Below are 272,199 nucleotides of genomic sequence, written 5' to 3'. Positions count from 1 at the left end.
GCACCTAGGCTAGGGATTGAATTGCAGCTGCAGCTGCTGGCCTACACTACAGCTCATGGCAATGCCAGCTCCTTAACCCACTAAGTGAGGCCCCGGATGGAACCCATATCCTCATGTATACTAGTCAGGTTCTTAACCCACTGAGCCACAACGGGAACTCCCTGATTTCTTAACTGAAACAAAAAGTGAAGCCAAGTAATAACAGAGTAATGTTAATAAATTGTGCTATTCTACAGGGGTGGGGAGAATGAGGCCCCAGGAGGCCCACTTGCCTAGCACTAAATCACCTGGAGGCCCAGGAGGGACGCCGGCCCCGCCCACAGCCGCCGGCTCCGCCCACAGCCGCCGGCCCCGCCCACAGCCGCCGGCTTACTGGGCTCCTGCTCTGCGTCCATCTTGGCCTTGAGCAGCATCCGCAGCCTGGACACTTCCTGCCGCTTGAGCTCATCCAGTTTGGTGCGGACATGGTGGCTGACGAAGTCCAGCTCCCGGCTCAGCTTCCCGCTCTACCAGGAGAGGGGGGACGCCGGTCAGGCTGCCCTCTCTGGAGCCTTTTGCAAGCTTTCTGATGCCTCCTAGGGCTCCCCGAAGCCCCTGAGACAAATTTTCAGCCCCGAAGTCTGGTATTTGAGGCCCCTCCCACCTCTGCAGCCCCATCTCCGCTCATCACATCACACTCATGGATCCGGCAACATTAACTGGGTATAGATGCCTGTTGCAAGACTCTTTCCCAGCCCTGGGCCTTTTGCACATGCTGGTCCCACCGGCATCTCTCCCGCAAATGCTTTTCCCGCCTAACCAGATGCTCGCTGTCTTTCAAAACTCAAAGCAGGGAGTTCCTGTGGTGGCCCAAGGGTAATGAGCCTGACTAGTATCCACAGGGATGTGGGTTTGGTTCCTGGCCTCACTCAGTGGGTTAAGGATCTGGTGTTGCCGTGAGCTGTGGTGTAGGTCACAGACACAGCTCAGATCCTGTGTTGCTGTGTCTGCGGCATAGGCCAGCAGCTGCAGCCCAGATTCGACCCCTACGCTGGGAACTTCCATATGCCGTGGATGCAGCCCTAAAGAGACAAAAACAAAACAAAAAACAAACTCAATGCAGATGGCACTTCCCTTGGAAAAATCCCCTAACAACATCCTCAACCCTACCACACACACACACACACATGCTGGGCTTTGCATGCGATATTACCTCTATCGACACTTTGGATTATATCTGTTTCTCAGTCAGAGCTGACCCCACCCCTCTCCTGCTCACAGCTCCCCGTGGCTGCGGGCCAGAATCTCGAGCACTCAAGACCCTGCAAGATCCTGCGTTTACCCATGTCACCGCCTCCGTTCCGGCTGCATCCCTCTGTCTTTATGTCACTTAGAAGGAGCTGCCAGCAGACAGCTGAAGGTACCAGAATGCTTTGCTGGCATGCGCAGTTCCTGGTATCTGAAATGTCACCCTTCTCCTCTGTCCGCCACCCCACATTTCAACTTCTGTCCCAGACCACTGAGAGTTCAAACCTCACTCGCAGCATCCTTTCCCTAGAAGCCTTCTCTCACCTGTTGGATGGATCGGGTCCCTCTCTGCTATTGTTCCCATGGCTTTCTCTGCCCCTTCCTGCCTCACATCTGGTCTCTACAGCCTGTGAGGGGTGTGGCCTCTGCAGAGGCAGTGGGATAAGGGACCACAGTGCCAGTCAAATTAACCTCAATCAGTCAGGCACCTACTATGAGGGGCCAAGTCCTGTGGTGGCCTCACCAAGTTCGTCCTCTAACCCTGCCCACAACCCATTTTACAGATGAACAGACTGAGGCCCAGGAGGAGAAACCACTGGCCCGAGGTCCCTCAGAAGGGATGGGAGGCTAGTTTCCAGGCTGGTGACCAAGGTGGGGCCTGGGTGCAGCCCTGGCATCACTGCACCGCGTGGCCCCTTTCCCTGCCCTGGACCTCAAAAACAGGGCTGCGATGATCAGCACCAATGACAAGTGGCATTGACTGCAGGCTAGATGGGCCCAGCCAAGCCCTGGAAGTGGCGGTCATCGCTGATTTGCACAACCGCCCCCTCAAGGCAGAGAAAGTGCTGCCTGAGCCTCCCGGGCTTCTGAGAAGGAAACCAAGGCCCAGAGGGGTGTGGCCCCTGGCCCAGCGGAGTGAGAGGTGGAGCGCTGTCCCCCTCCAGAACATGCCTGCCTACCTGGCCACAGTTTCTGATGTCACTTCTCAGCCGCATGACTTTGGGTGTGCTGGGGGGGCCTCTAGGGTGGGATGAGCTGGGCTAGTCTCTGGTTGGGGGCCAGGCAGGTGGGGACAGATGAGTCCCAGGGATGCTGGGAAGTTTTGGGGGGAGCAGTCACAGGCCCTGGGGCAACCCCTGGGCCTAGGTGTTTGGAGAACTCAGGGTGGATCCCCCAGTTCACCCATATGCGGAGGGGACTCTGGGTGGCATGGGTTGGGTTGGGGGAGGGGAGGCAGGCAGCCCTGTCTCCTCACAGGGACACATGGAAGGTGACAGCATACTTTCGGAAGGACGCTGCCTGGGGGAAAGGGTGGGAGGCGGGCTCTGGGCTCAGTAGCCCTGGGAGGGAGCCTCAGGCCTCCAGGAAGGACAGACATGGCTACCAGGACCTCAGTGTCCGCCTCAGGAAAATGGGGAGAATCATGCCAACTCTGGAGGCTTAAAGAGATTTAAAGGTGATGAGAGTGGAGTTCCCGTCATGGCTCAGCGGTTAACGAACCCGACTAGGATCCATGAAGATGTGGGATTGATCCCTGGCCTTGCTCAGTGGGTTAAGGATCCAGCGTTGCCATGAGCTGTGGTGTAGGTCGCAGACGCAGCTCGGATCCTGTGTGGCTGTGGCTGTGGTGCAGGCTGGTGGCTATAGCTCTGATTAGACTCCTAGCCTGGGAACCTCCATATGCCGTGGGAGCGGCCCTAGAAAAGGCAAAAAAATAAATAAATAACGGTGATGAGAGTGGAGTTCCCATTGTGGCTCAGCAGTAATGAACCTGACTAGTACCCATAAGGTTGCAGGTTCCATCCCTGGCCTTACTCAGTGGGTTAAAGATCCGGCGTTTGCCATGAGCTGTGGTGTAGGTTGCAGATGTGGCTTGGATCCTGTGTGGCTGTGGCTGTGGTCAGCGGTAGCTCTGATTCGACTCCGAGCCTGGGAATTTCCATGTGCCACCAGTGCAGCCCTTAAAAAAACAAACAAACAAACAAAAAGTTGACGGGAGTGATGACAGCCTCTCCCGTCGTTTCAAATTCTTCCTGTACAGAGAACACCATGTGGAGACCTTGTAGAACCAGCCCTCACATGGCGGCTGAGGCCTCGGCTGCACACGGCCAAACCTTTTGCCCACTTACCTTGGAAAGTCCTATGAGGCAGGTTCAATTGTTTTTTCGGCCATGCCCACAGCATGCAGAAGTTCCCGGGCCAGGGATCGAGCCTGTGCCACAGCAGCAACAACGCCGGATCCTTAACCCACTGAGCCACCGGGGAACTCCCAGGCCAGGTTCTCTTATTACCCCATTTTACAGATGGGGAAACAGAGGCACCGGGAAGCAGGAGACCTGAGACTTCGGGTCTGCACGTTTAACCACACGTCTCTCTTTTCCCCAGATCCCCGCCCAGCCTTGTGACCCCAAGAAGCCACTTCTCCCCTGTCTTGGTTTTGTGACGGCTGGACAGTCTCCCCTGAGGGAACTCAGTCTTTTTCTGAACTCTGCCCTCGGAGCGCACCTCCCCTCCCCGGACACGGGCACCCAGCCATACCTTGATGTCCTCGGCATTGGCAGCCTGCAGCTTTTCCCGGAAGTGCCCGTCCGTCTCCAGCACGTTGATGACCTCCTGGAGGTACCGGTGGTAGTACAGGCCTGTGTCCTAAGATCACAGGGAGGAACTCAGTAGCCCCAGCCCTGGCCCCCCTCTGGCTCTCCCACGCGAGCACCCCCAACCCTAAGTGGGAGGCCGGCCCCACACGACAAAGGACCTGAAGCCAGCAGACCCCTCCTGCTCTGCAACCCCAGGACCACAGCTCTCACCTCTTCCCAGGTCTGACCTTAGGGAAGAGGCAGTGGCCACCACGTAGGTAAACACCCGGCCCAAGGCCGCCCACAGAGCCACACGCTGGTATTTGTTGGCGTGCAGTGAAATATACACTCATTCATTCATTCATTCAAGGAGCATGCACTGAGCCCTGACCGTGTTCTAGACACTGTTCTAGGGGACACAGCAAGTGAACCAGACAGACCAAGATCCCTGGGCTCCTGGCCCTGGTCCTGCCGTGTGGAGGCGGCTGGCGCCTTCCTCGTCCTGGGCCTCACTCTCCCATGTACAAAAGAGGCAATGCACTCCCTACCTCTCAGAGCTGGGGTCAAAAGTAAATGGGGGAGTTCCCGTCGTGGCGCAGTGGTTAACGAATCCGACTAGGAACCATGAGGTTGCGGGTTCGGTCCCTGCCCTCGCTCAGTGGGTCAAGGTTCCGGCGTTGCCGTGAGCTGTGGTGTAGGTCGCAGACGTAGCTCAGATCCTGCGTTGCTGTGGCTCTGGCATAGGCTGGCAGCTACAGCTCCGATTTGACCCCTAGCCTGGAAACCTCCATATGCTGCGGGAGCGGTCCAAGAAATGGCAAAAAGACAAAAAAAAAAAAAAAAAAAAAAGTAAATGGGGAGCTTCCTTCGTGGCTCAGAGGTTAATGAACCCAACTAGGATCCATGAGGATGTGGGTTCGATCCCTGGCCTCGCTCAGTGGATTAAGGATCTGATGTTGCCGTGAGCTGTGGTGCAGGTTGCAGACGTAGCTCAGATCCTGTGTTGCTGTGGCTGTGGTGTAGGCTGGCAGCTGTAGCTCCAATTCGACCCCGAGACCCGGAACCTCCATATGCCCCGGGTATGGCTCTAAAAAGCAAAAAAGGAGTTCCCGTCATGGCTCAGTGGTTAACAAATCCGCCTAGGAACCATGAGGTTGCGGGTTCGGTCCCTGCCCTTGCTCAGTGGGTTAAACGATCCGGTGTTGCCGTGAGCTGTGGTGTAGGTTGCAGACGTGGCTCAGATCCCGAGTTGCTGTGGCTCTGGCGTAGGCCGGTGGCTACAGCTCCGATTCAACCCTAGCCTGGGAACCTCCATATGCCGCGGGAGCGGCCCAAGAAATAGCAACAACAACAATAAAAAAAGACAAAAAGACAAAAAGACAAAAAAAAATAAAAATAAAATAAAAAAAATAAAAAGCAAAAAAAAAATTTATTGTCTTAGAATCCGGGAGGTCAAGTCCAAAATGGGGCTGCAGGGCTGAGCTGATTTTGGAGACTCTTGGGACAACCTGCTTCCTTGCCTTTTTCAGCTTCTAGAGGCTGCCTGCCCTCCTCCACTCGTGGCTTCTCATCACTCTAACCTCTGCTTATGACATCACATGGCCTCTGACTCTTTTTTTTCTGTTTTTAATTACTTAATATATTTTATTACATTTATAGGTGCAGACTCTTTTTTTTAATCGCCGAACTCGTGGTATAGGGAAGTTTCTGACCAGGGACTGAATTTGCACCTCCACAGCGACCTGAGTGGCTGCAGTTGGATTTTTAACCTGTTAGGCAACAGTGGGAACTCCTGACTCTGACCTTCTTGCCTCACTCTTTTTTTTTTTTTTTTTTGGTTTTTAGGGCCTCACCCATGGCATATGGAGATTCCCAGACTAGGGGTTGAATCGGAGCTACAGTTGCCGGCCTACCCCACAGCCACAGCCATACCAGATCTGAGCAGCATCTTCGACATACACCACAGCTCATGGCAAGGCCAGATCCTTAACCCACTGAGTGAGGCCAGGGATTGGATGGAAACTGCATCGTCATGGTACTAGTCGGATTCATAACCTCCTGAGCTACAACAGACAATCCGATTTTAAAGGAGAGTCTTGTGGTTTCATTTGCCAAGTCTAGCAACCTTAGTCCTTGGGCAAGTTACTTCAACCTCTCTGTCCCTCAGTTTCCTCATCTCTAAAGTTAACACGTGCCCACCTCATAGGGGCTCTTTGTTGTGAGCATGAAGAGTTAATATCGATAAATATTTAACTCGGTACTTAGTACAAGTTTTAGGTTTACTAAACTTGTTATTGGTGTTTCTAACTCTCTGTGCTGTCATTCTTCACCCTGGCCCGCAAGGCCCCTGAGATCTGCCTCAGCCCCTCTCTGATCTCATCTCCCTCTTACTCTGTTTCAGCTCCACCGGCCTCCTCCAAGTCCTTCTACTCACTCTGCTCTCCTCTGCCATGCAGCCTTTGCCCAGGCTCTTCCTTCTGCCTGGAATATTCTTTTTCTTTTTTAATTTTCTATTAAATTTTTTTTTTTTCCTTTATAGGGCTGCACCTGTGGCATATGGAAGTTCCCAGGCTACATCAGAGCTACAGCCGCTGGCCTACATCCCAGCCACAGTAGGACCTGAGCCGTGTCTGTGACCCACACCACAGCTCATGGCAACGCCGGATCCTTAACCCACTGAGAGAGGCCAGGGATCAAACCCACATCCCCATGGATCCTAGTCGGGTTCGTTAACCTCTGAGCCACGAAGGGAACTCCCTGCCTGGAATATTCTTCCACACTCTTCAGATCTCACCCCAAGTGACCATACCTTCACCTTGACCATCACTCCTGGTGTCCATTCTCAGAGGGCCCAGCTATTTGCCTTCCCAGCGAGCTAGGGTGGTCTGTGAGGGCATGGGGCACTGTGCCTGGCTCAGAGAAGGTGCTCAAGAAATGTGTGGAAAGAATGAAGGGAGAGAGGATACCAGCTTCCCGTCTGTGTCTGCAACGATTTCACAGAGCAAAGGTCTCACTAGTTGGGTGGGGACCTGCCACCCAAGAGCATGGCACGATCTGTTCCAGAGATAGTGATGTGCCCATTCCTAGTGGCAGCTATAGGAGTCACAAGTGAGGGTACTGGCCTTGAGGATCTTTAAAGTTCCAAATTCCCTAAGACCAAAGGTTTCACACTGTTTAATAAACACACGTTGGAATAAATGAGCAGTGTACATGCCCATCATAATTTAAACTACAACTCCCATGAGTACCATGAGGCCAGTTAGCTAACACCACCTGCTCAAGGTGCTATTGGGAAATGTAGTTCTCCCCCCTCCCCATTCCTTCTTGAGGGGAGGGCGTCTTAAAAGAGCGGAGAGGTTTTTTTTACTAAGGGTGATGCAGATTTTTCACCTAAAATCTAAACTGATTTTCTAAGTCAGGGACTTAGGCATCTCACACAGACACACACACAACCGCCCCCATGTTTTTCACCACGTCAAAGCCCTGGGACTGCAAAGAGTGGCTGGGAAACTCCAAGCCGCATCCGTAGCCACCCAGAGGCCACGGTGGGGGAGCGAGAATTGTAGTACCACTGCAAACACCTGGCTGGCAAGCAGGGCAGGGCCACTCACGGGGCTCTCGGTCGCGGGATTCTCCTCCTTGGACGCCCCCCGGTCCAGGGGCACGGCCAGAACAGCGTGCAGCAGCAGCAGAGGTGGCAGGAGTAGGAGGGCTGTAAGGGTCCCATAGGGTGGCATGGCTGCGTGGTCTGCGGGGAACGGAGAGGTGGAAAATGTCTGTCCCAAGCCTCCTCCTCCCCTAGACCCGGGAGTCTGGACCCCCAGCGCCGCTCCCTGCCTTCCTTCCAAGAGTCAAGACTCAAAGCTTCTCCTTTCCTCGGACCCAGGATTCCGAGGTCCCAGCCTTCCCCTCCTCAGACCCAGGCGTCCTGGCTTCCGGCATCCTCTTCGCTGAGACTCAGGAGTTTGGGATCTCAATCCCCTTTCCCCAGACCCAAAGGTCCAGGCCCCCAGCCTCCTCTCTTCCCAGGATCTAGAGGCACTGGTGCCCAGCCCGTCTTCCTCCGAAACTCTGGTCCCCCGCCTCCCTTGTCCCCAAGACCCAAGAAAGCGTCTAGGATCCTTCAAGCCCCTCACCTCTCCTTCGCTGCAGAGGGCGTTTTCCCGAGCCAGGACCTCCGGTGCGTTCTTGGTGATTTCCCCCCTAGGCCGTGCCCACTTTCCCGCAGAGGACCCGCCCTCAGCAGCCTGATTGGTCCACGCTGGCGCCAGGTTCCCGGGGGCAGCTGTCTAGCGGCCCCGCCCCTGTGGAAGTCGCTGGCCTTTTCTCGAAAGCCTAGGCTTCTGGCTCGGAAGCCCTACCTCTTGACGTCACATTTCCTGCTTTTTAGGCCAAAGAACGGAGATTTTCAAAGAGAACTACAACGCCCTGCGGGCGGGACGAAAAGGAGTCCACTTTGGCGGACATTTTGGCCCCTCTGCCTCATGGGAGTTGTAGTTTTCTCATTTATTTTCTCCCCGAGAATTGGCTGTAAATTACAGATAGGTAGTAACTGGCAGAGGTCACGTTGTACGTTTCTTTTCTAAGAGAGGCGCGTAGAGCGAGTCTGCGACACAACCTCTGTCAGGTCCCTTTAAGGAACACCTGCATGCGTTTCCAATTCAGAACCCCTGGCGCAGGGTTGCCTAGTTGCAGCAAAGACCCAGAGTCATTGCTTTGTTAGAAGTGGAGGGTGGGGAGCCAGGAGGGAAGGGATTAGGGCAGGTCTCAGTGGGAATCCCCCTCCCACCTCCTGAGCCCTCTTTTTTCCCCTGCTTACTTCCTAGAGACCCAGAGATTAGCTCCATTAGCTCCCCGGCTCCCAAAGACAGGGTCAGGTATGTTCAGAAATTTGCCTGAGGGGCAAGACGCTGAAGTGCAAAAGTGAAAAGCCTCACCAGGCAGGAGAGGAACAGAGGGAGTCTCCAGGATCCCAGGCAGGTGGGTGCAGGGGGTCTGGGGTCACTGGGGGTGGGGTGTTTCGAGCCAAAGAGTCCTGAGTTCCCATGCCCGGGTATAGGAGATAGTTATTTGGGGAAGAGAAAACTGGAATCCTGGGTTGCTGATAGTGATGACAGCTGGAATCAGGCTGCCGGGTCCCTAACAAATGTTGGTGCTGGACTTGTGGCTACCTGGGTCCAGGAGAAAATTTAAAATTTAAGATCAGGTGTTGGAAGACAGAGTTGGGATGTTGGGTCTGACTGCTTGTTTTGCTTCTCCAGAATGTCTCAGGAGAATAGTACATGGAAGAGAAAGTAAGTGGGAAAATGGAATGGACAGGGGTGGAGATGGGGGTGCAAGAGGGAACTCAGAGTTTGAGCATGCCCACACCCACTCAGCTCTTCACCAGCCTTGCAGGAAGGAGCTAGGGGCCTGGACTTCTGGGTCCTACCTAAAGGGAGGGAGCTACAGATGAAGCCTCCTGGGTCTGAGAGAGGAAGTGGGGGGGCTTGGAGCCCAGAGACAGGAGGGGCCTGGGATGTCTGAGTCCTGGATTCTAGACAGGTCAGTGCTTCAAGAAAGAGCTTCAGAACTGGTGGGGGCCGTTGTGGCTCAGTGGAAAGGAATCTGAATAGTATTCAGGAGGATGCTGATTCAACCCCTAGTCTGAGAACCTCCATATGCTGCGGGTGTGGCCCTGGGAAAAAAAAAAAAAAAAAAAGCCTGGTGCAGCAGGCTCAGGTTCTGCCTCTTCTGTGACCTCACAAGTGTTCAGAATCTTAGGCTGGGCAGGGGGAAGGACGGGAGGGGCTCTTGGGAAACTGAGGTGCCCTGCTTGCCATCACCATAAGCCTGCACCTCTCTCAGGGCCCTGGGTGATGAGCTTGCTGCCCTGAGGCTGCAGAAGCTGGAACAGCAGGTACGGTACTGAGGAATCCTGCCACCCTCACTCTTCCAACCTCCGTACACCCCCAGGAGCTCCATCCCCAGGACTTGCTCTGGAACTCCTGGTCCTTGTTGGTTTTCTCAGAGCCTCAAGTTTTGCAAGTGGAAATGAGAAAACAGGAATTTGGGATCTTAAAGAAGCAAACCTTGGTGATGAGACTCCAACATTTCTAAAGAACAAGGATTCTGGAGAGCAGGACTCCTGGGGGAGGAGGGGACTGGATGTCAGTCCTCCTGGATCTAGAAAGAAGTTACTGAGAGTTTGAGGGCCTGGACTTCTGGAACTTTCCCACCCATGCAGGCCTCCCGTTGCCCCAGGCCCCCTTCACCCCTGTCTTCCGGTCGGGTTCCTGGCCCCCATGTACCCTTTTCCCGCTCCAGCAGTGGTGGCTGTTTGAGAAGAAGCAGCGACGGAAGCGCCTAGAGCCCGTCATGGTTCAGGCCAATCCTGATGCTGCCCTGCGGCCCCGGCGACCGTGGCGGCGGGAAGAGCGCCACTTAGGCCGCAGAGGTGAGGAAAGGTTCCCAGGGCCTCCGAGGAGCCTAGGCCTGGGAGGGAGGGGTCTGTGGCAGTGTGGGGGCGGGGCCCAGAGGGCTTTGTGATGAGGGGCCTGCTGGCGCCCTGGAGCGGGGACTTGGTCGAGCGCAGGGGCGGGGCCTGACGGAACCTTTGGGCGGAGCCTAGGAGGGCCAGTGCGCAGGGCCTGTAGGGGCCCAGGGGTGACGTTTTCCTGGGCTAGGATATCTAACGCGTGCCGTTCCTCGAGAGTTTGGGGGCGGGGCCGTGGAGAGTGCTGGTGTTAGGGTCCGGTGCATCCGGAGGGTGGGGCCTGAAACAATCCTGTGATTGGCCTGTTAGAGCTCTGGGGTGGAGCCTGGAACCGGGAACCTTTTGGAGAGCGTAGGGGCGGGGCCTAAGGAGTCTTGGGGCGGGGTCTGGCAGAGCAGGGGGCGGGACCTGGAAAAACCCTGGGAAGCAGTTGGGAAGAGCCTGAGGGCGGAAGTTGGCAAACCCTGAGGTCGCACGTGGGTACTTTAGAGTCGGGGTACAGGACAGAGTGAGAGGCCGGCGTGGGATTGTTTACACATGGAATCCGCGACAATTTAGCGGTAGGGCTGTGCTTATTTGAGCCTTGAGACCGAGTTAGGGTTCCGAGTGGTTCTCGGGGGTTGTCAGTCAGTCACGGGTGATGTCCGGGAGCCCAATGAGGAGGCAGATCTCAGAGGACTGGAGCTTGTACATCGTGTTAATGGGCTTTGCCGCACCTTCTCCCAGGCCCTGGGAACCCTTTCCTTCGGGAGAACGTGCCAGAGGCGCATCTGCACCCTGGTGCCCACAGTGTCCTGGGTACTGTGAGCTGCGGTGGAGATGGCAGTGGCGAGTGTGGCCCCCTGTCGTCGTCAACAGAAGCAGGTACTCTCAAGTCCTTGGGCCGCCTGTACCCTAGAACTCCACTCCCGCTAAAACCCAGGAATCTGAAACCTCAAACCTGGCTCTCCAAAGGACCCCCTCAGGCCCTTCTATCCCTCACACCAAGCGTCCAAGTCCTAAACTTTCTTCTCCAAACCCGGGAATCTGAATCTCCAGCCCTTTCCGCTCCCAGTATTCAGAAGTCCCTATCTCTGGTCCCCCTCCCTGTTCTAACTACCAGATGTTTCTGATATGGAGTTGGAGGAAGTCTCCATGGAGGATGTTCCTGCCTTGCCACCTCCTTATGAAGAGCTTCCAGGGACTCGTCGCAGAGGCTGGCCAGCCCGCCAACATCCTGGTAATTTTGGTGACATTGGGTAAAACCTGGCCTCCGGGTCCATGTGGGAAATCCTTCCCCTTTTTGTAACAGCTTTGTTGAGATGTGTTTCATATACTATACAATTCAGTCATTTAAAGTTTGTAGCTCATGGAGTTCCCGTCGTGGCGCAGTGGTTAACGAATCCGACTAGGAACCATGAGGTTGTGGGTTCGGTCCCTGCCCTTGCTCAGTGGGTTAATGATCTGGCGTTGCAGGGAGCTGCGGTGTAGGTTGCAGATGCGGCTCGGATCCCACGTTGCTGTAGCTCTGGCATAGGCAGGTGGCTACAGCTCGGATTCGACCCCTAGCCTGGGAAGCTCCATATGCCGCAGGAGCGGCCCAAAAAATAGCAAAAAGACAAAAAAAAAAAAAAAAAAAGTTTGTAGCTCAGAGTTCCCGTGTGGCTCAGTGGAAACAAATCTGACTAGTATCCATGAGGACGCGGGTTCAATCTATAACCTATACGGATCCTGTGTTGCCGTGAGCTGTGGTGTAGGTCACAGATGCTGCTGCTCGGATCCTGCATTGCTGTGGCTGTGGTGTGGGCCAGAAGCGCTAGCTCTGATTCAACCCCTAGTCTGGAAACTTTCATATGTTGCAGGTGCAGCCCTAAAAAACGAAACAAAAATAATAAAGTTTTTTTTGGTATATTTACTGAGATATGCAACAATTACCACAATCAATTATTATTATTGCTTTTTGTCTTTTCAGGGCCGCACCCATGGCACATGGAGGCTCCCAGGCTAGGGGTCTAATCGGAGCTGTAGCCGCCAGCCTACACCACAGCCATAGCAACGCAGGATCTGAGCTGCATCTGCGATCTACATCACAGCACACGGCAACACTGGATCCTTAACCCACTGAGCAAGGCCAGGGATCAAACCCGAAACCAAATGGTTCTTAGTTGGATTCATTTCCACTGCACCACCACAGGAACTCCCACCACAATCAATTTTAGAATGAATTATCATAACGCACAAAAGAAAATCCTGTACCTTTTTTTTTTTTCTTTTGTGGCTGCCCCATTGCATATGGAGTTCTCTGGCCCTGGGAACTGGTCACCACAGCTGCAGGAACACTGGATCATTTAACCCACCGTGCCGAGCCAGGAATCTAACCTGCATCCTGGTGCTGCAGAGATGTGCAGATCTCATTGGGCCACATCAAGAACTCCAACCCTGTATCTTTTATCAGCACCTCCCCCCCATTTCTCCCAGATCTAAGTAACCACTAGTCTTTTTTTCTGTCTCTTTAAATTTGCCTATTCTGGTCATTTTATATATAGGATAATACAGTATATAGGAGTTCCCTGGGAGCTCAGGAGTTTAAGGATCCAGCGTAGTCTGCTGTTATGGCACAGGTCATTGCTGTGCAAGGAATGGATCCCTGGCCTGGAAACTCCCACATGCCATGGGCATAGCCAAAAAGAAAGAAAGGATTATACAGTATATGGTCTTTTGTGATTGGCTTCTTCTGCTGCTTAGCATGTTTTCAAAGTTTATGTCATAGCCTATGAGTGCCCCATTCCTTTTTATTTCTTTTTTTTTTTTTTTTTTTGTTTTGTTCTTGTTGTTGTTGTTGCTATTTCTTGGGCCGCTCCCGCGGCATATGGAGGTTCCCAGGCTAGGGGTCTAATCGGAGCTGTAGCCACCGGCCTACGCCAGAGCCACAGCAACGCGGGATCCGAGCCGCATCTGCAACCTACACCACAGCTCACGGCAACGCCGGATCATTAATCCACTGAGCAAGGGCAGGGACCGAACCCGCAACCTCATGGTTCCTAGTCGGATTCGTTAACCACTGCGCCACGACGGGAACTCCCCTTTTATTTCTTAGTAACATTCCATTGTAGTGGCATGATATTCTGGGATATCACCTTAAACTCCACTCCCCCTCCAATATTAGTTTCTTAGTCTCTTAGATGCTCTCTCTGGGACCAGGGGAAGGGAGAATTCTGACCCCTCCCTATCTTTAGATTCAGGGCAGTCAGAGACTTCTCAGCTTGTGTAGAGGGGAGGGGAGAGAGGAGGGGTAGGAACTGGCCAGTGAAGTTGATGAGAAATAGAGGTCAGAAGGCCAGGAGTTCTGGCCTTCAGCTAGAACTGGTGACCTTGTCCCTAGCTCCTGCGACCCAGCCATGCTGAGTTCAGACTTCTTAGGGTTTCTTTCACCCTTTAGGGGGCAGTGCTGAGAATGAGAGCAAATCCCAGGATGTTGGAGACGGATACGAGGTGCCCAACCTGAGACCAAACTCGGGAATGGATGGTGATGGGGATCATGGAGACTTGGCCTCCGACAAGGTGGGAGGTGGCACAGCCAATAAGGATATAGGAGAAGGAGGGCTAATCTCAGACTCTAGGGAGGAGGGAGGGCCAAAATTCTGCAGCCCAGTCAAGGACCCCCTTTTAAAATTTTTTCCGGGTTTTTTTTTTTTTTTTGGTTTTTAGGGCCCCACCTGAGGCATATGGAAGTTCTCAGGCTAGGGGTCAAATCGGAGCTACAGCTGCCAGCCTATGCCACATCAGCAAGGGATCCAGATGCATGTGACCTACACCCCAGGTCATGGCAACACAGGATCCCCAACCTACTAAGCGGGGGCAGGGGTCGAACCTGTATCCTCATGGATGCTAGTTGGATTTGTTTCCACTGAGCCACAATGGGAACTACAAGGGCCCTTTTTACTGGCTTGTGGAACCTGCTATGTTTGGGCTAGCAGAAGCTCTTGTGTGCACCAATAAGTCAATCTAGAGGATTTGAATTGATGTGGGCATATATATTAAAAGCTGGCCCACCAAAAGGCAGAGAGCTTTGGAGACGGTGAAAAAGTGATAGGAAAGGGCCCGTGGGCACTCACCTTGGTATCGATGAAAGAGAAATAGTCTTAGTTGAGTAGATCCGGGTAGTATTATGTGTTATGCAGACCCAATGAACACTGATATTAGCGGCACTGGTTTCAAAGGGATTCTCCAATCGGTCGGTGGGATGGGTGTGGCCACAGAGAGTGCTGACCAATGAGCAGGTGGAGAGGGCTTGGCTGGGTGGGCCCCTTGAACGTAGTGGCCAGTCTGTAGGTGGCTGAGAAAACGGGTTTGAGACAGGGCGTAATCCTGAGCTGGGATGGCCAATCACTAGTTGGCAAGGTCTCAGCAGTCTTCTTCAACTTGAATTTGGCGCGTGGGCTAGGGCGAAGACCTGGAAGAGAAGAAAGAGGAATCGGAGTCTACAGGGAGGAACTCATGCTGCGTGGCCGACAAGGAGGTGTCCGAGGCCCCAGAAGGCATGGGCGGCGAGGGCAGCGGCGCTGCGGGGAGCTCGCCCGGCTTGCCTCCCTCCGCCCCAGGCCCTCGGCTGGGGGAGGATATGGCAGCGTATGTGATGCGGCCAGCGCTGTTCGGTCGCATGGTGCAGTGTCTCATCAGCCGCGACAGGCGCGGTGTAGACAAGGGCTTTTTCCCTTTCTACTATCTCTACCTGGAGGCGGCAGACGGCCAGAAGGTGGGGTCTGGCATCTTTGGCCTAAAAGTCCCACCTCCCAGGGGGCAAGCCCCTCCCCTTTGTGAGCGAGGTCAAGATTTTCGCCAATCCAGGCGTTGCGCGAAGGGAGCGAAGGCCGTTCAGCTCCAACGCCAAGCGCTGCCTTTTACAGACCTAGGCTCCTTTCCTTCCCGAGCTCAGTGGCATAGGCCCGCCCCATCCCCAAATCAAGTCCTGCCCCTTCTCGAGATAGGGCCGCCTTTCTCAGCGTTAGGCCACGCCCTCTCAGGGCCCCAAACCCCGCCCCTTACGGACCCTCTCGAGGTATTGGTCCCTCAACGAACCTTCTGTGCTATCAGCCCCCCCCAATCCTGGGACAGGCTCCACCTCTCAGGAGCCAAGGCTCTCTCCTCTGGATTTTCCATCCAGAGCCAAACGAGACCCCTCTCAATGTGGCCATTCTCTCGAGATTCTCTCCTCAAGGGGCCCCTCCTCTTCCAGAAAGAGGCTATTCCCTACTCAGTGCCAGCCTCATTATCCCCATTGAAGCACCCACCAAGTCTTGCTGCAATGTTCCAAGTGAGGCTCTTCCCTATTCTCCATAGCCAGGCCCTGCCTGGGATCAGCCCCAGCCCCTGAACCCAATGGTGGAAGGAATGAGGGGGAGAAATAAAGATGGGAAGTGAGGAGTTCCCGTCGTGGTGCAGCGGAAACAAATCCGACTAGGAACCGTGAGGTTGGGGGTTCAATCCCTGGCCTCGCTCAGTGGGTTAAGGATCTGGCGTTGCTGTGGCTGTGGTGTAGGCTGGCAGCTGTAGCTCTGATTGGACCCCCTAGCCCGGGAACCTGCATGTGCTGCAGGTGCGGCCCTAAAAAGCAAAAAAAAAAAAAAAAAAAACTTCCTTCAGTGAAAACTGCACCTCCCAGCCAGGCTTGGGACACTTATTGTTCCATTAGCCTTTCCTCTGTCTTGGGGACATGGTGTTTCCTTATCTTTGGACCCCTAGCCCTAGCCAGATGCCAGAAATCTAATCTAAAGGGCTGTTTCTCACATCCACAGCACTTCCTTCTCTCTGGGCGCAAGAGAAAAAGGAGCAAAACCCCTAATTACCTCATCTCCCTGGACCGCACAGACCTATCTCGAGATGGGGACAACTTTGTGGGCAAAGTCAGGTGGGCAGAGTCCTGATGTATGTAAGAAACAGGTGGCAGTGGCAGAGGACTTGTGCGGGGGTGGGGGGGTGTGAAGGAGACAACTGAACTACACTTCCCAGCAGGCCATAGGGTACAAGTTCCATCTGCTCTAGGAATTTTTCCTCTTATTGACTGATGAGCTTTGTTGCACCCCCAGGGTGGTTGGGAATAGAACTGAAGGTTTTAGAGCAGAGGCTGGCATTTAAGGCATTTGACCTCTTCTTTGTTTTTTGTTTTTTTTTAACAGCCGCACCTGTGGCATATGGAAGTTTCCAGGCTAGGGGAGCTGCAGCTGCTGGCCTACACACAACCACAGCAATTCGGAATCCGAGCTGCGTCTGCAACCTACACCACAGCTCGAGGCAACGCTGGATCCTTAACCCAGTGACTGAGGCCAGGGATCGAACCCACATCCTCATGGATACTAGTCGGGTTCTTAACCCACTGAGCCACAATGGGAACTCCAAGACATTTGACTTCTTGAGAGGCAAGGGGCTGGGACAACTAATTCCTGTGGGAGAAGAGGGCTGGGATATGTGGGCTCTTTTGTCTCTTCCTAAAAGACCTAGGCAGGAGGCTAAAAACCAGGGCTCACCAAAGAGAGAGGGGTCTGAGACTGAATCCATGAAACACACAGAACATGAATCTTATGTAGAGGATTGATTAGAAGAGTTGACAGGATGACATGGGAAAGCAGTTGTGTGCTGAAAAATAATTTTTATTCTGACCACTCCCCTCCTGGAGCAGATCTAATGCCTTGGGCACCAAGTTCACCATCTTTGACAATGGGGTGAATCCCGAAAGGAAGAATTTTGTCACAGAGACAGCTCGGATCAGGGAGGAGCTGGGGGCTGTGTGTTACGTGAGTGTCTGGGAGAATGGAGCAGGACGGTGGGGAGGGAGAAAGAAACAGGCCAAAAGAAGCATTCTACCCCTAGGAGACCAACTTCTTGGGATTACGAGGGCCCCGGAAAATGACTTTGATCATCCCTGGAATCGACGCCCAGAACCGGAGAATCGGTGTTCAGCCACAAAATGTGAGTGGGTCAGTGGGGACGGGCCATGGGTCCTGGGAGGGAGACGAGGGGGGATGGGGTTCGATGCGTTGCGTAAAGTCCCATGTGAAACCAGGACTTTGTCAAACTTATGTATCTCAGGAAGGAGATCCTAGGGCCTCAACATTCTGGGTTTGGAGAAAAAAAGTCGGTTGTTGGTTGATTAACCACACTCGCTACTTTACCCTCTAGGAACAGGAGTCGCTACTGAGTCGGCTCCAACGGGGTGCCACCCAAGGGCTGGTCCTGATGCAAAATAAAGCTCCATTGTGGAGCGACGAGAGCGGCGTCTACGTGCTCAATTTTCACGGTCGCGTCACTCGGGCCTCGGTTAAGAACTTCCAGATCGTGCATCGGGATGACCGTGAGCTCCTAGGAACTGGTTTACCTGGGCAAGGGAGCGTTAGCGGAGAGAACCACTTCTCCCATGAGCACTTGAGCGTTTTTCCTGGGCGGGGCGAATTCCACGCTATTGGAAAGCCTCTTGGGAAGTGTAGTTCACACGGGACTCAGAGGGATTACGGGCTAGAGAAGGCGCCGCACAGCCTTTCCGGGGTCGTAGTTCTCGCGGCTCAGGCACGCCGCAGGGAAACCAGACCCCTTAGGTTTCATTTCTGATTTCCTCCTCAGCGGACTACCTGGTGCTCCAGTTCGGCCGCATTGCCCCAGACATGTTCACCATGGACTTCCGCTTCCCACTCTGCCCACTCCAAGCCTTCGCCATCTGCTTGTCCAGTTTGGATTGGAAGCTGGCATGTGGGTAAATTCAATGAAATCCTCTCATCGGCTTCTGTGCCTTCTCATTTGGAGAAAGGGCCCCAGCGTGGCTTCTTTTGCACCAGTTTTCTATCACCCAACACCTATGTAGACGCTGCCTGGGTACCCCATCCTAGGCTTTTCGGCAGCACTCGCTCTTTGGAATTCACAGTCCCATTGTGGGGGTAGGTCTTAACAAAAATCAAAATGCTCATCGGCTGTGAAGTAGGAAGGCACATGGAGGCACAAACTGGCCGGCTGGGTCGGAGCAAGGCATGTCTGAAAAAATATCACCATACTACGTCTGAGGAATCCTAGGGACCTGGCTGAGCCAGAGGGCTCAGGAATGGGAACATCATGCAGTGGCCACAGCTCATACCAAGGTCTTAAGGTGGAAGGGGGCTTGGTCTGTTGGGAATGAAAGGATAGCTTAGCAGGAGCCAGGAGAACCTATGGGGACGGGCAGGGAATGAAGCTGGATAAGGTGCAGGACCCTTGGGCCACTCTTTTTGCTTTTGATTTTTAGGGCTGCAGCTGAGGCATATGGAGAATCCCAGCTAGGGATCGAATTGGAGCTACAGCTGCCGGCCTACACCACAGCCACAGCAACTCGGGATCTGAGCCGTGTCTGTGACCTATACCACAGCTCAGGGCAAGGCCAGATCTTTAACCCACTGGGGGAGGCCCGGGATCCAACCCGCTCGTGGTTACTAGTTGGGTTCATTTCCGATGCACCACAATGGGAACTCCCCTTTTATTTAAATTGCTGAGGGAGTTCCCGTGGCTCAGTGGTTAACGAATCCGACTAGGAACCATGAGGTTGCGGGTTCGGTCCCTGCCCTTGCTCAGTGGGTTAAGGATCCGGCGTTGCCGTGAGCTGTGGTGTAGGTCGCAGACGTGGCTCGGATCCCGAATCACTGTGGCTCTGGCGTAGCCCGGTAGCTACAGCTCCGATTAGACCCCTAGCCTGGGAACCTCCATATGCTGTGGGAGCGGCCCTCGAAAAGGCAAAAAGACTAAATAAATAAATAAATAAACTGCTGAGAAGGGTTCCAAGCTGGAAAGGTGAAGTTTTATGACTTCTTTGGGGCCTTACTCTCATAAGGTGTGAGCAATTGTTGGCTGCATTTTATGGATAAGTCTGTGGACACAGGAATTATAACTATGAAATCAGGCAGCTGAAAGCCTTGAGGAACTCTGCACCTGACAGTGGGAGGTTGAGTCTCTGTTTTCCAGGGACACACAGAAAACTGGAGCTTACCCTTTTTTAGGGATTAGTGAATCCAACTCCCAGCCCCTTTGGTGTGATACCTGTCCTAAGTTTAATAAAATTTGGTGGAGTTCCCATCATGACTCGGTGGTTAATGAACCCGACTAGTATCGATAAGGAGGCGGGATGGATCCCTGGCCTCACTCAGTGGGTTAAGGAATTGGTGTTGCCTTGAGCTGTGGTGTAGGTCACAGACCCTGCGTTGCAGGCCGGCAGCTGCAGCTCTGATGTGACCCCTAGCCTGGGAACCTTCATATGCTGCGGGTGGGGCCCTAAAAAAGACAAAAGACCAAAATAAATAAAATTTGGGCAGAGGCTGAAGAAAAACAACAAAACCCACCACTTGGTTTAAAAGCAGCTTCAGGATGGGAAGAGGCAAATTCAAGAGATGATGGGAAATGTAGTTTATCTTCTATTGAGGCGCTTGTCTTGATGCTGTTCCCCCTAATTATCTTGGGGACCCAGGAGCAGTGGCTGCTAGATAGTTCAGACACGCACGGAGAAGCACTCACTACAAAAAGCTTTATTCCTTACATCAATTCACACACGAAAATAGTTTAAAAAAAAAAAACCAAATAAATAGTTAATAACAGGGAAACTACTTCAACTCAGCCACGCCTCCCACTGAGGTCCAGGCCAGGAGACACCCAGGGATGGGGGGCGGAGGCCACATCATGGCTCAAGGGCGTGGCCAGGATGGGGGACATTGGTAAGGTCTGGGTAGGGGCAGCTAGGGTGGCCAGAGAAGTGGAGGGATTCCCGAGGCGTGCCCAGGCCCGAGCCCGGGCAGCAGGGGTGAGGTAGGGGCCCAGGACCTCTTCGGCCTGGGCAATGCGTCGGGCGAAGCGGCTCCGATCCCGGGCGAACTGCTCCCAGGGGCCTCTGCGGGCAGCCTGGGCGGGTCCAGCCCAGACCGCCAGGAGATGGACGGAGACCTTCTCAGAGAAGCGCACCTGGAGATGGACCGGCACCAACGTGGGGAGCCACAGCAATCCAGACCCAAGATCCGAAGGGCCACAGGTGCAGGCGGGGAGGGAGGGAGGGAGGGAGAGAGAGAGAGAGAAGCAAACAATTAATTGCACCACAGCGCTTGTTATCAGGTTAGTCACCCGCCTGTCATCCGATTCTCTGTGACTCATCTGAAGCAGGAGGTGGTTCCCTGGGGTTGACATCAGCGAGACTGCTCCTTCCTCCCCACTGGGGCCCAGCCTCTTACAAAGGATTGCATTACAGGGGACAAGCCTCCCCGCAGAGCTCACGCGCAACCCTCTGCAACACGGGGGGACCCAGGAGTTCCAGCTCCCAGCCCTCTTCCCTGATGCTCAAGAATCTGAGCCCTCGGCACCCACCTTTCTGGTCTTTCGGGGAGGCTCTGGGTCCTGATGCCTGGCAGGGCTGGTGGGGGTTTCTGCGGGTTTGAGCCTCCGTTGCAAGCGGAGGGGCAGCCGGGAAGGAGCCCAGGGGGGTGGTGTCTTCTCTCCAGGTAAATAGATGGCCACTCGGAAGGGACAGGGCTCAGCTTCTTCCCGCTCTTCCGCAGCTTCCCCGCCCTCTGTTCCCTTCCCAGGCTGATACATCTGGTCCCTGCGGAGGGCACGCTGGGCCTGAAGGGATGGACTTGGTCCCCAGACAGCTGCTTCTGATTCCCCATCCTCTTCCTCCTCATCGTCGTCCTCCTCCTCCGTGTCCTCTCCGGGTCGATACACCCAGGCCCTCAGGAAGGCACTTGTGGGTGGGACGGAAGGAGGACCAGCTTCTCCTTCCTCCTCAGCTGCTCCTGCATCACTATCCCTGTCCTCCTCCTCCTCCTCTGTGTCCTCACCGGGTCGATACACCCAGGCTCTGAAGAAGGCACTTGGGTGCGGGCTGGAAGAGGGACCCTCAGCTTCTCTTTCCTCCTCAGCTTCTCCTTCCTCCTCAGCTGCTCCCTCGTCACTGTCCCCGTCTTCCTCCTCCTCCGTGTCCTCTCCGGGTCTGTACACCCAGGCCCTCAGGAAGGCATTTGTGAGTAGGTTGGAAGAAGGGCCCTCGGCTGCCCCCAGATCCCTGTCCTCATCCTTCTCTTCATCTTCCTCCTCTGAGATCTCCCTGGACTGATGCTGCCGGGTCCCGAGCAGGGGGCTCTGGGCTAGAATTGCGGAGTGGGGCTCTGGGCCAGCCTCTCGTTTCTCCACCTTTCTGTCCTCCTCCTCCTCAGGCTCCTCCCCTGAACAACACTCCCAGGCCCCGGGGTGGGAACCGAGGGATGAGGGGCAGGTGGAGGGCTTCGTGGCTGCTTTGTTCTCTGTTCTTTCTTCCTCTGTGGCTCCTTCCACTGCGCAGCACACCCAGGAGCGGGGCTGGGGTCCTGGAGCTGAGGGGGAGGTAGATGTTCTAGGAGCTTCTTTATTTACAGCTTCTCCAGCCTCCTCCTCCTCCTCCACTGCCACACCTGGACAACCCTCCCAGTGTGACAGAGGAAAAGCGAAGGTGATTATGTCTTTATCTTCAGTAACTGCTTCTTCCTGAGATTCTTCCTCCCCAGGAACGTCCTGCTGGGCTCTCATCAGAAGGCTGGGGGACAGGGGAGCAGGAAGGCCATCCATAAATTCACTTCCGGGCTCTCTAGGGACGCGGGTTGCTGCTTCCCCACCACGCTCATCATCTGAAAGTCCCCAGGTTTCCAAAAGCAAACACTTGGCTTCCAGGTCAGGGTAGCTCCCCCAGGATGCTTCTTCATCCTCCTCAGTTGCTCTCCTCTCTCCAGGCTCTTCTTGTGGCTGGGTGGCCAGAGAAGCCTTTGTGTCTCCCTCCAGGCCAGGTTCTCCCGCGTCTGCCCTGGTTACTGCCTCCACTAGCCAGGGCTCTGGAGGGCCTGGGCCCCTCAGGTGGCTCCAGGCCCGGCTGAGAAGGCCCATCAGCGGGGACAGGAGAAAGGAGTGGGTAGCCCTCCAGGGGGCAGGCTGGTGGGGCACTTGGCCTGGGGCCATCTTTGTCTGCTGGGGAAAAGGGAGAAAAAAAAGGAAACGAGTTTAGAAGCCATGGAGGGAATAGCATCAGAGAGTGACCTTGAGTCATAGCAACACAAATAGTAACACGAATAGTAACACAAACAGCAACCAGAGAGGCCCCGCCCCACATTCCTTTCTCATCCCAGCCACACCCATCTCTGTCCCTAGTTTCCCAGCCTCTCTCAACACCCAAGAGTCTGGATCATCACTCATTCCTTCCTTAGCCCAAAGGGCTCCCAGCCCCATTTCCTCTCTGACCCATTAAATTCTAGTCCCAGGAAGCAAGAACACAGGTCCTCTGCTTGCTTCCTCTGGGGACAAAGTCCTTGTCCCTTGCCTCTCTCATCCTCCTGAGGATTGAAAAATTAGGCGCCCACCATTCTCCTCCTTCCAAGACATAAAACTTCCGATCCCTAGATGGTGCCTTCTGGCTCCCAGACTCTTCCTCTGTCCGGCTCAGGACTCTAAGCTCCCAATTCCTTCTCCTGCCTAAGTCCGAGCCCTCGGGTCCGGCCTCGTCCCACCTCTCCAGAAAAAGGAGTTCAGGTTCCCAGGAGTCCTTAGGGCACAGGAGTCCGAGCTCCGAACACCCCTATCTCGGAACTCAGAAGTTCGAGCTCCCTCCTCGTTATTGACCAGGATTCTAGTCCTCCGCCCCCAAACCCCTAGGAACCTAGATGTTCCGACCCCCTCAACTCACCAGCTCGGGATTGCGCGTCACCCTGGGGGCAGGAGCGTCGGCTGGGGCTGCCACAAGCGATCGCAGTTCCGGACAGCTCGGGAGTCCAGAGCGTTCATTTCGCCCTCCGGCGTCGGGCTCGGGGACTCAAATTGTCACCGGCTGCTGCAAGCGTTGTCACGACGAATGGGCGCAAGGTCACACGGAGAAACAAATACAAACACACCGGCTAGCCACTTAGGACGTAAGGGTTGACGCGGTCCTCAGCGCTTTTATACACAAACGCAGCCGGACGTGGTGACGTCAGGAGAGGAGGCGGGGTTTCGAATCGTAATCGTGATGGACGAAACGGAAAACAAGGTTGGACTTCTCGCGGAGATTCCGGACTTTATGACGTCACGGCGGTATTTCTGAGCGTGGCCACGCCCTGAAGCAGGCGAGCTGCCAATCAAACTCATGAACTGGTTAGGTTTTGAGCGCGCGAGCTCAACCTCTGTTCCAGGCAAACGCCGTTACTCCCCGCCCCCAATTTAGCCAGCCGGCCCCAGGCTAGAGTCTTCCACCCTCCAGTCCAGTCGGCTTCCTATCCGGTGTGGGAAGGTATCATTATTTCCATTTCACAGATGGGGAAACTGAGTCTTGGGCATGAAATCACTTGCCCAAGGGTGGGCACAGCGGAGTCTATATTCATTGCAAAAGAGAAAGAGAATGTGTAAGGCCCCTGAAGGCAGGCGCTTTTCTTTGCTCACTGCCTGCGTGACACATAGTAGGTGCTCAACAAATACGCGGTGAGAAATACTGGACCAAAACCTCAGATCCCGTGCCTATCTCAGGCACAAGGCGCCACTCCTAGGCTCCACCTACTTCAAATTTATACAGAACCTCCGCTTACACAAATTGAAATTCTAGCTGGGTATCACCAACATCAAGGGAGTGGGGGGGCGGTCTTTTGCCCCAAATTCCAGGCCTAAGGACATGGTTTCAGTCCCTGGCACCCCACCACCAACCTGGTCTGCAATCCTGTACCTCAAAATACGCCCAGGACCCAGGCCTCCCTCCTGAGAGGGCATCATCCTCAGTCTAGACCGGAGTTCTCACCTGGATCTGAGGTGGAGATTGCCACTGGCCACTTGACCCTGCTCTTGCCAGAACCCAGCAATCTGGGGGCCGCCCTCTCTTCTCTGGAGGACTTGGACCCATCCACTGCAAGCCACACCTCCAGACCCCAGCTCCATTCTCAAGTCCTGACTCCTGGCTCACATTTTGTCAGGTACCCAGTAGTCTGAGCCCCTACCCCTCCCTTCCATTCCCAAGGCGCCAATCACCCAGGCTTCCGATCACAACCTGCCCCCTCAGGTCCTGGAGTCCAGGCCCAGCTCCTCTTCTCCAAACATGTAGGAATCCCAGCTTCAGCCTTGATGGGACCCGGTCCAGCAGGGACCTAAGAGCGTGTGGGTGGATGGGTGGGGTGGAGGTGGGAGGGTGGCCCCCAGCCCCCAGCCCCCAGCCCCCAGCCCCTCCCTTCAGCTGTGGGGGCAGCTGAGCCAGAGGTCAGGCTGTGGTGGGGAGGCCAAGAGGGGCGGGGTCAGCGGGGATTGGGAGCCGGGACAGCAGCGTGGGCGGCTGGCAGGGGGAAGGAAAGACCAGCAGAGGGGAAAGAGAAACTGGGAGAGCAGAGGAAGAGAGACAGTGAGAAGGAGCGTCCGGGAGAGAAGGAAACAGCAGACGTGGAGGGCCAGAGAGAGAGAGGGCGAGAGGGAGGGAACAGAAGGGAGACTTAAAGAGATTGTGAGCCCAGGAGAGGATTTGGACAGAAACAGAAAGACTGGGACAGAAAGTGATATAGGGGGTGGGGGAGCTGCGGACGAGAGGGTGTGTAAGGGAGAGACGGAAAGAGACAGAGGTTAGAGACAGCGAGAGGGACGGGAGGGGAGATTGCAGAGAGAGAGACGGGATAGAAGGAAGGGAGAGGGTGAGGCAGAGACAAAGAGACGGACAGGGTGGGAATGAGCAGGTGAGCAAGGAAGGCTGTGAGAGGCAGCCCCTAAGAGGCAGAGGAGGGGGACTGTGGCTGGGGGGGGGGTCCCTGCACCCACACTGCCCTCTTGTGCCCTCTGGCCTTGGGACCCCAGAGCTGGTAAGTGCCCTGGCTGGGCTGGGAGGGGCTGCCAGGCTGTGCATTCTGGGTGCCCAGAGCCTTGGCAGGGTTGTTCTGGGTGTGCCTTTGGGGGTGCAGGAGACAGGTAGCTGGGGGCACCGGAAAGAGGCAGGGGATGGGGGGGGTCTTGAGCAACACAGTGAGGGTCAAATTCCTGGCCAGAGTGCAGGGGGCATGAATAAAGGGGCCCCTATTCTCTGTCTCGGGCTGTAGACAGCTGCCCCCCTCCCCACAGCTGCCAGCGCCGCCCACCTCTCTTGGCATCACTGTTGGTATGTGGTCTCCAGGCCAGGGCCTCCCCCAGCCCCCCAGGCCCCAAACAACAGGCTCTTTCTCCTCAGCCTCCTCCGACCTGCAAGCCCCTGACCCTGTCTCTGTCCCCAGCCGGGTCATCTGCAGAGTGGCGCACACAGCCCCTTTCTTTCTGTCCCCAGCCCCTGATGGAGGAGGGCAGACCTCGGAGCAGCCTCAGCCTGGCCAGCAGCGCCTCTACCATCTCCTCGCTCGGCAGCCTGAGCACCAAGGTTTGAGCTTCTTGGTGGGGCTGGGGAGGAATGGGGCAGGGGCGGGGGGCAGCTCTGGGTCGCCCCAGCCTGCTCTGTCCAAGCGCTGGTTTTGGCGCCACCCTAGGGACTCCGGTTGTCAAGCGCAAGGATCTTTAGCAACAGGGTCTGCCAGACGGAGCAAGGACCAAATTGCCCACCCGCTGCAGCCAGAAATTCCGGGACACTCCCAGTCGTCCCCACCCACCCCTCGGATTTTCCTAATTTGAAGCCAGTGTAACAACCCCACTTGACTCTGGTTGCTAAGATAAGGCCACTCCTTAGCCATGAACCACCCCCCTTCCCCCGCCAAGAACTCAGAAGCACTCTTGCTTAGGACTGAGAAATTCGTGTCCTATTTCTAGCCACCCAACCTACCCAGTTCTGAAATCCAGCAAGGAAAGCCCCTTCTCTGAGCATAGAGCCCCATGAGGCCCGAGATACTTGTGTCCCAAATTGTCACACACACACAGACACACACACACACACACACACACACACACACACGAGTTCAGTGATGACATTCATTTTATTGTCCTCCAGCTATTATTCCGGTCACTCATTTCTGGCTTCCCAAGTTCAGAATCCATAGATTTGATTCTGACCTTGGGCAGCACTATCCCCAAGGAAGGGCATCCTGTGAGAATCTGGCTCTGGATGCCTGAGACGTCGGTGTGGACAGGAGGGGGGGGGCTGTCTTTTGGGCAGGAGGGATTTGGGGCTTTCCTCCCCCCACTGGACCTGGTCATTAAGGGATGTCATCTCTGGCAGTGACGTGTCCTTTGATTCCAGTTGATCCATCACTAGGGACTCAGCGTAGATTCTCCCTCCCAGGCAACATTGCCAATTCCAATCCCAAAGGTTCTGCTACAACTCTGGCTCTGGTGGCCAAGGGCATCTTCTCCTTGGCAGTGGACCTTTGATTCCCAAATTCCTTCCCTGTTGGCCGGTAGCCTCTGTCTTGCCTCCAAACACCGCCACCCATGAAAAGGATCTTTCAACTCTGCATGATGTACATGCAATTCTGCACCCCAAACACAGCAGCCTCCGTGACCCAGTTTCTTTCTTTCTTTCTTTCTTTTTTTTTTTTTTTTGGCTTTTTTTTTGTGGCCACACCCATGGCATATGGACATTCCCAGGCTAGGGGTCAAATTGGAGATACAGCTGCTGGCCTACACCACAACCACAGCAACACAGGATCTGAGCTGCATCTTCAACCTACGCCACAGTTCATGGAAATGCCGGATTCTTAACCCCCTGAGCAAGGCCAGGGATCGAACCCGCAACCTCATGGGTCCTAGTCCGATTCATTTCCACTGCACCTCAATGGGAACTCCCCTGACCCAGCTTCTAAAGGCAGCTCATGGAAGGTCTCAGGCTGCCTGGGTCCCTCTGCACCGCCCCCCCCCCTCCAGCCCATCCTAAGGCCCTGTTCACTTCTGTTCTCCTTCTCTCCTCAGAAGCCTACTCGGGCTGTAAGCAAGGTGCACGCCTTCGGGAAGAGGGGCAATGCGCTCAGAAGGGATCCCAACCTCCCCGTGCACATCCGAGGCTGGCTTCATAAGCAGGTAGAGTGAATGGGAGGAACGAACCAACACTCTAGGTGGTGGAAATGGTGTGCTCCTGGCTGGCCACCGTTTCTCTCCTTCAAAGGCTCCAAGTATGTTTTTTTTTTTTTCTATCACTGTTTAATTTATTCATTCAATGATTTTTGTTTTTTGTTTCTTTGGTTGTGTCTGAGGTATGTGGAATTTCCTGGGCCAGGGATTAAACCCATACCACAGCAGTGACTGGAGCAACAGTTGACAATGCTGGGTCTTTAACCCACTAAGCCACCAGGAAAATCCTCAATAATTCCCCTCTCCCCACCTTTTTTTTTTTTTTTTTTTTTTCTGTCTTTTTAGGGCTGAACCTGTGGCATATGTAAGTTCCTGGACTAGGGGTGGAATTGGAGCTGCAGCTGTTGGCCTACGCCACAGCCACAACACCACCAAATCCTAGCCCTCTCGCTAACCTATGCCTCCGCTCAAAGCAACGCCGGATCCTTAACTCACTGAGCAAGGCCGGGGATCAAACCTGCGTCCTTGTGGATACTAGTCAGATTCATTTCTGCTGACCCATGGTGGGAACTCCAGGAATCTGTGTTTCAATAAGCCCTCTGAGTGGTTTTTATATACACTCAAGTTTGAGATTCCCTGTAAGCCAGCAAACTAGGGTAGGGAATTGGAGATTTATTCTAAGTATGACGGTAAGCTCTGTTTTGAGCAGAGGACTCACATGATCTAATGGAAGATTAAAAAAAAAAATCATGCTGGAGTTCCCTTCGTGGTGCAGTGGTTAACGAATCTGACTAGGAACCATGAGGTTGCGGGTTCGATCCCTGGCCTTGCTCAGTGGGTTAAGGATCTGGCGTTGCCGTGAGCTGTGGTATAGGTCACAGAGGTGGCTCAGATACCGCTTTGCTATGACTGTGGTGTAGGCCGGCTGCTACAGCTCTAATTTGACACCTAGCCTGGGAACTTCCATATGCCATGGGAGCGGCCCTAGAAAAGGCAAAAAGACAAAAAAAAAAAAAAAAATGCTGCTTCTGTGCAAATGGGTTGGAGAGGGAAAGAGGGGCACAGAGTTGGAGATGGATCGGTTTTGGCAGAGGAGCTGGGAAGATGCAGGATTCAGAGTGTGGCTCAGCATCACTTTCCTGGCCTCTCTGTGTCTCCGACTCCATAATTGGACCATCTTCCTGTATAAAGCCCCTGGCCACGTGTGGTACAGTGACTGTCCCAAGCTTCCTGTAACTTCTCAATCCCCAGTTGACAGATGAGAAAACATGAGGTTCCTAGTGGGGAAAGGACTTGCTTAAGGGCACAGTTTGAAAGTGGTGGTGCTGGGAGTTCCTATTGTAGCTCAGCAGGTTAAGAACCTGACATAGTGTCCATGAGGATTCGGGCTGGATCACTAGCCTTGCTCAGTGAGTGAAGGATCCAGCGTTGCCGCAAGCTGGATCTGCAGCATAGAGTGCAGATGCGTCTACAGATCCAGCCTTGTGGTGGCTGTGGCCTAGGCCGGCACCTGTAGCTATGATTTGACTGCTAGCCTGGGAACTTCGATATGCCACAGGTGCAGCTGTTAAAAAAAAAAGGAGGGAGTTTCTGTTGTGGCTCAGCAGAAACGAATCCGACTAGTATCCATGAGGATGTGGGTTCGATCCCTGGTCTTGCTTATTGGTTAAGGATCCAGTGTTGCTGTGAGCTGTGGCGTAGGTCACAGATGCAGCTCGAATGGATCTGGCATTGCTGTGGCTGTGGTGTAGGCCAGCAGCTACAGCTCCGATTCCGCCCCTAGCCTGGGAACCTCCATATGCAGTGTCTCGGCTCCTCTCCATTCTCTGGGTCTTTGTTCACCAAGTGTCACCATCTCCATTTTTCCTCCTAGCCCTACTCCCACTCTCTCTCCCCAGGACAGCTCCGGGCTCCGGCTCTGGAAACGCCGCTGGTTTGTCCTCTCTGGCCATTGCCTCTTCTATTACAAGGGTCAGTGCCCCCCTCCCACCCTCCCTTTCCTGTAACTTCCGGGCTTCCAGGACCCTGTGATCCCTGACCCCAGCCCTTCTTTTGCAGACAGCCGCGAGGAGAGCGTCCTGGGTAGCGTCCTGCTCCCCAGCTACAGTATCAGGCCAGATGGGCCAGGAGCCCCCCGAGGGCGGCGCTTCACCTTCACTGTGAGTCCATCCATCCCGCATGGGCACTAAGGTACTAGGCAATGGGGGCAGGCCTGGAGCATCCATTACTGGAGATAGGGAATCTTGCCCACGGTCCCGGGCATCCTTCTTTTTAGAGGGCCCAGGCATCCGGGTCCCCCAGCTCTCTCTTCCCACAGGCGGAGCACCCGGGCATGAGGACTTACGTTCTGGCAGCTGACACGCTAGAGGACCTGCGGGGCTGGCTACGGGCACTGGGTCGCGCCTCTCGTGCCGAGGGGGACGAGTGGTGAGTATAGGTACAGGCCACGCCCCTGACGCTATACCTCCAATCTGGGTCCGGGTAATCATCCGAAACGACTGCTTCTGAGGCCCTGCCCCCTAAAATGTCCAATCACTGAAGGAGACGCCGGCCGTTCAGGCCCTCACCTCCAATCAGTAAAAAGTCTCTTTTGTAAGCTCCGCCCACCATTTTGTCCATCAATGTTGCTCACTCTCCAATTGGTTCTCTCAGAAGTCTCCACCCACTGAGGCCTACAGAATGTCAGATCAAAAAAAAAAACAGCTTGGGCTGTGTCTGCCTGCCAATTTTCAGGCTGGAGACGGAGAGTCTGGGACATTGGACCCAGCAACCCGGATGGACCTTGTGACCCTTGCACGAGTCACTTCCAACTTGGGCCTTAGTCTTCCCATCTGCAAAATGGGGACAACGATTTATAGTGCACCGTCTCCCCTTTTTTTCTTTGTAGGTCCCTGTGTCCTTATCTGTGAAATAGGAATAAGGACTCTTGTAAGGTTCAAAGGAGTGATGACTTTTTCTGTGTCCGCTCGTTAGTGGGCAGCCCAGGTCACCTGCACGTTCCCAGGCTGAGGAGGGGCCTGGAGGCCCAGGTGGTCCCCCAGAGGTGATCAGAGCGGAAGTGGGGCGCGGTTCGGAATCCCCGGAGGTGGCTCGGCTCTCCAGAGGTCGAGGGCGATCCGGCCTAGTCACTCCCAGCCCCACCATCGATCTCCAATCTGGACACCGCATTCGGAGGACAAGAAGCCCGGAGTGAGTTGGACCAGGGAGTCGGGGCTGCGGTTATATAGGGCTGAGCCAGTGACGAACAGAAACGTTGAGGGCGTGGCCTGTGAGAAGGGCGGGACTGAGACTGGTTAGGGGCGTGGCTCAGTGCTTTCCCTCTGGTGTGTGACTTTCGGGGTTTTTGTGGGGTCAGGGCCTGTAGAGGAGAAGTCCTAAGGAGGACACGCCCCAAAGGGGGACGTTATTCAGGATCTGGCTAGTAGAGGCGGGTTCTCCAGAGAGACAGTGAGACACCTCTTTGAAGCTGGCTTGATGAGTAGAGGGGTGAGGCGGCTGTGGTTGATGCAGTTTGTCTATTCTCACCTCCCCACAGCCTCTTCACACCCCTCTCTCGCCCTCCCTCCCCTCTGAGCCTCCCCCGGCCCCGTTCTGCTCCTGCACGAAGACTCCCTCCCTCCTCTGGAGACACAGCACCTTCTGCCAGACCTCATACCCCCCTGAGTCGCATCGATGTCCGGCCTCCCCTGGATTGGGGCCCCCAGCGCCAAACCCTCTCCAGGCCCCCTACTCCCCGCCGAGGACCCTCCTCTGAGGCTGGGGGAGGAAGGCCCCCGAGGAGTCCCCAGCACTGGAGTCAGGAGGCCAGAACCACGGTGAGCCTAGGTGATGGGGAGGGAGACTACATCTCCCATATGGCCATGGGGTGGTCTTTCCAGGCTGGTCTCGAAGCCACTGGCCCCTGGGCATCTTGGGGATTGTAGTTTAGCATCATCACAGCTGCGTTTAAATGTGAAAGGGAGAATGGACTTTATCTCTCATTAGTTCTCAGGGCTGTCTTGGGCTGGTCTTTGGCCATTACCCCTTAAGCATTATGAAGATTGTAGTCCAGAATACTCTCCTCTAAGACAGTGCTGCGACAGGTAGTGTGGATTGCATCCGCCTGTGTCCCCAGTTTATCTTAAAAAATCCACAGCTAACCACAGATGTGAGAGTGAGAGTAGATTGCAACTTCCATTGGCCTCAAGACTGTTTTGTTAGGCTTGTCCATTTAATGTCATCGTCTGTGACTCCATCACAGGCACCGTCAGAGGCACCCAGATGGGGAGCAGGTAGTTGAGGAAGTTCAGGGAGCCCAGTTCTGAACCTCAAAGAGTCTCCTAAGGCACCTCAATTCTGGGCACAGCCATTCTAATCTTTGTTACTTTTTTTTTTTTTTTTTGTCTTTTTTTGCTATTTCTTGGGCCGCTCCCACGGCATATGGAGGTTCCCAGGCTAGGGGTCCAATCGGAGCTGTAGCCACCAGCCTACGACAGAGCCACAGCAACGCGGGATCCGAGCCGCATCTGCAACCTACACCACAGCTCACGGCAACGCCGGATCGTTAACCCACTGAGCAAGGGCAGGGACCGAACCCACAACCTCATGGTTCCTAGTCGGATTCGTTAACCACTGCGCCACGATGGGAACTCCGCAAATGTCATTTTTATGTAAGATCCTTTGTCTGGAAAATGTCTATGACTGTACCTTCGACTTCTAACAGACAGGACAATTCTCAGCTTTTTTTTTTTTTTTTTTTAATGGCCACACCCACAGCATATGGAAGTTCTCAGGCTAGGGGTCCAATCGGAGCTGTAGCCACCAGCCTACGACAGAGCCACAGCAACGCGGGATCCGAGCCGCATCTGCAACCTACACCACAGCTCACGGCAATGCCGGATCGTTAACCAACTGAGCAAGGGCAGGGACCGAACCCGCAACCTCATGGTTCCTAGTCGGATTCGTTAACCACTGCGCCACGACAGGAACTCCGTAATCTTTGTTACTAAGACAAGCCGATGTCTAAACATCCTTATTTCAGTATTCCCCCCAGGCCCCCTCTGGTTCCTCCACGTATCTCCAGCTCCCTCCAAGACCTCCAGGGAACCGGGCTTCCATGGTTTTATTGGTAGGTATCCTGGGGCACCCTGAATCTGCTAGAGCCCCCACCCTTGCTTTTGTTGCTATGGTGAATGTCATCTCCTGGACTAGGGAGCCTAGAGAAGACTGGCTGATTCATAGCGTATAGGCGGTTATATTAGTTTCCTCAGGGCTGCTGAAACCAGGTGGCATACTTATAGAATATTCTCTCCATTCATTCATATCATCATCTAGGTCTTTCATTTGAATTTTCATGTTTTCCCTTGGAGATTTCATGTGCTGTTAGTGAGATAACTCCTAAATTCCTGATACTTTTGTGGATCTTTTTGCTTTTTCTTTTTTGGCTGTGCCCGAGGCATGTGTAAGTTCCTCGGCCAGGAATCGAACTAGAGCCACCTGAGCCACTGCAGTGACAATGCCAGATCCTTAACCCACTGTGCCACAGGGGAACTCCCTAATTCCTGATAATTTTTATAGTTATTGGAATGGTATAGTCTTCTTTTTTAAAAGTATTTTCTAGTTATTGATGGTGTAGAGATATGCTATTAATGTTTGTAGCTTTGTTTTACACTGTGGCATACTTGTTAATTATCATATTTGTTCTTGCTTTTTTTTTTTGTCTTTTTTTTGGAGGATCGTGCCCATGGCACATGGAAGTTCCCAAGCTAGGGGTTGAATCAGAGCTGTAGCTGCCAGCCTACACCACAGCCACAGCTACACCAGATCTGAGCCACATCTGCAAACTACATTGCAGCTCAGGCAACACCAGATCCTTAACCCACTGGCTGAGGCTAGGGATCAAACCTACATCCTCATGGATACTTGTCAGGTTCATTACCACTGAGCCACAATGGGAACTCCTTATTTGTTCTAATGTATATATTTTTTATTCTGTTGGTTTTTCAGGGTAGATGAGCACATTATCTGTAAATAATGATGGTTTTAACATTCCCCCTCCTATCCTTATGTTTTTTGTTTTTCTTATCCTTTAGCATTGGTCAAGATCTCTAATACTGTATTAAACTGGAACAGTGGTAGTAGAATCCCTGTTTTATTCTCAGTCATAAAGGAATTGTCTAAATTTGCTCCATGAATTATGGTATTTGATATAGCTATTTGACACAAGAGCTCCATTGGATCCTCCTTTTTTGGGGGGGGGTGCTGCACCCATAGCATATGAAGGTTCCCAGGCTAGGGGTCGAATCAGAGCTGTAGCTGCCAGCCTACGCTACAGCCACAGCAATGCCAGATCCAAGCTGCGTCTGCCACCTACACCACAGCTCACGGCAACACGGGATCCTTAACCCACTGAGCGAGGTCAGGGATCAAACCCACATCCTCATGGATACTAGTGTGGTTCATTAAACACTGAGCCACGAGGGGAACTCAAGATTTTCCTTGAGCCAAGAATCTACTGAGTTCTCTAAAGCTTTGGGACAAAGCTTATAAGGACAGGGGTGTCTGTCAGTAGAAACAGGGCTCAGGAGTTCCCGCGTCGGTGCAATGGGATCAACAGCATCTTGGAAGTGCTGGAGGCAGGTTCGATCCCGGGCCCGGCCCAGCACAGTGGGTTAAGGATCCAGCATTGCCACACTGCGACTTAGGTCTCAACTACAGCTCAGATCTGATCTCTGGCCCGGGAACTCCATATGCTGCAGGGTGGCCAAAAAAGATTTTAAAAACGGTGCAGGGGGTTCGCAGCTCAGCACTGAGCTACAATAAGGATCTGTTTGGACATGTGACCCCCACTTTTTCTCTTTTTCCTCAGCCGGGTCCCCCCATGGACTCAACCTTCCATCAAAGCTTGGAGACAGATGTAAGTTCTCCCTGAACACACCCTTGCTGGGTTCCCAGAGTTGGGGAGAAGAAGTTTTATTTTTTTAAATTTATTATTATTATTATTATTTCGTCTTTCTGCCTTTTCTAGGGCGGCTCCTGTGGCATATGGAGGTTCCCAGGCTAGAGGTCTAATCGGAGCTACAGCTGCCAGCCTACACCACAGCCACAGCAACATGGGATCCGAGCTGTGTCCGCAAACTACACCACAGCTCACGGCAACGCCGGATCCTTAACCTCCTGAGCAAGGCCCGGGATCGAACCCACAACCTCATGGTTCCTAGTCAGATTCGTTAACCACTGCACCACGACGGGAACTCCACAGGGAGAAGAAGTTTTAGATGGGGGTGAGGTGACCAGGGAGAAGAGCCAGATCTGGTCCAGAAATAGCTCCTGTTCTCCTCTCTCGAGACTCTGTTGACCAAGTTGTGCGGGCAGGACAGGCTCCTAAGGAGGCTGCAGGAGGAGATAGACCGGAGGCAGGAGGAGAAGGTACAGGGCTCTGGGACAGGGGAGGGACACCGTTTTTCTCTCCCTGAGGCTGGATGCACTTTCCGAAGCCTAATTGCCTTTCCTCCTGGTGCAGGAGCAGCTAGAAGCAGCCCTGGAATTGACCAGACAGCAGCTGGGCCAAACAACCAGGGAGGCTGCAGCTCCTGGGAGGGCTTGGGGGCGCCAGCGTCTCCTGCAGGACCGACTGGTCAGTGTGCGGGCCACTATTTGTCATCTGACCCAGGTGAGCATCTGGGAAAGGAGACCTCGGCACTCTACAGGTTGTTCCTCAAGGGATCTTATCCCCAGGATGTCTCGTGAAGGTCGTTCTTGAGAATTCCCCCCATTTGAAACCAATGACCTTGACAGTCCTAGAGGGTGATGGGCAAGCAGCCAAGAAATAGCAGATTTTTTTTTTTTTCAGGGCCACACCTGCGGCATATGGAGGTTCCCAGGCTAGGGGTCTAATCGGAGCTACACAGGATCTGAGCTGAGTCTGCGACCTACACCACAGCTCATGGCAATGCTGGCTCCTTAACCCACTGAGCGAGGCCAGGGATTGAACCTACATACTCAAGGATACTTGTCAGGTTTGTTAACACTGAGCCACAACGGGAACTCTGAAATAGCAGTATTTAATGTACTATTTAAAAGAGGGGGGAGTTCCCGTCGTGGCGCAGTGGTTAGCGAATCCGACTAGGAACCATGAGGTTGCAGGTTCGGTCCCTGCCCTTGCTCAGTGGGTTAATGATCCGGCATTGCCGTGAGCTGTGGTGTAGGTTGCAGATGCGGCTCAGATCCCGAGTTGCTGTGGCTCTGGTGTAGGCCGGTGGCTACAGCTCCGATTCAACCCCTAGCCTGGGAACCTCCATATGCCGTGGGAGCGGCCCAAAGAAATAGCTAAAAGACAAAAAAAAAAAAAATAAATAAAAATAAAATAAAAAATAAAAGAGGGTGATTTCATAACTTTTTTTTTTGGCCTCGCCTGCATCGTGTGGAAGTTCCTGGGCCAGGGACTGAACCGGCACCATAGCAGTGACCTGAGCCACAGCAGTGATAACACTGGATTCTTAATCCACTCAGCCACCCAGGGAACTCAGAGAGGGTGATTATGACATGGGCTTCCTGGTTTTGAATCTCAGATCCCATAGCTGCTGTGTGACCTTAGAAAATTTACTTAACCCATCAGGACCTCAGATGCCTGTTATATAAACTTGAGATGATAAAAATAGTATTTACTGGAGTTCCCTTCATGGCTCAGTGGTTAAAGAACCCAACTAGGATCCATAAGGATGTGGGTTCGACCCCCCTGGCCTCACTCAGCCTGGGAACCTCCAGATACCACAGGTGCAGCCCTAAAAAGCAAAAAAAAAAAAAAAAAAAGATAAAAAAGTACTAAAGTACTATTTACTTCAAGAGACCATTTCGAAGATTTCATAAATGTATGTAAATCAATCAATGAGTATTTAACACTTATGTACCTGGCATATGGTAAGCAATACTTATGTTAGATATAATTATTATTGTCTATAAAATGGAGACAATAATACCTACCTCACGGAGTTCCCACTGTGGCTCGGTGGAAACCAATCTGACTAGTATCCATGAGGATGCTGGTTTGATCCCTGGCCTCGCTCAGTGGGTTAAGGATCCGGCGTTGCTGTGAGCTGTGACTCGACCCCTAGCCTGGGAGCCTCCATGTGCTGCGGTTACAGCCCTAAAAAGCAAAAAAAAAAAAAAAAAAAAAAAAAATCATTAGACCCATAGACTGTGCCACCCTAGAGGAGGGCAGAGGTCAGCCAGAGGATTCAGGGAAAGCTGCTCTTTACACTAGCGGCAGATTCTACACAGTCACTGGGTTCTCAGTTGTCTGAGCAAAGAGGTCTTGGGAATTGTGGTCTCTATACCCCCAGGGCACCCAGGGCCAGGCCACCCTTGCCCTTGCTCAGCTGGGAAAAGATGGACTGGGGAAAGATCTGGTGGTGGGCATGCTAACTCTGTGTTTCCCCTTTCTGGGACCCCAGGAGCGAGAGCGGGTTTGGGACACGTACAGCGGCCTGGAGCAGGAGCTGAGCACCCTGAGAGAGACCCTTGAGTACTTGCTGCACCTCGGGTCCCCCCAGGTACATCCCTGCCACGTCTAACGTCTAGCCCCACCCTCGACGCCAAGTTCACTAGGCAACCCTTTTGGCATTTAAGCTCCTCCCACAGAATCAAAGCTCCACCTATGTCATCTTAAGGCCCTCCCCCGACATCTTTTCCTTTCAGTAAAGATCTCTGGTAGTAATTAAGCTAGTACCCTTGATTTTCAGACCTATGTTCGGAACCACTCCCCGTTCTGGTCGGCCCCCAGTGTCAGAATTCCAGCCCTCGGCCCTGTCCCATCCTGCAAGTTCATGTCTCGTATTCTGCATCCTGACTCTTGCTGTTAAATGTCTCCTCTGGAGTCTCCCCTTCTAAATCCCAATCCCTTAGCTCAAGCCCCACTCCTAAGGTATAAGCCCCGCTGCTTGGCCTCAGACCCACGTCTTCCTTCTAAGCCTAGCAGCGGAACTCCTACATCATATACCTCCAGTTAAAAACTCTGGAAGTTCCCGCTGTGGTCCAGTGGGATCTGCGGCGTCTCTGAAGTGTTGGGGTGCAGATTCAATCCCCGGCTGTCACAGGAGGTTAAGGCTCCGAGTAAGTTGTGGCTCAGATCTGATCCTTGGCCCAGATCTGATGGCTGGCCTGGGAACTCCATGTGCCCGGGGGGTTGCCAAAAAAGGAGAATGAAACAAGACAAAAACCAATCTCTGGCTTCTAGTAACAGATTTAAGCCCCACTCTCTTCATTCTAAGCCCTTCCCGCGTCTTCCTAAAATCTGCTCCTCCACTCTAATCCCCCACCTATTGCTCATCACCAGCAACATATGAAAAGAATATATCCCAAGCAACTCAGGTTTATTGGAGGAATGCAAGGTTAACCTAATACTTGGAAATAGATCCCTGTCTTTCACCACATTTAATGAAATAAAGGATGAAAACCACATGATCACCCCAATAAAGGCAGGAAAATTTAAATAAAATCTCTCAGCAAGTAGGAGTATAAAGCAACTTCCTGCATCTTATAAGGCATCTGTAACACACCTACAGCAAACATTAGTGTTGGCAAATATTGTGAAATATTGAAAGCGTCCCCCCAATATTTGGATGTCTGCTATTGCCACGTCCAGTCAGCATTGCACCAGGGATCCTGGTCGGTGCGAGTGAGACTGAGAAGTAAATCAAAAGCATAAGGACCGGAGTTCCCGTCGTGGCGCAGTGGTTAATGAATCCAACTAGGAACCATGAGGTTGCCGGTTCGATCCCTGCCCTTGCTCAGTGGGTTAATGATCCAGTGTTGCCGTGAGTTGTGGTGTAGGTCGCAGACTCGGATCCCACGTTGCTGTGGCTGTGGTGTAGGCTGGTGGCTACAGCTCCGATTCGACCCCTAGCCTGGGAACCTCCATATGCCGTGGGAGTGGCCCTGGAAAAGGCAAAAAGACAAAAAAGAAAAAAAAAGGATAAGGACCAAAGAGGAAGAAAGTAAAGGTGTTTTTACTTATAGATGACATAATTGTGTATGTAGAAAATCCAAAATAATCTCCAGATAAACTGTTAGAATAAGGAAATCGAGAAAAGCAGTTGAATGCAAGGATAATATGCAAAAAGCGTTTGTTTTCCTGTGCTCTAATACCAAATAATTAGAAAATAAATATTTATGGCGTTCCCGTTCCCGTCGTGGCTCAGTGGTAGCCAACCCAGTTAGCATCCATAAGGAGGTAGGTTCAATCTCTGGCCTTGTTCAGTGGATTAAGGATCAGGTGCTGCCATGAGCTGTGGTGTAGGTCACAGATATGGCTTGGATCTGGCATTGCTGTGGCTGTGCTGTAGGCTGGCAGCTACAGCTCCAGTTCGACCACTAATCTGGGAACTTCCATATGCCTCAGTTGTGGCCCTAAAAAGACAAAAATATTAAAAAAAAAAAAAAAAGGAAGACTTACATAAATGGAGAGATCTACCATGTTCATGGATAGGAAAGACCCAAATGCAAAGATATGGTTTCCCCACATTGATTTCCCCAGTGGGGATCTATAGTCCCGATACAAATCCAGAAGGTTTTTATGTGGGGATTGAGAAGCTGACTCTAAATTGTATCTGGACGTGCAAAAGGCCAAGAGCAGCCAAGGCAACCTCTAAAAAAAAACAAAGCTGGGAGATGCACACAACTGACTGTCAAGTCTGACTGTAAAGCTACAGTTCATAGGATGAGAGTGTAGTACTGACACCAGGTTAGAGAAATGGACCAAAGGAATAGAATAGGGTATTCAGAAACAGACTCACACCTATGTATATGGTCACCGGTTTATAACAGAAGTGACACTACAGAACCGTACAGAAAAGCTGATGTTTATGAGAAATGGTGATGGGTAATGGGATAGCCGTATGGGAATTTCAGACCCTTGCCGTGGCCTAGCAACGTGAACCCTTCTTGCATTTTTCCACTTTTGACTAACAAATTCCTTTCCTCTCCCCAGGACAGAGCATCTGCTCAGCAGCAACTGTGGATGGTGGAAGACACGCTGGCTGGTCTGGGGGGTCCCCAGAAATCACCCTCCCACACTGAGCCTGACTCCCCATCCCCTGCACTCCAAGGCGAGGAGTCCTCAGAGAGGGAGGTGAGACTCCGACACTTCTCTCCCCAGCTTCCTGTCCCATCTGCCCCAGCTTATTCCCCACTCGCCTCTTTCTCTCTGCCTTGATCAGCAAGTATCCAAAGCTCTGGAAGCCTTTGCTTTCTTTTCTTTTCTTTCTTTTTTTTAGGGCTACACCGCGGCATATGGAAGTTCCCAGGCTAGGGGTCAAATCGGAGCTATAGCTGCAGGCCTACACCACAGCCACAGCAACGCAGGATCCGAGCCATGTCTGCGACCTACACCACAGCTCACTGCCATGCCAGATCCTTAACCCAGTGAGTGACGCCAAGGATGGAACCTGTGTCTTCATGGACACTAGTCTGATTTGTTTCTGCTAAGCCACGATGGGAACTCCAGCCTTTGCTTTCTTTCTTTCTTTCTTTTTTTCTTTTTTTTTTGGTCTTTTTTGTCTTTTTAGGGCTGCACCTGCGACATATGGAGGTTCCCAGGCTAGGGGTCCAAGCGGAGTTGCAGCCACTGACCTACACCACAGCCACAGAAATGCCAGGTCCTTAACCCACTGAGCAGGGCCAGGGATCGAACCCACATCCTCATGGATGCTAGTTGAGGTTCCTAACCGCTGAGCCACGATGGGAACTCCCAGCTTTTGCTTTCATATTCATTCTACTGTGATCCTAGTCCAGCAGAGTGCTGGAGCCAGTTCCCCACCCGCCCTGAGAGCCAACTGGCAGCGTCTCTTCTCAACTCCACATTCAGTGATGGCATGTTGGTAGCTTGAAATTGACCACGGTGGGGGTATGTACACAGCAGAGATTGGCAAATGCTACAAACCAGAGCTCTCTTCTCCCAGAGAGGCGTTTGTTAAACATTTACCAGACACCGCTGATCTTAACTCCTACCTTGCAGGGTTCTGTGAGAAGGGGAAATTGTGAGGAAAAAGCGCCCCCCACAGAGTAAGCGCTCAGGAAGCTCGAGCCACTATTGTCACCACTGGGTATGGCTGCTGCTGGCCTTGATCAGCTGCATCACGCTGAGCGTAGCCTTGACTAGCATATCCAGGAGATCTCAGTTTAGATCCCAGCTCTGCTATCTTTGGGACATCAGTTGTCAACCTCGTTCTCTGAGCCTCAGTTTCCCCACATGTGAAATAGGGATAATAACAGCTGCCTCAGGCGTTCCCGTCATGGCTCAGTGGTTAATGAACCCGAAGGATCCATGAGGATGCAGGTTTGATCCCCGGCCTCGCTCAGTGGGTTAAGGATCCAGTGTTGCCGTGAGCTATAGTGTAGGACACAGACACGGGTCAGATCCGGAGTGGCTGTGGCTGTGGTGTAGGCCGGCAGCTGCAGCTCCGATATGACCTCTGGTCTGGGAACTTCCATAGACCATGGGTTCAGCCCTAAAAAAAAGACAAAAAAGTGGGAGAGCTAAGATTTGCAAACTAGTCTGGCTCCTCGTTTTCAGTCTTAATACAAGTCATGCTGTGTCTCAATGACGAAGTGGCTGGAACATGATGCTACTGATGATAATTATAATTATTATCCTCCTTTCCTGACCTCTCCAGAGCCTGCCCGAGTCCTTGGAACTGAGCGCGCCCCGGTCTCCGGAGGCTGACTGGGGGCGGCCCCCAGGGGGCGACAGAGAGCCCGCCAGCCCTCGCTCAGGTGAGCATCCGGGTCTGGAGGGACTTGCTTGCTCTTCTCCGTCCTCATCAGTCCCGTTCTGCGCCTCCAGGTCTCGGATCTCCAAGGGTCTCCCGGGCTTCCAGCCCTGAGGGTCGCCACCCCATGTCCCCACAGGCAGGAGCCAAGGTAGGATGTCCAACCAGCCTCCTCAAGTCCCTCCTGCAACCCTCAGACCCCCTGCCCTTGGGGAAACACCTGGGAGAGGGGCGATCTAAAGCCACACACACACACCCCCAGCTGAGAGCACGCAGGGGTTGTTGAGGGCGCTGTGGTTGAATTCTGTCTCCGCCACTTCGGAGCTGAGTAATTTTGGGTCACTTGTGAAACCTCTCTGCCTCCATTATCTCATCTGCAAAATGGAACCAATAGCAGTGTCTGCCGTCTAAAGCTGATGTGAAGAGTCAAACTGGGAGTTCCCATTGTGGCTCATTGGGTTAAGAACCCGACCAGTATCCAGGAAGATGCAGGGTTCAATCTTCGGCCTCGCTCAGTGGGTTAAGGATCCAGCGTTGCTGCGAGCTCCAGTGTAGGTCGCAGTTGTGGCTTGGATCTGGTGTGGCTGTGGCTGTGGTGTAAGTCGGCAGCTGCAGCTCTGATTTGACCCCTAGCCTGGGAACTTCCATATGCCGCAGGCACGGCCCTAAAAAGAAAAAGGAAAGAAAAGAAAGAGTCACACTGGATGAGTGCCCATAAAGCTTCATGTCAGGCTAGAGCAAGCACTTCATTCGTTAAATTTATCAATCATTCATCCAATAGATATTTATTAAAATATCCTCTTTCCTGTCTAATAAGGTAGCCAGTAGTCACATGCGGCTGTTTAAATTTTTTTTTTTTGTCGAGATTATTTAAATGAATATAAAATTCTGGAGTTCCCGTCGTGGCGCAGTGGTTAACGAATCCGACTAGGAACCATGGGGTTGCGGGTTCGGTCCCTGGCCTTGCTCAGTGGGTTAAAGGATCTGGCGTTGCCGTGAGCATGGTGCAGGTTGCAGACGCTGCTTGGATCCAGCGATGCTGTGGCTCTGGTGTAGGCCGGAGGCTACAGCTCCGATTGGACCCCTAGCCTGGGAACCTCCATATGCCGCAGGAGCGGCCCAAGAAATGGCAAAAAGACAAAAAAATAAAAATAAAATAAATGAATATAAAATTTAAAAATTGACTCCGCTGTATAGCACAGCAAACTATATCTAGTCACTTGTGATGGCACGTGATGGAGGATAATGTGAGAAAAAGAATATATATATATGTATGACTGGGGCACTTTGCTGTGCAGCCGAAACTGATAGAACTTTGTACATCAACTATAATAAATTTTTTTAAAAATGAAATAAATAAAATAATGAAAATTCACTCTCACTCACCGCAATTCAAGTGTTCAGAAGACACACGTGGCCAGTGGCTACTTTCTTAGACAGTGAAGATATCAAACACTGCCATCATTCAGGAAAGTTCTGCTGCCTAGAACTGTTTAGGCCCTGAAGATCCAAATGTGAGTAAGACGGAAAAAAAAAAAAAAAAAAAAAAAAAAACCTTCTCCCATGAATCTGACATTCTGGTGGCAAGAGGCAGGTAGTAAACAAATAATTTAACAAAGATTATTGTAGGAGTTCCCGTCGTGGCTCAGTGGTTAACAAATCCAACTAGGAACCATGAGGTTGTGGGTTCGATCCCTGGCCTCGCTCAGTGGGTTAAGTATCCCGTGTTGCAGACGCGGCTTGGATCTGGTGCTGCTGTGGCTGTGGTGTAGGCCGGTGGCTACAGTTCTGATCAGACCCCTAGCCTGGGAACCTCCGTATGCCATGGGTGCGGCCCTAAAAAGACAAAAAGACAAAAAAAAAAAAAAATTATTGTGTATGCTGTAAATAAAAGCAGACCACGGTGAGGGGGTTTGGGTGCTTGGAGGAAGGGTGTAATTATAGATGGCTTGGTCTGGGGAGGTTTCTGAGGAGGTAATGCTTTTGCAGATACTTGGCGGAGGCAAGGGAGCAAGCCTTGGGGATAGCTGGTGGAAGAGAGTTAGAGGCAAAGAGAACAGCCCTTGCAAATGTTCTGAGGCACAAGCGAGTCTGGTGTGTTGGAGGAGCAGCTAGGAAGCCAGTGTGATTGGAAACGAGTAACCGAGCAAGGGGAAGAGGGATGCTAATGAGGACAGATGGGAAAATGGGCGCAGATCGTGCTGGGCCTTGTGTCCAAGGTGGTGGCTTAGTTTTGACACGTTGTGAGCTGAGAGCTACAGAGGCCCTCAGCCAAGAGCCACGAGTTGCGGTAATTGGGAGCCTGCGCCCTCTAGTGGCCATGCGGGGAACAGTCTGTGTAGATAAGGGCTGAGGCAGAAAAGCAGTGAGGGGGCGACTGGGCTAGTCCAGGGGGAAGATAACGGTTGTTTGCAGCAGATTAGAAGAGAAGATGCCGGGAGTTCCCGTCGTGGCAGTGGTTAACGAATCCGACTAGGAACCATGAGGTTGCGGGTTCGGTCCCTGCCCTTGCTCAGTGGGTTAACGATCCGGCGTTGCCCTGAGCTGTGGTGTAGGTTGCAGACGCGGCTCAGATCCCGCGTTGCTGTGGCTCTGGCGTAGGCCGGGAGCTACAGCTCGGATTCGACCCCTAGGCCTGGGAACCTTCATATGCCGCAGGAGCGGCCCTAGAAATGGCAAAAAGACAACAACAACAACAAAAAAAAAAAAAAAAAAGAGAGAGAGAAGATGCCAAGAAAGAATCGGGGAGTTCCTGCTTAGCTCATTGGGTTAAGAACTCGACAGTGTGGCCCTGAGGATGCGGGTTCCATCCCTGGCCTCACTCAGTAGGTGAAGGTGTAGGTGAAGGTTCTAGCGTTGGGGCAAGCTGCGGTATGAGTTGCAGATGCGGTTGAGATCCAGTGTCGCTGTGGCTGTGGTGTAGGCTGGCAGCTGCAGCTCTGATTCCACTCCTAGCCCAGGAACTTCCATATGTCGCAGGTGTAGCCTTAAAGAGAGAAAAAGAAAGAAAGGAGTCAGATTCTATCAGTTTTACCTATATCAGTTTTAAACCCTATCCAAAACCCTTAGGACCCCAATGTTCACAATGCAAAATCTTGCAGATTCAAGACTGATAATTCGGGAGAATTCCCATCGTGGCGCAGCAGAAACGAAGCCAACTAGGAGCCATGAGGTTGCAGGTTCAGTCCCTGGCCTCACTCAGTTAAGGATCCTGTGTTGACGTGAGCTGTGGTGTAGGTTGCAGATGCAGCTCAGATCTGGTGTTGCTGTGCCTCTGGCAGAGGCTGGCAGCTGTAGCTCCAGTTCGACCCCTAGCCTGGTGACCTCCATATGCCCGGATGCGGCCCTAAAAAGACAAAAATAAATAAATAAAAAAGAAGGGTAATTCGGTGCATATACTGTGTACACCTGGGGCTCTAGGGAGGCACCCTTAATCAAACACATTATTTCTCCAGTAAAATGTATGAATATGCATAGGAAATGGGATAAAGCTATAAATAACATCTCCATTTAAATGTCAGGTGTTAAAAAATAGATAGCAATGAATTACCTAAACGAAGGAGTCAGTGGGAGAAAAATAGATTATAGGAGTTCCCACTGTGGCAACCAGGTTGAGGGGGCATCTCTGCAGCGCCGGGACACAGGTTGGATCCCCAGCCCCCCACAGCGCATTAAAGGATCCATTGTTGCCCTCAGCTGTGGCTTAGGTCACAGCTGTGGCTTGGATCTGATTCCCAGCCTCGGAAATCCATATGCTTGGAGGCAGCACACACACACAAAAAAATTAAAAAATAGCTTACAAATATCAGGCACTTTGTATTTCCAAGACAAAGGTTTAGGAAAGCATTGTGTCCCACAACCAAGTACAAAGAAAGCCAAATACCTAAATGCTCACGTGCAGTGAATGCTCCTGGCATCTGGTGGCTTGAAGATTCTGGAGACAGGGGACACTGGTCAGGCCAGCAATGCCAGCGACGAACTGGAGTTGGACATCTGGAGCAGGGCCAGGAGCAGGATTCCCCAAGGATGAGGCAGGTGGCCTTCGTAGAGTTTCCTGCTGTGTCATCTGCTCCTTAATAAAGGGTCTTGCCTGAGCAGTGTCCTGTTAATTCAGTAAACCGGTAAGAAACACTTGGTCACATATAAGGTTGTACCTTTGGGGGTCAGCAATGTACTGATCGCCCCTTTCACCATTTTGTCTTCTGTCCCCAAGGTCATCAACATCATCAAACTGTAATCCTCTCCCATTTCTTCCTTCCTTCCTTCCTTTTTAGAGAAGCTTCCAGGCTACGGGTCGAATCGGAGCTGTAGCTACCAGCCACAGCCACACCAGATCTGAGCCACATCTGTGACCTACACCACAGCTCCCGGCCACGCTGGATCCTTAACCCACTGAGTGAGGCCAGGGATCCCACATGCGTCCTCATGGACAGGCTCATTACCACTGAGCCATAATGGGAAATCCTAAAAAAATTTATCATTCTTTTTTTATGGCTCAGTAATATTACACAGCACCCACATACATAAATACATACCACCTTTTCTTTATCCATTTATCTGTCAGTGGGCACTTAGGCTGCTTCCATATCTTGGCAATTGTAAATGGTGCAGCTGTGAACATTGGGGTGGAGATGCCATGATATCTTGTCTGCAGAATAATGCCCAGGAGGTCCCGTCGTGGCTCAGCGGTAATAAACCCAACTAGTATCCATGAGGATGCAGGTTCAATCCTTGGCCTTGTTCAGTGGGTTAAGGATCTGGCACTGTCATGAGCTGCGGTCGCAGATGTGGCTTGGATCCTTTGTTGCTGTGGCTGTCACCAGCAGCTACAGCTCCAATTTGACCCCTAGCCTGGGAACTTCCATATGCTGCAGCTATGGCCCTAAAAGGCAATAAATAAATCAATAAATAAAATAAAAAGTCTATAAATAATAAATGCTGGAGAAGATGTGGAGAAAAGGGAACCCTCCTGTACTGTTGGTGGGAATGTAACAGCCACTATGGCAAACAGTATAGAATTTCCTTAGAAAACTAAGGATAGGAGTTCCTGTTGTGGCTCGGTGGTAATGAACCCAACTAGTATCCATGAAGACATGGGTTCAATCCCTGGCCTTGCACAATGGATTAAGGATCTGGCATTGCCGTGAACTGCGGTGTAGGTTGCAGACACAGCTCAGATCTGGTGTTGCTGTGGCTGTGGTGTCAGCTGGCAGCTACAGCTCCAATTCCACCCCTAGCCTGGGAACTAGCAATCCCACTTCTGGGCATCTATCCAGACAAAACTATAATTCGAAAAGATACATGCACCCCTAAGTTCACAGCAGCACCATTCACAACAGCCAAGACATGGAAACAACGTAAATATCCATTGACAGATGATTGGATCAAGATGTGGTACATATAGGGAGTTCCCATCATGGCTCAGCCGAAACGAATCCAACTAGGAACCATGAGGTTGTGGGTCTGATCCCCCCTGGCCTCACTCAGCAGATTCAAGACCCGACGTTGCTATGAGCTGTCGTGTGGGTCACAGAGGCGGCTCAGATCCTGCGTTGCTGTGGCTGTGGCGTAGGCCAGTGGCTATAGCTCCAATTAGAACCCTAGCCTGGGAACCTCCATATGCCGCTGGGTGCAGCCCTAAAAAGACAAAAAAGGCTTAGAAAAAACAAAAGATGTGGTACATCTAGATATACGCAATGGAATACTACTCAGCCATAAAAGAGAACGAGAAATGCCATTTTCAGCAGCGTGGATGAGACTCTATGAAACAAAAGCAGACTCAGACATAAGAGAACAGACTTGTGGTTGCCGTCGGGGAGGGATGGCTTGGGAATTTGGGACGAGCAGATGCAACCTGGTATAAATAGAATGCATAAACCACAAGGTCCTACTGTATGGCCCTGGGAACTATATTCAATATCCTGTGATAAACCAGGATGGAAAAGAATATGAAAAAGTGGAGTTCCCGTTGTGGCGCAGTGGTTAACGAATCCGACTAGGAACCATGAGGTTGAGGGTTCGTTCCCTGGCCTCGCTCCGTGGGTGAAGGACCCAGTGTTGCCGTGAGCTGTGGTGTAGGTTGCAGACGTGGCTCGGATCCTGCGTTGCTGTGGCTGTGGTGTGGGCCAGCGGCTGTGGCTCCGATGAGACCCCTAGCCTGGGAACCTCCATGTGCTGCGGGAGCGGCCCTAAAATAAGGCAAAATGACAAAAAACAAAAACAATATGAAAAAGAATGTGTAGCTATAAAGATATAGATATGTCTGAATCACTGTTCTGTACCCGAGAAACTAACACAACATTGGAGATTCACTATACTTCAATTTTTAAATTTTTAATGTAATTTTTTTGTTTGCTTTTTTTTTTTTAGGGCCGCACCTGTGCTATGTGGAGGTTCCTAGGCTAGGGGTCGAATAGTAGCTGTAGCCTCCAGCCTACACCACAGCCACACTCGCCGGGTCTGAGCCGTGTCTGTGACCTACACCGCAGCTCATGGTAACGCCGGATCTTTAACCCACTGAGCAAGGCCAGGATCAAACCTGCGTCCTCATGGATACCAGTCAGATTCATTTCCCCTGAGCCACAGTGGGAACTCCTGAGAACTGGATTTTTATCACAAGTAAGAGTGCTTCCTAGAGTGTGGACGCCTAGTGCCAAGATACTGGATATATCCAGGACGTGGGGTGTTTGTCAGGCTGGGGCTTTGGGTTCAAACCGGGCCACTGATGGAGTTGAGGCTGGAGAGGCGGGGAGGGACCAGACCACCCACGGAGCCTCCGACACCCTTGTCCTGAGAGCGCTTGGCGGCCCTGGAGGGGAGATCCCATCAGACTTAGTGGCGAACTTGCTGGAAAGGGCCAGACGGGTTGAGAGGCTCAGGGAAGAGAAAGCGGAGGCCAAGGCTGACGTGTCCCCGTGTCGCTCATCTCAGCAGGTGCCCCCGGCCCGGCCCCGCATGAGTGCCCAGGAGCAGCTGGAGAGGATCCGCAGAAACCAGGAGTGTGGACGGCCTCTCCCTCGCCCAGCCTCCCCCGGGCTCCTCAGCCTGCAGAGGGCGCTGTCTCCAGCCAGACGCCAACCTGACACGGAACCAAAAGTGAGGGGCAGTGGGGCTTCAGTTCTTGGTTTGGAGCCTCAGTTTTCCCTTCTGTGAAATGGGGATGTTTCCTTTGTCCTTCCCTGGAATGGGATTCCAGATTTCCATGACTTGTACCTGTGCTGAAGTCAGCATCCTAGCTCCCTGAGGAAAGGAGAACAGGATGGGCCAGAGACAAGGTCTTGGCAGCCCTCTCCTTTCCAGGGGTGGGGGCGGGGGGGGTGTCCACAGACCTGGATTAGGAGCTCAGTTTTGCTTTTCAGTTGCTATGTGTTATCAAAAGCCAAAAAAAAAAAAAAAAGATTAAAAACTTGAGCAAGTAAGGAAATCAATTTTATTTCATTTACTCTTATTAGCTTCGGCCAGGCCTGCAGAATGCAGAAGTTCCTGGGTGGGGGATCCAACCCACGCCATGGCAGTGACAATGAGGGATCCTTAACCTGCTGAGCCACCAGGGAACTCCAGGAAATTGATTTTTTTTTCTTTCTTTTTTGGTAGTCTCTGGTCCATGGGTCAAATCTGAGCCAGAGCTGTGACCTACACCACAGCTGCAGCAATGCCACATCCTTAACCCACTGCCCTGGGCTGGGGATCAAACCGGCGCCTCCACGAAGACAAACTGGGTCATTAACCTGTTGAGCCACAGTGGGAACTCCAGGAAATCAATTTTATTCACACGGTTACCAGGGGGAGAACCCTCCAGGTCTGAAGATCAGGGTGTCTGGGCAAGATGGTTTCATCATAAACTTTTCTCGGGAGAAATTAGACAAGTCATAGGTGGGGTGATTTTATCATTTTTATGGTGGGGATTGTTTAAAGCGCATCTCAGTCAGCTGAACAAGCATTTATCTCTATGTCTAGCTAGTTTGGGGGGACAGAGAGTTCAGCTAATCATTTACGACAAAAGGAATGTGAATTTGGAAGGTCTGTTTCTGGCCTTGTTACAGACAAACAAGGAGGGCAGCCATCTGTGAGTCTCTCCATGAAAATCCTAATAAAGTCAAGTTAACAAGAAAAAAAGGGGAATTTTTTTGGAGCCCAGCAGGATTATTACCTGGGAGATAGACTCTCAGAAAGCTCTGAGATGAGTTCCTGTCGTGGCTCAGCGGGTTAAGAACCTGACATAGTGTCCGTGAGGATGTGATTTGAGCCCTGGCCTCGTTCAGTGGATTGGGGAATCTGGCCTGGCCACAAGCTGCAGTGTGGGTTGCAGATTCGGTTTAGATCTGGCATTGCTGTGGCTGTGGCATAGACTGGCAGCTGCAGCTCCCATTTGATCCCTAGCCTGAGAACTTCCATATGCTGTGGGTGTGGCCATTAAAAAAAAAAAAAAAAAAGCTGAGAATTGTCCTGTCTGTTAGAAGTCGAAGGTACAGTCATAGACATTTTCCAGACAAAGGATCTTACATAAAAATGACATTTGCGGAGTTCCCATCGTGGCGCAGTGGTTAACGAATCCGACTAGGAACCATGAGGTTGTGGGTTCGGTCCCTGCCCTTGCTCAGTGGGTTAACGATCCGGCGTTGCCGTGAGCTGTGGTGTAGGTTGCAGACGCGGCTCGGATCCCGCGTGGCTGTGGCTCTGGCGTAGGCCGGTGGCTACAGCTCTGATTCAACCCCTAGCCTGGGAACCTCCATATGCCGCGGGAGCGGCCCAAGAAATAGCAACAACAACAACAACAACAACAAAAAGACAAAAGACAAAAAAGACAAAAAAAAAAAAAAAAAGACATTTGCCATGTTTGGGGGGGGGCAATTTTCTCTCTTCGCTAAGCTCCTTCACTTCATCCTCAAAATGAGGACGTGAGGGCTTCCTGGGGGAGGAATTCTAATGCTCCAATTCCTTTGCAGCCTGCCCTGGGACACTCAGGAGCCAGAAATGGCTCAGAAGCTCTGGGTCCTGGAGCAGGTAAGGAATTGGAGATCCAAACTAGAAGCAAGAAAGTCAACAAAAGGGTGAGGAGTAGCATTAAGTATTAATGTCTCCTGAGTACTCTTGAGTACCAGGGTATGGATGGCAGAACATTTCAGAGACGCTTGAATTCCTGGGGAATGAGAAAGCCCTAGTTCACAGCGGTTCCACCGTTGCTGTCAAACTCTGCTCCTCTGTCGGGAAGTTTTCGGGCAATTGGACTACAGATCCCATAATGCACGCAGACTTAAAAAGAGGGTCTCGCCCTGTTCAAAATCCTTTAGAGCCATATGCTAGGGACTACAACTCCCAGAAGGACACGCTCTGCACCGTGGTCCTCACCTTACAGGCAAATTATTCAAGGCCACCCCTGCATCTTCTTTTTTCTAGTCCGAGGAACACGACCCCTTATTTACCAACATCTGAGGGTCACCGGGAGCGAGTTCTCAGCCTCTCTCAAGCCTTGGCTGCTGAGGCGTCACAGTGGCACCGAATGATGACAGGTGAGAATGGGCTGGGGACCTTGGGCTCCTGGGTGTTAGGGAAGAGGGAGTCTGGAGGCCCGGAATCCTAGGTCCTGGTGGGGAGGGGGGTCCGACGACCGCCAGAAACCCTCTGCCTTGGTAAAGAAAGAGCTGGACAGGGCTTGGGGGTTCCAGACCCCAGTAGGAGGGGACTGGATCCCAGGACTGCCGTGTCTGGGGAGGAGAGGACGGGGAGCCTGGACTCCTAGGTTTGAGAGGAAAGTCCTGGGTGTCGGGACTTCTGGGTCCCAAAGTTTGCCATTCTCGTTCTCCGTCCGTCCTCTCCAGGTGGCAGTTTGGACTCTCGAGGAGACCCTCTTCCCCCTGCGTCGCCACCTCCGTCAGATCCCACGCCCTGCGTGTCCTCGCCCCCAAGATCTCCTCCAGTGGCCAGTTCCCACTCCACGGGGTTCTCCCACCGAGGGACTGGGCGCGACGCAGGCCCGGCCTCTTGGGAGCCGACCTGGGATTCCGGGACCGCCCCTCCCGCGCTAACCCCAGACGAGGAGGCGTGGCCTCTGAGAGTCACGCTGCTACAGTCCAGCTTCTGACCCGCCCAAGCAGGGCAGCCAATCAGAGCTGGAGGGCGTGTCCCGGAGGTACTTCCGGGACAGATGGAGCCTCTTCCCTCACCTGAGGGCGTGATCTGGTCCCCTCCCGGTGGCCGAGGAGTGGCTACTTTGGCCAAAGTTTGATTTTCCCAATACTTGTCCAAATTTGGATTAAAACATTGAACTCTTAGTCGATAACTTTCTGTCTGTTTGGAGTTGTGACACCGGTGTCTCGAAGAGGTAGAGCTGGAGTGGTGAACTCCTGGGTCCCGCGGGAGGAGGGGACAGCGGACTCAGCTTTGTGTGTCAGAGGAACGGGGGGAGCTCGAGGTCTGGATTACTGAGTCTGAGGGAGGAGGGGGCCGGCGACCTGGATTCCTGGGTCTGAAGGAAGAGAGGACCCGGGACCTGGACTTTGGAGTCCAAGGTCCGGCAGAGGGGGCCGGACTCCAGGAATCCCGAGTTTGAGGGTTGGGGGACCGGCCTCCTGGGTCTGAGGGAGGAGGGGGCTGGGGCCAAGTTCCAGGCTTCTGGCTTTCCTGGCAACGCCCCCGGGGCCGGGCTTCAGGATCCAGCCCCTATTTATGGTTCGACCCCAAGACCTCACCGGACTTCAGAGGGGGATAGAAGCCTCGAGTGAGTGTGAGTGAGTGGCCGAAGGAGACCTTCTGACGCGGGATGGCAACGGGAACGCGCTATGCCGGGAAGGTGGTAATCGTGACGGGGGGCGGGCGCGGCATCGGAGCTGGGATCGTCCGAGCCTTCGGTGAGTGGGGTCTGGTCGGCTCTGAACAGTGGAGTCTGGGAGCGGAGGGACCCGGGGGCTAATGGGTGTGGGACGAAGTATCTTCTGTACTGGAATCTAGATTCTTGTCTCGTAAAATCCAATTTGCAAAGTTAACGAAGGGAAGGCAGAGGTGGCCTGGGGCCTGAGATTGCGGCGGATTTTCAAATGCCATTGACTCCCTTTCTCTGGGTCTCAGCTATTGCTACAGAATGGGGGGCCGGGGGTGGTGGTTGAAGGAATATGTCTTTTGGAGGTTTAGGGTTTACTCTAGAACCCAGGGATGGAGACTCAGGAGCCCCAGAAGTCACCTGGAATAGCCAAGGAGAAGGCTAGGCTTCTGCCTTTTGCCCTACGGGATCATCATGAGACTTTGGGGTCACGAGGGGAACAGAGCTGGGGCGGTGGTGGGGGGGGAACGGCCCTGTTCCGGGTGGCCACAGAGGGCAGCAGAGATCTTCACCAAGGTCTCTGCAGGGCTAACCTATTCCCTGTCTATTCGCAGTGGAAAGTGGCGCCCAGGTGGTGATCTGTGACAAAGACGGTGAGTGAGGGTCCCCCAGTCCTCAGCCCACTGCCTCCTCCCTTAGATTCAAGAAGAATACAGGCCCCAGCACCCTCCTCCCTCAGACCCAGGATCCAGCCCCAGCCCTCCTCCCTCAGACCCAGGATCCTGGGCCCCCAGCCCCTCCTCTCTGAGACCCAGGCTCCAGCCCCCAGCCCTTCTCTTCCTGCAGAGTCCACTGGTCGGACCCTGGAGCAGGAGCTGCCTGGGTCTGTCTTTGTCCTCTGTGACGTGACTCAAGAGGATGATGTGAAGGTGAGCGCGTAGTTTCTGTCCCTCCCCGTCCCCCTCAATCTCCAATCGTTCTCTCTCTCCCTTCACCCCGGGCTTTGCACATGCTATTCCCTCTACCCTTCCCCATCTCCTGGCTAAATGACACCTGCCCCCAGAGTCTCAGCTCAGTTTCATCGCAAAGCTTTCCTAACTCGGCTGGCCACGTCCTGTGTCTGCCGAGAAGATTCTCCTCTATCTCCCAGGCCTTCAAGGCCCCTGGTCCCTCCTGTCACATGATCTGGATCCAGTAAGAGTTCTCCTTCTCCCAGGGTTTCTCCCCTTCCCTTCATCTGCTCCCCCATCCCCCACCCTCCTGGGTCTCTGGAGTAGTGAGCTCAGGGTGTGTGTCACCAGCCCTCTGGTCTCTGGCACCCTGGCGTCCAGTCTCCTCATCTCCTGCCATGCCTGGCGATTTGGGGTCGGCCCCCACAATGTCCTGTCCCCTCCGCGGTGACTCCGCTTCTGCCACGTCTCACTTGGGGGAGCCCAGCAGGGGCGCCAATGCTGTTCACTCACAAGACAGCTTTCTCCTCAGACCCTCTTTCTGAGACCATCCGCCGCTTCGGCCGCCTGGACTGTGTGGTCAACAACGCCGGCTCCCGTGAGTTGTCAACCCGCTTCCCGGGCTCTGTCCCATTGCTGCTCTGTGTCCCCAGGCCTGTGCCGCCACCTCTTTATGCCTCAGTTTCTACATTTCTAAAATGACAATGACCACCACTGTCCTTGCCATTACAGGGTGTTGAGAGTATTAAATAGTGTAACTGGGCGGAGTTCCCGTCATGGTGCAGAGGAAATGAACCTGACTAGGAACCATGAGGTTGCGGGTTCAGTCCCTGGCCTTGCTCAGTGGGTTAAGGATCTGGCTGTGAGCTGTGGTGCAGATACGGCTCGGATCCCGTATTGCTGTGGCTGTGATGTAGGCCAGAGGCTGTAGCTCCGATTCGACCCCTAGCCTGGGAACCTCCATATGCCACGAGTGCGGCCCTAAAAAAAAAAAAAATTGTGTCACTGCTCAGCCCCCTAATCACCCTAACTGTCTTGGGCAGACAGCGTCCATCTTGCAGCCTCCGTTTTGGTTTGGTTTGGTTTGGTTTTGGCCATGGCATGCAGAAGTTCCAGGGTCAGGGATTGAATCTGCGCCACAGCAGCAATAATGCCAGGTCCTTAGTCTGCTGAGCCACCAGGGAACTCCAACCTCAGTTTCTTTAAAGTGAGGCGGATGGCTCTTTTTTTCTGTGACTGTGAACAAGTACGCTTGGCCCAGGGCTTACAGGTCTTGGTGTGGAGGCTTTGAAGGGAAATTGTCATCTGTTTCATGACTACCCTTTATAAGAATGCCTCACATTGGTAAAGCGAGGCTCAGCGAGGTGAACTGATTGGACTAAGGTCACACAGCAAGGCTGTGATGGAAAGATGCCTTTCTTACTGGCTGGACAACTTTGAGCAAATTGATTTACCCTCTCCGGGCTGCAGTTTCCTTCTCTTGTCAAGATATAAAGAGATGGCAGGTACTAGTTCATCCATTCTCTCTATGTCCTTTGGCCTTTCAATAGATGTTTACTGAGCATCCGCTATGCCCATGTTCTTTCCTAGGGACTGGGGATGTAGCGGTAAACAAAACAGACGAGGCATTTCTGTCCTCGTGGGATTCATGTTCTAGAGAAAGGAAACAGATAAAAAAAAAAGACAGCTATCTTTCATCTTCATTATTCACCCTCTGGCCCCAGGCAGGACTTGGGGCGCTTTCCCAGTATTCACGGACATGCGCAGAGAGGCTGACATCTGTGTGGCCTGTAGCACTTTTTCCCAGCTAAGGTCAGACAAGGTGATACTCTGCCCTCCTGGGTTCAATCCTCAAACAGAATTTCCCAGAGGGGGGAGATGAGAGAGGGCAGGGGCCGTTTGAAGAGCTCGCTCTGGGGCCAGTTGGATGGAATCCATCCCAGTGCTGACACCTGCGAGTGGGGCAGCCTGAGGCAAGTCACATGACATTCCTGAACCTGGTTTCCTCATTTGCAGAATAAATAAAATAGTCTTGCAGGAGGAGTTGTTTTTAGGATGTAAGATTATAGTCTGTGTTAGCCACAGGGCTCTCTATACGTATGTGCATGTAAACAAACACACATATGGCCCGTCTGATTCTGTTCCCGCTGCCACAACGAAATGCCATGGACCAGGTGGCTTCAACAACATACGCATTTATTTTTCACGGTTCTAAGGGCGAGGAGGTCCAAGATCAAGTTGGAGGCAGTTGCTGGGACCTCACACAGTGGAAGAGGCAAGGGACGGCTCTAGAGTCTCTTATTTTTTTATTTGTTTGGCTTTTTAGGGCCCCACCTGTGGCATATGGAAATTCCCAGGCTAGGGGTGGAATCCGAGCTGAGCTGCCAGCCGACACCACAGCCACAGCAACTCAGAATCCGAGCCGTGTCAGTGACCTACACTGCAACTCATGGCAGTGCTGGATCCCCAGCCCAATGAGCGAGGCTGAACCCCACTCCTCATGGTGGGGTTCGTTTCTGCTGAGCCATAATGGGGACTCCTGGAGTCTCTCTCTCTCTGTTTGTTTGTTTTGTTTAGTTTTTTGTCTTTTTAGGGCTGTACCTGCGGCATATGGAGGTTCCCAGGCTAGGGGTTGAATCGGAGCTGTAGCCGATGGCCTACACCACAGCCACAGCCACGTGGGATCCAAGCCATGTCTGCGACTACACTTCAGCTCATGGCAACGCTGGATCCTTAACCCACTGAGCAAGGTCAGGGATCAAACCTGTGTCCTCATGGATGCTGGTCAGATTCCTTTCCGCTGAGCCACTACGGGAACTCCCTGGACTTTCTTTTGTAAGGGCACTGATCCCATGCAAGAGGCCTCCATCCTCAAACCCAATCACCTCCCACAAATCCCCACCTCCAAACACCATCACATTGGAAGTGAGGATTTCAACATATGAATGGAGCAGCTCAAACATGCTGCCTGTAGCAAGTAGATATTGTTATGTAATATCATATTTATGTTTCCCCCTAGGAGCAATGGGTCAGTATTCACTAACTCAGTGTTTGTCCTGACTTTATAGACTAAAACTGCCTCTGATAAGAATTGGTTGGGAGTTCCCATCCTGGCTCAGTGGTTAACGAATCTGACCAGGACCCATGAGGTTGTGGGTTCGATCCCTGGCCTCGATCAGTGGGTTAAGGATCCGGTGTTGCCATGAGCTGTGGTGTAGGTTGCAGACGCGGCTCGGATCCGGAGTTGCTGTGGCTCTGGCGTAGGCCGGTGGCTACAGCTCCAATTTGACCCCTAGCCTGGGAGCCTCCATATGCCGAGGGAGTGGCCCAAGAAATGGCAAAGAGACAAAAAGAAAGAAAAAAGAAAGCATTGGTTGTATATACTAGCATGTTCTGGAGTGATAAAAGCTATGAAGAAAAATAAAGCTCAGAGTTCCCTGGTGGCTCAGCAGTTTAAGGACCCAGCATTGTCACTGCTGTGACTCGGGTCACTGCTCTGGAGCAGGTTTGATCCCTGGCCTGGGAACTTTCACAAGCCAAAAATAAAATTAAAAAAGTAAGAAACAAAGCTGATGGAGGGCTTAGAGAATGACGGGGGCTCTTTCTGTCGGAGGATCCGGGGTCGCTTCTCTGAAGATGTTTGAACAGATCTCTGGAGGAAGCGAGGTCACAAGCCCTGGATCTCTGGGGAGGAATAAGCCAATATTTCCTTAACTTTCCATCGTCATTTTCCCCCACTTCTCTGTGCCTTCATGCACTAGACCCCTAAAGACTTTGGAAGGTTCAGGGTCCATTTTTGCCACCTTTTTTTTTTTTCCCCCTCATTTTGTTCTTCTTCTTACTGTCTTTCCTGCTACTCTTCTCTTCTTTTTTTTTTTTTTTTTTTTTTTTTGGGTCTTTTTGCTATTTCTTGGGCCGCTCCCGCAGCATATGGAGGTTCCCCGGCTAGGGGTCTAATCGGAGATGTAGCCACCGGCCTACGCCAGAGCCACAGCAACGCGGGATCCGAGCCTCGTCTGCAACCTACACCACAGCTCACGGCAACGCCGGATCGTTAACCCACTGAGCAAGGGCAGGGATCGAACCCGAAACCTCATGGTTCCTAGTCGGATTCGTTAACCACTGCGCCACGATGGGAACTCCTACTCTTCTCTTCTGAATGTTGATTTGCTGTAATGCCCCTCCTTCCCCATTCCTTCTATTTATTTAACAAACACACTCCAGTACTAAGTGTCAGGCACCATATTGACTTGTGAAATTGTGAAGCCCAAAACCAAAGCGCTACCTTCATCCTATAGATGAGACAGCTGAGGCACAGAGAGGCCAAGTGACTTGCCCAAAGTCACACAGCCAAGGCATGGCGGGCTTAGATTTGAACCCAGACTTTCTGGCCTTGAGACTGCTTTTTCTTCTTTTGCTGTTTCTTTTAGGTTTTTTTTTTTTTTTTTTTTTTTTAATTTTTAGGGCCGCACCCATGGGATATGGCAGTTCCCAGGCCAGGGGTCGAATTGGAGCCACAGTTGCAGGCCTACACCACAGCCACAGCAACGCGGGATCCGAGCTGCATCTGCAACCTATACTGCAGCTCATGGCAACGCCGGGTCCTTAACCTACTGAGTGAGGCCAGGAATTGATCCCCCATCCTCGTGGATACTAGTTGGGTTCGTTATTGTTGAGCCACCATGGGAAACTCTTTTACATTTTTAATTGAAGTATAGTTGTTTTCAGTTTTATGTTAGCTCTAGCTATACGGCTGCGTGATTCAGTAGTTTTGCAGATCATATTCTGTTATAGGTTATTTCAAAATAATGGCTGTGATTTCCGGTGCTATATAGAATATCCTTGTTGCTTTTCTATTTTATACGTAGCAGTTTGTGTCTGTTAATCCTATGCCCTTAAATTGTCCGTCTCTCCTTCCTTCTCCCCTTTGGTAACCACAAGTTTGTTTTCTACATCTGAATCTATTTCTGTTCTGCATATGCATTTATTTGTATTATCTGTGAGATTCCACATGTAAATGATATTGTACAGTATTTGTCTTTCTCTGACTTATTTCACTAAGCATGATATTCTTGGCGTTCCCATCATGGCGCAGTGGAAATGAATCCAACTAGGAACCATGAGGTTGCGGGTTCGATCCCAGGCCTTGCTCAGTGGATTAAGGATCTGGTGTTGCCATGAGCTGTGGTGTAGGTCGCAGATGTGGCTTGGATCCCGCGTTGCTGTGGCTGTGGTGTAGGCCGGTAGCTACAGCTCTGATTGGACTCCTAGCCTGGGAATCTCCATATGCTGCGGGTGCAGCCCTAAAAAGCAAAAAAAAAAAAAAAAAAAAAAACCCCAAAAAAAGTATATATATATATATATATATATATATATATATATATTCTCTAGGTCCATCCACATTGCTGCAAATAGCAATATTTCATTCATTTATTTAATTTATTTTTTTATTCTTTTTAAAGGCTGAGTGATACTCCATTTGTATATAAACCACGTCTCCTCAATCCAGTTGTGAGATTGCTTTTTTTTTCCCCCTGCGGCATGCAGCAGCCTGAGGTGGGATCTCAGTTCCCAGTCCAGGGATTGAATCTGGGCTGCAGCTGTGACAGCACCAAATTCTATCCACTAGACCACCAGGAAACTCCTGGAGCACATTTTCTAGTACCCATTATGCTGCTGCCTTACCTTTTCAGGATCTCTGACCCTCTCGTCTGCCACTCCCCACCCTGTGTTCCCCACCCCCCACCTCTACACCGCCTGCCACAGTGCCTACGGCCCTGTCCTGTTCTCTGTCTTCTCCTGGCACCCTCATCCTCTGCTCCTCTCTCTCTCCCACCCTACCCTTAGATCCACCTCTGCAGTGGCCTGAGGAGACCTCCATCCAAGGCTTCCGGCAGCTGCTGGAGCTGAACCTGCTGGGGATGTACACGCTGACCAAGGTGAGAGCTGGGGTCCTGGCCACCAGATCTGGGGGAGCCCTTGACAATCAGATTCTCAGACCCACTTTGTCTCAGAGCCAGAGGTTCTCTGTGTCTGCTTTGATATTATTCCAAAAGGGCTCATTCTCTGTAGAAAAGAAATGCATCTAGGAGTTCTCGCCAAGGCACAGCGGGTTAAGAATCCAACTGCAGCAGTTTGGGTCACGGTGGAGGTGCGGGTTCAATCCCTGGGTTGGTGCAGTGGGTTAAAGGATCTGGCATTTCTGCAGCTGCGGTGTAGGTCACTGCTGTGGCTCGGATTCAGTCCCTGGCCTGGGAACTTCCAGATGCTGAGGGTGAGGCCATAACATGTTTAAAAAAAGAGAGTTCCCACTGTGGCTCAGCAGTAATGAATCCAACTAGTATCCATGAAGATTCAGGTTCCATCTCTGGCCTCACTCAGTGGGTTAAGGATCTGGCATTGCCATGAGCTGTGGTGAAGCTTGCAGATGCGGCTTGGATCTGGCGTTGCTGTGACTGTGGTGTAGGCTGCAGCTCCAAATTGACCCCTAGCCTGGGAATTTCCATATGCTGTGGGTGTGGCCCTAAAAAGCAATAAATTAAAAAAAAAAAAGTCAGGGAGTGATAAATGCTACTCAAAAAAAGTGAAGGGAAGGAATGGGACCAAGAGTGATGGGCCAGTGTAAAGGCAATGCTATGAAACCTTTTATGGAGTTCCTGTCGTGGCTCAGTGGTAGTGAATCCGACTAGTAACCATTAGGATTCGGGTTTGATCCCTGGCCTTGCTCCATGGGTTAAGGATCCAGTGCCGCTATGAGCTATGGTTAGGTCACAGACGAGGCTCAGATCTGGTGTCGCTGTGGCTGTGGTCTAGGCTGGCAGCTGAAGCTCAGAATTAGCCCGAGAACCTCCATATGCCGCAGGTGTGGCCCTAAAAAGCAAAAGAAAAGAAAAAAACCTTTTATTATGTCATTTTGCAAGGACACACAAAAGCAGAGCGGATTATATACTGAACTCACATGCCCACCCCTCAGTGCTACAATCAACGTGCCGCCGTTCTCGGAGTTCTCTCTGTGCTGCAACGGGCTTGGGGGTATCTGGGGAGCTCTGGGAGGCAAGTTCAGTCCCAGCCCAACCCAGTGGGGTAAGGATCCGGCCTTGTCACAGCTTCATCTTTTCTTCACCTTTTCTGGAATATTTTAAAGCAAATCTCAGACATCCTGTGTCACCCAGCAATAACTTGGTATGAGCTTTACCAGGAAAAGTTTTTTTAAAAAGTGTATCTGCGGGCTCTTTGAGGAAGTGTGAGTACTGAGAAAGCTTCCTAAGAGGGGACATTTAAAAAAATTTTTTTGTTTTTAATGGCTGCACTGGCGGCATATGGCAGCTCCTGGGCCAGAGATTGAACCCCAGCCGCAGCCACGACCTATGCTGGGCAAGGCTGCATCCTTTAACCGACTCTGCTGGGCTGGGGATGGAACCTGCTCCTCCGCAGCAACCCCCGCCGCTGCAGTCGGGTCCTTAACCCACTGCACCACAGCGGCAATAAGAGGAGGTATTTGAGTCAGGATCCCAAGGGCAACTGTGATTCAGCAGAACAGCCGGTGCAAAGACCCTGGGGTGGGATTGCTTGGCGTGTAGTGGGCACAGCGAGGAGGGCCAGGGTGACTGAAGCAGATGAAGCAGGGAGAGGGCAGAAATTGAAGGCAGATGGTGCCGGGTCTGGGAAACCACGGAGGGGACTTGGCTTTGAGGCTGAGCGAGAGCCACGAAGGGGTCTGAGCCGAGGAACGCGAACGGGAACTGGCGCCCTCTGGCGGCCGCGCCGGGGAACTGATGGGGCGAGGGCTGAGGCCGGGAATCCATCGCGGAGGTGGTGACACGGTGGTCCAGTCGGTCCAGGCGGGAGGTGATGTTGGGTCCCAACAGGCCGCTGGCCGTGGATTTGGTGAGCAATGGTTCGATCCTAGGTGCGTTTTACAGGTAGACTTGTTAGGATTTCCTTATAGTCTAGATGTGGGGGTGAACTTGAGAAAGAAAGGTGTGTGGGCTGAGGGGTGTGGACGGATTTCCCCAGGCCCAGCCCCATCAACCCGCAGGACCGCCTTGCCCACCGCGGCCCTGGGAAGTCTGGGGAGGGTAGGTGGGCTGGGGGAGATTGGCATGTGAGATGCTCACCAGACGTGGGGGCTGTGGGTCCAGGGCGCAGTTGAGGCCTGGAGGCCTCAGTCTGGAACACTCAGCGTAGGGCTAGAAGGGCTCAGGAAAGCGAATGTAGGAATCCGCGCTGGGGCGCAGTAGGTTAAGGATCCCGCGTTGCTGCGCTGGGGCATGGATCATAGGCGTGGCTCAGATTCCATCCCTGGCCCCCGGGAACTTCTGTATGCCAAGGGGTGCAGCTGAAAAAGGAAAAAAAAAAGGGAGGAAAAAGTGAACGTGGATAGAGAGGCCACAGAGTGGGTCAGGAGTCGCCTGTGTGGGAAGGCTCAGGGGCCGAGCTCAAGATCTGATGCCGAGATGCTGGTGAAATATCCCCAGGCTATTGGAAAATACCATTCAACCAGTCTGTCGTGACTCCTGTCCCCAGTTTCTGTTTGCTTTCTATGCTTGGCACCTCTAAATAATAACACACATACACCGCAGCCCGTTAAAGGCGTATGTGTGTATGTGTGTGGATTTTTTCTCTGTCTCTCCCTCATTAGTTGCCAGCATTTAAAAAGAAAGAGAAGTTTCTCATAAACAACCAGATTTCTGGTTTCTCTCACAAAGTTGGCCAACCGGGCTTATGCGGGAGGTCTGCTAAGTGTACCCCAGGCCCCCCTCTCCCTATCGGCCTTCCTAACTCAGATCACCTGCGCGGGGCAGGTGCGGAAGCCCCATGTGGGAATCAGGGGTCTAGATCTGGGGCCCACCTGCCCAGATTCTCTGCCACCTCCTGCTTGTAATATCGGGCGAGCCCATCCTGGGACACCTGAGTTCTCTGATCTGTCGACCGAGACTCATTGTGGTAGCTAAGTTACAGCGTTGTCCTGAGCATTGGATGCGATTAAATTAAACACCCGCAAAGCCCTTAGAACAAGCCTGGCACAGAGTTTACCAGCTGTGGGTTTTATCGTATAATGTGACCCTTGCCCCGTTCTGTTTCTGGTGGCCAGTCCACCTCACTCTGTGGGCTCTGAGGGTCATATGGAGCCTGGGAGAAGTGGAAGGGAAAAGGTGAGGTTTGAGCCGAACCTTGAGTGGGTTCAGGAAAGGAAGTAAAAAAACAGGGCCAAGGGTGTTTCACTTGCCGAAAGAGTGTGCAAAGGCCCTGGGGCAGAAATCACCCTTGTGTATTTTAAGAATGAGAGAACCCCCATCTCCATCTTCCCTTGGCAGTTACAAGCATTTTGTTAAGCTTGTTCTTTTTTTCTTTCTTTCTTTCTTTTTTTTTTTTTTTTTGACTTTTTAGGGCTGCCCTCTAGGCATATGGAAGTTCCCAGGATAGGAGTCGAATCAGAGCGGTAGCCTCCGGCCACGGCCACAGCCACAGCAACGCCAGATCCAAGCCTCGTCTGCAACCTACACCAGAGCTCATGACAATGCCAGATCCTTAACCCACTGAGCAAGGCCAGGGATCAAACCCGCAACCTCATGGTTCCCAGTCGGATTCGTTAACCACTGTGCCACGACAGGAACGCCTAAAGACTTTGTTTTAACCTGACCAAGTTATGATTAGACCTCTTAAGAAAGTGAGCAGCGATTCCTTCATACCATTTCATACCCAAGCCCTATTTAAGTTCTCCCATGGAGTTCCCTGGCGGCACACTAGATTAAGGATCTGGCATTGTCACTGCTGCGGTGCGGGTCACAGCTGTGGTGTGGGTTCAATCCCTGGCCTGTGGAATTTTTGCATGCTGTGGGTGAGGCCAAAAAAAAAGGAAAATTCACCCAGTTTCCCCCAAATGTCTTATCCTAGCTGGTGCGTTCATACCAAGCTCTAGACAAAGTCAGCACACTGCGTTTGGTTTTTCAGTGGGCAACGACTTTTGTCTGCCAGTTTTTGCATCTATTCCAGCCCCTGAAATGTGGCTGTGGTAGAAAATCTGTCCCCCTGTGTAGGTTGCTGCCGTTGTCACTGTCGGTATCACTATAAGCATCACCACCAGCACTGCCATCACCGCCATCCTCATTGCCATCCTCACCACCATCGCCAGTGCCACCCCCCCACATCCTTTCATCGCCATCACCACCATCCCTGCCAGCACCATCCCCATGTCAGCATCACTGCCAGCATCACCATCTTCACCACCACCATCCCTTGGAAGCTCTTTAAATATCAATTCCGGACCCGATCCCAGGCTCCTGAGTCAGAATCTGGGTCTCTGGCCCCCTTGGGGGATGCTGACACCAGCCAAAGTTAGCCTTTCTCCCGAGTTCCCATTGCGGCGCAGCAGAAACAAATCCTACAAATATCCATGAGGATGTGGGTTGCATCCCTGACCTCGCTCAGTGGGTTAAGGATCCGGTGTGGCTGTGAGCTGTGGTGTAGGTCGCAGATGTGGCTCGGATCCCCAGTGGCTCTGGCTGTGGTGTAGGCTGGCCGCTGCAGCTCTGATTCGACCACCCCTAGCCTGGGAACCTCCATGTGCCTTGGGTGCAGCCCTAGAAAAGCAAAAACAAGAAACAAACAAACCAAAAAAACCAAGTTAGCCATTCTCGAGTTAGGCTAGAGAAAGCAATGGAGGAATTAGGGGGGTGTTTATGTGGTGAAGGAAATGAGGTCTTGTGGGGAGAAGGGTCCACAGGAGGTGTTTGGGCACAGGAGTGTCTCCCGTGGACTCTCAGAGCCGGATTGATTCTCGGAGACCTGTCCATTCATTCAGCTATTTATTCATCAAGGACTGAACGGGCATTGGTAGGTGCCAGGCAGCATTCTAAGTGCTGGGGTTACACCATGTGGTCCTTGCCCTTGTGGAATTTTCAGTCATGGGGAAGCCAGGTGTTACCACATAAATAAGAGACCAGTGTTTTCTGGTTTGTTCTCGGTGCCAGAATAGGCTTCTTGTATTCTTTTTTTTTTTTTTTTTTTTTTTGCCACACCCATGGCATGTGAAAGTTCCCAGGCTAGGGATGGAACCCAAGCCACAGCAGTACCCTGAGCCACAGAAGTGACGATGCCAGATCTGAGGCATCTGGTCTTGATCTCAAGAGCAATAGGGAGCCATAGAAGGTATATGAGCAAGAAAGGGATTTAATCCTGTTATCACTAACAGATCATTAATAATAATAGCTCACTTTGGCTCTTTTTTTTTAAATTATTCAATGAATTTTATTACATTTATAGTTGTCCAACAATCATCACAACCTAAGTTTATAGCATTTCCATCCCAAACCCCCAGCGCATCTCCCCCATCTCCCCCAACCTGTCCCCTTTGGAAACCATACGTTTTTCAAAGTCTGTGAGTCAAAGAAGTTCATTGTGTCCTTTTTTTAGATTCCACATGTCAGTGATAGCATCTGGTGTTGGTGTCTTATGGTCTGACTGACTTCACTTAGCATGATAATTTCTAGGTCCATTTGCTGCAAATGCCGTTATTTCTTTCCTTTTAATGGCTGAGTAATATTCCATTGTGTATATGTACCACTTCTTGATCCAATCCTCTGTCGATGGGCATTTAGGTTGTTTCCATGTCTTGGCTATTGCATAGAGTGTGGCAGTGAACATTGGAGGACGTGTGTCTTTCGAGTCATGGTTTTCTCTGAATAGATGCCCAGGAGTGGCATTGCTGGATCCACTCTGGCTCTTGTAAGAGGAACAAATCAGAGGGAACAGTGGGGTGGGGATTAGTATCAGGAGATGAGCACACCTGTGCAGGTGAGAAGAGGTGGCTTCCAGGACTCACCATCCGGCCCCTGTTGCTCCTCTCATCTCCCCTTGTCCCCCATTGCTGCCAAATGCACCGAGCCTTGTCCTGCCTCGGGGCCTTAGCACTTACTGTTCCCTCTGCCTGGCGTGATCATCTCTAAGAAATGCCCACAGCTCACACCTGGACTCAGCTGCTCAAATCTCACCTCCTCGAAGCCCTCCTGGGGCGCCTTGTTTGAAACTGCACCCAGCCCAACACTCCCGTTCATCCTCATCCTGCTCTACTTCTTGTTTCATGTCCTGAGACACACTCTAGAACATTCCACAGTGCACTTGTGTTTGTTTTCTTGCTGCCTTCCCATGGAACTTGGGCTCCAGGAGGGCAGAAATCTCTGTCTCGTTTCCTGCAGTATCCCCAGCACCTGGCACAGAGGGGGTCCTCCAGAAATGTTGGTTAAATGAATTCACGAGGCGGAGGGAATTGTATAGACTCAAGAGATCCTTGCTGATGGGTCTGATGAGAAGTTGAGGGAGAGCGAGGTTCTGGAAGAACCACAGGCCCCCTAGGTCTTGGCTGGAGAAGCCGGATGGGCATCGGAGGCTGGGAACCAGGGAGAGGGGCAGATTTTAGGTGGAGACAGTGGGGTGAGTTTTGCACTCAAGACACAGCGCTGGAAATGCCCAAGGGTGGCAGGTCAAGAGCTCCAGAACCGGGCTCCGAGGGTGGCAGAAACCAGCCAAAGGACGGCTCCCTTGGCAGAGCTGGGAGAGCGAGAGGCAGAGCCAAGAACCCCATCACTCAGGGCTGATGGAGTCAGGCCAGCGCAGGGCTGGTGCAGTCAGGCCAGCGTGAGGCTGCAGGGGGCGGGGTGGGGGGAGAGGCAGGCTGATAAGAGCCCAGCGAGTCCTTGAAGGAGGGGTAGGTGACCTTGGCAGTCGGTGGGGGAGGATGCCAGCCAAAGAATTCATGGAAGGGTTGGAAAGGGGCCACGGCCACATGGGACAGATACTTATTGAGCGCTAGCTGTTTACCCAGGGCTGGGATGAGGATGGCGAATAAACCTGTCCCAGCCTCCATGGACCTCACCTGTGCCAGGTGGGGGTGGGGAGGGAGGCCAAGGGCTGGCCCAGGAGCAGTGAGGATTAAGGAGGGAAAGGGGCCGGGGCAGGGCCCAGGGTGGGGGCTTGGGGAGGCGGGGTTTCAAGCTGGGAGAGTGAGGGGGGGAAGGGGCGGATGAAGGGAGGGTGGTCCCTGAGGAGGAGGCTGGAAGATTCGCCCCTGCCCCCTCCCCCAACCTTGGTTACTCCTGCTGATACTGTCTTCAAGTTCTTAGCACTTAGTTGTCTGAATGTTTTGCTGTTTTTGTTTGTTTGTTTTGCTTTTTAGGGCCACACCTGCGGCATATGGAAGTTCCCAGACTCAGGGTTGAATTGGACCTACAGCTGCCAGCCTACACCACAGCCACAGCAACACCAGATCCTCAACCCACTGAGTAAGGCCAGGGATTGAATTCACATCCTCATGGTTACTGGTCGGATTTGTTTCCACTGCATCACACCAGGAACTCCTTGGTGGTGGGTTTTGGTCCCTGACTGCCAGGCCACATATACTGACTCTGCCAGGTGTCACGTGACACTCTGGACGGCAGTCACCCCAGTCTTCTCACCTGGGTGAAGGGGCTGTTGATGGGACCTCCTAGGGCCACTGTGAGCATTAAATGAGCTAATCTGTATAAAGAGCTGAGAACAGGCTCTGGCACATCATAGATCCCCAGTATATTCATTCCTGGGAGTTCCCTGGTAGCCTAGCGGCTAAGGACCTGGCAATTGTCAGTGCTGGGGCATGGGTTCGATCCCTGGCTTGGGAACTTCCGCATGCCATGGGTGCAGTGAAAATAAAATGAATAAATAAATTCATTCTTTGATTCCAAAGATACTTATTGAGCAGCTACCACATGCCAGGCACCTTAGCATGCGGGGGGGGGATCAAAATAAATTTCAACTGTCTCTCCTGGGTTTTTGCATTCTGGTGGGAGAGATAGAGAATAAGCAAATACATAAGTAAAACATATATATGGCGTGTCATGGATGTGTGGCACAGGGAAAAGGGATCAGGAAGCAGGATGGGGACCCAGGGACAGGAAGGTGGCAGATTTAAATGGGCTGGTCAGGGGAAGCTCATGGAGAAGGTGACATTTGAACTGGACTTGAAGTTGCTCAGGGGTCAAGAGTGTCCCACTTTAGCCCTGACACTGTGGACTGAATGTCCCATGTGCCCAGAACTCCTTCTGTCTCGGTAAACTGGGAAAGTCGGTCGCCCTCAGAGCAAGTCAGGAAAGCTGCATCGGGAAGAGCATTGCAGGCAGAGGGAACAGCATGTGCAAAGCATCTGAGGTTGGGACACTCAGGTTGGCAGATACAGCACTGAGACAGGGAGGCTGTTTTGGAGGGAGTGGAGAAGGGGCTTGAGAAGGCTGGTGGGGTGAACTGGAGAGGGAGCCAAATTAGACTCCCACTCTCGAGCACCCCTTAGGGGAGCCGGCTTGTGCTCATTTGTCTTTAGTGGCAGGAACAGGCCCTGCCCAGCCAGCCCAGCCGGCCAAGGCAAGTGCGGAGGGGAAGGATAGAATTCGAGTTTATTCAAGGTCATGTGTCATGAAAGACTAGAGAGACGCAGTGGGAGGAAGAGAGAAGGAAAGACAGAGGGAGAGAGTTGAGAAGAGCTAGTTTAGGGATTTCCTGGTGGCCCGGCAGGGGCAGGGGGGGGCTGCCCTGGAGACTTTGGCAGAATATGGGGTACATTTCATGAAGGCTTCCCAGGTCAAGTTTGGACCACAGAGCTCTCCTGAAAACCCAGAGAGGAGTTCCTGTTGTGGTGCAGTGGAAATGAATCGGACTAGTATCCATGAGGATGAGGGTTCGCTCCCTGGCTTTGCTCGGTGGGTTAAGGATCCAGTGTTGCTTCGAGCTGTGGTGTAGGTCGCAGACTCAGCTTGACTTTGGCGTGGCTGTGGCTGCGATGTTGGCTGGCAGTTGCAGCTCTTGTTCAACCCCTAGCCTGGGAACTTCCATATGCTGCCGGTGCGGCCCTAAAAAGCAAATATAGATAAATAAATAAAACTCTCTTTCCCGGGAGTTCTTGTCATGGCACAGTGGTTAGCGAATCCAACTAGGAACCATGAGGTTGGGGGTTCGATCCCTGGCCTTGCTCAGTGGGTTATGGATCCGGCGTTGCCGTGAGCTGTGGTGTAGGTTGCATATGTGGCTTGGATCCCGCGTTGCTGTGGCTGTGGCGTAGGCCAGTGGCTACAGCTCTGATTAGACCCCTAGCCTGGGAACCTCCATATGCTGCAGGAAGCAGCCCTAGAAAAGGCAAAAAGACAAAACAAAAACAAAAACTCTCTTTCCCTCCGTGGCTGAAAGAGAGTCTCCTCATTTTTGTAAAATATGCAGCCATCTTGGTCTCTCTTCTTCTTAATTACTATTATTTTGGAGTTCCTGTCGTGGCTCAGGAGAAACAAATCTGACTAGCATCCAAAAAGACACAGGTTCGATCCCTGAAGTCACTCAGTGGGTTAAGGATCTGGCATTGCCGTGAACTGTGGTTTAGGCTGCAGACACGGTTTGGATCTGGCATTGCTGTGGCTGTGGTGTAGGCTGGCTGCTACAGTTCTGATTTGACCCCTAACCTGGGAACCTCCATATGCCTTATGTACAGCCCTAAAAAGGCAAAAAAAAAAAAAAAAAAATATATATATATATATATATATATATATATAATTTTGGCTGTGCGGTAGTTCCCTTCATGGCTTAGTGGTTAACGAACCCAACTAGGATCTATTTTGGCTGCACCTGCGGCCTATAGAGATCCTGAGGCAGGAATGGAAGCAGTGCCACAGCAGCTACCCTGGCTGCTGCAGCGACAGCACTGGATCCTTAACCTGCTGTGCCACAAGGGAACTCTACATTTTTCTATCTTGTTATGGGCAGGAGTTTGAGCAGTTTACAAATACCTAGAGAGGAGTTCCTGCTGTGGCACATTGGGATCAGCGGCATCTTGGGAGCAGTGGGACACAGGTTCGATCCCCTGCCCACTGCAGTGGGTTAAGGTGGCTATAGCTGTGGCTTAGGTCACAACCGCAGCTTAGATCTGCTCCATATGCTGCGGGGCGGCCAAAAAACCCCAAAACAATAACAACAAAAAACGTGGAGAGAGGGGGCAGAGACCCAGAGGAAGGGGGACAGGGACACAGAAAGAGAAAGAGAGAGGCAGGCAGTAGAAGAGACAGAGAGAAAAATCCCTTCCAGACAAGGAGAGACTCAAGGGCTGAGACCGAAGGCAGACCAGAGGGGGTACCGTAGAGCCCAGGAGCTGTCCCTTCGAGGCACCCAGATCGACAGATCAGCACACCAGGGAGATGGCCCCAGCCCCAGACATCAAGATGTGTTTGAGCAGGGCGGGGGGCAGGACATCCAGGGCTCAGCAGCTCCCTCTGCCTCTGTCTCCCCAGCTCGCCCTCCCTCACCTGCGCAAGAGCCGAGGCAACGTCATCAACATCTCCAGCCTGGTCGGGGCGATCGGCCAGTCCCAGGCAGTTCCCTATGTGGCCACCAAGGTACGCGGCCATGGTACCCCCCTGCTTCTTCAGGACCCCAGCCCTGAGGCATGGCCACCTGTGATGTGTTGGCCTCAAGCGTCTCCCAAGAAATGGTGCAGCCCAACGGAAACCTGCAGAGCGGGCGCGCCTTCCCCATTCTGATGGCCCTGCTTGATGACCCCGGTTGGGAGGAGAGGACAAAAGGACCCTCATCTTCCCTGGTCTGAACCTGTCTCCCCGCCCGTCTTCTGCAGGGGGCGGTGACAGCCATGACCAAAGCCTTGGCCTTGGATGAGAGTCAATATGGCGTCCGCGTCAACTGGTGAGCAGCTCCCTGGGCCGAGTGTGGGGTGGGGTGGGGGGAGCCTTCAAGACTGGGGGGGGCGGTGTTGTTGCAGCCAACTTCCCTGATCCCCTCTGCTCCCTCACCCCAGCATCTCCCCAGGAAACATCTGGACCCCGCTGTGGGAAGAGCTGGCAGCATCAACACCTGACCCCAAGGCCAAAATCCGAGAGGGCACGCTGGCCCAGGTAGGAGTGGGGGCCCCATCCAGGTGGAATGGGGGTGGCGGTCAGGTGAGGGCCCCTTTTGACCTGCTTTTCCCCTCGTCTCTCCCCAGCCCCTGGGCCGCATGGGCCAGCCTGCTGAGGTGGGGGCTGCTGCTGTGTTCCTGGCCTCCGAAGCCAGCTTCTGCACCGGGATTGAGCTGCTAGTGACTGGGGGCGCGGAGCTGGGCTTTGGGTGCAAGGCGGCGCAGTGCAGCGTCCCCGCAGGGGCGTCTGTGATCCCCTAATCTCCCACATTTCCACCTGGGCCTCCCGGACCAGGGCTCTCCCATCGCAAACTCAGTCTCCCAAATTCCCCTTCCCACCTCTCAGCTGCTGCGCCCCCCCGCCCCCCGCCAGACTTTAAGCCCACTTACCAATGTCCAGACCACCCCACATCTTTCCATAAAAGCACTTTGCAGCCAAGAGGAGGGCATCGTTACATTTATTTTGGCCCCTTAAAACCCTAATCCTCGGAGTTCCCATCATGGCTCAATGGTTAAAGAATCGACTAGGAACCATGAGGTTGTGGGTTCGATCCCTGGCCTTGCTTAGCGGGTTAAGGATCCAGCGTTGCCGTGAGCTGTGGTGTAGGTCGTAGACATGGCTTAGATTCCGCATTGCTGTGGCTCTGGCCTTGGCTGGCAGCTGTAGCTCCGATTAAACCCCTAGCCTAGGAACCTCCATATGCTGCAGGTGTGGCTCTAGAAAAAGGCAAAAAAAAAAACCACCAAAAAACCCTAATCCTTGCCCTCCCCCATTTCCACTGGAGGCCTGGACCCCAGGGATTACGATTTCCAGAAGGCCTTGCGGCAGGAGCAACCCGGGGGCTCCTGGGAAAAGTATTGCCAGCCGGCTGCTACCGAGCAGTAATTAAACAAGCCCGCAGGGGAGAGTAAATCAAACTCTAATTTGGAAATAATGAAGGAGGTAAAGCAAAAAGGCCTCCCTGTTTATTCTTGGCCCTTAGGGGAAAGGAGTTTAGACCTCTCTGCCAGCAGAGTAGGAGGGTGGCCAGCCCCAAAAGTCGAGAAGGAAGAAAAAACCGGGGGTTGAAAATCCGGGGTCCGAGGAAGGAAGAGCTGGTGTCTGGATGCCTGAATTTAGAGGACTGGGAAACTAAAGGGGAGGTAGGAGGAAATTAAGTGGCATGACTCCCCGGCTGGGAGGTACCAAGTTTCCTCGAGGTGGGGGCCCCCAGGCTGGGAGGTGGAGCTGCATCACTGCTGCGGATTGGCCGCGGCGGGGGTGTGTGTGCAGCAATCACCAACTGGCCTGGGCGCGGCACCGCTAAGGCTCCAGCCAAGGTTGAGGGGGGAAGAGGGCTGGGGAGGAGGGAGGGAAGGCGGAGACACTTTGCTGGAGAGCGTTCAGGTTTGACCACCTGGGCCTGTGACTGTTAAGGCTGCGGGACAGAATTTGGGGGCATAGTGTCGCAGGGTAGAATTACGGAGACGCAGTGAACCAGGGACTGAGTTTGAATACACAAGAGGAACAATATTTTGGTGTCAAAGTAACCCCGATGCAGGAGTTGGGGGAACTCCTGGAAGGTTCGGGGGGACACAGTGACCGCGTGGCGTGGCGTAGGGGACACCGATGCGGGTTTGACCAGCTGGCGATTAGAGGGACCCTGCGGGGCTGTAATCGTCTAACTCTGCCTCTGGGGGTCCTGAAGCTGGGGAGACACTCCCGAAGGGGCATAAACCAGGAAATCCTATTCTAAGGGCTGCTCACGGAAGCCCTCTGATGAAGTGGGGGATTGAAATTTTACCACTGATGAAAAGAGGTGGTAGGAGGCAAGGTGAACAGTGTGGGTGTTTCTCTTTAAAAGTTACAAAGAATGCACACGTTATCTTCTCGTTGCAAAGAAAAACCTGTATTCAAATAGAGTATCCAGAGGGAAGCTCCTGCTCCATCCACACCTGCCGCCCTCTTCGGAGTCCCCTCCCTTTTCCCGCGCGTTTTTCCGTACTCTCTGCTCCCACCGATATTTAGAGCGGGGTTTGCTTTTCCCCAAGAATCGTGGTGCGTGAAGATCACTGCTTCCTGCGTTTCCCCTCTCTTATCTCGGGCTGCTGGCCTTTGTTAGCGCCCCGGAACAGTTCTGGATCTATTAAAACGCAGTTTGGAAGCCGTTGCACGCTGGCTCTTGCGCGGGGGCGGGGAGGAGGGTTCCCCCCCGGCCCCCCGCGGGTTCCGGCGCATGCGCTCTGCAGCAGGGCCCAGTTCCCCCTCCAGCGCCCTATAACTGGGAAGGCCTGGGCAGCCTAGGGCGCTGGGCTGGCCGTCATCCCACGCGAGGGGGCGTGAGCGGGGCGGAGCCGGAACGTCTTTCTCGCCCGCCGCACCCGGGCCGGGCACAGATCCCCGCCGCTCGGACCATGGCTGCAGCCGCCTTGAGGCAGGTGGGTTCGCGGCCGGGTGGGAGACCCTGCGGGGAGGCGCACTTCGGGTGGACCCCTCGCCCGTGGCCTCTCCGGCGTGGCACCCGCTCCTCCCGCACTCGGGTTCCGCCGCGGGGCGCCGAGGAGGAGGAGGCCCCGGAGAAAGCAGCACAAGGCCTTCCAGGCGGGGAGGGGGAGAGAGGTCAACGTTGGGAAGGGGACCCAGATGGGAGCCACACGGAGGGGAACGTGGAGGAGGAGCCTATAAGGAGAGAGCCGTGGGGCTGGGGTGGCGGGATGGGTTAGGAGGGAATAGGCAGCCGGTGGGGGAGCCGGGCTAAGACGCCCAGGACCTCGGACCCCTAGGGGTAGAGGTAGGAGGAAGGCATAGGGTTCAGTCTCAGGTCACTCATGGGAATTGGATCCAGCGCCCTGTTTTCTTGGAACTAAAGATAGATGTCTCATGTGTCCCTGAAACCTCTCATCTGGAACTCTCCACCCGGGGGTGGTGGTGGGGGACCGAGGCAGCATCTCCCTGTCAGTGACTGAGATCGTCCAGGCGAGAAGGGGACCCTCCGTTCTTACGGACAGGATGGCAACAAGCAGAGCTTCGGTCCGTGGTTTTAGAAAACAAGGATACAATACTAATAACTTGGTGTGTGTGTGTGGGGGGGGTGTCTTTACAACCCTTGACAGCTGCAGCCTGACGGTGGGAAAAGTGGTTTCTGTTAACTTTGTAGTTGACTTTATCTGGGACTCTTATCCCAGCCTGATGGAGAGCAGGGCAGACTTTTACTTTCTCAGAGTGACTGAGACAGGCTCGGACTGCCACCGAGGCGGGCTAGGCTTTGATGGTGACACTGCTGGGCTGTGGTGGGACAGTTCCGGGCAGCGATGGGGACAGTCTGGGTGATGATGCGGAGAATCTTGGGCTGTCATAGGACAGTCCTGGTTTCTTGTGAGACCTCGGCTATGGTGGGTCAGTTCTGCATGTCATGGGGATCAGTCCTGGGCTTTGACTGGGTCATGTGCGGGTTATGGTCCAGATGGTCCCTTGCTGGGACAAGGACAGCCCTGCTCATGATAGAGACCTTTCCCGGGCTGTAAAATGGGGTCAGTCCCGAAGTGTGAAGGACAGCTAAGCTATGATAGAGACAATCCTTGGCTTTAATGGTGACCTTCCTGGGCCACGTTAGGACAGTCCTGAGCTTTAACAAGAAGGCTCCAGCATGTTGGAGTCCTGCCCTGTGCATATCCACCCCCTCCCCCAGCCATTTCTCTTTTCTTTTCTTTTTTTGTCTTTTTGCCTTTTCTGGGGCCGCTTCTGTGGCATATGGAGATTCCCAGGCTAGGGGTCGAATCGGAGCTGTAGTCACTGGCCTACACCACAGCCACAGCAATGCGGGATCCAAGACACGTCTGCAACCTACACCACAGCTCATGGCAACACCGAACCCTTAACCCACGGAGCAAGGCCAGGGATCGAACCTGCAACCTCATGGTTCCCAGTCGGATTCACCAACCACTGTACCACGACGGGAACTCCACCAACCATTTCTCTTTTCTTAATTCAGCCCCAATCCTTGTACACTCTTTGTCCCCAAAGCCCGTTTACCATCGGAGATCTCCTCTGGGCCCCATCCCCCAGGGTTTGGGGTATCAGGGGGTGGATTATAACCTGCATCCTCATGGATACTAGTCAGGTTCATGACCTCCGAGCTGAGGTGAGACCCTTGCTCCTGGAGGAACAAGGTCGCTTCTTCCAGGGGGCAGGGTCTCTGTGGCCAGTGCAGGCTTATAATCTGAAAACAGTGCCTGGCGCTTTCCTCTCTGCCTTGTGGGTGTGCGGTCTTGCCTCTCCTCCCGGCTTCTCCTGGATATCTCAGTCTCTAAGCCTCCCTGGGACTGTTTCCCTCCAGGTGCTGGCATCGCTCCATCTCTCCCCATCTTTCCTCATTTCCCTCGGTCTCCTTCTTTTGCATTTGTGCTGTCATCGCAAGTCTGGTCTTTGTCTGTTTCTCCCCTTTTCCCTGTTCTCTCTCTCCTGGCTTCTCTTTATCTTGACTTCCATACTTTCTTTTCTTTTCTTTTAGGGCCACACCTGTGGCATATGGAAGTTCCCAGGCTAGGGGTCAAATCAGAGGTGCAGCTGCCGGCCTACACCACAGCCACAGCAACGCCGGGTCCTTACCCCACTGTGCAAGGCCAGGGATCGAACCCGCATCCTCATGGATACTAGTCAGGTTCGTTTCCTCTGAGCCACAACAAAAACTCCTCTATCTTTTTCTTATTCTTGCTCTTCCCTATTTTTTTTTCTTCCATTCTGAGGGCTGCTTTCCTGCCCACATGCTGGCTGTCTCCACCCTGCGTGTCTGTATTTTCTTCCTACGGTGGGTGTCCTGTCCCCTCCTGGGCAGCAGCTTGACCACAGGCTGGGGCAGGCTACACATCGCCACCTAGAGGCCATGCCTGGCACCCACACCCACACTGATCATCCCAGAAGCCTTCAGGCCCCACACCATCTGGCACCACTCCACAGACTTCACGGCTTAGATTTTAGGACAGTGCACCCCTGCACCCCCCGCTCCCCATGACTCACCTACTGACCAGTGACTTCTGCCGTTCACGTCCGTCCTCCGTTTCCCCAGCTCACAGGGCAGGAGCAGGCTAGGCTGTTCCGTGTCCTCAAACCTTGTGACACAGCTGCCTTCCCACCAGGCTGGAGAAAGAGGCATCGTGAGGTCAAAGACTACTGGGGAGAGGTCAGTCTCCTGGATGCAGCCAGACCTGCTCTCCCCTGCTGGCCTCGGGCAGGACCACAACAGACGTGTTCATCTGAGCAGTGCCCCTTGATGACTAGAATGGCCTCTAGGTCCATGTGACTGTCCCTCAGTCCTGGGATCTGAAGGGAATTAGAATCACTGGTGTCCAATCTGCGGGTTTGGGGCCTCAGGTAAACTGAGCCCAGCTGATCTAATACCCTAAAAGACTTAGCACTTGGAATCCTGGGTCTGAGGGAGGAGGGGCTGGGGGTCCAAGTCCTGGGTCTCAGGGAAGAAGGGGTGAGGGTCTAAACTCATGGGTCTGGGGTTCCCTCTGTGGCTCAGCAGTAGCAAACCCAACTAGTATCCATGAAGACACAGGTTCGATCCCTGGCCTCGCTTAGTGGGTTAAGGGTCTGGCATGGCGGTGCATGGTGGGGCAGGGCACGGATGTGGTTTGGATCCTTTGTGGCTGTGGCTGAGGTGTAGGCCAGCAGCTGTAGTTCCAATTCGACCCCTAGCCTGGGAACCTCCATTTGCCGTGGGTATGGCCGTAAAAAACGAAAAAAAAAAAAAAAAAAAAAAAGAGAGAGAGCGAGACTCCTGGGTCCGAGGGAGCATGACCTATAGGCCCCTCACTTTTCTAACTCCTCTCAGGATTTGGGTGCCCCAGGAGGCCTTCACTTACCTGTGCGCCTTCCCCATGGTCTTCTGTCTGAGCTGGTCTCAGGGCTGAGGCCAAAGTTCCCTGGGATAGGAGGCGCCTGTGTTTGACTTTGCCCCAGTGTGGAGGAGGGGGTGGGAGTTGATTCAGCTCCTTCTAGGGAAGGGGGCGGGTGGAGGGTGGGGGGGTGGGGACTTGGATTCCTTTGGGATCTCCTCCTGTTACTTGGTGATCAGGACGGGGGAAGGGACGTCGTCAGGGCCGAATGCCTTGTTTTGAATGCACTGGGCCCGAGACAAAGCATCAGATGACCCTCCCGAGTGCAGGACGTAGCAAAGGTGGTGCCAGGGCCCCCTGTTCCCACTCCTGGCTTCACCAGCTTTTTTACTTCTATCCCCACCCCCAGATTTGGGCCCGAAAATTTCTCCCTGTTCCTTGGCTTCTGTGTGGTCCCCGAAGATATGCCTCATCCAGCTTCAAGGTGATGGGAGGGGACTATACTTTTGGATCTCACGGAAGAGGGGCTGGGGGTCTGGACCACTTGGTCTAAGGGAGGAGAGGGCTGGGGGCTGGATTTGGGCATCTGCGAAAGGTCTGAGGCCCAAAGGAGAAGAAGGCAGGCAAGGGGGTAGCCCATTTTCCTGCCGTCAGGCTGTGGGAAGGAGATGAAACTGCATGTCCCAGAAGCCTCTGGGGCTGCAGATCCCCTCTTCTCTCCTGGTCGTAGCCTCAGGGGCTCATGGGAGTTGTAGTTTTTCAGATCAGAGGTTGTGATCAGATTCCAGGATCCCTGTCTTTTCTCAGGCTGCCGACCTGCAGCTGGAAATGACACGGGAGCCTCATAAGAAGCCTGACCCCAGCGAGTGCCTCCTGTTTGGGAAGACATTCACAGACCACATGCTGATGGTGGAATGGAACATGGAGAAGGGCTGGGGCCGGCCCCGAATCCAGCCCTTCCAGAACCTCACGCTGCACCCAGCCTGCTCGGCTCTCCACTACTCCCTACAGGTGGCAGGGCGGCTGCCCTCCCTCCCAGCCTCCCTCCGCCTCTCTGCCCCCTTGCTGGGTTTCTTGCTGGCACTCCCTGCCTGGGTTTGCTTTCTGGGTGTTTTTCACTTCCCTGCGCTCCTCATCCACATTCTGAGGGCTCCATGCTGGGTGACGCTGCATACCCCAAGATGAGCAGCCCCCGTTCCTTCGTTTGGAAAGCCCACGCCTGGTGACAGTCCAAGGGGAGCCGATAGAAGCAGCTGATGCACCGCATGAGGCCAGAAGAGGGACCCCATGGACCTCTAGTTTGACGGAAAGTGCCAGGGGTCTCTCCTGGCAAAGAGGGGAGCTTGGGCTATTAGAGGGAGACAGGACAGCCAGTCCGTAATACAGAGAAGAGCCCAGTATATTCAGGGGGAGTGCAGGTAGGAGCGTGGTAGGGAAGGCTGAGGATGTCACCAGGGCCGCAGAGGGGCTGAGGGGCTGGGACCTTGTCCAGGGTACTGGGCAGCCCTGGAGCAGAGCCAGGGCTGGGTCAAGTAAAACCACTCTCAGGCCGTGTGGCTGTGGCTAGAGCTGGGATGGGGGTGCAGAGAGATTTGGGGACCTGAGGGATTGGCAGGCTGGGCCTGGGGAAGGACAGGGAGGGCCGAGGCTGGTGCTCAGATGCTTCACATGGGGACACAGGTGGCTTGGCGGGACTTGGCGAGCAGCCTGTGAGGACAGAGGACCGGAAGGCCTGTGGTTTACTACTCTGAGCTGCGGCCAAGAGCACAGCCTTTCCAGGGACGCTTCAGTTGTGACAAAATTGGAACGAACCCTTTCGCAGTTCTAATAGCTGGTTTGCCGTGTGGGTCATTTTTGTCCCCGGGGACATGGTTCTGTGACATTAGGCAGGTGTTTCTTGTTTTCTTTCCTTTTGCTTTCGGAATTTTGGTGGTTTTTCTTCCTACATACTCTGGACATTGGACTTGATGGGTTCTGTGCAGAGGCGGCCCAGTTCGGGGAGCAGGTAGTTAGGACGGACAGTCAGGATGTGTCCAGAGGTTTCCTGACCCCCACCTCCCACCCCACACCCCCCACCGAAGGTGGTCTTTGGAGGCCGTCTTGTATTTGCCTCTCCTTCCAGCCCAACACGCCAGGGGACCCAGCACTTGTTCTTTAGTCAAGGGAGTGCAGATGAAGGGGTTTGAAGAAGGTCCTGGCAGTTCCCGTCGTGGTGCAGTGGAAAGGAACCCGACTAGGAACCATGGGGTTGCAGGTTCGATCCCTGGCCTCGCTCAGTGGATCAAAGATCTGGTGTTGCCATGAGCTGTGGCGTAGGTCGAAGAAGTGGCTCAGATCCTGTGTTGCTGTGGCGGTGGCGTAGGCCACCGGCTGTAGCTCCAATTAGACCCCTAGCCTGGGAGCCTCCATTTGCTACTGGTGCGGCCCTAAAAAGACAAAAAGACCAAAAAAAAAAAAAAAAAATACAAAGAGGGAATGAATATACCTCCTCCACCCCCATCCCGGTGCCAGCCCCCATGTCCTTCCAGAGCTCTGCTTTCTGGGTGTCTACACGGCGTGTATGATCTTTTCACTCCATTATTCCCCCTCAAAAGTCAGCATACAGGCACTTCCCTTGTGTTTGCTTTTGTCTTTTTTTCAGGGCCGCACCCACCACCTATGGAGGTTCCAGGCTCGGTCAAGGATCCTTGTTGACACTGCGGTGGCTTGAGTCACTGCCATGGCGTGGGTTTGATCCCTGGCCCAGAATTTCCACATGCCACTGGCACGGCCAAAAAAAAAAAAAAGTCAGTGTCCATGACTCTCACTGTTGAGCACCTTGCTTCCTTCTTTTCATGTAGCCCAGAGATTCTTGAGCAGCCCATGAAGAGCTTTTTCCTTCTTTTTGCTGCTGTGTAATATTCCATCCTCACAAAGGCAATCCCCTATTGTTGGACACCCAGGTCGTTTCCAGTCTTGTGCTGCTATAAGCAGTGTTGCAATAAACTAGTAAATGCATTGCTTCCCTTAACTGCGAGTGTATCTCTCTCCATTTCTGCAATTGTTGGATCAAAGGGTATGTGTGCCTGTAATTGTGACAGACACTGAGCCATATCCACCTCTACAGAAGTGTCAGTTGCCACACTTACCGGCCAAGCCGGTTTCCCCATGGCCTGCTTGACCTTTGTCAAACTTTCAGATCCCTTCCAACCTCCTGAGTGGTTTTACGTATTTTTATTTTTAAATTTTATATGGCTATACCCATGGCATACAGATGTTCCTAGGCCAGGGATTGAATCCAAGCCATAGCAGTGACAACACCAAATCCTTAACCACCAGGCCACCAGGGAACTCCAAGATAAACCATTTATAATAGGAGTTGTAAGTCCCCAGTTTGTTTTATTTTTATGCAGTCAAATGTATCAATCTTTTCTTTTTGGTTTCTGTGACTCGTCATATTCAGAACACCATCCCCAATTCAAGATCTAAAATGGTCATCTGGGGAGTTCCCGTCGTGGCACAGTGGTTAATGAATCTGACTAGAAACCATGAGGTTGCAGGTTCGATCCCTGGCCTCACTCAGTGGGTTAAGGATCCAGTGTTGCCGTGAGCTGTGGCTTGGATCCCACGTTGCTGTGGCTCGGGTGTTGGCCGGTGGCTACAGCTCCGATTCGACCCCTAGCCTGGGAACATCCATATGCCGTGGGAGCAGCCCAAGAAATGGTAAAAAGAAACAAACAAACAAACAAACAAAAAAACAGTCATCTGGTGTTTTCATCTATAGCTTTTATGGTTTAAATTTTTTTTCTCTTCTCAAACTTTAACCCACCTGGAATTTTTCTTTTTCTTTTTCTTTTTTTGTCTTTTTGCCATTTCTTGGGCCTCTCTCGAGGCATATGGAGGTTCCCAGGCTAGGAGTACAGTTGGAGCTGTAGCCACCGGCCTACGCCAAAGCCACAGCAACACAGGATCCAGGCCACATCTGCAACCTACACCATAGCTCACGACAACACCGGATCCTTAACCCACTGAGCAAGGCCAGGGATCGAACACGCAACCTCATGGTTCCTAGTTGGATTTGTTAACCACTGAACCATGATGGGAACTTTACCTGGAATTTTTCTTGGTGTGAGGTATGAGATAGGGATCTAATTCCCCCCACCCCAGACATGGATATTTGGCTGTCCCAGCACAATTTAACTAAATCATGTTTTTAAGATTTTTGGGGAGTTTCCAGCGTGGCTCAGCAGTTAATGAACCCAAATAGCATCCACGAGGATGTGGGTTCAGTCCCTGGCCTCGCTCAGTGACTTAAGGATCTGGGTTGCCGTGAGCTGTGGTATAGGTCGCAGGTGTGGCTTGGATCCCAAGTTGCTGTGGCTGTGGTGTAGGACGGCAGCTGTAGCTCTGATTCGACCCCTAGTCTGGGAACCTACATATGCTATGGGTGTGGCCTAAAAAAGACCAAAAAATTTTTTTATTGAAATATAGTTGATTTACTTTCAGGTAGTCAGTAAAGTGATTCCATAATACTGTAATCCACTTCCTAGTCTCTGTCTTTGTTCGGTCTGTCATTTCACATGTCAATGTCACTTTGGGATTTTTTTTGCTTTTTAGGGCCACACCCGTGGCATATGGAGGTCGAATCAGAGCTACAGCTGCCGGCCTACACCACAGCCGTAGCCATGTGACATCCAACCTGGGTCTGCGGCCTACACCACAGCTCACGGCAACACCAGATCCTTAACCTTCTGAGCCAGGCTAGGGATCGAACCTGCATCCTCAGGGATCCTAGCTGGTTTTGTTAACTGCTGAGCCACAAAGGGAACTCCCTGTGTCACTTTATTTTAAGGTTGTAGGTTTATAATCTCTTTGAATATTTGATAAGGCTCCTTCCTACTCTTACCTCTTGCCCTTGCTTTTTTTTTTTTTTTTTTTTTTTTTTTTAAGGGCCACACCTGTGACATATGAAGTTCCCAGGCTAGGGGTTGAATCAGAGCTGCTGCTGCCGGCCTGATTCCACCATAGCCACAGCAACACCAGGTCTGAGCTGCATCTGTGACCCACACCACAGTTCAAGGCAACGGCAGATCCTTAACCCACTGGGTGAGGCCAGGAATCAAACCCACATCCTCATGGATACTAGTCACATTCATTTCCCCTGTACCACAACGGGAACTCCTGTTTTTTCATTTTTTCCCCCCAAAATGTTCTATTTTTGTTTCTTTTGCATCCTTCATTCGTCCATGTATTCATTCAACAAAAACCTATTCGGTGTCACACACTGTCCTGGGTATAGGACACCAGGGGATTCTCTAGTGATATATCAGCTGTGGTCCCTGCCCCTGGCACTTTCAGTCTATAGTGAAGCAGACCCGAAAGAAGCAACATGAAACCATGGGGCAAGGGTCAGTGTGTCCTGAGTTGTCTGTCCCCAACCCTACCTACCCTATGGTGCTGGTGGCGGCAATGGAGGCTCCATAGACCTCGTGCGTGTCAGTATAGGAGGCTGGGGGTGAGCGAGGCCCGATCTCGTGGCACCTGGAAGGCCAAGCGGAGGATCTGGGCTTTCTCTTGATAGCAAGAGGGCATGGGTGGGGAGCAATGTCTGGTTTTTTGTTTCTGTTTTGTCTTTGCATTGAAAAGTATTTATGTTGAGACATTTCAAACATAAAAGAATAATAATACCCCCCCCCCGCCCCCCACACGCCCCTGCCAGGCTTCACCAGTTAGCACTGGTTGTTCACAGCCTTCTTGGATCTGGACTTCCACTAACTCTCCCCTTTCTGCAGCGTTTGGAAGCAAATAAATCCCGGACACCCTAATTCTTTCAGCCTCAGCTCTTTCAGTATCTTCTAAACCAAGGCACAAGGGCTCTTTGAAAACCGGTCTTCCTTCCTGAGAAATAGTCCTAGGAATGTGGAAGCGGCCCGCCCTGCCCCGTCTCTGGGTCTGTCGCTTCTGCTGTCTCAACTCAATCTCTTGGTCTCTCGGGATCGCATGTTCCCTTTCTTTCTCCTCCTCTCCGGGCTCAGCGAGTTTGTCCCCCGCCCCGTGCCCAGTTGCCCATCCTGGCGCTTGGCTGTGCCTGTATCTCTGCGTACCAGCCTCTGTCTCTGCCTCTGCCTCTGCCTGGCTGGCCGAGCTGGTCCCCGAGCTCTGACCGGCCGCCTGTCCCCGCAGCTCTTTGAGGGCCTGAAGGCGTACAAAGGCGGGGACCAGCGCGTGCGCCTCTTCCGACCTTGGCTCAACATGGACCGCATGCTGCGCTCGGCCCTGCGCCTCTGCCTGCCGGTGAGGGGCCCGGGGGAGGAGGGCGCAGGCCGGGCCCAGGGGCTGCGGGGTGGCGGGTGGCAGGGGTGGGGCCCTGACACACCGGCACCCTCAGAGTTTCGACAAGGTCGAGTTGCTGGAGTGCATCCGCCGGCTGGTGGAGGTGGACCGGGACTGGGTTCCTGACAGTGCCGGCACCAGCCTTTACGTGCGGCCGGTGCTCATCGGGAACGAGGTGGGCCGGCTCCCAGGGCTGGGGGTGGGGTGGGGGCGCCAAGGGTTTTTTTTGGGGGGGCGTTGGACTCCTGGGTCCCTGATGCCTGCTTCTGCCCTTCGCAGCCCTCCCTTGGAGTGGGCAGCCCCACGCACGCCCTCCTGTACGTCATCCTCTGCCCGGTGGGCGCCTACTTCCCTGGAGAGGCCTTGAGCCCTGTCTCCCTCCTGGCTGACCCATCATTCATCCGGGCCTGGGTGGGCGGGGTCGGCGACTGCAAAATCGGGGGGTAAGTGGTCCCTTGCCGCTTGCTGATGCCCCGGGCATCAGAGACACGGGCATCGTCTCTGGGCGTCCACCGTCCTTCTAGTCCTGTTGGGGACAGCTCTGCTTGCATGTTGGGATATAATGCCATTGGCACCGCGGTGGGGGTGGGGTCTGCGCGAAGCGTTATGGACAAACCAGCTCAGAGACCAGAAGGGCTTGGGTGGGGAGGTAAGTGGAGAAACTCGGATTGTAGCCTGCCCCCGCCAGGAAAAGCTCCAGAAATGAAGTTTAGCCTTAGTTCACTGGCCTTTTCCCCAGGTAGTCCCCCCTGAAAACCCAGGCTCCACCAGCACCCCACCCTGCCCCCTAGCCTGGCTCCCATAGTCTCCTGGAGCTCCCCCACCCGTCACCCTGCGTGTGGACTTTCTGTGTAAGTCTGTCTTGCCCGGGGTCTTGGCTCGACAGGACCAGGCTGGTTCCCGGGTAGTGATAAGGCAGAGGGTGGGCTAAGGGTGTGTTGGGCAGCCAAGTGTGGCCCCAGCTTGGGGTTCATTCAGGCCCTTTTGAAATATATCTTGCCGAGTTCTGGTCGTGGCTCAGTGGTTAAGGAACCCCACTGGTTTCCATGAGGACACAGGTTCCATCCCTGGCTTCGCTCAGTGGGTTAAGGATCCCGCATAGCCATGAGCTGTGGTGTAGGTCACAGATGCAGCTCAGATTCAGCATTGCTGTGGCTGTGGTGTAGGCCGGCAGCTGAAGCTCTGATTCAGCCCCTAGCCTGGAAGCCTCCATATGCATCAGGTGCAGCCCCCCCAAAAGACCCATATATATCTTGTGAGGTCTCCTGAGGGCCAGGCGCTGTGCTGGGTGAGGCGGGGGACACGGATATGTAAGGTCTGGGCCCTGCCCTCCAGGGGCTCCCAGGCTGGTGGGAGCCCCAATATGGGGGGTGGCCTAAGCCCAGAGTTGACCAGGACATTGCAAAGTCTTCCAGAGGAGGTGGTGACACCTCAGCTCAGCCTGATGGAGCAGATGACTTCCTGGATACAAAAGATGGTGAACAGTTTCTAATCTGGGGGACACGTGTGTGGGGACAAGGAGGAGGGGCAAGTCATGGAAGCTGTCAGGGAACAAAAATAGGCCTGGTTTTGGCAAAAGGCTTAATAGGCAGCCCCAGACCAGGTCAAGCCCTGAACACCAGACTGAAGGGCTGGGGTCTTGTCCCAGAGGCAGGGGGGGGGGGGGGCTAGTGAGCAGGTGCAGGGTGACAGTGAGTGTGAAAACAGGGTGATATGGCCTCGCTCAGTGAGTTAAGGATCCGGTGTTGCCGTGAGCTGTGGTGTGGGTCGCAGACGCGGCTCGAATCCCCCATTGCTGTGGCTGTGGTGTAGGCCTGCAGCTACAGTTCCCATTCGACCCCTAGCCCAGGATCTACCATATGCTGCGGTGTGGCCCTAAAAAGTCAAAAACCAAACCAAACCAAACCAAAAAACCAGGGTGTCTGGAAAATCACCAAGGTGGCCCAATTGATCTGGCCAGCTGAGAAGGAGAACTGAAACCCAGCCTGGAGGTTCCACAACGCCTCTCCGAGGTGACATCACCAGTGGTTTTGAAGCACATTGGGTGAGGAGGGAGAGGGGTGGGTTAGAGTCTTGACCCCCAAGCTACTGACCGGGGATTCTCGGCTCTAGCGGCACTTGGGAGCCATGGAAGGGCTGTGAGCAGCGGCGGAGCAGGTCAGCCCTGGTCTGGAAAGACCCCTGTCCGGCCACGGTGGGGAAGGATGGGGGGGGTCCCTGGCCCTGGTCCACCATGTCGCTCTCCACCAGGAATTACGGGCCCACCGTGTTTGTGCAGAAGGAGGCAAAAAAAAAGGGCTGTGAGCAGGTGCTCTGGCTGTACGGGCCTGATCACGAGCTCACCGAGGCGGGTACCATGAACATCTTTGTCTTCTGGACCCACGAGGATGGGGGTGAGCCCACCCCTGATGCAACCCAAGTTCCGGCGGAAGTGGGTGGGGGCGGAAGTCTTAGCAGAGTGCGGGTCTCTGGGATTGGGGGGTAGGAGTGGGGGTGGCGTGGGGTCGGGGGGCTCCTAGAGAATGGGAGGCTTCGAGGTAACCCTCTATCCCTGACACCTGGCCCAGCGCTGGAGCTGGTGACCCCCGCCCTGGACGGCATCATCCTGCCGGGAGTCGTCAGACAGAGTCTGCTGGACCTGGCGCGGACCTGGGTGAGGGCGGTGGTGGGAGGGATGCGGTCCTGCCGTTCGGGGGTGGGGGGGCTGAGGCAAAATGGCATGGCACCGCCCCTCTCTGGGGGGGGGGACTCTGTCTTTCTCACTGTCCTTCCGGAGGGAGGGAGCGACAGGCCTCAGATGTATCTGACTTGGCCGGCAGGGCGAGTTCCGGGTGACTGAGCGTAAGATGACCATGAACGAGTTCCTGCGGGCCCTGGAGCACGGCCGGGTTCGAGAAGTCTTTGGCTCAGGCACCGCTTGCCAGGTCTGCCCCGTGCACCGAATCCTGTACCAAGGCAAGGTGAGGTGGGGGCCGCCCGGGGCCAAGAAAGAGAGGAGAAGGGGGCGGGGCCACCCTCCTCACGGGCCCTTTTCCCCCAGTTCCTCCACATTCCCACCATGGAAAATGGGCCTGAGCTGATCCTCCGCTTCTATAACGAGCTGAAGATGATCCAGGTGAGAGGCGCTTGCTTGGAGACGGGCTGGATGCTTGTGCCCCAGAGAAGTTCATGTCCCCGGAGCCTCTGGACTGAGGCTCCCTCCCTGCCCCCACCCCACCCCCATAGTCCCACGAGCTGGTAATGGCTCCTGGCATCCGCCTCGGCCCAGATGGAGTTTCCTCTCCTTGAGCCAAGGGCCTAGAACACTTCTTGGGGCTAAATGGCCCTTTTCTGTGAGCTTCCGGAGCCCTAGTTTGAGAAACCCCCTTCTCGTGATCTTCTGGGACCGTGAGCCAGCCTTCTGGCCACTGAAGTCCACTCTCCAAGGATCCCGAGGGACCCTGGGCTGTTCCATTGGCCTAAGAAATCATGCCTACAAGCCTCTGGACCATAGTCCCCTCTGTGGCCTAGGAGCGTCTCCTCTCACAAGCCCAGACCCCAGACATCTTTCCTTTCCTGGCACCTGATGGCACTTGATCTAGAGCTACCTTTCCTGTGAGCTTCTGTAAACGAACTACTTCTTCTTCTTCATTTTTTTTTTTTTTTTTTTTTTTTTTTGTCTTTTTAGTGCCGCACCCATGGCATATGGAGGTTCTCAGGCTAGGAGTCTAATCGGAGCCTGCAGCCGCCGTCCTACACCACAGCCACAGCAACGTGGGATCCGGGCCCTTTCCTCCACCTACACCAGAGCTCAGGGCAACCATGGATCCCAGCCCACCGGGTGATGTCAGGGATCGAACCCGTGTCCTCATGGACACCGGTTGAGCTCCTCAACCGCTGAGCCATGGAGGGAACTTCTAGAGCTACATCTCTCAACTATCCAGCTTTCTCAGCTGAAAACTACTTTTCTCAAGAGGCTTCCGGGCCTTGCAATAACTCCTCTGTGCAGGAGTTCCCGTCGTGGCTCAGTGGTTAACGAATCCGACTAGGAACCATGAGGTTGCAGGTTCGATCTCTGGCCTCGCTCAGTGGGTTAAGGCATTGCCGTGAGCTGTGGTGTAGGTCGCAGCCGAGGCTTGGATCCCCCGTTGCTGTGGCTCTGGCGTAGGCGGGCAGCTACAGCTCGGATTCAGCCCCTAGCCTAGGAACCTCCATATGCCAAGGGAGTGGCCCTAGAAAAGGCAAAAAGACCAAAAACAAACAAAAAAACTCCTCTGTGCAGAACTACATCTCCCTTGAGCCTCTGCGCCATCTTTGCCAAGACGCCCCTTCCCCAGGATTGTAGGTGGACTTCCGGGAAGTGGACTACATTTCCCATGAGGACCTGGGGGGCACAACTCGCCAGCATTTAGGCTGGGACGCCCCAGGGTCTGCTGGGAGTTGTAGTGTGGCTTCCTCTCACTTCTGCCTCTCTTATTCCGCCCCCCCAGTACGGAACAAAAGCCCACGAGTGGATGCTCCAGGTGTGACGCTATGGACTGTGCGCGATCACTCCAGGGATCCAATGACCTGTAGCATCCAGTCCCTGTTGAACCTTCGCCTCCATACCAATGACTCACCTGAAGTGCAATATGAAATAGAAAGAGGGATGGGGCGCGGGGACGGGGTGCCTGGGGCTCCAGCACCCCCACATTTCACTCCCAAAGCCATAAGGGCCCGATCCAGGTGTCTTGGCCCCTAGCCCCACCTCTCAGGCCTTGGGGACCCGGACTCCCCGCTGCTCCATGCTGTGGGGTCAATCTTTGACCCCAACTCTGCATCTCCATTCTCAAGCCGAATCTCCTGGTGCTGCCGTTGACCTTTTTTTTCTTGCTGCAGTTTTGAAATAAAATGCCAAAGAACAAGACATTAACTGCCATCTCCAATAGTGCAACTCAGGGACTCAAGGGTCTCAACCAGAAATCCTGGTCTTCAGCCCATTTCATTTTCAAGGGCCCAGCAATCCAAGCTCCCGATGTCCTGGCTGTTCCCTTGGGAGGAGGGGGGGACTAGTCCACTTCGTCACAAAATGAGCTTTGTATTGTCCCCCACTAACTGGTGCCTCCCCCACTCCCCATCTGGGGGACAGCAGCCCCATTGTACATTCCGGTCAATAAGCCAAACCTCTTGGCACTATACCCCTTCCCCAAAGCCCATCAGCCCCCACGCCCTGTCCTTTTCCCGGATCTGCCCTGTCTGTTTTCTTGGCTTTAGCCCAGATCTTGTCTTCTCCTGCCTGGTTCCTTATCCAGGCCTCCAATTTGGCCCCAAAGGGGTCTTTCTACACCCAGAAAGACTAGGACCCTGCAGGACCAGGCATAACTGGTTGTAGGTCTAGATTCAAACCTGCCTCTGTTAACCCGGGTACTTGGTGTGTAACCCGGGCTGTGCCATCTGAGCTCTGATCCAGCTTGGAGGGAGACCCTGAGAGACTCTTGGGTCAATTCCATCATGGCCTGTCCAGCAGCCAGCAGCTTGGAGATTAGAATTTTGATTTGCTGGGGCAGGAGTCACCCCTCCCCGCACCCCCTGGTTCTCTTTTGTCAGTGGTTGCTTCAAGGGCTCCCACAGGCCAAGGGGACACAAGGGGAAATGTGCCTGGAGGCCTCAGGGGACACTCCAGAAGGGCCACCTCTTTTCCTCTTTCCCTGCCTTGCATGGAATCACCTGCAAGTGATGCCTGGAGCTGCTGCAGCCATTTCATGGCCAAGAGGTCCAATGCCCACTCACTGAGGGTGGCAGAGCACAAACACCCCAGGCTCCTCCAACCATGAAACCTCTGATTTCTGGATTGTTTTGTTACGAAAAATTTCAAAACAAAACCCCATTTAAGCCACTTCGGCTATTTGTCGTTCGTTATTTGCCATTGTGTTTTGTGTGTGTCTGTGACTTGTAGCCAAAAGTTTCTTTGCTTCCTTGTAACTCTTTTTTTTTTTTTTTTTTTTTTTTTTGTCTTTTTGCCATTTCTTGGGCCAGTCCTTTGGCATATGGAGGTTCCCAGGCTAGGGGTCGAATTGGAGCTGTAGCCACCGGCCTACGCCACAGCCACAGCAACGCAGGATCTGAGCTGTGTCTGTGACCTACACCACAGCTCACAGCAATGCTCGATCCTTAACCCACTGAGCAAGGCCAGGGATCGAACCCGAAACCTCTTGGTTCCTGGTCGGATTCGTTAACCACTGAGCCACGACAGGAACTCCCCTTGTAACTCTTGATGGCCCAGGCTGATGGCATCCAGGGAGAATCCCTGACTCTAGTAGCCAGTGTCTGGGCCCCAGATGAAATCCTAGGTGAGATTTTTATCTTGGATTTGAACCCTAGGGGAATGACAAGCCATTGTTAAGAGATAAAGCCCGGAGTTCCCGTCGCGGCACAGTGGTTAACGAATCATGAGGAACCATGAGGTTGCGGGTTCGGTCCCTGCCCTTGCTCAGTGGGTTAACGATCCGGCATTGCCGTGAGCTGTGGTGTAGGTTGCAGACGCGGCTTGGATCCCGCGTTGCTGTGGCTCTGGCGTAGGCCAGTGGCTACAGCTTCGATTCGACCCCTAGCCTGGGAACCTCCATATGCCGCGGGAGCGGCCCAAAGAAATGGCAAAAAGACAAAAAAAAAAAAAAAAAAAAAAAAAAGAAAGTCACTTGGGTCAACAGCAGCTGAGATTAAACAGAGACACAGATTGACATGCAATAGGCTAAGTACTCTATTTATTTACTTTTTTTTTTGGTCTTTTTGCCTTTTCTAGGGCCCCACCTGAGACATATGGAGGTTCCAGGCTGGGGGTCCTACGCCACAGCTGCAGCAACGCCAGATCCAAGCCGTGTCTGCAACTTACACCCTAGGTCATGGCAATGCCAGATCTGTAACTCACTGAGCGAGGCCAGGGATCGAACCCGGGTCCTCATGATGCTAGTCGGATTGTTAACTGCTGAGCCACGACAGAAATTCCCAGTACTGATATTTTTAAGTGAATTAATATTTTGTTAATTTTCTGTTGTAATTTCGATTTCGATAACTACTGATGGAGGTAACCCCCATGAACTGAAGCTCTTAAATTCCTCGGGGTCTTTTAAGAGTGTAAAGTGGGAGTTCCTGTCGTGGCTCAATGGGTTTAAAAACTGACATAGTGTGTCCATGAACATGTGGGTTTGATCCCTGGCCTTGCTCAGTGGGTTAAGATCTGGCATTGCCACATGCTTCAGTGTAGGTCACAGGTGGGGCTCTGACTTGGTGTTACTGCACCTGTGGTGTAGACCAGGTGCTGTAGCTGCAATTGGGAACGTCCATACGCTACAGGTGCAGTCCCCCCCAAAAAAGAAAAAAAAAAAAAAAAAAAAAAAAAAGAGAGAAGTATGTAAAGTGGTCTCGGGACCAAAACATTTGAGAACTGCTGTCCGTGCGCACTGCCCTGCCCTTGGCAGGCTGATGTAAGTGGTGGTTAAATAACAAAATAAGCCGCTGCTCTGATAGGGTTGCAACTTATCCCATAAAAGAATTTTGTTTCTTGTTTCGCCCTCGTAGACATTTGAAAACGTTCCAAGCTTGTTCTGGGTGAGACAGACATTCCATAGGAAGATTCCAGCAGCCTCATTGACATTATTGCTTCATTTGATCACTTTTTTTTTTGTTTGTTTGTTTTTTGTCTTTTGTCTTTTCTAGGGCCCTACCTGTGGCACATGGAGATTCCCAGGCTAGGGGTCCAATCGGAGCTGTAGCTGCCAGCCTCCACCACAGCACAGCAATGCCAGATCTGAGCCGCATCTGCGACCCACACCACAGCTCATGGCAACACCGGATCCTTAACCCACTGAGTGAGGCTAGGGATCGAACCCGCAACCTCATGGTTCCTAGTCAGATTCATTAACCACTGAGCCACGACGGGAACTCTGATATGATTACTTCTTGATGTGAATGATATACAGGGTGCAGATGAAAATTGTTGGGGTACACGCATTCACATTTCAAAGGACCCTCTTACGTTGACTAATTAGAGATGAACCATTGCTTTAAATACCCTAATAGCTCTGTGACCTTGAGGAATTGAGTGCACATTTCTGAGCCTTGGATTTCTCATTTAAAATGGGGATCGTGGAGTTCCCGTCGTGGCTCAGCGGAAACAAATCTGACTAGTATCCATGAGGACGTGGGTTCAATCCCTGGTCTCTCTCAGTGGGTTAAGGATTCGGCGTTGTCGTGAGCTCTGGTGTAGGACACAGACGAGTCTCGGATCCCGTGTTGCTGTGACTGCGGTGTCTTAGAACGGGGCCTGGCAGGTGGAAACATTATAAAACTGCTTTTATTGCGGCTCAGTGGTAACGAATCCGACTAATGTCCATGGGGAATTGGGGGAAAAAAGATAAAATGAAATAGCATAATAATATAAAGCAAAATAAATAAAGAAAATAAAAATAGGCTAGATGGTAAAGAAATTTCAGCTAAATTATCCAGTCACAGCGCGCGTCTCAGGAGCTGCTCCGAGGTACCTTTCGCGCCATCTAGCGACCATTGTTGGGATAAAGTCTAAAGGGGGAAAGAGCAGAAAGGCAAATTTACAGTGAGAGCATCTCAACAAAATTTCAGCAGTTTTCAGTGTGTGATTGGCTAAAAACACTTCCATGGCACTATAAAAATTTACAAACATAGGGAGTTCCCGTCATGGCTCAGCGGTAACGAATCCGACTAGCATCCATGAGGACTCGGGTCTGATCCCTGGCCTCCCTTGGTGGGTTAAGGATCTGGCATTGTCGTGAGCTGTGGTGTATGTAGGTCACAGATGTGGCTTGGATCCCGAGTTGCTGTGGCTGTGGTGTAGGCCGGCGGCTACAGCTCCAATTCGACCCCTGGCCTGGGAACCTCCATATGTGGAGGGTGTGGCCCTAAAAAAGCAGACAAACAAAAAACAGAAACATACACAAAGACTAGATAAATAAATAATTATTGTGGTCAGGAAAAGCCACACTTAGGTGCCATTTGGAAAACCTTTTCATTATGAAAAAAGTCAAACATACAGCAGAGTAAAAAGAATAGTACAGCTCACGCCAATACCTACTAGCATCATTCGGCAACCTGCCACGTTTTGCCACATTTGCTTTTCCTGATATTTCCATATTTGCCGATTCAGACTAGAGTCCATTTCAGATGTCTTCACTCACCCTGCCCAAGGCCACCACACTTCAGTTTGTATTTCCAGCAATGAAGACATTCTTTTCTGCTATAAATTCTTTTACCACACCTAATAAAATGAACAATTCCCTAATATCATCTCATTCCCTGTTTAAAAATGGCATTAGAGTGGCCAGTTGAAGCCGGTGACAGATGAGCCCTGTGGGCTTCTGGTGGGAAGAGAACTCCAAGCCAGGAGAACAGCCAGTGCAAAGGCCCTGTGGCTAGAGGGTGCCATCTGTGTCCTTGGAACTTGCAGGCGGCCAGAGTGTCTGGAATGGAGTGAGCGGGACAGGAGAGAGTGCGAGATCCTTCAGAGCCTTGTTAAAGCCACCGTGAGCCTTCAAGGTTTTCTAGGAATGAGCCTAGAGCCAGGGAAAAAGTTGGGAGCGAAAAAGGCCAGAGACCCTCTGTAGGTGGGAACGCGCGCCCTCTGGCGGCCGTGTGGGGGAACCGACAGAGGGCGGTGAGGGCGGATGATGAGAGCATCCTTTCACCCCATCCTTTTTTTTTTTTTTTTTTTTCGGTCTTTTTAGGGCCACATCCGCGGCATACGGAGGTTCCCAGGCTAGGGGTCGAGGAGGAGCTGCAGCTGCCGGCCTACACCACAGTCGCAGCAGCGTGGAGTCCGAGCCGCGTCTGCGACCAGCTCTCAGCAACGCCGGATCCTTAACCCACTGAGTGAGGCCAGGAATGGAACCTGCTTCCTCACGGGTACTAGTCCGATTCGTTAACCACTGTGCCACGACGGGAACTCCGTGACCTTGACAATCCTGAAGAACATTGGCTGAGTGTTTTGTAGAAGGCCCTTTGGTTTCAGTTTAGTATTTCCTCTTGGTTAGACTCTGTAGCCATTGTCTTCTAATGTGTGTTGGGGGGGCGTCGGGGGGAGCGAGGGGGAGCAGTGGGCGGAGGCAATGCTCCATTGCTTAACCTGGGTGGTGGTGGTTCAGGAGTTTGCTTCATACTTATTTCTTAAACTGTACGTGGTGGGCTGAAAATTGTCTTTCTAAATGGCACCCAAGTCCTAATTCCTGGAACCAGCAAATGTCACCTTATATGACAAAAAAAAAAAAAAAAAAAAAAAAGACGGAAAATGTGATTTATATTGGGAGGGTTCTTTTTTTCCTTTTTTTTTTTCATGACCTCACCTGTGGCATATGGAAGTTCCCTGGCCAGGGGTCGAATTGGAGCTGTAGCTGCCAGCCTACACCACAACGACAGCAACAAGGGATCCGAGCCACATTTGCTATGTACACCACAGCTCACGGCAATGCTGGATTCTCAACCCACAGAGCAGGGCCAGGAATCAAACATGCCTCCTCAGGGAGTCTGGTTCTTAACCTGCTGAGTCACAACGGGAACTCCTAAATTAGGAGTCTTATTATTATTGGATTATTATATTATTATTTTGGATTGTCTAGGCAGGTTCTAAATGCAATCATATGTGGAGTTCCCTGGTGGCTCAGTGGGTAAATGATCAGGCTTGGGTTGTCTCTACTATGGCTTGGGTTCCAACCCCGGTCCCAGAACTTCCACATGCCACAAGCATGGCCAAAAAATAAAAACAAGAAAATAAATAAGAGCAGCCATATATATCCTTATAAGAAATAGCCAGTGCAGTATTTGACACAGAGGAGAAGGTGGCATTCCTGGTTCCTGCTGTGGTGCCATGAGTTAGGCATCTGAGTGCAGGAGTTCCCAACGAGGTCCAGCGGAAACGAAGCTGACTAGTATCCATGAGGATGCGAGTTCCATCCCTGGCCTCACTCAGTGGGTTAAGGATCCGACATTGCTGTGAGCTGTGGTGTAGGTCACAGACAAGGCTCAGATATGGCGTTGCTGTGGCTGTGGTGTAGGCTGGTGGCTGTAGCTCCGATTCAACCCCTAGCTTGGGAACCGCTATATGCTGCAGGTGCGGCCTCTAAAAGACCAAAAAATACAAAAAATTAAAAAATTAAAAGACAAAAGACAAAAAAATTAAAAAATCCAACTGCAGTGGCTTGGGTCTCTGCAGGGGCAGGTGTTCGATCCTTGGCCCCAGCTGTGGCTCATTCAGTCCCTGGCCTGGGAACTTCTATATGCCTTGGGTGTGGCCATAAAATTAAAGAGAGAGGAGATAATAAATGGAGCAGAGCCCGACTGGACGAGGTTTGTCTTAAAATTGGAGCCCTATGGGAGTTCCCGTCGTGGCGCAGTGGTTAACGAATCCGACTAGGAACCATGAGGTTGCGGGTTCGATCTCTGGCCCCGCTCAGTGAGTTAAGGACCCGGCATTGCTGTGGCTGTGGCGTAGGCTGGCAGCTGCAGCTCCCATTAGACCCCTAGCCTGGGAACCTCCATATGCCGTGGGAGCGGCCCAAGAAATGGCAAAAAGACAAAAAAAAAAAAAAAAAAATTGGAGTCCTGTGGCCACAAGCCACGGAGTGCTGGTAACCATTAAAAGCCGGAGGAGGCTAAGGAACAGATTCTTCCCAGAAGAGCCTCCAGAGGGAGCATCGCCCTGCCCATACCTTGATTTCAATCCGAGATTCAGCGATTGGACTTCTAACCTCCGGAACTGTGAGAGAATATTTTTTGTGTGTGTTATTTCAAGGCACCTAACGAATCGTAATTTGGTCCAGCAACCTTAGGGAACTAATATGCTATACATTTCAGTTTTATTTATGTATGGTGTATTTCTGTGATATGTCAAGATAAAAAGTTTAAAAATTAACTGAACAGCTTTCCCTTTTCTTTCATTGACAAAAGTAATGTTGACAGTTCTGGTGATAAGCCACATGGATTTCAACCCCCACCCCCGCCGGTTGAACTTTTTCCTGCTCTTTCAAAATAATAACTCTCTAATTGACAGCCCTAACTTGCCTAGTTAAAGCTGCCACCTGCTAGCTTGAGGCCGTGAAAGGGCAAAATGAATCAAACAGGCAGAATATCTGGTAGAGCCGGCTTCATTGATTGAAGAACAGGTTTTAACATTTCTGCATCAGGGATGCCTCTTATAATTCGTAGGGACTTACGAGTTTTCATTGCCTGCATGTGTGTGGACATCAAAAGTTCCAGCTTCGCAGTTTGCCGGGTGGAGATCAGAAACTTGGGGGAAAGGAATCCCAGAAGCAATACTGAAGCGTACCTTTGATGCCCCGGGAAGCAGGGTTGTGGGGATGGATCGAGAATCAGATGTGATACAGGTTAGCAGCAAACACAAGTCTAACCCCAATTTAGGGAGTCTTTAGCAGAGAGAGTTGTGGTTGAAGAGTGGTGTGAGCTAATAGGTTGAGAAAGTTCTCCTCAAGGAGGTAACATTTGAACTGTGACGTGATGGAGAGGAATTCTCCAGGCAGAAGAATGTTGGTGATGGAGATAAGCTGAGCCCCATGAATTTGTGGTCCACGGCCATAGTGCCTGTGGAGAGACTACATTTCCCAGCCTTCCTTGCATGGAGGTTGGGTCATGTGACTGGTTCTGGCCAATGGAATACAAGCAAGGAAGCTCTGCTCCACTTCCAGGCCTGGTTTCTAAAAAGCTCTCATTGGGTCCATCTCTCCCTTCTCCACCTGCTGATTGGATATGGATGCTAGTGTATTCGTTATCTATTGCTGTGTAATGAATCCGCCCCCACAAAAAAATGTGTCACAGCTTAAAATAACAAATACTGATTACCTCACATAGTTTCTGAAGGCCAGGAATTCAGAACAGCTTTAGCTGGGGGGATTCTGACTCAGGGTCTCTCATGAGGTTTCCATCAAGCTCTCAGGCAGGGCTGCAGTCCTCTGAAGCCTCAGTGGGGCTTCAGGAGTCAGTTCTAAGATCGCTCACATGGCTGTTGGCTGGGGGATTCTGTTCTCTGTCTGATGGTGTCTCCTTAGGCTGCTGGGGGGTCCCCAAGGCATAGCAGCTAGGGTAAGAGGGAAGAACAAATATGATTCCATACTGGATACATTTCTTTTTTTTTTTTTTTTTTTTTTTTTGTCTTTTTGCTATTTCTTGGGCTGCTCCCACGGCATATGGAGGTTCCCAGGTTAGGGGTCCAATTGGAGCTGCAGCCACCGGCCTACACCAGAGCCACAGAAACGCGGGATCAGAGCCGCGTCTGCAACCTACACCACAGCTCATGGCAACACCAGATCGTTAACCCACTGAGCAAGGGCAGGGACCGAACCCGCAACCTCATGGTTCCTAGTCGGATTCGTTAACCACTGCGCCACAACGGGAACTCCTGGATACATTTCTTTAACTTTGGCTTTCTATTGCTTTCGATACAAGTTAATCACTAAAGGGATGTTACCTATAAGCTTAAATTTTACATACTGGCCCATTTCTGGGAACCCTGTCTTCCAGGTAATGGGCATTAAGCTACCTTTGTTTAATGAGTTCCTGTTGTGGCTCAGTGGCTTACGAACCTAACTAGTATCCATGAGGATGCAGGGTCGATCCCTGGCCTCTCTTAGTGGGTTAAAGGTCTGGCGTTGCTGTGAGCTGCAGGGTAGGTCACAGATACGGCCTGGATCCTGCATTGCTGTGGCTGTGGTGTAAGAGCAGCTGCAGCTCTGATTCGACCCCTAGCCTGGGAACTTCCATATGGCCCAGATGCAGCCCTAAAAAAAAAAAAAGAGACAGCACAGCTGCCGTTAGCCTGGCGTCCTGCCCTTCTTCCGCTCTGCTGATTGGACTTGACATGAACAAGAAAAAAAATTATCAGTTGCCTAAATCACTGATATCTCAGAGCTTATCTTCCTCAGTGCTTTCACTAATTGCAGGGATCAATTGCCAAACGGACAAATGCGGAATTTCAAACAGAACACGTAGCACTTTGTGACTTTACTGTGTGCATATATAACTTTTTTTTTTTTTTTTTTTTTGTCTTTTTGCTTTTTGAGGGCCACTCCCACAGCATATGGAGGTTCCCAGGCTAGGGGTCCAATCGGAGCTGTAGCCACCGGCCTACACCAGAGCCACAGCAACGGGGGATCCGAGCCGCATCTGCGACCCACACCACAGCTCATGGCAATGCCGGATCCTTAACCCACTGAGCAAGGCCAGGGACCGAACCTGCAACGTCATGGTTCCTAGTCGGATTTGTTAACCAATGTGCCACGACAGGGAACTCCTGCATATATAACTTTGTTTTAAAAAGAAATATGAAGGCGTTCCCATCGTGGATCAGCATTCACAAATCTGACTAGTATCCATGAGGACGCGGATTTGATCCCTGGCCTCCCTCAATGGGTTAAGGATCCGTTGTTGCCATGAGCTGTGGTGTAGGTCACGGTCGAGGCTTGTGTCCTGTGTTTCTGTGGCTGTGGCACAGGCCAGAAGCTACAGCTAAAAAATTTGAACCCTAGCCTGGGAAGCTCCAAATACCCAGAGCCCACGGCCCTAAAAAGACCAAAAAAAAAAAAAAAAAAAAAAAAAAAAAAGAGCAGAAATAAAGAAAACCCCATTGGAAGTTCCTGTCCTGGCTCACTGGAAATGAATCTGACTAGGAACCATGAGGTTGCGGGTTCGATCCCTGGCCTTGCTCAATGGGTTAAGGATCCGGCATTGCCATGAGCTGTGGTGTAGGTCGAGGAAGCGGCTCAGATCTGGTGTTGCTGTGGCTGTGGTGTAGGCCAGAGGCTACAGCTCCGATTCGACCCCTAGACTGGGGGCCTCCTTATGCCTTGGGTGTGGCCCTAAAAAGACAAAAGACAAAAAAAAAAAAAGAAAGAAAGAAAGAAAACAAAAAAGGGAAAACCCCATCACCCATCAACCTAATAGAAGGTGGGAACGGAAAACATCATATGCTGAATAAACTCCAAATGGATCAAAGACTTCAAGGTAAAATATAAAACCATAAAAGAATGAAGAGTAAACATCGGACGATGTCTTTATAATCTGGGGGTGGAGAAATTTTTGAGCTGTGACTCAAAATCCAGAAGCCGTAAAAGAAAAAACTGCTGGTACCTTTAAATGCATGAAGTAGGATCAAAAGTTCCTCCTCTTTCCTTTCTTCCTGAACAGGCGGAGAAAGAAGCGTAACTTTGCAACTTATCAGACTGGCAGACGCCACCTTCATTGTGTGGGTGAAGCAAAAATCCTGTTTGACTACGCCAAAGAAATCGGGAGCCCCCCGAGGTGCAGTAAGGGAAGATCAAATTTTCAGCCATAATTCTGTGTTTTTTTTTTTTTTTTCTTTTTGCCTTTTCTAGGGCCACTCCCGCAGCATATGGAGATTCCCAGGCTCGGGGTGATTTAGAGCTGTAGCTACCGGCCTACGCCAGAGCCACAGCCACACGGGATCAGAGCCGCGTCTGCAACCTACAGCACAGCTCACGGCAATGCCGGGTCCTTAACCCACTGAGCAAGGCCAGGGATCGAACCCACAACCTCATGGTTCCTAGTCGGATTTGTTAACCACTGAGCCATGACAGGAATTCCTCAGCCATAATTCTGAAAGCGGAAATCTGAGGAAACATCAGACAAACACCCACAGAGGGAGAGATTCCAAGATAACTGGCTGCAAATATTCAAAAATGTCGAGGTCAGGTGTTCCCGCTGTGGTGCAAGGCAATCTGTGGCCTCTGTGGAGCTGGGACGCAGGTTCGACCCCCAGCCAGCACAGTGGGTTAAGGGTCCTGCGTGGCCGCACCTGCAGCGTAGGTGGCAACTGTGGCTCAGATCCGATCCCTGGCCCAGATGCCACAAGGTGGCAAAACAAAACGAAACGGTCAAGTTCAGGAAAGATGGGGGAGCTGGGTTTTTGCTGGGAGATCTGACTTCGGAAGCAACGCATGAGTCTGAGCTGCACCCTTTTGCTATAAAGGATATTACTGGGACAATTGGCAAGACTTGACTGAGGTCTGAAGATTCCCGGGATGATGGGAACATGTTATTTTAATGGTTGTGTCGTGATTCAACAGGAGAATGGCTTTGTAAGAACTACGTGTCCAAGCAGGTTGTTAGGGCGGTGGCAGGACTTCACGTGGGCATCTCATACCTAAAGAATTCTGGAACATAAGAGGTGCTTGTACTGGATTTCTAACCTTTGGTAGAAGTTTGCGAGTGTGTGCAAGTTAAGAAAGATTATTGCTTTTTTTATTATTCATGTATTTATTTTCTTCGGCTAAGATAGCCCATGATTTATCGTACATGTGTTGCATTCAGCCACAACTGAGTACAGAATTAGTCCAAAATGGAATTCCCGTCGTGGCTCAGTAGTTAACGTATCTGACTAGGAACGATGAGGTTGTGGGTTCAGTCCCTGGCCTCGCTCAGTGGGTTGAGGATCCAGCGTTGCTGTGGCTGTGGTGCAGGCCTGCCTGGGAACCTCTATATGCTGCAGGTGCAGCCCTAGAAAAAGGCAAAAAAAAAAAAAAAAAAAAAAAGAATTAGTCCAGAATGTCACAGGTCCAGGGCAAAGAATGCAAGGGGATCGTTTTGATACGAGCAAGGCGGGTCTCACAGTGGTTGAGGAGACCAGAGTGGCAAAGGATATTCTAGATCCATGGAGACAACTCTGGACAGAAGGCGTACAGTGTGACGAGCCGAGCCAGCGCCCCTGGCCTGTGGACTTTCCTTGTTTCTGCTCCCAGGGCTTCTATGAGCAAAGTTTACTCGAACCTCTGCCTCATCTTTCTTCTTTTGTGCTGCAGCCTGTGCATGTGCTGCTTCCTCCACTTTGCTCTCATGGTGCATAGGTTTCTCAGAAGATGGTACAAGGCCGAGAGTAAGATTATTGGGTTTTTTCGTTTGTTTGTCTTTTTAAGGCCACACCCGCAGCATATGGTGGTTCCCAGGCTAGGGGTCTGATCAGAGCTGCAGCTGCCGGCCTACACCACAGCCACAGCAATATCAGATCTGAGCCGCTTCTGCGACCTACACCACAGCTCACGGCAATGCCAGATCCTTAACCCACTGGGCAAGACCAGGGATCAAACCCACAACCTCATGGTTCCCAGTCGGATTCATTGCCACTGTGCAATGACAGGAAATCCAAAGATTATTGTTTTTTGAGAACAAATTTTGTGTGTCCAACAAAAACAGCTGAAGTGCATCCAATAGATCTGTGGCAAATGGGCAGAGATATTTACGGCTCAGATTCAAAGGGCTGATTTCTAACATATCAAGAGCTATAGGAGTTCCTATGGTGGCGCAGTGGTTAACGAATCCGACTAGGAACCATGAGGTTGCGGGTTCAGTCCCTGCCCTTGCTCAGTGGGTTAAGGATCCGGCGTTGCCGTGAGCTGTGGTGTAGGTTGCAGACTCGGCTTGGATCCAGCGTTGCTGTGGCTCTGGCGTAGGCTGGCAGCTACAGCTCCGATTCGACCCCTAGCCTGGGAACCTCCATATGCCGTGGGAGCGGCCCAAGAAATAGCAAAAAGACAAAAAAAAAAAAAAAAAAAAAAAAGAGCTATATTGGAGTTCCCATCGTGGCGCAGTGGTTAATAAATCCGACTAGGAACCATGAGGTTGCGGGTTCGGTCCCTGCCCTTGCTCAGTGGGTTAACGATCCGGCGTTGCCGTGAGCTGTGGTGTAGGTTGCAGACGCGGCTCGGATCCCGCGTTGCTGTGGCTCTGGCGTAGGCCGGTGGCTACAGCTCCGATTCAACCCCTAGCCTGGGAACCTCCATATGCCGCAGGAGCGGCCCAAACAAATAGCAACAACAACAACAACAGCAAAAAGACAAAAGACAAAAAAAAAAAAAAAAAAAAAAGAGCTATAGAAAATCAGGGAGTTTCTGGTGTGGCTCAGTGTGTTATGAATCAGACTAGTAAACAGGAGAATGTGGGTTCGATCCCTGGCCTTGCTCAGTGGGTTAAGGATCCGGCGTTGCCGTGGCTATGGTGTAGGCCAGCAGCTGCAGTTGCAATTCGACCTCTAGCCTGGGAATGTCCATATGCCGCAGGAGCAGCCCTAAAAAAAAAAAAAGTTCTCATTGTGGCTCAGTGGTAATGAACCTGACTGGTGTCCATGAGGACATGGGTTTGATCCCTGGCCTTGCTCAGTGGGTTAGGGATCCACCGTTGCCATGGGTTGTGATGTAGGTTGAAGATGAGGCTAATATCCTGCATTGCTGTAGCTCTGATGTAGGCTGGCAGCTACAGCTAAAAAATTCAACCCCCAGCCCGGGAACTTCCACATGCTGCAGGTGCAGCCCTAAAAAGACAAAAAAAAAAAGGCAAAAAAAAGGGCTATAGAAAATCATGAGACCAACACCCCAAATATAGGCAAAAGATAAGTGCACACAGTTCCCTGAGAAGGAAATTCAAATGGCTCGTATATCTAGGGAGAGATGCCATATCTTACAGCAAAAATTGACAGAACATTGCAAATCAACTAAAAGAAATTTTTTAAAAATGTGCCAGACCTCACTGAGAAAAGGAGAAATGCAAAATAAAGCCACATCTCAATACCGTTTCCTGGCTTCAGATTGGCAAATATCCTGAGGTCTGAGAACACACTTTATAGGGGAAGAGGAATGCGGATCAGGGGTAAGTATGCCAAACTGATGCTACTTTTATAGAGGCTGACTCGGCAGTAACATAATCCTGCCCATATATTTATCCCTTGCTTCCGTCGTCCTCTTTTGGAGGTTTGAGCTTACAAACTCTCTGCCTACACACCAAATGAAGGATTTCCAAGCTTCTAAACTGTAGCATTCTTTGATATGGCAAGTAATTAGAAACAGCTCAAGCATCCATCAAGAGTTCCATGGGGAGTTCCCGTTGGGGCACAGTGGTTAACGAATCCAACTAGGAACCATGAGGTTGCGAGTTCGATCCCTGGCCTTGCGGCTTGGATCTGGTATGGCTGTGGCTGTGGCGTAGGCCAGCGGCTACAGCTCCAATTCAACCCCTAGCCTGGGAACCTCCATATGCCACGGGATGCAGCCCTAGAAAAAGGCAAAAAGACGAAAAGAAAAGAAAAGAAAAGAAATCGCTCCAGGTATTGAAAATACAGGGATTTTGTTAAAGGGAATTGGTTACCCATGTGCCAGGAGGCTGGAAGAGCAAGATGGGATCCTTGAGGTAGTCGAGGCAGCAGGGACCAGGAGCAGGTCAACGCCCCAGGGCTGTGGGAGCTTCGAGGACGGATCTCCCAAGGGTAGAACTCAGACTTCCGGCAGGGGGCTCCAGGCAGCTGGTGCTCTGATCTCCAAGAGGGTCTGGCCTATGGGGAGGGGGGGAGAATAACACCTCTGTCCAAGGAGGCAGGCAACCTCCCTGCCAAGGCTGGGACTGGCCGTGCCAAAAGTGACAGGCCGCTGGTGCCATCGCTGCATGTGGCTCCTGGCAGATGTGACCCTCCTTCTGCCTCCCCACCTCCTGCCAGGTCCTCCCTGCCACTCTGATCAGTTGTCGCAAAGGGTCACAGAGTTGGAAGGTGAGAGTCAGCTAAAGAGACAGCAGCATGGCCTCCCCAAGAACGAGCAGGGTCGGGGGGCAAACGGGCTCAGGCTGAGTGCCAAAGAAAGAGCAAGTGTCCTGCCTGTTTCATGGGGAAGGCTCCAGAACCCACAGCTGCCAAATAATCACAGCCTATTAAAATGATAGGATGCCTAGAACATGTCCTTCTGGCCACACGACAAAGATGTGACCAAACTGAACAAACAGCTGTGGGAAATAAATCAGAAGCACCGAACTCAGCTTCCTAACTTATGTGGTCGCGAGAAAAATCTAATTGTCCTGGAACTGGAGCTTGGTGAGAATCAACGTGGAAGGGACCCCAGGGGTGAATCGTTAACCCTCACACTGTCGAACTGTTAACTCAACTGGTGGATGAGCAAAGCCTCGCTTTCTTAGAGGTAAGAAAAACCATACGGTAGAGGAAGTGTTGAGATGCTTAAAATCTTTGATGGGAACAGAGGCAGTGAAGAAGCATTTGTATCCATGATGTCAGTACATGTGCAACCAGTTTAATGTAAGGAATCTGATCCATGGGATAAGCACTTACCTTGACTTGTCTGTCCTGGAGGGTTTTTAAAGCATTCGTGAGAATTTATCATATCAGACGTGAGACATAGGATCAAAATTGCATTGCTCTCTTGCTCCTTGTCAAGGCTCTTAATTCATGTAAGGGAATCTGAGATCTCAGATTTGTGAAAACTTGTGTGTGTGAGTGTGTCTTTTTGCCTTTTCTAGGGCCACACCTTCGGCATATGGAGGTTCCCAGGCTAGGGATTGAATCAGAGCTACACCACAGCCACAGCATTGCAGGATCCGAGCCACGTCTGCAACCTACACCACTGCTCATGGCAACGCTGGATCCTTAACCCACTGAGCGAGGCCAGGGATCGAACCCACAATCTCATGGTTCCTAGTCCGATTCGATAACCACTGAGCCACGGCGGGAACTCCAGATTTGTGAAAACTTTGTTTACTAAATTTGCAATCAATGTTCAAATGTTTTGGGAAATCTAAAAATTGTGAAACTCACGGCTTGCTATTTTTAGCTGTCGAAGCAGTCAGAGAATGTTTAGAGGAAAGTTGATTCTTTGAAAATGAATTAATCATTACCAAAAAACCAAACAGTTGTGAATATTTGTGCCCACACTCAAAAGCTCTTCTGAAATTAAAAGATTTTAGAAGTTCCCGTGGTGGCACAGTATCTACTAGGATGCAGGTTCCATCCCTGGCCTCATTAAATGGGTCTGGGATCCGGCGTTGCCGTGAGCTGTTGTGTAGGTCACGGACGAGGCTCAGATCCTGTGTTGCTGTGGCTGTGGTATAGGCAGGCAGCTGTAGTTCTGATTTGACCCCTAGCCTGGGAACCTTCATATGCTGCAGGTGTAGCCCTAAAAAGCAAAACAAAAACAAACAAACAAAAAAGTTTCGTCACCATCATTTCAGCAAATGATGCTGGGAAAACTGGATACCCACATGCCAAAGAAAGAAGTTAGACCCAGAGTTCCCGTCGTGGCGCAGTGGTTAACGAATCCGACTAGGAACCATGAGGTTGCGGGTTCGGTCCCTGCCCTTGCTCAGTGGGTTAAACGATCTGGCGTTGCCGTGAGCTGTGGTGTAGGTTGCAGACGCGGCTCGGATCCCGCGTGGCTGTGGCTCTGGCGTAGGCCGGTGGCTACAGCTCTGATTCAACCCCTAGCCTGGGAACCTCCATATGCCGCAGGTGCGGCCCTAGAAAAGGCAACAAACAAACAAATAAATAAATAAATAAATAAATAAAATAAGTTAGACCCTTCCCTTATACATTATACATAAGTGGACCCAAATTAAATTAAGGACCTAGAACTGAGATCTAAACCTCTTAGAAGAGAGCTTTTCTGAGGGGAAACGCTTCATGACAGTGGATCTGGCGACAATTTCTTGATATGACCGCAAACACGTGGGCAACCAAAGGAAGAAGGAATCGGGTTTCAGCAACATTAAAAGTTTTTGTGCATCGAAGGACACACTCGATAGTGTCAGTCTATGGAGTGGGAGAAATATTTGCAAATCGTGTATCTAATAAGGGGTTAATAGCCGGGACATAGAAAGAACTGCTACAGCTCAACGACAACAAAAAAACAAACAAGCAGATTTTAAAAATGGGCCCAGGACTTGAATAGACATTTCTTCAAGGAAGATATTCATGTACATATATAAGATATATGTATGAAAAGATGCTTGAGGAGTTCCCATGGTGGTGCAGTGGCAACAATCCCGACCAGTATCCATGAGGACTTAAGTTCAATCCCTGGCCTTGCTCAGTGGGTTAAGGATCTGGCATGGCCATGGGGAGCTGTGGTGTAGATCACCGATGCGGCTTGGAACCTGAGTTGCTGTGGCTGTGGTGTAGGCCAGTGGCTAGAGCTCTGATTCAGCCCGTAGCTTGGGAACTTCCATTTGCCTCACATTCGGCCATAAAAAGCAAAAATAAAAGAAAAAGAAGAAAAGAGAACAAAGAGAAAAAGAAAACATGCCCCACACCACTAATCATTAGGGAACCGCAAATCAAACCCATGATGTCACCTCACACCAGTGTTGACAACTATTTGGTTTTCTGCTAATAATTAATCTTCAAACAATCAACGTTCCTCTCAGCATTCCCTGACTGCTTTCACAGCTGAAATATACCAGGTGTGGGAGTTCCCGCTGTGGCTCCATGGTAATGAGCCTGACTAGTATCCATGAGGTCGCGGGTTCGATCCCTGACCTCCCTCGGTGTGTTACGGATACAGTGATGCTGTGAGCTGTGGTGTAGGTCCCAGACGTGGGTCAGGTCTGGTGTGGCTGTGGCTGTGGCTGTGATGTAGGCCAGCAGCTATAGCTCTGATTCGACCCCTGGCCTGGGAACTTCCATATGCTGTGGGTTCAGCCCTAAAAAGCAAAAACAATAAATACTAATAAATAAATGAATCAAAATGAAATATACCAGGTGTATTTATAGTCCATATACCGTATTTGTTGTACCATAATGGGAATACACTCAAGACTACTGAACTGTACATTTGAAAGTAGTTCAGATGGTAAATTTTATGCTGCGTGTGTTTGGTTGGTTGTTTTGGGGGCTGCCCTGGCGGCACATGGAAGTTCCCAGGCCAGGGAACAAATCTGAGCTGCAGCAACGCTACATCTTTAACCCACTGTGCCATAGTGGCAACCCCTGTGTGATCATCATTTTATTTAATTGTATGTATTTATTTATTTATTTATTTGTCTTTTTTTTTCTTTTCTAGGGCCGCGCCCAAGGCATATGGAGGTTCCCCGGCTAGGGGTTGAATCGGAGCTGCAGCTGCCGGCCTACACCACAGCCACAGCCACGCCGGATCCAAGCTGCGTCTGCGACCTACACCACAGCTCATGGCATCACCGTATCCTTAACACACCGAGGGAGTCCAGGGATCGAACCTGGCCGGATCCTTAACCCACTGAGCAAGGCCAGGGACCGAACCCGCAACCTCGTGGTTCCCAGTCGGATTCGTTAACCACTGAGCCACGACAGGAACTCCCTGATCATCATTTTAAAGAACGATCTTGCACTATCGTTTTCCTCCAAAGTTAGTATGAGGTGGGGCAGGATGAGGCTGTCTAGTCTTGTTGTAAATTATATTTGCCGGCCTCTACCGTGTGTGTTTTGTGACTTTGAATTAGGAGCTCTTTCAAGCCGTCCTCTGTGAGATCTCGGCTGAGTAGCTGTGCTTTGCTTTCGCCAAAAGGCCTGGAGTCATCACTGGCCCAGCCTCGACTCCCTTGACACCTCATTTGGGCAGCGCCTCCTCCACCAGGTTTGATTTTTAACACGTGCCCCTTGAGACTGATCCGGTGGTGACAGTTTCAATAGACAATCATCTTTCTTCCATTGAGAGCCCCAGCAGCAATAGGAAAATCTGAGGGGTTCTGAATGCAGTTCTGTGGGTTGTTTTTTAAATGGCCGTGAGACCCCGCTTGCATGAAGTTTACCCTTTCAACTGCTTACAGCTGCTCGGCCCGCAGTGCCTCCGCGTTGTTATGCCGCCGTCCTCGCCCTCCCCGTGGGGAAGGCTGGCATCACCTCAGCCTGGACCTCAGCCCCCACTACACCCCAGCGCTCCAGCCCCTCCCCGGCCACCACCATTCTACTTCCCGATTCTCCCAATTTGCCTCTTCCAGGTACCGCTCATCGGTGGACTGATGCCATCTCCCACCTTGTGTGATTGGCGGCTTTCACTTAGCAAAGTATTTTTAAGATCCATCCTTGTTTGGCATGCTTTGGAATTTCCTGCCTTTTCAAGGCTGAGTGATATTCCATTGTCTCCTCTTCTCTGCTCTGTGCTCTCAGCTTCTTTCCTTCTGTTCATTTCTTCCTTCCTTCCTTCCTTCCTTCTCCTTCCTTCCCTTCTCTCTCTCTCTCATGGTGAGGCGGGGAGACAGTATGAAGATTTTCCTTTCTTAGGAGCTTGTCAATGCATTTAGAAAGTTGTTTGGGGAGTTCCTTTCGTGGCTCAGCAGTTAACGAACCCGACTGGCATCCACGAGGCCGTGCGTTAAATCCCTGGCCTCGATCCTCGGTCGAGGATCTGTCAGCATTGCCGTGGCGGTGGTGTAGGCTACATATGTGGCTGTGGCGTGGGCCGGCAGCTGCAGCTCCAATTGGACCCCTCGCCTGGGAACTTCCATATGTTGTGAGTACAGCCCTAAAAGGCTAAAAAAAAAAAAAAAAAAAAAAAAACCAAGAAAGGCAAAAACCAAAAGCAAATGATAAAATGCTTGTACAAAGAATTCCGTATATCCTTTTCCCAGGCTCCCCAATTATCCCTATCCCCCCCTTTTGCTTTCTCATTCGCTCTCTGTGTCTGTATATTACTATGTATTTTATTTACCTTTCCAGAAACATTTGAGAAAGCACTGGCGATACCATGCCCCTTTGTCCCTAACTGGTCCAGTGTGTATTTGCTAAGCATAAGGACATTCTTTTCAGTAGCTGCAGTACAAAAATCAGAAGCAGAAAATTTACCATGGGAGGGAGTTCCCGTTGTGGCTCAGTGGTAATGAACCTGGCCCTAAAAAGAAAAAGAAAAAAGAAAAAAGAAAGAAATGAAAATTAACATAGGATACATTTTTTTTTCTTTTGTCTTTTGTCTTTTTGTCTTTTGTTTTTGTTGTTGTTGTTGCTATTTCTTGGGCCGCTCCCGCGGCATATGGAGGTTCCCAGGCTAGGGGTTGAATCGGAGCTGTAGCCACCGGCCTACGCCAGAGCCACAGCAACGCGGGATCCGAGCCGCGTCTGCAACCTACACCACAGCTCATGGCAACGCCAGATCGTTAACCCACTGAGCAAGGGCAGGGACCGAACCCGCAACCTCATGGTTCCTAGTCGGATTCGTTAACCACTGCGCCACGACGGGAACTCCTAGGATACATTTTTAATCTAAAGCACAGAACTCAGGAGTTCCTGTCGTGGTGCAGCTTAAATGAATCCAACTAGGAACCATGAGGTTGCACGTTCAATCCCTGGCCTCGCTCAGGGGGTTAAAGATCTGGCCTAATCCAGTTGCCATGAGCTGTGGCGTAGGTCACAGACATGACTCGGATCCCACATGGCTGTGGCTGTGGCGTGTGCCAGCGGCTCTAGCTCTGATTCGACCCCTAGCCTGGGAACTTCCATATGCCTCGGGTGTGGCCCTAGAAACAAAAATAAAATAAAATAAAAAATAAAGCACAGCACTCATTCAGATCTTATCAAAGGTCTTGCTAATATTCAGGCTGTCACCTGGACTGCGCAGTGAACCACATTTCCTCCGGCCGGCTCTCTGATCTCATTAATATAAACAGTCCTCCCAACGTTTTGTTCTTGACCTTGGCATTTGCCTACCGTCAAAGCCAGTGGTTTCACAGACGGCGTGGATTGGAGTTTGTTTGAAGTTTCCTCGTGATTCCTTTTGGTTGAGGGAACACAGTTTCTTAAATCTTCCCAAATTCTGTCCCACCCCCAAAAACGACAACCCCCCCTCCCCATAGTAAAGCCAGGACGATAGCAGAGGTTCACAAACACTCCTTCCAGCAAAAGACAACGTGCATCCTGGAAAAAAAAAAAAAAAAGTGGGTGGGGTCAAACCAGGGCGGGCAGAGGAAGAAACGAAACCGGCAAAAATGCCACACCCGCCAACACCTCGTTGTCAGACTTCCAGCCTCGGGAACCACGAGAGCAAATTTCTGTTCTTCTCAACCATTCAGTTTGTGACACTTCCTTGCAGCAGCCCTAGGATCCGAAGCCACTCCTCATCGCATCCTCCCACGGTTGGTGGCAATGGCTCATCTGATTTCTGTCCCTTTGAATTCGCCTTTTCTGCAGACTTTTGGATTCAATGGGTCCGAGTTCCAGAATGGGCATCTCTAGAGTTCCCGTTGTGGCACAGCGAAAACCGCTCTGACGAGTAACCATGAGGATGTGGGTTCCATCCCTGGTTCCGTCCAGTGAGTTAAGGATCCTGTGTTGCTGGGAGCTGTGGTTTAAGTTGCAGACCAGGCTCGTGTCCCTCATTGCTGTGGCTGTGGTGTAGGCCGGTAGCTGTGGTTCCGATGCAGCCCCTAGCCTGGGAACTTCCATATGCCTTGGGTGTGGCCCTAAAAAGCAAAATGTGCGTTTGTTTTTGTTTTTTCTTTTTATGACCACACCTGTTGCATATGTGAATTCCCAGGCCAGGGGTTGAATCCAAGCTGCAGCTGCCGGCCTACGCCACAGCCACAGCCACGCCAGATCCCAGCTGTGCCTGCAACCTACACTGCAGCTCAGGGCAACACTGGATTCTTAACCCACTGAGCGAGGCCAGAGGTTGAACTCAAACCCTCATGGATACTGGTCGGGTTCGTTACTGCTGAGCCACAATGGGAACTCCAAAATGTGCACTTCTGAAGTCCCGGGATGCTGAAGTTTCTGGTTGACACCTTATTTTAACAGCCACCCTACCGCATCTCAAGGGCAGATCATTTGGGGTGTAGGTTCCAGTCAAAGAGCAAACTAGCCCCTCCAGCTGTCACTGGAATCTGGAATCTCTGCTAATAAATTCATCTCCCAGGACCCCTTCTTGGACTGGCTGCCCAGGTTGATATCAATTTTAAGGGCAAATTCTTGCAATTCTTTTTATTTATTTATTTGTTTATTTTTGCTTTTCTAGAGCCACACCTATGGCATATGGAGGTTCCCAGGCTAGTGGTCGGAGCTATAGCTGCCAGCCTACGCCACAGCCACAGCCACGTGGGAGCTGAGCTGTGTCTGCGACCTACACCACAGCTCACGGTCATGCCAGGTCCTTAAGCCACAGAGCGAGGCTAGGAATCAAACCCACAACCTCATGGTTCCTAGTTGGATTTGTTTCTCCTGTGATATGGCAGGAACAGCAAGATCTTGCAGTTCTTTTGGTGACTGTCATAGCTTCTCTCGGGTCACACTTTGAACTTCACCCGATGGAGTCTGTCAGGAGTTGGGCTGGAAGCCGTGAGAAATAATGGGGTGGGCCTTGAGGAAGATCGGCAGACCTGTGCCACGTGGCAATCTTAGGGGGTGGTCTTTGGACAAGGGGACACTGGCCTGCGACACAGTTGGGCCTTCACAACACAACTGGAGATTCCGGGTGCTCTGACAGAGAGGACAGGTGCTTGTGTGAACACATTTTGTGGGTTCTTTGTCCCACCTCCTTCTTTCTCTGGGTCTCTGCCCCTCCCTCTGGGTCCCCTGCGACCCGTCTTTTTCCCCCTTCTCCCTTCTCCTAGGTCTCCGTCCTCCCCTTTCTCTGGGTCTCTCTGCTCCCTTGTAGCATTTCAAATTCTGTTTCCGGGGAGACCTCTCCCCTGAACGAGCCGGTCTGGTTCCACCGGAGTTTAAAGCTGCACTTTCAACAAGATAGAGGTCTTCATTTCTTCCAGGCATCGCTCCCTCCCATGACCTTCGGGGACCCACACTTGGATTCCTTGTGACTGAGATGTCTCTTTCCCTTGGGGGCAGGAGAGAGACAGATCTCAGGCTGAGCAACTGGAATCTGTCCCAGGGGACTGAGACTTTGAGATAAAGATTATGGCAGGAACAGCAAGGAGCTGATTCCTGGTTGGAGGAAAGATAAAGAAAGCACAATTTCCTCAGCCTTGAGGTCAAGGGAAACTCCTGGACCTCACAAGTGCAGAGACATTCCTCAGGGGCCAGAGAAGGGAGGGGCCAGACACAGCAGAGACCCTGCAGCGCCTGCCAAGTTCCCAGAAACCCTTGCGCTAGAATCCATCTTGGCTGAAAGATGTGCACGCACACGGGGAGGTCCTGAGTCAGGCCAAATACGGACTCAGGGCCGGAGAAAGCAAGGTGACTGGCTGGAGGAAGCCCGGAAGAGCAGCCCCTACATGAGACATTGAAATTACTCCCAAAGTGCATGGCTCTGCCTGTCTGCCTTCTTCTCTGCACATCCTCTCTCTCCTTTTTTTTTTTTTTTTTTTTTTTTTTTTTTTTTTTGCTTTTTAGGGCTGCACCCACGGGATAGGGAAGTCCCTGAGCTACATCCCAGCCACAGCGACGCCGGTCCTTAACCCCCTGCGCGAGGCCAGGGGAATCTTCGAACCTGCAACTTCATGGTTCCTAGTCGGGTTCGTTTCCGCTGTGCCACGACGGGAACGCCTAACCAGGAAATAACTTGAAGAGCAGTGTGGACACCTAGGTTGTGGAAAGGGAGGGAGGATGGGCAGCTGGCTCACGGGGACGGGAGTATGAGACCGTCATTTCCCACCAAAGTCCACGAGTGTCTGGGTGGAAGAACTCGGATTCTCAGGTCCTTCTCCTGAGACCCAGAATCTCAATCTTCCATCGCTCCTCCCTCAGCCCCGGTCCTTATCCCTCTGTTCTCCTGGGATCCAGGTGTCCAGTTGTCCAGCCCCCTGATCCCTCAGGACCCAAGAGTGATTTCCTAGCACAAATGACACCCCTGGGCTCCAAGCGTCTTTGCCCCAGCCCTGAGGACCAAGATGTCTTCTCATTCCTAGAACTAAGTGAACCCACAAAACTACATCTCCCATGAGGCTGTGGGTCTGCTGTGTCATTTTTTTAAGTGGCCCCTGGTATTGAGTTACCTCGGAGAAACAGTTCCACAACATGAGCACGAGGTTGGGGGCAGGGGGTGGGGATGGGGGAGGAATAACAAGTCCTGTCCTGTCAAAGGGCAGGGATAGTCCAGAGTCCCTGGGGACACCTTAGTGGAGGTGGGGGTGGCGGGGGAGGTGCAGAAAGGCTGGGACCTTCCCCCAGGCGTGTGACAAGGGGAGACAAGGCAGCAGACCCCAATTCCTCCCTCAAACACACATGCACTCTCTGATCCTCCTCTCAGATGCTTTATTATCCCAAGTAAGAAAAATAAAAAAATAAATAAGATAAATAATACAATAAATAAAGAGGAGACCCAATCATACACAGCCTGTGGCTTCAAGAAGTGTAGCTGGGGCTCCGGCCGTGTGAAGGCCCCACCATGCTCAGGGGGTCCGAGGAGCCCACGTCGGGAGGTTCAGGGGCCAAGATCCCTGGCGGCTCCGGGGGTGCCGGGGGCAGGCCTGGCAGTGGCAGGAAGCGAGCAGGTCCCCGGGGGGCCAGGTCCCGGTTGGAGGAGCGGTGCGGAGGCAGCCGGAGTGGGAGGCCAAGGGCCTCAGACTGGTAAACGTTGTAGCCATCCTCAAGAAGCAGCTCCCGGAAGCTGCAGGCCTCAGGGTCGAAGTGGAGCTGAGGCAACCAGAACAAAGATCAGAGCCGTGAGCTTCCCCTCTATCTTCCTGCTGCAGGACCCAGGCTCCCTTCCTTCAGACCCCCAGAGTCCTGTCCTCCACCAGGACGTGGGAGTCCTGGGGGACCCCCTCTTGCCTCAACTGTGCAATCCAGGTCCCCAGTCCCTTCCTCTGGGACCCAAAATGACAGCAGGAGCCTCCTCCTTCCCCCTCAGGCAGTCCTGCAAGGCCCCCCTCCCTGCCCCCACCTCACAGAGAGGAGTATTCCAGCCCAGGCATCTCTAAGTCCTGGCAGGGATATCTGGCGAGCACCCAAGGTCATGTTCACTTTACAGGCCATTGATTCCTGGAGCGACCCTGCACCCAGCATGAGCCAGGCATGTAGGAACCCGTACGGTCAGCACGGGTTAAGAGTCACAAGACTCGGCCTCCCGGGTCACTCTGTCATTCACAGGCCTTGTGACCTGGGGCTGGAGGGTGGTCCTGCCTGAACCTCCATTTCCTCTTCTGCTGAATATTGATACCAGCAGCTCCTGTCCCCAGGGATGGAGGCGATGTCTAGATCAGCAGGAGGCGTGGAAGCAAGCCAGGCCAAGGCCACAGATGCAAGAAGTGGTCCCCAGGTTGTGAGGATGGTGAGAGCAAAGGCCAGCTGGAAGGTCAGGGGTCCCAGAAACTCACCGATCCGTACAGTCTCCCGTCTGGCCCCTGGCACAGGAACCGGGATGTCTGGACTCCCAAAATTTGAATGACCCCTGGCTTCAGGGCTTTCAGCTCCAAGAGACCTGAGGGGAGAAGTGATCAGGGACTCAGCGCCTATGCCCAGCGCCCTCCTCCCTCAGACCCCAGGAATCCGGGCCTCAAATCTCTCCTCCCTCCGAACTGGGCCTTGGCATTCCCGTCATGGCACAGGGGTTAACGAATCCGACAAGGAACCATGGGGTTGCAGGTTCGATCCCTGCCCTTGCTCAGTGGCTTAAGGATCTGGCATTGCCATGTGCTTGTGGTATAGGTCGCAGATGCGGCTTGGATCCCGCATGGCTATGGCTCTGGTGTAGGCCGGCGGCTACAGATCTGATTCGACCCTGAGCCTGGGAACCTCCATATGCTGTGGGAGCGGCCCTAGAAAAGGCAAAAAAAAAAGACAAGAAAAAAAAAAAAAAAAAAAAGAACTGGGCCTTAATCTCCATACTCACTTTCAGGGCTCTGGCGGGCTACCCCTGCCACGGTGCCATCAGCTCTGATCTCCAGGTGGGCTTCAGTTTCCTGGGCATCATCCGTGTAGAGGTATCGTTGGCGCACTTGGCCCCCAAATTGGAGGAGGGGGCTGGAGTCAGGAATGGGACGTGCCTGGCAGGCTCCCAGCAGGACAGCCAGCACAGGGACCCACAGTCCCAAGCGCTCGAACTTGGCCTCGGCCCAGCCCATCAATGGCTCACGTCTTCAGGTGAGGTCTGGGGTCTGGGAGTTTGAACAGCTGAATGCTCTAGATTCTGCTGCTGCAGATGCTGCTGGTCTGGAAGAGCAGATTCACACTACTTGAGTTGTCCAAATGCCCAGGTCCTCTTGGGCTTGAATTCACAGCTGACAGGAACACCCAAATCTCTTGGGATGGATGCAGAAGCTCCAGAATTTATATCCAGACAGACCCGCCCAATCACCTTCCAGATGCCTGACCCATGATATTTGACCCACTTGGCAGAAGCTGGGATTCCACGGTGGCCAGGTCAGCCTGAACGGATGATGCAATGGGGGGGTCCTCTGAGCTGGGGGCCTGGACTCTGGGGTCTGAGGATCAGGGCTCAGGGGGCTGATGAACTGGGACCTGGGTGAAAGGGGGCCGGAAGCCCAGACTCTGGTCTGAGGGAGGAGGGGGCCAGGCCCGGACTTCTGAATCGGAACAAGAAGGGGGCTAGGAGCCCGGTAAACCCACCTCTCTGGCTGACTGATCGCAACTACGCACGGCTGCTGGAATTTCTGCATCCCACCTGAATTTCTGCGTCTCTGGGGTGGGACACTGAGGTTCCTTGACCTTCGGGGAAGGAGCAGAGGCCACATGACCAAAGCGTCCGCTCCTCAAGGACCCAGGTGTTCCTGGTCTGGAAGCTTCAAGCCAACCTCCACACCAGCCCGAACCCAGGCACGCAGAGGCCAAACATCCAGCCTCCTCTGCCTGGATCCTGATGCAATCCCGGTGTTTCTTTCACCAGAGAAGCTACCCAGGATCAGACAGGTGCCCTTAAAATAGCCTAGGGAGGGGGGGCGGGGGTGAGAGTCTTTGACTCAGAGTTGGCAACGGACCCTGGGCTTCAGAGGCAGAAGTTAGACCCACGATCCCAAAGAGAGTGAAGAGGCGGGCAATTTCCCGGAACCCCAGGGTGCAAGAGACTGGGCATCAGATCTGAATGAGGGGGCGGTGGGAGGCCTGGGCTGCTCAGGGTGCTGAGGAGCGGGCTGGGGTCCGGGTCTGGGGTCTGGGAATCCGGGTCTGGAGAAATGAGGGTCAGATCTCTGGAGAGGGAGTTCCCCTTGCGGGGCAGCTGGCACGAATCCGACTAGTCTCCATGAGGACGTGGGTTCGATCCCTGGCCTGGCTCAGTGGGTCAGGGACCCAGCGTGGCCATGAGCTGCGGTGTAGGTCGCAGACGCGGCTCAGATCGGGCGTGGCTGCGGCTGCGGCGGAGGCCGGCAGCCGCAGCTCCGATTGGACCTTTAGCCTGGGAACCTCCGTCCGCCGCGGGTGCAGCCGTAAAAAAAAAATCTCTGGAGAGTCAAGTGCAATTCCAGCGTCTTTGCTTTGTAGAATGACAATGGTCCGACCGCCCGGGCTAGGGTGGGTGCGGAGCGGCCTTGGGCAAGGAAACTGCTTCGGGTCTGCCGAAGGGCACGGCCTTTGTTCCAGAAGCCGGCTGCAGCCCGGGCCTCTGCGGGAGGGGCAGGAGAGATCCACTTCCACCTCGGCTCTCGCCGTTCCCGCCCTGGGAAGAGGCTGCGGCCTCCGAGACGTGCGCGTCTAGAAAGTGGATTCCGCCGGAAGGAGAAGCCGGGAACCCGGACATTTTGCGGGCGGAGGGGGTCGATCGGCGGCCCCGGTGCGCCAGACGCGCTCACGCCGGACCCGGAGAGCTGGGGAAGGCCTCGCATCCGCTTGCGGAGGAGCCTGGCGAACAGGTTCTGCTGCCCCCGGGGAGGACTCGGCAGGGGGGCGGGGGGCCGCGCACGACGCCTGGACCGGGTGTCCCCCGCGTCCCCGGCGTCCCTACCCAAGCCGCTGGGGCGTGGCGGCACTCGGCGCATCCAGGTACAAGGGCGGGTGGCGAACCAAGAAACTGGAAGGGAAGAGGGAGAGGTTGATGGACCGGAACATCTGGGTCCAGCGCTGCATCTGGCCGCTGGATCTCCGCGGCCGCGGAGGGATGTGGCTGCTGGGCAGCCAGGTGGGCGCTGCCCCGGGCTGGCCAGTGCCGGGGAGGAGGGGGCTGGGGCGCGGGTCTCGGGGTCCCGGGAGGGCAGGAGGTGGGCGCTGCCACCCTAGGGGGCGGAGCCGGGGCTGGGCGCCAGGGAAGGGGTGGGGCTCCGCCTCCGACTCTCGGCCTGGAGGGGCGGAGGCTGAGAGCCACCCGACCGCGCCCCTTCTCCTACCTCAGCTTCCCGAACCTTTGCAGCCAGTCGGGGGAGGCGGCGTGGAGGGGGAGGGCTGTGGGGCCTGGGAACCTGGAGTTCCGGGGGCCGCCGGATGCGGGCTGCACTTATGACTGGGAATCTGCCACCCGCCAGGAGCTCAGGTAAGTGGGAGATGCGGATGCCTCGGACCCAGGAGCCGGGCCTTCAGTACCAGGAGGCGCACCCCCAACCCCTAACCCCCTGCTACCCGCAGGTGTCTCCTGCGCCCCGACCCCCAACTCCTGCTCCTCCAGGAGTCCACAGCTCCCATCCAGACGTGGGCCTGGGGCTTCTCGCTCTCTACCCGACCTGTTGCTTGCTGTCACCTCCATAGTGGACTCTGCCCCGCCCACGCAGGTCCTTGAGAAAGGAGGTGGGGGGACGTGTTCAAGGTCAGTGGCCCTTACAGCCCGCGGGACGGAGATTCCAAGATGTGGGGACCAGGCGGTGGGTCCCGCCCGTGGCATCGCTAACTTTGGAAACCACTCGTTTTCACCATCTCCCACCCCCGAAATTCTGAGCCCCCAACACCTGCTAACTCAAACCCCAGAGCCCGGCTCCCTTTTTCCGACGGACCCAGGAGTTCAAAGCCAGAGTTTCCTCATGCCCACAGGCCTCTCCTCCCTGCCGCTCAGCCTCCAGCCCCGAGGATCTGCTAATTTCACTTTTCCTCCCTGCAGCCATGTGGGTCCCCAGCCGCCGCCACCTCTGTCTGACCTTCCTGCTAGTCTGTGTTTTAGCAGCAATTTTCTTCCTGAACGTCTATCAAGACCTCTTTTACAGTGGCTTAGACCTGCTGGCCCTGTGTCCAGACCATAACGTGGTATCATCTCCCGTGGCCATATTCTGCCTGGCGGGCACGCCGGTACACCCCAACGCCTCCGATTCCTGTCCCAAGCATCCTGCCTCCTTTCCGGGACCTGGACTATTTACCCGGATGGCCGGTTTGGGAACCAGATGGGACAGTATGCCACGCTGCTGGCCCTGACGCAGCTCAACGGCCGCCAGGCCTTCATCCAGCCTGCCATGCACGCCGTCCTGGCCCCCGTGTTCCGCATCACGCTGCCTGTCCTGGCGCCCGAGGTAGACAGGCACGCTCCTTGGCGGGAGCTGGAGCTTCACGACTGGATGTCCGAGGATTATGCCCACTTAAAGGAGCCCTGGCTGAAGCTCACCGGCTTCCCCTGCTCCTGGACCTTCTTCCACCACCTCCGGGAGCAGATCCGCAGCGAGTTCACCCTGCACGACCACCTTCGGCAAGAGGCCCAGGGGGTACTGAGTCAGTTCCGTCTACCCCGCACAGGGGACCGCCCCAGCACCTTCGTGGGGGTCCACGTGCGCCGCGGGGACTATCTGCGTGTGATGCCCAAGCGCTGGAAGGGGGTGGTGGGTGATGGCGCTTACCTCCAGCAGGCTATGGACTGGTTCCGGGCCCGATACGAAGCCCCCGTCTTTGTGGTCACCAGCAACGGCATGGAGTGGTGCCGGAAGAACATCGACACCTCCCGGGGGGACGTGATCTTTGCTGGCGATGGGCGGGAGGCCGCGCCCGCCAGGGACTTTGCGCTGCTGGTGCAGTGCAACCACACCATCATGACCATTGGCACCTTCGGCTTCTGGGCCGCCTACCTGGCTGGTGGAGATACCATCTACTTGGCTAACTTCACCCTGCCCACTTCCAGCTTCCTGAAGATCTTTAAACCCGAGGCTGCCTTCCTGCCCGAGTGGGTGGGCATTAATGCAGACTTGTCTCCACTCCAGATGTTGGCTGGGCCTTGAACCAGCCAGGAGCCTTTCTGGAATAGCCTCGGTCAACCCAGGGCCAGCGTTATGGGTCTCCGGAAGCCCCAGTAACTTCCGGAGATGCTGGTGGTCCTGTAGCAGCTGGACACTTATTTCAAGAGTGATTCTAATTGGCTGGACTCAGAGGAAACCCTGCAGAGGGGCTTGCTGCAAGGGTGGAACATTCTAGAACCAGTGGAAGAGCTTTTCATGATGGCTGGCAATGTCTGGAGACGCTTAATGCCATTCTAGACCTCGCATTGCCCACCTGTTCTTCCCAGCCCGTGTCCAGAGTACTTCTAGAGGGCTGTCTGCCCCCTTCCCCAGGGAACTCCTTGCTCCAGTGTTGACTGTCTAGAAGAGATATTTCTCCTCCCCCTGGGGTGTCAGAACTGAAGGACCTCTTGGAGGTTGTGGGGCAAGCACTCACCAACCCCCCACCTCTGTTTCTCCAAGGGCTCTGGGGGAAGGTTTGCTCTAGAGAGGGTCAGTGGTAGGGTCTGTAAAGAACCCTTCTGGCCCCTTCCAGAGGGGAGGGGATTCTGGAATTCTCGATAACCTCCGCCAAGAAGCCGATGAGGGTACAACCAGAAGCTCACCACCTCACCACTGCTAGAAAGGTTGATGGAAGACAAACTACCTGTGTAGCTGGGGTGGTTTGGGAGCAGGGCGGAACTTTCCCCAACCTTCCATCCCCCAGAAAACCACAAACCATAGATATACTAAAATATGGGAGGAGGAGGAAAAGGATGGCTGCTGAATGGTGCAGGTTATGGAGCAAGGCTCTGCAGAAATCTAGGGACAACTTTTTTTTTTTTTTTTTTAAGCCCCCAAACTGCCAACGGTAGGTAGATGTGCATATGTTGGCTCTGAGTTCATTTCCTCTCCCACTGAAGGATATTTCCTCCTTGGCAGCTGGGCTGCTGAGGCTGATGGGGTCGATTTACCAAACGCCACTTGGCATAAGGGTGCCCATTGCAGAGACCCGCCCATATCGTGCCTCTTGCTAACCCCTATCTGCCCCGAATCCACACGACCATGAAATCTGGCTTTGAACAAGCCAGGAATGGAAGGCTCTGAAGGTATGTAGCCCATGGCCTGGCCTCCAACCCAGGCAGGAGCACAGGGTCTGGCCAAAGAGGATGGGACATTTGACTCAGGTTTTAGGATCCTCCTGATGCGTTTTGAAGGGAGTGAAGGCAGATGCTTTTATGATAGAGTTGTCTGAGAATCTAAGCCCTGTTCTAGTCTTCTCAGGGAATTTGTGGGCACCGGTCCCTACTCAGTTGCCCTTGGTGGGAGAGAGGGAAGTATGAATTAAAAGTCCACATCACCAACCCGCCTCTGCAGGTTTTTGGAGTTCTGTGTACACGTGTGTGTGTGTGTGTGTGTGTGTGTGTGTGTGTGTGTGTAAGGAGAAGTAAAGGTATGGAGCTTCTGCAGACTCGCATGACTCATGTCTTGGGAGACTGTTCCTGCTCTTTTGTTGCTGCAGTTGTGTGGGTTGTGGTCTCAGAACCTCAATTCTTTTCTTCCAGACTCTCAGTATTGGCCCCCAGACCTCTTTTTCCTCTGGGACCTTGGCATCCAGCCCCAGACGATGGAGGAGGGAGGGAGGGTGCAAAGCTTATAATTCTTGAACTACATTTCCCATAAAGCTATGTGATTGGCTGCGGTAATCTACTAGGGAGAGACCCTGGCGCCTTCTGGGAGTCGTAGTCCTAGAACTAGAAAGGGCCGCTCCCCGCGTTTTCGAGGCCCGACGACTGGGTTCCCCAAAAGCCGTGGGCTTCTGGTCAAAAAGCCTGGGTCTTGGGGCCCAGAGGGGGAGGAGACTGATGGCTAGAAGCCTTTTCCTTGGCTCTAGAGCCGACAGGGTACCTGGCCTTCGGTGATGCTCGGAAAGTTCTAGTCGGCAAAGGCTGCCGCCTCTGTGACATCATGGAGGTCTAGGCGGGGCATCCTTATGTTGCGGTCCAATCAGACAGAGTCGAACTTCTGGGCAGGGCGGAGGAAACCCTAGGGAATATCTCTTGGGAATTTGGGGCTCCACGTGGGTAGCTAGAAGGCGGATGCTGCGGGAGGTCCTAGTAGTAAGGAGCGAACCGTGACTGTGACCCGCAACAAAAGCTCTCTATACCACGCAGCCCACCTCACCCTCGCCCCCAACAAAGTTCTTAATTTTGGTCTTGGGAAAATATTAGCGTGGAAGGACCGGCCTGCTTCTCCCACCTAAAAGCCCTCAGAACCTAGACTCTTTAGCGAACCCTAGCGTTCGAGGGCATCCCTGTTAGGAGTCAAGGTCGGGAAGCGGCTGGCTGTTTAGAGTGCTTCAGGACTCCTCGGTTTCCTAATGAGAAGGGTGCTCCCTGCCAACTGGGGCTTCATTAGTCTCGGAGAAGGGCTTCTCTCCGTTTAGCGTTCACCTCCTCGGTTTAGGGTAAGAGGTCCTCCCCGCGAGTTCCGCGCGGACTGCGAGCTCTGGCCGCAATGGAGCCGCAGCGGCTTTCGCTCCTGGTGGCAGCGTTGGCCGGCTGCCTGCTTCCTGCCCGGGGCTGTGTCATATGTGACCCAAAAGTCGTGGAGGAGCTGAGCTCCTTGGAAACAAATTACCTGCCTGGCCACCTGGAGGCCAAACATCACAAAGACGTGATGAAAAGGGTAAAGCAGGCGGTGAAGGATTTCCAGGATTTGCCGATTGATGAGGATTCCTACATGGGGGTCGTTGGTGAGGGCAGAGTGCAACTCCTGGGTCCCGGGGAAGGAGAGGTCTGGGGTTAGCATTGCTAGGAGGTACCAGGGAGAAAGGGCTGGAGGCAGAGTTTCCTGGGTTTGGGAGTGGAGAGGGCTGGGATGCAGAGTTCGGGGTTCCCCAAGGGCTGGCAAATACTGTTCCTCTTACCCCTTATCCTGCAATTTTATGTGATAAGACTACAATTCCCAGAAGGCAACGGGGTGTAAAAGCCCTTTTACTAGGCCTATCCTTGCCCATTGGCCCCATGGGTATTGTAGTTTCTAAGACGAGGCGCGCCAATGAGACAGTAAGGCTTGGAATCTGAGGTTCTAATTTCCCCACAGATGAGGCCACTCTGGAAAAGGCATCCTGGAGCTTGCTGAAGGATCTGAAACGCATCACGGACAGTGACGTAAAAGGTAAATGCGCAGAGGGGGCAGGAGAGCGCTTCTAGAAACTCTCAGGGAAGTGATTGCTGGTGACACCTGGTCTGGTGATCAGGTACTAGATTCTGGAGCCAGACTGCTGAGGTTCAAGTTCTGGCTCTGCTGTTTCCTAACCATGTGGCCTTGAGCAGGGACTGTCACAGCTTGAATTCCCTTGTGGCACAGCCAGCGGGTTAAGTATCTAGTATTGTCACTGCATGGCCCAGGTCGCTGCTGGCCCGGGAATGTCCACATGCTGCGCTGCAGGGGTGGCCAAAATAAAATAACACGAAGGAATTGCACAGCTTCGTTATCTCTGAAATGGAGCCCATAACAGACCCTTCATCCCAGTCGGTGCTTTGCCCCGTGGCCAGCATCATGTTAAGTGGTCGTTAAATTTTACTGCCCTTCCCTAAAAAGACCCCCAAACTGACCGCCAGTTCTGCCAACTTGACAAAGGCCAGGTAGCTGTACCGCACACCCGGGGGGAGCAGGAGGGTGGGGGCGGGGACTTCTCTGCGTCATCCTGCTTCTTCCCAGGTGAGCTCTTCGTGGATGAGCTGTTCTGGACGTTGCGCCTGGCAAAGGATACCTTCGCCAGCTATGCTGCTCAGTTTCAAAAAGAGGGTGAGTGTAGATGGGAGTCGGGAACCCCAGATTTCTCCTTCCACAGTCTAAGAGTCCCTGTCCCCAGCCTTCTGCTTCTCCGCCACGGATCCCTCAGCTCTCCCAACCCCCTTCTCCCTCAGACCCAGGGGGTACAGGCATCCAGGTCCTTCCTCCTCCCCATTCCGAAGGCCCAGCCCTCACCTGTTCCGCATCCCCTCTCTCATGCCCTTTAACTTCGAAATCTGATTCTTATTTTTTTCCCCTTTCTTCCGAGACAGTTTTTTGTCCCAACAAATGTGGTGAGTCCGGATTATGGGACCTGGTCCTCTATCCCTCATCCCTGCCCCGTGAATATACTTTTGGGTCCATGCAATCTTTCGTTCTCTGCCCCCAGAGGTTCCTGGGTCTCCAGTATTCCTCCGCACTTCTTGGGAAGTGGGTCCTAATCTGCTGGCACTCTTCTGAGCCTGGTTCAGGGGGCTGTGTTCTAGCCCCGCCCCTCTCCGGCTGACCTCCTAGGGATTCGGCTCTTGACCTTGCCCCAGCCCTTGGCCCTGCCCTCTCCTTTTAGCCCCGCCTCCTAGTGAGAGAATACAACCTCGATCCTGCCCCCTCAGGTTTGATGTTGCAGCCTCTGATCTGGTGCAGTACCTGCCAGAAGCAGGTTCACTCTTGTCGAAAGTCCCGGAGTTGTGGAGGTGAGCCCTGGACCCAGCAGGTGGGACTAGCGCAAGAGGGGTGGAGCCGGAGGAGGGACCGAGTCTAAAGAGGGTGGAGACTGGAGCCAGCCAACTGGAAACAGCGGGGCTGATGTCAAGTGGAAGGGTTGGGAGAGGGCCGAGAACCGCGAAAGAGCATCCCACAGTAACTCCCCATTCCCAGAGCGCAAAGTCAAGGTCCATCAAATGGAAGATATGATCCTGGATTGTGAGCTCAACTGGCATAAAGTCTCTCAAGGCCTGACGGATTACAGCTTTTACAGGGTGAGGTCCTCCAACTCCTGTTAACCCTTGAAGTCCAAGGCCATCAGGCTTGTATGAGCCCCCCGGTCCCTGTACCCACAGGCCTGCACCCACCATGCCCATGACCCATGACCTACCAAGTTTGGCTTCTTCTGCTCCCCTGGGACCCTAGGCCCTGATCAGGACACCTTGGACTCCCACCTCACCACTGAAGCCCCGTGATCTTCTCACCCCTATACTCCCCCAACCCCTGAATTCCCCAGGCCTCTGTGACCCCTTGAGCTTGGGTCTAGGTTTGGAAGAACAACTCTGAGACCTTGATGGCCAAGGGGCAAGAGCCCACCCTGACCAAGACCATGGTGAGTCCGAAGGATGCAGGCACATATCGCTGCGAGCTGGGTACTGTACAATCCACTCCAGCCACCATCATCCATTTTCATGTCACAGGTCAGTGCTGGGTTGTTGAGAGACGTGGGATTCAGATGGTCCCTAGGTTGGGGGGGTCGGGGGGGTGGAACTCCAGCTCCAGGGGCGTGGCCTGCTCCCGGGGCGTGGCCTGTGGGCATAACTTTCTATCGGCCTGTGGTTTCAGGTCCCAAAGGTGTGGCTTCCTGGCCTGAGTGTGGCCTCTGGCCACAGGGCCAGGGCCCCCCCCACTGGGTGTGTTCGGACTTCACGCAACTGGGGGTGTGATTTTTGTCCCGCGGGGCCTGGTCGGGTTGCCATGAGGAGAGCTTGCCTGGGCCTTGGCGGGACCTTGATGCCCCCCCAGGACTGCTGCTTGCCCCTCCTCTCTCAGTATTGCCCAAAAGAATCGTGGAGGAGACACCGTCACCAAACACCGAAACCCAGGATGAGACGGCTCCGGGTGAGGTGACTTTGGATCGTCCCCAGACGTCCGCAACCCTCCAATCACAGTCTCCAGGGCCCGAGAAAGTGCTGAGACACCGCCTGGTAGGGCTGCTCATCGGGGCCATCGTGGTGCTGATAGCCGGCGTCGTGACCGCGTGAGCCGCCCCCTGAAGAAGGCGGGGCCTGGAGTGAGGGGCGGGGTTTCCAAGTCCCTAAGGCAGGAAGGCTCTGAGAGCCCACGATCGCCGAGAGCTGGCCTTCCTCCGGGAGCGGGGCTTACCTAGGAGGGCGAAGCTTGGCTAAATGCTAGAATGAGATCAAGCACCGGGGAGGCTGGGAAGCGGTGTTCCTCACTCAGTTGGGACCTAACCTCTTTCCGCTATTTGCACCCCCGCCAGGATACTTTTCTCTCAGTCTGGGAAAGTGATGAATTTCCTAAAGGCCTCCCCGCTCAGCCCTGGCAAAGGCACTGCTTAGGACTCCGGGTTTCGAAGGAAAAGAGGAAAACATTAGGGAGAAAATAAAGATTAATGTAGCTGTCTAAGTATCTGACGCACTCCTCCGGACGGATTCTAACCTGGTTCCCTTAGAGACGTCTGGGGACTCTCTCCCGACTGAGGGAGGAGGGGCTGGAGACCTGGCCCCCTGGGTCCTGGAAGGGGCCCACTGGCTGCGATGTGATTCCAGAATCAAGGAGTGGGGCAGGGCCAGCCCTCCCCAGATCTCCTCCCCCAGGCCTGGTCCCCTCACAGGACGCCCCCTCCCCGCTCTTCCTGCCGGTTTCCTCTGCCTTTTCCTGTCCCCCACCCAGTGCTGGGAGCTGGGGCCGAGGCAGAGGCTGAACAGGAGCAGCGGGGTCAGGAACCATCCAGGGCAAGAGGAGCCAGGGGCCCCGGGTGCTGCCGGGACCCGAAACAGGGTAAGAGCCTGGGATCCCAGGGTCCAGACCCCTCCTCCTTCAGACCCAGGTGTGGGTCCCCATCCCAGCCACCCGGGGCCCCATTCCTCTCTCCCACCCAGCCCCCTCCTCCCTCTGACTTAGGAGGCCTGGTCCCCCTCCACCCCCACCTCTAGCTCTTCAAGCCTCGTGAGTGGGGGCCTTACCCGCTCTCCCTTAGGGCCATGCTATCTGGTGAGCGGAAGGAGGGCGGAAGCCCCCGCTTCGGGAAGCTCCATCTCCCGGTGGGCCTGTGGATCAATTCTCCCAGGAAGCAGCTGGCCAAGCTGGGGCGGCGCTGGCCCAGCGCTGCCTCTGTCAAGTAGTGCCCACCTCTGCCCGACTCCTGCCCCACCTCACCTGCCTCCGGTCTCGCCCTGTTTGGGACTCGGTCCCTCCACTGGAAAATGCCCGGGACCCCGAAAGGGTTGGCTCCAGTTCCTGTCCTGAAGGGGCAAGTGAGCTGGCAGTAGGGGACAGTTGGCCCCAGTGATACAGGGCCTGATGGGGCCAGTGTGGGTCCTGGAGGTGGGCTTAGGCCGGGTGGACACGGGGACGGGGGACCGGGACACAGAAGGAGCAGCAGCTTGATTCACCTTCCTTCCTCCCGTGCCTGCTCACCTCTTGGAATTTCCTTCTGTGGGACTTGCCTTTATTTATTTATTTATTTATTTATTTATTTATTTTCTCTCTCTCCCCCCCTCCCCCTCTGGCCTCTGTGCCCCCCATTTCTATATACCCCGCATCTCTTGCCCTTCTGTGGGTGTCTGTCCCCCACTCGCTCTGGGACTCTGCTCCCCCATCTGTGTCTTTGCCCCCCTCCTTCGTTCTCTAATCCCCCACCCTGTCTCTGCGTGTCTTCTGGGGTCTCTCTCTCCCCCGTCTCTGCTCCCCGGCGGGCCGCCAGGTCTTCGTCTTCAGACACGGGGAGCCGAAGCAGCGAGCCGTTGCCCCCGCCGCCGCCGCACGTGGAGCTGCGGCGAGTGGGCGCGGTCAAGGCGGCCGGGGGAGCCTCGGGGAGCCGCGCCAAGCGCATCTCTCAGCTCTTTCGGGGCTCGGGGACCGGCACCACGGGGTCCGGCGGCGCGGGAGGTCCCGGGACTCCGGGGGCAGCTCAGCGCTGGGCCAGCGAGAAGAAGCTGCCGGAGTTGGCGGCGGGCGTGGCCCCCGAGCCGCCACTGGCCGCCCGCGCCACGGCGCCCCCGGGGGTCCTCAAGATCTTCGGCGCCGGGCTGGCTTCGGGCGCCAACTACAAGAGCGTCCTGGCCACGGCGCGCTCCACGGCGCGCGAGCTGGTGGCCGAGGCGCTGGAGCGCTACGGGCTGGCCGGCAGCCCCGGCAGCGGCCCCGGCGAGAGCAGCTGCGTGGACGCTTTCGCGCTGTGCGACGCGCTGGGCCGGCCCGGGGCGGGCGCGGTGGGCAGCGGTGAGTGGCGGGCGGAGCACCTGCGAGTGCTGGGCGACTCCGAGCGCCCGCTGCTGGTGCAGGAGCTGTGGCGGGCGCGGCCCGGCTGGGCGCGGCGTTTCGAGCTGCGCGGCCGCGAGGAGGCGCGCCGCCTGGAGCAGGAGCCTTCGGGGCGGCGGACGGCGATGGTGAGTTGGCGGCGCGGACGCTGGAAGGCGGGGCCAGCGGAGAGGGATGGGCGGGGGCTTGGGGGGGCGGGGCCAGAGAAGCTGGTGGGACCGGACGGCGGGCTGGGGGCGGGGCCCGCGAGAGGGGTCTGGGTGGGGCCGATACAGCCCTGGGTCTAGGGGAAGACGAAACTGGGACGGGACTCGGGTCAGCCAGGTGGGCTAGGCCGGAGGTCGTTGCCCTTGGGATAGGTGCAGCGTCGCTGCGCAGGGCCTGCGATACTGGGGCGGGGCCGCGGAATGGAGTAATGGGGAGGAAGAGATACAGGGCGGAGCAGGTGAGTGGTCCTGATGTCGGGAGGCCTGTCAGTAGTAGTAGGTTGAATTGGTTTGTGAGGGGCAGTGCCTTTGTGGATGGAGGCTAGAAGGGGCACGGGCCTGGAAAGTGGGAACATGGGCTGGTAGATCAGAGCCTAAGAATGGGAAGAGTCTCGGAGGAGTGGGTCTTGGAACGAGTGGCCTTAGACTGGGTTGGCTGCAAAGCTTGAGTGGGGGCTTGAGGGTGGTGCATGGGAAATGAAGAGGTATTGGTACTGGCCAAGAATCGGCTACCTGGGGGCCTGGTCTTTGAGAAGGCCTGGGCCGGAATGGGAGCACAGGTGCACTGGTGGTAAAATAGCAAAGGTGAGGCAGAGCCTGGCAGGGGTGGGGCCTGGCTCACAAGGGTGGCGCCTGCTCAGGGAGCCTTCTCACTGCTTTTCTGTTCCTGAGCCTTCCTTTGTGAGACAGAGTGGTGTCGCAGTTACACTCACAGGCTTCGAAGTCAGGGTTGGATTCCAACCCATTCTTTGCCAGTTAAATACAGCCAAATCCTAGGTGATTCAAGGAGATAGTGCAAATAAAGGGTTTTTAGCACAGGGCTTGACACATAGTAATTGTTAAATAAAGAACGGCAGGGAGTTTCCATCCTGGCTCAGCGGGTTAAGAACCTGACTAGGATCCATGAGGATGCAGGGTCGATCCCTGGTCTCGCTCAGTGGGTTAAGGATCCAGCATTGCTGCAAGCTGCAGTGTAGGTTGCCACAGACATGGCTTGGATCTGGCTGTGGCTGTGGTGTACGCTGATTCGACCCCTAGCCTGGGAATATCCATATGCCTTGAGTGTGGCCTTAAAAAGAAAAAGAAGAAGAAGAAAAAAAAGCAGTTATAACCATCATTGTTTTTTTTTCCTTTTTTTCCCAAAGAGCATTCATGAAATGCTTACTATGGGTCACATAGGATTTAGGGTCCTGGGGGACTACAATGGGGACATTGACAGATGAAGTTCCTGCCTTCCTAGATTTCACAGCCCAGTAAGAAATACATCAGTTCACTCGTTCATTTCCACTGGGCACCTACTGGGTGACAGGGCTGTGCTGGGCCCAGGCAGCATTCAGAGTGCCCAGTGGTGCCCTTCTCTGCTTCAACTTGGAAGGTCAGGGAAGGGTGTTCAGGAGGAGGTGGTTCCTATTTCCCTGTGGGGAGGATCTTCTCGGGTTCACTGCAAAGTCCCTAGTGCCTAGAACAGTGCCCAGGACATAGGAGTTGTTCAGAAAATACTGAGGAGTTCTCGTATGGCTCAATAGGCTAAGGATTCGGCATGGGCACTGCAGCGGCCTGGGTGGCTGTTGTGGCGCGTGTTCGATCCCTAGCCTGGGAACTTTTGCATGCTGCGGGAGCAGCCAAAAACAAAAACAAAAAACCTAACAACGAATTGGAAGAATGAATGAATTTATGAGCTGAAACTGCAAGATGGGTAAGAGTCAGGCAAGAAGTATGTTCCAGGCGCAGGGAACAGCATATGCAAAAAACGAAATGTGGGAAGCATCCTCACAGCCAGTTGGCTATCATCTCCAGCTGAGCCTCCTCTGTCTCAGTCTCATCCATCACTCCCCGTCTCTCTCCGTAGGCACCGGCGCCCCCTCGTGGCGGCCACAGAAGAACCGCTCCCGGGCAGCGTCTGGTGGGGCGGCTCTGGCCAGCCCTAGCCCGGGGTCCGGGTCAGGGCCCCCGGCTGGGTCCGGGGGCAAGGAGCGCTCGGAAAACCTGTCCCTGCGGCGCAGCGTATCGGAGCTCAGTCTGCAGGGTCGGCGGAGGCGGCAGCAGGAGCGCAGGCAGCAGGCCCTTAGCATGGCCCCAGGCGCAGCCGACGCCCAAATCGGACCAGTAGACCCCGGCGACTTTGACCAATTGACCCAGTGCCTCATCCAGGCCCCGAGCAACCGCCCCTACTTCCTGCTACTGCAAGGCTACCAAGACGCCCAGGTAGGCACATCCTCTTCTACCGGGAGAGTCCTATGCCGCATCCTCAGGTTGAAGGGCGACAAAACTACAACTCCCAGAATTCCGTGGGTCGTGTTAGTCTTCGGTATGCCGGAAAGTACGGTCCCAGCCAGGTCCCAGGGGAGGAGATACTGTCAGAGAAGAGAGTGGGGGAGGTGGAGATGGCTGAGAGGGATTTCACTGGAGGGACAAGTAGGCGATGATTTATTTCGTTCAAAGTTGGGGGAAAGCACTGTCTTCCTCCAGGAAGAATGCGAGAGCGTATTTTAGAAAGATCTTGGAAGCCTCTATTTCTTGGGGTAGGGTAATGGAAGACTATCTTCTGGCGGAAGGGAGAAATTTGATTAATGCCTGGAATCTTTTCTGGGTAAGCCTATATTCTCTTGGGAGGAGAGGACTAAATCATTTGTAAAAGTTGATGGGTTTCATTCAAACGATTTCACCATCGTTGATGGGGGCAGGTGGCACTTATCGTTTACGTATTTGGGTGGCAATAGGAGAATTTGAATGTCGGGGGCAGAGGAGGAGAAAGGATTAGCAGTTGGAAGTTATTTCATTGATAGTGATGTAATATTGGAAATATTTGTGCGGGGGTGTGGGGAGGAGAGAGAGAAAGAGAGAGAAAGAGGGAGAGGGAGGGAGGGGAAGTGAGGAGTATCCTTAAGGAGTTATGGTGTTGTCCACTTTTGGGTAAAAATGGTACAGCCAAGCTCAACAGGTAGCACTGGAATCAATGGGAAAGCCCACTCTGGAAGGTGGCGGAGTTTATTGAACACTTCCATTTTTACTCTCAGAGAAGGATCCAACTGGATGAGGTGACTTGGCTGCATATATGGGTGAGAGGTTAAAACTATTCAAAGAGCTTTCACTGAAGGAATTCATTGTCCTTGTTGGGGCAAGGGTTCAGGGTAAGCTCATTGTAGAATAGTGATCATATTTATTACAACAGCCCATTCCTCCAGACACAGTTGGAGAATAAGAGGCTTTATTTTGGAAAGGTGGTCAAACTGGAAGGATCTATTCTAGGAGCATAAGGGAGGTTTTTTTGTTTTTGTTTTTGTCTTTTTGCTTTTTCTGGGGCTGCTCCCACGGCATATGGAGGTTCCCAGGCTAGGGGTCCAATTGGAGCTGTAGCTGCTGGCCTATACCACAGCCACAGCAATGTCAGATCCAAGCCGCGTCTGTGACCCACACCACAGCTCACGGCAACACCAGATCCTTAACCCACTGAGCAAGGCCAGGGATCGAACCTGCATCCTCATGGATGCTACTCAGATTCGTTTCCGCTGAGCCACGATGGGAACTCCGTATAAGGGAGTATGTTATGGGAAAAGATGGAAACGTTGGAAACATCCATTCTTCAGGTGGGTTTCATGAGAAATTTCTTTGTAAGGAAGAGGCTTCATTGGAAGTGTCCATTCCTTGGGGACAGGAGTAAGAGTCTGATCTCTTGTAGAAAGGAATTTGATTGCATGGGTGTCTGTAATCTGAGAATTACTGTAGGTGCAATGGAAGCAGTGGAAGAATCCATTCTTAGGTTAAGGAACAGGAGAGCCCACTCTAAGGAGGGGGGGTTGTGTATTTTAGATCATTCCATTCCCACAGACAGGGATGGAAAATGGGAGGGCCTACCTTCAGAAGGTGGTCAGACTGGAAGGGTCTGTTTTTCTTGAGAGGCAGATGAGTGAATCCATTGTAGGAAGGGGACTTAGCAATGTCTATCCATGGAATACAGGCAGTGGGAGAGTTTGGTGTAGGAAGGGGATTTATGAGTATCCAGGATGACTGTTCTCTCAGCCATTAACGGGAAAGAGAAGGGTCTCTTTTAGGAGGGAGGCCAAACTGAGTGCTTCCATTTTAATAGGTTGCAGAGGGAGAGTCATTTTTAGGAAGGGTCTTCTGGAATGCTTCGTTTCATCTGCTGGATAAAATGGGGCACTCCACTACAAGAGGGTCTCCTTGAGAAATCTAGTTATAAGATGGGGTTACTAGAAGTGCCACTCTATGGAGATCTCCTTGGCAATGAGAATATCAAGAGCCTCCAGTAGCGGAAGGGAGAGTATCTTTGGAATCTTCCATCATGGGAGTAAGGAGAATAGGTGAGTCCATTGTAGGATTATGTCTCCTTGGAAGTTAAGTCACCATGGGGTGGGAAAAACAATGAGTCTCAAAGTGGGTCTCCTTGGAAGTGCCCATTCATAGGGTGGAGATAATAGAAGAAACTTTGATCAAAGGGAGAATCTCTTTAAAGGTATCTGTTCCTTGCCTTGAGAACATTGAAAGAAACTGTTATTGGCAGGGGAAATGTCTTTGAAAGCCTCCATGACAGGGGTGGAGTGATGGGCCAGTGGGGCCAGGGTAAGGGAATGGGAGCGTTCCAAGGAGAAAGAAGGTTTCCTTGGGAAAAGTCCATTCTTTGAGGGTGAGGGTAGTGGGACAATCCATTTTCGTAACGAGGATGTGATGTTCTTGGAAGCAACCCATTCTTTGGGCTGGGTATTATCGGGGAGTCCACGCTAGGAAGGGACTGCCTTGAAGGAGTCTATTCAGAGGAGGTGAGATGATGGGAGAGTCCACTGGAAAAAGATCTGGGATGCATCCATTCTCAGAGGGAGGGAAATGGTAGAACTCATGGCAAGAAGGGAGTTTCCTCGTATCTAGTTTGCAGGGTGGATGTAATGGGCAGCCCACCACAAGAAGTGCCTTGGAAGAGTCCACTCATGGGAGGTGGGGGTAATGAGTGAGTCCTTTGGGGTCCCGGGACCTCTCTTTGGAAGCACTCATTCAAGAGATGTAGGTGATGCGAGAGGCAGTGGTGGGAAAGCGATCCCTTTGGAAGCATCCTTTCCTCCTGGAGTGGTGCCCATCCTTACTTTCCCTGCAGGACTTCGTGGTGTATGTGATGACCCGGGAGCAGCATGTGTTCGGCAGGGGTGGGAACTCCTCGGCCCGCGGTGCGTCTCCGGCCCCATATGTGGACACCTTTCTCAACGCCCCCGACATCCTGCCACGTCACTGCACAGTGCGTGCGGGTCCGGAGCCCCCGGCAATGGTGCGCCCATCCCGGGGAGCCCCAGTCACGCACAACGGCTGCCTCCTGCTGCGGGAGGCCGAGCTGCATCCCGGCGACCTGCTGGGGCTGGGCGAGCACTTCCTATTCATGTACAAGGATCCCCGCTCTGGGGGCTCGGGGCCTGCGCGCCCATCATGGCTGCCTGCGCGCCCTGGGGCCACACCACCGGGCCCCGGCTGGGCCTTTTCTTGCCGCCTGTGCGGCCGTGGCCTGCAGGAGCGCGGTGAGGCCCTGGCGGCCTACCTGGACGGCCGCGAGCCCGTGCTGCGCTTCCGGCCACGAGAGGAAGAGGCACTGCTGGGCGAAATCGTCCACACCGCGGCCACTGGCGCCGGGGACCTGCCACCCCTAGGGCCCGCCACGCTGCTGGCGCTGTGTGTGCAGCATTCAGCCCGGGAACTGGAGCTGGGCCACCTGCCGCGCCTGCTGGGCCGCCTGGCCCGTCTCATCAAGGAGGCTGTCTGGGTGAGCGCCCCCTACCGCCAACCCGCCCCATCTGCGCCCCAAGTCCTTTCCTCAGCCTCCTCCCGCCCCCTCCAACCTTAGTGTCATAGTTGGGCAGGACGAAACTACATCTCCCAGGATACCTCAATAGGGGTGTGGGCTATTAAGGGGCCCCACAGGATGCTGGGAGTTGTGGATTTATCCACAGTGGGTGAAGAGAAGGCAGTACAGTAGTACCTACTTTTGCAGCTGTGGGATAATGGGAAAAACCATTCTGGGAGATGCTGGGGGGAAAGAGCTCCCACTGGATGAAAAATTAGAAGAGACCATTGTGAGAAGTGAGGGGGGTGGCCCACTGGGTTTGAAGCTTGGAGCCTTAGTTCGGGAGACCCTTCTCAGAGGCAAGGGAGAACAAACCCATTGGACTGACAGATGGATGTGCCAGGGAGAAGCCATTCAGAGTTTTTGGGGGTAGTTCCACCCTACTAAGCTGGGGGCTAAAGAAAAGGTTTAGGAAGTTTTGGGGGGTAGGAAGAAACTCCATTTGATCAGAAGCAGACCCAAAGGGAGACAGACCACTCATGGTCATAGGGGTGAGTGTTTTAAAAGGTCAAGAGGGCTGATTATTCTGAAGCTTGAGAATTAGACTCCATTTGAAAAGTGGGGAGAGTTTCTGCCAACAACAAAAAAAATAGGGCATTAACTCACGGATCTGTCTTCCTCATCCCCCTCACCTTGATTCTGATCTTACTGTTCCACAGGAAAAGATTAAGGAAATCGGAGACCGTCAGCCAGAAAAGTAAGAGAATCTCTGGGGAGAAGGGCCTGGAGGGATGCAGGGGTCAGGATTTGCAGCCAGCTCTGGTGTTCACATTTCCATGCGCGTCTTAGTGCAAGCTTTTGGGGGACTCGAATTTTCCAGTTGAGAAATGAAGGTTGGACTCCATCCCTCATCGGACCCCAGATCTCTCCAGGTTTGCACATTAGGGTGGGGGTTGGGCAAGGATCACAGGTCTCTTCTTCCTTTCCTAGCCACCCCGAGGGGGTTCCTGAGGTGCCCTTGACCCCCGAGGCCGTGTCTGTGGAGCTGCAGCCACTCATGCTGTGGATGGCCAACACCACGGAGCTGCTGAGCTTTGTACAGGAGAAGGTGCTGGAGATGGAAAAGGAGGCCGACCAGGAGGGTGAGCTCGGACCCCAGGCCCGTGCTCATGCAAGCCCCCTGCCAGTCTCAGCACCTGGGGACCGGGACTCCGGCCTGGCAGCCTCTGCTTCTCCCTCTCACTCCTATGCCTGTCCTCAGACCCACAGCTCTGCAATGACTTGGAATTATGTGATGAGGCCATGGCCCTTCTGGATGAGGTCATCATGTGTACCTTCCAGCAGTCTGTCTACTACCTCACCAAGGTTGGTCTTGACCTGTTTCCTGTCTGGCATAGCCGCACTTCCGGTTTGGACGCTGTCACATGGCTCTGATGCCACTTCCTATGAGACCCAGCAAGACTGCCTGCTTCTCTGACGTCACTTCCCATGTCTGCCCCTCGAACTTTGCTGTTCTGATACCACTTCCTGTTTGAGTTTACATCACCTCCGGCCTTTCTGACTTCTCTTATCTCTTGTACTATCCCCTCTTGCCAGGGTGACTTCCCTGCCTGGTTCTGTCACCATTACCCCTTCTCCAGCCCCTGTTTTCCAAGTCCAGTCTTTTTTTTTTTTTTTTTTTTTTTTTTTTTGCTATTTCTTGGGCCGCTCCCGCGGCATATGGAGGTTCCCAGGCTAGGGGTTGAATCGGAGCTGTAGCTACCGGCCTACGCCAGAGCCACAGCAACGCTGGATCCGAGCCGCATCTGCAACCTACACCACAGCTCAGGGCAACCGCATCTGCAACCTACACCACAGCTCAGGGCAACGCCGGATGGTTAACCCGCTGAGCAAGGGCAGGGACCGAACCTTCGACCTCATGGTTCCTAGTTGGATTCGTTAACCACTGCGCCATGACGGGAACTCCCCCCCAAGTCCACTCTTAAGTCACTGATAGGTTTGAGAGAGAAAAAGAGAGATCAAATACTACTAGGCACTGTCATGTAAACTAAACCTCTTTAATCAGGTCTCACTTCCTGGGTTTGCTGACCTTGCTTCCTGTAGCTCTGAATCCATTCCCTTTTCTGAGCCTTTTCTCCCTGGACTTCCCATCCTACAGGACCTGCTTTCTGCCCCAGTCCACTGCTACCACTCTTGACCACTACTGCGTCTTGAAACTCTCAGGATTCCTGGCTTCTGATGGGCCTGATTCTCTAGCTGCAAAATGAAAGGGGAATCTTTTGGGGTAGATGGTCTCTCTGTTCTTTGAGCAGCCTTGATTTGTGAAGCCTTTCCTCTAAGGCTTCACTTCCTGTGCATCCCTGCCAAGTGTGGTTTTATTTCTTCTTTGGCTCTGACCTCATTTCCTGTCCTTGGCCTGATCTCATTTTCCACTGGCTAACTGCCACCCCACTCCCACTTCCTGACTCGCCATTCTTTTCTGTTCCTTGGGGAATTTTGGATAAATAATTCTTTGATTGAAGGGAGCCTCTTTGTTCAACGTCCTTTGTCCTCCTTGAGCTATCTCTGTGGAGAACTACAAGTCCTGTAAGGCACCAAAGGTGGTCTTAAAATACCCAAGATAGCAGTTTCCATTGTGGCTCAGCGGGTTGCGAACCTGACTAGGATGCAGGTGTGATCCTTGGGCTTGCTCAGTGGGTTAAGATCTGGCGTTGCCGTGAATGGCAGTGTAGGTTGCAGATGTGGCTCGGATCTGGCATTGCTGTGGCTGTGGTGTAGGCACAACCCCTAGCCTGGGGACGTCCATATGCTACAGGTGCAGCCCTAAAAAGAAAAAAAACAAAAACAAAAAAACACCTAAGACACTTCTGGAAAGCTCTTCTTAAGACTTGAGGTGTCCAAGGCTTGGTGAATGCTAGAAACTCTTCTGGAAAATAGGAATTTGCTCATGGAGCTCTCTAGGGTGTTTAAGGCAAAATGGACTACAATTCCCAGAAGCCTTTGGTGGAGTTCCCCAGTACCTTTGTATTCTACTACTTTGAAGCTTCTAAGGAGTTGTAGTCTGATCACTTGTTTGTATCTCTGTATCTCCTCAGACTCTGTATTCAACGCTGCCTGCTCTCCTGGATAGTAACCCTTTCACAGCTGGGGCAGAGCTGCCGGGGCCTGGCGCTGAGCTGGGGGCCATGCCTCCTGGGTTGAGACCTACCCTGGGCGTGTTCCAGGCAGCCCTGGAACTGACCAGCCAGTGCGAGCTGCACCCGGATCTTGTGTCTCAGACATTTGGCTACTTGTTCTTCTTCTCCAATGCATCCCTTCTCAACTCGCTGATGGAACGAGGTGAGGGTCGGAGTGGAAGGAGACCTAGAGGCAGAGATGGGAGCTACTGAAACCTATGTTGGTTAAGACCCTTTACAGGCTCAGGCCTCGTTTTAGGGACTCTGGAGCACAAGCTCCAGACCTGAAGGTCAAGGATAGGAAAGGTCTGAGAGGCAGGAGGGCAGGGTCCATGCACTCACTGCCTCTCATACACTTCCCGCACAGGTCAAGGTCGACCTTTCTATCAATGGTCCCGAGCTGTGCAAATCCGAACCAACCTGGACCTTGTCTTGGACTGGCTGCAAGGGGCTGGCCTGGGCGACATTGCCACTGAGTTCTTCCGGAAACTCTCCATGGCCGTGAACCTGCTCTGCGTGCCTCGCACCTCCCTGCTCAAGGTGACTCCTGACCTCTGACTCCCCGACCCCACTCAGCTGTCCTCTGTGTTTAGCTCACCCTTGAATCTCCTTGGACGTCATGTAATCTCCAGTCCCAGCTCAGACACCATCGGCAGCTAGAAGAGAGCCAGCTACACTAGTGCCCAAACTCAGTTGCAGCTGAATCCCAGTGGGACTTATTAATAATAGTTTCCAGGGCCCTCCTCCTTAGACATGTGGTTCAGGAGGTCTGTGCGGGAGCAAGGAACATGGCAGTTAAAACATAAACCACATGCTGGACACTGTGCTTAGCCCTTCGTGTTGAATGCTGACCAAGCCCCATGAAGCAGGTTATCGACAATTTTGTTCAAAGACACTGAAAATCAGATACAATTGGTCACTTGATTTCATTTTTTACCTTTAAGTATCAAACTTTTACAGAATATTTAATAAGCCCAGGCCAGTTCTAAGTACTTTACAATCCTGCCATATCGCATCCTCATAACGACTATAATAGGTACTTGCTGTTCTCCCCCAGTTTGCTGGTGAGGAGAGTGAGCACAGTGGCTCAGTAATGAGCGGTCTGGGGCCCTTGAACCCAAGCAGTCTGCTTGGTTCAGAGTCTCTGGTTTTAACCACCCTGGTGATTCTGTTGCCTAGATCTAGGTTAGGTTCAGAAATTTTCAAACAGAGGAGCTCCCGTTGTGGCTCAGTGGTTAACGAATCCAACCAGGAACCATGAGGTTGCAGGTTCGATCCCTGGCCTTGCTCAGTGGGTTAAGGATCCGGCGTTGCCGTGAGCTGTGGTGTAGGTTACAGACGTGGCTCGGATCTGGCGTTGCTGTGGCTCTGGCGTAGGCCAGCAGCCACAGCTCCAATTAGACCCCTAGCCTGGAACCTCTATATGCCACAGGAGCGGCCCAACAAATGGCAAAAAATTTTTAAAAATTTAAAAAATGAAAAAGAAATTTTCAAACAGATCCGAAAAGTAGCCATAGTAGATAACAACACCTCTGCACACAGTAACATAAATTAATGGTCAGTTTTGTTCTTCTCCACCCACACCTACCTCCCCATGTATTCTGAAGCAGACACATTTTTCTTTTTTAAAGCCGAGCGTGTGCCCTTTCCCCACCATCTCTTTGGTGACAACAGGCCTCACAGTGCCCAGAAGACACCGCACAGACACCACTGTCTACCCACTACATCCATGCCCTCTATGGAGGGCCTTCCTCAGGATCTCTCATCCCATTTTCCCACCAGGCTTCGTGGAGCAGCCTACGAACTGACCATCCCACACTGACCCCTGCTCAGCTCCACCATTTGCTCAGCCATTACCAGCTGGGTCCTGGCCGCGGGCCTCCACCTGCCTGGGATCCTCCCTCTGCAGAGCGGGATGCTGTGGACACAGGTGGGGAGAAATCGGGACACAGGCATTGGGACTGTCAGCTTTCTCTAGGTCCTGAGAACCTAGCAATCCACAGCCTTCTGATCAGGATTCTGGACCCAAACCCTTTCCTCCTCCCAGGATCTAAGTGCTGGATCCCAGGATACAGGATTCTCCTTCAGGATACAGGGGTTCAGCCCTCAGCCTCTTTCCCCCGCAAATTACCCCCTTCACCTAGGAGGCCAGATTCCAGGCCTCTCCACTCTAAGGAATCTGTGAAATGAAGTGCCCAGCCCTTCCTTACGGATCCAAGAACCCAACCAGGTCGCCCATTTCCCAGGCCACAGTGGCCTTGCATAGTCTGAACCACAATTCCCATGATGCTTGGGCACCCCAAGGGGAGCCTTTGTGGGGACCCTGCTACAGGAGTTGCTGGTGGGGGGTGTTAAGTTTTTCCTTCCTTCGGGTGTGACGCAGCCTCGGCTCTCCCCGACACTGCTGCCTCATGCCCATTTTCAGAGCTTAACTCCTTGTTCTTCGGTCTCATAGGGGACATCTTCGAAAGCTTCTCCTCCCACCCTCCCCTCATCCTGCCCTTGGGCAGCTCGCGCCTCTGCCTCACCGGTCCGGTGACCGACGACGCCCTGCATCGTGAATTGCGCAGGCTCCGCCGCCTCCTCTGGGACCTTGAGCAGCAGGAACTACCAGCCAATCATCGCCACGGACCTCCCGTGACCACGCCTCCTTGAACACCCATATCGAACGAACGCGCGAACCTTGAAAATTCCTTGGCTTCTAGCCACTAGAGCCCACCCGAGCGCAAAGCTTTCTGGGAATTGTAGTTTTTTTTCCCCCGCGTGGAATACTGGGAGTTTGAGTTCTGGAGTAGTAGAGGATGGGACAATGGGAAGATGGGTTTGGGATTTGAGTACCAGCAGCAATAAAGGTATCTGTCGGATTGGCAACGTCTCACTTGTTAAGACTTGGGAGCGGTGGTGATATTGATTTTCTGTGAAATGAGGCATCAGGGCCCTTGCCGGGAGTGTTGGGCTCCTGCCGAGTTCGCCGAGGTATTTATAGCCACGGCCTCAGCTTGCCCTCTTACATGTAATCCAACCCAGGAGCACGGGGGCCTCCCATGCATTTAAGGACAGGGCTTTAAACTTGTTCTGCCAAAGATCAGTCCTGCCAGTGGGAAATAGCCAACACTTGAAGGGTGACCTCCGAAGCCCATACTCCTCTCTCAGACCCAGGTGTCTGGGTTTCCAAGTCCCTTCTGGCCCTTTCTGCCTGTCGAGCACACCGATGAGTCAGTCTCAGCACCTCTTGTCCCTGTTCTGGAATCCCTCTTCCTTCACACCCGAGAGTACGGAGCTCCCAACCCACTCCTTCAGGCCCAGGAGTCCAAGTCCCCGGCCCTTTCTCTTCGAACGCAGAAATCAGGTCCCCAGCTCCCTCCTCCATCAGAACCAGGAATCCAGGGCTCCAGTTTGAACTTTTCACTCCCCTGAATCCGACTCCCGCTGCTGCGTCAGGGAAAAAGTAAGCGACAGGTGGCACCTGCCTGCAAGGCCGGGGCACGACCACCTGCCGCTGCTGCTCACCCTGAGCCCCTCTCCTGGCACCTGCTTCTGTCAGTCCGACCCCCGCTGCCCCGCCCCACTCCAGGAGGCGGAGGAGGAGGAGGCAGGAACCCCGACGTCAGTCCCGCCCCAGGCCCTCGCAGCCCGTGCTCCCGCCCCTTCTCGGGATGCCAGGAGGGGCTCCGGTCTCCCCCGCCAGCCTCCACCGCTCTCGACGCGCCCCCTAAAGGCTGGTGGGGCGGGGCCTGCGGCCTCTGGCTTAGATCGCGGGACTGAAGCGGCTGCAAAGCACGACTGCGCAGAGCCCACCTGGTGAGAAGCCCCTGGGGTGCGGGGTGGGAGGGGAACCCGCCCTAACTCTTCTGTCACCTCTCTGATCCCAGTCCCTTCCCCATCGACCGTGGTGGCTGACATCCACCCACGCCCTTCTAAAAAGCAGGAGGCAGAGACCATTCTGCTCCCCTGGGACCTGCCCTTGATCAAGGCTGTTGGTTAGATTTTAGGCCCCTCGGAGTATTGAGTTCCTGCCCTTCATCCCCTTTTCCTTCCTCCCCTTTCACAGATCTGGGGTCCAGGCCACCAGTGCCCTCCTTCTTAGGACCCAGGAGCCCCAGACTTCAGGTCCTTTCTCCCTCAGGCTCCAGGATTGGGGCCTTCAGCCCCTTCTCCCTCACACCCAGAAGTCCTGGTCCCCAGCCCTCTGGTCTCTCACACCCAGGAGTCTGGGCCCCCAGTCGCCTCCTTCCCCAGGATTCAGAAGATACCACTCAAGGCCTCCCCCTTCTCTAAGTTCCTTAGGCCCTTTCCCTGCTGTGTTCACATGCGGGGGACGCCTTCTGACCTCCACTCTGACCCTGCCTCCTGTGGGGGCCCTGCCCTCCCCAGTCCAGGTCCCCGACCAGCCTTGGCAATGACCCTGGCGGCTTCCTCCCAGCGCTCCCAAATCATTCGTTCCAAGTTCCGATCGGGTGAGAAGCTTCTCTCAATGAATGTAGGGGAGGGGTCCCCCGGTCCTGGGGACATAATCTGACTCTGGGAGTGTGCACGGCGGCGGTGAGATGGGAGGGGGGTGGTTACACCCAGGAGACATATGTTTTCTGTGCAAAAGATAATTTGTGTGTATAAAGGAAGCTCCAGCAAAGCAGTCGAGTTGTGGACAGTGAGTGTACAAATGGCTAGTGCGATGCTCACTCGAACAGTGGGGAGTAGACTTGGGGTGGGTGTGCAGAGGGCCGGTACCGTAAAGGCAGAGGGGTTTAAACTGATACTGTGCAAAGAGGAGGAGCACCCAGCGCTGGGACTTCAGAGTGCCCGGTGTGGAACTGTGGGTGAGGGAGGGGACAGTGAGTTGGGAAGCCTCGAAAGGGTCAAAGGGTGCACTGCATGTCCCAGCGCAGGTGGAAAGTGTGCACGTGGGGATACCTGGAAGTCAAGTCCTGAGTAGACAGCGTGCTTGAGTGTGCAAATAAGTGTGCTTCCATAGTTGGGTGGGTACAAAGATAAGAAAACCAAAGAGCAAGGAGTGTGCAAGAGTGTACTTGCACAAAGAGCAGAAATGTGCAAAGAGAGATCTTTGCTCCAAAACTGGGGGGGGGGGCAAATCATGAATGTGCAAATAAGTGTGTTCACGTGGCTGGGTGTGTGCCAAGACAACGAGCCAAGCATGAAGCGGGGCAAAGGGTACCAGTGGGCAAAAAGAGTGTAGGTGCAAAACCAGAGCCCCAGGAAATGCGTGTTTAAAGGTTGGTGTGCCAAGGGGGTGACTGAGGGGAGGTAGCACAGAAGGGTGTGTGCAAAACGGGGTGCACGGAGAAAAGGAGGCACGGGACAAACGCTAAGACGGCGAGGATGGGTGGGCATGGCTGGTGAGGGGGCAGGTGGAGCCGGGGGCAGGGCCGCCTCCCACCCACACGCTGCCTGGCTCCCAGCCCCAGAGCGGCTCTGGCCTTCAGCGCTGTGCTGGCAGGGAGCAGGCAGAAGGCCCGGGAAGGGAGCCGGCTGCCCGCCCACCCGCAGCCTGCGCTCTCGGGGTGTGTAAGGGGGCTGGGCACGTGGTCCCAGCAACAACTGCAGCTCACACCCGCCTGCCAGGCCGGGCTCTTGGACACTCCCTTCCTGCCTTTCTCCTCCCCCATCCCTCCACAGTTCTTCAGCTTCGGATCTACAGACGGTATCAGGACCCAGTAAGTGTGGGCCCTGAAAGGGCGGGGATGGTGGCCCTGCTCCCCTCGGGGCACCCAGGACTGCGGCCACCAGATATCCAGCTTGGTTCCCGAGCCTCAGTCCCTAGGCCCCAGGGGTACACTGAAGTCCCATCCTGTCCTTTCCCAGGACCTGGGAGGACAGGTCCCACGGCTGCCCCACCCCAGGAGCTTTCCTTCCCGCTCTCGGGCTTTTCTCACTGCAGTGAAATGCATGAATCTTGTTTCTTTGGAGAAGACAGGCATCCCAGACTCCATACTTGGCATGCACACAAATCTCAGGACACAGCTTTCAGCCTTTCTCTCCCCCCAAGAACCAGGAGTGCTGGCTCCACCCTTGTCCCAGCAAAACCCCAGAGATCTGTGATCTCCAGCCGTCACCCACCACAGCCCTTGGTGACTGGGGGTGTCATTCCTACCTCTCTCTCTCCTTGGCTACACTCCAGGCATGTGGAAGTCCCCAGGTCAGGGACTGAACCTGCGTCAGAGCAGTGACCCAAACTGCTGCAGTGACAAGCTAGACCCTTAACCCACTGTGCCACAAAGAACTCCTCCTACCTCTCTAGAGCATACAAAAGACTGGGTCCCTAGCACCCTCAGATCCAGGAGTCTAGGCACCCAGCTCCCACCACTTGGGTTTCACTCACCGCCTGTCCTTCTGCACCCTGGGGGAACTGGGACCTCCGGGGCCCTCCTTCCCACACAGCCTTGTTCCTCCCTGCCTGGCTTGTTGCCTGCAGACCTGTCAGGGTCCTTTGCCGCCTCTCCAGTCTCAGACCCAGATCCGTGGATCTCAGCCTCAGGCCCAGCTCTGGCTCCAGCCCCAGCCTCACCCTCGGGCCCTGCCCCTTTCCTCTTCAACCCTGGGGTCCTTCCGGAGCCAGAGTACTGCCCTTGGAGGTCCCTGAAGAAGGTGAGTTTTGACCAGAGTGAAGGGAAGTCCTCCTAAGAGTCTAGCCTTGGTCTTCCTTGCTGCTGCTCATTTTGCTTCTTTTGGTGGTGACAAGCTAACCCCATACTTAGCATGGGGCTCAGGGGCAGGAAAGTGGGAACAGCTATAGCATGTGACATCATACCTGCCTTTTCAGGAGTCTCCCAAGATCTCCCAGCATTGGAGGGAGCCCAAGCCCAAGGGGAATCTGACATACCACCAGTACATGCCTCCAGAGCCAAGACAAGGGACGAGGGCAGACCCCCAGGCTGAAGGGTCGGCCTTGGGTCCCCCTGGACCACCTCTGTGGGAAGGGACACACTCACAGCAGCCACCTCCTAGGTATGACCCCCGTTTTGGTTCTCAGGGAGGTCCAGGACCTCCTCTCCCTCCTCCCCAAGGACTCAGGTTGAGGTTCCCAGCCCCTCTTACTGCAGGAATCCTGATCTCATACCCAGAGTCTGAGCCCCCCAGTTCCTCCTCCACCATGCACAGGAACTAGCCTCCTGTGTTTGAGCCCTAGGAGATTCAGAATTCGGGTCCCTCACTTTCCCGCATCTTCCTGAGCCCCTGTCTTTGAGGACTCTAGAAGGCCTTTTCTTTCTGCTCCTTCTAACTTGTCTTTCCCCCTCCCAACTATCGTCAGGATGAAGCCCACTCCCTTCACTTCCTCCCCACCAGGAGTCCCCGGTCCCTCGCCCCCTTCACACAAGTTGGAACTTCAGACCCTCAAACTGGAGGAGCTGACGGTGAGTTTGGGGAGTAACCTCCCAGGCTGGCCCTTTCCCTCAGTGCGGACCCAGAAATCTAACCCTGCAACCCCCGCTCCATCAGACCCCAGTCCCTCCTCTCTCAGTTTCCATAAGTTCAGCCACGGCCGCGAGCCTAGCCAGGCCTCTCCCCACCCCTCACCTCAGGTCTCAGAGCTCCGACAGCAGCTGCGCCTGCGGGGCCTCCCGGTGTCTGGGACGAAGTCGATGCTCCTGGAGCGCATGCGCGGCGGTGCCCCGCCCCGCGAGCGGCCAAAGCCGCGGCGCGAGGACAGTCCCCTGGATGCTCCCTGGCCACGCTTCAGGGCCAAAGCTTTGGGAGCCTCCCGGAGGCCCGGATCGGTGAGGGCGGGGCTATGCGCGTGTAGACCAATGAGGAGAAGACAAAGCGGGACGGGGAAAGGAAGTCGAGAAAAGAATAGCCAATGAAGTGTGGGGAGCGTAGTTAAGAGCAAAGGGGGAGGATCTTAAGGGAAGGGAAGCCAATGAAAGAATAGGGGGCGAGGCCAAAGGGAGGGGTCAACGAGTGAAGGGCCTGGCCGGGACCAGGGGGTGGAGCCACAGGTTGCGAGTGGGTGAGGTTGCTCCCAGTGGGCGCGGCTTATAGAAACTCTCCCTCTCGGCGGTTCTAGTTCAAGCCGAGTCCAACACCTCACTCGCCTCCTCCTCCTCCACATGCCGCGGAAACCGTTATGATGGCTCCGGCTCCGGCTCCGCCTGCGACGACGGCTCCGGCTCCAGCGCCGATCCCTTTCTCAGCACCAGCCTCGACAGCCCTGACACTGGAGGAGGAGCTGCAGGAAGCGATCCGCAGAGCGCAGGTGAGAGAGCGCAGGCCTAGGGTCTCAGTCAGGATCAGTCTGGAGTCCCAGGTTCACACCGCCTCTGCTTGTCCACAGCTGCTTCCGAACCGGGGCATCGATGACATCCTAGAGGATCAAGTGGAACCTGAGGGTAAGAGCCGAACTCTGAGCTTTGGGCTGAGGTTCTGGGCTTCTGGGTCTGAGGGAGGGACAGGTTGGTGTCTGAATTCCTGGGTCCTAAGGAGGAGTGGGCTGGATACCTAAACTTCTGGAAAGGAAGAATAGGGAGCTGGGAGGGATCGCTGCCTTCTTAAACTCACAATACATTCCTTCTCCTGCAGACCCACTGCCCCCCATCCCCCTGGACTTTCCTGGCTCCTTCGACGTGCTGTCCCCCTCCCCAGACTCTGAAGGCCTCTCATCTGTTTTCTCTTCCTCAATCCCATCCCCCACGAACTCCCTGTCCCACTCTCCCAGGGGCCCCACAGACTCCTTGGATTGGCTGGAGGCTCTGAGTGGGGGTCCCCCGCTGGGCTGTGGCCCCCCAGCCTCCAGCATCTTCTCTGCTGACTTATCTGATTCCAGTGGCACTCGGCTGTGGGACCTGCTGGAGGATCCATGGTGATGGATGTTTGGGTTTGCAGGGACTGTGAACTGGCGGGGCTGGGGAAGTCACAGACATGACTCCGCGAGGGAGGGGTGGGAACAACCAGCAGAGCCCCTCCCGCCATGGACACAACCTCAGAGACAACGCTCATCCCCACCTGGCCTCTGAACTGCTGCTAACATGCCCACCTCTTGACTTTTATCTGCCTGACCCCCTTCCATGGTCATGTGGTTGGGAGCAAGGAGGTTTCACTGGTTGCTGGCCAGGGCAAACAAGCTGCTTGCTGCTGCCTTCAGAGATCTCATAGATGTTTTTGTCCCCACCTTTACCCCCCAACCCCTATCCCACCGCCTAGATGTCTCCCTGTTGCTGGGGAGCCTCGAAGGTGGTCAATGCTCTTTGGAGGCAGGGGAGGGGCAGGGAAGAGTGGAGAGGGAGAACTGTCTACCAGACCCTTAGCTTCTGATTGGAGATGAGACAAATCAGATGTGTCGTGTCTGAGGTCAGAGTCTTTGGGAGGCAGAGTCTGGGATAAGAATCGTGTATCTGTGATTTATTAAAGAAATGCCCTGGAGGTCCTGTCGTGGTGCAGCAGAAACAAATCTGACTAGGAACTGTGAGGTTTCAGGTTCGATCCCTGGCCTCGCTCAGTGGGTTAAGGATCTGGCATTGCTGTGGCTGTGGTGTAGGCCGGCAGCTGTAGCTCTGATTTGACCCCCTAGCCTGGGAACCTCCATATGCAGCGGGTGTGGCCCTAAATAGACAGGCAAAAAAAAAAAAAAAAAAAAAAAAAAGAAAGAAAGAAAGAGAAAAAGAAAGAAAAGAAAGAAATGCCCCTTGGAGAAACCAATAAAAGAACAGATGAAATCTGACAGTGATGAGGAAGAAGACGAGCAAGACCATGACTTCAGGTGAAGTCCCAACCTCAGCCTGATCCCACAGGGAGCTCTGGAAGATAAAGCTGCAGAGTCTTTCCCACCTTGAGGCAAAGGGAACTGGGCCTTTGAGGTCGAAGGAAATTCCTATTTGGGTTTATTATTACTGAATAACACACCACCCCAAAATTTAGAGTCTTAATAACTGTCAACGATTGTCCACAATTCCATGGATTGACTGGGCTCAGTGAGGCCATTCCTCGGCACTGTATGATGCCAACTAAAGCTGCATTCATTCCAGGGCCCGACTTAGCTGGCCTATCCAAGATGGCGCACTCGGATGTGTCTGGCACCTTGGCAGGAATGGCTGGTAGGCTTCACCCTATGGGCTGTGAGATACCCGAACTTCTCTCATTCTCTGTGTAGCATCGGTGCTCTCCCTCTCCATGTGTTCCTTTTGCCAATAGAGAGCTGGACTCTTTACATGGTAGCTCAGGGCTCCCCAAAGTGAGCCTTCCTAGGGGAGGAAGCAGAAAGGTCCAGTCTCTTACAGACAATGCTTGGAACTGGCACAATGTCACTTCCACCATATTTTATTGGTCGGTTAATGCAAATTAGGGCAGCCCAAGCTGACCATGGGAGAAGACTACACAAATGGATGAATATTGGAGCATGGTCATTGGGGATTATATTTGGAGACTTGCCACCACACCCTTCTAGGCAGTCAAGGGCCACGGGTCACGAGAAGGGGCAGGACATAAGCTCGCTGGTACCTTCAGCCCAAGGGTGGTACTAGAAACAAGATTTCAGGGCAAGCCATTAGGAGCAAAGTGTTTTAAAAATGTAGGTTTCATGATTATTCAGATATGGTGAGGTCAACAGATCAGGAGACAATTGCTATTGAAAAGACAGTTTGTTATCTTCACAGATCCCAAAGGAAGGGGGCACACCAAGCTATGCAGGGCTCCACGGGGAAGCACCAGGGTCAGTCAGGAGGTGGAAGGGGAGAGGCGGAGCTTGGGCAAGAGTAAAGACTGGTTTCCTTGGGAAGGAACAGATGAGGTGGGGTAAGCTTGGGAGTGTCTAGTTTGAAGAATTTCAGCAGGCTCTGGGTGTAGGGGCTGTCCCCAGTTGTCTGGAACTTTCTCTGGGGTAATTAGGCAGAGAGTAGGGGTGGCCTGAAGTGTACGAGCTCAGTAAAGGAAGTGGTTGTGGGTGTGGGCTCTGGGCTGGTTGGCTGGCATGTGAAAGGTGTGTTTACATATGGGTCCATTTTTTTGGCCATACCTGAGGAACGCAGACGTTCCCAGACCAGGGATGGAACCCCGCACCACAGCAGTGACCCAAGCCAGGTCCTTAACCCACTGAGCCACCAGGGAATTCCTGTGAGTCCTTTTTTTTTTTTTTTTCTCTCTAGCAATTGGCCAGCCCTGGGAGGGGGCAGGCCCTCCAATGTCAGCAAGGTCCCAGACGTCAAAGCACCAGCAACACAGAAAATAAACAAGGCATGATTCATGCCTAAAGCACACAGAAGCAGGTGTTAGGTGCACTGAACTGGCGAGAGGAGTCTGAGGGGACGTGGGCAGGCCGTCAGCAGTGTCCACTGTGAGTGGGAATCAGTATGTGTTACAGGCCTAGAGTCCACGACATCCCCTGTCTTGGCTGTCGTGTCAGTTTCCTCCTCTGCACCTCCAGCCCAGTGTGTATTAAAGGGTTCACACACCGTCCACAAACCAGACCTGGCATGTGATATGTGCCGATACAGGTGTGGTCCTAAAAAGCAAACATGAATCTATTTGGGAACTCCACCTGCTGATAAATATTAATCACCATTATTAGCTACTGATTGATAATCCTAGTTCCTTGAAGTGTGTAAACTCTGACAAACATTAACTCCAAGATAGGAGTTCCCTGGTGGCTCAGTGGGTTAAGGATCCAGCATAGTCTCTGCTGTGGCTCAAATCACTGCTGTGGCATGGGTTCAATTCCTGTCCCAGGAATTTCTGCACATGGCGGGTGCAGCAAAAACAACAAAAAATCCAAGATAAAATGAATGGAATGGAACAAATGATCGTTACCATGAGGCAAAGGGAATCTTGAGTGTCTTCCAACCCAATCAGGTATGAAGTTTCATCCTCACTCCCCAGAGGAAATAATTAAAAATCAGAGAAAAGGGAGTGATCTGCCCAGTGTCACACAGACAAGAAGTGTCAGAGTGGATGGAGTTCCCATCGTGGCTCAGTGGTAACAAACCCGACTAGTACCCATGAGGACTCCGGTTTGATCCCTGTCCTTGCTCAGTGGGTTAAGGATCCAGCGTTGCCATGAGCAGTGGCGTAGGTCACAGATGCGGCTCGGATCCTGCATTTCTGTGGCTGTGGTGTAGCTCTGATTCAACCCCTAGCCTGGGAACCTCCTTATGCCGCGGGTACGGGCCTAAAAAGCCAAAAAAGAAGTGTTGGCGTGGGGTTTTAAATCAGATACGTCCACAGCCTGTGCCCTCATGGTTGAAAAAAATTAAAGAGCCACAATCTTTGCTCTGGTGAAACTCATTTGCAAAGAGGGGGTCCCAGTGCAGGGGGATAAATACTTTCACAGCAATGGCACGGGGGATAGGAGGGTCATGATTCCCAGAAAGTACCAGAAGCTACAGGGAAATGTGACTGGATGATCAGAGAAAGCATTTTTGCCAAGACTCAAAGGATGAGGAGGAGGTGGTCAGAGGAACCTTCTGGAACAGCACCCTCGTAGAGAAGAACACACACAGGTCTGGCAGTGTGAAGGGTGCTGCCATCTGGAGACCCTTGTAAGCTTAGGGTTCCTGGAGCAAAAGGTGGGTGTCAGCTGTGTGGCAGAATCCAGGGCTGGAGGAGTGGGTGGCAGCAGGAGCCTTCATGTCGGGCTGAACACGGGTGGGAAAGGTCAGAAGGGGCCTGGCAGGGCTTCCTCTGTCTCTGTTTCCCTTCCAACGCTTCTGTGTGTCTCTCTCCCTATCAATCTGTTCCCAGCTCTGCCTGCTTCTGTGTCCTATCACTCTGTCCCCATCTCTCATTTGTCTGGAGGAGGGCAGCCTTGGGCTGAGAGCCTGCGGGGCCCGAGTGCAGTCCCGAGGAGTCGGGGCAGGGGGCGGCGGCTGAGGCATTCCTGGGGAGGTGGAGATGTGGGTGAAGCATGCAGGTTTGAATCCAGAGGCTGAGGGATGGGTTTGCATCCCGCACTCGCACTCTCCACGGCCTATCCCCTCGCTCTTCTCCAGATATTTCAGCGGCTTCCTCCAGCTGCCACCACCACCAAGGAGAGGCCTGCCCTCCCCACCCAAGGGGATGGGAAAAATGAGGGCTGGACTGATGGGGGTGCTGCCCAGGATGGATGAAGTCAGAGAGGGACCCACATCACCATCAAGCTGCCATCCCATGATTTCAGTGGAAGCATGAAAAAGACCAAGAATCTATGACATAATACCAAAATGACCAATCTATCTCATAGACATTCCCCAGAAGGATCCACTCATAGTCACTGGGGAGGCTGGAGAAGAATATCTTTTGTGTGCTTCCCCCCTCCCCATCCCCCTCTTCTTTCTCTTCTCAACCCACCCAGCCCCTGTCTCTCTCCCTCCCTTCTCTGCTACCACATAGCTTGTTTGCTCTTTCCAGTCACTGACTTTTACCTCCACCTTGTTTTTTCTTTCTGCTCCACCAGTGATGACTACACCCCAGTTCGCAGCTCCACCAACCACCGGACACCATCATCCTCATCCCCTTCACCCCCATCATCCTCATCCTCATCACCATCATCTTTAAAACCCTTCCCTGAAAGCCATCAGGGAGTTTAGGTCTTTTATTTATTTGTTTGATTGTTTGTTTAGGGCGGCACCTGCAGCATATAAAGTTCCCGGGCTAGGGGTCGACTCAGAGCTGCAGCTGCCGGCCTATACCACAGCCGCAGCAACGCTAGATCCTTAACCCGCAGAGCAAGGCTGCTCAAACCTGCATCCTCGGGGATACTAGGCAGATTCATGTCCACTGTGCTGCAACGGGAACTCCCTGCTTAGTCTGCGTTTAAAGAGATTGCCCAGATGGAGATGGTGGTGACTTGGACAGAATGGTGATGGCAGAGGAACGAAAGATCAGATCCAGAGTATATTTTCAAGGTCAAGCTGACAGAACTTGCTTGTGGATGAAATGTGAAAGAAAGAATCAAGAATGGGCTTAAGGGTTTGGTTGAAATAAATGAATAGAACCATTATCGAGATGGGGATAGAAAGGAGAATGAAATCAATGGGAAATGTTACTGCAGCCATTTTCGAAAATTCCAACCAACTACGATGTTGCTTTAATTTAGAAGCATGTAAAATGGGCCCTCCCCAAATACATTTTTAGGTGTACATTAAGAAAACAGAATGCGGGGAGTTCCCATTGTGGCGCAGTGGTTAACGAATCTGACTAGGAAGGGTTCGTTCGAGGTTGCGGGTTCGATCCCTGGCCTTGCTCAGCGGGTTAAGGATCTGGCGTTGCCGTGAGCTGTGGTGTAGGTTGCAGACGCGGCTCTGATCCCCCGTTGCTGTGGCTCTGGTGTAGGCTGGCGGCTACAGCTCCTATTAGACCCCTAGCCTGGGAACCTCCCACATGCTGTGGGAGCGGCCCAAGAAATGGCAAAAAGACAAAAAAACAAAACAAAACAAAAAACAACAACAAAAAAACCCAGAGAATGCTAAATTAATAAATTAACATGTAGTTTATTTCCTTTTTTCTTTCTTCTTGTTTTTAGGGCTGTAGGTGCAGCATAGGGAAGTTCCCAGGCCAGGGGTAAAATTGAAGTTGAAGGTGCCGGCCTCCACCACAGCCACAGCAACACCAGATCTGAGCCGCATCTGTGACCTACACCACAGCCTGAGGCAACACCGGATCTTTAACCCACTGAGTGAGGCCATGGATTGAGCCTGCGTCCTCATGGATACTAGTCAGGTTCTTAACCCACTGAGCGGCAATGAGAATGCCTCCTTTTTTTCTTTTCTTTTCTTTTTTTTTTTTTTTTTTTGGCTGCCCAGCAGCAGATGGGAGTTCCCGGGCCAGGGATCAGATCCAACCACAGCTGCAACCTACACCAAAGTTGTGGCAATGCCAGATCCTTTTAATGCACCATGCCCGCCAGGGATTGAGCCTGCCTCCTGCCACTGCAGAGATGCTGCTGATCCCGTTGTGCCCCAACGAGAACTTTTTTCTTTTTCTTTTTTCCCTTTTTCTTCTTTGGTCATGTCCATGGCATATGGAAGTTCCCTGAAAGCTGCACCACAGCAGCAACCTGAGTCACTGCAGTGACAATGCCAGATCCTTAACCCACCGCATCACAAGGGACCTTCCCGTTTTCTTTTTTTAAAATGGCAAAATCTGGCCCAGTGACCACTCCCATTCCAGTTGTATAAAATAAGACTGGAAATTTGAAAGAGGAGTCCTTCAACAGAGTTATTGAGAAACCCGGCAAGTTATTATCCTAGCGCGTACCGCTGCATCCCATTCCATGGGTACCAGGCCACACAGAAGGGGCCCAGAGAAACCACCCAGAGAGACGATAGAGGCCTGCAAGGAGATGTGAGGTAGTCATCGGAGCGTACGTGGGCACATGGGCAGACTGCTCTTATTTGCCCTCTTCGAAATGAGATGTGACCACCTGACTTGCTGCAGTCGCTGAAGTGTGAGTGGCAAACCTTTTTTGTCCTATGTACCCATTTTGGGGGCATCTTCCCAATTCTCAGGCTACTCTTTCATTCTCCTTTGGAACCAACCGCCAAACACATACGGCAGCCACGTTTGTAGTCGGTGACCCTCCCCGCTGTCTGATGGAGGCAGGCAGATCCTTTCTTCCAGGGACGTGAAGCTGCCAGAGACACTCGGTGTCTCAGTTGGGCTCTCGAAATGAGACTTCTGCTTCCTCCATCAGCTCCCCAGCCCACCACTGCTGGGTGCCGGGGACGTCACAGGAGCCGTCTCCGTGTTCTCTCTGCCTCCACCCTTGCCCCACAGCCCTGTCTCCGAGTCACAGCCAGATATGTCCACACGGCAAATCAGATCATGGCCCCCCCTCATTAAAGCCCTCTGATTCCCACTGGCCTCAGACTAAACCCCAAAGCCCTCATCATGTCGGCCAGGAGTGTCTTGCGCCACCTTCGCCCCCTCTACCCGTCTCTCTGCTGCAGCCACACTGGCCTAACTGCGCTCTCACGTATAAACAAACTCTCCCCTGTCACAGGACCTTGGCACATGCGATCTCAAGTCTGGTGGGGATGTTCATGTTGGCCCACCTTACGCCAAAGGCAGAAACGTTTCTGCAAACACAGAGACTAGTCTCTGAGTTGGCTATCCAGTTATCTATGGCTTCCTACCAGATGATCTCAAAACTTGGTGACATCCGACAAGCATTATTCTGCTCACAGGACTCAGGAATTCCGATATGGCTTATCACTACCGCACGTGGTCAGGAGCCTCAGCTGGGTCTCTCTAAATGCTGGGTTGACTGGAACTGTGGACTCATCTGGAGGCTTCTTCACTCACACAGCTGATGCCCGGGCTGGGATGACTTGAAGCTGGCCTCGGCCAAGATGTTTAAATCGGAGCACCTCCGTGTGGCCTCTCGTTGGGGTTGGGCTTCCTCACAGCTGGACCTGTCACAGCTTCATAGCTGGACCTGTCACGCGATGAGGATGTCTGAGGACTCCAAAGCAAGGGTTCCAGCAAACAACCTGCAAGCCATGTCGTGAGGGAGTCCAAGCTATCCCACCCTGCAGGACACTCCAGTGGTGCTCCACATACACGCAGCTGCGTAGCAGAACCCAGCCACTGTTGCAGGGAGCAGTGAGTCACCCAGCTGACCCACAGAATAGTGGGCAATAATGAACTGCTGTCATTTTAAGCCACCATGTGTCGTGAACGCAGTCCTGGAGAGCAGGGCTTCTGTCTGTTAGCTTCACCACCGCACGTATTTACTGAAAGAATGAATGTACTTTCATCAAGTTCCCTGAGCCACCCTGGCTTCAGTTTTTTTTCTTTCTTTTTTTGTTCTTTTAGGGCCACACCTGCAGCATATGGAGGTTCCCAAGCTAGGGGTTGAATCGGAACTACAACTGCTGGCCTACACCACAGCCACAGCAATGCCAGATCTGAGCCACGTCTGCAACCTACACCACAGCTCACGGCAACGCCAGATCCTTAACCCACGGAGTGAGGTCAGGGATTGGACCCTCGTTCTCATGGATGCCAGTCAGGTTCTTTAACTGCTGAGCCACAACAGGACCTCCCTGGCTTCAGTTCGCAAGGATAATCATCACGGGCACCGGAAGCCAGGGTTGTAGAGGTGGAGCACATGGTCTAGGCTTCACATTAACTCCTAGCCAATACGGCTATCTTGTCAAAACTGGAAAAAAGGTCCCTGCTCTGGGTGGACTAACTAGAAAAAAGTGAGCCTGAGTCCCAAGGACACGTGGCTTGGCGAACAGACTGGGGCTCTATTTAAGCCCCACTTGCCTCCCTGGCCAGGTGCCTTTGTGTATGACCAACCTGCACAGCAATTCAGGGCTTCTCTGTTTTGCATCCTACAGCCCTGCCTCCCTTCCTCCTTGGTAAGAACACCCCACTTTTGTTTCTGCAAGCCATCATGTCCTTTGGAGGAGGCTGATCTACTCCCCAGCTGCAGCGGGCAAAGATTTATTGACCTGAGGCTAAGCCGATCCCAGGGTCTCATTCGTCATGCCATGGAAGGGGTCATGTGGTCATCTGACACAGTTCTGGCCAATGAGACATGGGGCCAGTTGCTGGAGGTTTTGGAAGGTTTCCCACATTCTTCAAAAGGTACTTAAGCGCAGATCTCTCTTTGCTGCGCTGGGAAGAGGTTATCTGTGTGGGACACCTGGGAATGTGGCAGCCTCTCGGGGCCAGGAGGACCGTGTCGGAGCTGATTTAAGACATTATGGCAGCCCAACCAGATGGATGGAGCTGGGGTCACTGACGACATTTTTCAGTTACTAAAGTAACTAACCCTGGAGATGCACCACCTCTGGGCCCTGTGGTGTGAGATACACAAACATGTTATTTACACAAGTTAGTTGGGACTTTGTTGCTTGTAGCTGGAAGCATTATGATACAAGAGGGAAGTGACTTGGAACATGGAACAATGTGTGCTCCCTGTGCCTTGGAAGTGATCTTGGGGGGAGCCAGAAAAGAAGAATGGGGAGCCGAGGACCAGCCGACATCAGTGCTTAAGGAGTGGGGACAGGTCTGCCTCGATCCCAATCCACTCGGGCAGGAAGGCTGCCTCGGGCTTAAAGAGTTTGAGGAAGGGAGAGTCCGGGAGCGTGTAATTGGCCAGGTAGATGGTCTCTCCACCAGCAAGGTAGGCGGCCCAGATCCCGAACGTGCCAATGGTCATGACAGTGTGGTTACACTGCGTGAGCAGCGCGAAGTCTTTGGCGGGGGAGCCCTCGATGCCATTGCCGGCAAACACCACATCGCCGCGCGAGGCATTGATGTTTTCCCGACACCAGGCCATGCCGTTGCTGGAGACCACAAAGACGGGGGAGCGGTAGCGAGCCCGGAACCAGTCCAGGGCCTGCTCCAGGTACCGCCGGTCGGCCACCACGCCCTTCCACACGTTGGGCATCACGTGCACGTAGTCCCCCCGGCGCACGTGCACCCCCACGTAGGTACTCGGTCGGCTCCCGTTCACCCGCAGACCCCGCAGGAAATCCTGGGCCTCCTCGCGCACGTGGTTATGCAGGGTGAACTCCCGGAGGATCTCGGTGCGCAGGTGGTGGTAGAAGGTCCAGGAGCAGGGGTAGCCCGTGAGGCGCACGTACTCCCCCGGGATGTGGCGGTACCGCTCCTCCATCCAGTCGTTCAGGTGGTAGTTCTGCCAGGGGATCCTGCGGGCCGTGCTGGCGTGCAGGACCGGGAGGGTGATCCTGAAGATGGGGGCCAGCGTGCTGTGCATCTCGGGCGGGATGAAGGCCGGCCGCCCGTTCATCCTGGCCAGCGCGTACAGGGTGGCGTACTCCCCCATCTGGTTCCCCAGGCGGCCGATGGCATTGATCGTCCACATGCCCTTCAGCTGGGGGCTCGAGGGGCTCTCTGTGGTCACCTGCGTCACCATCTGTAACTCCCACGTGGGTTGAATCTTCACCATCCTCTGCTGAAGGTGAAATATGGTGGAAGCCGTGAAGACAAAGAGGATGAAGGGACCCGTGGGGAAGAAGAAAGATGCCTGCATGCTGAGCATGGCTGTCAGGGGAGGGAGAACAGGGAGCGGTTAGCTTGGGGCTGGAGGCCCTAGGGGTGGCGCATGAAGCTGGCAGTGCAGTTGTGTGTGCAACCTTGTGTAGATGTTTCTGCGTGTGGATTTACTTTGTGGGTGCGTGGAAACCAATACTCAGGTGCATTTATGCAGGTACATCGCTAGATGAGTGTTTTGAGGGTGTGTTTCCCCTGGATTCATATGTGCATGTTTACACACGTGGATATATATGCGTTCTGTGTATATCCACAGGCATGGCATGTGCATCATTTGACTATACCTGGGTATCTTATATATTGTGTACGTATGACTCTGTGTGAGGTTGTGTGCATACAAATGGACACTGCATGTGTAGGGTACCTTGTCTTGCATGGCTGTGAGTATACAGGCACGCCTCCTTCTAGAGCACTTTGAAGATAGCGTGTTTTTTACAAACTGAAGGTTTTTGGCAACCCTGCCTTGTCAGATAAGGGTTAGCATTTTATTTTATTTTGCTTTTTAGGGCTGCACCTGTGGCATATGGAGGTGCCCAGGCTAGGGGGTCAAATCAGAGCTGCTGCCACCAGCCTACACCACAGCCACAGCAATGCCAGATCCAAGCCATGTCTGTGACCTACACCACAGGTCACAGCAACGCAAGGTCCACTGAGCAGGGGCAGGGATCAAACCCGCAACCTCATGGATCCTAGTTGGATTCGCTTCCACTGCGCCATGACGGGAACTCTAGGGTTAGCATTTTAAAGAAATAAAGTGTTTTTAAGGTATTTACATTGGCTTTTTTTGGTCTTTCATCTTTTTAGAGCCACACCCATGGCATATGGAGGTTCCCAGGCTTGGGGTCGATTTGGAGCTACAGCTGCCGGCGTACACCACAGCCACAGCAATGCCAGATCCTTAGCCCGCTGAGCAAGGCCAGGGATTGAACCCATGTCCTCATGGATACTAGTCAGGTTTGTTAACCACTAAGACTTGACAGGAACGCCACATTATTTTTTTTTAGCTATAATGCTGTTGCACGCTTAGAAGACCACAGTATAGGATAAATATAACTATCGTAGGCACAGGGAAGCCAAAAACTTGGTGCGACTTACTTTGTTGCAGTATTAGCGTTATTGTGGTGGTCTGGAACTGAACCTCAACTATCTGAGCTATATTTGTATTGTGTAAGCATAAGGTCGGGTACCACACACACACACCGCACATGTCATGTGTAGGTGGCTGTGAACCGACAGTGCGTGGATTTATATCCTGTGAGTGTACGTGTGTGGGTATCTGTATACTATATGATGAGCACAAGTGTGTGAAGCTGCTGCTTCCTGGGGACCCAGTTTCCAGAGGTGTCCATCATTGCGTGCCCTCCCCATCCACATCCTCCTTGACGGGAAACTGCACTGCCCATCAAGAGCTCAACCGCTCAACCTGTCCACCGTCCTGGCTTCAGATGACTGACACCGAGGTAAACACCTGGCTCCACAGCGGCTTCTCCTTTCTTTGGCTGAGTTCCTGATCAGTGCAGGTTTGCTCTCAAAGAGGAGATGACCAATTCCCTTTCTTTTTTCTTTCCATTGTGGTTTAATTCAGAATCCCTACGCTATACAGTAAGCCCTTGCTGTTTATGTATTTTAAATATAGTAGGGTTTTTTTTTGGGGGGGTGCTGCACCCACAGCACATGGAGGTTCCCAGGCTAGGGGTTGAATCGGAGCTGCAGATGCCGGCCCGCACCACAGCCACAACCACACTGGATCTGAGCCACGTCTGCGACCTACGCCACAGCTTGAGGGAATGCCGGATCCTTAGCCCACTTAGTGGGGCCAGGAATCGAACCCGCACTCTCATGGACGCTAGCCAGGTTCTGTTACCACTGAGCCACAACAGGAACTCCTTAATAGTAGTTTGTATCTGCTAATCCTAAACTCCTAATTTATCCCTTCCCCACCCTCTTCTCCCTTTGGTAATCTAAGTTTGTTTTCTATGTCCGTGAGTCTGTTTCTGTTTTGTAAATAAGTTCATTTGTATCTTATTTAATTTAATTAACTTATTATCTTGCTTTTTAGGGCTGCGTGGGATCCGAGCTACGTCGGCCACCTACACCATAGCTCATGGCAATGCCGGACCCTTTAACCCATTGAGTGGAGGCCAGGGATTGAACCCGCATCCTCATGGATACTAGTCGGGTTGGTTACTGCTGAGCCACAACAGGAACTCCGGTATCTTATTTACATTCCACACATAACATATGGTATTTGTCTTTCTCTTTCTGACTTACTTCACCCAGTATGACAATCTCTAGGTCTATCCAGGTTGTTGCCAATGGCATTGTTTCATCTTTTTTATGGCTGTGTAGTATTCCATGGTGTATAAATGAACCACATCTTTATCCATTCCTCTGTCATGCACGTGTCGGTGGCTTCCATGTCTTCTATTGCAAATAGTGCTGCTATGAATATGGGGGTGCATGTATCTTTTCAAATTAGAATTTTCATCTTTTACAGGTAGATGCCCAGGAGTGAGATTCCTGGATCATATAGTAACTCTGTCTTTAGTTCTTTAAAGAACGTCTATGCTGTTCGCCATGGTGGCTGCACCAACTTACATTCCCACCAACACCCTCTCTAGCTTGTGTTATTTGTAGGCTTTCTGGCGGCAGCCATTCGGGCTGGTGTGAGGGGACATCTCATTGCGGTTTGGATTTGCCTGTCTCTAATAATAAGCGACGTTGAGCATCTTTTCGTGTGTCTATGGCCAAACCCTCTCTTGAGTATTTTCACTAAAAGGCTCAGAAGGCAGATGGTCATGTTTTTTTCCTCCTGACACCATCTCGACGTCTAACAATTCAATTCTGACACAATCTACTTGGACTTACTCTCAGATCCTGCAAGTAAAATAGTACAGTTCCGCAAGGCTGCCCCCAACTTCATTCGCCAACCAGCAGTCCTGGGCCATTCATACGCCGACAGACCAGCCACAGATGGGCAGTTCCCATGACCCCTCCTCAGCCTTGGTTTGCTAGAATGGTTCACAGACTTCAGGAAGGCGCTTTACCTACACTTACTAGTTAATCGTAAAGAAAAATGAGAAGTCGGAAGAAGAGAGCCATACGATGACATCCAAAGGGTCTGGAGCACAGGGCTTCCGTCCTCTTGGAGTCTGGGTGGACCACCCTACTGGCTCGTGTTTGCTGATTCAGAGGTTCCCTGAAACCCACTGCTTAGGATTTTTATGGTGGTGTCATTGTGCAGGCATGACTGATTAAATCACTAGCCACCGGTGATTGACTCAATCTCTGGTCCATCTCCCCTCCCAAGAGCTTGGGGTGGGGGTGGGGAGAAGTGTTTGGAGCTGAAAGTGCCAATCTTCTTCTTCTTCTTTTTTTTTTTTTTTTTTTTTTTTTTTAGGGCCGCACCCACGGCATATGGAGGTTCCAAGGCTAGGGGCTGAATCAGAGCTATAGCTGCCGGCCCACACCACAGCCACAGCAATGCAGGATCTGAACCCAATCTGTGACCTACATCACAGCCCACGGCAACACCGGATCCTTAACACACCGGATCCTAATCCTGAGGGCAGGGATTGAACCCGCAACGTCATGGTTCCTGGTTGGATATGTTTCCGCTGCACCACGACGGAAACTCCGTGAAAGTGCCAATCTTCTAATGAAGGCTTGGTGTCTCTGGTGAGCAGCTCCTATCCTGAAGCCATCTAGAGGCTGCCAAGAGTTGCCTGTCATCATAGGAGACACTCCTATCACTTGGCAGTCAGGAAATGCCAAGGATCTTGGTTGCTATGTGCCAGGAGCTGGGGACAAAGACCAAAGATCTTTCTGTGAAACCACAGCAGGTGATGCTGGAAGGGAGAGTAGGAATCGGTGTGGCTGGGACATGTCAGAGGCGGGCTGAAGCAGAGGGAACCAGTCACCAAGAGACACCGGAAGAGCTGGGCAGAGACCTCGAGACTGGAATTGCTTCAATTACCAGTCAAGAACTCCCAGAAAATCTGCTCATGTTTGAAAAAGTACACAATCTGTTCTTCTCACCTCTGGCTACAACAGAAACTAGTTCCAGGAGTAGGGCGGCTGCACAGGACAGACCTTCTGAGAACATGTGGAACTCACTATGCTGTTACAGGAGGAAGGGGGCGTTGGGAAGACCCATCCTGGGACATCAATGTTGACCCAGAAGTTTGGCGAGTGAAGCAGGTGATTAAACTATTGGCTGGGATTCTTAGGATCAAGCCCCCTAAAGGGCGAGACTTTGAAGACGGGGTTGCTGAGCGTAAGCCAAGCAGCTGTAAGTAAAGCAGGAAACGGAGTGGTTCTGACCCTCCATTATGTGGCTAGAAGCCAGTGAGGAAAAGCAGAAAAAGCATTACTTATGTCATCCCAGTTAACACATTATTATTATTATTGCTTTTTTTAGGTCTACACCCATGGCATATAGAGGGTCCTAGGCTAGGGGTTGAATTGAGCTGTAGCCACCGGCCTCCACCAGAGCCACAGCAATGCCAGATCTGAACCATGTCTGTGACCTACACCACAGCTCATGACAATGTGGGATCCTTAACCCACTGAGCAAGGCCAGGGATGCTAGTCAGGTTCATTTCCGCTGAGCCGCAACGGGAACTCCCAGCTTTTTTTTTTTTTTTTCTTCCTGGTTGAACTACTGAACCAAGTGCCCACTGGGCAGAGAGCACTGGGGCTTAATCAAGCTGGTTGTGACCAGGCTGAAGCTGGGCAGCTGCCAGCAGCCATGCAGGTGTGGCCCTCTGAGACTAATTATGGCTGATAAAAGCACAGGGCCTGCTGATCAACATCCCCTCTTCTGATTTATTAATATATAGTCACTGAAACCCTCAGAGCCCATTAAGATCGCATGAGGGGTCTCTTTCCAGAAAAGACTCTGGCTTGTCAAATGGATGTGAACTGAACCAACTCAGCTGGAGGCATGGGCCCTTTGGGTGTCCCCAGGTGTTGAGTCCGACCAGAAATAGACTTCCGGGTGGTAAACGACCTCTAGCCCCTTTTTAACCTGAAAGAAAGGAGTCGGAGAAGCTGGGTTTGCTGAATAAGGTTTGTTTCGAAGCTCAGCTGCAGCTCACAAGTCTCAGCCTCATTGCCCACAAACCCCGGATAAGGCCCTGTCCTCATGGCCATGAAAGTGAAGCCTCCACGTACTCAGCCCTGCATGGAATGAACCTGACTTGGTGACCTGGAGAGGACACATCTCTCTGTGCCTAAGTGCACCATCTCTGGCTGTGGGCTGCTGATTCCACATTAGCTGTGAAATCCCTACCCTCACCAGTTGTGTGATTCTGGACAAGTGAATTCATGTCTCTGAGGATGCAAACTGTGCCTGGCACATAGACACAGGCAGTACAATTTTGATATTATCACAGACAAAGCAGAAGGTGCTATTTGTATGGGCTCTGGGCCAGCAACCAGTGGGTTTCCACTTTTCCCATTGGGTGTGTGGGTCATGGTCAAATGTAGCCTTTAGACCAGATCATAGCACTGGGAGGAGTCGTACATGAATGTAACGGGAGCAGACCTAAAGGAGGGCTCGATTTCATCAGCGGTTGTGAATCCCGAGACCAACTAAGGCAGCGCCGTGTGGCCCCAGAAGCTGGGCTCAGCACGGAGCAGGCATCGGGACGCGCGCACAGAAGGAATGCAGCTCTCTACCTCTGTCGGTTCCGTTTGCTCCCATTTGGGTTTTGTCTCCCTCTCTCCCTGAGTCTCTGCCAACATCTCCCTGCCTCATTCATTTCCTTACATCCCTGGTAGTTTTCTTTTTTTGGTCCCCATTTCCCAACACCTAGTAGGTGAAAAAAGGAACATTGGAAGAACAGACCTTCATACTCAAACCTCTTCGCCTCTGGACTGGCAGTGGGTGCCCCGAATACACCCCTGAAAATCTGTTTACAGCATACAGAAAGCAAGAAGGCTAGTTTCATTTGTTTTTTTGTAAGAAGAAAAGCAGAATGTTCTAGAACAATGTCTCTTAGTCTCCCTGGTTCCCTCCTGCCAGACCCAGAAAGGGGGATGGGCAAATGCTGATGGGGCCTCACTGGCCTCCAGGCCTTGACCCCATGATCTTGACTGAGGCTGCAGGGAGAGGAGAAAGAGTTGGGGAGAGTATCACAGGGTGAAACCCAGTGTCTGGGAGCGGGGGCCTAACCACAGGCCTTTACCTCTCTGTCATCACCCCAAAAATGGGACAGCACCTCTCTGCAGGGCTGTGCAGTGAAGGCTGGGCCACATGGGCTGTCCTACCACCCGGAGCAAGCCTAATACCCCCAACTCACAATTATTTCTGGCTGGAACCATGTGTCCTGTTGTCATGCCCCACTCCCCTTCCTCCTAGTTCCCACAGCTTTATCTTAATGAATTAAAAAAATGTTTATTTTTATGTCCACACCTGTGGCATGTGGAAGTTTCCAGGCTAGGGAATGAAGCCGAGCCGCAGCTGTAGCGATGATGGATCCTTAACCCACTGCACCACAGAGGGAACCACTCTCTTACTGAATTTTAATGGAGAAGCAGGTATAAAGACGCCTATTTGAAAGCTAAGGAAACAGAGGCTTAGGGAGTGGTGAGCAAGGGGGTGGGGGGGGCAGGCATGGGGCAGGGGCTGGGAGGTTGGAGACCAGGAGAGGACCCCCTGCGGGCAAGGGGAGCCCTGCCAGCAGGAAGGCTCTGCAGCTTCTGGCAAATGGAAGGAGCCTGCCTTTCCCTCTAGTCGTCAGAGGTCAGGAAATCCATCCCCTCTCTCTTTTGGCCCTCGGTCCTCACTGGACGGCTCAAGGTCCCTTCCGCCATCCGGGACCCCAGGGAGTCATCCCATGGTGGGGAGAGGTTGCCATAGGATATAGAACAGAAGAGAGCCCCAACTTTGAACCAAGCTCCAGGTCCCTCAGGAAAATGGGGCGGGGGGGGCACAAAAACCTGCCCAGCATTTATTTTCAACTTTCTAGTTCCCATCCCCTTCTCTCTGTTCCAGGCCTAGCCTCACCCTCTTCCCTCCTGGAGGCCAGCCGCAGCCTCTGTGCCTCTCCTCTGCCCCCCTCAGCCCTCAGCATCTGTTCCCAACCAGAGCTAGCCCTATCCCGCCTCAGCTCAAACCGCCCCCCTCCCCTTCCTCAGGCCCAGCCCAGTCACACCCAGTGATGAGCGAGTCCTGTTCCCGCTCGGAAGGCGCCCCCCGCCCTCCTTCTCCCGCAGCTCAGGGCCCGCCGGGCTGCAGGTTCCTCCCCACCCACACCGGCTCCGGCAGGTCCGCCCGGCTTCTCCCCCACCTGAAATTCACACTCTAAGCAGGAGCGCTGGGGAAGAGCCTAAGACAGAAAGTGGGGCTCCCACCTTGAAACCCCGAACAGAAAGGCTGAATCAGGATAGAACTGGGGAGCCAGGGAGCCGGCCACCTCCCGGGCGGCGCCAGGGCAGGCCTGCGCGGGGCGCCCACAGGGGCTCGGCTCTGGGCCGCTCCAGGGACTGCGGACCCTGTTCTGGCCTCTCACTCTCGGAGGAAACCGAGGACAGGAAGGAGGGTGGGAGCTGGTGGCCTCGGGTGGGGATGGGGAGCGCGGCGGTGACGGAGGGGACCGGGTGCTAACAACAGGTCTGCTGGGAAGGAAGGTGATGGGGGCTGAGGAGGGTGCTGGGGGCTGACCGGGAGGTCAGGGGGCCGGTGCGCTGGGGCAGAGGAGGTGGAGGCCCCGAGGCGGGGTCCATCCCAGAGCGGGTCAGAGGCCAAGGAGTGGCCGGTTGAGTCTCCACTTGGCCCTGAATCCCAGGGGTCAAGCCTCTTCCCAGCTCTCTGCCGTGTGTGAGTGTGTGTGTGTGTGTGTGTACGCGAGTGTGAGCTGCGGTGCAGGGAGCGCCCCCCACTCGCCATCTCTCACCTGGTTCTGGCTGGAAGGCAAAGTGGCGCTGCTGGCAGCTCAGCAGGCTCCCTCCCCTCGGGTCGACTCCTCTCTCTGAATCTCTCGAACCTTCCAGCACCAAGGGCTGAAAACCCCGCCCAAGATCTACTCCAGGGGTAGGCGGGGTGGCCAGGCTGCCCCAGCCAGGTGAGCCCAGAGCCCCTCCGTCTTCCTCCCTCCTCCCCCAGCGCTGCAGGGACTAGGGCTCCGTGGCCGGGCAACCTGGAGGAGGGCAGCCTGGAGGAGGGCAGCCTGGAGGAGGGCCACCCAGGCGGAATGGGCCCGCTCCTCCTCCGCCCGCAGTGAGGCCCGCAGTGATTTCTCACAACTGTTAGCACTTACTGGCCTACCAACCTCATCCCACCTTCACAACTCTGTGAGAGCCACAACACCCTGTGCCCCTCGGTAAAGCGGGGAAAACTGACAGAGAGAGGCCAAGAGACTTGCCCAAGGTCACATGGCCAGAAATACAATACTGGCCATGGAATACAAAACCAGGCAGGCCGGAATCTTGGAAAACACCTGGCAGGTAGCCACTCTTCTCAGCTGCACTCACTTCACAAACGGTTCTCAGCTGCCCCTGTTGTGGCTTAGGGGGTTAAAAACCCAACAGAGTGCCCATGAGGATGCGGGTTCGATCCCTGGCCTTGCCACAGCTGTGGTGTAGGCTGGCAGGTGCGGCCATAAAAATAATAATAAAAAAAAGATTCTCTTAGGAAATGACCATTCTGCTGGCTTGCATCTCTCTTTTTTTTTTTTTTTTTTTTTCTTTTTTGCTATTTCTTGGGCTGCTCCTGCGGCATATGGAGGTTCCCAGGCTAGGGGTCGAATTGGAGCTGTAGCCACCGGCCTACGCCAGAGCCACAGCAACGCGGGATCCGAGCCGCGTCTGCAACCTACACCACAGCTCATGGCAACGCCAGATCGTTAACTCACTGAGCAAGGGCAGGGACCGAACCAGCAACCTCATGGTTCCTAGTCGGATTCGTTAACCACTGCGCCACGACGGGAACTCCTGGTTTGCATCTCTTAATGGTAATTATGGGTCCGGGAAATGCTTGTCTACAGCTGCCAAAATCAGACGCGAGACTGGGGGGGAGCTTTACTGGGGAGGGATGAAGTGGGCATCTCCAGAGCACCCGGCAGTCCTAACACTGAAAGACGAGCAGCCCCGCTGCACCCCCTCCAGAGAGGTGACAGGAGGTCCCTGCACCAACTAGAAATGCCTACTTCAGCCCAACACCGCCAAAAAGAAAAAAGAAAGGCCTCTCCCTGCTATCTCCAGTTTTCAGAAAACGGGAGGGAAAAGTTGCCAGGGAAGCAACACCATGAGGACACAGCAGCCAAGTCCAGAACGTGGGAGCCGGCCTACCAGACGAGGGGCTGCTGGTTTCCCCAGCGAGTCCCTGACAGAGAAGAGCAGCCCAGAGGGGAAACTTTTTTTGTTTTCCTCTTTTTTAGAGCTGCACCCGGGGCATATGGAGATTCCCAGTTCCCAGGTTAGAGATCTAATCAGAGTTACAGCTGCTGGTCTACACCACAGCCACAGCAACACCAGATCGAGCCATGTCTGTGATCTACACCATCTCACATCAACACCGGATCCACAACCCACCGAGCGAGGCCAGGGGTCGAACCTGCAACCTCACGGTTCCTAGTTGGTTTTGCTTCCTCTGTGCCACAACAGACACTCCGGGGAAGCTTATAACACATGGAAAGCAGAGTCAGAGCTTAGACACATGTAAGCAGCGTTTTCACCTGTACGAATGTCTAACAGGCTGTTCCAGAGTCATGGGGATTCTTCACTGCGTAGCTTTTAACAGCCCTGGCCCTCGGTCACTAAGCACAGGGCTAGGGCTGGACAACCACTGTGCAAACGAGAAAGGACCCCATGGATTCCCAGAATACCCCCCAGGGGACAGCACTCCCTTGATTTGAGAACTGTTGCCCTAACCCTCTGCTCTCTCAGGACCAGGGCTGCACAGGTAAATGCTTAGTAACCAGCTCTCTGAAGAAGAAAATCCTGCTTGGTAGCATTTGCTAATTTCCATGGTATAAAAACGGCCACTGGCCGATGGCTTCATATTGTATGATTATTTATCTGAAACATCCAGAACCCACAAATCAAGAGAGACAGAGAGGACCGGAGTGGTTGTCCGGGGCTGGAGGGAGGGGAGTGGGGACTGACTGCTCTAGGTGTGGGTTTCTTTTTAGGGAATGAAAACGTTCTGGACTTCAATCATGGGAAAGGTTGCACAACGTTGTGAGTGGGCTAAAAACCAGCGCAGCATACACTTTAAAGTGGCAGACTGATTACTGCCACATCTGTCTGTGACGGGACCTCGTCTCAGGCAGGTCTGAGCCGTCCTCCCCCAACCTCTGCCCCCGCCCCCGGGGAGAGTTCTCCCTGGCCTGACCCTCCCCCGCCCAGCCTGGCCTCTTCAGGAGCTTCGATCTAAGACCCCCTACACTCCCCAGGCCTCCCCAGCCTCTTGTCTTGCTCTGACTTCTGCTTTGCTCCCTTTGGACACCCTGGCTCAGAAGGCCAAGGAGAAAGCCCAAGGTCACACAGAGAAGGTGACAGAGGGGCAAGTGTCAACCCAAGTCGCTCATTCCCAAATCCCTGCTCCGCCTTGCCTGGCTAGCCCCTTGCAATCTGGGGGTCAAGGTTAGTCTGACTTCTTGGGCCACCAAGAACCCCAATAACCCTCTGTTTTATATTCATATTGCACCTTGCAAGATAATAAAACAATCCTAATGCCATCATAATATCTGCAGTGACTCTAGGCCCTCAGAGGGCAGGAGCTCTATCAATGGTACTCATTTATAAATTTTTTTTGTCTTTTTTTTGGCCGCCCTGTGGCATATGGAGTTCCTGAGCCAAGGATCAGATCCGAGCTGCAATTGCCACCTAAGCAGAAGCTGTGGCAATACCAGATTCTTAACCCACCATGCCAGGCCAGGGTTCGAACCCGTGTCTCAGTGTTCCCAAGGCATCCTGGATCCCATGGCACCACAGAGAACAGTCCTATTGATGCTATTTATTGCTGCACAATATCAACAACTTAAACCTCCCCACTTCAGGAAGTGATCACTACCAATTAAGGCACAGAGAGGTACAGTCACTTGGCCAGAGTCACAGAGCCTGCAAGTGGCAGAGCTGGGACTTGAACCCTGAACCCAAAGCTGCTGGAAGTCTTTTAAGTTATAGTAAAATCCACACACCATAAAATGTGCCAGCGTCACCATTTTTAGGTGTACAGTCCGGACGTGTTAAGTACACTCGCAGGGTTGCGCAGCCTAGCTCCAGAACTCCTTCATCTCAGAGAAACAAACACTCTGTCCCTGTGACACCACGACTCCCACACTCCCCCGCCCGCCCCGCCCCCGGCAACCATCGTCCTGCTTTCTGTCTCTATGGTTTTGATTATTCTCAGCACCTCTTAGAAGGGGAATCGTACCGTACTTGGCTTTTTGTGGCTGGTTCACTTCACTTAGCACAGTGTCCTCCAGCTATGACCATGGGTCAGAATCGCCTTCCTCCTTCAGGCTGAATGACACCCCGCTGCACCAGGAGACCACGCCGTGTCTCTGCAGTCGTCCACTGGCGGGCACCTGGGGCGCTCCCCTCTTCTGGCGCCTACGAATAGTGTGGCTGTGAACATGGGTTTGCCCGTGTTTTGAAAAGCAACACTCACTGCACCTGCAGCACATGGAACCATTTTTGCTGATAACAGATGCTCAGAAGTGTATGTGGAATAAATGCAGGGGTGCCCAATGCCTACACTGCAAGGGCTCCCGTGGCCCTCCTCCCCTTGCAGATGGAGAAGTCACGCCCTTCCTGGGAGCCCACGGCTGAGGTGGGCAGAGCTAGGACTAGAACCCAGCACGTGCCCTTCGGGGACCCTGGCTCCCTGCCATCCTTCCATCCAATCCCGACTTAACAAACCTGAAACTGGCCGCCATCCACATGGAGCACGCTGCAGAGAAGGCGGCAGCATGGGCCCAGGCTGGAATCCTGCCTGTGCCACGTGCAAGCTGAGGAGCTTGGGGTGAAAGACTGAACGTCCCCAGCCTGTGAAAGAGCCTGGTACCTGCTTTGGAAGCCGGCTGGGGAGAAGCAGGAAGGCCCCCTGGGGTAGGCACCAGGAAGCAGACACTAGTAGCAAGCAGGGGCTGTGATGCTAACCCCCCGGTAATGGGTACTGGCCATAAACCTGGTCTGGCACAAACACCACCTGCATTGCCTCAAACTCTGGTACCTATTCTCTTGGAATGCAGCTGCCACACGGTGAGGAAGCCCACCTATCCTTCAGGAGAGAGGCCACATGGAGGAGACCAAGTGTCCTGACCAAGCGCCCCACTGCCTGCAGCTGCGAAGCCTCAGACAGCATCACAGGGAGAGAAGAGCCACCCAGTCAATCCATGGAACTGGGGGAAATAATGCAGGTGAACTCATCCTATTTGGGGGTGGCTTGTTACACAGCATTAGCTACCTGAGACACCTCCCACTAAGGCGGGGCTTCCCTGAGGGCAGGACGTGTATCTGTCTTGCCCTCTACTGTGTTCTCACAGCCTAGGACACTTCCTGGCAGAGAGGAGGTGCTACATGCACATTTGTGGAAGGAAGGAAGGAAAGGATTTGCAGAGCTCCGTGTCCTGAGCTGATGTCCATACTGTGTGGGTGGGGCTAGCAGCTGCCCACCGGCCTCTGGGCAAGGAGCTAGAGTGTGTGGAGCTGGAGGGTCTACATGTGTATACTGACATCGCTTGGAGACAGGGCGGGTCTGGTTCCAGACCACTGCAGTCAAATGAATACCGCAATAAACCAAGTTGCAAGTTCTTTGGTTTCCCAGTGCATATAAAAAAGTTATGTTTAAATGACACTGTAGTCTATTAAATGTGCAATAGCATTATGGCTAAAAAAATAACATACGTCTTAATTAAAAACACCTCAGTGTGGGGGAGTTCCCATGGTGGTTCAGCAGAAACGAATCTGATTAGCATCCATGAGGACGCGGGTTCGATCCCTGGTCTTGCTCAGTGAGTTAAGGATCCAGTGTTGCCGTGAGCTATGGTGTAGGTGGCTTGGATCCGACGTTGCTGTGGCTGTGCTCTAGGCCGGCAGCTACAGCTCCAATTAGACCCCTAGTCTGGGAACCTCCATATGCTGCAGGGGCGGCCCTAAAAAAAACAACAACAAAACAAAACCTCAGCGCTAAAATTGCTAACCATCATCTGAGTCTTCAGCAAGGTACAATCTTTTTGCAATAATAACATCAAAGATCACTGATCATAGAACACCAATAACAAATATAATAATAATTTAAAAGTTTGAAATATGTGACACAGAGACACAAAGTGAACAAATGCTACCGGAAAAACAGTGCCAAAAGAATGCTGGACACAGCGGAGCCACAGACTTTCAACTTCTAAAAAAACAAAACCCTACAGTACCTGCAAAATGCAGTGAAGCAAGGACAATAAAATGAGATCTGCCTCAGAGTTCCTGTTGTGGCTCAGCAGTAACAAACCCAACTGGGATCCATGAGGATGTAGGTTCCATCCCTGGCCTTGCTCAGTGGGTCAAGGATCCGGCATTGCCGGGAGCTGTGGTGTAGGTCACAGGTGTGGCTCGGATCCCGCATGGCTGTGGCTGTGGCTGTAGCTCCAATTCAGCCCCTAGCCTGGGAACTTCCATATGTTGCAGGCACAGCCCTAAAAAGCCAGGAAAAAATAAATGAAAGGTCTATCTGTAGAGGCTACTATCTCATTTCATAACCTGGGCTGGGGATGCCAGACGTTTCTCGATGAAGGATTGTCTCACATCCCTATGACTTTTGAATATTTTGCCAGACGTGCATGTAGGTGTAAAACTAGTTTATAAGCATCAGCGCCTGGGCCATGTTTTATTTGTTAACCACAGGGTGGGAGGGGTCCAGGGCTGCAGGTGGGTACATGGACAGGGAGATTCCTGGTGACCACAAGGAAGGCGTGTGGGGTCCAGGGCTGAGAATGAAACACTGGAAACCCCCTCAACACCCCACCATCCACAGGCTTGGGCAGGAGATGTTCTGCGTAGACTAACGGACCACTTCCAACATCCTTCCAACCTCCATCCCCAAGATACCCGTGGCCTCTGCCATCAGACTAAGAGAGATGGCAGAGCACTACAGGGTGGGAACTGGGGCCAGGCCACTCCTAACTTTGTCCCCTGGCACAAAAAGGGGACCTTGGTGAATTTTTAAAAACCGTATTGGAGTTCCTGTTGTGGCTCAGTGGTTAACAAATCCGACCAGGAACCATGAGGCTGCGGGTTTGATCCCTGGCCTTGCTTGATCAGTGGGTTAAGGATCTGGCGTTGCTGTGAGCTGTGGTGTAGGTCACAGATGCGGCTTGCATCTGGCGCGGCTGTGGCTGTGGCATAGGCCCGCAGCTGTAGCTCCGATTCAACCCCTAGCCTGGGAACCTCCATAAGCCAAGGGTGTAGGTCTAAAAAAAAAAAGCAAGAAAAAAAAAAAAAAAAGAGTAAAATCCCATCAGCGGAAAACATTTTTTCCTATTTAGTTTCCTCTCTCCATGAGATGACAGATGTTTACTAAACTCATTGTGATCATCACCTCATGATGTGTGTGAATCCCATCGTTCTGAGTACACAGTGCTGTCAATTACATCTCAGTAAAAGTGGGAGAAAAAGAAAGTACATGCAGTGCCTTTCAGTGGCTTGCTGATCAGAATGGATGCAGAGCTATGCACCCATCCTCACCTTCACCTCAGAACCTCCTCATGGCCCCACCAGGCAGTCACTGAAGGGGAGGCCTCGGTTGGCTCAGCCCTGCGGAACGCAGTCATGCAATGACTCCGAGGACACGGGACTCCGGGTAAGGGCACACCCTCTGGCTGCCCCACACTCGGCAGCTGTGTGATCCCGGGCAAGTGGCTTCACCTCTCTGAGGGTTAAAACTGACCGAAGAACCACATGTTGTAGGAAGTGTTCAGAAAAGTTGAATCCATAGAGACAGAAAGCAGACTGGCGGCTGCCTCGGGCTAGGGCCCCTAAGAGGCAACGGGGAGGCTTTTCTTTCAGCGGCACAGGGAAGGGGCCTTCTCTGCAAGGCAGCAAGACTGAGACTCTCCAGAAGGGCAGCTGAGCTGTGCAGTGAACCTTATGCAGCACACCCCGCCTCCCTGACTCCAACCACTGAAGGACTGGTTGGTCCATGGGGGCCTCTATTTCTGGTTGGGCTCAAATTAACACCTGGAGATGACTGAAGGGGCCGGATCCCCAGCTGGGTTGGTTCGGTTTGGGTTCCGGCATCTGACTGACAAGCTTGAGTCTCTTCTGGAAAGACGATGCTCATGTGATCTTAATGGCCTCTGAGCATTTCAAGGCCTTACGAATCCAAAGCCAGGATGTCACTCTAAGTCACTCGGTGCCACACCTGTGTCGCTTCTGGCCACTTCCCAAGTTCAACCAGGCCCCACCCTGCTTGACTCAGCCCCACTGCTATCTTAATGGCCCCTGGGTTCCAGGCTCTGACCAGGAACACAGATCCTGGGCCAAGGCATCGGGAGACTGGCTGTAACCTGCTTGCCTGCTAAGCCCAGAGCTCGGCACCGCCCCCGTGCTTGTTCAGCCCACTCAGTAAACGTGCCTTGAACACGGCCTCTAAGAGCCTGCCACGACCTGAGTGATGCAGGGCGAGAGCGAATCCCGCTCCCGTGGCTCTGGAGGCCCAAAGCCAACTTCTGCCTCCGTCACCACAGGGCATTCTCCCCTCATGCGTCCCTGTGCCACCTGTCAGGCTGCAGGAAGGGCCCGCCCTCCTCCAGTGGGACCTTGTCAAAACCAATTCCACTTGTAAAGACCTTATTTCCCAATGTCACATTCTGAGGTACTGGAAGTTAGGATTTCAGGAGATCTTTCTGGGGGACACACTTCAACTCACACACACACACTATGTGCTAATATTGCCTGCAGCGCTGGGCTGCGAGATCTCTGTCTTTGGAGACCAGAAGTGGTCCCTGGCCTTCTGGGCATCCTTGTGTCTCCTCTGGTGAAGAGGAGGAGGAAGGAAGGGCTCGTTCCCTTCTGCTTTGGACTTGCAAACCCAGAAAAGAGCTTAGTAAATACTTAGGGAATGAATTAGTGTAATTTACTGCTGGCATCTGGTCAGTTCCTGCTTTAACGCTGATCAAATAAAAGGTGTTCGCTCCCCCCAAGCAAGGAATTCTAAACACAGGGAGCGGAGCCGGGTCCCCAGAGCATCTAGATTCAGCCGAACTCAGAACAGTCTATCCCACTGCTGCACTCACTTCCTGGAAGCCGGCAGGGCCCTTTCTGGGTGGAGACCTCCTGGGAGGTAACGGGAGAGGGTGGCTGTGAGTATGGATCTTCTAAATCTTCCCCCAGCACCTAAAAGTCCTCAGGATGTGCAAGAAAGGACATGCAGGAAACGCACTCAGCTCTCCACCTGTGGGTGTTATAATAGCTCCACAGATTTCTGCTTCGGCCTCCAAGTCGGGTCTGCCAGAAACGTCACATCTCTTCATTCTTGTCTGTTAACTTGCTTTTTTTTTGGCCGCACCCACGGCATGTGGAAGTTCCCAGGCCAGGAATCGAACCCGCACCACAGTGGCAGCAATGCCAGATCCTTAACATGCTGTGCTGCGAGGGAACTTCTTGAATCAATTTGATTTTGAGGACTTTGAGAACGAGTCCTCATTCCACTAAGCTGGCCAGAATTTCAGCTGGCAGGTTCACTACAAAGTGGTATAATACCAAGCTCTCCAGGGCACCCCTCAGCAGGAAGTAGAACACGCACAGGGGGCAACGTGAGAGGAGTTTACCAGGATCGCTGACAAAGATGTGGGTAGGGTATATAGGAAAACAACTCAAGACGGTACAGCTCCCAGGAGTGGGGACTGTGGGGAGCTGCTACCCTCTCTAGGTCGCCGGGATGGATCTGAGAGGAGAAATACCCAGCTTCACTCATTCCTCCTTTGATTTTTGTGTTTTTTTTTTTTTTTTTTTTTTTTGTTTTACGATTGCACACACTGAATTCTTACCCAAGAGATTGTACATGTTTTTGTTTTTTTGTTTTTTTTTTTGTCTTTTTGCTATTTCTTTGGGCCGCTTCCGCGGCATATGGAGGTTCCCAGGCTAGGGGTCTAATCGGAGCTGTAGCCACCGGCCTACGCCAGAGCCACAGCAACGCAGGATCTGAGCCACGTCTGCAACCTACACCACAGCTCATGGCAACGCCAGATCGTTAACCCACTGAGCAAGGGCAGGGACTGAACCCGCAACCTCATGGTTCCCAGTTGGATTCGTTAACCACTGCGCCGCGACGGGAACTCCCTTCCTTTGGACTGTAATCCCACTGACCAAAGCCAACAGGAAGGCATAAGGCAGGGGTGCCCACAGATGCCGTGTTGGTCAGTTCAGGCTGCCACAGCGAAAATGCCACAGCCTGGGTGGCTTAAGCAACAGGAATTTCCTCCTCCCAGTTCTGAAGGCTGATAAGTCCATGACCTGCTAATTTGGTTCCTGCTGAGAGTCCACTTCCTGGTTTTTGTTAAATGAATCGGTGAAATTTACTTTGGCAGCCGCAACTCCTGCTGTGGCCCTCCTACAATGGAAGCTGGCAGAGCACCACATCCCTCTTACGGCTCCTATAAGGGCACCAATCCCATTACGACACACCCACCCTCATAACTTAATGACCCCAGAGGCGCCAGCTCCAAGCACCATCACGCAGTAGACTGGGGGTTCCACATATGAATCTGGGGGGATCACAAACACTTGGGCCGTAGCAGATCACATGAGACAGCCTCCAGGGCACAGAGCAGCGTGGAGAAAGCTGGAGATGAGATCCGGACAAGAAACAGGAAGGATCCTGGCACTTCTTATTGACATGGGAGAGAGAGAGGGCGGCCGGCTGCTCCTGTGCTCTGATGTTGCACCTGAGAGAGAGCCAGGGGTCGGCTCGGAGGGTCTGGATCCTTCTGGCTTGAGTCTCTTCCAAGGAGAGAATGTGGGATGAGCTCCTGGCTCAAGTAATTAAATGAGGCGGAGGGGCTGGCCCTGAGAGAAAAACGGAAGAGGAGTAAAACCCTTCTGACTTCAGCGGAGGGCTGGGAATGGAGGCTGGGCCTTGCTGTGGGTGGCATTTACCTCCACAGAAGTTCTTATGTTGAGGTCTTAACCTCCAGAACCTGAGAAGGGGGGTGTGTTTGGAGACTGGATGTTTACGGATTCATTAAATTAAGATGAGATTAGGGGCCTAACTTCTCATGACTGGTGTCTTCATAAGAAGAAGCATTTTTTTTTTTTTTTTGGTCTTTTTTGTCTTTTCGTCTTTTCCAGGGCCGCACCCAAAACATATGGAGGTTCCCAGGCCAGGGTCTAATTGGAGCCGTAGCTGCCGGCCTACACCACAGCCACAGCAACACCAGCTCCTTAACCCACTGAGCGAGGCCAGGGATTGAACCCGCGTCCTCATGGATACTTAGCTGGGTTGGTAACCAGCTGAGCCACAAAGGGAACTCCAAGAAGAGGAATTTGGGACGCGCGCACGCACACAAAGGAAGACGTCATAGGGAGAATTGGTCATCTGCAAGCCAAGGAGAGAGGCTCAGAGCAGATGGTCCTCTCAAAGCCCTCAGAAGGAACCAGCAACCCTGCCGACACCTCGATCTCAGACTCCGATCCTCCAGATCTGTGAGACGATAAATGTCTGTGGTTTAATCAAGGCACCCCCGTCTGGGGTACTTTATTACAGCAGCTCTAGCAAGTTAACACAGCAGCCTCCAACACGGCCCGAGATAATCCTCCCGGCATCATACTCTTGAGTAGTCCCCTCCCAGCTCACACAGTGGTGCCGGTTCAATCCCTAGCCCATCACAGTGGGTTAAAGGATCCAGCATTGTAGGAGAAAATGTCCCAATAAAAACGTAGAAAGGAGAGACCCCGGCCACGATGACTGAGCAAAGTCCAGCCAACTGTCCCAACCACCCCTCCCCCACGCATCTGCTTCTGTCAATTTGTTTCCGCATCCACTACCTTGCCTGACGTCACTCCGGTCCAACCAGCCAAGCTTGGACCCAGAAGACGCAGCCCATAAAAGCCTTGGGAAACCCTTCTTCCGGCTCAGACTCTGGAGAGCGATCTCTTCTGAGCGCGCCGGCGTCATAAACCTGAGTTCTCCACCTCTCCGAGCGCTCGCTTGGTTTCCCCCCGGGTGAAAGAGCTGATCCACTGCAGCCACAGAGCTGCTGGAGCTGGTACCCTACAGCCACAGGGCTGTCTCCAGAGCTGATACGCTGCAGCGCAGGGCTGCTGGGTAGCTGCCCTAACAGCATTGCCACAACTGTGTCATCAGCTCCAGCTGAACTTCCATGTGCCCAGGTACAGCCAAAAAAGAAAAAAAGGAGGGGGAGGAGCTAACCAAGAGCCAAAAGCCAGCACCAACTTGCCAGCCACTGAAGCGGATCCCCAGCCCATCAAGCCTTCTGATGACTGCAGCCCTCGCTAACACCCGACAGCCACCTCCCTGGATGTCCCACGCAGAACCACTCAGCCAAGTCACTCCCGAATTCCTGGCCCACGGCAACTGTAAGCAATGGTAAATTATTGTTGCTTTAAGCTACTAGGCGTTGGGGTTTGTAAGTTTTGTTACAAAACGGTAGATGGCTGATACAGAGCCTCCCTCCCTGGCACCCTCCCCTTGAGCCCCTCCCCTGCTTTCTTCAACACCCCCTCTTAACCACCGAGGACTTAGGGCTCTGGGAAGACAGTATTGCTCCCACAGGAGAGGAAGGGCACTCGACCGCACCCGTATGCCAAGACACGGGAAGCAAATAAGTAAGACACTTGGAACAGGTTTTAAAATGGGAACGAAATGTGGCTGAAACGTTTTCTAAACCAGTTCACCCATGTTTGGGGGAAATTTTAAATGAACATAAGTAACTTTACATTTTTTTCATATCCAAAAAGGATCCAATAAAAATACTGGTTATCTTCATGCTTTAAGATGCGTCAAACACAAGAAAACCAGTATCATAATCACCTAATCCGACTTTTGTCCATATTGGGGTTTCTCACAGTGGCATTAGGTCCTGGGGCACAGGCAGTGCCAAGGTGTCAGATCACCTGTCCACACGGGTGGACACGGCCATGGCAAGTCTCCGTGGCCCCTGCCCCTGTGGGGTCAGCCTGTTGCTCCATGACCTTCGGACTCTGGGCGTCTTCGCTGCTACAGGCCAAGGCCTGCTGCTGAGTCCTGCCGTCGCTGTGAGGCCCTCCCCCAGCCCCTCCGCGAGAGGGTCTCTCCCTGAGTCAGCCTCTCACGGCCTGTTTTCCCTCATGTTCTCTCATCACAAGGCCCCCTTGGACCCAATGCCTGAATTCTTAGCCACCAGCCAGCTCCCCTTTACTTGAGGGCAGGAACAGTTTCATCGCCAAGCCCTTCCAGGAGACAAGTACAAAACATCTGGACTCTATGCTCCCGGGACTATAAAGAAGGAGAGGGCAAAAATACATTTCCACCCACCTTAACACAGTCCCAATGTCCAGGGCACGACACCCAGAGACGTGTTAACAGCCAACACTTTACCACCTGTTTCCGAGGCCCTACACGAATTCATCGTGTTCTTAGGAGGAGCTGCGTCCCATTTGTTTCTCAGGTGGCATACTAAGGCACAGAGAGGTTAAGTTACTCATCCAAAGTCACCCAGCCGGGAAGCAGAGCAGCCTGGATTTAAATGCAGGCATCCGAGCCCGCGTGCTGCGCCCCACACGGTGTGCAGAGCCGAGGGTGAGGCAGGGACACGGGGCTAGGGGCCGTTGTCTCTGGCCTGCCACAGGTCAGCTGCAATACCCACCCACTCTGGCAGGAAGGCTGCCTCGGGCTTAAACACCATCCGGAAGGGGGAGGTGGGCAAGGTGAAGTTGGCCAGGTAGATGGTCTCTCCACCAGCAAGGTAGGCGGCCCAGATCCCGAACGTGCCAATGGTCATGACAGTGTGGTTACACTGCGTGAGCAGCGCGAAGTCTTTGGCGGGGGAGCCCTCGATGCCATTGCCGGCAAACACCACATCGCCGCGCGAGGCATTGATGTTTTCCCGACACCAGGCCATGCCGTTGCTGGAGACCACAAAGACGGGGGAGCGGTAGCGAGCCCGGAACCAGTCCAGGGCCTGCTCCAGGTACCGCCGGTCGGCCACCACGCCCTTCCACACGTTGGGCATCACGTGCACGTAGTCCCCCCGGCGCACGTGCACCCCCACGTAGGTGCTCGGTCGGCTCCCGTTCACCCGCAGACCCCGCAGGAAATCCTGGGCCTCCTCGCGCACGTGGTTATGCAGGGTGAACTCCCGGAGGATCTCGGTGTGCAGGTGGTGGTAGAAGGTCCAGGAGCAGGGGTAGCCCGTGAGGCGCACGTACTCCCCCGGGATGTGGCGGTACCGCTCCTCCATCCAGTCGTTCAGGTGGTAGTTCTGCCAGGGGATCCTGCGGGCCGTGCTGGCGTGCAGGACCGGGAGGGTGATCCTGAAGATGGGGGCCAGCGTGCTGTGCATCTCGGGCGGGATGAAGGCCGGCCGCCCGTTCATCCTGGCCAGCGCGTACAGGGTGGCGTACTCCCCCATCTGGTTCCCCAGGCGGCCTTTGGCGTTGATGGTGAACATGCCCCCGGGGGGCAGGTGTCCAGGGACCAGGACCAAGTGGCCTGGGGAGGCCCAGGGGTTGGGCACTAGAGCCAGGCGCTGGCGGCAGTGGAAGATGATGGACACCATGAAGATGACGAAAAGGAAGAAGACGGTGGACAAGGAAGGGCAGGTGGCCCAGAATGTCCTGGTGGCTACAGAGAGGAGAGACAATTCGCGTTAGGAGGGATGGCTGCGCGGGTAGGTCTCATGTGCTCACCCCTAATCTTTTGTTCCTTTGCTCACTCAGCCCGGCAGGCGTGTCTAGTGGCCTCCACTGTGGTGTCCAAGAGCACAGACCATGGACCCTTTGGGCCCGGGTCTGGATCCCACCCCACCCCCTACCGGCTGTGCAACTTTACTTTCAAGTTACTCCATCTGAACCCTAATTTCCAGGGCTGACTAGGTCAAACCATTTGAAAGTGCCACTGTATTTTCCTTACACAAACATCCATTTCATATGGTCCAACTTAACAGCACTGGTTGGCCTGTAACATGTTCAGAACAGTGTCTGGCGCACAGAAAGCACTCTACTAGTCTCGGAAAATAAAGACTTCCAGGAGCTCCCTGGTAGCACAGTGGGTTCAGGACCTGGTACTGTCACTGCTGTGGCACAGGTTCAATACCTGGTACAGGGACTTCTGCATGCTGTGGGGATAGCCAAAACTTTTTTTTAATAAAAATAATAAAACACAGACTTCTACCTGGAAGGGCCTCAGCCATGGAAAGTGCTAATCCACTGGGACTGCCAGTGGATGTGGCAGATTCGAGCTGGCTGCAGAGTCTCTTGATGCCCTGCCCCTGAATCTGGGCAGCCCTGTGACTGCCTTGGCGGATCAAATATGGCAGAAGTGACAACGTGCCATTTTTGGACCAGGACCTAAGGGTCCACCAGTTCCCGTCTCCTGCTTCTGTAACATTCTCTCTGTGCTGCCGCCACCTCAAGCTGCCTAGATTCAGCGTTTATATTTAGGTCTCTGATGAGCCCTTCCTTGTTTGTTGGTAACCAATTTATTGAGATGATATTTTAAAAAAACATATAATTCACCCATTTAAAGTGTACCATAGCTTTCAGTATGTTTACATAGTTGTCATAGCAACCACCACAACTAATTTTATGTTTTTTGGGGTTTTTTTTTTTTGCTTTTTATGGCCACACCCGTGGCATATGGAGGTTCCCAGGTGAGGGGTCGAAAAGGAGCTGCAGCCACCAGCCTACACCACTGCCACAGCAATACCAGATCTGAGCCGTATCCGTGACCTTCACTGAAGCTCATGGCAACACTGGCTCCTTAACCCACTGAGCAAGGCCAGGGATCAAACCCGCATCCCCACAGATACCAGTCGGATTCTTAACCCACTGAGCCACAACAGGAACCCCTAATTTTATTATCATGATTATTTGTCTTTTCAGGGTCGCACCCGTGGTACATGGAGGTTTCCAGGTTAGAGGTCGAACCAGAGCTGTAGCCGCCAGCCTACACCATGCTAGATCGGAGCCACGTCTGTGACCTACACCACAGCTCATGGCGATGCCAGATCCTTAACCCACTGAGTGAGGCCAGGGATCAAACCTGCGTCCTCATGGATACTACTTGGGTTTGTTACTGCTGAGCCACAATGGGAACTCTGGGAATTCCTACTTTTAGAAAAACGTTATCACCCCAAAAAGCAGCCCTGACTGAAGGTCATCCCCACCCCCAATCATCCTTGCCTCCTCCCTTCGACTAATCTTTCCTTGCCTTTATTTTTTTAGGGCCACACCAGCTCACAGCAACGCTGGATCCCTGACCCACTGAGCGAAGCCAGGGATCAAACCCACATCCTCAAGAATACCAGTCAGATTGGTTTCCGCTGCGCCACAAGGGGAATGTCCAACTAATCTACGTTGTCTCGTGGATGTGGCTACTCTGCAAGCTGCGTATAAATGAATCCTACAGTAAGTGACTCTCTGTGACTGGTTTCTTTTGCTTAGTGTCATGTTTTCATGGTTCATCCAATGTTGCATGTGTTAGCACGTTGTTGATGTCTTTTTACATCCAACTAATATTCTGCTATACGGATGTGCCTTGTTTTATTCATCAGTTCACTGATTGCTAGATGTCTGGGTTCCTTCCGCTCTGGGCTATGATGGATGATGCTACCATGAACACGCACGACCAAACCCCTGGGTGGATCTAAATTCACTTCCCTCGGGTGATCACCTAGGAGTGGAGCTGCTGGTCAGGTGTGAGGGACCCGGCGTTGAGGTCAGCTACTGCGCACCGTTTCCCACACAGCTGCCGTTTTCCATTCCCGCCAGCAGCTACAAGGCTCTGACTACTTCACGTCCCCCCCAACACTCGAGACTGGCCTTCTGACCCCGGTGTGCACGCCGGGCTGGCTCAGGGAACTGGCCCAGAGCCCCTCCGGCTCCCCCCTCGACGCCACTGTGCTCTGGCTGGGCTTGGGGCAGCTTGGTTTCTCCATCCCTGAAATGGGACGGGGTAGCCTCTTCTTCGGGGGTTGCTTCTTCTTGAGTCTGTCTCGCCTCCAGCTCTCCCCTGGGCTCTGGGGAATGCTCTTTTCCTGCTGCCAGGTCTCCAGTGTCCTGACCCACGCTGTCTCCTCCCCTCCTGACCAGCCACCCGTGGTTTCCCTGGAGCCATCGCAGTGGCTGTGGTTCAGGGGGACCCCTCCCACCCCAGGCCCCCCGCCAAAGCCCTGGACTGCGTAGCCCCTACTCTTTCTCATCCAGCTTACTTCTCTCCCCCTTCCAGGCTCCCCATCTCTCCCTCCACTGGACCCCTTAAACATCAGGGCTCTGTGAGCCTTGCCTCAGCTCTCCTCCTCTTCCCGTACGCCAGGCCTCCTTACTTTATTAATCTGACCCCCCTCTGGGAAACCCGAACGCTCTTGGGCCTTGCTTGGAAGTCTCGGGTTCAGTGTGGGTTCCCTCTTAGCACATGAGGACTGAGTACATACTATGCTCCCCTCACCCTGTTTATATGAAGCACTTTGCTCGCTGCTTTAGTTTCCCCAAAAGCGAATTAAATCTGCCCCTGAGCCTCCTTCTCACTGGCTGGTGACAACTCCGTCCCAATCTTTATCACACCACCTGCCCAGCTCAGGTCCTTCCTGGGGTCCTACTTGGAGAAGGACTCAAGCTTCGGCCTCGGATCAGTTCAGCCAGAACCCCAGGCAGGTCCCAAAGCCAGCAGGCAAGCTGAGCAGGGACTGGAGCCAGGGCTACAGGGAAGGAGAAACCAGCTCAGGACCCCTCCACGGTGTGTGACTCACACGGCCGCAAGGCCCTGCGCTGCTCCAGTCATCAGCTAGAAATTCTCCAGAGACGTGAGCAAGGTGACCCGGGCTCTCAGTTTGCACTGGGCTCTGCAAACCAGAACACTGGCCTGGCTGCCACCTCTGTCCTTGAGTCTCAAGTGCTCCTTCACCTGGCCTGTCACTGGCCTACACAACAGAAAAGCTGAGGGAACTGATCAAGGCTGATGCTTCCGTGCTTTCTGCCTCAGTCTCGCCGGGCACCGGATTCAGCACTGTGTCTTGGACGTCTTGGGCCACAAGCCCTGATTGGCCATTTTCATGAGGAAGGTGGGCAAACCCTAACCTGAGCCACATTCACTTGGGGACAAAATCTGGTCTGACCCACGTACAGCTATTCACAGACGTGACTCATGTGGCTTGCAGAACCAATCCTGTTTGATCACAGGAGGGTGCCCAGACCCTGTCGAGGGCCTGCAGCTGCATCATGTGTGACCTGTGCACCCACGACGATGTCAAAATATAGCTTCTGGCAAGTGTCTGGTCCACAGAGTTCCAGATATTAGAATGTAGAGCTGTCTTTGCTCATTCGGTTCTCACATCTCCCACAGGTGAGGCCACAAAACAGATGAGGAAACTGAGCACAGAGAGGTTGAGAAACGTGCTTTGGGCCACACAGCTAGGAAGGCGGCAGAGCCTGGATTTGGCCAAGTGTAGTTCAGGAATCGGTGCTCCTAATTACTGTCCTGGATTGACCACTGCGTCCTGAGGGAGCAACACTCAGGCGAAGAAGCGACTCCTGACAGCTTGGCCGCTTGGAGGAGTCGGGAGTCACTTCGCCTCAGCGGCCAGCCCGCCCTCCCAGGCCCGCCCAGGCCCTCTGCAGGTACTCATGGCCTCAGCAGAAGCCAGCTTCTCTCCAGGGAACATTAGCCTAAGAATCTTCTGGTCCCTGGTGGGGGGAGCAGAGGGGATAACAGAGACCTAAACCTTTCCGCGTTTCCTCTGCACTGGCCACTCTCTCTGCCTGGGCCGCCTCTGATCTGGGAGTGTCTCTGTCTCGGGCGCTAACTCCTCCTCACTGTGTACTTTCCAATGTCCCGTCCTGGTGGCCCCGGCCCCCTGGGGCTGGCTCCTCCACTGCAGGGCACAGAGGTCACCGGGAACCAGAATCAGCATGGCCTTAGCTGTGCCCTTCGTCCCTGGACAGTGGGTCCCCAAATCCCTGTCAGGGTCGCACACACACTGTGCCACAGTCAATGCACTGGAGGCCACAGCAGCAAACATGCAGCCCCTTCTCCCGAGGCCCTGGCTTTTCTGGGAAGGGAGAGAAAATGCTATTTTTCCAGTGAAACCATTTGAACGTGTAGTACAGCTGACAGCAACATTTGCACGAAAATTTCAGGACTGAAGTGTTGAGGCCCTGCAGGAAGCTGGCCATGGGGGAGGCCAGCTTTGAGGTCTGTCCCCCTCAGAGTCCCCAGTGTGTCCCTCTGGCTGCTAGAACCACCCAGGTCCGAGGCAGTCACAGCTCCCCACCCCTCCCCCACCGCCTCAGACGCAGCCCCATCTCTGGGTTTCCAGGTGGCTGGTGTGACCCTTCCAAGAGCACTGATTTTTAGGGCTTGAAAGCGAATGACCTTCAAGCTCGGTTAACCCACAGCTGACAGAAGGTTCCAGGGGGCATTAGGGCCTGGCTTGGGGTCACGCAGCCAAAGGCCAACCCCCCTCCTCAGTGTGAGCAGCCCTGACCCCTGCCCGGCAGGTCAGCGCCTTCCTGATCACAGCACCACATGGAGGGCTGAGCGGCGTCTGCCTGCCCCGAGGAGCCGGTGGGGCAGGAGGCTGAGCTGAGCGCAGCTCCAGGAAGTCCCATCCTACCTGCCTTGAGCCTCCTGGGCCAGGCTGCTCGGGGCTGTCCTGCTGCTGGCCCCTGCGGGGCGACGGCTCTCTTGTCCCACGCAGTCCTGGGTGGCGTGGCTGCCAGGGGTCCCTGTGGGGAGAGCGGGGCCGCCTTGGCGAGGGAGATGGGGAGGGGTGGGGGGGCGGGAGTGGTGTTGGATTCTGCGGCTCTGCTCCTAGCTCCCGCCCAGAGCCCCACGAGCCCGGGGCCTGAGGACAGCCACTCGGCACTTACTCCTGAGCACCCACGCCGGCCGCCCCGCTCCTGCAGGAGGGAAGCACACAGGACAAGCTGGCCGCAGAGGACGCTCTCTTCCTGGGCCCAGGTTTGGACCGTGTCAGGGGTGAAGGGCAGGGTGCATGCACAGAGAGCCAGGGGAGAGGAGCCAGGGTCCCAGTGGACCTTCTTAGCGGGCAGCGACCGGGCCTGACTCTGGCTCTAGTGGGAGCACAGCTAGACTCTGCTCCTGAAAGGGGGGTGGGGGTCAGGGTGGGCTGCAGGTCCCAGGCGGGGCAGGGACTGGGAGCTTTGGGCTCCTCAGTGGGTAGGGACTGGCTTCAGGATCCCCAGGAGCACGGGGGGGATCCAGCCCGGGGAACTGGGGTGTTAAGGGCCAGAAAGGAGCACCCTGTGAAGGCAAGCAGGGGAGGGGGGGACGGGTGCCGGGGGACTGGGGCAGACGCCAGGCACGAGAGCTCAAAATGGCGCCAGCTCCTGCCGAGAGCGGAAGGCTGTGCCTGTGATCAGCGGAGGCGGCCTCCGCATGGGGCGACGGCAAGTCAGGCTGGGGAAGGAGGTGACCCCACCTACCCCCCCAGGTGCCTCACAGACTCCCAGGAACAAGCCAGGGTCCAGATGAGAGCCAGGGGCCTGGACAGTGGGGCCCAGAAAGGCTCCGAGGCCTCAGAACCTGAGTGAGCTCCCCAGGGGCTGCGGCCTGGGCGGGGAAGGGGGCACTTCAATACAAGCCCGCCCTCGCTCTTGCCATCCGGGTTCTGGTCCTGTGCTTGCCCTGGCATCGGGCCCTGCCGTGCCCTGCCTCCCTTGCTCCTCCTTCAGCACCCATCACCCCCAACATCTGTTCCTCCATCTGCTGTGGGGACCGCAGAACCAGTGGACAACACGGGGCCACTAACTCCCAGAGCCTGAGGCCTAGATGGCAGGCAGGGCCTGAGACTATGAGAAAGTTCTCAGAAACGCGAGCACAGGGTCCTCCCGTCCGGAGACCCAAGGGGAACCCAGGCATCGGGCTTCCCAGCCCCACAGGGATTCTACGCCCGTGTCCCAGCCCTGGAGGCATCCCCATTCTGCTCCTCAGCATAGCTCTCCGGGCTTTGCGCCCGGGTGGGAAAGGGTTAAGGGCGGGCGCAGGCAGGGTTTGGGGGGTGGCAGGGAGGCCCAGTTGTTTGGCAATAATCCCCCTCCGTGCCCTGGGTGTGGAGAACAAGGTTAGGGCCCCACGTGGGAAAGGGTCTCTGCTCTGATCCCCGATCCCCCCGTGGGCTGAGGTCTGGCCTCTGGCTTCTGATCTCCCGCCCAGCACCCAGCCCTTCTCCTCTCGGCCTCATCCCTGCGCTGCCCAGCAGGCCTGCTGCTGGCCCTCCTCCTGTCTCTGAGGCCACCTGCCCACCTGCCTGCCTGTCCAAACCTCCAGGCTCCCTGGGACCAGGTCCCCCCAACTCCCTGTGGACTCTGGGTGCCTGGCCGCCATGTGCCTGGGCCTCCTGTCTCCCTTGGGTCTGTCCTCTCTCCCCTTGGTTCCCTGTCCAAGCCTGGCGCGCCCGCGTCCCCCAGGCTTTGCCCTCCCTGTCTCTGCCCAGCCCTCTCTGTTCCTTTGTCTCTGGTCTTGTCTGCCTCCCGCTCCCCTCCCTGCCCCGCCCCGCTCCCCTCGCCCCCTAGGTTCCCCATCTGTCCCCCACCCCGCCCTCTCCCCAGGGCCCCCTACCCCTCGACACTGACGGATAGCTCTGGGGTGTTAAGCTACGGATTAGTTCAGGCAAAATTCTCGATTTTTCTTGCGTTCTTTCCCCTTTGGCTTATGTAAACAATAATTCTCCCCAGATGGAACTATTTTCCTCGCTCAGAAGCAGCCAGGAGGGGTCCTGGGCAGGGTGGGGCGGAATGCCAGGGCCCCTCAGGGAAGCTGGGGAGCGGGGTGGAGGCTGAGCCCTGAGCGCAGCCCCAGCCCCCAGCCGGGCCATCCTCTCCCCTCAGGTACTTGCATCTGCTGGAACTATGCCCGTGACCCTTGCCCTCTTGCTCCTCCTGAGCCAGGCCAGCGCAGACCCATGCTACCATCCAGGGGGCCGCCCTCGCTTCTGCCTCCCGCCAGTGACCCAGCTGGCTGCCATGGCTGCCTCCTGTCCCCGGGCCTGCATCCTTGCCCCAGGGGTGGACCTTGGCCCCCGGGCCACCTGCAATGGCAGTATGACCCTGGGGCTGGGTGGCCCCTTCCTCCTGACGTCTGTCAGCCTGCGCTTCTGCACCCCAGGACCCCCAGCCCTGGTCCTGTCTGCCGCCTGGACCAGCGGAGGTCCCTGGAGATCACTGTGGCGCAGACCTGCCTGGCCGGGGGCCTTGGGAGGCCCTGAGAGGGTGACCTTCCGAGCCCCACCGGGCCTCAGGACCAGCGTGGTGGCCAGTCACCTTCGCGTGGAGCTTGGGGGTCGGGCAGGGCTGGCAGCAGCAGGAGTGAGAGGCCGCTGCCAGTGCCACGGCCACGCAGCCCGCTGTGCTGCCCGCGCCCAGCCACCCCGCTGCCGCTGTCGCCACCACACCACCGGCCCAGGGTGTGAGAGCTGCCGCCCATCCCACCGAGACTGGCCTTGGCGACCCGCCACACCCCAGCATCCTCACCCTTGCCTGCGTGAGTCCTGCCCCACCCCGAAGCTGTTCCCATGTCCCTAAAGGGCGGGATGCGCTCTCCCTTCCCAGAGCTGCTTGCTTCTCCCCATGGTGCCCTCCAGCCAGGCGCCCTCCTCGCCTCCCCTACCTTCTCCTCCTCCCATGGCCCATCTGCCCCCATCTCTGCTGTCCCGACTTCCAGCTGCTTACACGCCCCCGTTAGGGGGCTCCAGTATCTCCCTGACACCGGAGCACCACGGTGATGTGGATAACACTTCTCATCACCCAGCCCGGGGCCTACTGCGTAGCTGTAGGAAAAGAGGGCAGCTGGACCTTTCCTGGCTCATCAAATCGCCCGCAGGGGAAATGTGTTCATTCATTAGACACCTATTTATCCAATACCTCCTATGGGCCAGGCAGCTATTGCCTCGAACCCATTTTCTAGATGAGGAAACTGAGGCTAGAGCTGGACTGTCCCTTGTACAAGGACAGAAGCCAGTAAGGGGCAGCGCTGGAATCTGAGCTCAGGGCACTGAGCCCAAGGGTCTTTGCTTGTCCTTGCCAGGCTCCTGGCAGATCCTGTCACATTAGATGTTCTAGGGTGACAGACAGGAGCATGGCCTCAGCAGCCAGCCAGCCAGACCGCCCGGGCTCAAATCCCAGGTCTTCTGCTTCCTGGCTTGTGTGACCCCAGGCAAGTGACCTAACCTCTCTGTGCCTCCATTTCCTCACCTGGAAAATGAGGCTGGCAGCAGCACTTCCTTTACAGGCTTTTGAGAAAATGTAATACATAAACATGCATAAAGTCCTTAGAATGAAGCCTGACACAGGACCTGGCATAGAGGAAGAGCTTCCTGAGCGCCCACCGTTGTTCCCACTGCCTGGCTGGGGAGGGGGAGGGGGGCGGTTATGTCGCTTGCCCCAGGTCTCATTGCCAGCAAGAGGCAGCGCTGGGATTGGGCTCAGAGACCAGACGCGGCCAGGCACTGGCTGTCCGGCTGGACCAGTGCTCCCCAGGCGGCACTCAGGGCCCTCCCCGTCCACAGTGCTTCTGGACCAGCCTGGTGTCCAGGCCCTTCCTTCCCTGTCCTTCAGCAGCTCCGGTCAGAGACAGCCCCCTCGCCTCCCACCTCCTGCCTGCAGCCTGGCTGAGTGGGTCACCAGACCCTGGGAGGTCATGCCACTCCACCGCCAGATAAACACACACACACACACACACACACACACACACACACACACACACACACACACAAACACAGACTCTCTCATTCTCTGCATCGCCCCCTCTCCCCTTCCCACATTCTTTGCCCCCTCCCCCTCTACTCTTCCCCAATGTCAAGTGCATAACTTAAAGACCATTGCGCAGCCTCAGCTCCATGCTCAGTCCTCATCCCCACTGGACGATTCCTTGACCCTCTATCCCCACCACCTCAGCCCTCTAGCTGGTTGGCCCATTCCCACCAGTGAGATGTGACGCCCCTATGGGGAAGCGAAGATGGGGAGACTCACGTGGCCTGAGTTAGGGGTGGGGTTCATCGTGGGCCTGGACGCTGGGAGGCTCTCCCTCAGAGGGTCACCACATCCCCCAGGCTGCACTGGGCACAGCCCTCTGGACCTGCCTAGGAGACCAACAGTGTCGTGATGGAGAAGGGTCTGGATGGACAGGGTGAGACTAACTCCGGAGGCAGAGCTGTGGGCTTTTCACACCGGGTGGCCGGAACCCCTCCCTCCAACCGAGTTTTCTAGAGGGAAGTGAGGTGAAGTGATCACTCTCAGGGCAGAAAGAATCCAAAGCCCAACGCTACTCGCTGTTAATCTCAAGAGCACAGCCATCCCCGATGCCCACGAAAACCCTGGAGAGAGGAACTGAGATCCCCACTGGATGGGAGGAAACCAAGGTTCAGAGATGGGGAGTCATTTTCCTAAGAACACCCAGCAGTCTCGGCTCCCTGGCCTTCCCACTACTCCTCAGGCCTCGGGCCCTGCCAGTCCAGGCCCCTCAAACCTCTTGGAGGAGGAGTCTCCTTATATCTCTCCAATGGGTGATTCAGGAACCCCCTGAATCAGCATCTCACATTGGGGTGCTTGCTCGACATAGACGCCTGGACCCACAGAAGCCCTGGGATGAGCCCTGGGATCTGTGTTGCTCTTTTACACCCCACCCTGCAGTGGATAAGTGGTAAGGTCAGCGAGCCACTGCCTTAGGCAATTCCATCATCGCTCCCTGGGCAAATGTACACGGAAAGGGCCCTGGTGCGAGCTGAGAGGGAAGCAGTGGAATGAGCCTGCATCCCATTCCTGCCTCTGACCCTCCCTCAGCTGGGTGGGCGGGTGCGCTCACTCTCTGCCTCGTCGTTCACATCTGTGAAATGGGGATGATTAGAGCACCAGCCTCACAGACCTTCCATGAGAAGGAAACACACCCAGCACTTGGCCCCTGGCCCTGGGCCCGAGGACCCTCTAAATGGGCAAGGGTGTGCTCTGGGCCAGCCACTGAGTTAAGCCAGCACTTTAGAGCGAGTCGGTTTCACTTCAACCTCAAGCAGCAGACACTATACGTGTCATCTTGCCGCAAGGAAAGTGAGCTACAGAGAGGAGATGTCGCTTGCCCGAGGAGCGCAGTGAGGCCCGTTCTCATGGGGGTCTGACTCCGGAGCCCCTCTGTGTGCCCCCTGGTCTCACCCAGACATCCGGCAGGTTCATCAGTCCCCTGGGGCTTACCCAGCTCCAGGCCAGGGCCTCCTTCTTACAGCACCCCACTCCAACCCAGCGAGCTAAGCGGTCCTCCGGGGCCTCCATTTCAAACACGAGAACGGAAAGGTTCAAGGGCCCGCCCTCACTTCCGGGCAGTCTATTTCCGGAGGGCAGGGGGGAGAAGGCTGGGAAAGGGACACAGAGGGCCTGGAGCTGACGGCCTCCATCCTGCTGCTAGCCTGCTCCTGCAACCAGCACGCCCGACGCTGCAGGTTCAACTCCGAGCTGTTCAGGCTGTCGGGCGGCCAGAGCGGGGGTGTCTGCGAGCGCTGCCGCCACCACACTGCTGGGCGGCATTGCCACTACTGCCAGCCGGGGTTCTGGAGGGACCCCAGCCAGCCTATCACCAGCCGCAAGGCCTGCAGGGGTGAGTGCAGCCTGAAACTGGGCCTAGAGGGAAAGGAGGTAGGCGCCTGGGGGAGGAGGGGACAGGGGACTGGGACCTCCCGGTCTGAGGGAGGAGGAGCTGGGCCCAGGACTCCCAGGTCTGAGGGAGGGCTGGCCAGGGCACTGCGGTCTCCTCAGTTTTGGGGAGGAAGAGGCTGGAAGCCTGCACCCCACGCCCCCAGCTCCTCTCCTCATGCAGCCTGCCAGTGCCATCCTATTGGGGCGACAGGTGGTACCTGCAATCAGACCAGTGGGCAGTGCTCCTGCAAGATAGGGGTCACCGGCCTGACATGCAACCGCTGTGGTCCCGGCTACCAGCAGAGCCACTCCCCCAGGATGCCCTGCCAGCGTGAGTCCTGGGGGACATGCCACAGGCCTAAGTGGGGCGGCAAGGAGACTCCCAGATCTCCAGCGGGCAGGTGTGGGGAGAGCCTAAACGCTGCAGGCTGAACTCAGAGCCCCTGGGGAGGTGGAGACTGAAATTCTGGTCTCCTCAGTCTTGGGGAGGAAGAGCCCGCGAGCCTGGACTCCTGGGTCTGAGGGAGGAGGGCAATGGGGGCCTACCCCCCGGTCTCGAGGAAGAAGAGGGCTTTGGGCCAGGACCACTGGTGCGGGGGGTGGAGGGCCAAGGGGACTTGCGCTCTTGGGCCTCAGGGGAAGAGACCTTCAGGGTCTGGAAACCTGGATTTCTCAGGGGAGGTGTGGTGCAGATTGGGGGGCATTAAGAAGCCCTATCTTCTCTTCGGTCTCTCACAGGAATTCCAGAGGCAACAACCATGCTGGCTACGACCCCTCGGGCTTACAGCGCTGGTAAGACAGGTTGGCCTGGAAATCGCTGGCGGTGAGAGGGATCATCGGGGAGGGGCTGAGTGGGCCCCCAGGTGGGATCCAGGGGTGGCCCACTGAGCCCAGTCCCAAGGGTTCGGGCACCCCAGCTGTCTGGCAAGTTGGGATGTGGGGGATGGGCAGGGCAGAATGCTGTAGTCCAGGCTCAGGAGCCCGCTGCAGATGGCCTGACCCTCCCCAGACCCTCAGTGTCAAAACTACTGCAATACCTCGGACACCAAGGTACACATGAGCCTTCGAAGGTACTGCCAGCAGGACTACGGTGAGTGCTGGGGAGGAAAAGGGCCAGCGGCTGCACGGGTATTCCAATCTGCCTCCAAACCACCCCCTCCTCTGGCCTCTGGTGTTCTCATCTTAAAAAGGCAAGGCTGTTGGACTCCAAAGGGCCTTTTCTAACGGGTCTGCAGACAACAGACAGACGCGGCAGCGTAGTCTCTCCTTCCCCATGTTCTTAGCCTTCCAGTGTTTCACCACCTCCTTCAGCCTGACATCTCGGAGGGAGGGAGGTGGCCTCCTGAGGATGGAAGGAGAAAGGGGAACTGGCTGAATGGAAGCGACCCTTGCCTGGCTCTCCTTTTTCAGACCCTCTCAGATGCCGTTCGGGGTCCCAAAAATCTGAGACGTGTCCCACTTACATGCAGTTCCCTACCCCGTCCATCCACACCAGCCCCTTGACCTCAAAACCTCAGGTAATCTGGCCCTTGCGCACACTTGGTGGTTCAGCCCAGCCCCAGTTACTTTCCTCAAGGATTTCCAGACCCCTCCTTCCTGAGGCTCATCAACTGGCTACTAGTGTCCTTGAACTTCAAAGGTGGCGCCTTCTCTGCCACCTCCCTCAAGGATCTTCTGCTTCACAGACCCAGCTTGTCCACCAGAGTCCTGTCCCAACAAAATCTCACCTTACCCACTGGACAAGCCTCCAAACTACCACTAGTAGGACCTCAACCCTCAGTTTCTGGAGAATGACCTCCTTCTGACCCCCAAATTAATCCTGGATCCAGATCCTGTGCCCCAGCGATCTCTCTCTGCTCCTAACACCTTCTGACCGACCCAGTGGCATCAGAGACCCTGGAGCTGCCTCCTCTGCTTTGTTCCCAGCCCCACTCACTGGAGGGTCTTCCTGGTACCTCCAACCTTTATTTCTTTATTTATTTGCTTTCTAGGGCTGCACTCGCGGCATATGGAGGTCCAATTGGAGCTGTAGCTAAGGGTCCAATTGGAGCTGTAGCTGCTGGCTTACATGCAGGATCCAAACCGCATCTGTGACCTATGCCACAGCTCACGGCAATGCCAGATCCTCGACCCACTGAGCAACACCAGGGATCAAACCTGAGCCCTCATGGATGCTAGTCAGATTCGTTAACCGCAGAGCCAATTACGGGAACTCCGGTACCTCCAACCTTTAAGTAATTCCCGTATCCGCTGTTTCTAAGGTGACCCACCCAGAGGGCTTCACTTGGCACATCTCTGGTGGGCACCTCGTCTTGCCGCCGCTCTGGAGGGACTCACACCTCCACCCGGAACCCCCACCTCTAGATTCTAATTACACTGCAGTGACCCAACCTCACGCTCCGTAAGCCCCGCCCCTCCTGCTTCGACCCATCTCAGAAAGGCCTCACTCCTGACAGCCGGCGGCCAGACTCCCAAACCTCTCACCCTCTAAGGTTCAAGGTCTCCTCCCTAATGCGGCCCCTGACGAGCCCACCCTCTCCCAGGCCAGAGGCTCTCCACCGCCCAGGCCTGACAGCTCCTCTCCCCGCAGTTCTCCACGCGCAGGTGCTGGCGTCCGAGGCGGCTGGCCCCGTGTGGCAGCGATTGGCTGTTCGCGTGCTGGCTGCGTACAAGCAGCGGGCCCGGCCTGTGCGCCGCGGCAGCCAGGACGCCTGGGTGCCCCGCGCCGACCTGGCCTGCGGCTGCCTGCGCCTGCAGCCCGTCACCCACTACCTGCTGCTGGGCAGCGCGGCTGGCGGCCCCGACCCCACGCGCCTGGTCCTCGACCGCCACGGCCTCGCGTTACCTTGGAGGCCGCACTGGGCCCGGCCGCTGCGGCGGCTGCAGCAGGAGGAACGCGCCGGGGGCTGCCGCGGACTGGGGCCCCCGACCCCAACTCCGAGCCCCGAACCCCCAGGTGGCCTCGAACGCCAAGGAAAGCACTAGAAACAAGGACCGCGTGAAGCTTTCTACCTCAATGGCGGATCCCTCAGCGAGCCAATCAGACTCCGCAGAGCACCCGATGTCACAGGCATGCGCCAGCTCCAACCAGGCGTGAGGGACGTTTAGTCAAAGGCCACACACTGCAAGCAGGACCTTTGGTCTCTGGCTAGGACACGTGACCTGTGACCTACGTAAGGGCCTCCTCAATAAAGCTTCAAATCTTGGGGATTCTCGGCTTTAGACCCCAATCTGTACTGGGAGGGTCTCAGGGGCAAATGAAGAAGGCGTTGAGGAAATCTGTGGAACCCAAGGATGGTACAGATCTCCGACCAAATGCCAAACCAGTGAAGGAGATGGTGGGCCCTCACTGGGCGCTGGTCAGATCTCTGATGCCTGATGATTGGTCAAAGCCAGTGGCGGGGGAGAATGGCTAGAAAAGGTGGGAAATACACCCAAGGATAGGTCAGCAGTGCTAGATTTCCAGAAAGTTCCAGATTGAGGAACTTTGGGTTCTTGATGGACTCTCTGAGACTCTCTGAGAAAACAATAATGGGACTTTGAGTGTGTTGCCACAGCAACACAGAATCTGAGCCTTCTCTGCAACCTACAACACAGCTCACAGCAACACCAGATCCTTAACCCACCGATCGAGGCCAGGGATCAAACCTGTGTCCTCATGGATGCTAGTCAGATTAATTTCTGCTGCACCACAACAGGAACTCCCTGCCTTTTTGGCACATAGCTTTTTAGCACCTGATATATTAAATATTCATCTATTTGTTTACTATGTCTGTCTCTTCCACTGGAATGTGAGCTCCGTGGAAGCAGAGATTTTTGTTTCCCCTGCATTTAGACAGGTGTATGAGGAGTTCCTGTTGTGGTGCAGTGGCAACGAGTCCGACTAGGAACCATGAAGTTTCGGGTTCGATCCCTGGCCTCGCTCAGTGGGTTAAGGATCCGGGTGTTGCCCTGAGCTGTAGTGTAGGTTGAAGGTGCAGCTCAGATCTGGTGTTGCTGTGGCTGTGGCGTAGGCCGGCACCTGTAGCTCCGATTCGACCCCTAGCCTGGGAACCTCCACATGCCGTGGGTGCGGCCCTAAAAGGACAAAGACAAACAAAAAAAAGTAAAAAGTAAAAATGCTGAACAAGTGGGCTATCATTATATCCATTATACAGATGAAGAAATTGAGGTTCCTAAGAGGACTTCACCTTGATATGGGGGTAGGGATTCAAACCGACACATGCTTGGGTTTGGTTGGAATCTTTTTAACCACTTCTTCCATAAAGGAACTAACAGAGGTGAGAGACTTAGCAACCGTCACACAGCAGGTAGCTGGCATTCAAACTTAGTTCTCCCCAGCTGAGCTTATCCAACCAGTAGCCACATGGGTGGTTAGTGTATCAGGCAGAACATATCCATCATCGCAGAAACTTCTATCAGATGGCGCCACTCTAGGGGTCAGTTTCATGAAGCCAGACCTCCTGAGTTCAAATTCCTCTCTGTCCCTGTTTTCCCATCTGTAAAATGGAGATAGTGACATGATAAGAGGAAGTAACCCACAGGGCATATTAGGAGGATGAGATGAATTAGTTCGTGTATGTAATGGGCTCAGGACAGTGCCTGGCATAGAGTAAGAGCCCTTGGGGTCTGTTTTATTATTTAAATGCCTGGCGGCCACATATCCCCCAGGAGAGGCAAACCGAGAAGGTGGCGACAACACAGACCTGGAGGATGTGGCTGGGCTCCCTGGGGGAGTGGGAGTTGAGAGCAGGGAGGGAGGGGTGAGGCAGCCAAGCGGGGCTGTGGGAACCACCCAGACCTGGAGAGTCCTGGCCCGGCTGCCTCCCCCCCCCGGGGGAGGGGAGGTGGGAGATGAAAGTGAGGAGGAGGGCAAGCCCCATATGTTCCTTATGACCCAAACTTTGTTCCCAGCGCCCGTGACGAATAGGCATGAAATCCACATCTGGGACCCACCTCCGGCCTGGCCATTCCCTCCCGCCCGTGGGCATCGAGCCCAGGCTGTCTTCGTGCTATAATGCAGCCAGCACAGGTGGCTTCCAGAACTCGTGAGAGGCCCCTGCCCAACTCAGCGTCGCCAACGGCTTCCTGGAAAAGCAGGCTCCTGATGTGCATAAGGACTAGGAATTTGCCCAGCAGAGGAGGCAGAAAGAAAGGCCCAGTTAGGAAGTTCCCTTGTGGCTCCGCGGTTTAAGGACTTGATGTTGTCTCTGGGAGGAGGCAGGTTCAGTCCCTGACCTGGCCCCGTGTGTTAAGGGTATGGCGTTGCCACCCAGTTAGGAGTTCCCTGGGGCCTAGCAGTTAAGGATCTGGTGTTGTCACTGCTGCAATGCGGGTTCAATCCCTGGCCAGGGAACTTCTGCAGCATTAAAAAAAAAAAAAGAAAGGCCCAGTTAGGGAGGTCCCGTGGTGGTGCAGCAGTAACAAACCCGATTAATATCCATGAGGACGTGGGTTCGATCCCTGGCCTTGCTCAGTGGGTTAAGGATCCACGGTTGCCATGAGCTGTGGTGTAGAGTGCAGACACAGTTCGGATCCTGCGTTGCTACGCCTGTGGCACAGACTGGTAGCTGCAGCTCTGATTCGCCCCCCGGCCTGGGAATCTTCATATGCTGCAGGTGCAACCCTAAAAAGCAAAGCAAAGAAAACCTTTTTCATACCCATTTCTGAATGTGACTTCATTCATTCACCTATTCTTTGTTTCTTACGTGAATGAATACAATCGCATTCAGGATTGAACCCTGAACCTGGGCCATGGCGGTGAAAGCACTGAATGCCCAGGGACCACCAGGGAGTTGCCCCACTTAAGCTTTCACACAGCCTGTCTCCTGAGTTCCCCCTGGGAAATGCTGGGTCCAAGACCTCAGTCACTCCCTGGACGTGCCCGGCAGTTGGGGGGGTGCTCCCAGTCTGGGACGGTGGGGTAGGGGAGGGAAGAGTCACATTGCTGTGATGTGTATCGTGGAGGCAGCAGGGGCCCAGCCTGGGAGGTCAGGGAAGACTTCCTGGAGGAGGTGAGGCCCACCCTGGGCCTTGAAGGAAATCCAAGTATCTCCCAGGCAGACAGGAGGGGCTGGAATATCTAGGGAGAGACATCAGGAGCATCGGCTCATTCAAGCATGACCGATTTCTCTCCTGAGGACCACCCATGTCCTTTACGCAGGGTGATGCTGGGGACCCAGAGGTGGGTCAGGCCTGGGCCCTTGAGGGAGGGCACACAGGGACATAGTCCTTCTCCTAAGGAGATCTGTGCTCTACTGGAGGTGGCACAGGCATTGGGAAGGTCCACAGCAGGCACAAACCCAGCCTAAAGGTGAGGGTGGGATTCCGGAACAAGGAGAGCCAAAGCGTAGGGAGAGCCCACTCTGCCTGCAGTGTTGGTCTGGCTTCTCTCCCTCTGTGGATCTCTGGCTCCTTCACCGGCTCTCCCTCTGGAGAGTTCCATGTTTTTTTCATCATCTCCCCCCACCCCTGCGGCAGCTGCTGTAAAAAATTACCACTGTGGCTCAGTGGGTTAAGAACCCGACTAGTATCCATAAGGATTTGGGTTCGAAGATCCCTAGCCTCGGCATTGTCACAAGCTGAGGCATAGGCTCTGACTCTGCTCAGATCTGGCATTGCCGTGGCTGTGGCTCAGACTGGCAGCTGCAGCTCAGATTCGACCCTGAGTCTGGGAACTTCCATATGCTGCAGGTGCAGCCCTAAAAAGGAAAAAACAAAAAAATACCACTCGGAGTCCCATGGGGGCCCTAGTGGGTTAAAGATCGGGCATTGTCACTGCTGTGGTATGGGTTCAATCTCTGGCATGGGACATTCCAAATGCCGTGGGCACAACCAAAAATAGTACGTCCACATTGGAGTTCCCGCTGTGGCACAATAGGATCAGTGGTGTCTTGGAAGCGCTGAGATGCAGGTTTGATCCGGCTGGGCACAGTGGGTTAAGGATCTGGCATTGAGGCAGTTGTAGATTAAGTCACAACTTTGGCTCAGATCTGATTCCTGGCCCAGGAACTCCATATGCCCCCCCAAAAAAACCCAAAAAAACAAAAAAACAAAGAACAAAAAAAACAGCCCTATGCTTTGATTCTCTTCTGTTCAAGAGGAGGAGCCTAATGTCTTTCCCTTTGAGTGTGGGCTAGACTTAGCAACTCACCTCCAATGAACAGAATAAAGTGGAAGTGATGGTGTGTGACTTTAGAGATTAGATAGAAAAAGACACTGTTCTTGGAGCTCCTGCTGTGGCTCAGCGGGTTAGGAACCCGACTAGTATCCATGAAGATGCAGTTTGATCCCTGGCCTCGCTCAGTGGGTTAAGGATCCCAGTGTTGCCGCAAGATGCGGTATAGGTCACAGATGCAGCTTTGATCCCGTGTTGCTGGCTGTGGCTGTGGCGTAGGCTGGCAGCTGCAGCTCTGATTCGACCCCTAGCCTGGGAATTTCCATATGCCGAAGGTGCAGCCCTAAAAAAAGCTCCCCCCCCAAACGCTAAAACAAAACAAAGACACAGACTGAGTCTCCTAATTTCCTCTCCCCCTCCGGACCCCCCAGTCACTTGCTCTGAGAGGGAAGCCAGCAGCCATGCTGTGAGGACACCCAAGCTGTCGTATGGAGAGGCTCAGCCAGTAAGAGCTGAGGCCTCTGGCCAAGTGCCATGCAGGTGAGCTTGGAAGCAGTGTTCCAGCCTCAGTCAAGCCTTCAGATGACTGCAGCCCTGACCAATAGCTTACTGCACCCACATGAGAGACTCTGAGTTTTCTGTTATAATCTGAGCCAGAGCCGACCACCTAAACAGCTCCAAAAGACTTACCCCTCAGAAACTGTGAGACGATAAGTGTTGTTTGAAACCACTAAGTTTTAGGGTAATTTGTTTTGTGACAATGGGTAATGAATACATACCTTTCTTTTTTCTTTTTTCTTTTCTTTTCTTTTTTTTTTTTTTTGTCTTTTTGCCTTTTCTAGGGCTGCTTCCCGTGGCATATGGAGGTTCCCAGGCTAGGGGTAGAATCGGAGCCGCCAGCCTACACCAGAGTCACAGCAATGCGGGATCCGAGCCGTGTCTGCAACCTACACCACAGCTCACGGCAACGCCTGGATCCTTAACCCACTGAACAAGGCCAGGGATTGAACCCGCAACCTCATGGTTCCTCATTGGATTCATTAACCGCTGCACCACTACAGGAACTCCTGAATACTACCTTTCTTGTGTTTTCTGTTTTTTTTGTTTGTTTGTTTGTTTGTTTGTTTGTTTTGCTTTTTAGGGCCACATCTGCAGCATGTGGAGGTTCCCAGGCTACGGGCTGCATCAGAGCTACAGCTGCCGGCCTATACCACAGCCACAGCCACACCAGATCTGAGCCGTGTCTGCAACCTACACCACAGCTCACGCCAACCTGGATCCTGAACCCACTGAGCGAGGCCAGGGATTGAACCCACAACCTTGTGGTTACTAGGCGGATTCCTTTCTGCTGCGCCACAGTGGGAACTCCTGTGTCGCTCCAGTTTTGAGTCTCCTGAGTGTCTCTGTCTCCTTCCATCACGGGTGCTTGAACGTGCACTGCCACCTCTCTGTCTCTGAAGGCTCTGCTTTCTGATGCTTTAGTCTCTCCCTTTATGTCGGCAGATCTATCTCTGGGTCTCTCTCCCCCATCTGGGTCTGTCTCTGTCCATTAGTTGGTCTCTGTTGATACCTCTTCCTTTATGAGTGCCTCTATGGGCACATGCCAGCTTCTTTCTCTGTTTCCTCCTCTCTCTGCCTCTTTTTTTTTTTTTTTTTTTTTTTTTTTTTTTTGGTCTTTTTAGGGCCGCACCCACGGTAAAAGGAGGTTCCCAGCCTAGGGGTCGAATAGGAGCTGTAGCCGCCCAGCTACGCTACAGCCACAGCAATGCGGGATCAGAGCTGCGTCTGCGACCTACGCCACAGCTGCTCACAGCAATGCTGGATCCTTAACCCACTAATCGAGACCAGGGATCGAACCTGCATCTCCATGGATACTAGTCAGGCTTGTTAACTACTGAGCCACAACAGGAACTCACTCTCTCTGCCTCTTGCTCTAGGTGAGTGTTTCTATGTCAAGCTCTCTCTTTTTTTATGGCTGACTCACAGTGTATGGAAGTTTCCAGGCCAGGGATTAAATCTCAGCTGGAGCTGTGACTTATGTATGTCTCCACTGCAACAATGCCACATCCTTATCCCACTGTGCTGGGCCAGGATCAAACCTGAAACTCCACAGCAGGTGACTCGAGCCACTGTAGTCAGATTCTTCTTCTGCCTTATTTATTTATTTATTTTTTAGCTGCATCTGCAACATATGAAAGTTCTTGGGCCAGGGATTGAAACTGCACCACAACAGTGACCTGAGCTGCCAGTGACAATGCTGGGTCCCTAACCCGATGAGCCGCAAGGGCACTCCTGCAGACGGATTCTTTTCTTTCTTTCTTTCTTTCTTTCTTTCTTTCTTTCTTTTTTTTTTTTTTTTTTTTTGTCTTTTTGCGGCCACACCTGCGGCATTTGGAAGTTCCCAGGCGAAGGGTCTAATCAGAGATATAGCCACTGGACTACACCACAGTCACAGCAACACGGGATCCGAGCCGCGTCTGCAACCTACACCACAGCTCAGGCAACACTGGATCCTTAACCCATGGAGCGAGGCCAGGGATTGAACCCATGTCCTCATGGATACTAGTCGGGTGCATTAACCACTGAGGCATGACCGGAACTCCTCTGTCTTGAGATCTTTTTCTGTTTCTGCCCCTCCCCACCCACCTTGGGCCTGGCATCTTGCTCTTCCATCTCTAACCTGCAGTGTGCATCTCTCTGCTTCTATCTCTAAGTGTGTGTGTCTGTATCTTTCTCTGCCTCCACCTGTTATCTGTCTCATTCTGTATTTTTTTCCCCCCTGTCATTCTGGGGGTCTCTGTCTCTGTGTATCTTATCAGTTTCTGCATCTCTTGCATTCACTGTATGTCCCAGGTCTCTCTCTCTCTTTCTCTCTCTCTCTTTCCCCCTCTCTCTGGTCTCCCGCGGCTGCCCCCACCTCCCTGCCTGTTTATTTTCTACCCTGCGTCTCCTGCCAAATCTCCCCATCTCAGGCTCCTCTTCCTCCTCAAGCCTCCGCAGCTCCCTGACCTCACCTCTGCTCTCTTGCCTCAGCCTCCCCGGCTCCTCCTCCTGCCTCCTCCCGCTCCCCCACTCTCTCTCCAAGTCTCTGCCTCCCCCTCCTGGTCAGCGGCCCACACCGCACTCCGGTCTCCCAGGGGATCCCCTAGCCGGGTTAAGGGAGCCCCTGGTGGAGGCTTGGGTGATGCATCCGGCGGGGGGCTGCAGGCGCTGTGCAGGCTCGCACCTGGGTCCCTGCGAGCTGGGGGATCCCGGATCCTTCAGGGCCAGTGGCCCTGAGCGTGGAGACACCCGAGGACTCTCCCAGCTCCACCTTAAGGGCCCCCCCCTTCCCCCTTCTGCGGAGGATGGAAACTGCCAGCTCTTGGGCCCCAGGTGTCCGGGCCACCCCCGCCCCCGTGGCCCCAGCGCGGCTGGGAGCTGGGGACGAGTCCCCCCCCCCAACAACCTCTCTATCCTGCCCCTGGGAGTACTCCCTCCACCACCACCCACACACACCAGCCCAGGGAGGGGTGCTCGCTGCTGTGAGAGCCCCCCCCAACAGAAAAATTAAATAACAGCAAGAGAGAGAAGGGGGGGAGGGAGAAGAGCGAGACAGAGAAACAGAAGAGGCAGGAGAGGAGGAGGTGGGGGGAGAGAGAGAGGGGGCAGCGGGAGGCCGAGAGGGAGAGAGTGAGGAGGAGAAGAAGGGGAGAAGGAAGAGGCAGGAGCAGAGGAGGGAGAGAGGGAGGAGGAGGAGGTGAGAGAAGCAGGATGGAGACATGGAGTTAGGAGGCTGGGGAGAGCTTAATGAAAAGAGAGCGAAGAGGGGGGTGTGGGTTAGAAGCCCAGGGGTAACCCGAGGGAAAAGCAGAAGGCAGAGGAGAGGAGTAGGAAGACCGGGAGACAGAGGGAGACTCGAGGGCTTGGGGAGAGAGGCGAGGAAGGAGACACGCCGAGAAGGAGCAGGGGAGTGGGTGGGGTAGGGGGGTCTCAGTCCCCGGCTGCCTCAGAAATTGGGAACTGGGGCTCCCCGTGTGGAGGAGAGGAAGGCTGCAAGTCCTTGGGGGGTCGGGGTTCCACAGAGAAGGGAAGGAGCTGGGGGGTTGGGGGTCAGGGCATTGGGATAGGGGTCGCCCCGAGGCTTCCCCGGGATGGGGGGTGCAGCTCGTCTGAGCGCCCCTCGAGCGCTGGTACTCTGGGCAGTACTGGGGGCGGCAGGTAAGGCCTGGGGGGGTCGGGGCAGGAGCCCCTCAGGGAGGGGTGGGGGTGGGGTGTCCAGGAGAGGGTTTCAAGCCGCTGTCTCCCCAGCTCACATCGGACCCGCACCTGACCCAGAGGACTGGTGGAGCTACAAGGATAATCTCCAGGGAAACTTCGTGCCAGGTGCAGCCAGGGCGGGGACCCAGGCGTCTGGGCAGCCAGGCTTTCCTCCTGAGACCCCGGAGTCCGCTCCTCCCCTGCCCCCCCCCGCCCCCCCCCCCATCCCCAGGACCCAGGAGTCCTAGCCCCTTCCTTCCTCCCTCCGGAGGCCCAGCCTCTGACCCCGGGTGGCTCAGCATGGGACATTATACATGCGCATTTCGAGTCGGGAGTGGGAGTGAGTGGAAGGCAAGGGAGTGTGGGGGTGGAAGAGTGTGTGTGTGCTTGCTGGGAAAGACCAGGTAGGTCCTGGCTCGTACTGAGAACCAGAGGTTCGGGGCCCGGTTCTCCACCTGGTCCAGCCCTCTCTTGCAACTCCTTCTCCCCAGTACATTCATCAACCAGCTGTGGGATAAGGGAGACTGAAGAACTACAACTCCCATGGGCTCTGGGGCAAGCAGGCAGGGGATGGGTAGGCTGGCCACCTCACAGACTGCTGGGAGTTGTAGTTTCTTCCCCAAAGACCATTGATGATAGGTTTGATCAAAGAGAGGCTTGGAGGTGTTGGGGGTAGGGGGGCGGTATAGGAAACTCCTCTAAGAGTCTTCTAGGACCCAGGACTCTGCATTTCAGCCACCTCCTCCCTCAAAGTCAGGAAACCACAGCCTTCCCAGCAGATCCCAGCACTGAGATCTAGTCCCTACTTCTGACTCCCTTTCCTCCCTGCCCCACCTCTGCTCCCAGGGCCTCCCTTCTGGGGCCTGGTGAACGCAGCCTGGAGTCTGTGTGCTGTGGGGAAGCGGCAGAGCCCTGTGGATGTGGAGCTGAAGAGGGTCCTTTACGACCCCTTTCTGCCCCCACTGAGACTCAGCACTGGGGGAGAGAAGGTAAGTGGCCTGTTGGGAGGGGTTACCAAACCCCACTGGGCTTGAGTTGGGGTCGGGGGTGGGGCATGAGCTGGGAGGCTAGCCTGGGGGAAGGAGCCCTACACTGAGCAGAGAGGAGGCGCTGTCCACCCTTAAATGGATCCCTGATTCTTCCCTCTCCAAACATGGCCTCCTAGTCTTTCCATCTCTTGGAAGCAATGGTAAGACAGACCATCTCCCGTGCCAGGCACTGTTTTCGAACCTGATAAATCGTCTCATCTTCACAACTCCATGAAATAGATGCTATTGTTATTCTTATTTTAGGGATGCAGAAACTGAGGCACAGAGAGGTGAAGTCACTTGCCTGAGGTCACACAGCTAGAGAGTGCCAAGGCTGGGATTCAGACCTAGGCAGTGTGGTCCCAGAATCCATGCTCTTCCCTCCACTGCAATACTGTTTCTTATAAGAGCTGGCACCACCCTTCACTCAGTGGCCCCAGCCAAGTCTCCGAGCTCTTCCCCCTCCCATTTCCTCCCTCACTCCCACTTGCTACCGGTGCCCTTTCTAGCCTACCTGCTAAATAGCATTTCACTTCTGGTCTCTCCACTGCCATCATCTTGCACCTGGATTGATGCCATAGAATCCCTGCTGGCCTGCTTCTCTGCCTCCTGCAATCCATTCTCCATCCCACAGCTAGAGAGATGTTTAAAAACACAAACTGGATCATACCACTCTCGGGCTCAAAATCCTTCTATTAGGATAAGTCGTAACAGCAAACACTTATACAGCATTTACCGTGTACCCCGCACTGTGCCAAATGTGTTATATATATATTCAATTATTGAAATAAAAATACAAAGTGCCCCATTGTTGCCCACAAGGCCCTGCACCATCTGGCTCCCATCACCACCCTCTCCTTTGCTCACTGGGCTCTGGTCCCACTGGCTTCTTCTTCTTTTTTTTTTGGCTTTTTGGGGCCGCACTCGCGGCATATGGAGGTTGCCAGGCTAGGGGTCTAATCGGAGCTACAGCTGCCAACCTACAGCACAGCCACAGCAACACCAGATCCAAGCCTCATCCATTACCTACACCACAGCTCACGGCAATGCCGATCCTTAACCCACTGAGCAAGGCCAGGGACGGAACCTACAACCTCATGGTTCCTAGTCGGATTCGTTTCTGCTGCGCCATGATGGGAACACCTCCCACTGGCTTCTAAAATAGGCTACCTCAGGGCCTTTGCACTTGCTGTTCCCTCCTCTGGAATGCCCTTCTCCCTGCTCCTTGCAATGAACTCCTCCTTATCCTTCAGGTCTGTTCAAATGTCACTTTCTCTTGGAAGTCTTTCCTGACATCCTACCCCCCCCAATCTAGAATGCTCTCCCCAGCAGGAGCAGGGGAGGTAATTAATTAAGCATATGATTCAGTATTTTTTTGGCCATACCCCCAACATGTGGAAGTTCCCAGGCCAGGGATCGAATCAGAACTATAGCAATGAAAACCCCAGATGCTTAACCTGCTAGGCCACCAGGGAACTCCCTATGATTCAATATTTTTTGTCTCTCTCCCTCCATTGCAACAGTTCCATGAGGCCCAGGACTTTTGTTTTCTTGTTCATTGCTCTGTTCCTGACATCCATGGTACCTTACGGCAGCTCCATAAATATTTGTTAATGAAATAAGGTCGCTGATATTGGGCACCTACCATGGACCAGCACCGAGCCTGGAAAGTGGCTGGTGTTCAAACTATGCTGAAGGACGAATGGGTTGCTGGCAGAGGGGAGAGGAGGTGTAGGGAAAAGGACTTCTCTCTGCAGCCCCATGACACCTCCACCTCTCCCACAGCTCCGGGGCACCCTGTACAATACTGGTCGACACGTCTCCTTCCTGCCTGCGCCCCGGCCCGTGGTCAATGTGTCAGGGGGGCCCCTCCTTTATAGCCACCGGCTCAGCGAACTGCGGCTGCTATTTGGAGCACGTGACGGAGCTGGCTCGGAACACCAGATCAATCACCAGGGGTTCTCTGCTGAGGTGGTGGCCGCTAACCTCTGACCCCCGACCTTCGCCCTGAGTCAACCCAGTTCTTCTCCCCTCCCCCTTCCTCTTCCTGCCTCACCCCATCCTCCTCCACAGCATTCCCCCCCACCCCCCGGGCACTCATACTGAACCAGACTTGGGACCCCAAAGGACCAGAGCTGTACCCGCTCTCTCCTCCCCTTCTGCTGGGGGACCCCACTCTCTGTGCTCCCCTCCCAGGTGCAGCTAATCCACTTCAACCAAGAGCTCTACGGGAACCTCAGTGCCGCCTCCCGGGGCCCCAATGGCCTGGCCATTCTCAGTCTCTTTGTCAATGTGAGCCCAGGCAAGACTCTGGAGGGAGGGAGGGGCTGGAACCTGGGGTCTCTGAAGAGGGGAGCTGGGGTCCCTAGGGGAGGAAGGGATTCTGGGTGCCTGTCGCTTCACCTCTTACCTCCGCACAGGTGGCTGGTAACTCAAACCCATTCCTCAGCCGCCTCCTTAACCGTGACACCATCACCCGCATCTCCTACAAGAGTAAGTCCCTGGGCACTGGGGGGTGGGGGGTGCGGGCGGGGGTGCACAAGGGGCCGTTCTCCAGGGGCACCGCTCTTCACACCCGCCTCATATTCCTGCAGATGATGCCTACTTTCTTCAAGACCTGAGCCTGGAGCTCCTATTCCCCGAATCCTTTGGCTTCATCACCTATCAGGGCTCTCTCAGCACCCCACCCTGCTCGGAGACTGTTACCTGGATCCTCATTGACAGGGCCCTCAATATCACCTCCCTCCAGGTGACCCTGTCAGCTCATTCCCCCTCCCTGCCACCCCCAGCCCCTTCCTTGGCCTGGGTGTCCCCTCGCTTCACCTCCCATCGGGGACAGAGAACTGGAGGGGACTGAGGGTCTGGCAATCCTTGGTGGAGGGTGGGGTGGGGCTGAGCAAGACCCCGCCCACCTGCTCCCAGGAGCGGGGGGTTTTCTGTGATGCCAGCAGGGCCATTCATTAGTCACTTCCAGGTTCCCACCCTCCCTCGCCCTCCTTGGCAGATGCACTCCCTGAGACTCCTGAGCCAGAATCCTCCGTCCCAGATCTTCCAGAGCCTCAGTGGGAACGGCCGGCCCCTGCAGCCCTTGGCCCACAGGGCCTTGAGGGGCAACAGGGACCCCAGGCACCCCGAGAGGCGCTGCCGAGGCCCCAACTACCGCCTGCATGGTATGATCCAGTATGCACCCCCTCGTCTTGGTCTAACCCGCCTATGTGTCTGTCTCCCCTTGGTGTCTCAATATGATACAGTCCTACCCTTCTTTGCTGCTTCTGTGTGATCCAGCCTCCTGAGCTCTCACTCGCTCTTTCTCCCTTCTCCATTTGTGTCAACGTGGTACAGCCCACCTCTCCGTCATAGACCATTGCTGGTCCATGATTTGTCTTTCCTCCTCACTGCTTGCGACTTGCAACTTGGTGTATAACCCGAACCCCCTTGCTTCCATGGGGGTACGATCAACTACTGGACCGTGGCTCTTGTTAAGGCTTTCTGAAATGGTATCGCCCGAAACCTTTCCCCTCTTTCCATGTGGTACAACCCTACGCTGGTCCAAAGTCTGACACCCCCTTCACTGAAAAACAACATGGTACAATCCCCTTCCCCTTCTACTGCCTCCTCTTGGTTCAGTCCAGTGATCTGACATCCACCTCTCTGGCTTCCCAACATGGTATAGCCTAGGCCTCCCCGTGAATACCGTCGCGTAGTTCAGCCTGATGCTGAAACTGGACGTCCCTGTGCCACCCTCCTGCTGCCTCCCTATGGTTCAGCCCACTGCCAGTTCGCAATCTGTCCTTTTCCCCTAGCTTCTCAAGCTGGTACATTCCAGTTTCCCCTTCGCAGCCTGCCTGTGGTATGGCCCGGCGCAGCCCAGCACCGCTACCCCGCCTCCTGCACGCCCCTGCACGCCCCCTACCCGGTGCATCCTATCAGGCCCTAAACTAACGCCCCCCACCGGTTTCGTCTTACAGTGGATGGTGCCCCCCACGGTCGCTGAGACTCCCCATCGAGGATTGCGCCTGCCTTGCCCAAGCCTCCCCACAGAGGGAGGGGAGTCACCCCCAAAACAAAGCTATTAAAGGGACAGAATACTTCCTGTATCTCAGTGGTCTGATTCTAGGCGCGGCGGGGAAGCATTTGGATATTAAAGAATAGCAGCCTTCTTCTAGAAACCAATCTCCCACTTCCTAAACCCCACTACTCGGGTTTTTGGCTTCCTTTTTCCAAAACAATCATTAGGATTTGTGGCTCCTGTATGGCTCTTCTCCCGCGCCCCCCACCCTCTCACCCACCCTCCCAGTCAGGCAGCACGCGCAGAGCCATGTGCTTCCCCCTCCCGCCTGCCTCATTGGCCTGAACTGGGTCACGGTCCCGCCCCCAGAGCCGTCTCCCATTGGGCAAATGTAGGTCAGGGTCCCGCCTCCCTCCAAATGGCAAGGTAACTTCACTCACTGAGCCCCTTGCTCGCGCACTCCAGGCCTCGGCAGATCCAGGAGTCCCATTGGCTGTGGGTCTCGAGGGGTCGAGACGCGATTGGCCTGCGCTTTCAGCGGGAGGGAGGCACGCGGCTGGGGTGCAAGGCCTGAGAGTCCGGCGGGGCCAAGAGGAGGGGTGCGCGCTGTGGCGTCGGGTGTTTTGGTTTGGCTTTTTTTTTTTTTTTTCCGCGAAAGAAGTTTGCTTTGGCCACGCCTCAAGGCAGCCGCCTCCTCCTGCCCTCTCCCCCGCCCCTCCGCGCACACCTCTTGGTGCAGATTGCAAAGCTCCTTCCTTAGAGAGAGCTGCAGATTTTGCAAGAGCCAGGCTCGCCCACCTTGTAGGAGCGCCTTGTGTCCCCTTGAGCCCTCGGTTGCAAAGAGCTGGCCGCCTGATTTGATCACTCCCTCACCCAGACTGTATGGTCTCCTGGGACCCTCTTGAGTTGCACATTTCTGCACCGAGGACTGCAAATCCCCATCGCTCCTAGGACTTGCAGTGTTCTGGAGACTGGAGACTGGAGGCTTGCAAGCTACTTTCGCCCGCCCCTGGGCAGACACCCGCCTGAACCACAGGAGTGTGCCGCTGACTGGCAAGCCAGCTCTTCGCCTCTCTATGAGCCCGTGAGCCTGCGGGCAGGTGCCGGGCGATGGCGCGGCCCGTGAGCGACAGGACCCCGGCCCCCCTGCTGCTGGGCGGCCCGGCCGGGGCCCCCCCTGGCGGGGGAGCGCTGCTTGGGTTGCGGAGCCTTCTGCAGGGGACCAGCAAGCCCAAAGAGCCAACCAGCTGTGAGTTCTAGCCCCCCCCCCCCCAGCTCTTAGGGACTCCAGTGCTGGGAGGGTCCACAGATACCTCTTACGTGCCCAGAGTCCACCCTTCCAACCTTTATCTACCCCAATACTTAGGTGTTTAAGCCCCTAGATCCCTCAGCACCCAGGACCCAAAAATACCGGCTTTCAAGCCCGTCCACCCCGAGGACTCGAGACTCTAGGCCCCAGCCCCCTGTTTCTTGTGGTTCCGAGAGTCTTGGACTCTTGGGGTCGAGGGAGAAGGGAGGGGGGTGTGTCGGATGCTCACACGGTAGTTACACGGGCTTGGGCGGAGCCTCCTGGGGTCACATGGAGTCTAGGGACGAGGAATGTGCCCCAGAAATAGAACCCCTTCCTGACCCTTACGGGGGGGGGAGATCGAGGAGAAAGGGGTACAGTGCGCGGGGGGTAGGGGGCTAATTACAGAAGAATTACAGAGCTGTCATTTTTTCTCTTACCTGCCCAACCCTCCACCTACCTCTCTTTGAACTTCTGTCCCCCTTCTATGTCCCTATCTCTTCTTGGGTCTCTGTCCCCATCTCTCTCTTTGCATCCATGTCCTCCCCTCTTTCTGGCTCTCTGTCCCTCTCTCTGTCTGTCGCCCCGTCTCTTGTCTTTTCTCTCTGGGTCTCTCTCCCTCTCTGAGCCTCTGTCCCCTCCTATCTCTGGGCCCTTGCCCACCCTCTCTGATCTCTCCTCTACTTCTCTTCTGTCCCCTCTTTCTCTTCACCTCGGCGGTGGGGCTCTCTATCCCCTCGTTTCTCCTGTCTTTCTCCACTCGGAGACTCTTCTTCATTTCCATCTCCCTCTTCCTGCCCACCCTGCCCGCTCTTTCCCTGGCCCCGAAGGTCTCCTGAAGGAAAAGGAGCGCAAAGCGGCCCCGCCGGCGGCCACGGTCCCGGGGCCGGGCCTGGAGCCTGCAGGTCCGGCGGATGCCTCAGCTGGGGCGGTGGTGGGCGGCGGGTCCCCGCGGGGACGCCCGGGGGCTGTGCCCGGCCCGGGTCTGTTGGCGCCGCTACTGTGGGAGCGGACGCTGCCGTTCGGCGACGTGGAGTACGTGGACCTGGACGCCTTCCTGCTGGAGCACGGGCTCCCTCCCAGCCCGCCGCCCCCCGGCGGCCCGTCGCCAGCGCCCTCGCCCGTGCGCACGCCCGCACCCTCCCCGGGGCCCGGTTCCTGCGGGTCGGCTTCCCCTCGCTCCTCGCCGGGGCACGCCCCCGCCCGGGCTGCCCTCGGGGCCGCCGGCGGCCACCGCGCAGGTGCGACGTCGGGGACGGGGCGGGGCCCTAGTTGGGCGGGGCTTGGACTCCAGGGGGCGGGGCTGTGCTACACTGGGGGTCGGGAAGGTGGGACTGAGGTTGCACGCCCCATTTCTAGGGTCCCCTATTCGGGGGATGCCGAGAGAGGAGTCCGGATTCTGTGTCCCCTCATAGATCAGGGAATGGGTCTCCTGAACCCTTAGGAGGTGAGGGACTTAGGATCCCAAATTCCAGAAAGTGGAGAGGTTGTGTGTAGACTTTTACGCGGGACGTAAGGACAAAGGGTCTGGACACTCGAGGAGTCCAGACTGGGACCCCGGAACACTGGAGTTATTTATTGGGGAGTGGACTGCGCCCCAGAATCTGGGCCCGGAATCGGCGGAGTTGGAGTAGGACCGGAACTCCTAGGCTCCCTACCATGGAGAGGGAGAGGGTGAGGGACTGGCCGCCCTGGCTCCTGGTTCCCCCCTGTGGAGAAGGGTTCGCGCCCCGGTTCCCAGAATCCTTCAGAAGAGATCTTTCCCATTGGGGAAAGGACCGAGCTTTCTATATTCCTGGGAAAGGAAGGGCTTGGGGTCTGTACCCTAGTGGCAAAGGCTTTGGGTGCCTGAGCAGATCTAGGGAGCCGATTCTCGAGTGTTCCTGGCGAGCAGAGGGGTCTGGATCGTTGGAGGTTGAGAGGTTCGAGCTGAGAGACCCCAGGGAGCAAAAGGAAAAGTGTGATCCCTCGGGCACCAAGGGGTTGCAGGGGGCGGACTTCGGGTCGGGGGTTCCTGGACACACCTGCTCTTGGCTAGACCTCCAGGCACAACCAGGGCCCTCCCTTTCCCAGCCGCACATTCCCGCTCCACGTGAGTCCTTTCCTCCCGCCTGCTTGCTTCGCGCTGCGCGCACGCGCGGTCACGCAGGAGGGGGCGGGGACTGGGGAACGTGAGGGCGCTAGTGGAGGCGGGGTTGGGGGGGGACGGAAGGGGGGCGGGGCGGGAAAGCAGGCGCTGGCACGTGACTCGGCCCTGAACCCGTGTCCTCAGTTGTCCCCGGCTGGCTCGCTCTTAAAGGTACAGACCGCCCTTCTGTTTAAAGCTCCGTCCTGGCACTTTAGAGCAGTTTATCCTGCTCGTCCCTAACTTTGCAGCTATAGCTCTTAAGAAGCTACCTTGAACTTGTCGGTGCATTTAATTTCCTTTCCCTGAACAGCCTGGGATCTAGGCTTTGGTTGGATATTCAGTTAAGAGGGGTTAGCCTATAGGAATCTACTACTGTGACCCTGAAGTTTTAGAAGCAATAGTTCAGGTTCCCGCGTCACTTAGGCCAAGGCATGCATGATTGTGCCTGTTTCTGTGTGTAAAAGTGGAGTTGGTTCCCTGATTTCTATTTTTGGTTTTTCTTTTTTTTTGCTTTTTAGGGCCACACCCATGGCATATTGGAAGTTCCCAGGCTAGGGGTCAAATGGGAGCTGTAGCTCCTGGGCTACACCACAGCCACAGCAACACGGGATCCTTAACCCCCTGAGGGGTCTGGGGATTGAACCCGCATCTTCAAGGGTTCTGGTCGGTTTCATTAACTGTTGAGCCACGAAGACAACGCCGGTTCCCTGATTTATGAGCATCTTCATGGCTTAGGGAAGGTTGATCTCTGGCAGGCTTTTTTGTTGGACCTCACAAGAGCCTTCCTTGTAGTGAATATGCACCCACTCAGTTGGCACATTCTATTTCTCCAAGGCCTGACCTCTCGGGACACACCCAGCCCTGTGGATCCAGACACCGTGGAGGTGCTGATGACCTTTGAACCCGACCCAGCTGATTTAGCCCTGTCAAGCATTCCCGGCCATGAGACCTTTGACCCTCGGAGACATCGCTTCTCAGAGGAGGAACTTAAGCCCCAGCCAATCATGAAGAAGGCACGGAAGATCCAGGTACCAGAGGAACAGAAGGTGAGCTGGGTTGGGTGTGGGACCCAGGCTTGGCAAGGGTGAGCCCAACAGCCAGGGATGGCAACTTCTTTGCAGTCAGACCTGGATTTCTCACTGGGGTTAGGTCTCATGTTCTTCTAACCTACAGCCAAGACCAGTCCTCTTTGGCCATAGGGTGCACAAGGGCAGAGGTTTGGGCTTGAGATTTGTGAAAATGTATTTGTGTAGGACCCAGATGCAGCCAGCCCTGCTTGGACTAAGGACTGTACAGGCTTGGAGCTTCCCCTATCAGGTGGACCAAAAACTGTCAGTGGGGCAGGCTTCAGGGTCTACCAGCGTCAGTTACTAAGGACAGCATCCTTTAGGAGTCCAGTATCGGCCTGTTTCCTCTGAGCAGTCGGCCTGTTTCTTCTGAGCCATCTTCTGCGCAGGCTGGAATTGACCTGGGGGTTTAATCTGTGATTCGGGACATCCTTCAGGGCAATTACATCTGCCTAGGATGAAGACTTTGTCAGCCCTCTAGGCCTAGTTTCCTGGGCCTGAAATGCTCACTGGTCAGAGGCCTCAGGTTCTCAGTAGCAGCCAGGGCCACATTCTCAGTGGCCATATCTCTCTAGCATTCTGCCTTTGCCACTTCTGGGATCTTCTCTTCTCTAACAAGAGGTGCCTGGGCTTGTCTCATAGACTTTGCCATGTTTTTATGTAAGACAACTACTTGAAGCAGTGAGTACTGGCCTATAAACCAAATCTAGACTAGCAGCTTCTCCTGCCACGGGGCCCTGTTGCTAGGGACTGGATTTACCTTAGTGAGCGGGGACTAGGCTTTAATGAAACGGGGTTGGATGGGCATCTTTTGGAGCTCTAGATGGGCCTTGTTATTGAAGGACTGGAGAACTCTCTACAGAATGATGTGGGGAGCTCTCAGGATAGACCCCTTTGCAGCCAGGGACTGTTGGGCAGCTGCCTGGCCTCTCTTCAAAGTCAGAGACTGGCTGTGACGGTTGGGACCACTTAGACCTCACTTTTGTGTGCTGAGGAAGGATGAGGTTGCCGTTGCAACTCGGTCAAAGAGTCCTAGCCCTGGAAGGATTTTTGGGGACACTGGACCCCATCACTAGGAAGCCTAGGCTTTCCTTAGCAACCAGGTTCTGGAAAAGTGATGTATAGGTCAGTGCTTTTTGTTGGGAGAAGCCCGCAGACCCTGAAGGCCTTGTTGCTAGGGAACAAGCACCCTTAGCAAACCAGGAGCTAATTGCAGGCCATTTGTCAAGTGAACAGAGCTTAGGACTGCTTTGCTCCGTGGGCACCTGAAGCTCAGTTGCCTGGGGTGAGAGGCCATCTCATGCCTTAGCTATTGCTAGGGGGCCTCCTGCTCTCCTTTGCGACAAGGCCCTAAAAGACTAGACCCTTGGGTACCATCTCGGGGAGACCTGGTATCCTTTAGGCCCATTGCTGGGTGAGAAGCAGCCCCAGGGGTCTCTTGGATGCGTTCGGGTCTTTGGAGAAACGAGCAAAGCTGTTCTTCATTTCCCCCGCCGGGGCTGGGCCCCCCTCCGGACCTCAGTGCTTTCCCACCCTCCCAGGATGAGAAATATTGGAGCCGGCGGTACAAGAATAACGAGGCAGCCAAGCGGTCTCGCGATGCCCGGAGGCTCAAGGAGAACCAGATATCTGTGCGGGCGGCCTTCCTGGAAAAGGAGAATGCCCTGCTGCGGCAGGAGGTGGTGGCCGTGCGCCAGGAGCTGTCCCACTACCGCGCCGTGCTGTCCCGCTACCAGGCCCAGCACGGAGCCCTGTGAGGCCGCCTCCACCCCCACCAGGTGGAGCTCTCCTCCCTGTTGCTCAGACTTGAGCCCTGACGCCCTCTTCCCTCCCCGCCCTGTGGCCCACGGGCTGGCCAGCTGGGTGCCCCAGGGACGTAATGATGCAGATAAATACATTTATATTTTTAAGAAAAAGCGAGCCTCCCCCCTCCCTCGCGGGGGCGGGGAGGGTCCTCTGTGTGTGCTCCTGGCACGTTGGGGACCCCATCCTCCCACCGCCTCCGTTAACACGATCCTGAATAAATCTTGAGAACCCTAGAGCCAGCTGTCGTGGGGGAGGAGGCAACTCCCTGGCCTCCGTTCAAGGCCAGCAGGTCACACTGGCTGCAGTTCATGGGCAGGTCTGGGCTTCTGTCCATAAAAGGCAGGAGCTGCTGGAAGTGCCGTAAGTCTGAACCATCCCACGGGCTGCCAGATTGAGGAAAGGCCGAGGGCCTGAGAGTGATGAAGCCACTGCCTTTATTGCATAGACCTTTTCAATTGCTTTGACAACTGGGAGCAGGGGACGCACAAGAGACAGAAGACAGGGGACACGAACTTCCCCGCCCCACCCGCGGGGAGAGGAACATTAGTGCAAGTCGGTGCGCCGGCCCCGGGGAACCTGCCCCTCCTCGGCTGATTGGCCAGCTTAGTGGAGGCACCGCAGTGGATAGGGCGAGACCCTCCCGCCCATACATTCTAGGTCGCGTCATTGGACCACTTTTAGGACAGGCTCCGCCCTCAGCCGACCTAGCCTCCTAAGAGCGCGCGAGGAGCTCCGCCCTCGATCAGGCACTACCCTTGGGGCGAGCCTATTTCTTCAGGATCCTCTCCCCCAGGAATTCGGGACACCCTCCCCTATCACCTAGGGGAAGGCGCAATCCTGAGACTGGGCCAGGACCCGTGCGGCCTCCGTCCTGACTGTAGCAGCCACGCCGCACCCCCAACTCAGGCCCCGCCCCTGGCGGACTCCAGGCTTGGTTGGGTTCAGGGCTCCCGCCCAAGGCACCCCGGAGGACCAGTGAGCAGTGTACCAAGGCCCGGATGCATCTGCGCCTGCAATGGCCCATACTCCACCTGCTCCCCGTCCACTGTCAGCACGCCGCGGGGCGTGAGAGGCTCGAGGCGGAAGGCACGAGCCGCGGCATAGCCCAGCTGCGGACAGCCCAGGCTGAAGTGGCTGCCGTGCTCCATGGCCAGAAAAAGGCGCAGCAGTGCTGCCCGCGAGATGCCGCTGCGCACCCAACACAGGTGCACCAAGCCGTCGTCAAAGCGTGCGTGGGGGGCTGCCACCAGGTCAGCCCCTAGGTGACTGGGTGAGATGGCCAACATAAGCACAAAGTCCCCCTCCAATGTCACCCAGTCTGGGGGTAGTGGAGTGCCCAGAGGAGGGAGCAGGTGGTCGGGTGGGCCCCCAGTGGAGATGGCTACTGGGATATCAGGGGTGGGAGGCAGGAGCTCAGAGGATGCTGGCATTTCTGGGGCCCCCTCGGTGATGGGTGAAAGTTGAGCTGCCTTGGGGGAGCCAGGGGGCGAGGGCAGCAGTGGATCTGGGGATAGCGGGGCATCCCCAGCCCCACCCCAGTCACCAGCCAGCTCTGGGCACCCACCATTGAGGGACAGGACAGGTAGGGGTTCAGGTGAGCCAGGAGAGGTTAGGGTAGGCAGGGGCAGGGGCAGGGGCAGGTCAGACACAGAGCGATGCAGGGGTGAGTGGGCCACGGGTGGGGCTGGGGCCGGGGCCAGGGTCAACTCTGACTTGGCACGTGGCAGACCATGGGCAGGAGTGGGTGAGGCAGGTTCCACGGTGGCAGGGAGGTAGGAGAGGCGGCCGCGGTAGGTGTGCAGTGTAGCCAGTCCCAGCACTGTGCCCAGTGTGAAGCGAGCACTGCCCAGGGCTCTGAAGCGCTCGCTCTGGATATCCACGTCTGATATGAAGCCCCATGCCACAGACAGGAAGGAGAAACAGCGGGAGCCGGAGGCCAGCGTCACCGAGAGCAGGTCCAGTGGGCGGCCGCCACCCCGGCAGAGCAGCAAAGAGCAGTTGAGCAGCAGGTCAATGCCCAGGGCCGGCTCAAACCTTCACAGTCAGACATGGACAGACAACAGCGGGAAAGAGTCAAAGGGTCTGGGTGAGACACAGTGCCGGGTGGAGGAGAAACAGAGGATCGGCAGGGCAGCAGACACTGGGGGGAGACATCAGGAGGCTGAGTTCCAGGGCCCGCCCACCCACAGCCTTCTGGCCCGCTCTGGGCAGACTCTTCTTACTGGGCCAGGTTCCCTGTCAGTTCTTTCATTCCCTAGGCATCCACTGAGTGCCTCCTGTGTGCCAGGCACAGTTCTAGGCATTAGAGAGACAGCTGGGAACAAGACAGGTCAAAATGTCGGGGAGGGGTGTGGGGAGCACCCAGCCAGCATGATGGACTGGACTGGACTGGCCGAGGGGAAGATGGGAGGCGGTCCCTGTTGTCCCCGGAGGGCCCCTCCCACCTACCCCCCATGCTGGTTCACAGCTCCTGCCAGTGCGTTGCCAGAGCCACAGGGCAGGATGCCCACTGGGGTCTTCACAGCCTCTTCCCAGTCGGGGCGATCTAGGAGTCCATTCAGCACCTGGAGGGCGGGAGACGGGGCACCTAGGTGTTGGTCCTGGCCTCCGCAGTCCCCCGGGGCTCGGGCTTGAAGCAGGGTGCTCCTGCCCTACCTCGTACAGCAGCCCATCTCCCGAGACTGTGACGATGCCGTCCCACTCGCTCAGGCTCAGCCCCTGGACCAGCTCCCGGGCGTGGTTCTGTCGTTCTAACGTGGGGAACCAGGAAGTTAGGAAGGCTGTCCCACCCCTGGGCCACCACCCCTCCGCAGGGCTGGGGACTCCTAGCCCCCAGCTCCCGCCTCCATCCTCCCACCGCCCTCACCTGTCTGGATGAGGTTGAAGGACAGCCCAGCTTCAGAGATCATGGGCAGCACGTGGTTCTTACACCACTGCCAGGCCAGGCCCCGCCCCCCAAAGGGATTGACCAGTAGGAGCAATCGGGGCGGCCGAGGCAGAAGGTCAGGGGTGATGTCTGCAGAGAGAAGAAAAGGGGTCTAAGGGGTCAGGGACCCAGGCACCCCACCCCGGCAACAGTAACTGTGAACAGCCCCCAGGAGAACTGGGGGAGGGCTGGCATCAGAACCTGCTGGGAGTTAGAGGATTTCTTCTCTCTGGCTTACCTGCTTAGGCCCAGGTATGCAGCCCTGCCCCTTCTCCCAGGTGCTAAGACAAAGGCAGCGCTTGGGTGCCTAATCCCACTGCGCTTTGGATGCACGTTTGGGAGGAGGCAGGAGAGCTGAGGTTTCCACTTTCCTCACCGCCAAACACCTGGGAACCCAGGATCAGGTTCCTCTGCTGTGTGAGGCTCACTCCCTGTCACCAGCTCTTAGGCCCCCAGGCAGCTGGGACCAAGGAAGGCCCACCAGGTGGGGACCCTCAAACCTTTACCTTGTTCCAACTGAGTACCTGACTGGGGGTCCCTGTGTCTCTGATCCCCTACAGATGGATCAGATGCCATCTCTGGGCTCCTGAGATTCCCCAGGGGACCTCAGTGCCTGTCACTGGGTGGTGACCAAGCATGTCTCAGTTGGCTATTCTCACCAGCCCAGGAGCCTCTGACTCATCGTGGTCTGGACCCATGGCAGGGAGCAGGGCACAGAGACAGAAGGCGCAGCAGACAGGAACCCTTTTTCTCTGCCTGTGATTCTGTTCCTTCTGTTCCATCCCTGTCTGTGTGTCGCTCTTGAAATACGAACCCAGAGAGAGACATCACACAGCCAGACACATGGAAAAGTAGAGACAGAGATGCCCACAGAGGGAGATCTGCAGAGACACTAAGGTGGCCTTAGGACAGTAAGGCTGCTCAGTGCCTCACCCCCGTCCCCAGGCAGCGGCAGCCCGCGGAGCAGACACGTGAGGGCAGTGGCCCAGCGCTGGGCCTCAGCACGGTTCTCCTCATAGGTGGCTGCCTCGTCGGCTCGGAAGGTACGTGCAGCTCTGCGCCGGCCCCCGCGCCGGCCCCTCGGGTAGGTATAGATGCAGAAGTAGGCTGCCGAGTCTGAGGGGCTCCGGCTCCGCAGGGTGCAGCAGCCTGAGACCTCGGCCAGCAGGACCAGGCCACCCCGTGGCCGGGCTTCAGGCTTCGGGCGCAGCCGCTGGATGTGCAGGGCTTGTGGTGTGAGAGTGAGGGCAAAGCGTGGGCCTCGGGCTGGGTAGGAACCAAACTCGCCATGCAGGAGTGGGGTGCTGGCGGTCAGGGCAGTGGCGGTGGGGGGGCCATGGCCTTAGCTCTGTCCAGGGTGCTCCTAGGCCTGTGGCCCCAGCTCCAGGTCAGCTCCTGGTCTGGCCTCTGTGGGGAGGAAGGCGAGCAGGAGTCAGAGTCCAGGACCCTCACGGTGGGCAGAGGGAAGCAGGGGCAGGGCCTGTGAGCAGGAGATAGAGGGGTGCTCACAGGCAAGATGGGCGCACCAGAGACAGACCGGCCTGGGCAAGTGTGGGAAGACGCCAAGGCTGCGGGGCAGAGGTCAGCTGGAGGAGAAGGCCAGCACCCTGGAGGGCCCACACTCAGCCATGCAAACTTTCATTCATTTATTCCCCACCAACTATTCAGTACCTCTATTTATCAGTCATGGTGCCAGGCCCAGCAAAGACAGCAGGGAATAAAACAGACAAAACCCCCTGCTTTCGTGGGGTTTATATTCTAATCCAAAGACAGACAAACAAGATAAGAAAATACCTATCATGCTGGATGATGCTAATGGCTTCGGGGAAAAATAATGCAGAGGAGATCAGGAAGGTGGATAGATACAAACAGACGTGTAATGACAGAAAAACACCACACATACACACACACAGTCAACTCCAGATGGAGAAAAGTAACAAGAGACACTCAGACACATGAAGGTCTGAGAGCCAGAAAAACACTGAGAGGAGACAAACAGCTTCAGTGAGACAAAAAACCTAGTCTGATGAGAGTTACTTGGGGAGCAGAGTATGAGTTTAGGGGCCCCAGGAGGCACTCTGAGGGTCAGAGAGACAACAGAGGTAGAGAAAGAGCAGACAGGAGAGGCAGGAGGTAGGGGATGCGGTCGCTGGAGAGACTAAGAAAGGGGTATGACACAGAGGGACTAAGGGGTCAGAGGGAGGGGAGCCACATGCAAGCACCTGCAAGGAACAAGGGCCAAGAGCTGGACCCCAAGCACTGACCTGGGTGTCTAGCCGCCTGCTCTCCAGGGAGAGACTGGGAGCTGGCCCCGAGGTCCCCTCCCCCTGCCCTCTGCCCAGTTTCTGCCTTCTCCTTCCTGCTCACCTTTGTTCCTCACTGCTCCACCCGCCTGTCTCCTATCAGTCCTGCCCCTCAGCTCCCCAGGCTCTGAACTGCCCCAGACACACCCCCATCTGTGGACTCACTCAGGAGTCATCTCTGCCCCCTGCCCTGAGCAGCTCCTCGGGCCCCTTTAAACTTGCGCTGACCTCCGCCCCTTAGGCACAGAGCCCCTAATCTCCCCCAGTCCTGGGCCTGAGTCTCTGTCCCTAGGTCCTCAGATCTCTGGACCAGTCTCCATCCTCTCCAGCCTCTAGATCTCTCAGACCAGGGCCTGGGTCTCCATCCAGAGGTCTCAGAGGTCTGAGTCTCCGTGTCTCCGGTTTCCCTGATCCCGGGCCTTCATCCCCACCCCATTTCCAGAACCCAGTGCCAGACCTGGGTTTTCATTCCTGGATCCCTCAGTCCTGGTTCTGGTTCGTCATCACCATCCCACACCCCTGGTCCCGGGCCTGCGTATCCGTCCCTCTTAGTCTCTGTCTCCTGACTCGAATCCCTTCCCAGATCCCCCGACCCTCCTCTCAAGCCGCCGGGTCCTCCTCGCCGCGGCCCCTCGAGTCAGCACCAACCGCCCCCATCAGACCCAGGGGTGGGGGGAGGGTGTGCATCCGCTCAGCCAATGGCCGCACCGCCGGCCTGAGTCGCACCAATGAGAGCGTGCGAGGGCGGAGCCAGCCGAATCGCGAGCTTGGTGCAGGAGTCCGCTGCTAGAGAGCCAGAGACCTGGGCGGAGTATCGCACTTCGCGAGATCAGCCGCCATCGTAGGTGAGGGCACACGCGCAGCAGAGGTGGTTTCATGGTCCCAGAGCCAGCTCCTCTGTCGCCATCTTTACTGAGGGCAAGTGAGCCTGACCCATCATTTGAGTTCATAGGAAAAAAAAGGATATGGTGGAGGAAGTCTTGAACTGCAGATAAAGAATGACCCTAACACAGGCTAACGAAGACTCAGAGATATGCAAAAACAGTTAATAAAAGAGATCCAGAGAAGCAGAGTCTGAGGCAATAAGAGACCTGGAAAGGGAGTGTCCTCTCTTTTTCAGAGCTACGGGTGTCAGAGAGACAGATATAGAAGAACAGCAGAGATATAAACAAGGAGAGAAAGAGACAGTAGAATTAAGAACGTGCAAGGTAAGGACTCAAGAAAACCCAGAAAACAACGGACAGAGACAGATGGGGACAAACACTTTTGGAACGAAAACCAGGGAAGAGAGGTTTATTAATCACAAAGTATTATTTACTTTGGGCCCAAACCATACGGGAGGCAGCACGACATAAATATTTGCCCAGTGAATGACCCAGTTACATGGCAAGACAGAGGTGCAGGAGAGAAAGTATCTGATCAGGGGTGAGGGAGGGAGAGAATGTTGGAGGCACAGAGGCTGAGGAGAACTGAGACTAACTAAGAGCCAGAAAGCAAAGATGTTGACATAGAGAGGCAAAGACATGGTGAGACTGAAAGAAACCAAGGCAAGAATAGCATCAGGTGACCTAGGAGACAATTGAAGGAAGAAAGACACAGGCTGAAGGAGACAGCGACTGAGCTTGCTAGAAAGAGATAAACAGAGGAAGAAGTTCATTTATTGCCAAACAATGTACCTAGTGTTCAATCCAGAGCAGCACCAGCACCAGACAATATGTACCAAAGAGTGACCCAGAGAGAGATGGGGAAGAGAAACCCAGTAAGATGGAGAGACAGGGAAACAGTGTGTGAGCTTAGGGCTCCAGGGGAAACAAAGACAGATGCATTGATCGAAGAGGCTGGGACTCAGAGACCAGGGAACAGGGACAAGGATGGGGAGAAGAAAACTGTCCCAAGGTATGGTTATCTTGACTTGCAGATAGACCCTTACCTGATCGTGCTCCTCTTCTGCTTTAAGGAATCCATTCGTCTGCAGGCCCCCTGCTGTGTTACAACATCAACGTGGCCCCGGCTGGGAGGCCATGGGAGGGTGGTATGGGCAAGGAGTCAGGCATCATGGTCCAGGCTTGGCCTGTGGCTCTGGGGAGGAGAGATGAATAAGTAGGAGTATTAAGGGCAGAGAAGAGGAGGCCAAGCCCCAAGTGCTGGGGGCCCAAGGGGCAGGGCTTCCCAGAAGAGGAAGACAAGAATGGACAAGTCAGCTTCCTCATTGCCCCAACCAGTCCATCTGGTCCTCTCCACCTCCCCAGTGAGAGCCAACAGGATTAGAGGCTAATTGTTAACTCAGCGCTTAGAAGTACAAAGCATTGTCCCAAGCATTTAAACTAACTTATATAATGCTAGAAAACACTCCATGTGCCAGGCCTATTATCATCCCCTTCTTGCAAATAAGGAAAGTAATACACAAAAAAAGGTTTTGCCCAAGGTCTTATGCTTAGTAAGGAACTGAATTTGTCTCTGCTTCTCCCTAGACCTCCATCTTCCCTCTCTTTCTAACATCCTCCCACCTCCCGTCATTATTTCCCCCACCCTCCGTCTCTGTCCACTCCCCTCTGGGTCTCCATTCCTTCCCTCCTCTGAATCTCGGTCTCCCTCTCTCTAATTCTCTCCACTTTTCTTTTTCAGGAATTTTTTTCTCTCCACCGCGTCGCCCCAGCCCGCAGCCTCAGCTTGCCTCCTCTGCGCTCCAGTACCGTGCACATCCCTCATACCGAACCCGCTGGGCCACTTGAAACTCTCTGGCTGGGAGAAGCAGCCTCCGGGTGGCAGAGGCTGAGGAGGGGTTAAGGAAGGGCCATCTGGGAGAAGAGGGTGAAGCTGAACCTAAAAGGTGGAAACACCGGATGCCACAGACAGGACTGCAGCAAGAAGATCTCGGGTTAGACCTCAAGCAAGACTTCTCAAGCTGCGGCCGCGCCTGGCAAGCGCGGCACGAGACAAGGCAGAGGTGAACCCGATAAGGAAACGCTCAAAGATTGGGGTCAGACGGTTCCCTACGTCCGGACTGGTCCCGCCAGCCCCGCCTCCTCACCTCCAAGACTCGGGCCGCTGGGTCCTCCGGGAGCCACCGAGAGGCCGTCGGCGTCGGGCCAGAGCGTCAACGCACGACGCGTCTTCCTACTTCTGCGCGACATCTCCCTCGTTCCCAGCGCCCTTTCTTCCGGAAGACTATCGAGAACAGAGACTGGATATGGCCAGAGAGGCCCCGACGTACAGACCCTTCCCTCCTAGGGACCAGGGAACCGACACCCAATTCCGGAGGCGTCTATCTAGCCGGTCCTCCGATCACCATAGAGAGGGCGGGCGTCGCGGTAGAGTGCCGCGTCGCGTCCATGTGACGTCACGTACGAGCCCTTCACTGACGGCTTTCCCCGCCCACCCTAGCTCCCTGTCTCTCTTTCCGGACCTGGCTAAGGAGGAGGCGCCATCATGGTGAGCGCGCTTTGCGGAGTTTGGGCATTGATCATCCGTTGCCATCCGCTGCGGTCTGGGACCGAGGATGTTCCAGAGGGAGGCAGGGGTCCCAGGGTGTCCAAAGGAAGCGACTCCCGGGCTGGGGAGCTATTTTGGGGGCTTGAAGAGCAGAAATGGGAGTCGTCAATTTCTCGTCCTCCCGTATTCTTTTATGGTTCCCATTGAGTACATGACCAACTTGAGGGGTAAGGGAGTTAAATATGACCGGTAACGTAATGACAATAAAGAGCGGAGTCAGAATTCGGACCCAGGCGCTGATCCCACAGCCACTCTTGCCTGTGCTGCCCTTGGACCTGTCACTCCCCGGCCTGGAAAGCTGGGTTCTGGGGGAGTTGCTGAGCGTCTGGTGCCTGGGTGTGGGGACCAGGCAGGCTTCGATTCGAATCTCAATTCACTGCCCAACGTATCATTTCTGTGCGGGGAAAGCATCTTGACTTTATCATTGGGGGCCCAGTAATTATGTCTCACAGATGTGAGTTTGGGAAGAAATAAGTCCCGGGAAGTGTGCTTGTTGTAGGCTTTTGCGTATATTAAGTGCTGGAGGTATCAGTGGTCAAATACCTCTTTCCAGTTAATAGCATAGTAAACAAAAAAAAACCTCTTTAGGCAAGTAGGCAGGGGCTGTAGTGGAAATCGTAGGCTGCTTTCAGTTTTTTTTTAGCGCTAAAGTGGGAAACTAACTTCATAAAAGATTGTTGGATTCAAGGAGATAGTATAAGAAAAGTCCTAGAAGTAGTTTTGTACGGATTACTGAAAAAAAAAGTTCATTGATACCGTAATACCTTTTTAAGTCTGCCTTTGGTTTAAGTGATTTTGGTTCTGCTTTTTCGGAGTGAGTTTGGGGTGCTTAAATAATACATCCCTGAAAACACAGTTTAGTTCTTTGGAACTAAAAATTTGAGTCAGTGTGGCTCCTTTGTTGAGGTCTTTCAGGGTGTGTGCTGTGTGTCATGTGCTGAAGGCTTATGTTGAATTAGTTTTTTTCTACAAAGGGGTCATTGGGTAGGGGGTTAAGTGGTTTTTCCCAGAGCTCTCCGAGTGTCAGATTGGAGTTCGTTGTCTCCAGAGACTGCATTAGCTCTTGCTCAGAGGTAAGGGCTCATTGAGAATGTTTGTGAGGTGAGGATCGAGTCAGGGCTGGGTTCATGGTCTTCCCTTCACCCCTGCAGGGAGTTGACATCCGCCACAACAAGGACCGAAAGGTTCGACGCAAGGAGCCCAAGAGCCAGGACATCTACCTGAGGCTGCTGGTCAAGGTGAGGTTGGGCCTGAGACCCTTAGACAAGGCCACCCCCGAACTACAGGTTCCAGAGCCTCTGTGGCAGTATTGGTCCAAGCTCGAATCACTGGTTCTTTCTCCAAGCTTTTGGGGAGTCCAGAGTTTTTCATCCTCTGACCTTGGATGGGGAGGGAGGTTTTCTGGGTCTCCAGCCAGGAGAGATCTGGGCCAGCTCGCTCCCTTGGGCTCAGCAGGATGGGGGAAGCCCTCAGTCATTTGCCCCTTTGTTAGAAAGCCATGGGGGAGTCGGCTGCCCTGGGGCCTCATTCTTCCTTTTTCCTTCTCCAGCTGTACAGGTTTCTGGCCAGACGAACCAACTCCACCTTCAATCAAGTTGTGCTGAAGAGGTTGTTCATGAGTCGCACCAACCGGCCACCCCTGTCGCTTTCCCGGATGGTGAGGGACTGATGCTGGGAGCATCCTCAACCTGGGGGGCAGCTGGATGGTGTCTGCTGGACTTCAGGGGGAAGGGCGGGCTTGCAGCTCTGGTGGTGGGCACAGAGCTCTAAACCTCTGGTTGTAGCTGAACAGCAGGGGCTTTGGACTGGCTTGGTCTCATTTTCTTTCTCATTGGTTGGTGCTGGGTGCTGGTTACAGCGACCTTAGGAGGCCTTCCTGAGGCCAAGTCATAGAGCAAGCCCCGTATGTCAAGAGCTCTCTGTAGGTGACATCTCTTGAACGGGTCTGGTTTTTGTTTTTGGGTTTTTGGGGCCGCACCTGCAGCATAAGGAGGTTCCCAGGCTAGGGGTCGAATCAGAGCTGTAGCTGCCAGCCTCCCCACAGGTCATGTCAACGCCAGATCCTTAACCTGCTGATCGAGGCCCTGGATCGAACCCAAAATCTCATGGTTCCTAGTCGGATTCGTTTCCGCTGCACCATGATGGAAATTCCTGTCTTTGCATTTCCTTTGGAGATGTTCTTCTCAGGCTGAACCTGAGATTAGGATTGTGCTGGTTTGAGAGCTGTGGTGTGGGTGGGCATGACTGTTGGTTCTTGGGGTGCTTGAAGCAGTGGGGTTGGATTTAACCGTCAGAAGGGACGTGCTGAATGTGCGTAACACCCCCGCCTCCAGATCCGGAAGATGAAGCTTCCTGGCCGGGAAGGCAAGACCGCTGTGGTCGTAGGGACTATAACCGATGACGTGCGTGTCCAGGAGGTGCCCAAATTGAAGGTGCGTGGGGATGGGGCACAGCGCGGTGCAAGGGTCAAGGTGAGGTCCCACAGATGCACCTCAAGTCCTTGTCCTACTGTCATGCTATCTGGCTCATCCTCAGTCTTCCTTCTCTGGACAAGGCCTGGATTGAAGGGGGGGCGTCCTGAGCATTGCTGGTGGCATCCCTGGGCAAACCCCTTTTGGGGCCTTGCTGACAATGCTGGCTCTTGATCCAGCCAGGGTTCAGATCTAGATGTGTCTGCCACTTTATCATCTTTGGACAGCCCTGGATCTCTTTTGTGCCTCAGTTTCCTTCTTTTTTGCTTTTTAGGGCCGCACCCATGGCATATGGAGGTTCCCAGGGGTCCAATGGGAGCTACAGCTGCCGGCCTACACCACAGTCGCAGCAACGCCAGACCCTCAACCCAGTGAGTGAGGCCAGGAATCAAACCCGCATCCTCATGGATAGTGGTTGGGTTCAGTATCACTAAACCACAAGTGTTAAAAAAGGAACCACAATTTCCTTCTGTAACAGTTTAGGGTTATGGTGTTAAAGCCATTTCTAGACGCAAAAATAGAAGAATGGCTGTTGTCAACTCAGAAAGCTCTCTCTGAGTAGTTGGCGTTGGCTCTCGGGCTGAGCAAGCAGCCGAGACTCTTGTCCTGGGTCTGGGCAGTTGGTAGTCCGTCCCAGCAGGCCCTGTCACTGTCCAGGGGGCTCTGACCACACCTGTCCTGTGTCCTCCAGGTGTGCGCTCTGCGCGTGAGCAGCCGTGCCCGGAGCCGCATTCTCAAGGCCGGGGGCAAAATCCTCACCTTCGACCAGTTGGCCCTGGACTCCCCCAAAGGCTGTGGCACTGTCCTCCTCTCTGGTGAGTGGTGCTGAGTGGCTGGCAGGGGGCCCGGGGGTGGGAGTGGTCCGATGGGAGCTGTGTGACTGCTGGCAGCCTTTACTTTCCCTGGCCTGGGAGGTCAGGGACACCCTCACCCCAGATCAGCCTGAGCCACCCCTTGCTTCCCTTCCCCAGGGCCTCGCAAGGGCCGCGAGGTGTACAGGCATTTCGGCAAGGCCCCAGGGACCCCGCACAGCCACACCAAGTGAGTATACCTAGTCCTGCCTCTCTCCTGGACCCCACGCTGCAGCTCTAGGCTTTGCCATGCTTCCAGCTGCTTTTCCTCCCACTAGTCCAGCCTCAGGCCGTTCTGGAGTCCCCCACCCCATTTTACCCGCTTTTTCTTCAAGACTTGGCTTGAAGCTGTAAACCTAGCCTGCTCCTGGGCTTTGAGCTCCCTCCGCAGGCAGCATCACAGATGCACAGGTTCTTTTAGGTTCAGGTGGGGCCTGTGTTTTGTCCAGCTCTGGGGCACCCAGGTTGATGCCTAGTGAGGGAGCTTCGGCAGCCCCTCCTGGCATCTTGGCTTTCGGCACTGCCGGTTGGTCTTTCTTGGGTTGAATGGGGCCTCCTGGTGTCCCTGTGCTGCTCTGATAGAACAAGCATCACTGTTCTAAGCCACCAGCTCGCAGACCAGCCCCACCATCCCTGATGTGGGCCGGCTCTCACCCTACCTTCTCTCCCTGCAGACCCTATGTTCGCTCCAAGGGCCGGAAGTTCGAGCGCGCCAGAGGCCGACGTGCCAGCCGCGGCTACAAAAACTAACCCCAGAGCCTGCCTTGTTATTAAAAAGATTTTGAATGCTGGTGGTCCTTCGTGTGGTTTTTGGCAACATGGGTGGGGGAGGCTCTGAGCCTTGGGTGGGAAGCCTTTGTCTGGGGGGGTGGATGCCACGCCCCTTTCTGCAGTCCTGCATCTGGGATGAGCCCCTTCTGCTGTGCTGAGGGTGGAGTCTGCGGGTCTCCTGTGTCTTCCCCCAGGGTGCCCGCCCTAATCCTGCCCAGGCCCTCCCGCGGGCCTTTGGGCCTCAGAGCCCCACCTCCTTCCCTAGAGCCAGGTGTGGGGCGTTAGCGCACCTGCTCCCTTTTACGGTTAGCCACACCTACTCTTAAAGGACCCGCGGCCTTGGCTGGGATCTGGGTCGGCTAGGGGTGGCAGGCAGGGCGCGTACCGGGAAGTACAGGTGGAGCGGGCCTCTGGGGGAGGGAATGCGTGGGAACAGGTGAGGTGCTCCCTCTCCCCCGAAGCTCCAGTCTGGCGGGCCGCTGGCCCGGTGAGTGTGTTCCTGGAGCTGGGACCTGCCTTCCCTGGGGTCCCCCAACCCCAGACCACCAGGGATCAGCCCTGCCCCTGTGTTTGCACAAGGGGCTGGGTTCCCCGGATCCCAGGCAGAAACCTGATGAATAAGGCCGGTCGCCCGGAAGAACCGCAGAAATAAAAGCAGGAGGTCTCCAGCCCCCTGATCTGACTGTTCCCGGCAAAGGCAAGAGGAGGAGAGGGTGTGGAGACCTGGACGTGCTGAAGGGGCTGGGAAGGAGGGAGAAAGGGTGGCCTGGCTTTATTCCTCTTCTCTTTGCAGGGCTGGTCGCTGTGGTCTGGAGGAGGGGTGCTGCCTGGGTGCTGGAGTTAGGAGGGGCTGCTGGTTTGCAGGGATCAGGGGTCTACAGGCCAGACAGAGGTTGGGTGGAGAGCCTCAAAGGGGCAGCTTGGGAGGTTATGCAAGTGGTCGTTGCCCAGGAATCAGTGCGTGATCTGACTGCACGGCATAGTGGGATTAAGGCAGAAATCCAGGCTGGGATCAGCACTGCTCAGAGGGCAGCCAGAGACCACCGGGCGGCCCAGAGGACAGGCAGGGCCAGCGGTCTGAGGAACCGTGTGTGGCTCAACCTAGACCTGCTCAATAGTGAGAAAACCCCTTGCGGAGGGCATCAGGCACTGCCGCAGCCTGAGCGGGTGTGAAGGCTCAGGGAGCAGAGCCGTCAACCCACAGGGCAGCCTGGCCTAGCTCCCAGGTGGGGAGGGGGTGATGCCCAGATTTAGGGCCAGGGTGCCTTCTTCCAAGGCTCAGAGAGGAGACCCAGACAGAAGGCTTCCGGGATGGTCAGCCAGTGAGAGCTGGTGAGCCAGCCAGCTGGGTGTCGGGAGGAACATTCCAAGGGAGCCAGCTAGGTGCTCCACTGGGCCCTCGGGTATTGAAATTGTCAGCTGGAGGTGCTGTCCCCGGGAGGGGGGAGCAAACAGGCAGCTGGCTCTGCCTTTAGCGAGGGACGTTTGGGTGCTCAGAGACGGGCAGGCAGCCTGTGGCCTGAACGTGGTGGCAGAGTCACCCTGAGCTGGCTGAAGGGTTCATGAGGGGCCCTGTTGAACCCTCCGTGAGGCTGGAGATTGTCATGCCGTGGAGCAGAAACGGGCAGCTGACCGCCATGCAGGGCCAGACCATTAGAGGCCGGCAGGGAGCTCAGACGGCTTGTGGGCTCTTGGTCTGAGCCGCGCCGTGCATCCAGTGGTCAGTCACTTGGGCAGCCTGATTGTCGGAACTGTGAGCCCTTTGGACTTTCTCCGGACTGTCCTGGAAGCCTTGCACAGCCGCGCAGAATCTGCCTGTCAGGAGACCCCCCGCAGATGCTCAGACCCTGGACATGCAGCCTCACCGTCGTCCCACCTGAACAGCCCGATGGCGGCCTCCCAGCTGGATGCGCTGGAAGGGATGGAATGGGGGACAGGGGGGCTGCCCCTGACCGAGGCCAGCCCCAGCTTTCTGTACTCTGAGGGCCAGCGGCTGGCGCTGGAGGCTCTGCTGAGCAAAGGCGCAGAGGCCTTTGAGGCCTGCGTGCAGCGCGAGGGCCTGCGGCCCTTCCTGAGTGGAGATGAGCTCCGGGGCCTGGCAGCGGCCGCTGAAGACTGGACAGCGGCAAAGCAGAAACCCGGCAGGGCCACAGAGGGAGCCACCACCGCTGATGGGGACTCAGGTAGCCTGACCTACTGGCCTGGACAGTCGGAGGAGCAGGTGCCCGTGCTGCGGCTGGGCTGGCCAGAAGACTCAGCCTGGAAGGGGATCACCCGGGCGCAGCTCTACACCCAGCCACCTGGCGAGGGCCAGCCATCCCTCAAGGAGATCGTGCGCCAGGAAATCCAGGCCGCTCACAAGGTGGGGCTCTGGGAGGGTCTGGCATTCCTTCCCCAGACCTGGGACTGTGTACACATCCCCTGGGACCCGGGCATCCTGAGCCAGGCCCTCCTGAAACTTGTGCGTCCACGTCCCGGGAACCCAGGAGTCCATGCCTCCAAGCCCCCAGGATCGGGGCATCCTCACCACCCCCCAAGATCTCACCCTCACCCTCTTAGATAAGGGGGTTCCTACCCTCTCCCCAAGGCCAGGGTGCCATAGGCATTCATGCCCCTGGCCCCTAATTAGGACCCCCTGGTCTCAGACACATGCTCCATCCTCTTCCCAGATGTCTGCCCTGCAGCCCCCTGGACAGGCCTGTTAATTTTTTTTTTTAACATCTTTTTTGGGGAGCCACACTCACAGCATGCAGAAATTCCCAGGCCAGGAATCGAACCCGAGCCGTCACAGCAGTGACCCAAGACATAGCAGTGACAATGCCAGATCCTTAACTACTAGGCCACCAGGGAACTCCCAGTCTATTTTTTTTTTTTTTTTTTTTTTTTTTTGGTCTTTTGAGGGCTCAACCCTTGGTATATGGAGGTTCCCAGGCTAGGGGCTGAATCAGCGCTCTAGCCACTGGCCTACACCACAGCCACAGCACCAGCAGAGCCGAGCTGCATCTGCAGCCTACACCACAGCTCACAGCAAGGCCAGATCCTTAGCCCACTGAGCCAGGCCAGGGATCAAACCCGCATCCTTATGGATACTAGTTGAGCTCTTAACCTGCTGAGCCACAGGGAACTCCAGACATGTGATGTATGATGACAGTTTCCAGCAGTTAGAGGTGGTGGGGGCGAGGGGAGGGCTCTGGGAAGGGCTTTTTTCTTCTCATTCACGCATAGGTTTTGCATGAACAGCGGTGCCTATCCGGGGGCCGTGTCTCCCCTCAGGCATCTTGAACATCCCAGGGAGGCTGGGCCCTTAAACTCCCACCCCCCACCCAGAGCCCCTCACCCTCCGAATGTCCCCCCAACGCCAGGCTCCACCCACAGCCCCTCTCCCCACCCCTCAGCTGGTGGCTGTCGTCATGGACATCTTCACTGACCCAGACCTGCTTTTGGACCTGGTGGACGCTGCCACACGCCGCTGGGTGCCCGTCTACCTTCTCCTGGACCATCAGCAGCTGCCTGCCTTCCTGACGCTGGCCCAGCAGCTGGGGGTGAACCCTGGGGCCACTGAGGTAGGGGCCTGGCCGGAGGGACCCCTGAGTCCCTAATTGCCTGGCACTGGGGGCAGCTGGGGCAGACCCTCCCATGCAGTCCTGGGTCAGCTTGGAGGGTCCCCCGAGCCGTGATGCCCAAGGCGGAGGCGGAAGTGGGGGAGCCTTCCCATGGGGTCCCTCTGAGTTAGGGGTATTTCCAAGAGACCCCTGGGGCTGGATACTGGCTCCGGGGAAGCTGGGACAGAGCCTTCCAGAGAGTCACGGGTCCCCCAGGCAGCACCAGCCTGGAGGGATCCTGAGCCCGCAGCAGTGGGTGGGGGGTCTGCGGGGTCAGCCTGAGCGGGGGTGCACCTCTCCCACCCCAGAACCTGGACATCCGAGTGGTGAGAGGCTGCAGTTTCCAGAGCCGCTGGCGTCGGCAGGTGATCGGCAACGTGCGGGAAAAGTTTGTGCTGCTGGACGGTGAGAGGGTCATCTCAGGATCCTACAGGTGCGGCTTCCCCCACACCCCTGCTCACCCGTTCCCACCTCTCCCGCAGCAGGCGCTTTCCTTGTCTGTAAAATGGATCTAACCCCCTGCCCAGGAGAAGCGGCGTCATGTAGCAGAACAGGCTGGCACTGGCCCAGCCGCTGGACTGTTTAGTGGCTTAAGGCTAAGTTTTCATCTCCTTAACCCTCTGTTTTCTTATCCGGAAAACTAGACCCACAGTTGGTGTGTGGGAGTTTTAAAAAACAGGGGGACCTGGGAGTTCCCGTGGTTGCTCAGTGGTAACAAACCGACTGGTATGCATGAGGACATGAGTTCGGATCCCTGGCCTCGCTCCGTGGGTTCAGGATCTGGCATTGCTGTGAGCTGTGGTGTAGGTCGCAGACGTGGCTTGGATCCCATGTTGCTGTGGCTGTGGCGTAGGCTGGCAGCTACAACTCCGATTGGACCCCTAGCCTGGGAACCTCCATATGCCTCAGGTGCAGCCCTAAAAAGACAAAAAAAAAAAAAAAAACCAAAAACAAAAACAAACAATCCCAAGTGCCCCCATTGAGTACCATTGTTCTAGCTTTTTTTTTTTTTTTGTCTTTTTAGGGCTGCACCTGAGGCATATGGAGGTTCCCAGGCTAGGGGTCCAATTGGAACTGTAGCTGCCGGCCTACACCACAGCCACAGCAACATGCGATCTGAGCCTTGTCTGTGACCCACGCTGCAGCTCTTGGCAACACCGGATCCTTAACCCATTAAGTGAGGCCAGGGGTCAAACCCGTGTCCTCATGCATACTCATCTGGTTCATTACCACTGAGTCACAACGGGAACTCCTAGCCTCATGGCTTTGAACCTTGAGTGGGCCTCAGAATCACCCCGACGACGTGTTACAACCCAGATGACATGTATTAAAACCCAGATTTCTGGGCCCAGCCCTATTCAGCTGGCCCTGGGACGGGGGCCCGAGAACTGGGATTTCTAGCAAGCTCCCGGTTGATACCGAGGCAGTGGGCCCCAGGGGACACACCTTGAGAACCACTAGCATGAGACTGGGAGGTTCTGAAAAGAAGCACGGTTCCTCGGGGATTCGCGGAGATCAGGGTGCCTGGCAGGTAACATAAGAAGTGCTCCATAAGCATCAGCTCTCGTTTATTATTCTTATTCCATTTTTACCATATTTCATCGACTCTAAGGTGCCACCAAAGAAAAGAAGCATGCAGATCAAAATGTGCAAAGATACGTGTCTTAGAACCAATGAAATACAGTCGTACCGTCAAACCCATCGGGCGTGGCTCCCCACCACTAAATCAGGCCTGAGGATGCTTCCCTGAGCCCTGGGCTCTGCTGGACAGCCCTAGAATGGATGAGGCTAGGGCCACAAGAGGTTGTCCAGGGCCTCTGGCCATTTAATACGGGAAGGGGGTAGAGGCAGGGGGCACGGGGAGCAGCGGAGCTTAGAGACCAGTCCCGGGCCCCGCCCTCCAGGTTGTCACAGCACGTGTCGGAGCAACAGCAGCACACCCAGCGCCAGGCTGGTGGTGGCCCCGGCCATCCGGCTGCCTGAGGGGTCGAGGGCCCCATTACACAGGTGGCCCGTGCAGCAGGTGGTGATGAGGCTGTAGGTGACGCCCTTGTAGCTGACAGGCTCCTCGCGGCCACACAAAGTGCTCTGCACACAGCCCTTGTTGATGATGGGGCCAATGTCTGGGGCCACGCCATGGCCCGTGAAGCAGTCCTCGTCATCGCCACAGCGCATGGGGATACCGGGGCAGGTCGCGGAGTCGGTCAGCTCACAGAAGACGCAGTCCTTGACGCCCGTCGTGCCCGGGGGCAGAGCCATCATCAGAAGCAGCAGCCAGCCGAGGACCATGGTGGCCTGGCGGCGGTGACGGTGCCCGAGCCAGGCCGTGGGCTTCCTGGGCCTCCCGGAACTGCTGGGTGACACTGCTCCCGCCCACAAGACCTGTACCCCTGCTCCTGGTCTCCCAGGGTCAGCACCTGGCGGGTCCTCAGTCCCCAGTGCCCCACGTCGCTCTCCAGAGCTCCGTCGTGACCACGGCTCTTGAATCCTTGAGTCCCAGAAACTCCCCCAGGGATGGAGAAGAGCCAGCGGCTGCTGCCCAACAAGAGTCTTTGTGGAGTGGAATGGGGTGACCTCACAGACCTGTCCCAGGGTTCCCACTGGCCGCTCCGGGGTGAGGTCATCGGCGGGGGAGGGGTGTCACAATCTCAGGGGCAGGTTGGCCCGCATGACTTGCCAGAGAGCAAGGACACTGCCACCCTGCCGAGGTAAGGATGCTCAGACCAGCTTTCACCATCCCAGCCCTGAACTTGTCTGCTCTGCTGAGCTGGGTGCTGTGCCTGCCGAGGTGCAAGATACACAGCCCTGGGTGAGCCCATTTTTCTGACGGACAGACTGAAGCTCAGGAAGGGAAAGTCACATGTCCAAGGTCCTCTGAGGCAGGACGAGAGCCCAGGTTCATTTAGTTCCAAAGAGGGCATTTTGGAGTTCCTGTTGTGGCTCAGTGGCTAAGAACGCAACGAGTATCCATGGAGGATGCAGGTTCGATCCCTGGCCTCGCTGAGTGGGTTAAGGATCTGGCGTTGCCGTGAGCTGTGGTGTAGGTTTCAGACTCAGCTCAGATCCCACGTGGCTGTGGCTGTGGCGTAGGCCTAGCCTGGGAACTTCCATATGCCACGGGTACTGCCCTAAAAAGCAAAGAGACCCCCCCAAAACAACAAAGAGGGCATTTACTGAGAAACGACTGTGTGTCAAGACCTGTCCTAGAGGCTTTAGGTCACAGCCAATGTGATCACGGGGGTAGCAAGGTGAGGGCCCCGCTTGCAGGGTTCACAGGATGTTAGTGCTCGGTACTGAATGGCCACTGGGCTGGCGGCTTGACCCATGTTGGTTGTCTGATTCTAATCTTCCTGTGTTTTAGCTCCATATCACAGATGAGCAAATTGAGGCAGGGAGCAGGTGCACCCAGAGCCTGGCACACAGCCAGCACTTAATAAATGGCAATCATTACAAGAAGCATCTAGGTCTTAAAACAGTCCCCGAGGGTGTCACAGTCCTTTCTCTTTCCAGAAGGGAAAAGGGAGGCAGTGCCCAGGTTTAAACCTGCATCTGACTCCAGATGACCTTTTTTTTTTTTGCTTTTTAGGGTGGCACCTGCGGCATATGGACGTTCCCAGAGTAGGAGTTGAATCAGAGCTACAACCACTGGCTACGCCACGGCCACAGCAACACCAGATCCGAGCCGTGTCTGCGACCTACACCACAGCTCACGGCAACGCTGGATTCTTACACCACTGAGCGAGGCCAGGGGTCAAACCCACAGCCTCATGGTTCCTAGTCAGATTTGTTTTTGCCAAGTGACAACGGGAACTCCCAGATGATCATTTAAATGTGTTAACTTCTGTTGCCCTCACAACCAACCCATGAAGGGTAGGTTCATGTTGAGGCTGGAGGGGTGGCAGGACTTGCCGGAGGTCACACGGCCTGTTCTGGGACTAGCTTGGGGACTGGGGATGGGGGCCAGGCCAGGCTGGGAGATCCTGACCCCTGCCTCCATGCTCTCCCCACCCCCCCAGCTTCACATGGAGTGACTCACGCCTTCACCGTGGCCTGGTGACCCTGCTGACCGGTGAGATTGCCGATGCCTTCAGCCGAGAGTTCCGGACACTGTATGCAGCCTCCTGGCCACTCCTGCCCGCCCCCACCCTGGGGCCCTATGTCAGAGCCCCGGGGGGGCTTCAGCTGGCTCACAGCCCACACCGCGTGGCCGGCCGCTGCTCTGTGGTCCCCGTGTCACCACTGCCACCACCAGCACCATCGCCTGATGGCTCGTTGGCCCAGCGCCTGGCCGCCTGCCAAGTCTTCCAAGGGGACAAGCAGGAGACCCTGGCCATGCCAGGGCCAGCTCTTAGCGACATCCTGAGGAGCATACAGCGCACCCTGACCCCCAGTGGCCCCCTGGCCCGGCCCAGCCGCTCCCTGTGGGACCTGAGCCGCCTGTCCCAGCTGTCAGGTTCTAGTGACGGTGACAATGAGGTGAGACCTGGTGGCTGGTCTGAGAGAGATTGGCCGGAGGAGGATGGAAGCATGTGAAAGCCTACGAGTGCCTGGCCCTGGGCGGGGGGTGGGGGGCGAGGAAAGCAAAACTGCTCCCCCGTGGTAATAACTGCATCGCCCACTTCCTGTATCCCTACTGTGTGCTGGGCAGGGGGGTGCCGTGTGGCATGGTGCAGAGACCCCCAGAGCCCTGGGTGTGAAACCCAGCATGATAATCCCAACCATGAGAGCTGGGGGTGGGGGTGGGGGCAGAGACTTGCCTTCTCTGACCCTCAGTGTTCCCATCAGGGTAATGGGCTGAGCCGCCATCCCCATCCTCAGTTTGCTTGCGGGGGTGGGGGTGGGGGTGAGCAGGAGGAGTCAATGAGATCGAATGAAATGAAATCACTGTCGTTACCATAAATCCCCCAAGTGGAATTTATTGTGATTTCATGCCCTCCTCATCCCAAGGGCAGTGAGGCAACGCTCTTATTATGCTCAGTTTTCCGGATGGGAATGCTGAGGCTCAGGCTGTGTTCAACCCACCGAAGGTTGAGCCCAAGGTCAAAGCAACCATCTTGGGCGGGCACCCTGTCACATGCCAGGCCCCTTGCCAGGTGCTTTCGCAGAGGCAGTTCAGTGTAACCTTTGCCACAATGCTATGTGGTGGATGGGATTATGGCTCTCCGCCTGCCCCTTTCACAGGTGGGGAAACTGAGGCACCAGGGAGGAATCAGACCTTAGTCCTGGTTTCCTCCCACGCAGAGCATTTATTTATTTATTTATTTATTTTTAATTTTTTGGCCACTCCCCACAGCATGCAGAAGTTTCTGGGTCAGGGATCGAACCCATGCCACCATAGCACCCAGAGCCTCTGCAGTGACAATGCCAGGTCCTCAACCCACTGCGCCACAGGAGAACTCCCAGGCAGGGCTTTTAAGTGTCCTGGGGGGGTGTTGGGGAGGGGATTAGGGGAGCTGAGGGGGTCCCCCCTTCCTTCTCTTAGCTGCTTGGAGACTGGGGTCCAGCAGAGCCTGCCCCAGTTCTCCGGGGGACCCTGGGCAGGGCCTCAGCATCCCCACCTCTGAAGCGGGCTGTTGAGAGGAGAAAAGTGGAGCCACGTGGGAGAGACGGGTGGATTCTGCAGGGATGCAGGCTGACCTGGGGTCTCTGAGCTGGGCCGCTTCTTGGCCTCAGTTTCTCCATCTGCTAAGTGGGAGCTCGGGGCCTCTCCGGAGTCTCAGGAATCACCTCCTCCAGCGTCAAGGGGAGAAGAGGGATGGGCAGGGGCAAGGTCCTCACCCTACCTGGTCCTGAGCCACCCTCAATGGGCATCCCTCCCTTGGCAAATATTTGCTCCCCCATGCAGCTGCTGGCTGCTTCCTGTTCCTCCGCAGCTGCAAAGCGGCACGTGGGGACAGATCTCCTCACCCCATCTCTAGGTCTGGGGGTCCCCAGCCTCACTGCTCACCTCCCTCCTGGTTCTGGAGACACAGGGGCCTCTCACCCCCCCTCACCTCCCTCCTCTCTCATCCTTCCTTCCTGAGCTCTCCCTCCATCCTCCTTTGCCCTCCTCTCTCCCAGCCTCCTCTCACCTCCTTCTCTTTCCCTCCGCAGCTCAAGAAGTCCTGGGGCACCAAGGACACCCCAGCCAAGGCCCTGATGAGGCAGCGGGGCACGGGAGGGGCCCCCTGGGGTGAGGCGGACTCCCGTCCGCTGGCCCGGTCCCAGCCCCGGGGCGGCCCCCTGCCCCTCACCCATGCCCGTCGCCTCCGCTATCTGTCCCCGACCCGGAAGAGGTTTGGCAAAGATACTGCATCCAAACTCCCAGAACCCAGAGGCGTCCGGCAGCCAGACTGGGCCGCCCAGCCAGGACTCCAGGGGCAGCCTTGACAGAAGCCAGATGGGGCCGGCCTGTCCCAGGACAGTCGGAAAACTGTCACCTCCAAGCCCCTTGCCTTGCTGTCATGCCTTGCACAAAGCTTCCGGCCTCAGAGTCTAGGAAGTGGAAGCCCCCCCCCCACCGCCTTGTTCTAGAACTTGGACAAGTCGACTCTAGACCTCAGTGTCACAGCCTAGAAAATGGGCAGCAAGTCTCCATTAGCGGGGATCCTAGAAGAGCACGCACCCTGTCCCTGCGGGGTCAGAACCTTTCTTGAGGAGAGGCCTGGCTGAGCGGCCCCCAGGCTGGAACTGTGTGGGGTGAAGCAAAGGGGAAACGTCCCCCAGCTGCTGAGCTCAGGAGCCGAGGGTAACCTGAGCTGGGCGGAGGGGAGAACCCCACCAGGGGAGCGGACCTGAATCCTGAGGGACAGGAAACTGGTGAGGACACACTGCTGGGGAACAGGTCAGGGCCGTGGACGGGGACCCAGCAGGTGCTCACAGGTGAGCTTTGGGGAGCTGCCTTTTACCTCTGCTCAGAATAAAGATGCTTCTTGCCAGAAAATTGCATTTCCAGAGCATCATGGGAGACCGGGGAATCCAGACCTGGCCCCTCCTCCCTCAGATGCAGGAGTCTGGGCCCCCAGCGGGCTCCTCACCAAGAAGCCAGGACTCCTGGTCTCCATCACCCTTCTTCCGAAGGACGCAGGAGTCCTGGCCACAGCACTCTCGTCCAGCGGAGTCAGGTGCCCAGCGCTGGCCTCCCTGCTCCGCCTTTGCCTCTGGGTGAGGCTTCTGAGTCACTGACCCCACTGGCGTGCCAGGTGGGTTAGAGGACCTTGCCCTGCCCAGGTCTTGGGTGCCCCGCGCGGGTCCCCACCCCCGCCTCCGTGGTTCTCCGTGGCGCCCCACCCGCCCTCGCGCGCCCTCTGCCGCCCGCCTGCGGCACGCCACCTCCACAGCGCATCGAGGAGCCGGGGCACGAATAATTTTATTCCTAGGGTCACGGGTGGGGGACCTCGGAGGCCTGGCCCGGGCTGGGGTTAGGATCGGGGCTGGGGTCGGGGTCCGGGCGGGCGTCCTCGGGGGTCTCGTCCCAGGGGAAGGTCGGCAGCCCCCGCATCTGCTCGCGGTAGACGCTGTCGAAGGCTTCGCTCTGCGCCACCGTGAAGTGGTTCTTCCAGTCACCGCAGATCCCTGCAGGGCAGGGAGGGACAGCAGAGGTGAGGAGCATTCGGAACCTCGTTCCCCGCCCGCAACACTCTGGCTCCCACGTGGCCGCCTTTGCCCATGGTGTTCCCTGTGCCATGCACAGATCTTCCCCTGCCACCCCCTCCGTCTCCACTTTGCCCCTTAACCTCCTACGATGATGGGTGATACACTGGCCAGACCCCTGGGCACTTTACTCTCCCGCTCCGTCCCTCCCTCCCTCAGCTCCCACCGCCCTTCTTACCCCTCCAGCCAACCTCTGACCTCCCTCCACCGGCCTCTTAAATCCTACCAAGAACATCCGCCGCCCCATCTAACATCCATCGCACCCTTCCCAGCCCCTGTGTCACCTCCTCTGTGACCTGTCCCTCACTTCCCCGGCTGCACCAGCGTTTCCTCCCTCCACTGCTCCTGCAATGCCCCCCCCCCCCGCGCGCGCTACCTCCACGATTGCTCTGAGACTGGGAATCAGTGTTTTCCCTGCCCTCGGTGGGTGGGTGCCAGGCATCGCGCTGAAAATGTGATTAAGTTAAAGATCGTGCGATGGAAAAAAAAAAAAAAATGGAGTTCCCGTCGTGGCGCAGTGGTTAACGAATCCGACTAGGAACCATGAGGTTGCGGGTTCGGTCCCTGCCCTTGCTCAGTGGGTTAAGGATCCGGCGTTGCCGTGAGCTGTGGTGTAGGTTGCAGACGCGGCTCGGATCCCGCGTTGCTGTGGCTCTGGCGTAGGCCAGTGGCTACAGCTCCGATTAGACCCCTAGCCTGGGAACCTCCATATGCCGAGGGAGCGGCCCAAAGAAATAGCAAAAAGACAAAAAAAAAAAAAAAAAAAAAAAAAGATCGTGCGATGGGGAGGAGAGCCCGGATTATCTGGGTGGACCCCATTTAATGGCAAACATCCTTCTAAGAGGGCCGGAGGGTCAGAGTCAGAGAGCAGAAGATGCTCTGAAGATGGAGGAAGGCGCGGTGAACCAAGAGATGCACATGGGGCTCCCCTGGAGCCCCCGGGAAGAACTCGGCCCTGCCGCCTCATTTATTTTTTGGCCACGCCCACCGCGTGCAGAAATTCCTGGGCCAGGGATTGAACCAGTGCTACAGCAGTGACCTGAACCACGGTGGTGACCTTATCAAATCCTTAACTGTTTGGCCACCAGGGAACTCCTTCCTCCCTCCTTCCTTCCTGCCTTTCTTTCTTTCTCTTTCCTTTTCTTTCTTTCCTTCTTCCTTCCCTAGGTTATTATTTCTTTAGGTTATGCACGTATTAATTTTGGTTGACACTTTAATTTCGCCCAGTGAGACTGATTTTGGACTTCTGACCTTGGCATTGCTTATGTGTGTGTTGTTTTTTTTAGGGCCACACCTGCAGCATATGGAGGTTCTCAGGCTGGGGGTCGAATCGGAGCTACCGCTGCTGGCCTACACCACAGCCACAGCAATGCCAGATCCAAGCCACTTCTGTGACCCACACCACAGCTCACGGCAACGCCAGATCTTTAACCCACTGAGCGAGGCCAGGGATCGAATCCACATCCTCAGGGATAGTAGTCAGGTTAGTCACTGCTGAGCCACAAGGGGAACTCTGCATGTGTGTTGTTTTAATCCACTAAGTTTGGGATATTTGGTTACAGCAGGACTAGAAAACTGACACTCCCACCCTCACCCCGAAACCCAACACTTGAATATTTCTGGGTGAACATTAAAACAAAGAAGCGTTCACAAAGATTCTCAGTAGCCTCACTGTGGTTCAGGGCTGGCTTTGGCCAGCCTTTCCTTCCCATCTGGAACTCTCTGGGAGTGTGCTGGGCCGGGAACGGCAGGCAGGGCCTCAGCACCTGCTGTGTGCCAGGCCCCGTACTAAGCCCTGTTGCAGGGGGGTGTCAGTCCTGGGTCCACAGTGACCCCACGAAGGCAGTTCTGTTCGGAGCACTCCCATGTAACAGCTGGCGAAACAGGCCCAGAGAGGTTAAGTAACTCGCCCAAGCCACACAGCCAAGAAGTGGCCTCAGGGGGCTTGGAACCCCAGAATCCCCTCACCTTTCCGGAGGAAGGCACCACGGCGCTGGTCCAGCAGGCTGGTGGGCAGCAGCGTGAAGTTAGACATGGCGTTGGCCTTCATGGCATTGAAGGCTGAGTGAGCCACAACGGAGTCCAGCGCCTCCTTGCCCAGTGGCCGGCCCAGGAACTGGCAGACGCGCTGCACGGAGCTGTGGAGATCCTGGGGGCAGGGGACAGGGGTCGGGATGGGTTGGCAGAGAGAGGGGACTGCGGGTGAGAAAGGGACACCAAACCCTGTATTTGGATGCCTGAATCCCAGCCCAGACCTGGAATCTTTGCCTCAGTTTCCCCACCTCCCAGCCGAGGGGTTGGGCTGTGGCCTCTGAGGGTTTTTTCAGTTTGGGGTTTTGGAGAGTTTTGTGGGAGGGAGGGAAGGGGCAAGGTCAGAGGTCACAGCAGGGGACAGATGTCCATCCAGCATCTTATGCAGGATCCCCTTCATATTAAAAAGTCACTATGAATTGAGCATCTCCTGTGACACACAACATAGGCCGCCACTTCTTTATTTTTTTGGCCGCCATCACGTCATGCACAAGTTCCTGGGTCAGGGATCGCATCTGAGCCACAGCAGTGACAGTGCCAGATCCTTAACCCGCTGAGCCACCAGGGAACTCCCCTTGAGTGCCTACTGTGTACCAATCTCTGGACCAAGCCTCTCATGTGTATTTGTGCCGATTCTCTCAATAGCCTGGCACAGAGGTGTCATTGCCGCAATCAGTAAATGGAGGCCCAGAGAGGGGAGGACACCTGTCCAGGGTCACACAGCCAAGGAAGAGCTCACAGCTGAGTCCCCAAAGCCCCTGTCTTCCGTTCTATCTCCCTGCCCTCTGTGATCTGCAGCGCCTGGCATAGCCAGCCTTCTGGTCAGCTCTGCCGACCACACGGCCCCAATTTTCCAGGTCATTCTTGGTTTCATAAGCCTCCATCACTTTATCCTCTTGAATCACTGATGTGGCCTAGAAATTCTAACATGTTGGCAGCTCCTCACACCCAGGGGCGGCCCAGAAACTCTGTCAGGCTGTGTGGCCCAGTTTTGGGTTTGGAGAATAAAGCTTGATGGAAAAGAGAGAGGAGGGGTAATGCCAAAATCTTTTCTGGATCTTTCCATCAAAAGAGATTTACCAAGGTAGGAAAAAAAAAAAAATCAAACCCATGGGGTCTGCAGTGAAGAGGTGCATGCCTCAGACAAGTCTTCAGCCCTCTTTGGGTTATAAACCCTCAGTTTCCTCCTCTATAAAATGGGGGCAGGAGTTCCTGCCATGGCTCTGTGGTTAACGAATCCAACTAGGAACCATGAGGTTGCGGGTTCGATCCCTGGCCTTGCTCAGTGGGTTACAGATCTAGCGCTGCCATGAGCTGTGATGTAGGTCACAGACACGGCTGGGATCCCGAGTTGCTGTGGCTGTGGTGTAGGCCGGCAGCTACAGCTCCAATTAGACCCATAGCCTGGGAACCTCCATATGCCGTGGGAGTGGCCCCAGAAAAGGCAAAAAGGCAAAAAAAAAGGGGGGGGGCAATGACGATTTGGGGATGAACCATTAAACAGGACAATTTTTTTTTTGCAGCTCAAAATGGGTTAAATGTCAGCAATTTCTTGTGGTTTGATCTCGTCTGTACCTCCCCTGTCTGCTTCTTGAGAGGGTCGGATGGGATCATCCGTGTGCAGTATTCGGTGGCCGGCAGTTGTCAGCCCTCAGGAGGCTGAAGCATCTATTATTATGGTTCTTACTATTCAGAGGGGCCCTCGCTCAGAACCCAATCCCTCTTCCTTTGCACACTGTACTGACACTTTGCTGTACTTTTGCTGTCAGATGCTTATAACATGCCACTGCCAGGTATTGAGGTCCTTGCGACATCTCTAGTTTGTCACCCGTTTTCAGGATAGACTTCCGAGGCTCTGCGAGATTTTGAAGAAGATTTTAACAGCTTTGGGAACACCCAGATCCGGGCTCTTTCTGCCACACCAAGTACGGACAGAAAGGAGATACAAAAAATACATGAACTGCACAAACAGGAAGACAACGTGTTTGGAGCTGTTGATGAAGGCACATGACTGGGAGCGTCTTAGGTTCCCAGCCTCTCAGGGTAGATCTTTGTTAAGAACTTAGAACAGCTGACCTGTTCACTGCTGTGGTCCATCTAGAAGCCCAACAGCCTCTCTGCAGCGGGGCAAAGCTGCGACATTCTTCGTGGCCCCGTCTTCCAGGCAGCCCTCCCTGACTGCCTCAGCTAGAAGGCCTCTCTCTCTCAGGTGTCTGCCCCAGGGATGTGCGAAGGGGTCCAGATGGGCTCCCGTCTCCCTTCAAAGGCGGTTTCCTTCCCTGCTTCCTTCTGCCCTTCAGGTCCCAACCATCAGGAAACTGTCCTCACTTCCCCCCTGTGTCACAGTTTTGCATGATCTCATTCAACCTGTCACCTCCCCTGCTCAGAGCTCCCCCCGCCCGCCCCGTGGCTCCCACCTGCTCCGAGAAAAGCCCGAGTCTCATTAGAGTCCTGCCCCCTCTCTGTCCTGCCCCACTCCCTCTCTTGGTTTTGGCCACGACAAGCCTCTTTGGTTGCCTGGACACTGTCAACCACGGCCTTGGCCCTGGCTGTTCCCTGGGCCCAGGACACTTTTCCCCAGATAGCGCCATGGCTCTCCCCGATCATCCTTTTTTTTCTTTTTCGGCCACACCTGTGGCATATGGATGTTCCTGGGCCGGGGCTCAAATCCCAGGCGCATCTGGGACCTACACCAGACCTTCAACAACACCGGATTCTTAACCCCTAAGCCCGGCTGGGGATCGAACCAGCAATGCCACCGAGACAAGCGGGATCATTCACCCCCTGCGCCACAGCGGGAACTCCATCCCCCGACCACCTTTCTGAAAATCGTGCCCACACCCACTCCAGACCTTCCTTCCCCGCTGGCTTCTTCTCCTGAGCTCTTTGCTTTCCGGGAAGGGAGGCTGGCAGGTGCGCGGCGGGGGCGGGGTGGGCTGAGGTGGGGGAGAGGGAGTCACCTGCTGCAGCTCCTCGTAGGTGATAAACAGGAAGTTCTCTTTGCCCCGCATCCGAATCCAGCCCTTAATGTGGTCGAACCAGGAGCCAAACTGCACTGCGGGCAGAGGGGAAGGGGGGTGAGGGGTGTGTGGGCAGCCGGGCCACGCCCACTGGGGGGCTCAGAGGGGGCCCCGCTAGCCCCACATGGCTCCAGGCTTGGCCCCTCAGAGCTGGAGGCCTCCCCCTACTCGTTCTTTCCCCTCCCCTGTCCTTCCCATCGGGTCCACTAGGGGCGCCTCCCCAGTCCTCACCTTCGCCTTTGAGAAAGTTCTGCAGGAACTGGTCAGGCGTGCCCGGGTCCTTCAGCTGCCTGGCGATCTTGGAGTAATGATAGAGCGAAACCAGCACATCCCGGGGGTTCCGGCCCAAGTAGATGACCTGTGCACGAGTGTTGGGAGAAGCTGTCAGCCTCTGAAGCTGCGTCCCTTCCAGCCTTCTGATCCTGCAGCAGGAAGGACTCGGGGTAGACGTCTCAGGGGACTTCCTAGCTAACGGGAGCTCAGATCCGGTCACTTCAATCCACAGGAGGGTGAACCCTCCCCTACAGCCACATTCTAGGAAGAGGGAGGGGCTGTTTCCAGACCAAGTGCAGGAACAGCTGTTTGTTGGTTGGTTTTTTTTGGTTTTGTTTTTGTTTTTGTTTTCGCTTTTTAGGGCCAACTGGCGGCATATAAAATTCCCAGGCTAGGGGTCGAATTGGAGCTACAGCTGCCGGCCTATACCACAGCCACAGCCACACAGGATCCTTAACGCATTGAATCGGGCCAAGGATCGAATCCGCCACCCCATGGATTCGTTTTCCACTGCTCCACGACGGGAATTCCTGGAACTCCAGGGTCAGTTATTTTGCACCTGCTCTTGCCTCTGTCTGGAATGTTCTTCCCCCAGACTCCCCATTGGCTCCTTCCTCACCTCCCAGGTCTTTGCTCAAATGACACCTTCTTACTGAGTCCTCCCTTGACCACCCTGTTTACAACTGCAACCCCATCCCTAACTCTAACCCCGCCCCTCTCCTCCTCGCCTAACTCTAACCACGCCCCCTCATCCTCGCCTAACTCTAACCACGCCCCCTCCTCATTGCCTAACTTTAACCACGCCCCCTCCTCCTTGCTTAACTCTAACCACGCCCCCTCCTCCTTGTTTAACTCTAACCCCCCCCCAGAACAGAAATTGATCTCCTTGGCTGCGTTCAGTATGGTCCTCATTTACCCCATCTCTTCTCTGCCTGTTCCCCTTTAGAGCGTGGGTTCACAGGGCAGGTGTTGTGCTGCTGGATTTGCTGCTGTTCTAGATCAGGGCCAGGCACAGAGTAGGAGCACAATAAATCATCGATTGGCTTGGCACTCCTCCCCAACACACACTCCCCTTCCTCCTCCCGCACCTTGGCCTTGGAGTTGAAGAAGGCCTTGGTGAAGAGCTGGATGGGGAGGTGGGAACTCATGAGGCGGGGGCTGGGCTGGTTGGGGAGGCTGAAGGCACCCATGATGGCCTCGCACCAGGGCGACCGCTTCCAGATGGGCACCGATTGGATCCAGGAAGGGTCCCCGTCCTTGAGGATTAAGCTGATGATCTCGATCATCCAGTTGGTGCCTGTCGGGAGAAATTGGGTGAGTTGATTAGAGGTGGGGAGGGGTGAAGGGGGGATATGATCAAATTCATAATGGCTGCCTTTGTGGCACAATTTGCTACATGTTTTATTTCAGATTCCTCACAACCAGGAAAGAGGTTAAAGTTGATTTTTTTTTTTTTTTTCTTTTTAGGGCTAAACCTGCGACATATGGAATTTCCCTGGCTGGGGTCGAATCGGAGCTTCAGAGCTGCAGCTGCCGGCCTACGCCACAGCCAAGGCAGTGCGGGATCTGAGCCATATCTGCGACCTACACCACAGCTCAGGGCCACACCTGGATCCTTAACCCACTGAGCGAGGGCAGGGTTCAAACCTGCAACTTCATGGATACGTTCTTAACCTGCTGAGCCACAGTAGGAACACTGGTTATCTTTATTTTTAAAGCAGGAAGCTGAAGCTCAAAGGAACTAAGTTGCTAGCCAAGGTGATAAGGCTAGGCAGTGGCATGTGGCTGGGACTGGCTAGCTGTCCACCTAACCCCATTTCAATTCCCTGCCATGAACATGACAGGACTACATTTTTCTAGCCTCCCCTGCAGTTACGTGTGGGGCCATGTGACTGAGTTCCAGCCAAGGAAGTGCAGGTGCAGCCATCTGCAGACATTTCCAGGCCTGGCCTGTAAACACCTGCCATGTGACATCCCCCTCCTCTCTCTGCTGGCTCGAGCCATGGATGCCAGTGCAGACTGGGGGCCCCGGGGAGGGCAGAGCCATAAGACGGAAGGAGCTGGGATGCTGGAGTCCCCCCACGTCCCCCCTCCCTCACGCACCAGTGAGAGTTTATAGAAATGAGAAGTAAACTTCCATTGGGTTCAGCTTCTGAGATTCTGAGGCTTATGAATTAGGGCAGAAGGACTCTGCTAATACAGAGGAAGCTGGAATTGAAGCCAGGTGTCTAGTCTTAAAATCTCAGCTTTTGGGAGTTTCCATCATGGCTCAGCGGTTAGCAAACCCGACTAGCATCAGTGAGGACAAGGGTTCGATCCCTCGGCCTCACTTAGTGGGTTAAGGATCAGGCCTCCCTGTGAGCTGTGGTGTAGGTCCCAGACGCGGCCTGGATTCTGAGTTGCTGTGGCTATGGTGTAGGCCGGTGGCTACAGCTCTGATTAGACCCCTAGCCTCGGAACCTCTATATGCCGCGGGTGCGGCCCTAAAAAGACAAAAGACAAAAAACACACACACAAAAAAAACCTCAGCTCTTCTCACTGCCCCTTCTTGGGGATAAGCCCTTGATTTCTTTGGGGAGCCACAAACATCAGTTGGAATCTCATCAATGACTCAGTTCATAGGTCTGGAATCCAGGAGACTACAGGCAGGTCAGATGAGAAATAATAATAATTATGCTAACAATCACTTGGTATTAGTATTATATTATCTTGAATTCTGACAACGACTCTGTGCCACATCCCAACATACTGCCTCTCAGCCCCAAATCCCCGCTTGGTTGCCCTGGTTTATGACACCGGAGCAGGACCCTATGAACATACCCTTTGCCAACTAGCGCAATGCTAGATTTGTCAGTAGAGGGCGCTGGAGGAACCCTGCAGAACGATGAGGTTTCGCTTCCTCGTTCTGCTTCTCCTCAGGCTCTAGCGATGGACAGCGACCAGCGGTGCAATGGCTTGACCCTATTGATACCCCTCGCCCCCAGCAGACGCCCCAGCAAATTTCCTTAGGTGACCTGCTTCAGCCTTAAAGGGAAGGGAGGCTCCTTGTATCAGCTCTTTCTGTATCCGTTAGGTCCTCTATACCCTTTGGTAATTCCGTTACCAGTCTAATATATATATATATATATATATATATATATATATATATATATAATTTTTTTTCCCGGGTGTGTGGTAAAAGATACTTAACATAAAATTGACCAATTTAACCATTTTTAAGAGTACAGTTTTGGGAGTTCCCGTTGTGGTGCAGAGGAAACGAATACGACTAGGTGCCTGGAGGTTGAGGGTTCAATCCCTGGCCTCGCTCAGTAGGTTAAGGGTCCACCGTTGCCGTGAGCTGTGGTGTAGGTCACAGGCATGGCTCAGATCTTGTGTTGCTGCAGCTGTGGTGCAGGCCAGCAGCTGTAGCTCCTATTAGACCCTTAGCCTGGGAACCTCCATATGCCATGGGTGTGGCCCTAAAAAGCAAAAAAAAAAAAAAAAAAAAAAAAAAAAAAAAGTAAACGTTTGCCTTAAGAAGACACTGAAAAGAAAGTGAAAAGACAAGCCATGGACTCAGAGAAAATATTCACAAGAGGCATATCTGATTAAGGATGTATACTCGGATTATATACAGAACTCTCCAAACTCAGTAATTAGAAAACAATCCAATTAAAAAGGGCAAAAAAATTTTGAACACATCACTGAAGAAGATATACAATGGCTAATAAGCCCATGAAAAGATGCTCAACTTCATTAGCCACTAGAGACACACAAATTCAAATGACAATTGCGATACTAGAACACATCTGTTAGAATGGCTTAAAAAAAACCCCTGACAATATCAAGTGCTAACAAGGAAGTGTAGCAACTGGAACCCATCTACGTTGCCGGCGAGAATGCACGATGGTAAACTGGCTTGCCCAGATAATTCAAGATGGTTCCCACTATATATATATTTTTCTGTCTTTTTAGGGCTGTACCCGCGGCATCTGGAAGTTCCCAGGCTAGGGGCTGAATTGGAGCTGCAGCTGCCGTCCTACATCACAGCCACAGCAACACCAAATCCTTAACCCCCCAAGTGAGACCAGGAGTCGAACCCTTATCCTCACAGACACTATGTAGAGTTCTTAACTCGCTGAGCAACAATAGGAACTCCAAGATGGTTCCCACTTAGGAAACCAGTTTGGCAGTTTCTCATAAAGTGAAGCGTACAGACGTCCCATAAACTCAGCCATCCCCTAAGTAATTACCCAAGATAAATGAAAACATATTTCCATGCAGAGACTCCCATGCAAAGCTTCATAGCAACTTATCCATACTCATTCCAAACTGGAAACAAAATAAAACTAAACACCCAGTGTCCTTCCACAGATGAATGGATAGACCCACCATGGTCCATCCAGCTGATGGAATATTCCTCAGCAATAAAAAATACATCTTGAATGAAGCTGAATGAGAGAAGTCAGTCTCTAGAGCTACATAGGGTCTGACTCCATTTCCGTGACTTTCAAGAAAAGACAGAACCCATGCCTTCATGGATATTAGTCAGGTTCATTACCTCTGAGCCACGATGAGACTCTGACTCCCCGTCTGCCCTTCTCATCTTCTGCCTGCCCCCAACCCTCTCCCTGGCCCCGCCCCGCCCTCTCCCTGGCCCCGCCCCTGCTCCCTGGCCCCGCCCCCACCCCACCCCCGCTGCCGCCCAGCAGATACCTGACTTGGGGTAGGTGATGATGAAGATGTCGTCATCCTGCACCTTGGCGTTCTCTGCGATGCTGATGCTTTCTGGGGAGTAGACGCCCACGGGGAAGGGGATGCCTTTGTACCGGAAGTATTCGCCTGACAAATTCTGGCTGTAGGAGGGTGGGGGAGACACCGTGAGGAACGCGGAGGACTGCAGAGGAGGCCAGGCGGGGGTCAACCTCCCCGGGGGGGGGGCGGGGGCCTGCCTTTGAGCATCCTTCAAGGTCCTAGGAGCCTGCACAGGGGTCCAACTTCACGGCTGAGGCCTCCAGGACACTCGGCAGCAGAAAGTGACCGCGGACTCTCAGGCCAGGTGGGGGAGGTCAAGCAAGGGGCTGAGGGAGGCAAGGAATCTTCTCTGGGTCTCGTACCCTCATCGGCAAAGTAAGGCTAATTCACCGACCCCCCATCATGATCCTATGAGGCGACAGCATTTACTCTCCCGCTTTGAAGAGGCACAGAGAGGTTGAGAGACTTGCCCCAAGCCACACAGCTGGCGGGACATGCATCACTTCACACCTGCCAAGTGGGCTGAAGCGCTTTCCACACATTTCCTCTTCGCTCCAGCCCTCGAGGAAGACGCTAAGTCACACCTCATTGTACAAAGAGCGGCCAAAGGGACCAGGCCCCCTGCCCACTCCTAGGTGGCCATAGAGCGGCAGAGTCCACCCGTGAAACCCAGATGTGGAGTCGCCAGGAAGCTAGAAACATCTTAAGCTTTAAGCCCCTCACTCAAGCTGTTTTTCCCAAAACCCTGCAATATATTTGCAGAGCGGAGGTTAGAATTTCCAAAGTGACCTGTTTGAGGAGCAATGCATTTAATCCAATGACTCTTGTAACGTCCCCGGCGCCTCCTATTCCTGGTGTGGGAGAGGGGTAGGTATTTTGGGGACCTGGCTAAAGTGAGGTTGACTTGCACTAGACGTTGATGAGATATGTACAAGGTTTGCTGTCACATCTCTGTACCGTCACAGGATGGCAAGTTGGCTGGTGCAGGAACTGCTTCCAGAACACCTGCTGGACATAACGACAGGAAGGCTGGGGACTGAAGTGAGATCAAGATACCACATGTCCAAGGGTGCTTGGCACCGAAAGCACGGGATGGAAGAGAAGACTCAGGTTTGAAGCCACAAGCTGGTGTGTTACTTTTCTAGAATATCTGAGGTGTATGTGCCAGCTTCCAAGATGAAACAACTCATTTCTTTTCTCCTTCTCAGCAAATATTCTTTTTGCCTAATGTTGCACACACATGTACTGATTTTGTTTTATTTTATGTATTTAGTTATTTTTTTTAGGACGACACCTTCAGCATATGGAGGTTCCCAGGCTGGGGGTCAAATTAGAGCGGCAGCTGCTGGCCATAGCCGTAGCAATGCCAGATCAGAGCCACGTCTGTGACCTACACCACAGCTCAAGGCAACACTGGATCATTAACCCACTGAGCAGGGCCAGGGATCGAACCCGCGTCCTCATGTATACTACTTGGGTTCTTTATCTCTGAGCCACAACAGGAACTCCCCGATTTTTTTTTTCTTAAGGAGAATCCCCTCAAAATAGTATAAGCTTCAGGCACCATGAAGCCTGGGTCTGCCTAGTTATAGCTGCTACTTTCCATCTGTGGTCATTTCTAGTATACATTGAACTGAGGGGGGGGGGAAATTGTGTGTGTAAATGGGTTATGCATGTTTGTGGATTTCATTCAGGGTAGTGAAGAGGATTTACAAATATTCTGTTATATAAAGTGGGCCAGGTTAAAAAAATGAAATACTACCTTTAAAAATATATTTTTTTTAAATAAAAAATTAGGCGTTCCCATCTTGGCTCAGCAGTTAATGAACCCAACGAGTATCCACGAGGATGAGGGTTAGATCCCTGGCCTCGCTCAGTGCATTAAGGATCCAGTGTTGCTGTGAGCTGTGTTGTATGTCCCAGACATGGCTCAGACCTGGTGTGGCTGTGGCTGTGGCTGTGGCGGAGGCCGGCAGCTACAGCTCTGATTCAACCCCGAGCCTAGGAACTTCCATATGCTGTGGGTGTGGCCCTAAAAAAAAAAAAAAGGCAAAAAAATCACAACCTTGTAAATTAATTATACTTCAATAAAACTTAAAAAAAAAAAAAAAAAGGCGGAGTTCCCGTCGTGGCGCAGTGGTTAATGAATCCGACTAGGAACCATGAGGTTGCGGGTTCAGTCCCTGCCCTTGCTCAGTGGGTTAACGATCCGGCGTTGCCGTGAGCTGTGGTGTAGGTTGCAGACGCGGCTCGTATCACGCGTTGCTGTGGCTCTGGCATAGGCTGGTGGCTACAGCTCTGATTCAACCCCTAGCCTGGGAACCTCCATATGCCGCGGGAGCGGCCCAAGAAATAGCAACAACAACAACAAAAGACAAAAAAAAAAAAAAAAAAAAAAAAAAAAAAAAAAAAAAGGCTAGGGAGTTCCCTGAGTTAAGGATCTGGCGTTATCCCTGCAGTGGCTCAAGTCACTGCTGTGGCATGATGGGTTCTATCCCTAGCCTGGGAACTTCTGAATGTTGCAGGCAAGGCGGAAAAAAAAAAAAAAAAAAAAAAAAAAAAAAAAGAGGGCTTGGGTCTGACCACATAGATGAAGCTCAGAAACTTAATGATTTTTTCTGTTTTTATGGCTGCATCTGTGGCACATGGAGGGTCCCAGGCTAGGGGTTGAATAGAGCTAGGGGTCGAATTGGAGCTGCAGCTACAGGCCTAAACCACAGCCATGGCAACACGGGATCCAAGCTGCACCTGCGACTCATGTGGCAAGGCCAGATCTTTAACCCACTGAGCAAGGTCAGGGATCTGACACGCATCCTAACGGAGGCCATGGGTGCGGCCCTGAAAAGCAAAAAAAAAAAAAAAGAAAAAAAAAAAACCGAAAACAAAAAACAATTGTTTTTAATAAAAAGGAGGCGAGGTGTTGGGCCCCATGAGGATGAAACCCCAGATGGCTTGCACAAATAGGCTTTTTCTGTTAATTCTTCCTCATCTGCTTAATCCTTCTTGGCCTCCGTTTCCTTAACTCTAAAAACAAGGATATAAATAGCTTCGTGTCTTGGTTAACAGCATAAACCCTGGAGCCAGAATACAAGAGTTTGAATTCTACCTCCCACCAGCTGTGTGGCTGTGGACAAGTCACTCAACCTCTCTGTGCCTCAGTTCTTCCATTCATACAAGGGAGATTATAAACATTACCTTATAGGGTTGTTGTGAGCCTGTCAAAAGTGCTGAGAACTGGGTCTGGCACAGGAGTTTGCACTATATAAATATTTGTTGATTTTTTTTAAAATAGAGCTAGTGGGAAGGTTTAATGCACCATTAGAAATAAAAATGTTTAAAATAGAGTTTGGCTTGTAGTACAAATTCAATAAATCTGGACTAAAATTACTGTTATTATTATACCCAGTAACAGAGGCAACACCGGGCATTGTGCGAGCCAAGAGGTGGGGCTGCTCCGCACAGCCTTTGGCACATAGTAGGCCCTCAGCACACAGGCGTTACTTTATTATTCCGTGATGTCATTGGTTAGCCCATAGACTGAGCATGGGCAGGGAATTCGTAATGTCACTAGTTGCCAGGCAGATTTAGTCCAGGGAGCGGAGCTGTGAGGTCACCAGTTACCAGGCAGATTAACTGCTAAGTGCCTGGGCCTTAGCTCTGGTGGGTCACACGCGCTCTCTGGTGCCCTGGGCAGCAGATCTGGCCTCTTTGTGCTTCAGTTTCCTCATTTGTCACATGAAGATTAACAGTAATCTCTACCTCAGGGTTTTAATCCTACCTAAAGATTAAAAAAGATAGTATATATTAAACACCTGGCTCCTGATAAATGCTCAGGACACTGAAGCTCCCGTTAGCATCCCGCGCTATTTTAGTCTTTGATCTTTACCAACAGCTCCTTGAGGGAGAAACACCCCCAGCCCCCGCCAGCTTACAGGAGAGGGAAACGGAGTTGCCAACAAGGAAAAGATCCTGTGCCCTTCAGGAGTCCCTGAAATACTCACTGAATGCAAGGATGCCCTGCCATCTCCATCAGCACTTAGCATCTGGGGCTCAGCGGGTATTTGCCGGAATGAATGCATATGTGGATGAACAAATAAGTGGGTGAATGAATGAATGTGCGGGTGAATGAATGTGTAATTAACAAATGAGTGAATGAAGGAAGGGGGTTACCAGTAAAAAAGTTAGGGAAAGTCAAAGAGCGCTTGTCATGTCCTTTCACCTGCCTCCCAGGTTCTCAGCCCCCGGCACTTTAGAATCTCCTGTGGGTATGTTAGAAACTCCCCAAACCCAGCCTCATTCCTGGTCAACAGTGTCCACACCTTACTATGGCTTCTTCTGAGCCCAGAACAACCAGACGCTCAATAAATGACTGAGCATCAGTATTCGATAAACAATCAAGGCATGAACGCTGGAGAGCTGGGACTGCCTTGCATGTTAGGAGGCTACAGATGAGAAGATGGAGGGGGCGGGAGGGGAAGCCATATGGCCAAGGTCACGTGGCAAGTACCAATCAGAACTGAGACTTGAACCTCAAGTCCTGCAGCTCTGTTCCAGGCCTTCCTTCCCCCATACCCCGACACCAGCCCAAGCCCCCCAGTGCATCGAGCACTATTCCAACCTCTGGCCTCTGTATCTGCTGTTCATTCTGCCAGGAATGCTGACCCCTGCCATTCTCTGGGCTTGAGCGTGGAGGCCCCCACCTGGATTCCTGCTCAGCCGAATCTTACTGCATGTCCCCAAACAGGTGCTATGCGTCCTCTCTCCCCACCTCGTAATTAAATCTGGCCCCGGGGTGACCTTTCCTCTCCCTGGGTTCTGAGCCTATTTTGTTCCCATGCTACATCCAGGGCCTGGCATGCAGCTATCGCTCGGATGGAGCAGAGGAATGAAGATGACAACTGAGCTGTGGCAGAGACCAGCAGCGGGAGGAGCAGCAGAGAGATGATGGCCCACAGGATGGGTAATGGATCAATGATGCATTTAGCCTCATGGAAGAGGCCTGGCCTGCTAAGGAGACCCCAGGACATGAGACTCTAAGAATGGTCCCACATGTCGACCCTCCTGCCCCCCACCCTCTGTCCCCCAGGTCCTGGTTCTTCCTCTTGGTCCCCACTGTTCCAGTCCAGCTCAGGTCTCCTCTTTGCCCCCTGGAGCCTCAACCCAGTCTGCTCTCCAAACTCTCCTTCCTGTCCATTTCCAACATGGCCTGGAGCTCAAGGCCCTACATAGCCTGGGCCTGCTCACTCTTCTGGCCTCCTCCCCCAAAAGTCTTGTTTGGCTTCCTTCTGGCCCCAGCTTGAGAGAATGGGTAGGGGAACCTCCCTTGTGCAAATTCTATGCCAAGGGAATGCATTATCTCAGACTTCCCCCAGAACGCCGTGAAGTGGGTATTGAGGGCACCACTTCATGCCAGAAGCAATAGCGGCCCAGAGAGGTTAATATATTTTCTCAAAGTCACACAGTAGTCATCATAGGAGTTCTCAGTAAATACCTGTCGATGAGCCTCCACCCTTCCTCTGCCACTAGGACACAGTGTGTCTGTCTCCTGTGTTTTATCCTCTGTGCCCGGGAGAAAACAGGTGCACAATAAACAATCCCATCTCCAGTCCGGATCCCCTGGTGGTGGAAGCTCAGTCACCACCTCCATGGTGCAAAAGGAGATGGGCTGAGGTTGGACAGTCTCGGATTTGAACCCAGGCTCCATGGCTAACCAGCTGTGTGACCTCTGTGGAATCAGCAAAAGAAACCGCATCTAAAATTGGATCGGGAGTTGCCGTCATGACTCAGAGGTAAGGAACCTGACTAGTATCCTTGAGGACGTGGGTTCCATCCCTGGCCTCATTCAGTGGGTTAAGGATCCAGCGCTGCCATGAGCTCTGGTGTAGGTTGCAGCCTAGGCTCGGATCCCGAGTTGCTGTGGCTGTGGTGTAGGCCTGCAGCTGCAGCTCCGATTCCACCCCTAGCCTGGGAATTTCCATATGCCGCCGGTGCAGCTTTAAAAATCAAAAACAAAAAACAACCCCCCCCCAAATAAATAAAATCGGAGTGGGGACAGGCCTGTAGCGGGGGGCACTCATGCCCTGTCATGCACTCATTTGCTCAAATTGGGAGTGTCTAGAGGACATCTCCAACAGGAAGGTGCCTCTACTTATGGTCCAGCAGAAGGAAGAACGCTTCACTCCGCCCACAATGGTCCAGCCAATTAGAGACCGTAGCGGCCCAACCAATGAGAAACCTTCTTACTGTGGACTCCTCCAATGGACTCTTCAGTTGTCACAGCCCCGCCCCACTCCTCTTTTCCCTATAAAAGCAAGTTCCCCTCCTTCTTTCTCTGGATTTGCTAGTGGACTACCGAAGCTTGCGTTTCCCCGGCTGCATTTCCTCTGGCTGTTCCTGCAGAAACTCACTTTCCATGATTAAATTTGACACCTTGAATATACAGCTTGACCCCTCTGTGCCTCAGAGTCCTCATCTGGAGAGGGCGGATAGGAAGGCTTCCCTTGGGGGAACTTGATAAGATTAAAATCTGCTGTCCCCTGCCCCCTCTCCCCTGGACTGTTGCAGTCACCTCCTTATTGGTCTCCTTGCTTCCACCCTTTCCCCATAAAGTCCACTCTCCCCACCTGGCAGCCAGCAGGATCTGATTCGAACCTGAGTCAGTTCCTGTCCCTCCTCTGCTCAAAACCTTGCCTCACTCTGTCTCATTCCAAGCAACACCAAAGTCTCACCGGGATTGCAAGGGCCCTCAAGATCTTCCGTGATCTCCCTCTGCCTTTATCTTCATCCTCTCTCCTTTGCTCACTGGGCTGCAGCCACACAGGTCTCTTAGCTCTTCCTTCAACTCTTCAGGCTGAGTCCTGCCTCAGGGCCTTTGCACTGGCTGTTCTATCTTCCATTCAGGCCTATAACTGGCACCCTCACCTCCTGCAGATCTTTGCTCCAACATCACTGTTTATCGACCAGGCCTCCCCTGACACGCTGTTTACAATCGAACCCACTGCACCCCCTCATCCTGCCCTGTTTTCCCGTCACACTGACCAAGACCAGTTCTTACGGTTTACATATGCTTTACATGCCTGTGTGTGTGTGTGTGTTTGCCTTTTCTAGGGCCGCACCCACGGCATATGGAGGTTCCCAGAATAGTGGTCCAAACAGAGCAGTAACTGTATACACCAGAGCCACAGCAACGCGGGATCCGAGCCGCGCCTGTGACCTACACTACAGCTCATGGCAACGCTGGATCCTTAACCCACTGAGTGAGGTTTCGAACCTGAAACCTCATGGTTCCTAGTAGGATTCGTTAACCGCTGAGCCATGCTGGGAACTCCTACATGTCTTGTTTATTGCCTTTCTTCTCCACTTGCCTGTAAGCTGCATGAGACCAGGGATTTTTTTCTGGGGGGGGGCGGTTTCTGTCTTGATTGCCAGTGTTTCCAAACACAAAGACCCTCCGTCAATATTGGTTTGAAGAAATAAAAGAAATGCTCACAGTGCTCCCTGGCCCCACATGCCTCAGGACATTATGGGCCTTAATTCATTTATTCTGGCAACAGCCCTTAGAGACTGCTTGCTGGAATATTACCATCCCCACATGACAAATGAGGCGGAGGCACAGAGAGGCAAAGGCACTTGGCGGATATCACACAGCTGCAGAGGGCAGAACTGGGTTTTGAACCCAGGCAGCAAGACCCCAGGCTTGCACCCCCAACTACCAGAGCCATGGGGTAGCCCCTCCTACATCCTCATACAGTTCTCCCCAGGTGTGTTCATTCTGGGCCAGGGTTATGGGGGCTCGGGGGCTCGGGGGTGGTCGGATAGACAGATTTGATCTCAGTCAACTCACATAACCACTCTTTGTGTCCACCTCCCTTCCCTTGGTCACAGGAATATTTAACGCCTAAGGGTATATTATTATTATTATTATTATTTTCTTTTTAGGGCTGCACCTACGGCATATAGAAGTTCCTGGGCTAGGGTTCGAATCAGAGCTGCAGCTGCCAGCCTACACCACCACCACAGCCACGCTGGATCCTTAACCCACTGAGCAAGGCCAGGGATTGAACCCGCATCCTCGTGGACACTATGTCAAGTTCTTAACCCACTGAGCCACAACGGGAGCTCCTATTCATAGACCTCAATGAAACATCTTAATATACGCACAGATTTTAAAGCAAAGTTTCTCCCCCTCCTGGGGCTCCACCCGAGAGAAACAAAAACTCGTATTCTCACCAACATCTATATAGCTGCCCTGTTTAGAATTCTGAAAACTGAGAACGACCCAAATATTCGTCAACAGGTGAGTGGATAAACGGAAGTACAGGTATACCACACAATTACTACTCAGCAAAGACAAGAAACTCTTTTTTTTTTTTTTTTTTTTTTTGGCTGCCCTCACAGCGTGCAGAAGTTCCCCGGGCCAGGGATCGAACCTGCACCACAGCAGTGACCTGAGCCACAGTAGTGACAGTGCTGGATCCTTAACTGCTAGGCCCCTGGGGAACTCCTAAAAACAAAACTCTGATACCCACAACCATATGAATGAGTCTCAAAGGCATTGTGGAGGAAGGAAGCCGATTCAGGAGGTCACAACCTGCCTATTTCCATTTATGGGACTACAGTGGCCAGAATGATGGCCTCCAGACATCCGTGGCCCCATCTCCAGAAACTGCGAATACGTTCCATTGCACCATAAAAGGGATTTTGCAGCTGCGGTTATGTTAGGGGTTTTGAACTTGGGAGAGAGGCCGGTGAGTCCTGAATGTAACCACAGGGTCCTTATAAGAGGGAGGCAAGAGGGTCAGAATCAGAGCAAGAAGATGTAAAGACAAGCAGAGGTTAGAGAGAAGGGAGTTTGCGAGATCCTATACAGCTGGCCCTTTTTTCTTTTTCTTTTTGGCCGCTCCTGCAGCCTAGGGAAGTTCCTGGGCCAGAGATTGAACCCAAGCCCCAGCAGTGACAACACTGGATCCTTAACCTGCTGCACCACCAGGGAATTCCATGCAGCTGGCTTTGAAAATGGAGGAAGGGGCCACAAGCCAAGGGATGCGGGTGACCTCCAGGAGCTGGAAAAGGCACAGAAGGACCCTGGAGGAACGCCAATCTGCTGATGCTTCGATGTGAGCCCAGCCATGCTGGAGTTGGCCTTCTGACCTACAGAAATGCAGGTGCGTACGTCTGTATGGCTTTAAGCCACTCCATTGGTGGTCATTTGCTGCAGCAGCAATAGGAAAGGCATAGATCACTTTTGAAAATACAGGGGAGTTCCTCGGTGGCCTAGTGGTTAAAGATTTTGGCGTTGTCACTGCTGTGGCATGGGTTCAATCCCTGGCCTGTGAACTTCCAAATGCTGCAGATGCAGCCAATGAAACACCACACACACCCACACACATCCACACACACCCGCAGAAGTATAAGAACAGGAAATAAATCAGTAGCGGGGCGGGGGGGGGGGAAATGGGGCTGCGGGTGGGGGTGGGGCAGCTAGGACTGGGATAGGGTGGACCCTTCAAGGGTTGATGGTGCAGTTTTGTATCCTGACTGTGGTGATGGTTACACAAATCTATACATGTGTTAAAATTCATAAAGTGATACACTCGCTCACACACAAATCAATTTCACTGATTGATTTTTTTTAAAAAACCTCCTTCCTATAAATACTTAATGCCCATTAGCCATTAGTATAATAAGACATCCCGCCGGCCAGCATCCCTCTTGGCTACCCAGGTTGTGCAGAGAAGCAACTCCTGCCTACATTCCAGGCCTGGCTTGGATGTGCTGTGTGACCTGAGATCACTCTCAAGCCCTCTCTGGTCTCATTTGAAGAATGAGCAGTGATGGGGGACATCCAGTCTGATGTCCAAAGAGAGCTCCCCATCTCGGACCTTTAGGCCATTTAGCCTGAGGGGAGGCAAATTCATTAATTCAGCCCAGAGATTTTTTTGGGGGTGGGGGGCGCCCCATGACATATGGATCTTAAACCTCTGGCCAGGGATTAAGATTCAAGAGGTAGTTGCCTCCTAAGCTACACCTGAGGCAATGCAGGATCCTAACCCACTGTGCTGGGCAGAGGATCCGGCCTGCATCCTGGTGCTGCAGAGACACTGGCCATTCCATGGCGCCACAGCGGGCACTCCTCAGCCCCCACATTTTCACTAAATGCCTACTATGTGCCAGGAGCGGAGGGATACAAAAGCCAAAAAACAAACAAAAAACAAAACAAAGCCAAAAAACGCCCCCAAAACAAAACCAAACCTAATGCGGTTTACATTTAAATGAACAATAACGTTAAAGCAGGATGTTTTACAAGTAGCGCCTCGGAAGGGGGTGGGAAAACCTGAAGCGGTGCGGGATGGGGTGCGTCTGGGGTCAGGAGGGTTTGCAGTTTGAGACGGATGGAGTCAGGCGAGGGCTCGCTGAGATCGGTGGAGGTCGAGCCGACCTGAAGGAGCGGAGGGACCAGTGTTGTGTGGGGACCAGAGGGGACCATGAGTGCAAAAGAAGGGAGAGGCCACGGGGGTTCAGGGCTCTGGTGGGACGGGAACCGCCGCCCCCCCCCACCTTGTGAGCGGCCCCGCCCTCCAGGAATGCGATTCAGTTTCAGGAGGACTTTGCTGACTCACAGCGGGCGCCTGTGGTCCACTTGACTTTCTCCGCAGGCAGCGCAGCGCCAAGGCTCCTGGAGCCCGGGCTGGGTTCAGTGCGCCTCGTTGCCAGAACGCCCGGCGTCAGCTGCTCTGCTTTCGCCCGGGCTGGTCTCCCTTGCAGGAGTGCCTTGCCTCGCCTCCCGAAATTGTGCTTGGAGCCCATCTGGGCAAGCGTCCCCACCTCCGGCCACCTCCACCTCAGCGGAATGACTCATGCCTTGGCCGCAGCGCGGAGAATCAGGTTCTTTCGCCCTCCTACTCCTGGCTGCGGTGGCAGGCGGCCCAGGGGGTGGGGTGGGGAATGATTAGAGGAACCTCTCTGCGAGGTCACTTGGCAGCTTGTAAATTATACAGGCCACCTCCCCCAAAGCAGAGGGTGCGCGCGTCCAGGGTGCATTTTTACCTATCGCAGCATCCATCCTGTTTATTTCTTTCACTAGTCCTCTTAATACTTAGCAACTATTTTCTTTGTCTAGTGACTTCTTTCAATCCATCTTCCCCACTAGTAATGCGGTTACAAGGGAGCCGAAATTCTGCGTCTCGCGTCTCCCGCCTCCAAGAACCAGCATCAGACAGGCAACAGTCCATTACATCTATTAGATGCACCAATGAACTTGACCCCCAGGCATTTCCTGGGTGGGTGCCCTTGAGGAAGTGCCCAGGATATAGGTACCGCGAGGCTACTTGCAGCATCGTTTATAAGATGAACCTGAACAACAGAGAACTGGTTAGATACATCAGAACTGGATGAACTGGATCACAGCTGGAAAACACTGAAATCCAGCCATTCAAAAGGAGGCGTTTCTGTGGATTTGGGTTACGCATATATGTCTCAAACTGGCGCATTTCACATGCGTGCAATGTACCGCACAGAAACAGCTTCCATCTGGAAAAAGCCATAAGCCAATATCGAAGTCTGTGTATACGCAGCCTGGCAAGTTTAAGGTGAATGTTCTGATGTCTGTGGCTTACTGCTTTGAAACTCACCACAAATAAGAAGGATGGCTGGATGGAGAGAAGGACGCACAGACATAGGATAAAGCAAGTATAATAAAATGTTAGGGATAGCAGGTATAGAGAGCAGTTCATTAAATCATTCCACCAACTTTTTTTTTTTTTTTTTTTTTTGCTTTTTAGGGCCTCACCCACGGCATAGGAAGTTCCTAGGCTAGAGGCAGAATCAGAGCTGTAGCTGCCAGTCTAGCCACAGCCACAGCAATGCCAGATCCGAGCTGCGTCTACGACCTACACCACAGCTCATGGCAACATCGGGTCCTTAACCCACTGAGCGAGGCCAGGGATTGAACCCACATCCTCATGGATCCTAGTCAGGTTCGTTAACCACTGAGCCACGAAGAGAATTCCCATCCACCAACATTTTTATAAGTTTTGAAAATCTCATAATAAAATGTTAGAGGAGTGAAGAAGTGGCATTTATTTGGGAAGATGACTGAGATATTACAAAAAGTGTAATGTTTGACAAGAGACAGATATAAAGTAGTATCTTAATTATGTTTAAAAAATAAGTAGGGGCATTCCCGTTGCGGCTCAGCACTAATGAACGTGACTAGGATCCATGAGGTTTCGGGTTTGATCCCTGGCCTGGCTCTGTGGGTTAAGGATCCAGTATTGCCGTGAGCTGTGGTGTAGATGACAGGCGAAGCTTGGATCCTGCATTGCTGTGGCTGTGGTGTAGGCCGGCAGCTGTAGCTCTGATTTGACCTCTAGCCTGGGAACTTCCATATGCCTCAGGTGCAGCCCTAAAAAACAAACAAAATAAATAAATAAAAACAAGTAGGGAGTTCCCATTGTGGCTCGGAGGTAATGAACCTGACTAGTATCCATGAGGATGCAGGTTTGATCCCTGGCCTCACTCAATGGGTTAAGGATCCAGCATGGCGGTGAGCTGTGGTGTGGGTTATAGACATGGCTTAGATCCTGTGTTGCTGTAGCTGGGGTGTAGGCAGGCAGCTGTAGCTCCAATTTGCCACCTAGCCTGGGAACCTCCATATGCTGCAGGTGGGGCCCTAAAAAGACCCCACCTCCAAAAAAACAGAGTAAATAAAGACAAGATATGCACATCAAGGGACATTTTCTGGGAGTTCCCTGGTGGCTCAGTGTGTTAAGGATCCAGCATTGTTACCACTGAGGCTCTGATTACTGCTGTGGTGAGGGTTCCATCCCTGGCCCAGAAACTTCCACTTGCCACAGGCACAGCCAAAAAACTTAAAAAAGAGAAATTTTCTGGCAGGGAAGCATCAGAAATGGTTACTCAAGGAATGGATCTGGGGTGGTTGTGGGAACCAGAATTTTCCATTTCAGGCTTTTCTGCACCTCTTGAATTCTCAATTGTGAACACAGAGTAAAGGCAGTGACTGCCACGTCCTTGCCCTCTGCCCCCTTGGCTGGCAGTACCAGAGAGATGTCTCCAGGGACTGGGGGAGTGGAGGGTGGAAGATGGCAGAGGCTGGGCCTCTAGGTGTCACGTGACCAGGAGGACCCACCCCCCTCCCCGGCCGCCACCTGGGGCTGGAATGTGAGTCTGAAATGACTTTCTACCACCTTAATTTAGCTCCAGAAGTGTGGGGATGTTTGTTACATCGGCTAGAACTGCCTTGAGACGACACATGCATATTCTCTTTTTAGAGAATCTAATTAGGAAAATAACAAATCCTGTATCTATTGATCTTTTTTTTTTCTCTTTCTCACTTTTTAGGGCTGTACCCGCGGTTTATGGAAGTTACCCGGCTGGGGGTTGAATCCAAGCTGCAGCTGCTAGCCTACACCATAGCCACAGCAACACCCGATCTGAGCTGCATCTGTAGCCTACACCACAGCTCCTGGTAATGCTGGATCCTTGACCCACTGAGTAAGTCCAGGGATTGAACCCCAATCCTCTTGGATACGATTAGGATTCCTTTCCACTGTATCACAGCAGGGACTCCCATCTGGGTTTGTTAATAAGTTAATGGTTCCCCTCCCCCACCCCAAGCTCCCGCTGTGTCTCAACAGGATTGGCTGTGTCTTGGGACCGCTGGGACACAGGCTGCATCCTGGGCCCAGTACAGTGGGTTGGGCATCCAGCACAGTCACAGCTGTGGCTAAGGTTGCGACTTCAGCTCTGATCTGGCCCAGGAGCTCCATATGCCTTGGGGTGGCCAAGAATAAAAAAAAAAAACTTAATGGTCCCCCAGCACTGCTATGCCAGCCTTTGGGGATCCCCATACAACGAGTTTGGCTCATAACTTAACTGCACTTATGGAAGTACATGAGAGCATAGCCATAGCGAGAACACTCAGATTCCTTCTCTGCTCCTCCAAGTTCTTCTAAACAATACTAATACCAGACCTTACAATTTACTCTGCATCTTGCTTTTCTTTAGTTACTCTATTATGACAGTCTTTTCAAATCTGCAGTCATCATTTTTTTAAAAAATAGTTCCAAGAGCATTATTTACAATTGCCAAAGTACGGAAACAACCTATGTGTCCATCAACAGATGAATGGGTAAAGAAGCGGTGGTACATATATATGCAATGGAATATTATGCAGTCAGAAAAAAGAATGAACTGTTGCCATTTGCAGCAACATGGATGGACCTAGAAGGTATTGTGCTAAGTGATATGAGTCAGAGAGGGAAAGACAAATACAGAGAAAGACAAATGGTATCACTTATATGTGGAATCTATAAACTACAGGAGTTCCTGCTGTAGGTGCAGTGGGTTGAGAATCCAACTGCCAATATAAATCATTAATAATAACAATAAAAAGAAACCACCTGCAGTGGCTCAGGTCACTGCAGAGGTGAGGATTTATTCCCCAGCCTGGCACAGTGGATCAAATGATCTAGTGTTTCTGCAGCTTGGGCATAGGTCACGGCTGCAGCTTGGATTCAATCCCTGGTCCAGGAACTTCCATATGAGACAAGTTCAGCCATTAAGAAAGAAGAAAAAAAAACCCAAAAAACTACAATAAACTAGTGAATAAAACAAAAAAAAAAAGAAGTGGACTCACAGATACAGAGAACAAACCAGCAGTTACCAGGGAGGAGAAGGAAGTGGGGAGGGCAACACAGGAGGAGGGGGTTAAAAAAGGGTTATTATGAGATTATACGAAATCATGTATATGAAACTTTTTTTTTTTTGTCTTTTTAGGGCCGCACCTGCAGCATATGGAGGTTCCCAGGCTAGAGGTCCAATCAGAGCTATAGCTGCTGGCCTACACCAAAGCCACACCAGATCCGAGCCGCATCTGTGACCTACACCACAGCTCACGGCAACGCCGGATCCTTAATCCACTGAGCGAAGCCAGAGATCGAACGTGCATCCCCATGATACTAGTCATATTTGTTTCTGCTGAGCCATGCTGGGAACTCCGAAACTTTTGAAAATTGTAAAGCACTACATAATTTAAGGAATCATTCGTTTAATGAAAAATAAATTAGAAAAATAATAAAATTCTATTCAACTTTGGGAAAAAATAGCTGAAAGATATATCTAATCTTTAAATCATTAAAAAATAGCTAATCTTTTAAAAATTATTTTCCTGTTGAGGAAAATTCCTAATGTTTTTTTTTCACATTTTCGATTATTTTAACAACAGATGGAAATTATTACTATCTAAAGTTTTAGAATCATTATTTTTTCTGCTTACAAAAAATTATACATAGACCATTTGGTTTTTTTGTTTTTTGGTTTTTGTTTTTCGCTTTTTAGGACCCCCCCCTCCGAGGCACATTGAAGCTTCCAGGCTAGGGGTTGAACTGGAGCTACAGCTGCTGGCCTATGCCACAGCCACAGCAAATAGGGATCCGAGCTTCATCTGTGACCTACACCACAGCTCACAGCAACACTGGATCCTTAACCCACTGAGTGAGGCCAGGGATCAAACCTGTGTCGTCATGGATACTAGTAGGATTCATTTTGCTGTGCCACAAAGGGAACTCCCGATATATAGACCATTTGCAAGATATGAAAAATAACAGAGGATAAAATAAATATCACCTGCAATTCTCCCACTTAGAAATGACCATGATAGACAGATAGATGGATAACTAGACAGAACTTTGCGTCTTTTGAAACCTCCTAATTTCAAGTGAATTTTGACAAATGCTTAAAAGCCCCATGCAATCTAGACCCCTGTCACAATACAGAGCAGTCCATTGCCCCAGAAAATTCCCTGGTGCCTCTTCTTAATCAGTTACCCTCCCTTCCCACATACAATTTTGAGGCTTCTGAGATTTTTATTTTATTTTGTTTTTTGACCGTGCCTGCGGCATGTAGAAGTTCCTGGCCCCAGCATTGAACCTGTGCCTCAGCAGTGACCTGAGCCATAGCGGTGATAACACTGGATCTTTATCCCACCAAGCCACCAGGGGACTCCTAAAATCTATACACATATTATATATATATATATATATATATATATATATATATATATATATATTTAACAGTCGATGCAAATCAACTATACTTGAATAAAAAATAAAATAAAGGAGTTCCTTGGTGGCCTAAATAAATAAAGGGATAAGCATGGCAAAGATAATATTTTTGAAAACAGCTGAAATCTATCATCTTGACTTATTACTTTTACAGTATCAATAGAGAAAAAATCTAGCTAAAGAAATTACTCACTCTCTTCAAATTATCAGGGTTCTTTGTCTTGCATCCCTGGCTCTGTTTCTCAAAGCCCGGCCGATTCTTTGTGGGCATGTCGGCCTGCACTGCCTCACCTCCCCTGGGTCCCGACACCAGCGCAGCCAGTGTTGTTCTGTTCCCACTGTCAAGTTCAACTTGTTCCCCACACACTCCATGCTCCGCTACACGGCTGGATCTCGGCATGTTCTGTGCCTCTAGCCTGAAGGCTCTTCTCGAATTTTCTAACTTTCCTGTCTCTCTTTCTTTCTCTCCCTTCCAACATACGTTTATTAAGCTCCTACCATATGCCTCTCCCGACCTTGGCGCCCAGGCAGCCTAGAGCCATGCCAGCCAACAGAACTGAATGATGGGAATGGCTGTATTGTGGCAGCTGCTGGCCGCATGTAGCTATGGAGCCCTTGAAATGTGGCCCTTGCCACCGAGGGTCTCATCTTTTAATTTTATTTAATTATTATTGATGTCAACTGAAACCTTGACAATTCAATTACTGGAATACTTTTTATGTTGATTTGATTTGATTTTAGTTTTGCTTTTTAGGGCTGCACCTGCGGCATATGGAGGTTCCCAGGCTAGGGGTCCAATCAGAGCTGCAGCTGTTGGCCTACACCGCAGCCACAGCAATGAGGGATCCGAGCCACGTCTTCCATCTACACCACAGCTCATGGCAATGCTGGATCCTTAACCCACTGAGCCAGGGATCAAACCTGCATCTTCATGGATCCTAGTCGGGTTTGTTAACCGCTGAGCCCCAAAGGGAACTCCTGGAATATTTTTTAAATGCAGGTTTGGAACAGCTCAGGCCTAGGAATCAAACTTTCAAGCTGCAACCGGTGATGGGATCTGAATGTAAATCAAATCTTTCTGATGAAAGGTTAGTGTCTGGTCTGATAAAGTGAGCACTCTGGGTTCAGAGGCTTAGTATGAAAAGAAGAGTGTAAAATATCTTTTTTTTTTTTTTTTTTTGGTCTTTTGTCTTTTGTCTTTTTAGCGCCACACCCACAGCATATGGAGGTTCCCAGGCTAGGGGTCGAATTGGAGCTGTAGCTGCCAGCTTACACCACAGCCACAGCACCTCAGGAGCCGAGCTGAGCCTGCGAAGGGATCTCCTAAAATATCTTACCGATAATTTTTTCTGTCAATTGTAGGTTGAAATAATAATGTTTCAGATCTATTGGGTTAAGTTAAATATATAATTAAAATTCATTTCACTTTTCTTTTCTATCTTTCTCTCTCTCTCTCTCTCTCTTTCTTTTCTTTTTAGGGCTGCACTTGTGGCATATGGAGGGTCCCAGCAAAAGGGTTAAATCAGAGCTACAGCCACCAGCCTACACCACAACCACAGCAATGCCAGATCGAAGCCACATCTGTGACCTACACCACAGCTCACAGCAATGCGGATTCTTAACCCATGGAGTGAGGCCAGGGATTGAACCAGCAACCTAGTTGGGTTTGTTGCTACTGAGCCACTATGGAAACTTACTTTTTTTTTTTTTTAAATGGAGCTAAGAAAATGTTTGTCTAGGGGGCTAGAGTCATGCATGTATGGGGCAGTGTTGGTCTGGAAGGTAGACAGACCACAGTCTCATAGATGCCATTTGGGGCGACTAGCACCCTGCCCCCCACCCCCTGTGAAAGTTACGGCCATTGAGAGGCAAACCCTTCCTGCAGCTCGAGGTCCCTGTCTGATCCTGTTCTCCCGCATGAGGGTAAAGAGCGAGGTCTCTGGAGCAAAATCCCAGCTGTAGGCCTCTTCCGGCCTCAGTTTCCCCATCTGTCAAATGGGAACCACAACCTCGTCGCCACAGGGCTTCTGTGAAGATGGAAAGGATTCGCCCACACGGCTCCGCGCACACGCCTGGTGTGTGGCCAACGCTCGCGAGGGCCGTAATTATCCTCATTTCAGCCCATCCCCACCCTTCCTGGCTCAAGAGTGGTCACAGTGGGGAGGAAAACCGCCGAGGCCTGACTTAGCATCATCACCTGCCACGCCCATCTCACGGATGCTCGGCTCCTAGTGCGACCCTGTCTGCCCGGCGGCAGGTCCATGCTGGCAGGCAAGGTGAGCAGGCTTTGAACTCCGGAGGTCTTCCTGCAGGCGGGTATTGTCTGCAGTGGCAGAGGCCTCTGGGGCCCTGGTCTAGGCTCCCATGCGAGTAGCCCAATACGACTCTCTTGGGACCTCTGATTCAGCCCTCCCAGCGAAACCAGGGTCTCTCTTCTTGGCTTGGCACTTGGTGCCACGGAGTCCCACTCTGCTTCCCCCAGAGCCTACCTTCAGCTAGCTGGGCTGCTCTGGTTCTTTCCAAGTGGGTCCTGAGCGTTCCCACCTCCCCTCCTTACACAGGACCCACAGGTATGAGTCCCACCTCCCACCCTGCCAGTCTCTAGAGAACAAATGGGAGCAGAAAGACTTCCTTCCCTTTGCCCTCCAAGCCTGGGTCCCTTGCAGGGGGTGTGGGGAGAGGGGAAGGTGGGGGCTGTGAGCATCTTTTTTTTTTTTTTTTTTTTTTTTTTGCTTTTTAGGGCCACACTGGTGGCATATGGAGGTTCCCTAGGGGTTGAGCCTGAGCTGTAGCCACTGGCCTTCGCCATAGCCACAGTCACACCAGATCCAAGCCACGCCTGCAACCTATACCGCAGTTCACAGCAACACTGGATCCTTAACCCACTGAAAGAGGGCAGAGATCGAACCTGCAACCTCATGGATACTAGTCAGATTTGTTTCCATGGTGCCACAATGGGAACTCCCCTTTATTTATTTATTTATTTATTTATTTATTTATTTATTTATTTATTGGTAGCTGTGCAGCATCTTGATGTGGTATCTGTTTCCTAGACCAGGGCCTGAATATAGGCTGCAGTGGCGAAAGCACTGGACCACTAGACCACCAGGGAACTCCCACACGTTTTTCTAATTCTCACCAACGTGTTTTTTTATTTTTTATGTTTTGCCTTTTCTAGGGCCACACCTGCAGCACATGGCGGTTCCCAGGCCAAGTGGTCTAATTGGAGCTGTAGCCTCCAGCTTACACCACAGCCACAGCAACGTGGGATCTGAGCCGCGTCTTCAACCTACACTGCACCTCACGGCATCGCCGGATCCTTAACCCACTGAGCAAGGCTAGGGATCAAGCCCGCAACCTCATGGTTCCTAGTTGGATTCGTTAAGCACTGAGCCACAACGGGAACTCCCACCAATGTGTTTTATTTATTAATGGACTCCAGAATCCTCACTCCTCTCTTCCTGCCCAAATTCCACCTGCCCAAATTCCACCCAGGCAAGGAGGTCCAATGTCTAATCATACTGCAAATAATTACCTTTTGATTAGCACCGCCCTTCCTCTTGGGAAAAGCAGCTCTCTGATTGGTGAGACGGTAGCCGTAACATCATCTGAGTGGCTCCGCTCTCCCCAAGGAAAAGGAGGGACGGGGCTGTGAAACAGATTGGCCGCCTCAACCATAAAGAAGGGAAGATCAGAAAGGACCTTGCTTGGGGGGGAGCAACACCCGCAGGTACAAATGCCTACTAGGCTCCTCCTGGCCTTGACTTTCTTGAGAAGGAGCTGGTTAAAGTGCAGCCCAGTACACAGGCTATTCCGGGAAATACAGCAGAGCACAGAGTACATACTGAAGCCTCCTATCCGAGGTCTCTCTCTCTCTCTCTCTTTTTGGCAGGGAGGCCACACCTGCAGCATATGGAAGTTCCTGGGCTAGGGGTCAAGTCCAAGTTGCAGGTGCTGGCCTATGCCACAGCCACAGCAATGCCAGCTCCAAGCCACAGACCTACACCACAGCTCATGGTGACTCAGGATAGAGCCGCATCCTCATGGATACTAGGCGGATTCTTAACCGGCTGAGCCATGCTGGGCACTCCTGACATCTCTTTTCCTCGTATTGCTCATCCCCAAATTCCTTTCACACCTGCCCATCCCTTCCAGGGCGCGATAGAGTCAGGCTGTCCTGGGTCACATCCTGACTGCATCTCCCTTGACAGCTGTGTGACCTTGGACAAGTCACTCAACCTCTCTGGGCCTCAACTGCTTTCATCATAAATAGGCTGATAATAGTTACTCATTCATTGGCTTAATCTCAAATGGTTGTCGTGAGGATTAAATGAGGCAATACTCAGAAGGTACTCTGCAAGGGGAGCACTTTAAAAATTCCGCAGGGATTAACGTGCTCTGGGCTTGGCTCTGCCTTGGCTCTGCCACCTGTAAACTGAGCGTAACTGCCTGGGTCCTGCATTCTTCCTGCTTCTTTTTCCTCTGAAAGCTTTGGTTTTGCCCTGACGATCGATTTTTAATCTGTTGGATACATACAGATCTACATGAAACATACATAAAATTTCAAAACCATAATTTGTAACAAACCCCGTGAACTAGAACCTTCCAAGCAACAAATCCTGCGGTATCTCTGGGCTCCTCCATGGCCTGTGGGCCTCCTCCCCCTCATTCACTAACCTGAATTAAATTCCTGACAGTCTTCTGTTTTGTTTTGGTTTGCTTTGCTTTGCTTTTCAGGGCCGCACCTGTGGCATACGGAAGTTCCCAGGCTAGGGGTCAAATTGCAGCTGCAGCTGTTGGCCTACACCACAGCTCACGGCAACACCAGATCCTGAACCCACTGAGCGAGGCCAGGGATCAAACCCGAATGGATCCTCGTCGGGGTTGTAAGCTGCCGAGCCACAGTGGGAATTCCCTTGTTTTGTTTTTTTAAGATGGTTTTATCATATATGCCTCTATTCAAAAAACGATATAGTGCTTCGCTTTTCTCGTTTGGTTGGGGGTGGTGTTTTTTAAAAAATGGGATCAGGAGTTCCCGTTCTGGCACACTGAGTTAAGACTCCCATCCGACAGCTCGGTTCACTGCAGACGCTGGGAATCGATCCACAGCCTGGCGCAGTGGGTTAAAGGAGCCGGTGTTGCTGCATCTGCGCGTAGCTTGCAGCTGTGGCTCAGATTCAGTCCCTGGCCAGGGCACTTCCATATGCCGTGGGTCTGGCCATTAAAAAAAAGAAAAGAAAAGAAATCAAGCTGCGGATAGTGTCCTGGAAACAGCAGCTTGCCCTTGACGCGAAGGGCACATCACTTCCAACAAGCAGCTGTCCTTTTCCTCCAAAGTCTCGTCCCCCTCAGCCTCTCCTCAAGTGTCTTCTAACCCTGGCTCATCCTGCAAGGGTCAGCTCAAAGCCTGCCTAATCTCCCTCCATGCATCCCTTGCCGACAATCTCAGGGCCTTTGCAGAGGGGGGCCCGACTCTGACACTGTCTGTGAACAGGTCCACCTTTTGGTGCCAAGGCAGTGGTTTGAAGCCAGGAGTCTGATCAAGGACCTACTACCGGTCATGGCCAAGAGTCTTAAACTGTGCGAGGAGTTTGCCATGTGGAGGGGAGAGGACACCCCAGGCCAGGAAACTTCTGGTGCAAAGGACTGAAGGTGTGAGATCCGGGGGTGGGGGTGGGGGGCAGTGGAAGCAGCCAGGTGGGGCCCAGGCGGCAAGTAAGGTGGGGAGGGTGGGGTCGGAGGGCAGAGAGATGCTCCCACCGAGGGAGCAGGGCCAGTGGCAGGACCCCAGCCCTGCTGCCCCATTTTCAATGAGAGCTGGCATGTGAAAGTTCCTGGGCCAGGGATCGAACCTGAGCCACGGTAGTGACAATGCCAGATCCGTAACCCCCTGAGCCACCAGGGAACTCCCATCTCCCTTTGGATCTCTAGTATGTATTTCTCCTTGGATGTAAGATTTCTCTTGGCCAAAGGAATCTGTGTCTTAAAAGCGTTTTGGAAACCGTGGCTGTGGGTGCTGGGAAGTTATGGAAGGGACTTGAGCGGGGGCTGGCCAGGGGTAGATTTATTTATGTTTTTATTTTTATTTATTTATTTTTGCCTTTTTTTTTTTTTTTTTTTTTTTTTTGGCCCCACCTGAAGCATATGGAGATTCCCAGGCTAGGGGTTGAATCAGAGCCGGGTCTGTGATCTACACCACAGCTCATGGCAACACCGGATCCTTAACCCACTGAGCGAGGCTAGGGATCGAACCCAAAACCTCGTGATTCCTAGTCAGATTCGTTCCTGCTGTGTCACAACGGGAATTCCTATTTTTGCTTATTTTAGGGCCACACCTGCAGCATATGGAAGTTCCCAGGCTAGGAGTCGAATTGGAGCTATAGCTGCTGGGCTATGCCAGCCACAGCAACGCGAGATCCAAGCCGCACCTGCAACCTACAATACAGCTCATGGCAACGCTGGATCCTTAACTCACTGAGCAAGGCCAGGGATTGAACTGGCGTCCTCATAGATACGAGGTGGGTTCATTATTGCTGAGCCACAATGGGAACTCCAGGGGTACATTTAGAGATTAGAAAAGCACTCTCTGGGAATCCCTGCAGAGGAAACCCTACAGGCAAGGGCGCTGGGGGAGGGACAGTGAGGTGTGGGCAGGGAGTTTGAAATGATGGACTGGATAGAATGCAGGCGAGGCAGGAGGCTGACCTGGAGAGGCCCGGGTGCCAGGGCCTGGAGGGCCTAGGGACTGGGAGCAGGGGGCGGGAGGCTGGGGCAAGGCTCCAGGGGCCAAGATGAGGTCTGAGCTGGGGCCCTGGGGACAGAGAGCATTAGAGGACAGGAGAGTGGGGTTGGGGAGTGACAGGTCATGGGAGGAAGAGAAAGGGAGGGACAAGGGCGATGGCCGGGGGTGGAAGGTCTGACCTGGTGACTGACAGCGGTCTGGGTGGAAGAGTGATTCTGGGGGAGCCACTGAGGTCCCCATCAATGCTGGGGATGTCGCGTGTCAGAGGGGACCTGAGGTTAAAGGCCCTCATGAGAGACATCCCTAGGGATCCGGGGGATTCCAGAAGCTCATGGAAAAGAGGATTTTAAATCCCAAGGGCACTTCCCCAGGGACTGCTGAATTCAGGTCCAGAAATGTCTCACAGGTGAGGGGTCATTTATGTATTTTAATGGCCACGCCCTCGGCCTATGGAATTTCCCTGGCTGGGGATCGAACCTGTGTCTCCGCTGCAAACTGAGCTGCTGCTGTTGAGGTCTTAACCCACTGTGCCCCAGCAGGAACTCCCAGGTGAGGGGTATTAATCCCCATTTCTCAGATGAGGAAACCGAGGCCAGGAGAGGACAAATGACTGGTTCCAATTCACTCAGGGAGCAAGGGCTGGGATTGTATGGCCAGCTGCCTGTACAGGAGCAGCAAGAAGGCTCCTGGGGCCCGGCGGGAGGAGGCTTCCCTAGAGATGGGCACCCTGGAAGGGAACTAGTTTATCTCCGGAGGGAGAGATTGGGGAACTCAGAGACCCTGGAGAAAAGAACGTGGAGGAGAGCGAGCATGCTGGGAGCTTCCTCAAGCCGACCTGGGATCAGCCTGGGAGGCCCAGAGATGCTATGAGCCTTGTCTATGTCACACAGCAATCAGAATTCAACTGCTCCAGTCTCTGGAGTCCAGAGCATGAGGGTGAGGGAGGGGAGGGGAGAGCCTGAGATAGTACAGCCAGGAGAGACTCGCCTGGCAGACTGCAAGATACTAGGGGTTAGAGATCCCCTAAATAGCTTGCTACATGGCCTTGGGCAGGCTGCCTGCCCTCTCTGAGCCTCCGATTGCTCCTCTGAAAAATGGGGCTGTGGGGAGGTGGCTTCCCCGAGGCTCTCACAGAGAGGAGAAACCACAGACTCTGGGGTCAGACAGATGGGGTTTGGGTTTGCTTCTGGCTGCGTAATCACGGACCCATCACTTTCCCTCTCAACCTCAGTATCCCCATCTGGAAAGCCGGCTGACTCGTTCCTAGGAACAAAGAGCCGCACTTCGGAGCTGGGGAGAAGGCTGTCCTAACCACTCCTGTGAGGATGGGGGAGTCTGAGACCCATCCTCCTGGTCCCCAAGTTCCCCCACCCCAGGGACGCAACCTCTGACTCGGACTCAGCTGCATCCCAGACCCCGCCCACCTCTCCCATCCTCCCCCCACAGCAGGTGGCACACTCATATCTCCCTTGTGAGAAGGCACCTCCATTTGAAGGGCTTTGGGGAAGGTCTAGGAGGAAAGGGGGGGCAACAGGCCCCCCTGTTTCCCAAGCAACAAGCATGCACCAAGCCCTTGCTCTCATCCCGTCCCGTGGCAGGGAGGCCAACTGCTTCTGGGCCCCTTGGACAAATAGAGAAATCGAGGCCCTGAATTACAGGGACACCAGGCATCCAGACTGGTGACTTAGCACAGCCCGGGTCCGCAAATCCCTTCGCTGGAGGCATCTGCAGCCCAGGGGTGGGAGACGAGCCAGAGGCCCCGGGCTCTTTCCCCAGGCCACCTCCCCCGCCCCAAGGGGGCTCAGACCCATGCCGGGGTCTGGACCTCACCTGATCTCCGAGATGTTTTTCTCGTAGGGATCCCATTCGGCCTGGTTCCTGGGCTCGGCAGGCCCATCCATGGCAGGAGGGCGAAGGTGGGGAGAGGAGAATGTGCTGGGAGCCGGCGGTGCAGGGACCAGGTATGAGCAGCGGTGGCGTCTGCCACCTGGGGGAGCGGGCCAGGTGTCTACCTCCACGCCCAAGGGGAGGGGCCGCTTCCAGCCGGTTCTCCCAGCTGCTACCCACGCCTCCAACAGCGGGGAGAGGCCAAGGGCCACCCTTCTCGGAGGGTGGGGAGAGGGGTGATGGGCACCTCCCGGGCATCTCGCCAGTGGCTAGGAACAGAGTTCAGGGGGTTAGGGCCAATCCCACAGGGGAACCTTCCAGGCTGACGGCTGAGACCAGGTCTGTGCCCACCTGGAGCCTCGGTTGGCTCATCTGACTTGGGAGCTAGTCTCGTCTCAGAAAGTTCGTTCATTTCTTCATTCATTCACGCCTTTATTCATTCAAGAAATATTTATTGAGCACCTCCTGTCTGCCGGGCGCTGTTTTAAGGACCGAGACACTGGGAACCGGACAGACAGAAACTGGCAAGAAGCACATGTGGAAACAGACGCAGTGACAGAAGAGAGGCAGCCCGGGAGAGGGAGACCAAGAGACGGTCAGAGACAGCAAGAGAGACAGAGAGACCCAGGGAGCGAGAGAGACATGGAGGGTCAGAGATAGTGAGAGACAGTGGGAGACACAGAGAGATGCCGAGATGCCACAGATCACAGCCAGAGCTGGGGGTGTGTGGGGGTTTGACGCTCACGGTGCCTGGGCTGAATCCCAGCTCCAGCATCTCCCAGCTGTGCCACCTGAAGCTGGTCCCGTTGTCCCCCTCTGCCTCGGGTCCCCACCAGCACCACCCTCGTAAATTGGACCCATCTCACCCGGCTGTTGTGAGGACCAGATGAGATAGTTCTCAGGTGCTTCGTGGAGTATCTGATACACAGTAGGCTCTGCAAAGCTGGCGTCCCCTTCTGCTCCATCCCATCAAACCCAGCCACTACCATGCCCCGCCTGCTAGTCCCCTGAGTCCTCAGAGACTTGGAGTCTAGCTGTGAAGCCCAATCTCCTCACCAGAAATGATTTATTTGGGGGAGTTCCCTGGTGGTCCAGAGGTTAGGATTCAGTGCTTTCACTGCTATGGCCTGGTTTCAATCCCTGGTCTGGGAACTGAGATCGCACATCAAGCTACTGCATGCTGTGATCAAAAGAAAGATAGAAAAAGAAAAAGAAAGAAGGAAGGAAAGAAATTATTTCCTTTTATAGGACAAAAAATCTGTATACCTTCTCCCTATATATATATATATATATATATATGCATGGAGTTCCCTGGTGGCCCAGGGGTTAAGGATCCGGTGTTGTCACTGCTGTGGCGTGGGTTCGACCCCTGGCTGGAAAATTTCTGCATGCCTAAGGAGTGCCACCCCCGCCCCCTACCCCTGCCACCAAAAATTATCTGCGCCAGTAACTCCAGAAAGAAAATAAGGATCCCTGTGACCTTCCTTCTACCCACAGAGATAAACACTATTAACCTGTTGGTGGAATCTTTCTAGAAATGTCTCCTCATTCTTCTAATATGTGCCAGAGAAATTTTGGTTGGATGAATAAATACAAAAATATTAGCACTGAAAACTCTCTTTACCGACCCATTATGGTTTGCCATGTGTTGTGCAGGTGAGGGGAACCAGCATGTCCGACATGGAATAGATGCAGAAGTGGGTTCAGAGAGGTGGAGTGACTTGCCCAAGGTCACACAGCATGGGCCATCCTCACTCTGAAAACAGGCAGAAGACAAATGTTCTGGGGCAGAGCAACGGCGCTCACCTCTAGGATGCTGTGATAAGAGGGTCCCCCACCCCCCTTCTCCACACCACCACAACTGAGTTCAAATCCTGCCTCAGCTCCTTTCAGTATTAGCCTCGATGCTCCCATATGTGGAAAGGGCTCTCTCACAGGGAGGCGGGGAAATCAAGAGGGCCAGCTCTCCCTGCCCGGGGCTGTGGACTTCAGGGCGATGGGGGTGCCTGGCCCTCCGGCTTGGACTGCCTGGCCTTTGTTCTGCCTTCAATGACCTTTTGTTTCTAGCTCTAAGGAGAAGGTTTCTAGCTATTGCCCTATCCCTCCCATGGGAACTTCCTCTGAACCTTGTCCCCAGGGCCACCACAGCACTGCCAGACAGAGTGGAAGGGCACCTGTGCCAGCCAGAAGCCTCAGGTTCCAGGGGAGAAGGCGCCTCTAGGGGGAACAGAACCCCCAGATCCTTGAGGGAGACTAGGAGGGACACTTGGGAGCGCAGCCCGGGGGACAAGGAGATCCAGAGACACCTGATGAGAGTTTCAAGGATGATATTTAAGGGAGAATAACATGCAAGGGAGCAGCCCAACAAAGGGGCTGGGAGACCCAGAAAAGGCTCGCACCCCAGGACCTTTGCACTTGCTGTTCCCTTGTCTGACACGGTCTTCCCCAGACCTGGGAGCTCTGCTGCCTCCCTTTATCCAAGTCTGTCCTGTATCACCTCCTCCAGGCTTGCCCACCAACCTCTCCATCCCCCTTTCCTGTCCGCCCCCCCACCCGCACCCCGTAGCGCTCATTACCATCCTCAGTGATTTACTCTTGGTCTTGTTGACAGTCTCCTTCCTCATCAGACTCAATCCCATGAAGACAGGGCTTGTTGTCTGTTTGTTCCCTGTTGTATCCCGAGGGAAGTAGCTGGCAGCGCTTCTGGGATGTGGTAGACATTCGACAAACGCTGCTGATGGAATGAGTGGGTCGTCCTGGGTCCTGGGGAATGAGCGACAAGTGGCAGAAGAGCAGGTGGCTGAATCTCTTCAGAACGTGGGGCTGGAGGCAGGGGGTGCCCAGCGAGGGGCCCAGACTTCTAAGGGGGCGGCCAGAGGAACCAGAAGACACCACAGTAGCATCTCACCGAGAGGCGGGGGGGAAGGAAGAGGAATGGAGGCCACTGACCCCACAGAAATGAATCTGGGGCGGCCTAGGAGTCTGGGGATAGGGAAGAGACTTGGAGTGTGTTGGGAAGGAGGAAGTGGGAAACCCAGTGCCAGCTGCCAGTGGCGGGGGCACAAGGAGGAGCAGTAATTGTCCGTCCGTCCGTCCATCCATCCATCCATCCATTCATCCAGCTGTCCATCCCTCCATCCCTGCCTCCATTCCTCACTCATTTATCCATTCATCCCCCAATCATCCATCCACCCGTCCCTTTGACTAATATCTGGGGAGGCCTGCTGTCCAACACAGGAGCCACCAGCTACTCTGGGCCATTAAGTCCTAGAAATGTGACCCACATGATCAACGAAACAAACATTTCCAATTTTTATTTTTATTTTTTTGCCTTTTCAGGGGTGCACCCACGGCATGGGGAGGGTCCCAGGCTAGGGGTCGATTTGGAGACGTAGCTGCTGGTCTACACAGCAGCCACAGCAATGCAGGATCTGAGTCACATTTGTTACCTACACCGCAGCTCACAGAAACGCCAGATCCTTAACCCACTGAGCGAAGCCAGGGCTCGAACCCGCATCCTCAGGGATACTAGTCAGATTCTTAACCGGCTGAACCACAGCGAGGACTCCTGGTTTCTCTCTTTTTTTAAAATATGGCTCCTGGAAGGTTTAAACTGACCGGCATAGCTAGTGTACTAGTTGCATCGACTCGCTGGCTTGAGGGACATTCCCGCTTGGTGTCCTGCCTGTAGATACGGGCCTCTGGGGAGGGTCCAGGTTGGCATCTGAGTGACCTGAGAGGAGACAGCATCCAGAGGGGGGCCTGGTGGGGGTCCAGACCAAGAGCTGGGGACACAACTGGGAGGTATTTCCTCAGTCCAAAGAGGGGGCACATGGGGATAGGGGCATTCCTACGTCCTGGGTGGGGAGCCCACACCCGCCCCTGGGGGCTTAATGGCAGCCGGGAGCGATGCCAGGCGGGGCCGGGCTGGGCAGGTCAGGACATGCCTCGTCACCCCCATGCAGAGATCAGGTTGAGTGTACCGCTGACCACGAGAGGGGCCCCCTCGCACGTTGCCACACCTTAGGGACCAGACAGGAAAGGGACGCGGACAGTGGTCTCCCTGGCTGGGGCTGAGGGCAGAGAGCAGAAATGGGGAGCTCTCAAGCCTGCCCCTCACCCCCACCCTATCCTGGGCCCCCCCATGTCCACTTCCTGGCCTCTCTCCGGCCTCCCCCACTTGGCCCCAGGAAGCCCCAGGATGTGCCCTTTGGCTCCTGGAGGCTCAGTCATGGGCAAAGGGAGGTCACTGGGTCACGAGGTCACGTTTCCACATTTCCATGGAATCGGGGCCATTGTCACCTCCAGAGCCCAACCTTTCCATTAAAAGCTAGTAATTGCTGGGAATTCTGGGAGAACTGAGGACAGGCCAGCTAGGGCTGCTTAGAGCCTGGGCTCCCCAGAGGACAGAGGCTGGGGGACAGGGCTCCCCAATCCTGCCTGGGAGGGGGAAGGGGCACGGTGCAGAGGCCAGGGGACCAGGGGTCTGAGGGAGGAGGCCCCAGGGCCCCTGACTCCTGGATCCCGGAGGACAAAGGGATGGAGACTGGGAGCCCGGTGACCCAGACAGAGATGAAACTGGGACACCGAGACACCCGGACCTGGGCAAAGGGTGGGTCATGGGTGGAGGGGGATGTCCTGATCCCCAAGGCCGCCAAGGGCCCTCTGAGAAGGAAACGAAGACATCACGCTGGGTGGGGTGGGAGGAGGGCAGCCAATAGCTCCAAGCCGGCGGGGCTCCCTCCCCCCAGGGCGCCCTCTAATCAGTGGGTCCATCAGGGGCGTGCAGCGTTTCAGAAACCTCCTTCTCTGCTCCCCACCCCGATTACTCCATCCCCACCTCCATCCCCACGGAGGAGCCTGCCCCAGGGCGCAGCCTCACCCCACATGCTCACACAGGCTGCGCTGGCTGCAGAGCTGGGTGGCCCGGTTGCAGGGCGGGCGGAGGCGGGGCCGGGCTTGGCCTCCTCTGGGGCAGTGATGGCTGGGGACCCTGACTCTGGGGTCCTGGATGGGGCCAGAGACTGGGGAGAGGGTGGGCGGGGTCGGAGGGGAACCTGGGTGCTTACCCAGCTGCCTGGCCCTAAGAGGAGCAGATGGGTGGGGATGGGGGCACACGCGCCCAGAGAGCCGGGAGCCCAGGAGGTCAAGTGACGTGTGAGGGAACCCAAGGCTTGGGGGCACTAGTCTGAGGGAGGAGGGGCTGAGGGTCTGGGCTTCTGCGTCTGAGGGCAGAAGAGGGTGGGGACTGGGGACGTTAGGCTCCTGGCCCCTGGCGCGGGGACAAACAGCAAATGAGCCTCCTGGGGTGGGGGTGGTGGGCATCGGAGTCTGGGG

The 272,199-nt window shown here is 54.0% G+C and overlaps 22 protein-coding genes and 3 long non-coding RNA genes across 60 annotated transcripts in view; 14 read left to right on the top strand and 11 right to left on the bottom strand.

The window, feature by feature from the left end:
• Nucleotides 1-8,622, bottom strand: part of NUCB1 (nucleobindin 1) — a 22,848-nt gene extending 14,226 nt beyond the window's left edge. The window contains exons 1-4 of one of the 2 annotated variants that reach the window (XM_013998618.2): nt 7,940-8,622; nt 7,385-7,551; nt 3,766-3,873; nt 374-506 (exon numbers count right to left, since the gene is read on the bottom strand). In XM_013998618.2, the coding sequence (XP_013854072.1) occupies nt 374-506; nt 3,766-3,873; nt 7,385-7,540 (397 nt within the window). In that variant the 5' untranslated portion in view covers nt 7,541-7,551; nt 7,940-8,622. 2 annotated transcript variants of the gene reach the window in all.
• TULP2 (tubby like protein 2) lies at nt 9,734-18,603 on the top strand. 2 transcript variants are annotated; one of them, XM_021094706.1, is made up of 10 exons: nt 9,734-10,239; nt 11,005-11,142; nt 11,381-11,497; nt 13,697-13,818; nt 14,702-15,013; nt 16,053-16,165; nt 16,934-17,048; nt 17,125-17,223; nt 17,434-17,605; nt 17,872-18,603. In XM_021094706.1, exons 1-10 carry the CDS (start codon nt 10,161-10,163, stop codon nt 18,003-18,005), a joined length of 1,401 nt encoding a protein of 466 aa, XP_020950365.1. In that variant the 5' UTR covers nt 9,734-10,160; the 3' UTR covers nt 18,006-18,603. The 2 variants fall into 2 exon arrangements, with proteins under 2 accessions (XP_020950365.1, XP_020950366.1); XM_021094707.1 differs by lacking the exons at nt 14,702-15,013; nt 17,872-18,603 and having other exon boundaries at nt 17,434-17,860.
• On the bottom strand, nt 19,771-23,194 carry PPP1R15A (protein phosphatase 1 regulatory subunit 15A). Of its 2 annotated transcripts, none has more exons than XM_005664689.3 (3): nt 22,958-23,194; nt 20,617-22,245; nt 19,771-20,220 (listed from the first exon to the last, which is right to left on the bottom strand). In XM_005664689.3, exons 2-3 carry the CDS (start codon nt 22,234-22,236, stop codon nt 19,876-19,878), a joined length of 1,965 nt encoding a protein of 654 aa, XP_005664746.2. In that variant the 5' UTR covers nt 22,237-22,245; nt 22,958-23,194; the 3' UTR covers nt 19,771-19,875. The 2 variants fall into 2 exon arrangements, with proteins under 2 accessions (XP_005664746.2, XP_003127323.2); XM_003127275.4 differs by having other exon boundaries at nt 20,617-22,242.
• PLEKHA4 (pleckstrin homology domain containing A4) lies at nt 24,571-51,216 on the top strand. The gene is given in 21 exon segments (XM_013998606.2): nt 24,571-25,073; nt 25,529-25,618; nt 27,097-27,204; nt 29,094-29,166; nt 29,254-29,354; nt 29,513-29,622; nt 30,169-30,384; nt 30,731-31,010; nt 32,228-32,302; nt 34,043-34,090; nt 34,522-34,602; nt 34,697-34,846; nt 36,627-36,725; nt 39,161-39,301; nt 40,845-40,944; nt 41,015-41,091; nt 47,871-48,035; nt 49,886-49,904; nt 49,907-49,943; nt 50,337-50,449; nt 50,759-51,216. Coding segments are annotated over 20 exon segments (2,340 nt in total). The 5' UTR covers nt 24,571-25,073; nt 25,529-25,534; the 3' UTR covers nt 51,022-51,216.
• On the top strand, nt 51,089-70,003 carry HSD17B14 (hydroxysteroid 17-beta dehydrogenase 14). The gene is made up of 10 exons (XM_021094705.1): nt 51,089-51,261; nt 51,622-51,787; nt 52,311-52,349; nt 52,543-52,625; nt 53,163-53,244; nt 58,494-58,585; nt 68,945-69,049; nt 69,286-69,353; nt 69,466-69,562; nt 69,652-70,003. The coding sequence occupies exons 2-10, from the start codon at nt 51,700-51,702 to the stop codon at nt 69,823-69,825; spliced, it is 828 nt and encodes a 275-aa protein (XP_020950364.1). The 5' UTR covers nt 51,089-51,261; nt 51,622-51,699; the 3' UTR covers nt 69,826-70,003.
• Nucleotides 58,067-75,533, bottom strand: LOC106510565. The gene is made up of 4 exons (XR_001309152.2): nt 75,412-75,533; nt 74,561-74,680; nt 60,764-60,984; nt 58,067-60,551 (listed from the first exon to the last, which is right to left on the bottom strand). It is a non-coding gene; the product is annotated as an uncharacterized LOC106510565 (long non-coding RNA).
• BCAT2 (branched chain amino acid transaminase 2) lies at nt 71,637-87,550 on the top strand. Of its 7 annotated transcripts, XM_013998608.2 has the most exons (12): nt 71,784-71,982; nt 74,610-74,723; nt 75,794-75,868; nt 76,192-76,395; nt 81,547-81,657; nt 81,752-81,871; nt 81,976-82,139; nt 83,947-84,089; nt 84,264-84,349; nt 84,516-84,656; nt 84,737-84,811; nt 86,166-87,550. In XM_013998608.2, exons 1-12 carry the CDS (start codon nt 71,959-71,961, stop codon nt 86,202-86,204), a joined length of 1,296 nt encoding a protein of 431 aa, XP_013854062.1. In that variant the 5' UTR covers nt 71,784-71,958; the 3' UTR covers nt 86,205-87,550. The 7 variants fall into 7 exon arrangements, with proteins under 7 accessions (XP_003127326.2, XP_013854062.1, XP_020950361.1 ...); XM_003127278.5 differs by lacking the exon at nt 74,610-74,723 and having other exon boundaries at nt 71,637-71,982; nt 86,166-86,587; XM_021094702.1 differs by lacking the exon at nt 81,547-81,657.
• FGF21 (fibroblast growth factor 21) lies at nt 110,700-112,579 on the bottom strand. Its single transcript, NM_001163410.1, is given in 3 exon segments — nt 110,700-111,019; nt 111,703-111,806; nt 112,218-112,579. Coding segments are annotated over 3 exon segments (627 nt in total). The 5' UTR covers nt 112,450-112,579; the 3' UTR covers nt 110,700-110,728.
• LOC110261360 lies at nt 113,518-115,063 on the top strand. The gene is made up of 4 exons (XM_021097556.1): nt 113,518-113,523; nt 113,825-114,192; nt 114,669-114,806; nt 114,899-115,063. The coding sequence occupies exons 1-4, from the start codon at nt 113,518-113,520 to the stop codon at nt 115,047-115,049; spliced, it is 663 nt and encodes a 220-aa protein (XP_020953215.1). The 3' UTR covers nt 115,050-115,063.
• FUT1 (fucosyltransferase 1 (H blood group)) lies at nt 114,757-117,801 on the top strand. The gene is given in 3 exon segments (NM_214068.2): nt 114,757-114,806; nt 115,365-115,592; nt 115,595-117,801. Coding segments are annotated over 2 exon segments (1,095 nt in total). The 5' UTR covers nt 114,757-114,806; nt 115,365-115,366; the 3' UTR covers nt 116,464-117,801.
• IZUMO1 (izumo sperm-egg fusion 1) lies at nt 118,913-122,625 on the top strand. Of its 3 annotated transcripts, none has more exons than XM_021094698.1 (9): nt 118,913-119,194; nt 119,545-119,619; nt 120,166-120,252; nt 120,513-120,533; nt 120,852-120,932; nt 121,117-121,217; nt 121,490-121,643; nt 121,996-122,150; nt 122,447-122,625. In XM_021094698.1, exons 1-9 carry the CDS (start codon nt 118,957-118,959, stop codon nt 122,570-122,572), a joined length of 1,038 nt encoding a protein of 345 aa, XP_020950357.1. In that variant the 5' UTR covers nt 118,913-118,956; the 3' UTR covers nt 122,573-122,625. The 3 variants fall into 3 exon arrangements, with proteins under 3 accessions (XP_020950357.1, XP_003127333.3, XP_020950358.1); XM_003127285.4 differs by having other exon boundaries at nt 121,996-122,203; XM_021094699.1 differs by lacking the exon at nt 120,513-120,533 and having other exon boundaries at nt 121,996-122,203.
• On the top strand, nt 122,817-136,484 carry RASIP1 (Ras interacting protein 1). Its single transcript, XM_003127281.5, is given in 13 exon segments — nt 122,817-122,967; nt 123,167-123,307; nt 123,893-124,551; nt 124,554-124,577; nt 126,505-126,860; nt 129,763-130,416; nt 131,157-131,194; nt 131,428-131,579; nt 131,699-131,802; nt 133,533-133,776; nt 133,981-134,153; nt 135,396-135,543; nt 136,069-136,484. Coding segments are annotated over 12 exon segments (2,889 nt in total). The 5' UTR covers nt 122,817-122,967; nt 123,167-123,170; the 3' UTR covers nt 136,269-136,484.
• Nucleotides 132,474-141,344, bottom strand: LOC102161741. Its single transcript, XR_002344718.1, has 2 exons — nt 141,147-141,344; nt 132,474-133,800 (listed from the first exon to the last, which is right to left on the bottom strand). It is a non-coding gene; the product is annotated as an uncharacterized LOC102161741 (long non-coding RNA).
• On the top strand, nt 137,173-155,355 carry MAMSTR (MEF2 activating motif and SAP domain containing transcriptional regulator). Of its 10 annotated transcripts, none has more exons than XM_021094694.1 (10): nt 137,176-137,414; nt 137,988-138,070; nt 139,248-139,285; nt 140,074-140,216; nt 140,392-140,576; nt 140,881-140,983; nt 141,152-141,346; nt 141,637-141,825; nt 141,904-141,958; nt 142,149-142,988. In XM_021094694.1, exons 5-10 carry the CDS (start codon nt 140,461-140,463, stop codon nt 142,430-142,432), a joined length of 942 nt encoding a protein of 313 aa, XP_020950353.1. In that variant the 5' UTR covers nt 137,176-137,414; nt 137,988-138,070; nt 139,248-139,285; nt 140,074-140,216; nt 140,392-140,460; the 3' UTR covers nt 142,433-142,988. The 10 variants fall into 10 exon arrangements, with proteins under 10 accessions (XP_020950348.1, XP_020950349.1, XP_020950347.1 ...); XM_021094692.1 differs by having other exon boundaries at nt 140,044-140,216; XM_021094689.1 differs by lacking the exons at nt 140,074-140,216; nt 142,149-142,988 and adding an exon at nt 154,624-155,355 and having other exon boundaries at nt 137,173-137,414; nt 137,893-138,070.
• Nucleotides 150,341-160,566, bottom strand: FUT2 (fucosyltransferase 2). Its single transcript, NM_214069.1, is given in 2 exon segments — nt 150,341-152,555; nt 160,466-160,566. A coding segment is annotated over 1 exon segment (1,023 nt). The 5' UTR covers nt 152,554-152,555; nt 160,466-160,566; the 3' UTR covers nt 150,341-151,530.
• FUT2A (galactoside 2-alpha-L-fucosyltransferase 2) lies at nt 171,227-185,139 on the bottom strand. Of its 5 annotated transcripts, none has more exons than XM_021094686.1 (4): nt 184,923-185,042; nt 183,711-183,820; nt 179,336-179,447; nt 171,227-174,348 (listed from the first exon to the last, which is right to left on the bottom strand). In XM_021094686.1, the coding sequence occupies exons 2-4, from the start codon at nt 183,735-183,737 to the stop codon at nt 173,324-173,326; spliced, it is 1,164 nt and encodes a 387-aa protein (XP_020950345.1). In that variant the 5' UTR covers nt 183,738-183,820; nt 184,923-185,042; the 3' UTR covers nt 171,227-173,323. The 5 variants fall into 5 exon arrangements, with proteins under 5 accessions (XP_020950345.1, XP_003127331.1, XP_013854051.1 ...); XM_003127283.4 differs by having other exon boundaries at nt 183,711-183,816; nt 184,923-185,021; XM_013998597.2 differs by having other exon boundaries at nt 179,336-179,468; nt 184,923-185,019.
• Nucleotides 175,950-188,570, top strand: NTN5 (netrin 5). 9 transcript variants are annotated; one of them, XM_021094675.1, is made up of 9 exons: nt 175,950-176,132; nt 179,537-179,682; nt 181,572-182,223; nt 185,134-185,322; nt 185,542-185,691; nt 186,099-186,152; nt 186,370-186,450; nt 186,771-186,877; nt 187,951-188,570. In XM_021094675.1, the coding sequence occupies exons 1-9, from the start codon at nt 176,093-176,095 to the stop codon at nt 188,455-188,457; spliced, it is 1,926 nt and encodes a 641-aa protein (XP_020950334.1). In that variant the 5' UTR covers nt 175,950-176,092; the 3' UTR covers nt 188,458-188,570. The 9 variants fall into 9 exon arrangements, with proteins under 9 accessions (XP_020950334.1, XP_020950342.1, XP_020950338.1 ...); XM_021094677.1 differs by lacking the exon at nt 175,950-176,132 and having other exon boundaries at nt 179,481-179,682; nt 185,572-185,691; XM_021094674.1 differs by lacking the exon at nt 175,950-176,132 and having other exon boundaries at nt 179,482-179,682.
• On the bottom strand, nt 189,587-201,126 carry LOC110261016. Its single transcript, XR_002344719.1, has 3 exons — nt 201,002-201,126; nt 198,259-198,378; nt 189,587-189,859 (listed from the first exon to the last, which is right to left on the bottom strand). It is a non-coding gene; the product is annotated as an uncharacterized LOC110261016 (long non-coding RNA).
• Nucleotides 195,875-202,049, top strand: CA11 (carbonic anhydrase 11). Of its 3 annotated transcripts, none has more exons than XM_005664669.3 (9): nt 195,875-196,677; nt 196,768-196,842; nt 197,563-197,705; nt 199,530-199,715; nt 199,941-200,036; nt 200,165-200,237; nt 200,339-200,493; nt 200,749-200,914; nt 201,713-201,841. In XM_005664669.3, the coding sequence occupies exons 1-9, from the start codon at nt 196,611-196,613 to the stop codon at nt 201,736-201,738; spliced, it is 987 nt and encodes a 328-aa protein (XP_005664726.1). In that variant the 5' UTR covers nt 195,875-196,610; the 3' UTR covers nt 201,739-201,841.
• DBP (D-box binding PAR bZIP transcription factor) lies at nt 202,188-208,277 on the top strand. Of its 2 annotated transcripts, XM_003127286.6 has the most exons (4): nt 202,188-203,002; nt 203,872-204,282; nt 206,004-206,215; nt 207,778-208,277. In XM_003127286.6, exons 1-4 carry the CDS (start codon nt 202,864-202,866, stop codon nt 207,991-207,993), a joined length of 978 nt encoding a protein of 325 aa, XP_003127334.2. In that variant the 5' UTR covers nt 202,188-202,863; the 3' UTR covers nt 207,994-208,277. The 2 variants fall into 2 exon arrangements, with proteins under 2 accessions (XP_003127334.2, XP_013854054.1); XM_013998600.2 differs by lacking the exon at nt 202,188-203,002 and having other exon boundaries at nt 203,009-204,282.
• Nucleotides 208,453-212,321, bottom strand: SPHK2 (sphingosine kinase 2). Its single transcript, XM_021094684.1, is given in 6 exon segments — nt 208,453-210,076; nt 210,491-210,606; nt 210,698-210,792; nt 210,909-211,058; nt 211,902-212,286; nt 212,289-212,321. Coding segments are annotated over 6 exon segments (1,857 nt in total). The 5' UTR covers nt 212,307-212,321; the 3' UTR covers nt 208,453-208,983.
• Nucleotides 216,551-220,879, top strand: RPL18 (ribosomal protein L18). Its single transcript, XM_021094700.1, has 7 exons — nt 216,551-216,703; nt 217,915-218,001; nt 218,313-218,420; nt 219,097-219,195; nt 219,926-220,049; nt 220,206-220,275; nt 220,760-220,879. The coding sequence occupies exons 1-7, from the start codon at nt 216,701-216,703 to the stop codon at nt 220,833-220,835; spliced, it is 567 nt and encodes a 188-aa protein (XP_020950359.1). The 5' UTR covers nt 216,551-216,700; the 3' UTR covers nt 220,836-220,879.
• FAM83E (family with sequence similarity 83 member E) lies at nt 221,025-231,689 on the top strand. Its single transcript, XM_003355969.4, has 5 exons — nt 221,025-223,218; nt 224,252-224,419; nt 224,767-224,891; nt 228,475-228,934; nt 230,552-231,689. Exons 1-5 carry the CDS (start codon nt 222,745-222,747, stop codon nt 230,825-230,827), a joined length of 1,503 nt encoding a protein of 500 aa, XP_003356017.1. The 5' UTR covers nt 221,025-222,744; the 3' UTR covers nt 230,828-231,689.
• Nucleotides 226,367-226,747, bottom strand: SPACA4 (sperm acrosome associated 4). Its single transcript, NM_001177929.1, has one exon. It carries the CDS (start codon nt 226,745-226,747, stop codon nt 226,367-226,369), a length of 381 nt encoding a protein of 126 aa, NP_001171400.1.
• SULT2B1 (sulfotransferase family 2B member 1) lies at nt 231,789-266,984 on the bottom strand. The gene is given in 7 exon segments (NM_001243697.1): nt 231,789-232,012; nt 234,059-234,239; nt 237,082-237,176; nt 237,373-237,499; nt 238,503-238,711; nt 242,113-242,252; nt 266,806-266,984. Coding segments are annotated over 7 exon segments (1,017 nt in total). The 5' UTR covers nt 266,877-266,984; the 3' UTR covers nt 231,789-231,818.

This window comes from Sus scrofa, chromosome 6 (genome assembly GCF_000003025.6).
Source record: "Sus scrofa isolate TJ Tabasco breed Duroc chromosome 6, Sscrofa11.1, whole genome shotgun sequence".
Classification (NCBI taxonomy): Eukaryota; Metazoa; Chordata; class Mammalia; order Artiodactyla; family Suidae; genus Sus; species Sus scrofa.
The sequence above is the reverse complement of the archived record's forward strand: the minus strand, read 5'-3'. Positions and strand labels throughout refer to the sequence as shown.

What these genes read in the sequence shown, in the direction of transcription:
- TULP2 (XM_021094706.1), top strand. Translation starts at nt 10,161, where the DNA reads ATGGTTCAGGCCAATCCTGATGCTGCCCTGCGGCCCCGGCGACCGTGG. An exon ending in GTCGTCGTCAACAGAAGCAG is followed by an intron (nt 11,143 to 11,380) that starts GTACTCTCAAGT and finishes TCTAACTACCAG; the next exon opens with ATGTTTCTGATATGGAGTTG. An exon ending in AGCTGGGGGCTGTGTGTTAC is followed by an intron (nt 17,049 to 17,124) that starts GTGAGTGTCTGG and finishes TTCTACCCCTAG; the next exon opens with GAGACCAACTTCTTGGGATT.
- PPP1R15A (XM_005664689.3), bottom strand. Translation starts at nt 22,236, where the DNA reads ATGGCCCCAGGCCAAGTGCCCCACCAGCCTGCCCCCTGGAGGGCTACC. An exon ending in CTCCCCGAAAGACCAGAAAG is followed by an intron (nt 20,221 to 20,616) that starts GTGGGTGCCGAG and finishes GTCCATCTCCAG; the next exon opens with GTGCGCTTCTCTGAGAAGGT.
- HSD17B14 (XM_021094705.1), top strand. Translation starts at nt 51,700, where the DNA reads ATGGCAACGGGAACGCGCTATGCCGGGAAGGTGGTAATCGTGACGGGG. An exon ending in TGGGATCGTCCGAGCCTTCG is followed by an intron (nt 51,788 to 52,310) that starts GTGAGTGGGGTC and finishes GTCTATTCGCAG; the next exon opens with TGGAAAGTGGCGCCCAGGTG. An exon ending in CTCAAGAGGATGATGTGAAG is followed by an intron (nt 52,626 to 53,162) that starts GTGAGCGCGTAG and finishes TTCACTCACAAG; the next exon opens with ACAGCTTTCTCCTCAGACCC.
- BCAT2 (XM_013998608.2), top strand. Translation starts at nt 71,959, where the DNA reads ATGGCTGCAGCCGCCTTGAGGCAG. An exon ending in TCAAAGACTACTGGGGAGAG is followed by an intron (nt 74,724 to 75,793) that starts GTCAGTCTCCTG and finishes CCCCACCCCCAG; the next exon opens with ATTTGGGCCCGAAAATTTCT. An exon ending in CTGGACCCACGAGGATGGGG is followed by an intron (nt 84,090 to 84,263) that starts GTGAGCCCACCC and finishes CACCTGGCCCAG; the next exon opens with CGCTGGAGCTGGTGACCCCC.
- LOC110261360 (XM_021097556.1), top strand. An exon ending in CGGAGGAGCCTGGCGAACAG is followed by an intron (nt 114,193 to 114,668) that starts GTTCTGCTGCCC and finishes CTCCTACCTCAG; the next exon opens with CTTCCCGAACCTTTGCAGCC. An exon ending in GCCACCCGCCAGGAGCTCAG is followed by an intron (nt 114,807 to 114,898) that starts GTAAGTGGGAGA and finishes TGCTACCCGCAG; the next exon opens with GTGTCTCCTGCGCCCCGACC.
- IZUMO1 (XM_003127285.4), top strand. Translation starts at nt 118,957, where the DNA reads ATGGAGCCGCAGCGGCTTTCGCTCCTGGTGGCAGCGTTGGCCGGCTGC. An exon ending in AAAGTCCCGGAGTTGTGGAG is followed by an intron (nt 120,933 to 121,116) that starts GTGAGCCCTGGA and finishes CCCCATTCCCAG; the next exon opens with AGCGCAAAGTCAAGGTCCAT. An exon ending in CATCCATTTTCATGTCACAG is followed by an intron (nt 121,644 to 121,995) that starts GTCAGTGCTGGG and finishes CTCCTCTCTCAG; the next exon opens with TATTGCCCAAAAGAATCGTG.
- MAMSTR (XM_021094687.1), top strand. Translation starts at nt 137,923, where the DNA reads ATGCGGGGGACGCCTTCTGACCTCCACTCTGACCCTGCCTCCTGTGGG. An exon ending in TCGTTCCAAGTTCCGATCGG is followed by an intron (nt 138,071 to 139,247) that starts GTGAGAAGCTTC and finishes ATCCCTCCACAG; the next exon opens with TTCTTCAGCTTCGGATCTAC. An exon ending in TCAAACTGGAGGAGCTGACG is followed by an intron (nt 140,984 to 141,151) that starts GTGAGTTTGGGG and finishes CCCTCACCTCAG; the next exon opens with GTCTCAGAGCTCCGACAGCA.
- NTN5 (XM_021094674.1), top strand. Translation starts at nt 179,482, where the DNA reads ATGGGGAGGGGTGGGGGGGCGGGAGTGGTGTTGGATTCTGCGGCTCTG. An exon ending in CCCCAGGATGCCCTGCCAGC is followed by an intron (nt 185,692 to 186,098) that starts GTGAGTCCTGGG and finishes GGTCTCTCACAG; the next exon opens with GAATTCCAGAGGCAACAACC. An exon ending in CCCTCGGGCTTACAGCGCTG is followed by an intron (nt 186,153 to 186,369) that starts GTAAGACAGGTT and finishes GACCCTCCCCAG; the next exon opens with ACCCTCAGTGTCAAAACTAC.
- FUT2A (XM_013998595.2), bottom strand. Translation starts at nt 185,000, where the DNA reads ATGGAGGCCCCGGAGGACCGCTTAGCTCGCTGGGTTGGAGTGGGGTGC. An exon ending in AGGCCCTGGCCTGGAGCTGG is followed by an intron (nt 179,448 to 184,922) that starts GTAAGCCCCAGG and finishes CTCTCCCCACAG; the next exon opens with GGACCCCTGGCAGCCACGCC. An exon ending in GCCCAGGAGGCTCAAGGCAG is followed by an intron (nt 174,349 to 179,335) that starts GTAGGATGGGAC and finishes TCCTCTCTGTAG; the next exon opens with CCACCAGGACATTCTGGGCC.
- CA11 (XM_013998572.2), top strand. Translation starts at nt 196,611, where the DNA reads ATGGGGGGTGCAGCTCGTCTGAGCGCCCCTCGAGCGCTGGTACTCTGG. An exon ending in CCAGGGAAACTTCGTGCCAG is followed by an intron (nt 196,843 to 197,562) that starts GTGCAGCCAGGG and finishes CTCTGCTCCCAG; the next exon opens with GGCCTCCCTTCTGGGGCCTG. An exon ending in CCCCAACTACCGCCTGCATG is followed by an intron (nt 200,915 to 201,712) that starts GTATGATCCAGT and finishes TTCGTCTTACAG; the next exon opens with TGGATGGTGCCCCCCACGGT.
- DBP (XM_013998600.2), top strand. Translation starts at nt 203,529, where the DNA reads ATGTCCCTATCTCTTCTTGGGTCTCTGTCCCCATCTCTCTCTTTGCAT. An exon ending in CGCCGGCGGCCACCGCGCAG is followed by an intron (nt 204,283 to 206,003) that starts GTGCGACGTCGG and finishes TATTTCTCCAAG; the next exon opens with GCCTGACCTCTCGGGACACA. An exon ending in AGGTACCAGAGGAACAGAAG is followed by an intron (nt 206,216 to 207,777) that starts GTGAGCTGGGTT and finishes CCACCCTCCCAG; the next exon opens with GATGAGAAATATTGGAGCCG.
- RPL18 (XM_021094700.1), top strand. An exon ending in TGGCACTGTCCTCCTCTCTG is followed by an intron (nt 220,050 to 220,205) that starts GTGAGTGGTGCT and finishes TCCCTTCCCCAG; the next exon opens with GGCCTCGCAAGGGCCGCGAG. An exon ending in ACCCCGCACAGCCACACCAA is followed by an intron (nt 220,276 to 220,759) that starts GTGAGTATACCT and finishes CTCTCCCTGCAG; the next exon opens with ACCCTATGTTCGCTCCAAGG.
- FAM83E (XM_003355969.4), top strand. Translation starts at nt 222,745, where the DNA reads ATGGCGGCCTCCCAGCTGGATGCGCTGGAAGGGATGGAATGGGGGACA. An exon ending in AAATCCAGGCCGCTCACAAG is followed by an intron (nt 223,219 to 224,251) that starts GTGGGGCTCTGG and finishes CCCACCCCTCAG; the next exon opens with CTGGTGGCTGTCGTCATGGA. An exon ending in CTAGTGACGGTGACAATGAG is followed by an intron (nt 228,935 to 230,551) that starts GTGAGACCTGGT and finishes TTCCCTCCGCAG; the next exon opens with CTCAAGAAGTCCTGGGGCAC.
- SPACA4 (NM_001177929.1), bottom strand. Translation starts at nt 226,747, where the DNA reads ATGGTCCTCGGCTGGCTGCTGCTTCTGATGATGGCTCTGCCCCCGGGC.